Source organism: Phytophthora infestans, genomic scaffold, assembly GCF_000142945.1.
Source record: "Phytophthora infestans T30-4 supercont1.19 genomic scaffold, whole genome shotgun sequence".
NCBI classification, from domain to species: Eukaryota; Oomycota; class Peronosporomycetes; order Peronosporales; family Peronosporaceae; genus Phytophthora; species Phytophthora infestans.
Window position 1 is genome coordinate 1677936 of NW_003303740.1, and position 278772 is coordinate 1956707.

Genomic DNA, 278772 nt, shown 5'->3' on the forward strand with positions numbered 1-278772 from the left:
CCACAGAGGTTCTGAATCTTGATTAGACGCTTCCACTCGACATAAGACTTCTATTTTCGATTCTAGGCTATCCATGGGCTCCTTCAAGCGCTTTACTGGCTGGGCTGACTGGTCAATGACAATACGCTGGTACTCAATGAGCGTGTGGTCTTGGATTATTTTCTTCAGTGTGCGTTTATATGTCTTCTGTGGTCGTTGGCAGCTTCGTATTGCAGGCAAGATGGGTCGACCAACTTTCAAGGTACAATCCTGCCAGCTCCACACGAGCGTTTCGCACTGCCGTCGCCTCATTGGACACGCTTTTAAAAGAAGATACGAGCGAACGTGACTTTTTTCTTTTGCAGCCACATAAGATGTGGAAGGTCGTCTCATTGTATTTATATTAGCGCTGGTTGCACAGGAGGCCTACATCAACTGGGAATGGCTTCTGGGCAGCTGAAACGCATGGATTGGTGAGTTGTAAAACCAGCGATATTGTCGGACCGTTAAAAAGGATCGCTGGCTCTATGACGGAGCTATATCCCGGTTGAGTCCACTGCTTCTGTGTACGTCACATCAACACTAACATTAAAAAGAAAACGTGGGCTCTACCCCCCCCCCCCTCCACCGGAGAAGGCTCTCGTATTGCAGATGCGCAGTGAATGCAGAATCGACGGCTCAAAATTATCCGATACCCGTCCAGTAGCAGCTGATTATTTGAAGTCGATTGACAAAGCGCACTGGGACGCTTTCGGTGAGACATACAACCAGCCAACTTATGGCGAGATGACGTCTAACCTATGCAAATAATTGGTTGGCAATCAATATAGTCTGGTATCATTCCAGCAGCTGTCGCAAGAGCTGGAAAGAATGGCAATCCAATAGATCTGACGGAGCGAGCAAAAACAGCGCAAGATATACCCGGAAACAGCATTTAATTAGAGGATACCGAGCAATTTGTAATAAAAGACATTGAGGAGCGAGCAGTAGAAAACGTCTTTCAGTATGAAGGAATAGAGGATACGTCCAAGAATATAAATGATGAAATTGACCTTTAACATCCGTAACTATGACGTTGAACAAGATTCAGACGGATCTCGGAAAAATTTAGTTTCTGAGGGTCCTGAAAACATTGTTTTTCCAGAATACGGAAATATTTTTGACCCATTCGACTGCCCATGTTACTGCGAGCGAGATTGATGTAGCATCGCAGACGCAGGGATTTATTGCACATCCAAAAACTGTGCTCGCAAAGGACGATGCTAAAATAGTGTTTTTAGCTCTCGGGGGGGAGGGGGTGGAGCTGGTTCATACTCGGTTTGGATACGGAGTTCATGCAGGTGGTTATATTTCAGTTGGAAGTGTTATTGGCGAGTACACTGGAGTGCTGTCTACACACGGCTATAATTCGGACAAAGCGATGGTCGGCGAATAATCGGTATAGCAAAACCTGCTTGGCTGGCAAACGCTTTGTACCGCTGAAGCAAGGCAGGCTTGGACGAAACGTGCTTTAAGCAATATTGTTTCCATAGCCCGCGATCGTGCCAAATTGAATGAGAGGTTCTGAATCTTGATTAGACGCTTCCACTCGATTTTTTGCCTTCTATTTTCGATTCTAGGCTATCCATGCGCTCATTCTAGCGCTTTACTGGCTGGGCTGACTGGTCAATGACAATACGCTGGTACTCAATGAGCGTGTGGTCTTGGATTATTTTCTTGAGTGTGCGTTTATATGTCTTCTGTGGTCGTTGGCAGCTTCGTATTGCAGGCAATATGGGTCGAATAAGCGAACAAGCTTTCAAGGTACAATCCTGCCAGCTCCACACGAGCGTTTCGCACTGCCGTCGCCTCATTGGACACGCTTTTAAAAAAAAGATACGAACGAACGTGACTTTTTTCTTTTGCAGCCACATAAGATGTGGAAGGTCGGCTCATTGTATTTATATTAGCGCTGGTTGCACAGGAGGCCTACATCAACTGGGAATGGCTTCTGGGCAGCTGAAACGCATGGATTGGTGAGTTGTAAAACCAGCGATATTGTCGGACCGTTACAAAGGATCGCTGGCTCTATGACGGAGCTATATCCCGCTTGAGTCCACTGCTTCTGTGTACGTCACATCAACACTAACATTAAAAAGAAAACGTGGGCTCTACCCCCCCCCCCTCCCCCGGAGACGGCTCTCGTATTGCAGATGCGCAGTGAATGCAGAATCGACGGCTCAAAATTATCCGATACCCGTCCAGTAGCAGCTGATTATTTGAAGTCGATTGACAAAGCGCACTGGGACGCTTTCGGTGAGACATACAACCAGCCAACTTATGGCGAGATGACGTCTAACCTATGCAAATAATTGGTTGGCAATCAATATAGTCTGGTATCATTCCAGCAGCTGTCGCAAGAGCTGGAAAGAATGGCAATCCAATAGATCTGACGGAGCGAGCAAAAACAGCGCAAGATATACCCGGAAACAGCATTTAATTAGAGGATACCGAGCAATTTATTAAAAGACATTGAGGAGCAAGCAGTAGAAAACGTCTTTCAGTATGAAGGAATAGAGGATACGTCCAAGAATATAAATGATGAAATTGACCTTTAACATCCGTAACTATGACGTTGAACAAGATTCAGACGGATCTCGGAAAAATTTAGTTTCTGAGGGTCCTGAAAACATTGTTTTTCCAGAATACGGAAATAGTTTTGACCCATTCGACTGCCCATGCTACTGCGAGCGAGATTGATGTAGCATCGCAGACGCACGGATTTATTGCACATCCGAAAACTGTGCTCGCAAAGGACGATGCTAAGATAGTGTTTTTAGCTCTCGGGGGGGAGGCTGGTTCATACTCAGTTTGGATACGGAGTTCATGCAGGTGGTTATATTTCAGTTTGCGAGTACACTGGAGTGCTGTCTACACACAACTATAATTCGGACAAAGCGATGGTCGGCGAATAATCCGTATAGCAAAACCTGCTTGGCGGGCAAGCTCTTTGTACCGCTGAAGCAAGGCAGGCTTGGCCGAAACGTGCTTAAGGCAATATTGCTTCCATAGCCCGCGATCGTGCTAAATTGAATGAGAGGTTCTGAATCTTGATTAGACGCTTCCACTCGATTTTTTGCCTTCTATTTTCGATTCTAGGCTATCCATGCGCTCATTCTAGCGCTTTACTGGCTGGGCTGACTGGTCGATGAAAGAAACACTGGCTGGTACTTCAAGGAGCGTGGTGGTTCTTGGAATATTTTTCTTGGAGGGTGGCGTTTTATATGTTCTTCTCGTGGTTGCTTGGCAGCCTTGCTATGGTCGAGCCATATGGGTCGAATATACGAAACAGCTCTTCCAAGTTACAATCTCGTCCAGCTCCACACGAGCGTTTCGCACTGCCGTCGCCTCATTGGACACGCTTTTAAAAAAGATACGAACGAACGTGACTTTTTTCTTTTGCAGCCACATAAGATGTGGAAGGTCGTCTCATTGTATTTATATCAGCGCTGGTTGCACAGGAGGCCTACATCAACTGGGAATGGCTTCTGGGCAGCTGAAACGCATGGATTGGTGAGTTGTAAAACCAGCGATATTGTCGGACCGTTAAAAAGGATCGCTGGCTCTATGACGGAGCTATATCCCGGTTGAGTCCACTGCTTCTGTGTACGTCACATCAACACTAACATTAAAAAGAAAACGTGGGCTCTACCCCCCCCCCCCCCCCCAGAGACGGCTCTCGTATTGCAGATGCGCAGTGAATGCAGAATCGACGGCTCAAAATTATCCGATACCCGTCCAGTAGCAGCTGATTATTTGAAGTCGATTGACAAAGCGCACTGGGACGCTTTCGGTGAGACATACAACCCGCCAACTTATGGCGAGATGACGTCTAAACTATGCAAATAATTGGTTGGGAATCAATATAGGCTGGTATCATTCCAGCAGCTGTCGCAAGAGCTGGGAAGAATGGGAATCCAATAGATCTGACGGAGCGGACCAAAAACAGCGCAAGATATACCCGGAAACAGCATTTAATTAGAGGATACCGAGCAATTTGTAATAAAAGACATTGAGGAGCAAGCAGTAGAAAACGTCTTTCAGTATGAAGGAATAGAGGATACGTCCAAGAATATAAATGATGAAATTGACCTTTAACATCCGTAACTATGACGTTGAACAAGATTCAGACGGATCTCTGAAAAATTTAGTTTCTGAGGGTCCTGAAAACATTGTTTTTCCAGAATACGGAAATAGTTTTGATTCATTCGACTGCCCATGTTACTGCGAGCGAGATTGATGTAGCATCGCAGACGCAGGGATTTATTGCACATCCGAAAACTGTGCTCGCAAAGGACGATGCTAGTGTTTTTAGCTCTCGGGGGGGGGCGCTGGTTTATACTAAGTTTGGATACGGAGTTCATGCAGGTGGTTATATTTCAGTTGGCGAGTACTCTGGAGTGCTGTCTACACACAACTATAATTCGGACAAAGCGATGGTCGGCGAATATTCGGTATAGCAAAACCTGCTTGGCGGGCAAACCCTTTGTACCGCTGAAGCAAGGCAGGCTTGGCCGAAACGTGCTTAAGGCAATATTGCTTCCATAGCCCGCGATCGTGCTAAATTGAATGAGAGGTTCTGAATCTTGATAAGACGCTTCCACTCGATTTTTTGCCTTCTATTTTCGATTCTAGGCTATCCATGCGCTCATTCTAGCGCTTTACTGGCTGGGCTGACTGGTCAATGACAATACGCTGGTACTCAATGAGCGTGTGGTCTTGGATTATTTTCTTGAGTGTGCGTTTATATGTCTTCTGTGGTCGTTGGCAGCTTCGTATTGCAGGCAATATGGGTCGAATAAGCGAACAAGCTTTCAAGGTACAATCCTGCCAGCTCCACACGAGCGTTTCGCACTGCCGTCGCCTCATTGGACACGCTTTTAAAAAAGATACGAACGAACGTGACTTTTTTCTTTTGCAGCCACATAAGATGTGGAAGGTCGTCTCATTGTATTTATATTAGCGCTGGTTGCACAGGAGGCCTACATCAACTGGGAATGGCTTCTGGGCAGCTGAAACGCATGGATTGGTGAGTTGTAAAACCAGCGATATTGTCGAACCGTTACAAAGGATCGCTGGCTTCTATGACGAAGCTATATCCCGGTTGAGTCCACTGCTTCTGTGTACGTCACATCAACACTAACATTAAAAAGAAAACGTGGGCTCTACCCCCCCCCTCCACCGGAGAAGGCTCTCGTATTGCAGATGCGCAGTGAATGCAGAATCGACGGCTCAAAATTATCCGATACCCGTCCAGTAGCAGCTGATTATTTGAAGTCGATTGACAAAGCGCACTGGGACGCTTTCGGTGAGACATACAACCACCCAACTTATGGCGAGATGACGTCTAACCTATGCAAATAATTGGTTGGCAATCAATATAGTCTGGTATCATTCCAGCAGCTGTCGCAAGAGCTGGAAAGAATGGCAATCCAATAGATCTGACGGAGCGACCAAAAACAGCGCAAGATATACCCGGAAACAGCATTTAATTAGAGGATACCGAGCAATTTGTAATAAAAGACATTGAGGAGCAAGCAGTAGAAAACGTCTTTCAGTATGAAGGAATAGAGGATACGTCCAAGAATATAAATGATGAAATTGACCTTTAACATCCGTAACTATGACGTTGAACAAGATTCAGACGGATCTCTGAAAAATTTAGTTTCTGAGGGTCCTGAAAACATTGTTTTTCCAGAATACGGAAATAGTTTTGATTCATTCGACTGCCCATGTTACTGCGAGCGAGATTGATGTAGCATCGCAGACGCAGGGATTTATTGCACATCCGAAAACTGTGCTCGCAAAGGACGATGCTAGTGTTTTTAGCTCTCGGGGGGGGGCGCTGGTTTATACTAAGTTTGGATACGGAGTTCATGCAGGTGGTTATATTTCAGTTGGCGAGTACTCTGGAGTGCTGTCTACACACAACTATAATTCGGACAAAGCGATGGTCGGCGAATATTCGGTATAGCATAACCTGCTTGGCGGGCAAACCCTTTGTACCGCTGAAGCAAGGCAGGCTTGGACGAAACGTGATTTAAGCAATATTGCTTCCATAGCCCGCGATCGTGCCAAATTGAATGAGAGGTTCTGAATCTTGATAAGACGCTTCCACTCGATTTTTTGCCTTCTATTTTCGATTCTAGGCTATCCATGCGCTCATTCTAGCGCTTTACTGGCTGGGCTGACTGGTCAATGACAATACGCTGGTACTCAATGAGCGTGTGGTCTTGTCTTATTTTCTTGAGTGTGCGTTTATATGTCTTCTGTGGTCGTTGGCAGCTTCGTATTGCAGGCAAGATGGGTCGACCAAGCGAACAAGCTTTCAAGGTACAATCCTGCCAGCTCCACACGAGCGTTTCGCACTGCCGTCGCCTCATTGGACACGCTTTTAAAAAAAAGATACGAACGAACGTGACTTTTTTCTTTTGCAGCCACATAAGATGTGGAAGGTCGTCTCATTGTATTTATATTAGCGCTGGTTGCACAGGAGGCCTACATTAACTGGGAATGGCTTCTGGGCAGCTGAAACGCATGGATTGGTGAGTTGTAAAACCAGCGATATTGTCGGACCGTTAAAAAGGATCGCTGGCTCTATGACGGAGCTATATCCCGGTTGAGTCCACTGCTTCTGTGTACGTCACATCAACACTAACATTAAAAAGAAAACGTGGGCTCTACCCCCCCCCTCCACCGGAGAGGCTCTCGTATTGCAGATGCGCAGTGAATGCAGAATCGACGGCTCAAAATTATCCGATACCCGTCCAGTAGCAGCTGATTATTTGAAGTCGATTGACAAAGCGCACTGGGACGCTTTCGGTGAGACATACAACCAGCCAACTTATGGCGAGATGACGTCTAACCTATGCAAATAATTGGGTGGCAATCAATATAGTCTGGTATCATTCCAGCAGCTGTCGCAAGAGCTGGGAAGAATGGCAATCCAATAGATCTGACGGAGCGAGCAAAAACAGCGCAAGATATACCCGGAAACAGCATTTAATTAGAGGATACCGAGCAATTTGTAATAAAAGACATTGAGGAGCAAGCAGTAGAAAACGTCTTTCAGTATGAAGGAATAGAGGATACGTCCAAGAATATAAATGATGAAATTGACCTTTAACATCCGTAACTATGACGTTGAACAAGATTCAGACGAAACTCGGAAAAATTTAGTTTCTGAGGGTCCTGAAAACATTGTTTTTCCAGAATACGGAAATAGTTTTGACCCATTCGACTGCCCATGTTACTGCGAGCGAGATTGATGTAGCATCGCAGACGCAGGGATTTATTGCACATCCGAAAACTGTGCTCGCAAAGGACGATGCTAAGATAGTGTTTTTAGCTCTCGGGGGGGGGCTGGTTCATACTCAGTTTGGATACGGAGTTCATGCAGGTGGTTATATTTCAGTTGGCGAGTACACTGGAGTGCTGTCTACACACAACTATAATTCGGACAAAGCGATGGTCGGCGAATAATCCGTATAGCAAAACCTGCTTGGCGGGCAAGCTCTTTGTACCGCTGAAGCAAGGCAGGCTTGGCCGAAACGTGCTTAAGGCAATATTGCTTCCATAGCCCGCGATCGTGCTAAATTGAATGAGAGGTTCTGAATCTTGATTAGACGCTTCCACTCGATTTTTTGCCTTCTATTTTCGATTCTAGGCTATCCATGCGCTCATTCTAGCGCTTTACTGGCTGGGCTGACTGGTCAATGACAATACGCTGGTACTCAATGAGCGTGTGGTCTTGGATTATTTTCTTGAGTGTGCGTTTATATGTCTTCTGTGGTCGTTGGCAGCTTCGTATTGCAGGCAATATGGGTCGAATAAGCGAACAAGCTTTCAAGGTACAATCCTGCCAGCTCCACACGAGCGTTTCGCACTGCCGTCGCCTCATTGGACACGCTTTTAAAAGAAGATACGAACGAACGTGACTTTTTTCTTTTGCAGCCACATAAGATGTGGAAGGTCGTCTCATTGTATTTATATTAGCGTTGGTCGCACAGGAGGCCTACATTAACTGGGAATGGCTTCTGGGCAGCTGAAACGCATGGATTGGTGAGTTGTAAAACCAGCGATATTGTCGGACCGTTAAAAAGGATCGCTGGCTTCTATGACGAAGCTATATCCCGGTTGAGTCCACTGCTTCTGTGTACGTCACATCAACACTAACATTAAAAAGAAAACGTGGGCTCTACCCCCCCCCCTCCACCGGAGAAGGCTCTCGTATTGCAGATGCGCAGTGAATGCAGAATCGACGGCTCAAAATTATCCGATACCCGTCCAGTAGCAGCTGATTATTTGAAGTCGATTGACAAAGCGCACTGGGACGCTTTCGGTGAGACATACAACCAGCCAACTTATGGCGAGATGACGTCTAACCTATGCAAATAATTGGTTGGCAATCAATATAGTCTGGTATCATTCCAGCAGCTGTTGCAAGAGTTGGGAAGAATGGCAATCCAATAGATCTGACGGAGCGAGCAAAAAACAGCGCAAGATATACCTGGAAACAGCATTTAATTAGAGGATACCGAGGAATTTGTAATAAAAGACATTGAGGAGCAACCAGTAGAAAACGTCTTTCAGTATGAAGGAATAGAGGATACGTCCAAGAATATAAATGATGAAATTGACCTTTAACATCCGTAACTATGACGTTGAACAAGATTCAGACGGATCTCTGAAAAATTTAGTTTCTGAGGGTCCTGAAAACATTGTTTTTCCAGAATACGGAAATAGTTTTGATTCATTCGACTGCCCATGTTACTGCGAGCGAGATTGATGTAGCATCGCAGACGCAGGGATTTATTGCACATCCGAAAACTGTGCTCGCAAAGGACGATGCTAGTGTTTTTAGCTCTCGGGGGGGGGCGCTGGTTTATACTAAGTTTGGATACGGAGTTCATGCAGGTGGTTATATTTCAGTTGGCGAGTACTCTGGAGTGCTGTCTACACACAACTATAATTCGGACAAAGCGATGGTCGGCGAATATTCGGTATAGCATAACCTGCTTGGCGGGCAAACCCTTTGTACCGCTGAAGCAAGGCAGGCTTGGACGAAACGTGCTTTAAGCAATATTGCTTCCATAGCCCGCGATCGTGCCAAATTGAATGAGAGGTTCTGAATCTTGATTAGACGCTTCCACTCGATTTTTTGCCTTCTATTTTCGATTCTAGGCTATCCATGCGCTCATTCTAGCGCTTTACTGGCTGGGCTGACTGGTCAATGACAATACGCTGGTACTCAATGAGCGTGTGGTCTTGGATTATTTTCTTGAGTGTGCGTTTATATGTCTTCTGTGGTCGTTGGCAGCTTCGTATTGCAGGCAATATGGGTCGAATAAGCGAACAAGCTTTCAAGGTACAATCCTGCCAGCTCCACACGAGCGTTTCGCACTGCCGTCGCCTCATTGGACACGCTTTTAAAAAGATACGAACGAACGTGACTTTTTTCTTTTGCAGCCACATAAGATGTGGAAGGTCGTCTCATTGTATTTATATTAGCGCTGGTTGCACAGGAGGCCTACATCAACTGGGAATGGCTTCTGGGCAGCTGAAACGCATGAATTGGTGAGTTGTAAAACCAGCGAAATTGTCGGACCGTTACAAAGGATCGCTGGCTTCTATGACGAAGCTATATCCCGGTTGAGTCCACTGCTTCTGTGTACGTCACATCACCACTAACATTAAAAAGAAAACGTGGGCTCTACCCCCCCCCCCTCCCCCGGAGACGGCTCTCGTATTGCAGATGCGCAGTGAATGCAGAATCGACGGCTCAAAATTATCCGATACCCGTCCAGTAGCAGCTGATTATTTGAAGTCGATTGACAAAGCGCACTGGGACGCTTTCGGTGAGACATACAACCACCCAACTTATGGCGAGATGACGTCTAACCTATGCAAATAATTGGTTGGCAATCAATATAGTCTGGTATCATTCCAGCAGCTGTCGCAAGAGCTGGAAAGAATGGCAATCCAATAGATCTGACGGAGCGAGCAAAAACAGCGCAAGATATACCCGGAAACAGCATTTAATTAGAGGATACCGAGGAATTTGTAATAAAAGACATTGAGGAGCAAGCAGTAGAAAACGTCTTTCAGTATGAAGGAATAGAGGATACGTCCAAGAATATAAATGATGAAATTGACCTTTAACATCCGTAACTATGACGTTGAACAAGATTCAGACGGATCTCGGAAAAATTTAGTTTCTGAGGGTCCTGAAAACATTGTTTTTCCAGAATACGGAAATAGTTTTGACCCATTCGATTGCCCATGTTACTGCGAGCGAGATTGATGTAGCATCGCAGACGCAGGGATTTATTGCACATCCGAAAACTGTGCTCGCAAAGGACGATGCTAAGATAGTGTTTTTAGCTCTCGGGGGGGGGCGCTGGTTTATACTCAGTTTGGATACGGAGTTCATGCAGGTGGTTATATTTCAGTTGGCGAGTACTCTGGAGTGCTGTCTACACACAACTATAATTCGGACAAAGCGATGGTCGGCGAATAATCCGTATAGCAAAACCTGCTTGGCGGGCAAACGCTTTGTACCGCTGAAGCAAGGGCTTTGACGAAACGTGCTTTAAGCAATATTGCTTCCATAGCCCGCGATCGTGCCAAATTGAATGAGAGGTTCTGAATCTTGATAAGACGCTTCCACTCGATTTTTTGCCTTCTATTTTCGATTCTAGGCTATCCATGCGCTCATTCTAGCGCTTTACTGGCTAGGCTGACTGGTCAATGACAATACGCTGGTACTCAATGAGCGTGTGGTCTTGGATTATTTTCTTGAGTGTGCGTTTATATGTCTTCTGTGGTCGTTGGCAGCTTCGTATTGCAGGCAAGATGGGTCGACCAAGCGAACAAGCTTTCAAGGTACAATCCTGCCAGCTCCACACGAGCGTTTCGCACTGCCGTCGCCTCATTGGACACGCTTTTAAAAAGATACGAACGAACGTGACTTTTTTTTTTTGCAGCCACATAAGATGTGGAAGGTCGTCTCATTGTATTTATATTAGCGTTGGTCGCACAGGAGGCCTACATCAACTGGGAATGGCTTCTGGGCAGCTGAAACGCATGGATTGGTGAGTTGTAAAACCAGCGATATTGTCGGACCGTTACAAAGGATCGCTGGCTCTATGACGGAGCTATATCCCGGTTGAGTCCACTGCTTCTGTGTACGTCACATCAACACTAACATTAAAAAGAAAACGTGGGCTCTACCCCCCCCCCTCCACCGGAGAAGGCTCTCGTATTGCAGATGCGCAGTGAATGCAGAATCGACGGCTCAAAATTATCCGATACCCGTCCAGTAGCAGCTGATTATTTGAAGTCGATTGATAAAGCGCACTGGGACGCTTTCGGTGAGACATACAACCAGCCAACTTATGGCGAGATGACGTCTAACCTATGCAAATAATTGGTTGGCAATCAATATAGTCTGGTATCATTCCAGCAGCTGTCGCAAGAGCTGGGAAGAATGGCAATCCAATAGATCTGACGGAGCGAGCAAAAACAGCGCAAGATATACCCGGAAACAGCATTTAATTAGAGGATACCGAGCAATTTGTAATAAAAGACATTGAGGAGCAAGCAGTAGAAAACGTCTTTCAGTATGAAGGAATAGAGGATACGTCCAAGAATATAAATGATGAAATTGACCTTTAACATCCGTAACTATGACGTTGAACAAGATTCAGACGGATCTCGGAAAAATTTAGTTTCTGAGGGTCCTGAAAACATTGTTTTTCCAGAATACGGAAATAGTTTTGACCCATTCGACTGCCCATGTTACTGCGAGCGAGATTGATGTAGCATCGCAGACGCAGGGATTTATTGCACATCCGAAAACTGTGCTCGCAAAGGACGATGCTAAAATAGTGTTTTTAGCTCTCGGGGGGGGGCGCTGGTTTATACTCAGTTTGGATACGGAGTTCATGCAGGTGGTTATATTTCAGTTGGCGAGTACTCTGGAGTGCTGTCTACACACAACTATAATTCGGACAAAGCGATGGTCGGCGAATAATCGGTATAGCAAAACCTGCTTGGCTGGCAAACGCTTTGTACCGCTGAAGCAAGGCAGGCTTGGACGAAACGTGCTTTAAGCAATATTGTTTCCATAGCCTGCGATCGTGCCAAATTGAATGAGAGGTTCTGAATCTTGATAAGACGCTTCCACTCGATTTTTTGCCTTCTATTTTCGATTCTAGGCTATCCATGCGCTCATTCTAGCGCTTTACTGGCTGGGCTGACTGGTCAATGACAATACGCTGGTACTCAATGAGCGTGTGGTCTTGGATTATTTTCTTGAGTGTGCGTTTATATGTCTTCTGTGGTCGTTGGCAGCTTCGTATTGCAGGCAATATGGGTCGAATAAGCGAACAAGCTTTCAAGGTACAATCCTGCCAGCTCCACACGAGCGTTTCGCACTGCCGTCGCCTCATTGGACACGCTTTTAAAAAGATACGAACGAACGTGACTTTTTTCTTTTGCAGCCACATAAGATGTGGAAGGTCGTCTCATTGTATTTATATTAGCGCTGGTTGCACAGGAGGCCTACATCAACTGGGAATGGCTTCTGGGCAGCTGAAACGCATGAATTGGTGAGTTGTAAAACCAGCGAAATTGTCGGACCGTTACAAAGGATCGCTGGCTTCTATGACGAAGCTATATCCCGGTTGAGTCCACTGCTTCTGTGTACGTCACATCAACACTAACATTAAAAAGAAAACGTGGGCTCTACCCCCCCCTCCCCCGGAGACGGCTCTCGTATTGCAGATGCGCAGTGAATGCAGAATCGACGGCTCAAAATTATCCGATACCCGTCCAGTAGCAGCTGATTATTTGAAGTCGATTGACAAAGCGCACTGGGACGCTTTCGGTGAGACATACAACCAGCCAACTTATGGCGAGATGACGTCTAACCTATGCAAATAATTGGTTGGCAATCAATATAGTCTGGTATCATTCCAGCAGCTGTCGCAAGAGCTGGAAAGAATGACAATCCAATAGATCTGACGGAGCGAGCAAAAACAGCGCAAGATATACCCGGAAACAGCATTTAATTAGAGGATACCGAGCAATTTGTAATAAAAGACATTGAGGAGCAAGCAGTAGAAAACGTCTTTCAGTATGAAGGAATAGAGGATACGTCCAAGAATATAAATGATGAAATTGACCTTTAACATCCGTAACTATGACGTTGAACAAGATTCAGACGGATCTCGGAAAAATTTAGTTTCTGAGGGTCCTGAAAACATTGTTTTTCCAGAATACGGAAATAGTTTTGACCCATTCGACTGCCCATGTTACTGCGAGCGAGATTGATGTAGCATCGCAGACGCAGGGATTTATTGCACATCCGAAAACTGTGCTCGCAAAGGACGATGCTAAGATAGTGTTTTTAGCTCTCGAGGGGGGGGGGGGAGCTGGGTCATACTCGGATTGGATACAGAGATCATGCAGGTGTGTATATTTTATTTGGAAGTGTTATTGGCGAGTACACTGGAGTGCTGTCTACACACGGCTATAATTCGGACAAAGCGATGGTCGGCGAATAATCGGTATAGCAAAACCTGCTTGGCTGGCAAACGCTTTGTACCGCTGAAGCAAGGCAGGCTTGGACGAAACGTGCTTTAAGCAATATTGTTTCCATAGCCCGCGATCGTGCCAAATTGAATGAGAGGTTCTGAATCTTGATTAGACGCTTCCACTCGATTTTTTGCCTTCTATTTTCGATTCTAGGCTATCCATGCGCTCATTCTAGCGCTTTACTGGCTGGGCTGACTGGTCAATGACAACACGCTGGTACTCAATGAGCGGGTGGTCTTGGATTATTTTCTTGAGTGTGCGTTTATATGTCTTCTGTGGTCGTTGGCAGCTTCGTATGCAGGCAAGATGGGTCGAACAAGCGAACAAGCTTTCAAGGTACAATCCTGCCAGCTTCACACGAGCGTTTCGCACTGCCGTCGCCTCATTGGACACGCTTTTAAAAGAAGATACGAGCGAACGTGACTTTTTTCTTTTGCAGCCACATAAGATGTGGAAGGTCGTCTCATTGTATTTATATTAGCGCTGGTTGCACAGGAGGCCTACATCAACTGGGAATGGCTTCTGGGCAGCTGAAACGCATGGATTGGTGAGTTGTAAAACCAGCGATATTGTCGGACCGTTAAAAAGGATCGCTGGCTCTATGACGGAGCTATATCCCGGTTGAGTCCACTGCTTCTGTGTACGTCACATCAACACTAACATTAAAAAGAAAACGTGGGCTCTACCCCCCCCCTCCCCCAGAGACGGCTCTCGTATTGCAGATGCGCAGTGAATGCAGAATCGACGGCTCAAAATTATCCGATACCCGTCCAGTAGCAGCTATTTATTTGAAGTCGATTGACAAAGCGCACTGGGACGCTTTCGGTGAGACATACAACCAGCCAACTTATGGCGAGATGACGTCTAACCTATGCAAATAATTGGTTGGCAATCAATATAGTCTGGTATCATTCCAGCAGCTGTCGCAAGAGCTGGAAAGAATGGCAATCCAATAGATCTGACGGAGCGAGCAAAAACAGCGCAAGATATACCCGGAAACAGCATTTAATTAGAGGATACCGAGCAATTTGTAATAAAAGACATTGAGGAGCAAGCAGTAGAAAACGTCTTTCAGTATGAAGGAATAGAGGATACGTCCAAGAATATAAATGATGAAATTGACCTTTAACATCCGTAACTATGACGTTGAACAAGATTCAGACGGATCTCGGAAAAATTGAGTTTCTGAGGGTCCTGAAAACATTGTTTTTCCAGAATACGGAAATAGTTTTGACCCATTCGACTGCCCATGTTACTGCGAGCGAGATTGATGTAGCATCGCAGACGCAGGGATTTATTGCACATCCGAAAACTGTGCTCGCAAAGGACGATGCTAAGATAGTGTTTTTAGCTCTCGGGGGGGGGGGGGGGGCTCACACCCTTTTTGGACACAGAGCATGCGGGGGGGGATATTTTTCATTTTGAGAACACTGTGGAGTGGTGTCCACACAACTATAATTCGGACAAAGCGATGGTCGGCGAATAATCCGTATAGCAAAACCTGCTTGGCGGGCAAGCTCTTTGTACCGCTGAAGCAAGGCAGGCTTGGCCGAAACGTGCTTAAGGCAATATTGCTTCCATAGCCCGCGATCGTGCTAAATTGAATGAGAGGTTCTGAATCTTGATTAGACGCTTCCACTCGATTTTTTGCCTTCTATTTTCGATTCTAGGCTATCCATGCGCTCATTCTAGCGCTTTACTGGCTGGGCTGACTGGTCAATGACAATACGCTGGTACTCAATGAGCGTGTGGTCTTGGATTATTTTCTTGAGTGTGCGTTTATATGTCTTCTGTGGTCGTTGGCAGCTTCGTATTGCAGGCAATATGGGTCGAATAAGCGAACAAGCTTTCAAGGTACAATCCTGCCAGCTCCACACGAGCGTTTCGCACTGCCGTCGCCTCATTGGACACGCTTTTAAAAAAGATACGAACGAACGTGACTTTTTTCTTTTGCAGCCACATAAGATGTGGAAGGTCGTCTCATTGTATTTATATCAGCGCTGGTTGCACAGGAGGCCTACATCAACTGGGAATGGCTTCTGGGCAGCTGAAACGCATGGATTGGTGAGTTGTAAAACCCAGCGATATTGTCGGACCGTTACAAAGGATCGCTGGCTCTATGACGGAGCTATATCCCGGTTGAGTCCACTGCTTCTGTGTACGTCACATCAACACTAACATTAAAAAGAAAACGTGGGCTCTACCCCCCCCCCCCTCCACCGGAGAAGGCTCTCGTATTGCAGATGCGCAGTGAATGCAGAATCGACGGCTCAAAATTATCCGATACCCGTCCAGTAGCAGCTGATTATTTGAAGTCGATTGACAAAGCGCACTGGGACGCTTTCGGTGAGACATACAACCAGCCAACTTATGGCGAGATGACGTCTAACCTATGCAAATAATTGGTTGGCAATCAATATAGTCTGGTATCATTCCAGCAGCTGTCGCAAGAGCTGGAAAGAATGGCAATCCAATAGATCTGACGGAGCGAGCAAAAACAGCGCAAGATATACCCGGAAACAGCATTTAATTAGAGGATACCGAGCAATTTGTAATAAAAGACATTGAGGAGCAAGCAGTAGAAAACGTCTTTCAGTATGAAGGAATAGAGGATACGTCCAAGAATATAAATGATGAAATTGACCTTTAACATCCGTAACTATGACGTTGAACAAGATTCAGACGGATCTCGGAAAAATTTAGTTTCTGAGGGTCCTGAAAACATTGTTTTTCCAGAATACGGAAATAGTTTTGACCCATTCGACTGCCCATGCTACTGCGAGCGAGATTGATGTAGCATCGCAGACGCAGGGATTTATTGCACATCCGAAAACTGTGCTCGCAAAGGACGATGCTAAAATAGTGTTTTTAGCTCTCGGGGGGGGGCTGGTTTATACTCAGTTTGGATACGGAGTTCATGCAGGTGGTTATATTTCAGTTGGCGAGTACACTGGAGTGCTGTCTACACACAACTATAATTCGGACAAAGCGATGGTCGGCGAATAATCCGTATAGCAAAACCTGCTTGGCGGGCAAGCTCTTTGTACCGCTGAAGCAAGGCAGGCTTGGCCGAAACGTGCTTAAGGCAATATTGCTTCCATAGCCCGCGATCGTGCTAAATTGAATGAGAGGTTCTGAATCTTGATTAGACGCTTCCACTCGATTTTTTGCCTTCTATTTTCGATTCTAGGCTATCCATGCGCTCATTCTAGCGCTTTACTGGCTGGGCTGACTGGTCAATGACAATACGCTGGTACTCAATGAGCGTGTGGTCTTGGATTATTTTCTTGAGTGTGCGTTTATATGTCTTCTGTGGTCGTTGGCAGCTTCGTATTGCAGGCAATATGGGTCGAATAAGCGAACAAGCTTTCAAGGTACAATCCTGCCAGCTCCACACGAGCGTTTCGCACTGCCGTCGCCTCATTGGACACGCTTTTAAAAGAAGATACGAGCGAACGTGACTTTTTTCTTTTGCAGCCACATAAGATGTGGAAGGTCGTCTCATTGTATTTATATTAGCGCTGGTTGCACAGGAGGCCTACATCAACTGGGAATGGCTTCTGGGCAGCTGAAACGCATGGATTGGTGAGTTGTAAAACCAGCGATATTGTCGGACCGTTAAAAAGGATCGCTGGCTCTATGACGGAGCTATATCCCGGTTGAGTCCACTGCTTCTGTGTACGTCACATCAACACTAACATTAAAAAGAAAACGTGGGCTCTATCCCCCCCCTCCCCCAGAGACGGCTCTCGTATTGCAGATGCGCAGTGAATGCAGAATCGACGGCTCAAAATTATCCGATACCCGTCCAGTAGCAGCTGATTATTTGAAGTCGATTGACAAAGCGCACTGGGACGCTTTCGGTGAGACATACAACCACCCAACTTATGGCGAGATGACGTCTAACCTATGCAAATAATTGGTTGGCAATCAATATAGTCTGGTATCATTCCAGCAGCTATCGCAAGAGCTGGAAAGAATGGCAATCCAATAGATCTGACGGAGCGACCAAAAACAGCGCAAGATATACCCGGAAACAGCATTTAATTAGAGGATACCGAGCAATTTGTAATAAAAGACATTGAGGAGCAAGCAGTAGAAAACGTCTTTCAGTATGAAGGAATAGAGGATACGTCCAAGAATATAAATGATGAAATTGACCTTTAACATCCGTAACTATGACGTTGAACAAGATTCAGACGGATCTCTGAAAAATTTAGTTTCTGAGGGTCCTGAAAACATTGTTTTTCCAGAATACGGAAATAGTTTTGATTCATTCGACTGCCCATGTTACTGCGAGCGAGATTGATGTAGCATCGCAGACGCAGGGATTTATTGCACATCCGAAAACTGTGCTCGCAAAGGACGATGCTAGTGTTTTTAGCTCTCGGGGGGGGGCGCTGGTTTATACTAAGTTTGGATACGGAGTTCATGCAGGTGGTTATATTTCAGTTGGCGAGTACTCTGGAGTGCTGTCTACACACAACTATAATTCGGACAAAGCGATGGTCGGCGAATATTCGGTATAGCATAACCTGCTTGGCGGGCAAACCCTTTGTACCGCTGAAGCAAGGCAGGCTTGGACGAAACGTGATTTAAGCAATATTGCTTCCATAGCCCGCGATCGTGCTAGATTGAATGAGAGGTTCTGAATCTTGATTAGACGCTTCCACTCGATTTTTTGCCTTCTATTTTCGATTCTAGGCTATCCATGCGCTCATTCTAGCGCTTTACTGGCTGGGCTGACTGGTCAATGACAATACGCTGGTACTCAATGAGCGTGTGGTCTTGGATTATTTTCTTGAGTGTGCGTTTATATGTCTTCTGTGGTCGTTGGCAGCTTCGTATTGCAGGCAATATGGGTCGAATAAGCGAACAAGCTTTCAAGGTACAATCCTGCCAGCTCCACACGAGCGTTTCGCACTGCCGTCGCCTCATTGGACACGCTTTTAAAAGAAGATACGAGCGAACGTGACTTTTTTCTTTTGCAGCCACATAAGATGTGGAAGGTCGTCTCATTGTATTTATATTAGCGCTGGTTGCACAGGAGGCCTACATCAACTGGGAATGGCTTCTGGGCAGCTGAAACGCATGAATTGGTGAGTTGTAAAACCAGCGAAATTGTCGGACCGTTAAAAAGGATCGCTGGCTCTATGACGGAGCTATATCCCGGTTGAGTCCACTGCTTCTGTGTACGTCACATCAACACTAACATTAAAAAGAAAACGTGGGCTCTATCCCCCCCCCTCCCCCAGAGACGGCTCTCGTATTGCAGATGCGCAGTGAATGCAGAATCGACGGCTCAAAATTATCCGATACCCGTCCAGTAGCAGCTGATTATTTGAAGTCGATTGACAAAGCGCACTGGGACGCTTTCGGTGAGACATACAACCACCCAACTTATGGCGAGATGACGTCTAACCTATGCAAATAATTGGTTGGCAATCAATATAGTCTGGTATCATTCCAGCAGCTATCGCAAGAGCTGGAAAGAATGGCAATCCAATAGATCTGACGGAGCGAGCAAAAACAGCGCAAGATATACCCGGAAACAGCATTTAATTAGAGGATACCGAGCAATTTGTAATAAAAGACATTGAGGAGCAAGCAGTAGAAAACGTCTTTCAGTATGAAGGAATAGAGGATACGTCCAAGAATATAAATGATGAAATTGACCTTTAACATCCGTAACTATGACGTTGAACAAGATTCAGACGGATCTCGGAAAAATTTAGTTTCTGAGGGTCCTGAAAACATTGTTTTTCCAGAATACGGAAATAGTTTTGACCCATTCGACTGCCCATGTTACTGCGAGCGAGATTGATGTAGCATCGCAGACGCAGGGATTTATTGCACATCCAAAAACTGTGCTCGCAAAGGACGATGCTAAAATAGTGTTTTTAGCTCTCGGGGGGGGGGGGGGGAGCTGGTTCATACTCGGTTTGGATACGGAGTTCATGCAGGTGGTTATATTTCAGTTGGAAGTGTTATTGGCGAGTACACTGGAGTGCTGTCTACACACGGCTATAATTCGGACAAAGCGATGGTCGGCGAATAATCGGTATAGCAAAACCTGCTTGGCTGGCAAACGCTTTGTACCGCTGAAGCAAGGCAGGCTTGGACGAAACGTGCTTTAAGCAATATTGTTTCCATAGCCCGCGATCGTGCCAAATTGAATGAGAGGTTCTGAATCTTGATTAGACGCTTCCACTCGATTTTTTGCCTTCTATTTTCGATTCTAGGCTATCCATGCGCTCATTCTAGCGCTTTACTGGCTGGGCTGACTGGTCAATGACAATACGCTGGTACTCAATGAGCGTGTGGTCTTGGATTATTTTCTTGAGTGTGCGTTTATATGTCTTCTGTGGTCGTTGGCAGCTTCGTATTGCAGGCAATATGGGTCGAATAAGCGAACAAGCTTTCAAGGTACAATCCTGCCAGCTCCACACGAGCGTTTCGCACTGCCGTCGCCTCATTGGACACGCTTTTAAAAGAAGATACGAACGAACGTGACTTTTTTCTTTTGCAGCCACATAAGATGTGGAAGGTCGTCTCATTGTATTTATATTAGCGCTGGTTGCACAGGAGGCCTACATCAACTGGGAATGGCTTCTGGGCAGCTGAAACGCATGAATTGGTGAGTTGTAAAACCAGCGATATTGTCGGACCGTTAAAAAGGATCGCTGGCTTCTATGACGGAGCTATATCCCGGTTGAGTCCACTGCTTCTGTGTACGTCACATCAACACTAACATTAAAAAGAAAACGTGGGCTCTATCCCCCCCCTCCCCCAGAGACGGCTCTCGTATTGCAGATGCGCAGTGAATGCAGAATCGACGGCTCAAAATTATCCGATACCCGTCCAGTAGCAGCTGATTATTTGAAGTCGATTGACAAAGCGCACTGGGACGCTTTCGGTGAGACATACAACCAGCCAACTTATGGCGAGATGACGTCTAACCTATGCAAATAATTGGTTGGCAATCAATATAGTCTGGTATCATTCCAGCAGCTGTCGCAAGAGCTGGGAAGAATGGCAATCCAATAGATCTGACGGAGCGACCAAAAACAGCGCAGGATATACCCGGAAACAGCATTTAATTAGAGGATACCGAGCAATTTGTAATAAAAGACATTGAGGAGCAAGCAGTAGAAAACGTCTTTCAGTATGAAGGAATAGAGGATACGTCCAAGAATATAAATGATGAAATTGACCTTTAACATCCGTAACTATGACGTTGAACAAGATTCAGACGGATCTCGGAAAAATTTAGTTTCTGAGGGTCCTGAAAACATTGTTTTTCCAGAATACGGAAATAGTTTTGACCCATTCGACTGCCCATGCTACTGCGAGCGAGATTGATGTAGCATCGCAGACGCAGGGATTTATTGCACATCCGAAAACTGTGCTCGCAAAGGACGATGCTAAAATAGTGTTTTTAGCTCTCGGGGGGGGGGAGGGGGCGCTGGTTCATACTCAGTTTGGATACGGAGTTCATGCAGGTGGTTATATTTCAGTTGGCGAGTACACTGGAGTGCTGGCTACACACAACTATAATTCGGACAAAGCGATGGTCGGCGAATAATCAGTATAGCAAAACCTGCTTGGCGGGCAAACTCTTTGTGCCGCTGAAGCAAGGCAGGCTTGGACGAAACGTGCTTTAAGCAATATTGCTTCCATAGCCCGCGATCGTGCCAAATTGAATGAGAGGTTCTGAATCTTGATTAGACGCTTCCACTCGATTTTTTGCCTTCTATTTTCGATTCTAGGCTATCCATGCGCTCATTCTAGCGCTTTACTGGCTGGGCTGACTGGTCAATGACAATACGCTGGTACTCAATGAGCGTGTGGTCTTGGATTATTTTCTTGAGTGTGCGTTTATATGTCTTCTGTGGTCGTTGGCAGCTTCGTATTGCAGGCAATATGGGTCGAATAAGCGAACAAGCTTTCAAGGTACAATCCTGCCAGATCCACACGAGCGTTTCGCACTGCCGTCGCCTCATTGGACACGCTTTTAAAAGAAGATACGAACGAACGTGACTTTTTTCTTTTGCAGCCACATAAGATGTGGAAGGTCGTCTCATTGTATTTATATTAGCGCTGGTTGCACAGGAGGCCTACATCAACTGGGAATGGCTTCTGGGCAGCTGAAACGCATGGATTGGTGAGTTGTAAAACCAGCGATATTGTCGGACCGTTACAAAGGATCGCTGGCTTCTATGACGAAGCTATATCCCGGTTGAGTCCACTGCTTCTGTGTACGTCACATCAACACTAACATTAAAAAGAAAACGTGGGCTCTACCCCCCCCCCTCCACCGGAGACGGCTCTCGTATTGCAGATGCGCAGTGAATGCAGAATCGACGGCTCAAAATTATCCGATACCCGTCCAGTAGCAGCTGATTATTTGAAGTCGATTGACAAAGCGCACTGGGACGCTTTCGGTGAGACATACAACCAGCCAACTTATGGCGAGATGACGTCTAACCTATGCAAATAATTGGTTGGCAATCAATATAGTCTGGTATCATTCCAGCAGCTGTCGCAAGAGCTGGAAAGAATGGCAATCCAATAGATCTGACGGAGCGACCAAAAACAGCGCAAGATATACCCGGAAACAGCATTTAATTAGAGGATACCGAGCAATTTGTAATAAAAGACATTGAGGAGCAAGCAGTAGAAAACGTCTTTCAGTATGAAGGAATAGAGGATACGTCCAAGAATATAAATGATGAAATTGACCTTTAACATCCGTAACTATGACGTTGAACAAGATTCAGACGGATCTCGGAAAAATTTAGTTTCTGAGGGTCCTGAAAACATTGTTTTTCCAGAATACGGAAATAGTTTTGACCCATTCGACTGCCCATGATACTGCGAGCGAGATTGATGTAGCATCGCAGACGCAGGGATTTATTGCACATCCGAAAACTGTGCTCGCAAAGGACGATGCTAAGATAGTGTTTTTAGCTCTCGGGGCAGCGTTGGCAAAGGCCTAGGGTTTCGGCACAAAGCGTTAAGTCCGGCCGGGTCCTTTGGCCTTTAATTGCGGCACAAGGCCTTTTTCGTTGATTCGGCCACGAGTCAAAATGTTGCGTTTTACTTAAAATACTACAAAAAGTTTAAAACCTGTCAGCCAACACTCGCCTGGCATAACTCTTAAGAGTCCGACGACGGAAACGAACATCGAGCGCTCTCGACGGACAATAACGCAGCAAAACTAATGACAATGATTGAGAACTCCAGGTCGTTTCGCGGCCGTACCAAGCTGGTTTCCCGCCAGCTGAATGCGGCTCAGAAGGTGGAGGTGGTGTTGTTCTCTTATGATATCGTGCTGACGCTGCAACTTGGACGTGTCAGTGCAGCGTCTGCAAACGTGAACTAGTGTGGCAACAATCTTGGCTCAATTGAATACTCCTTGTCTTCTACTATGCGTAGAGTGTATTCGAAGGTCCCAGTTGTGCGTCAGCTTCAACACCATGAAGTCCTACAAATTAATCGTGCGGGACGTCTGGTAACCGCTTTCACGCTCTTACGCACACTACCCATGTTTACTGTTAACCCCTAGCGAATAGCAATACCAACGTCCGCTGCAACCAGGCGATCTAGACAGTGAGCGTCGCGCCTTAAAGTACTTAATGTTGGCAAATATCGAGAATGGAGACCGAGAAACTCTCGTGAGAATTGGAGATTATCAGTACTATGGACTTGCTGGTTTGCGTAAAGATTCCTAAGCTGCTATTCGATGGTCCAGTCGAGCAAGTGCTAAAGGAGTTGAGGTAGGAGCGTACAATGTCGGCCATAGGTATGAATTCGGCGATGGAGTTGATGTAAATGTGGAGCGAGCACAACGCTACTATTATCGTGTACTGGAGCTGTCGACGGATACTATGACAGTGCAGTTGGCAATACTCAGTTGGTTGTTGACGACATATGCGAATGTTCCGACTAGCACGGCAAACACTTGAGTTCGAGGTAGTAGTAAGGCTGAAAGTTTCTTCGCCCGTGTTCTTCAGCTTTAACTGACTGATACCACCACTACTCGCTCGTTGGGAGGGGCAAAAGATCCTCTAATGTGGCCTTCTGAGCACGAAATCCACGCAGCTCTTCTTGGGGGAAATCAGGGTCATTCTCGTCCGGAAATTCGCGCAAAACTGCCGTAGGGATAGCCTCAAATTCGTTGTCGTCGTCAATGCAATTACGTGGCACACTGTATTGAGCAGCAGCATACCGCGAGTCAATTTCTTCATCACGAAAAACCTCCTCCAGATATTCAGCCCAAACCGCGAGAGCTCTTCCATCGCTGATATTGTCACCAGGATCCTCTTCGTCACCGTCTTCATCCGTGCTATGCAGCGGGCCTGGTGGCGAAGGGACAAACATTATGTTGCGCCCCTCGCGAAGAATTTCACGCTCCACAGGTGATATCAGTTGCTTTTTGTTTGCATTTTGAACCGAGTTTTTCAATGATCGCTGACGAACATGCTTCGCAATGATGTGAATGTCAAGTGCTTTGCTTGATTTCATGCGGTTGCGCAGTGCTGTATGAATAAGCCCGAGCTCACTGAATAGTCGTTCACATGTAGCAGTGTTGACAGCAATGGATAATACTGCCATCGCAAGCTTTAGTAGCATACTGTCTGGTCTTTGTTGGCCAACCCATCGCCAATATTTCCAGGGAGAGCTCTTAAATTCACTTGCTTTAGTTCTTGTGAACTTGCCTTCCATCCAGTCGAGCATATCACTTCGAATGACGCCGACATCCTCTGTAGAGAATAGCCTGCGATAATAGTATACAGCAATTGAAGGAAGGCGGCCCAACCCTGAGACCTTTGTAGTCGGCAGCGCTCGAGCGTGATCTGCATACGCTGGATGCAGTGCAAACCCCAGCATGAAGAGCGGTTGCTCACACTGCCGCCATCTTTCCTCGACACACTTGACGAGCTCATCACAACTTCCAGCAATATTCCGAAATCCGAGGTAAATATCACGATAGGATATCACTACGTCACCAACAGTGTTTTCATCGCGCTGGAGTCTGTACGATGCGTACGGCAACGGTGCAATAACATTTTCAGCACTAGTCAAACTTGTCCAGAAGTCGGCATCACCTAAACAGCGCAGACTCGATGGAAAGTCGCTATCCATCCCGTACTGGTGGTGAAGCATCTGAAGAGCGGTCTTTACTCGAAGAAGTGACGCGAAGCAGCCCTGCATGGAGCTCCAGCGAGTTGCACAGAGTGTTCGTAACCCAAGTGTCTTGTCGTAGAACCTCTTCATTAGCCTTCGTACGCGTTGCAGCCACTTTGCAGATGATTGGTTGATGATATTAACGGCAGCCGCTGCCTTGCCGGCTACTCCGCGAAACACCGATTGTAGAGCCGATTTAACGAGATTATTAATGTCATGCGCAAAACAGCGCACAAAAACGAGCTGTGGCCACCTAAGAGCCAATATACGCCGCGCACGCCCACATTGTCCGGCGTTATCAGTAATGATAGCACCAATATTCCACCCCTCGTCAAGTCCTTGTCTGATAACTGTCTCTATATCATCAGCGACTGCTAGTCCATCGTGCCGATCACCAACCGGTGTCAGTGCAAATGTTAAAATTACGCCAAAAAGTGTCAACTGGACGCCCAAATTGTGCTCTTTTGAAATGTTCATCCACACATCCGATGACAGGTTGACACGACCACCAGTTGACGCTTGCATATCACTCAGTGCTTTTGTCTCCTTAGACCGGCAGCGCTGTGCATGCTCAACAACAACTCGGCCACCAAGTGTACGACGAGAAGGTAAAATTGCTGTCAAACCCGGGCAAATCAACTCTAAAAACCGCAGCACCGATTCCTGCTCAATAAACCGATCGGAGAGATGATTGTTCGCGTGAAGCTCGACCAATGCGCACTCAATTTGTTTAACCTCGCTCCTCGTGTACTGTCGCCTTTGTTTCCTTTTTGCTGGGTTTGGTTTTGTGCTGCTTAAAGGAAAGATGTTGCCGAGCCGCAGGGTTCGTTGAGCTCGCGCACGCTTCGCCGGACGTGACATTGGCTGGGGAGGCCGATTACACGAGCTCTGCGATCGTGTTCGTCTAGCAATTCCTTGCGAAGCTGTCGGTGATCGAGCTGCTGTCATCACTGAAGGTGTCGCAGCGGGTGTAGCCGCAGGAGTTAATGGAGGGGACGCGCGAGAAGCTGCAGTTGGCGTCGCTGCTGGACTTGGCACGGAGGACACGGAGAGTGGTAATACCGAGCGAAGCTGTGCAGACTGGTAGCTCACACATCTGGAGAGATGGCTGCGGTAGTTACGCGGCCTGCCTACTATTGGAACAGGCAGCGTGGCTGCGTCGCCATTAGAGTAGGCGGCTCTGCAATACTTGCACTCTGTGTACTTGTAGCCTCCTTTTGCTTTGTCCAAGTCATCTAATGGCACGAAGTGCACGGCTTCTGGGCACTCTGGACGCCCACCGGGCATCCTCTAGACAGGGATCGGATACGCAACTAAAACGTGGTCCTGTAGTTTAAAACTGGCCGGGCCGGCAGTGTAATGGGCCCTCCCAAGTTACATATGTAGGTAGTTTTATAGGTTCTTTGTAGTGGTTCACACCATTACATAAGTAGGTAGATTTGCATTACAAAAGTAGGTGCAGCAGCACACGAGTAGCGTGTGCTGAACTGCCGTCACCTTATTGGTTGAAATATGGGAAGACAGACCCATAATCAACCAATAAGGAGCTGACGTGTATGAGTGGTCAGGGCAAGCTGCCCTGGACCTAAATAAAACAGAGTTGATTTTCCTTCAGACTAAGTACTTGGTTTCAGTATCACTGGACTTGTACGCTTCCTCATCACTACGTGTAAGCAAGTAACGGACACCCCAGGCCCGTTACAGGCAGGGGCCACTAGTTTTGGCCCCGGCCGGCCCGGCCATTGCCGAACGGCTGAAACCCAGTGCCGAACCCACGTACTGGACGTTTATTGGCCGATTGGTTTAAACCCTTCTGCCAACGCTGCTCGGGGGGGGGTGAGGGTGGAGCTGGTTCATACTCGGTTTGGATACGGAGTTCATGCAGGTGGTTATATTTGAGTTGGAAGTGTTATTAGCGAGTACACTGGAGTGCTGTCTACACACGGCTATAATTCGGACAAAGCGATGGTCGGCGAATAATCCGTATAGCAAAACCTGCTTGGCGGGCAAAATCTTTGTACCGCTGAAGCAAGGCAGGCTTGGACGAAACGTGCTTTAAGCAATATTGCTTCCATAGCCCGCGATCGTGCCAAATTGAATGAGAGGTTCTGAATCTTGACTAAACGCTTCCACTCGATTTTTTGCCTTCTATTTTCGATTCTAGGCTATCCATGCGCTCATTCTAGCGCTTTACATGCTGGGCTGACTGGTCAATGACAATACGCTGGTACTCAATGAGCGTGTGGTCTTGGATAATTTTCTTGAGTGTACGTTTATATGTCTTCTGTGGTCGTTGGCAGCTTCGTATTGCAGGCAAGATGGGTCGACCAAGCGAACAAGCTTTCAAGGTACAATCCTGCCAGCTCCACACGAGCGCTCCCCCCCCCCCCCCGGGATGGACTCTCTTTAAGTGAAAGAAGAAAATAATCGGCTCTACCCCGTGGTGCATGTGTCGAGACTCAAAGCTGTAAGCGCATTCAGCAGTCGACCGAAGATTCGCTTAGTACCAAACGGGCTAATGTTGAAGATGTAATTGAAGCCTTTGTTCGTTTAACACATGTTCCAGGCGCCATGGTCAAAGATTCAGCGATAAGTGAGGCCGTAGCATTCATTGGCGTGCTGCGCACCACCCCGGTTAAATGAGTAGAAAATGAGAGCCACCTCGACTTCCGTTATTGTAGCGATCCGGCCAAGCACCCGATTGACGTGTGAGTAGATGGCTGGTGTATTTTCGGCAGCAGCAGAACCGGGCGACACGGTGGTAGTAGCTGCTCCAAGGGCAGCATACCTGTCGGGATTGTCAAGCATTTCCAGGCGCGGCGTGACTGCGGACAAGAAGACATCAGATTGCACTGGCAGCGCTGGCGAGTTGTCCAGCTGGTCGATGCACGGAGCCCCTGCACCACGAGTGCCAACGCGGTGGTATACACCGGGCAAGTTCGAAAACAAGAGCGAGAGACCTTGCTCCTCGGACGGCTTGATCCGGATGAAGCGCTCGAAGATGAGGCCGGTGGTGGCGATGATGATGTCCTGCTTCTACACGAGCGACAAGTCGGACGCGCGTCCGAACATGTACCACAGCCACGGTTCGGTAGTAGCCTCCGGCATATTGACAATAGTGTGATAACAGTAATAATATGCATATTACTTCTACTATAGCACTAAGAAAACGGCATAAGTAGTGCTATATCTACTAGTATTTTTTTTTAAAAAGGAGCGTTGTAGTGATATTAGCACTAATATAAGTACTACTCCGAGAAAGCCGCGAGCCCTTTGAAATCCTTCAAGGTCGCACGTAGCTGTCTACCCCTTTTGGCTTCTCTTCACTTCTGTATTCGCATAACAAAAGCCACAACTGATGTGGTGTACTAAGATAAACTGCTGCTGGCAAGACGTGCCGGAGACAAATCTCTGCATGCGAACGAGCCTCAGCGCAACCTCACTTCACCAGCTACAGAGAGCGCGGAGTGTGACAGCGCTTCGGACCCCCAAGAGGACTTATTGTATGGTGATGAAGTCTGTCTGGTAGCCGACGAGAGCCTCTCTGAAGATTCGGTAAATTTTAAGTTCGATGGTGTGCTAGATGAGTGGCTGAACTGTCGGGTTGACTAGGAGGAAGTAGTGAAGCAGCTGCTTCATGATAAGAAGGAGTGGGAGAAGGTGATACCGAAACTTACCGGTACGAATAAACACGGTCAGCGTGTATGGCAAGTGAAACTTGTATGCCAGCATGTTGATGTATGCCGCTGGTACATCGAGACAGGACAAAAGCTATTCCCTTCGTAGCTCGTGTGTGGTTCGGCCGTAGTATTTCAACTGCCTTTCATGAAAAAGTTTTTTTCGACTGGATCCTAAGTCACGAGTCGTCTGCGCACTAGGACCGATAACAAACGAGCTCAACAGCAGCTGATTCTTCGCCACAACCGCATGGAAGAGAGCTAGCACCGTATTTAGCTACGGTTTCAGTCGTTAGTAGTGATAATAGTAGTTATATTAGTAGTGATAGTGATATCGCCATCAGGCAGACTACTAGCATATTACTAAAATATATTTCAAGATCGACTTGTGCATATTACTATCACTACTAATCAGAATTCCCACTACTACCGAACCCTGACCTCAGCGAGCACAACAGCGCTACGTTTTAATATTCGCTTGAAGTGAACGCATTTCTATACAAATAATATTTCGGCAAGTTATATTACTCCTACAGCGCATTAATATCTGCATTGCTATATTTCACCTCAAAATGTGTATTACACTGCCGCTTTGACCGACAATTTGCCAGGACACCCTACCGAGGTCCTTCTTTGCGATGGTTCATCGCTACTTTGCGTTGCTCGAGCTCTTTGGCGCAGAAGACGAAGGCATTATGGACCTGTATCTTCTCCAGTCTGTAATCGCCCATTGGAAAAGCTGCGCGCCGAGTTAAAGGACACTGACTCAGTGTCCACAGATCTACAAACCAAGTACGTCATAGACGATCAAGACTGCTACGACGAGCTCATTGCGGACCATCCAGCATTTGTCGCCTCTATCGGTAAGTTTCTGCTGCTGCTAACGTATTCACTCAGATTTTCTATTTGTGTATATATTCCGCTCGCCGAGTCACGTGCAATTGATGCCCACCGCCCCGACTTGAGGAGGACTGTGTTCGTGTCATAGGAGAAAGTGGCGTTGGGGGGGGGCAGGCAGCGCTGCCAAAAGCTTCGTTCAGCAAATCAAGAAATGTCGCCGGATCGAAGCGCTAGAAGCTTGGTACAGTCTGTCAAGCGGCTTTTCCCGCCATCTCCAACAAGATGAAGTTCATTTTTTTGCGTGAGAGAGTGATTACTAGCCAAGAATGCATTGAAATACCCTTTCCAAGGTTTCCTTCCTTTGTATAAAACGCTCGACATTGGGACATTATCCCGATTGACCCGCTTGCAGAAGCAGCTAAACTCAATACATGATAGTTTGGGGACAGCTTCATATTATTTACTTGCTTCTTCCTGCGTTGTCCAGGATTTACGCAAGTGGCTGATGCATGCAGGTCACATAATTTATTTGCTACTCCTTCAAAACTGAGGCATTATTTGGCTACGCGAACACGTACATCATCACAGTCTTGTTACTAATAAAAACTTCGGATTGGTGTGGAAGCTTCAGTACATGTTGTAGTCTCGCAGAGGTATGTGTGGACACCCCGTACACCTAGCTCTGGAAGAGTGCAATGAGTCAGTGCCCGGCTGCGTGCCAGCTACCATCGACTTGACAGTTGACTAACACGTACGGCGTGACAAATGGCCAACAGACTGTAGTAAAACGGCTGTAAGTTAGTGACAGAGAAGGATTGCGAGTACAAGACGAAGCGATGAAAAGTTTAAGCAGCAAACAGCTACCATGACGTCGACTACAGCAGATCGCACACGGAGAAAAGACGATTAGGAAGAGGGGGATGGGGCAAGGCTAGATCGATCGCGAGCGACTGGTATTTCATCAGGAGAGATATAACCGGCGGAAGGCCTTTGGTGAAGGTCAAGCGGTAGAGTAGGTGGCGGTATAGGCGGCGGGGCTTAGATAGGAGATCTCTTTGTACGTACATCTTTATTAAAAAAATTAATATCAAAGACTTACTACACGTAGAGTACTTCACCCTACCATAAGACGGCGCCTCAAGCCCCCGTGGGTGCTATCCACGGACCCCATCCAACAGCAAAGAGAGGTTTCCGATTGCTGGCGCACTGCGACAATATGGGCCGGCGTGTAGCAGGATGAATAAAGCAGGTAGAGCATGAGTGCAAGCCCCAAAACGAGAAGTGGGGAGATGCACAAAGGAGATATCTTGGTCGTGTGCGCCATTGGGCCTGGAGTGTACTAGTCTGTATTGTATGCCTGGAAGGATCCATGTCCGAGCCTGTTTATTCGGATTACGCGCAAGAGGACAGGAATACCCGTGTTGCCGACAGACAGAAGCGTTCTCTCTCAGACTGTATCATTTGGTATTAAGCTCTATGTAATAGGCCGTCAGTTTCAAAGTGAGGAGGCCTTTCAAAGCGGGCGCGCCACGCGTCCTCCTCGCCATTAACATCCCTCGGCAATGCGTTTTATAAAGTTTCCTTAAGAAGTAGGATGTTTGAACCTTATATATTGGCTACATATTTGACCAATTAAGGTGCATTCTAACACTCCCACTAAAAGTTCAAGCACATCCTCCTTTTCACTTCTGTGGTCTCATATGACTCGCCTTATCCTTAATCCAATTGCGACTTGTCCAGCAGAAATACCATACGACCTTTCGTACTTTTGGGCTACTTCTGGTTTTCCTTATAGTGAACACACTCTTTCCTATCCTGTTTTGATCACATATGATCTACTTTATCCTAAATCAAGTTGCGACCTTTTGGAGATATCATGTGACTTTTCGTTGTGGCGACTTTTCACACATCCGGTGATCCAAAATAGGTGGCTCCTAAATTTTGCGACACCTGAAATTTGTGACGTTCCATTACACATACCTATTCCCTTATTTCCAAAATTTGTGACCCAACCAATTTTCCTTTTCCGATTTCCCGATGGTTTCTGCCTCTAAATTGCACCTCTACCTTTTTTGTCTTTGCTGGAACCAATTTCCTTCAATCCATTCACTCTCAAATTTGCGTTCAGCATTCACGGTTCGACTTAGCGCCTATGGCCGCTATTAAACCCTCCGGGGGGGGCTACGACAGTCAAGCAAAACGTCCAGGCTTCGGTCTGTGATACCACCACTTCCAGAGACTGGGGAGCGCTTCGGCATTAGTTCCAATTAAGCACGGCTGGGGCTTGCCCCTCCCTTCCTAGATGCGGTCAACGGTGGCTCTTACTTGATTTCAGCACGTTATCGTGTTCTGTCGTAGTCTAGTCCATAACCATTGACATGTGAACGTCTGAGAGTTAACCAATATCATAACGTTACGTCTTATTGTTTTTTGCTTTAACCGCATAAGTCTTTTCCTTGGTGCACTTCAACTGAAGAGTATCTTTCGCCCTTCAACTTGAGAAGTATCTTTGAACTTCAACTTGCGCCGGGCGCTTGGATATGCCACATGGTGGCTCTTCAACTTCACTGTATCTTGTGATACATGGTGCCAGAAAGTCCAAATACCCCACACCTATTGTGGTAAGGGGAGGCATAGGTTCTTTACCCCCATGAGACTTCTGAGTTTCTCAAATTGAGTTTGAGGTAGTGCCTTTGTGAGGGCATCTGCAATCATATCATTTGTGTTGCAGTATGAAACTACTATTCTTCCCTTATCATGAATCTCTCGAGCATACAGTCCTTTGATATCAATGTGTTTTGTCGATGTATGATTTGCTGGGTCTTTTATAATACTAATTGCCCCCTTATTATCACACCAACACATGATCGGCTGTGTTTGCTTAAATCCCAATTCCTCTAATAGTACCCATAACCATTCGCTTTCTTTAATACCTTCACTCGCGGCTATTAATTCAGCCTGCGCTGTATGGAGGCTCACAGTACTTTGTCTTGAACTTTTCCAAGTAATACACGCGTCTGCCATAATACTCACATACCCAGTTACTGACTTTCGGTTCTCATTAGCATTCGCGAAGCTCGCGTCTGTGTACAGCTCATATATCACTTCCTTACTTTTCCCGTCAAATACGAGTCCGTACGTCGACGGTCCTCTTCAGAGAATTTCTAGTACTCTCCGGGGCTGCCCTGTAATGGCTCTTATTATAGCATGACAGGAAATTACTTAAATTCTCTAATAGCATTTGCTATATCTGGGCGTGTACCACGTACAAGGTACATCAGTGAACCCACTAAACCTCTGTAATCGAATGGTTGTGCTGAGATTTCCTCTGGACTTAATTTTTCCTCTTTCTCAAGTACTATACTCTTTGCCTGTGGTGTTGGTTCTGAGTTACAGTCAGTCATATCAAACTTTTGTAGTAAGTCCATTATATACTTGTGTTGGGACATACTCAGAAACATATTTGCCCTATCCCTCTTAATCTCCATCTTCAGTAGATAATGGATATCACCTAGGTCCTTCATAGTAAATCTAGAAGCCAGTTGGCTCTTCACCTTTTGCATCAATGTCATACTACTAGATGCTATAGTAATACCATCCACGTAGACGCAGACAAGTACTATATGCGCTACTCCTTTTACCTCCCACTTTTGACGGTACAAACAGTACTCCTTTTTGCACCGACAAAACCCTATTGCTTACCAGGAACTTATTGAGGAGTGCATACCAGATGCGAGGTGCTTGTTTGAGTCCATATAGGCTTTTCTTCAGTTTGCACACACTGGACGCATCCCCATGCCTAAACCCATGAGGTTGTTGCATGTAAATATCCTCAAGCAGCGATCCGTTTAGGAAGGCCGTTGACACATCCATTTGATGGACATGAAGGTCCTTTATCGTTGCTATTGCCAGTAGTAATCTCAACGACTCATACCGCGCCACCGGTGAGAATATCTCATTATAATCAACACCGTGGGTTTGCGTGTTTCCCCTAACAACCAATCTTGCCTTAAATCTATCAACCGTTCCATCTGGGTTATACTTCACGTCAAATACCCAGTGACAACCTAGTATTTTCCTTCCTTTTGGCAATGGTACTATTTCCCAAGTACTATTTGCAACTAGTGCCTGAAATTCAGCTTGCAGCGCAGTCTCCCACTGCTGAGCGTGTGGGCCCCGTCTCGCTTCTTTTATTGATCGTGGAATCGGTATCACCTTTGTGCTAATTGTGACAGCATTGATTGATACTAAATAGTCCTTTAAACGAGAATTTGGTGTCCTTTTCCTACGACTGCGAGGTATAGGTGGCACAGAAACTCGCTGTTTCTTTACTCCCACTGTTTCAGTATCCGGTGCACAATCTTCCAACTCAGAATTAGATTTTGGTCGCTTGTTAGACACATCCAGCCCCGTTTCTCGTTTTCTTTTCCCCTTTTCCCCAACTTCTAGGACCATTTCCTCATTCTCCTCAATTTTTCCGGACGGGAACGATCGTAAAATCAGTCCCTCAGTAAATGTTGGCCCAAATTTTACATCTCGAGCGTTAATGTACCTATTTCCTTTAATATCGAGTAGACGATACCCTTTGTAATCTTCAGAAAGCCCGAGAAGTTTGCACTCTAGCGCCCGCTCACTAAGCTTCGGATTGGGTCGTTTCGATTTTGGTACATGGGCGTAGCACGTACTGCCCCATATGTGAAGCGGAATTCCTGTTGGTTTGGTGCCAAACAGTGCTTCGTATGGACTTTTACCCTTAAGCCGGGCTGTTGGTATCCTATTAGTTATTGCTGTCATATATTTTAATGCCTCTGGCCACCATTTAGCGGCCATACCCGATCCTATTAACGCGCATCTAACTTTACCCATTATTGTCCGGTGAGCTCGCTCAGCAGACCCATTGACCTCTTGAGACTCTACATTTGACTTTTGGAACACGATCCCACTTTTATCGCTGTACCCTTTTAAGAATTCGTTGACAAATTCTGTACCCCCGTCGGTCCTTATCCGTTTTACCTTGTATGGGAATTGTTTCTCCAACTGCTTAATAAGGGTTTTAACAATAACCCCAACCTCTTTCAGAGACTTCAGAACGAAATACCACTTATAAGCAGTGGCATCATCTACTATTGCTAGAGCATACTTGTGCCCGGTAGTATTATAGAGACCCTGTGGTCTTATTTTTCCCAATGAGTCCATATGCAATGTGTGCAAAGGCTCAGATACCTTATCTGTCACCTTATTCCTATAAGACATTCGCCGTGATTTTGCCAGCACACATGTACGACAGAAAAATGATACCAGTTCCATTCTTTCTAGATAACTGGCTTGCCTCTCTGATTACTCTGCCAGCCGGAATGTTCATCAGTCTGACTTTACCGATGTGACCTATCCTCATGTGCCTCTCCGTCGAAGTCGTTTGTATCTTCGATTGAGAAGTACTATCGACGGATAGTACTCTTGAATTATTATCCAGTTTCCTACTCGGTAAATAGTATACCTCATCTATTGCAACTGCAGCAAATATGAATCGGTTTTTACTATCAAGGAAGTACAAATACTGCCCACCTTTTGACTGAATGTGGTGATACCCTTGTGTGGCAAGATAATATGCACTAAGCAAGTTACTACCGCACTCTTTATCAAAGGCAACATTTTGTATTGAGATATCACTATAGTACCCTCTGGGTTTGAGAATACTAAATCTCACTGTCCCTTGGAGCTTGGTTGACGAGGTGCCTCCGTTTCCATATTCAAAGATATGAGTCCGTCCTTTGCCAAGCTGGCTGAACCACCTTCTATCCGAGCTTATAGCGTGTCCAGCTCCTGTATCAACCACCCATAGATCATCAGTCAGGTTCAACTCCCTCAATTTAGAAAGATACTCAGGGTATCTTCTCCGTACCTCATCATCAATCTCCATTGAGTGCATCGGTGCCTCATCTTCGCTTCCTTCACTCGCTGGAACACTCCCCTTGTACTCAAGTTCGTCGGCATCCTCAATTGCCTTGTTCAAATTGAGGTCGAACTTGGCAGCTTGAGCTGGGGTCCTTTCTTCGTCTTGGTTCACCTTCATCCTCTTGGTAGTCGACTTGCCCCCCTTCTTGACCGTCATCGCTCGCTTTGTTTCGGTGACAGGAGCCGCCCGTATGTTTGAGCGAAGCAGCTTGCCTCCAGCCCTTTTCGGGTTGCGGTCAGCCGCCAACACTGAGCAGGTCTTCTTCAGTGACATCTTCAAAGCAGTAATAACACTCGCTTACTGCCACTTCAGAGGATTGTCCTTGTTTCCTTTTCTTCCCCGTAAACTTTCTTCCCGCATTGACAGTCACTGGGCGTCTCTTATCAGTCAGCATCGTGGCTTCCTTCCTCGATCGATCACCGAAAACGCGGCGAAGACTCGTCTCCACGTTTTCAATAGAAAACCACTCTTCAGTCATGATGATTGTGCCTCCCCACAACTCGCTTGGTAGTAACGCCAGCACTTCCATGCACAGCCAGGTCTCGGTCACCATGTCCTTGCCAACCAAACCCCTCATCTTCCTGTTAATGTCGTTACGCAGCTTCTTTAACTGGGCGAATAGGGCCCCCAGATTGGTCCAGTTCGCTGCGAGAAGACGCTCCCACTGGCGGCGCAGCTCGATTACGCCTCCTGCATCCCCGAGCCCGTACTTTTGCTCGAGCTCCTTCCATATGTCACAGGGATTCATTCTGGACACTTGATCCGGCAGCCCACTCAAGAAAACGTTAGGCAACGCTTGGTTGAATAAGTTCAACAGCTCGGACCGAGCCCTAGTCCAGTGTTGGTGGCGCCAACGCTTGGCCCTTCGCCTCTTCTTGAGAAATATTTCCCTCCACCGAAATGATGGGTCTCTCAGGCGTACCCTCAAGGAAGTCCATCATGACAACCGTAGCCTCAGGCTGGTCCTTTTCCAACAGCCCTCGCTGGTATTTCTCATCCAGCGTCTCTATGTGCGTTAGCACCTTGTCTCGCCACATGGTGTAGTCCTCCCCCATGGAACTTTTCCCAGTCCCAGGACCTGGGCACTCCTATTGTGTCCTTTAACCATGGGCCTTAGTCTCCGTACGTATCTAAAATATTAAGCTCTATGTAATAGGCCGTCAGTTTCAAAGTGAGGAGGCCTTTCAAAGCGGGCGCGCCACGCGTCCTCCTCGCCATTAACATCCCTCGGCAATGCGTTTACTTATTAAGTTTCCTTAAGAAGTAGGATGTGTTTGAACCTTTTCTATTGGCTACATATTTGACCAATTAAGGTGCATTCTAACATTTGGGCTGGCGAGCTGTTAGTCCCTCGACACCGGCCTAGTGGCCAGTGCTGGCGACATTGCTCTGCAGCAGGGTGCTCGTGTGCCGGCCCCCTTTCATTAAACTTACCCAAGCTTATTAATAAACACCAACCTCTGCTTCCACGTCTAATCCTTCCGGAACGAACCGCGCCGGCGATCGGCCAGCTCGCGAACGTTGAGAGTTGCGGTGAGTTCTGAAATGAAGAGATGCATAGTATACATCCCAATAAGCATCTGGTATCCAATACTACATTTATCCGATCATACCATTCGAACAACTGCATTCAGTGCTGGTCATCAGATGAATTGCATCAAACCTTGGTAGTGAGCATACCTATTATGCTCACTATCAAGGAATGATGTGTATTCAGCCTTTGCCATTCTCGCACGTCGCATAATTAGTTTCTTCCAATCATACCTCCTTATTCAAGTCTACTATCCACCAATTGTCTGCTTCCAAAGGTTGATTGGCTACTGGGACCAAAGCGGGTTGAGCCTTGGCTTGTTCATTCACCACCGAAGTTGCCCTGCACTCGCTCGTCACCTAGACACTGCGTACACGATGGCCAAGAGTCTGCGCTCCAAGATCAAGCGAAAGTTCCGTACGGAACTGCGTAAGCGCATCGGCGTGCGCACAGGCGATTCAGGAGGCCAAGATCCAGGAAACCTCAGAAGGCCATTGGCTGCTCAAGGTAAGAGCTTTAAAACCACTTTCCAGCCCTTGTCGCATCACTCTGACAATCGTTTTTTATTGAATTTAGGCACTGGCAAGTCGGTCGCAAGTCTTAAGAAGCTCATGGGTGCCTCAGTACCCGTTGCTAGCAGCGAAATTACCGGCGTAGTCAAGGAACAGACTCCTGCTGAGGCCGAGGCCGCTCTGCTGAACCAGGAGGCCGACGCAAACATGGAAGACGTCAAGAAGGCTAAGAAGGACAAGAAGAACAACAAGAAGCGCAAATCCAAGTTCGTACACTTCCACCAACTGCGCAAGAAGGGTGTGTAAGCTCGTGGGAGGCCTGGAAATGACGCTCGACCAAATGGCGATCGAAGTGTGAGGAGACGTCAAGTGGATGCGATCGACCGCTGTTACTCTGTAATCTGCTATTATCCAGTTTATTTTTATGACTGTTATCGTGGGCTAGTCGTCCCAATCGGAGATCTCTGTTGCTTGCTGGAACTCGATCTGCTTGTCGTATTGGTAGCCTGCTTGGTCTGGGCGAATGATGTTTTGCTCAAAGACCAGGTCCATCTTCTGCTTCACTTGCTTGAGCTGTGTTTCGGACACTCGATTGTAGTCCGCTTGTGGTAGCATGGGGGCCCGTGTAGCTACAGACTCTCGGCCTGTGGTTTGATGATCAACCAGCTTTCGAACCAGTCGGACAAGCTACATCAAAGTCAGTTCTGCAAGTAAGCAACCGACGAAGTTGACCGGAACAAAAATGAAGACTACCTGCGCAGACGTAACTTTGCTGTCTCCGACGACAGCTGCGTGTTGTCTAATGATATTGGTGACAACTTCATCAATACGATATTGCTAGCAGCAGTAGAAAATGTCATGAAGAGTCATTCATAAAAGGACTTGTAGTCTTACGCTTAATCTGCTAGCTCCAAAAGACGACAGCTCCGTCTTCAGGTCGATTTCGTGGTGATAAAGCTGCTTGGCCGCGGTGCTGTGGTAGATATACTCGACAATGATGCCAGGAGGCTCGTACCGTAAAGCTAGTCGCCGAGGTTCGATGCCACCAACCGCCGTCATCCAAGTGACCGCGTCGGCTCGATTATGGAGATGATGAATCGCCACATTCCACTAAATTTAGAGAACGGAATATCCTAATCTGTTGTTAGCAGTCGGCAACGTGTTAATCATTCTTGCCGCATTATTATCTGTGTTGCTTGCTTGCTTTACTTATGTTCCATGGGCACCATGACTCGTTTGTTACCGCAGCAGGAAGACCTCGCTGCAGCTCCATCTTTCCACTCGACGTTCTCCTTCCACATCCTCGTGTCACCTTCGTATTGCTCGCATTTCCAGATAGGGACCGTGGCTTTCAGTGTGTCAATGGCAAAGGCGCAAGCTTCCAGCGCCTCCCGTCGATGCGGCGAGCTAACGACCACGATGACACTGGCTTCTGCCACTTCGACCACTCCGAGGCGATGAAACAATGCTACTCCTACAACATCCGGCCATTTCTCACGAATAATGACACAAATCTTGCGCAGCTCGGAGACCGCCATCGGCGTGTATCCCTCATACTCGAGTCGAACTACCTTCTTACCTAAGCAAATCGATCGCATTACACAATATCAAGTCAGGTCTGAACCATTTAGAAACCATTGAAATGCTCTCTGACCTTGGAAATTGTCTCGCGTGGTACCGACGAATGTCGAAATGGCGCCTGCACTTGGATGTGTCACAAGCGCCACTGCTCTCTGGTTATCCAGCGGCTCAAAACCAACCTCCACAAAGTCACCAACTCCAGCCTCCGGACTTGTGTGTGACGTCATCGTCGTGTTCATGTCTGCCATGTCTCAGCTGCCAAGCAACAACGATGGCAATGTAGCCATTTCTCTGATAGCATTTTCCCTCACTCTTTTGATTCGCTTAAATATTTTTCCGTTTTCACCCAATCAATGTCGAAGAAAAAGCAATTTGTGCTCAAGACGATCAAGCCATGGCGGCGGAGCTGTGGCTGTACCTAGACGCAGTCACAGGACAGCAGAAGGGCCCTGTTACCGCTCCAATTGTCAAGAAACTGCTTCTCAAGGGTATCATTCAGCCTCAGCAGGCTGGTGTGGACTCCGGCGTCTTCTCAAATGGACAGCGATCGACAGTGTGGAGCCTTTCGCGGCCTATTTGCGCGTCTGGACGGCCGTATGGTACTATATGGCTGAGGACCCTGCGAATCCTGGTAATGAAGCTACAAGAACGGGTCCCGTGACGACCCAGCAACTTGTGCATCACTTTGTGGACGGAGATGTGGACGGTATGACGCTCGTCTGGAGCCAAGAGCTCGACAGTTGGAAACCCATCGGTGGGTAGTGCACTTGCTGCGACCGGCACATATGCGGTATACTTACAGTAATCTCCATTGTGCTGTTGGTGATACGCAGGTGAAGTGCCATCTTTAAAGGAGTTTTTACAAGAAGCTAACGAAGATTTAGATCGAGAGGCAGAGCTGAAGGAACATGCCAGCGAGGTTCCGATGGAGCACCAAGTTTTTGAGAAAGAGTAGGTGGCTGTTCTGTATCGTTTGATGTGTAAATATTGTATTGAACATGCGCTGTTTGTGGTGGAATTAGGTCGACCGACGCTCTTGTTGCTGAAGACGGCAAGCGCTATGTGTTTGACGCTGAATCCAAGACATATGTAACACCTGAGGATAAAATTGAGGAGGAGTTGGCTTCTCTGCAAGAAGCGATGCAAGAAGAGAACGCAGAGAAGCAAGGCCGTAATAGGAACGAGAACCAGAGTGAGAATCAGAAGCACAATGACAAGGAGAATGCGTCGACTGGAGATAAAGTGGCCGCGAAGGAGAATTCAGCGGAGCAACCCGAAGCAGACGCGGAAGCTGCCAAAAAGCGGAAGAAGAAGAAAAAGAAGAAGAGCGACAAGTGGAAGAAAAGCAAAAACAACACGTGGGTGTATGTGAACGGCTTGCCGCTGGACGTCACAGTACAGGAAGTACACGATCATTTTGCCAAGTGTGGCGTGATCCAACCGGATATCGCCACCGGCGAGCCCCGTATCAAGCTCTACCAGAACAAAGAGAGTGGCGGTCTAAACGTGCGTTCTGCTGGAAATGTTCCACGATTGTGCTGGACTAAATCGCTTAATGATCTTCTGATTGCAGGGCGATGGGTCTGTGTGTTACATGAAGGAAGCGTCGGTGGAGCTGGCTGTGCAACTACTCGATAAATCACAGATCCGACCAGAGTATGCTGCTTTTGACCCCCTCAAATGAGCAATACCTGCTCTGCTAACGTTGTTACTGCAATATCTACCAGCTGGCCCATTGATGTATCACCTGCAGTGTTTCAGCAAAAGGAAGGAGACTTTGTGAAGCGGAAAAAACTCAAGATCGACAGCCGCGCAAAGATCAAAATGTTCGAGAAAGAAAAGGTAAACTGTGCTGACGTTTCACACTCCTATCTAGTATAGCTAACTTAAGGTGTGATGCCATGTAGGCGCTTTCCTGGAATGAAGGAGAAGTGAATGAGCCCGCTGGTCTGCGTATTGTGGTGATCAAGCACATGTTTACGCCCGCTGAGATTGAAGGTGCGTTTGTTGTCTTGGGTTCAAAAGTGGTGCGTGAAGAACTCAAATTAACATGCGGCTTGTCAGATGAAGCATACGAGAAGGAGCTGCAAGAAGATATTCATGACGAGTGCTCCAAGATCGGTGACGTTACAAAGATCACGCTCTTTGCCAAGCACGTGGATGGCGTCGTGGTGATCAAGTTCGCGTCGAGCGGCAGTGCTGCGCGGTGTGTGGATGTTATGAGCGGACGATTCTTTGCTGGACGTAAGCTCGAATGTGGGTTCTGGGACGGCACGGACTACACGCATCATGAAAGTAAGAATGAGGAGAAGGAGCGTGCAGAGAAGTTCCAAGAGTGGCTGGATGGAGGCTCGTCCTCTGAGAGTGAGGCTGAAGAAGAAGAGAAGAAGACAGAGCAGCACGAGGTGGATGATGAAGGGCAAGATGTGCATACTGGACGAGAACTGCCTGCTCTTGCAGATGACAGTGACGATAGCGATGTGGAAAGTAATGGAGACGCAGAGGAAAGTACCAATCCAGCTGGTGCTGATGAGGTTCACGCGGGTCGAGTCATGCCCAATCTCGACGATGTAAACGATGATGAATAATACCCGTGACGTGGTAAACTTCGCCAGCTCAAGTGATGTTTCAACGGATCAACGGCCGTTAAGAATCTCACTCTCTAGTTCTGGCCTGAAATGTTGCAGTTTATCATTCATCGTCAACTATTTTCAACATCCAGCACAAGGTCGTTTCCAGTTTTGATGGTCCCAAATGTGTAAATTTTTCTTCGAGCACATTCACGATACTGTAAATGTGGACTAAGCCCCGTTCCCCTGTCACCGAATGCTGCAGTGTACAGGCTTTTCTTGGCATGGTGTGTGCTTGCCTGTTCTTTCTTTAGACTGACAGGGCACAGCTCCGCCCAAGCAGGTGTGGTAGCTGCTATCTTTATGTGTTTTCTTTGCTTTCTTGCATCTCCTAATAGACTTCATGATCAGCTTTTTGTAGCGTGGCAGCTTTAAAAATTGACAAGTTGGCTTCATCCAGGTCTCTATAATTGTTGTTGCTGCCTGCTGCACTCAGCAGCTCCAGCTATTTCCCTCCTCCTCCGTTGGAAGGCCCCGGAATTTTCTCAGCCTGTAGCGTTGGGGGTTCCTGAGGTTTTGGAAACATGCCTGATGCAATGGACGGATGGACGCAGAAGCCCTGGAGTGTGACAGAGGAGATGTGGAAGCGCAAAGCCAAAGGTCTGGGAGATCAGTACCAACGACTGCTGTCCGATCACCAGGACTTGCGTCTTGAGAAAGCCAAGATGATGGGCGAGCTTCGAGTTTTGCAGCGCTACAAAGAGGCTGCCGAGGACACGATCAGCCGTGAAGTTGCGAGCAGAAAGTGAGTGAATATTCCCAAATTTTTACGTTGAGAGAAAGGGATTAAGGCAGTGTTTGGGTGACAGGGTTGAACACAAGGATAAAGTGTCCGCCACTACCAAGTTGGAGCAGTATATCAAGAAGTACGAACGTGAATGCGAAAGAGTGTTCGCACTCGAGCGTGAGAATGCCTTCCTGATGGAACAGGTCTCGGACATTAAAGGAGAAACCGAGAAGCGCCTGGACTTGCTAAAGGAGTTAGAAGACTCGCAAAAGCGAAGTGCTCGGCTGAAGGAGAAGCTTCGGGAGTATGTCAAGCAAGGCTGCAGTGTTCTCGTGTGATCTGACTTTGTGTTGCTGAAAATTAGGATGGAAGTTGTGGGTATCGAGCATGAAAACACAATTCTGGAACTGAAGGAGAAGAACCAGAAGCTCAAGCGCAAATTGGTCTCTGCGGAGGACGATGTAGCTGACAAAGCGGAGGAGGCCAAAAACCTCGCTGTACGACTAGCGGTGCGTACAGTTTTGGCTGTTGGTGGCTCAAAGAGAACACTTAAGGAACGCACAAATTCATTTTTCAGGCTGTGGAATCTGCGTGGGAATCTGCTCGCGGTAAGAACAAGACTGCACTCCATGAGCTGAAGAAGAGGTGCGTCGTGAGAGCTTACCGTATATCCGATCTGCCCTCATTGTATCATACTGAAATTCTAGGGAATCGCTTTCGATAGAGCTTGAAAATGTCAAGTCGGAGACTAAGGTTCGCATAAATGTAACAAGTTTAGGCTAATTTTTTAATAATGAGACTCTTGTTTGTATGAACAGCATGCGAGCTACCGCATACATGCGCTAGATGTCGAGGTTGAGACAGCTCAAAGCAAATTACGACAAAAAGATCGTACAATTGAGGAACTTCGCGAGAAGAATTCAAGCCTCAAGAAGGAAGTCACTCGTCTCAGTGCTCGAATGGAGGATCTGTCCGCTAGCCTAGTGGCTACACGTGAGCTCATCGAAGAGAAGGATGCTGAGATTGAGCGCAAGACCGCGCAGCTCCGCAGTAAGAAGACGGAAGTCAAGACGCTCGAGCGCATTGATGACTCGTCGAAAGACCGTATCGAAGACCTCGTATGCCAAGTGAGTGAGCTGCAGCAACAACTGCTAGATACTCAGAAAGATTACCTGCGTAAGGTGAAGAAAGACGAGTTTACGCGCGAGAAGCAGCGAGCGCGTGATCGTGCCGAGATTTTTAAAGAACTGGAAACGATGCACAAGTCTCGTCGGTGCAAGAACTGCAACGAAACGTTCACCAACAAGTCCAACACGTCGCTCTCGTGCTCGTTCCATCCAGGTCGCTTCGTAGCGCGCAAGTACCCACTCGAAGGCTACCAGTGGAGCTGTTGCCAGAAGCGCGAGCTGTCATCGAGACCTTGTAAGTTTGCAGGACGCCACATCGAGTCCAAAATATTGAACTAGGTCGGAATGAGCTCGGAAGGAAACAAAAATGCGATGCAGAGAGGCAAAGAGGTGAGCGCTAAATAAACAAAATAAACTTTTGTCCTCTCGACTCGTTGCGTCGGTTCACCTGAACTTTTTGTGTTGGAATTTACTAGCCGCACTCTTCACGTCACCGTCGGTATCATCAATGCGTGTCAACGTCAAGGTGCATGGTCTGCAGTTTGTGGTGCCCTGTGGTGAAGGAGGTCAAACCTGTCGCTGGCTCGGGCTAGTTGCTGCTCAGCGGTACGCTCTTGTTGCACCGCACGGTCGCTGTCGCACACGCGAGGATGCTCATATCAAACAAGGATTCTTCCTTCCTGCTGGTATCGTCAAGCTGAACGGCCAAGTGTTGCGTCCGGAGAAGCGCATTGTCGACGTTTGCAAGGATAACGAAACCTTGACTGTCCGACTGCAGGTATGTAGGTGTACTGTACTCACTCAATGTTTGATTACTCGAATGCGTTTGTTGCAAAACTTTATTTCAGCAAGAAGTGACTGTGAATGAGATCGGTACACCTCAATTCACAACGTGGACGACGAATGCGTTCTTTCCTTCGCAAAAGCGCGTTGATTTTCCCGATGCTGCTGATGCTAAAGCTGACGTTAAGAAGACAACGTCGGGTGTTTTGACAAAGCAGCTATCTACATCCGAAGAACAAGTCGCTGACGCAGAGGCAAAAGGAGATGGAACTTCATCTTCGGCTGAAGAAATGAAGCAATATGCGCGTGCTGAGATGCTGCAACAAGTGAATTCAGGGCAATTCTTGTCCGACATGGAGGTGGAGGCTGCGTTCCTGTACGACTGGAGTCGTATTCACCTTGAAGAGATTGAAAAGGACCCTCATGAACGCGAACTCCTTCAAGAGTTGCTGCTGTCTTGTTTCTCCGAGCTCAACGCGGGGTACATGCATTACGCTACTGGTAGCAGTGAGCTCACGTACGGCATGAACGGGGCCGAGTTCGTACACTTCCTTCATGAATGCGAACTAGCACGACTCCATGATGTTAACGCCCAGAAAACCGTGGAGAAGGTGGTCTCGCAGTGTTTACGCCGCGACACACTTGTTGCGATGCATGATCGTGGCACATTGTCTCGAGTTGGCTATATCCATGCATTGCTAAGGGTGGTGCAGGCTATGGAGACGTCGTCTACGAAAGATATCTTTAGTGAACATTTGGACAACATTCTCAAGACCCAAGTTCTTCCCACTATCACTCGACTTACAAGCGGACCTTTCCGAGATCACTCACACCATGATGTACGGGATCGTCATTATGCTTGCGTGCCACGTAACTTTTTTGCTGAGTTATGTGTTTGATTTTGCTAGAAAATGGTGGCGACTTTCCAGGAAGCCAAGCCGAAGCTCCTCAAGCTATACCTAAAATACGCCCAAGAACATGCTTCGAAGCAAGCTCCTCGGAAGAAAAGCGACAATCCAGAGGCGGCCGATGCGTCGGTCTCCACACCTTCGCCGTGTTCACCCATTTCATCAACTTGGCCACAACTGCTCTCAGCGGTAGGATTGAGGAGCATGTTATACGACTGCGGCATGTTCTGCTCCGGCACTCCCGAGGAACAGGAAACGCTCTTTGATCGTGCTGTGGAGCAAAGTTTCTCGGGAATGCGAGAGGTGGAGCGTATCGAAGATCGGATGGTGGTCTTCAGCGAGTTCCTGGAGGTTACCGCTCGAGTTGCTTTGGCCGTACTTGACAGCGAAAATGAGTTGCCACCTCGAGATGCCATTAAACTTGCGCTGGAAGCTGTGTGCAGCCTGCCACTAAAGAGTGAAGCCATAAAAGCGAGGAAGTAAAGTGGCCGCAGTAGAAGTACGCAACGACGTGTTCAATGTCTCATCGAAGCTTGCATGTCCTGTTTGCGGCCACGAATAAGATGAAGGTACGTAACTTACGTCGTAAGTGCACCCACGTACTGTACGCCAACTTGCAACAAAACTCAAAAATAAATGAAAACTAAATATTTTCCTTACCACTGACCTACGAACATGAAGCCCTACCGTCAGGCCTTGTCTTCGCAGTCACATTACCCTACGACTGACGTCACAGTCACTTTTGTACAATATTCGCTCCTACTTGAGCGAAAAATTCAAACAATCGTACCAGCACCTCGAGTCGGCCAGCGAGTCACAGTTCACCTTGAGCTTATTTCCGTTGGCGAGGGTGAACACGATGCCACATTCCAGATCTCGCGTCGAGCCCACGTCCACGACAGTGCCGAGACGCTCAAGCTGGTTGTCCACATCGTTGGCAACTCCCAGCGTCGCCCCGTCCATTACGTAGAACCGACGCAAGCGAGAACCTTTCCGCACATCCGTAAGCCAGCCACCAAACACAGGCCTCAGCTTCTTGCGACGTCGGCTGTTTAAATATTTCTTCAAGTTGAAAGTTTCTGCGTGCCGACACGCGCTGCTGATAACGGAGCGCCATCGCTTGGCTGTCTCGTATGACTCGGCGTGCACTTTCCAGACGCGTCCGCTTATCAAGCGGATCAAAAGTCCGTTCGCATGTCCTTCCCATTCCTCCACTGAATGGGCCTTGTCGCTAAGCACCGTCTCCGAGTTTGTGTCCTTAGCGTATGCCAGTTCAACGCCGTGTAGTGTGAAGTACAGACGCTTCCAGCCCTTAAATAACCCAGCTTGCTTATACAGCCACCCTGCGTGGTTCGACAGCGCCGTTTGAATGTAGGAACTCTTCACCGACGTCTTGGGCTGTGCCGTCTTGCCGTTCGCAGTGGCAGCTGCTGAAATGGCGCCATACCAGAGCATCTGCTCGTCGTACGAGTCTGCGTAGCACACCATGGATATACCAGTGCTAAGTTCGATCGCAAGGCCATTCGCGTGGCAATCAGCAAACGACACAGCCTTAATATACCCAGAGCACTTCCGATCTGCTGTGCCGTGATCGTGGTCTCGACACTCAATGTATCCATCGATGCGTACAACGAAGAAGCAGCGCTTCCAAGCCTTGTTCTTCTCCTGCTTGAACAGATAACCTTCGTGCTGCTCCGAAGCAGTGAGCGTATACGACGTTTTGGACTGCGAGTTAAGGTTCTGGTTGCGTTCAATGACTTTTTCCATCGCCCCATGCCACTGTTCAAACTCCTTCTCACTGGGACAGCGGATCTGGAGTGTACCGCCATCGCCAAACTCAAGTAAGAGTCCATACCGAAGGGAATCCAACTTGTGTACCGACATCAACAGTCCAAAGCCCTTCGGAGATTGCCCCGCACCTTTGCTGTACTTAAACTCCGTCCCTGAGAGCACTGCATAGTAGCGTTTCCATGTTTTGAACGCGCCGTGCTGAATAAACACCCAACCGGAATGAGGGACGTACGCCGCGTTCGATGCGCGGCGGTTGTCAAAGCAGGACGGACGGGTATTGTCCTGGTTGTTGTTACTCGGTGCTGTGGTGTACGAATCCGGAGATCTGCCACGTCTTGAGGACGATAAATACGGGTCGCTCACACGCGGCTCCTTCTCCTGTGCTAGATTGCTGTATCCTCGGTTTCGGTGTCCCGCTTGCTGTATTCCTGATCCCTGCTGACCTGCTAGATACGCCACGTAGTTTCCTGTGCTGATGGGAAGTCCCATGACGGCGTCGTCCTCGCCAGCATCACCTGTGTTAACTACGGCGGCCTGGTTCTGATCGGGTCTCATCTCCTCACTGTCCTTTACACGCTGTGGCATCTGCGGCATAGTAGCGACCGTTGCGCGGCGGTTCATGAGGTTAAACGTCCCTGGATCTGAGCGAATGGGTCGACTCCCGCTCACAATGGCCTCGTAATTGCGTGTGTCAACAGGAAGACCCACAACAGTGTGGTCGCCTTCTTCTTCGCCCTCCTCTTCCTCGTCTACTGCCACCGTCTGTACCAACGAGAGGCTCTCGAGTTGATTGCCCATCTGTTGCTGCCACACAGCCACTGTTTGCCGCTGGTAGCCGGGTGACACGCTGCCACTCGAGACCAACGACGCCCCTGAGCCCGTTCGTCTTCTACGCGCCAGATTATCCAGCAGCGCCTGATAGTTGCGCGTATTTACGGCGAGTCCTAATGGTGCTGTGTCATCATAGCCGTCGTCTAGGGCTTCTGCTTGCTCCACAGAGTGCGGAGACTCATCCTGACGCGTCAGCATCGCGTTCAGCGCCGTCTTGCCGGCGTGGTAGGCACTGGCGTCGTCGGCATGTATGGGCGCCACACGCTGAGTGACCATCAACGAATGGGAGTGAATGCGGAAATGCGAAAATGCGGAAAATGCCAAGACGGGAGTGAATGTCGTTGCTCTTGTGCTTCTGTGAGGCTGAAGCCAGCGTTTCGAGGAATGGACAGATGAGAACGCGCGCGCTCTGTATCGTATTTTCTCAGAAACCTGTACTAGCCAAATATTATTTGGTGACCGCTGGCCCGTTTCTGGTTCTCTTTAGTGAAAGCAAGTGAAGCGACCTCTAGCTCAATATGATTCGAGATTTACGGGACGGAGATTCGCCTTAATTCGGTGGATCGGCGACTTCACCCTTCTCGACTCTACTTGGGCAATGAAGGGCGGGCCGGAGCATGGGTACAAATCAACGCAAAACTGAGATTACACAGCATTGGCAGTTGTACTATCGGTTGTTTGCCGCTGGGCAGGATTTTAGTTGCCCAGTTCCTCTCTGCCTGGCAGGGAGAGTCAATCGGTTCAGAAGGGGAAACAACATAAATGTGAGCTGAGCTCACTACTGTTCCCACACAGGATTTCCTAGTGTATCTTTGGCACGGTGCGATGCAGCAATGTTGAACATTCCGCTGCCGTCAGTGGATTGTGCGTCCTTTGGACGCTGGCGCCATGGTTAGCCGCACTAAAGTGGTAGGCTGTCAAGTCCTCGGTGAGGAGTGAGTTGACGCCATGCCAGACATGTTTCTCGAAGCTGCACTCCAGTCTCAAGTTGAGACTCTCAACTCGTCTGAATGGAGCTGCGCCGGCGCCGGCTGTCCGGCATGACAAACGCCCCATGCTGGCGCATGTCAGAGGTGGAAGCGAGGTGAGTGGAGAGGCTGAAGCGTAGCGCTTGCCCACATGACAACAAAGAACCGCAGGTGACCGTGTGGAAATAAGCACACAGCCGTCTTATTCCTTAACTCGTGGTTGGCGGAGCAGCTCGCGTCATCCTTGCCTGTACTATTCTCCCACTGAGAGCACTGCTCCGTGCAGTGCACGCTAGAGTAGCGACTACGTGGTTGAGAACAATCGACGCACAATGGTGAAACATTGTGGACACGAGGTAACATGTAGTTGAAGTGTTAATCATGCGTGTTGATCAAAAAAACTGAGCGCGAACGCATCGCGATCTGCTTCTTTCACTGGTCATTATCACATGCAAATTTTCCGCCATGCAATATCGTTTTGGAAGTTGAAAAAAGTGAAGACAGCAGTCTTAACAGTCTTCGCGCTCGTCCTCCTTAAAGCGTACATGGACGCGCACACCGGACGGCAAGGAATTCCCCGCTTGATCTTGAATCTCGCGGAGATGGCTTGCGCAAAATCCTCGAGTTTGAGAACATTTATTGCAGCCTACTCGGTGGCACAGTCGTTTTCCGCCGTGAGCCGAGCACAAACCCCAGCGATTAACAGTCTTTGCGCACCCCTCTATCCGACACGTCTTCCGACCTCCGTGCGCATTACAAAGGCCCCGGTAGTGAGCATTTTTCACGCAACCCTCTTCCGTACATTTCACTCGACCTCCGTGGCCTCTGCATAGGCCCCTTGCTCCGTTTGTAGCCAAATTGGAGCAACCTTCAATCACGCATCGCTTGCATTGGTCGTGTGTCGGGCAGAACCCCTCCGCCCCCACCGCCTTTTCCCTACAGCATCTCACCTTGCACACGGGCGCGTTCGGTTTACGACCGCGAATTCCGATTGATCTTGTTGGTTTCGTTGTCGAGATCTTTTCATCCGGAGCAGCGAGACTGGTGCCATCAGCTTTCTCTTGTTTCATCTTCACCGCGCGCTTGCAGCTTGCTCTGCGGAAAAGGTTTGGCAAATCTGACAAGTCCCACGCATTGGAAGCCGTCGGCTTCGACATCTTTTCGGCTGTCTGCAACTTTGGTCGTATTTTGGTGGTCGACGTAGACGGTGACGTACTACGCGACCTTGACTTGGCTGAAGAATTGTAGTGGCCAACTGCTTGGTGCGAGTTTCCTGTCTTATTTCCGCGCGCAACCTTGTCACTGACTTGGCTGAAGAATTGTTGTGGCCAACTGCTTGGGTCGAGTTTCCTGTCTTGATTCCGCGTGTAACCTTGACTGAAATCTTGTGAAGATGAGGAGCTTCTGCCTGTTTCAGTGAAATGCTCTCCATGAACGAGACAAAGGTCATGCTGATACGCAGCCATGTAGCATCGTTCCTTTTCGCACTTCCGTTGGCCGTTGCACAACACAGATATCCCACCTATAGTTTGGTTGAGTGTCATTTTGCGGTCTTTTGCATCCTTTTCACGGGTTGCTTGTGCATCCTGTTCACGGGTTGCTTGTGCATCCTGTTCACAAGTTGCTTGTGCATCGAAACTGCTGACCGAATCCACCTTCAATCCCTTCTTCACGTTCGATTTATCCCCATTACTTGGGCTCGATTGTGCGCTCAAATTATTTGCTGAACATGGCTTCTTCGATTTCCTCACCGGTTTTAGAGTTGGCGGTGGCGTTGCGCGTTTGCCATTTGCAGTGGAAAGTGGTGAAATCTTGCCGTTTAAAACGAGAACTTGTTCCCGCTCCTTATTGTCGATTATAGCGTGAGTCGACGACGGAAACTCTACTCGATCGTGATCTTCCTCGATTTCGTTTCCATATTGCTTCTTGCTGTTTGCAAAAGGGCGTTCATCAACGTCGACTGAACCTGTTGCAGCTTGTGTAACGCTCAAATCGGTACCTGTCGTTTTGATTGTTCTGGATCGCGCCAAGAAATCTTTTAGGAATTTGTTGTGAACGTGGTGCACTTTCACTTCATCGACTTGTTCATCTCGAACACGGCCGTTGTTGATGTGCATAACGAGTGGTGTAGGTTGTGCTGGTTGCCGCTGTCTAGGTAGTTGCCACTCCCCGTTTGACCCTTTGACAAGCCACCGCTGCACCATGGTCGTGAATGCGCTTTCAATGCCGTTGCTGGCGCTGTCAGCATTTCCAGTACCTTTTCCTTGCCTTTGTGCACTCATCCTTCTCTGCAATTCCACAAAATGAGCTCCTACGATTTTGTCCTCGGTGCGACGAGGCATTTGAAAGCAAAAAAGTCTTCTTGACATTTGTATTTAGTCTCTTAAAATTTGGGACACTTTTTACACCGCTGCGCTAGGCTAAGTTGCCGAGCGTTTTAACTCTGCTGTTGTTGCTGGCAAAGTTGCTGCTCTTGCAGCGTCAGAGACAGCATGCGCAGCCGCTGGACCTCCTCCTCCAACACGAAGCTTTGCTTACGTTCGTCCATGTAGCGCGTCTCAAACTGTCCACAGCGGTGCCTCAACTCGTCGTTCTCTTCCGACAAGCACTCGATTTCCAGCGTTCGGTGACGCGCCTCACGCTCAGCTGCGTTAATCAACGAGTGAAGAGATTCGTTGGCTTGCGTCAACCTGTCGACCTTCTTGTGCAGTTCTCGCTGTACGCGTAATCAAGTGGAAATTAATTAACACATTCTGGAGGGTTAAGCAAATAATGTGGAGCTTACCATCTCTTCGTCTCTCGTCTCACCATTATTGCTATCGAGATAAAACAAAATCGGGCATCAGTCATGCGATCGAGAGCAAAATACATGCAGCAGGTGGTACGTACATGTTGGCTCTTTGACGCTTGAGTTCGCTGATCTGCGTAGGAATGGTCATAAGCTGCTGTTGCTGTTCCTGAAGCACATTGATGATCTGCTTTAGATCGTGCTGTTGTCGGATAAGCGAGGCTATCGTCTGCTGTTGCTGTAGGAATTGGGCGGTCGAGATGGTAACTGACGTTTGTGGCAGGTTGATCACACTTCCGTTGGTCTTAGAGACCTTCATGAGCTGCGATGACGGTGTGGTGGGTCGAACTGAAGTCGGAGTGACCGTAACAGTTGTATCGCAGTCCGGGATCGCCACGCTAGTCACTGATCCTGCATTGGTATTGGTCGTCATAATTGTGGCACCAGCAGAGGCGATGGCAGAGTTCAGGACGCCGTTGGCCAGTGGGTCCAATGTCTCGGTCACTGACAGAGGTGTCGAGTGTGAGTAGGTGGCTGCTTCTGGCTGCAGTTTTTGGTTTCCGCTGGGGGCTCCCATTTCCATAGACTCAACTAGCTCACGGGTCGGGCTCTCACTTCGTCGACGGTGACGACGCATGGACGAGTTTTGACGAAGACGAGGCATGGAGCGTGTCACTCGCTTCGGTTTGTTACGACGCTCGAAGTTGTCGGAGCTGCGACTCAGCTGGTTGTCCAGTCTGGGGGAAATCTCAACCGAAGCTCCTCCGACCGACGTCGTGGTTACGAAGCGATGATCGTACAGCTGCTCAGAGAAGTCACACATACGTCTTAGCTCGACACACAAAGCAGTAGTAGTTTCAATGGCTTCATACGTCGTCGGCGTTCTTCCTGGAGGTCGGTGAGTCCGATGCAAGTTCGATAATGGTGAAGCGCCCTCTGCGTTTGATCCTTTGAAAAAATCACAAGCACACATAGCCAGTAAGTCAAAAATTCTGGTGCGAGCGTTCCGCTTTGACGCGAAGCGACTACACTAAAGAGAGTGACGACGACGCACCGGCGGGTGCGCTGCACCGTTTTCTTGGGAGACGAGCACTTTCGCGATGGCGAACCGGGAGCCGCCCTCACACTGGCAGTCGCAGCGGTCGACACCTCGCTCACGGAATGCCCCGCAGAAGCTTCCGTCTACGATTGTACCACGTCAGTTTTACAACCTTCTTTTCAGTAAAGTAAGCTTAAAACAATGCTAAAGATTCATACCTCCGGTGAGATACCAGTAGACAGGTTCGGTACGGGTGGCACCAAGACCGTCTCAGGCGGCAGCGTGTGGGTCTCGGGGGGCAACTCCATCGTTGGAGTGCGTTCCATAGCCGCAATCTTCTCGATGCCAACGACATTGCCGTTCCTCTCCACCAATTTAAAATGCTGGAGAGGTGCAGACTGCGGCTGGATAGCCACTTCGCCGCTGCTGCCGGCAGACACGGGTGCACTTGCTGACGTAGGGAAGTCCGCGACCGACACCTCGTCGTCCTCGAACGTAGGAGACGACATGCGCGGCGAGTACGGCGACCCAGGGATAATCTCAGTGATGGTAAAGCGACCCTTTTGCTCCACCCGCTTACGCCTCAACTCCATCGTAGCTTAGCGCTTGGGGAAGCAGGACCTTGATGGCCCCAGTGCCAGATAGCAAATTTGTCTGTGGAGGTCCACGCACATAACCGGGTGATGCAAAGAAACGGTCTGCTAAAGTTGCTCGTCAAATCTACACGCAACATAACGATTGTTCCATTCGAAAGCACGTCACGGCTGTAATGGCGGCGCCAATTCCCGCCGGCTCGCAGCGCAAGTTCGGCCCCAAATGGGAGCTCAAGTACGCCGTGGCCGTGACGGAGCGCGATCAGCTGACACAGATACCTACGAAGGCTGTGTGCCTCATGTGTCAGGCCTTCGAGCGTGAGGAGGCTGTGGGTTCCAAGCGCAAGAAGACAAGCCGCGTCCGCAGCTTTTCGGCACCCTGGCGCCCTGACAATATGAAGCGCCATATGGAGCAGCAGCATCCATTGCGCTGGGAAGAGTACCAGAAACTTACTGATGGCGAGAAACGCGTCTATTTTTCTGCTCGCGAGGTAATGGCGATGTCTGGAGGAGATGATGCGGTGCCATCTCTGGTGGTGCCTCCCATGGTCAGTGAACCTACGCCTAGTGCCGAAGCGTATGCTCTAGCTGCTCAGTATAGAGCTTTCCTGGTCGACAAAGATATCGTGGAAGAGCTCATTGCTGGCGTCCTGTTTCAGACGACCAACGACGAATATCGCAATGCGTGGAACGTGCCGCTGACGTTCACGCTGCTTGAGGAAGCCAGTGCGGCGCTGAACAATGCAGACATTGACGTGAACGAATCACGCTATGTTGCGCGAGTGGAATCTCTGCTAAAGTTTAACATGTGCTTGAAGTACGTGGCCATGGGCTTATCGCTCAGCCAAGTTGTCCCGCTTCTCCAGAAGACGGCCGAGGAAACCGGAATGGATGCGAGTTTGAGTGGATCTTCGTTCACAGAGCAGCAGCTGGCGTGTTTGTGCCGCGTGGCGTGTGCTGTCAACTTCCAGACTCTTAAAGATACGCTTCGTCGCGTGTGGGCGTTTACTATCGCGCTTGAACAGGGAAATGACGCCGCGTCGCCGTATTTGGACGTTCGGGTACGATTTGAGCGCGACGCTCAGTTGCTTGATTTCCATTTGGTTTCCATACCCATTCGAGAGGATTCGCCACAAATCATCCGGCATCAAAGTGAACTTGTCGTCAAGTGTTTAGACATTGTGGCGCCTGCATGGAAAGCGCAACTAATTGGGGTCACAACCTCCGACTCGTTCGCAAAAATGCCTTCGTGCTCTCGAGTTATAGTGAACCGTCTGGCGCAGAGTTGCGTGGCTTCCTTTTATTGTGAGTGGGGTCTCCTATCGCAACTTGAGCTGGCAATCCAGGAGTCTTTCAACGGGTTGTGCAACCAGAGGTTCATGGCTGGATTAACGTCACTAGTTGGACATTTCCGTCGTCAGCGAGCACTGATCCGTGAAATGAATGGAGAAATGTGCCCTAAATTCGAAGACGGGCAGTGGCGATCCGTTGCAAGTGTACTCAAATGGTTTACTGTGCACCGCGCACGTCTGTTCAATTGCGTGCAGGATACGCAACCTCCCAAGGCTGCTGGGAAGGAGTGGTGGGTCACTGTCATTGCTGTCAATGGCATTATGGAGCGTGTGAACGTTGCACTCACGATGTTGCGTGGACCTTCCGCTGCATTGGGATCAGCTCGGCGGGAATACGTTGCTAAGCTTGTGACGGATCTCGCCGTGGTGACCGGTACTCTTGGACCTTTGGCGGTGTCACAGCAGAGTAATGGCCATAATATTGAGTTTGGGGATTTCTCAATGAGTCGAGAAGCCGCGATTTCGTTCTTGAAGGAGCAAGGCAGTTTTGTGATGAACGCAGTTAACGAGTTAGAGGTGAACTTCCCAGCTTGTTGCCAAGCTGCGGTGGAATCTACAGCAAATTTCGCGGTGTCTGTCATAGCTAGAACACATCAGATCATGCTGGAATGCGACGAGAACAGCAACAGCACAGCGAGTTTAAACACTGCAATGCCTCCGTTCCTCCCACAAGCGTTGTGTAAGACGCGAAACCAGTTATTTGCGACTCATTTGCAAGCACAACGAGTGCGTTTATTGCAACATTATTCGGCTGACCAGATCGAGCAGATTGAAGACCAGCATCGAATGCTACGCACATCGTATCAGCTTGATGAACACGTGAGCCAAGTAATCAACGCGATACCAGCAACCTGTTCATTTGCTGAGGCCTGGAAAGATGCCCGATTTGGAGGAAATGATTGCAGGCTTCTTCGCGAGTTCTGCGGGGCGATTGCATGCGCAGCGATAGACCCGCGTGCGCTGAAAAATGCTTCCGAAGCCGAGTTTTTGTTGATCAATTGGCGAAGGAGCCCTTTCGGTCTCTCACTCGTAGATTTCGCGTTAGAAGCAGTACTACAAGCCCGACAGTATCGTGCTCTGTCTCGCTTACGAGGGTGCAGAGGGCTTTGAGTACTACAATCAAGAGTGACATGTGAAGTCTTTTGAGTTACAGTCCGATATGTTAAAATGTTTGTCCTATTTTGCTAGCTCGTGCAAACAATAAGTAATGTGACAATTGTAGCGAGGAAGGTAAGCGAGCACATTGTGGCGAACACCGGGAACTTGTGCTTGCGGTCCGTCACTTTGACGAGCTGCTCTGGAGGTTCTGCTCCGTTGGTGGGCACCCTTGGATCCACCCCATACAACACCTCAAAACGGGGTTCCTGCCAACGGCAACATATCCATCAGAATTTTGGATTCTGTACAATTGTAAAAATAGGCAAACACACCCAGAAGTCAGGTAAAATGTCGATGATTATAGTCAAGTCTTCGTTTGCCGGGCTCCAGTCTCCAAGAGCTATTCGTTTGCTCACTTCTACTTGGTCGTGTCTTCGACTTGTCAAAGGTCTCAAATTCGTGAAATTTGCAGTTTCCACAGCGATTAGCGAGTGGCCGACCAACACAAGCAGCGCGAGTTGCACTACACGTCCACATGTTGCCATCATCGTGAGATCTTTGCACTGGCAAGTGTTGGTCTCCGATAAAAAAATGACATGTGAAACGACGCAGAAACTTGTCTACATAATCGCTCATGAAACGCAATTTTACCCAATGACAAACATTCGCGCGTTTTTTGCAAAATGCCAGCGGATGGCCAATGGCCAACAACTCGCGGCCATTCCGCATTTTGACGTCAACTATCAATAACAACGGCTGACGCTGAAGTGCAAACGAGAGTGATGGTCGCCAGTTCGTTTCCAGATGACGCTGTGGCACAGCAGTCCATGCCAGACCTTGTGGCCTTGGAGAAGATTGAGGAGGAGGAGCGTAAGGAGCGCGAGGTCCGTGCCGCCAAGGAAGCCGTCAAGGCGGAGCCCGTGGAGGTGACGGGCGAGAAGATTGCCAAACTCGACTCTCTTCTAGAAAAAGCCAGTCTCTACTCGAGCTTTCTTTTCTCCAACATGGACAGTGCCGCTACTGTCAGCGACGTTGTGAAAGCTGAAGAGGAAGAAGAGGAGGAACAGCCCACAAAGGGCAAGCGTAAGCGCGGTAAGAAGACGTCGCAGGAGGTCAACAAGAAGACCAAAAAGGGTGTTGACAAGTTGCGCAAAGTACAAGGCGACGCGTCCTTAGACACGCGTCAGCAGCCTCAGAAGGTGGAATTCGAGCAACCCAAGCTGCTTACGGGCGGTACGCTCCGCGACTACCAGCTAGAAGGCATCCGATGGCTCTGCAACTTGTTTGAGAACGGTCTGAACGGCATTCTAGCAGACGAAATGGGTCTGGGTAAAACGATCCAAGTGATTGGTCTTCTAGCTCATCTAAAGGCGCTCGGCGTGCGTGGTCCGCACCTTATTGTGGCCCCACTCTCGACGCTGATGAACTGGGCGAATGAGTTCCGCAAGTGGGCTCCTAGCATGCCAGTTGTCATTTACCACGGCACCAAGCAGGAGCGAAAGGAGATGCGCAAGAATGCTCTCAACCGCAAGAAGAAGAGCGACGTCAACTTTCCAGTCGTCATTTCATCGTACGAGGTGATGATCTCAGACGCTAGAGCGTTTTTCAGCTCCGGATTCGTGTGGAAATACATGGTCATCGATGAAGGTCACCGACTGAAGAACATGGACTGCAAACTCGTGCGTGAACTCAAGCGCGGACGGTCAGAGAACCGACTGCTGCTTACAGGAACCCCATTACAGAACAACCTGACGGAGCTGTGGTCGCTGCTCAACTTTATCCTCCCTGACGTATTTGACGACCTTGAGCTCTTCGAGAGCTGGTTCTCGTTTACTCCGGACGCTGTTGCCACTGCTGCTGCTACGGGTGAGTCGGTGGCAGCGCAAGATGTGCTACAGGGAGAGAAGAAAGTCGAGGTGATCGGCAAGCTGCATGAAATCCTCCGCCCTTTCCTGCTTCGTCGCTTGAAAGTGGACGTGGTGGAGGAGATGGTCTCGAAGACGGAAATTTTTGTCTACTGCTCGATGACTCCGATGCAACGGGAGTACTACCAGATGATTCGCGATGGCACACTTGCGAAGGCTATGGAAGAAAAGTACGGCAAGTTTCAAGCGCAGAAGGCGTTCAATACGACGACGTTGAGAAACAAGATGATGCAGCTGCGCAAATGCTGTCTCCACCCGTATCTTTTCGACGAGCCTTTGACAGCCGGTGGAGACGTTGTCACGGATGAGAGGATGATAGAAACGTCGGGAAAGCTGAGTATTCTGGATCGGATGCTCAGGCAGCTCAAGCGCAAGGGCCATAAAGTGCTTATTTTCAGCCAGATGACACGGATGATGGACATTCTGGAGGACTACTTTCGCATGCGCGAGTACAGCTACTGCAGACTGGACGGCAGCACCAAACTGATGGATCGTGTTGACCAGATGGAGAAGTTCAACAAGGTGTCGGCTGGATCAGGGTCTGCTAACGACGACGACAACGTCTTCGTGTTCATGCTGTCGACACGTGCTGGCGGTCTCGGTATCAATCTGATCGCAGCTGACACCGTCATTTTCTACGACTCGGACTGGAACCCTCAGCAGGACAACCAGGCCATGGATCGTTGCCACCGAATCGGTCAGAAGAACGAGATCATCGTGTATCGTCTTGTGACTGAGAACTCTTTCGAAGACCGCATGACTCAGCGAGCTTTCGAGAAGCGCAAACTCGAGCGCGTTGTCATTCAACGTGGCGGATTTAAAGAGCGAACGACCCCAGCTGAGAGTGCTAAGCTGACAAATACGGAATTGGAGGATTTGCTACGAGACGACGTGGAGATCCGTCAGGGCGTCGAGAGCGGAGGTATCACCGACGACGAGCTGAATCAAATTCTGGATCGTGAATTAGTAGTCAAGAGCTTTGTGAAAACCTCCAAGGAGGAAAACGCAAAGGCATCAGGTGTGATCCCACTCAAGGGCGATGGCTACGAAGTGGTCGACAATGCCCCCGCATCCATGGAGAGCTTTGCATAGAGCTTCTGAATGCCGTTATCAATCATGTCAATACAGTTCCCATTAGTACTCCACTTCACTACGTATTTGAGCAAGATTCGAGCGTTTTTGTGACTGTCTCCTGCTCTTGGAGGAATGTCGTGCTAAACGCCGGAGGAGATCGCATCGTCGACAGCAGGAGAACGAGCTGTCGAGCTGCCTCAATGTACTGAGGTGCATGTCGCTTGCTGTGGTTTTCTTCGTGACAAAGTTTCAGTAGCATCTTATCAATCAGACTGCATCATGGAACACACACACAAATGTCAGAATGGGGTGAAAGGAGAAATATCAAAGAGCACACTACTCACGAGGCGTTCACTTGCTGTGAAGTTCCCGTGATAGGGACGCGATGATACACCCATTGCCATAACTGCGCACGAGAAATTTCAGCCGTGGCTGAGTCTTCAACACACCCATTAACCACGACAGTGCCTTGTCCGTGCAGCCAGTGCAGCACGTAGAGAAGTGCTACACGAACGTTCATCTCCACGGACCGTAACGTGACGTGCCCTCTGGGGAGAGTGAGCAGCTTTTCAGTGAACATTTTTTCGTCAAAAGCAACAGATGACGATCTCGTCTTGCCCGTGCGTTCGCGTGGTGTCGTAAATACCTCTGCTACGGGTGTAACAAGCGCCAAGTCGTATACCAACGCGCCGTCAGATCCAGCCAGAGCCTCCATCGATTTCCCAGATCGAGTTTTATCAATCGCTTCGGCTTGTGATAATCCCGATGGCAATTCTGAAAGAACAAACGGAACCATGCCGGTAGTTGCCGGTGCATTTCGACGCTTGCAAGTGGAAATCAGCAGATCCATGTAGTATCTGAATAAAATAAAAAGTCTCAGATATTTTGTCCACCGAAGGAGTCACAAAGCGCATCGTCCATACCTGAGAAAGTCAGATTTCATTGATACATACTGCTGACGGTCTGGCAGCAAGAACTCGGGCCGATGGCGGAAATTGACCACAATAGACGCCGTGTAGTCCCACATGCCGCAGTTTAGGCCTGACGAGTGATGACGAAGCTCAAACAGAATCTCATCCATCTCGAATGCAGCAAAAATGTTCTCGATCAACACCGTCGCCTTGATGCTTCCCTGTTATGTATACCGACATCGACACTGTACCATTAGAACCCCAGTCTGACATAGTTAAAGCAGCAGCAGAAGAGATTACGTGGGCAAACTCGAGTTTCTTCTCCGTAAACTCGAAGATTCTTCGCCACAACGCGGCTTCCTTGTATCCTTCCAGCTGTAGCACATGAACAATATTTAGATGTAGATTGCGTTGGCTACATGACAATGCCAGGGTAGTCTCACCTTGGGGAGATATAAGAACGGCCCTCTTCCACTACCTAAAAGATGTTTACCGCTGCATCATTGGCGAAAGTTAGTTATTAGAGGTGTACATGTAGTTGCGTGGCCTGGGAATAGTGAAGACGTCACTTACTTGTGGAACAGGTGCATTCCAAAATCAAAGAGCGCGCCAGGCACAACACGCCCGTTCACTACCATGTGCTGCAGATACTAAGCTCGTGAGCAAAGGCCACAGCACCGAGTCATATACTCATGGAGACGCACCGGCTCGTCCATATTCCAAGCCCGTGGACGGACAATTAGAAGCGCTGGGTTGGCGACAGTTGTCTCTCCAGAGACCTCCAGCAGGCCGCGAGCTGCTTGTAGAAGATTAAAGTGGCCTTGAATTGTGTTGCTCCATGTCGGACAGTGTCCGTCATCGAAGTCCACTTGCACACCCTGCATGGTACCAACAAAACAATCAGTATAGTTAAATACCCCTCCGTCTAAGCCTCGTACCTGCGCTCCAGAGTTCATAGCACGCAGCAGGAAGTCTTGATTGGCAGGAGACACGTCTCCGATATCGACGCGTCGATCCCTCAGCGCGGCCGGTTGCGGATCGATCCGCCACGTTCCATCTTCTCGGATCGCGCGGGTCTCTTCCAGGAAATGAGGCATCTCTTCATTCTGCTCCGTAGCCAGACGTCGAGATTTACGTCTTGCGAGCAGCTACATACTATTTTGTTAGCAACTGATGATAGTACTGAAGAGCAACAATAAATATAAAATTCACCTGCCCAACATCTTGTTGGAATGCAGCCGCCAGTTCAGCCACAAATTCGAGTGCGGCAGGTGAGAGCACCGCTTCATAAGCGTTTTGAGGGCACGCCAGGTCTCTGTTCGATATGAACACGTCGGTAGACGTAGCTACTGGCGCTGGAGCCGCGCTAATCTGAGCATGCAATCGGTTGATACGCTCCATGATCAAGATCGAAAATGATCTGATTCTTTTCTTTTACGTGATCGTATTGGCTGAAATTCATTATGACCAATGCGAGGGTGTAAAGATTATTGAAAAGCTACTCCATCAATTATGGAGGTCCGGGTGAGGCTCGTGTTTGCGGACGAGGTGGGGCGCTACGTTCAGCGGCGTCGTGGCTTCTCATCGTGCTGGTATCTGCTCCCAGTTGATGTAAAGCTTGTGTGCGACCTGGTGCACGTGCTGTTGCGGGAGTTTGAGCTGCGCAAAAGATGTCCTAAAGGACTGGAGCTGCGAATCGAGGAGCTGCCACTTCTGGCTACTCAGAGCATCCGCATCGTTCGAGATAACGATACAATTGCCATCCACTGCCCTCCGCTAGAGGAAGAGAAGAACAATTGCAGCGGCTCGGAGAGCGAGGCGGAAGTTATAAGAAAGAGAAAGCGGAAGCTGCTCGTAAAGAAGAAACAGAAGCAGCAAGATCAGCCGAAGAAGAAGAGCAAAACGGAGAAGGAGGTGAAAGACCGACAACGTGCAAGTACTGAAGGTCGCGAAATGGTTGCAGTGAAGACACTTGCTAAGAGCAGCAAAGCTGATAGCTCCAGCTCGAGCTCTAGTTCGAGCAGCGACGACGATAGCAGTAGTAGCTCCAGCTCCAGTTCCAGTAGCAGCGACTCAGAGGATGAAGCTACAGCACAACCCAATACGAAGCGCGTGGCTCAGCTCGTCACCGCAAAGCAGCAGAAGGGGAAGCTGAAAGCAGTGGCTTCCGCAAAAGCATTCAATGGCAAAGCAAGCGCGGCTAATGTATCGAATTCGACGCAAAAGGAACCACGACGGAGACGTCGCCGGCTGAGGCAGCGGAATGGAAGACGGCAGAGAAATGACAACCAAGCAAATAACGCGGACGGTAACGGCTCCACACCACTGTCTGGGAACAGCACTGCTTCACTTGGCGCAACTGCTTCAGCTCCAATTTCATCCTCAGAACGACAAAATGGTGGCAGCACTGCTGGTCCTAGAGGCTTTGCTCGATCCAAAGCCCATGTCCTCTTTGACGAGGTAACTGGAGACCGAGTTGCTGTACAACACAATGAAACTGTACCTGACACTAGGGAAGACAGCTCGTTTCATCGACGATCTCCAGCGCCGGAACTGGCGAAATACGGCCCTTCATCGTCGGATAACCCACGACTTAAAGCCCCTCGCGATAGCCACGATCGTCCATTCAATGGAAAAACTGAAAGAGATGGAGAAGCCACAGACTCGAATGATGCAAACAAGCGAAGGGGAAAAGGAAAATATGAAGAAAGGTGGAAACGGCCGTACAAAATCCTGGCGACTGTGTTCGACAAGAATTTACAGAACTCAAGCAAAAACAGCTCGTCGCCCCCGGTACGCAAACTTTGTCTAAGGTGGAGGAGTGAAGGTACTAACGGTGATTGTTTCGTAACCAGGACCTCTCCAAAGCGTTGGCTTCGTACCCGACTAGACCTGCCACATCATCGCGCTTTGAGCCGAAGGATGTAATTGCCTTCAAAACGCTCACACTGTGCCTCGAAACGTGGCAACCTGTGCTGAGCGAGTGGAAGTGTGGGCAGGTGCAGTCTGTGGATGCGTCGGGTAGTTCTTTCGAGGTTTCAAGCTGGTCTCTTGAAGTCGATGGCGAGTCCGTGGACTTTCGCGAGTCACCAAGTGAAGAATCGATCAGCGTGCAGACCAGCGAGATCAGCGAGCTGAGGTTCTTGAGCGGGCCTAGCTACGATTCGCTGCAGCAAATCACATCAAGCGAGACAACGTAGATTCTTGATAAGGCAGTCGGTTGTCATAGACATGCTAGCACAATGGGCAACCAGACCTGTCACCGCTCGCAAGATCACTCCATTTCTTGCACAATTGTTTTCCTTTATATTAAGTCGAATTCGATGAAGAGAGTACACGCACGAATAACATCGCCAGCTAGCTACGAGTCTGACATCAGACACACTACTGTGACCTTCTGGCAGTCGGCCACTTACACGTTCGGGCCGTACACCGACAGGTCGTTGCCCGGTAGGATGAATTGCTTGAAGTTCTCCTTAAACGACTTGGCCAGCTTGAGTGCCGTCTCGTCGAATGCAGCCTTGTCCGTCCACGAGTCCTTCGGGTTCAGGATCTCCGACGGCACGCCCTCCACGGTCGTGGGGATCTCGAAGCCGAACAGCGGGTCCTTGACGAACGTCGCGTTGTTGATGCTGCCGTCCAGCACCGCGTCCACGCACTTGCGCGTGAACGGGAGCTTCATGCGCTTGCCCACGCCGTACACACCGCCAGTCCAGCCCGTGTTGATCAGGTACACGTGCGTGTTGTGCTCCTGCAGCTTCTTCTTCAGCAGGTCGGCGTACAAGGTCGGGTGCAGCGTCATGAACGCAGCGCCGAAGCACGTCGAGAACGTCGCCTGAGGCTCCGTGATGCCGCGCTCCGTGCCTGCCACCTTGGCCGTGTAGCCCGACAGAAAGTGGTACTGAGCCTGACCAGCAGACAGCTTCGACACGGGCGGCAGCACACCGTACGCGTCGCACGTGAGGAAGATCACGGCGTTCGGGTGGTTGCCGCGAGAGTTGGGCTGGTGGTGCGAGATGTGGTAGATCGGGTACGACACACGGCCGTTCTCCGTCTTGCTCGAGTTGAAGTAGTCCGGCTCGTTGTTGGCGTCGATCCACACGTTCTCCAGCATGGCGTTCGGGCGGATGGCGTTGAAGATGTCCGGCTCGTTCTCCTTGCTCAGGTCAATGGTCTTGGCGTAGCAGCCGCCCTCGAAGTTGAACACGCCCTCGTCGTCCCAGCCGTGCTCGTCGTCGCCGATCAGCTCGCGCTTCGGGTCGGCAGACAGCGTCGTCTTGCCCGTGCCCGACAGTCCGAAGAAGATGGCCGTGTCGCCCTCCTTGCCGATGTTGGACGAAGCGTGCATAGCCATCACGCCATTCAGAGGCAGGAAGTAGTTCATCATACTGAAGATGCCCTTCTTCATCTCGCCACCGTAGAACGTACCACCGATGATGGCCATGTGCTTCTCGATGTTGAAGATCACAAACACCTCCGAGTGGAGTCCGTGGGCCTCCCAGTCCTCGTCCACGATGTTGCACGCGTTGATGACAGTGAAGTCGGCCTGGAAGTTCTCCGCCACGCTAGCGAACTCTGGGCGGATGAACATGTTGGTCACGAAGTGGTGCTGCCACGCCAGCTCCGTGATGATACGCACGTTTAGGCGGGACTTCTCGTTCACACCGCAGTGGCCGTCGAACACATACATGCGGTCCACGGAGCTGAAGTGCTTGGAGGCCTTGGCGTACAGCGCGTCGAACACCTCGGGCGTCGTGGGCTGGTTGATCGAACCCCACCACACATTGTCCTGGGACGGCTCCTGCTTGACAATGAACTTGTCCTTGGGCGAGCGGCCAGTGAACTTGCCAGTGTCCACGGCGAACGTGCCGTTGGCCACGAACGTGCCCTCATTGTACTGCTTCTCGTGGTCCGCGAGCTGTTCATACGTCAGGTTGTGGAACACCTTGCAGCCGTTCTCGATGCCGAGCTCACCCAGATTCAGAGCGGCGGTCGTGGGTCTGTGCTGCGCCATCTTGTCGGTAGGTTGGAGCTACTTGTCTTGTAGTTGGATAAAGTTTGAGCTGAACGTGCTCAGACCGAGGCCAATTGGAAAGTGAGCGTCGTGCTGGAAAACGTGTCAGAGTCGACGTCCGTCCGAGACGTCCGTGGTTGTGCACTGCGAGCGCGGGAGCAGAGCAGTGCACGCTACGTCCCAACACCTCTGCGACCCGATGTGAAGCACGGCGACGTTGCATTTGGATCGGAGCCCTACCACAGTCGAGCGACAAAGAGGCGGACATGACACGCCCTTGTCGACGTTGTTTGTTTCCTGTGCCATGCCACGTCTCTGGTGGCACTTAGTACTTACGAGGATGAAGTGTTGACTATTCGCGGTTAAGTTTTCAAATTAAGTAGACGTGAGGACGCTTACCGTTTTATGAGTTAACAGATCGTAATGGACGATGGTTTTCATAAGGAGTTCGATCTCGCACAGTTAAGCAGACATAATACCCTACCTGTACTCGGGTATTAACTCTGTAGTGCGCTCCCTTGTATCTCCGCCGTGAGCCTTAAGGGGGCTGAGGTCTTTAAAATGCGTTTCACGTGTAATTGCGCTGGACACGCAAGAAAGCGTAGTGACAGGGAATCGTCACGAGCGGCTCGTCCCGAATGGAGCAGAGAAACGACATCTGATAACTTCAACAATCGAGCTAATGTCAGCTACCGTCAGTGACGGTCCGTCACTCAGGGCCATCTATTTTTGGATGCATATATTTAAATAAAAAAATGTAGGCGGCATCTTCCCGCTTCCTGTGCTTCGATGTCTCTCTTTGCCGGGATGAGTGGCTACGACGGGCGTGTGAAAGGCAAACGCATCCGCAAACCACATGCCGGGAACTCCAACATGGAAGCGCGATGGAAATACTTAAGCGCAGACGTATCTGATGTAGTCAACAAACCGGTCGCCAAACTCCGAGCAAAGGCGGTGGCAAGGAGAGAATCCAGCATTAAGGCAGAGAAGGTGCCTCTAAAAGCCGGCTACGATATTGACGGCGATGGATTCGTGGATGTCCGTGAAATGCGCCTTGCTAAGTTCCTGGATGCAATGCTGTTCGAACGGCGAAAACAAGGACAGAACGATGGTCCTGAGCCGACCGAAGCCGAGGTGCTGGCAATGCATCAGAGCGCCGGCCGGTTACTCATCGCAAAGGAGTTCGTAGAACGCAACCATGATCGACTGTGGCGCTACGGCTCCATCTTCACAGGAATGAATGATGACCAGGCAGCCGAGTTCATCGCTGCGCATAAAAACTTTAAGAAGTTCATGCCGTTCCTCGAGAGCACAGAACGCAATCGCACGGTCCGCTCGTCGCATCAAATGCGCACGTGTATCCATGGTGAAGTCACTGCCGACACTTTGTCCGATGAACCTACAGAGCGACAGACATGGATTGAAACGACCCGGAAGATGCGGAGTCTGTCGTTCACAAAACACCCACTGCCGGAACTGGAGCCCAAGAAGAAGAAGAATCTCGTGTCTTCTGCTCTCGTTACCAACCAGGTTGATCCGATAGATCGTTGTTTGACTGCCAGCGCGAGCAGCCCCGAGGTGTTCTCTAATGCCTACGGCGCCATCGATATCGACGGAGATGGTATCGTAGACGCCGACGAAATGAAGCTACATTTGCGTCTGCATGACAACACAAGCAATAACACCGACGATATGAAGGCGTCCCAAATGCAGCAGCGTAAGATAATGGTGGCAGATTTCGTGCAACGTAATGCGGGCCAGATGTGGCTGTATGACGCGAGCTTCCGGCACAAGTCTACCGAGCAGATCGTAGACGAAATTGCAAGTGGTCCCGGGTTTGCCGCTGAGTTTAACCGGTTGCGTGCCAAGGAGCGCTTCGTCAAGCTCACCTCGTCGCTGGGCGTATCTGGCTGCATTGTACAGTTGCCTACAGCCGAGCTGCCCGTTGACCCGTCCAACTCGCTTGAATTTCGGCGGGTCAAAGATCGCTCGGAGCTGCTAATGGCACGCAAAGAGCTTCTGAAGCCGCTCCAGCAGCGTCGGGGCCTTCCTGTGGGCGGCGAAGGCGGAGGCAGTTCTCCGGGGGGCCTTCGCTTCCGGCCACGAGGCATCCGAGAGGAGCACGGTGATATGGGACACTCTCGAAGCGAAGGCAGTTTACCCATTGGACTTCCACAGATATACGATGCGCCGGTCAAAATCGAACCAACGAGAACATTTTCAGTCACAAAGTGGTGCCTAGAGACAAACTAAACTAAATATATTTTATTCCACGAGCCTTGTCGCTTTGCAGCAGAAACCTTCTCCACGTCGGTGGTTTCCTCCAGCCGTTCCGCATCTGTGGGGTTTCACAGATGGGTGATAACCAAATACCAAACCAAAAGGGTTCGTGAAACCGATCAAACCAGTTGAAGGACTTCACACTATCAACCACCAGTGACGGAGCCTACGCCGACAAATGAGCTCCCAGCAATCCTATGAGCGGCGTGTCCTGCCAATGGAACCGCGCCACTGGCAGTGTTCCTGCTCTCCCTTTGAGTCCAAGCAGCGACTGTATCGTGGGACGACTCGACCGCCGGAACGTACAGAAAGCGCCCGCTTCAAACACGTGATTGGCTTGAACCTGTCTATTGCAATACCTAAACTGGCAACTTATATGAGCTTATTAAAAACTTCCACTTCGTAGGTACTAAGTGCCACCAGAGACGTGGCATGGCACAGGAAACAAACAACGTCGACAAGGGCGTGTCATGTCCGCCTCTTTGTCGCTCGACTTTGGTAGGGCTCCGATCCAAATGCAACGTCGCCGTGCTTCACATCGGGTCGCAGAGGTGTTGGGACGTAGCATGCACTGCTCTGCTCCCGCGCTCGTAGTGCACAACCACGGACGTCTCGGACGGACGTCGACTCTGACACGTTTTCCAGCACGACGCTCACTTTCCAATTGGCCTCGGTCTGAGCACGTTCAGCTCAAACTTTATCCAACTACAAGACAAGTAGCTCCAACCTACCGACAGGATGGCGCAGCACCCGCCGCTCTGAATCTGGGTGAGCTTGGCATCGAGAACGGCTGCAAGGTGTTCCACAACCTGACGTATGAACAGCTCGCGGACCACGAGAAGCAGTACAATGAGGGCACGTTCGTGGCCAACGGCACGTTCGCCGTGGACACTGGCAAGTTCACTGGCCGCTCGCCCAAGGACAAGTTCATTGTCAAGCAGGAGCCATCCCAGGACAATGTGTGGTGGGGTTCGATCAACCAGCCCACGACGCCCGAGGTGTTCGACGCGCTGTACGCCAAGGCCTCCAAGCACTTCAGCTCCGTGGACCGCATGTATGTGTTCGACGGCCACTGCGGTGTGAACGAGAAGTCCCGCCTAAACGTGCGTATCATCACGGAGCTGGCGTGGCAGCACCACTTCGTGACCAACATGTTCATCCGCCCAGAGTTCGCTAGCGTGGCGGAGAACTTCCAGGCCGACTTCACTGTCATCAACGCGTGCAACATCGTGGACGAGGACTGGGAGGCCCACGGACTCCACTCGGAGGTGTTTGTGATCTTCAACATCGAGAAGCACATGGCCATCATCGGTGGTACGTTCTACGGTGGCGAGATGAAGAAGGGCATCTTCAGTATGATGAACTACTTCCTGCCTCTGAATGGCGTGATGGCTATGCACGCTTCGTCCAACATCGGCAAGGAGGGCGACACGGCCATCTTCTTCGGACTGTCGGGCACGGGCAAGACGACGCTGTCTGCCGACCCGAAGCGCGAGCTGATCGGCGACGACGAGCACGGCTGGGACGACGAGGGCGTGTTCAACTTCGAGGGCGGCTGCTACGCCAAGACCATCGACCTGAGCAAGGAGAACGAGCCGGACATCTTCAACGCCATCCGCCCGAACGCCATGCTGGAGAACGTGTGGATCGACGCCAACAACGAGCCGGACTACTTCAACTCGAGCAAGACGGAGAACGGCCGTGTGTCGTACCCGATCTACCACATCCCGCACCACCAGCCCAACTCTCGCGGCAACCACCCGAACGCCGTGATCTTCCTCACGTGCGACGCGTACGGTGTGCTGCCGCCCGTGTCGAAGCTGTCTGCTGGTCAGGCTCAGTACCACTTTCTGTCGGGCTACACGGCCAAGGTGGCAGGCACGGAGCGCGGCATCACGGAGCCTCAGGCGACGTTCTCGACGTGCTTCGGCGCTGCGTTCATGACGCTGCACCCGACCTTGTACGCCGACCTGCTGAAGAAGAAGCTGCAGGAGCACAACACGCACGTGTACCTGATCAACACGGGCTGGACTGGCGGTGTGTACGGCGTGGGCAAGCGCATGAAGCTCCCGTTCACGCGCAAGTGCGTGGACGCGGTGCTGGACGGCAGCATCAACAACGCGACGTTCGTCAAGGACCCGCTGTTCGGCTTCGAGATCCCCACGACCGTGGAGGGCGTGCCGTCGGAGATCCTGAACCCGAAGGACTCGTGGACGGACAAGGCTGCATTCGACGAGACGGCACTCAAGCTGGCCAAGTCGTTTAAGGAGAACTTCAAGCAGTTCATCCTACCGGGCAACGACCTGTCGGTGTACGGCCCGAACGTGTAAGTGGCCGACTGCCAGAAGGTCACAGTAGTGTGTCTGATGTCAGACTCGTAGCTAGCTGGCGATGTTATTCGTGCGTGTACTCTCTTCATCGAATTCGACTTAATATAAAGGAAAACAATTGTGCAAGAAATGGAGTGATCTTGTCGGCATACTGTGTTGGTTTGAGGCTTGTACTGGCAAGTTGAAGTGGGTTGGCACTCGCGTGGCGATTGGTCGGTATTTCCACGAATGAATTCAGGTTTAACTGAAAACTTTTAAGAGTCTAACTATGATGCTTTTTGTCTGTACAGTAGTGTTATTGTAGCTGCCTACCGAGACGTCCATTTCTCTCGCATAAGATTGCAGAATGGCGACAGTTTGGGACTTTGGCCAGCCACCGTAGCTAGCATCTCACTGACAGCAGAGTTGTCTGCATTGACTTGATGCAAGAGGTCCAAGACGTCTTCGCAAAGTGCGAGGATCTGCTTCTTGTTTTCTGACGATGGCGTGAATTCTGCACCTTCATCGAACAACTCGCAGAAAGCCACAGCACGTAGAACCCCAACCATAATCTCTTCAGTGTGCGATGCAATACGGGGCCACGCAGCCAGCACAGTAGCCTGTAGAGCCTCCAACGTCGCCAACAGTAGCGCAACATTGACGCTCTCGAACCCCGCGACCAACACCTTCAGCAGTGGTTGCAAGTAGCGAATGATGTTCAGACTATGCGGGGCGCCTTGTCGGACCACAAGAACGCGCAGATGTCGGACGAAGATTACTCGAACTGCAACATCACTACACAAACTTGTGTCGCTGAGCAAACGCGGTATAAATCGGTCGTAGTGTTTGAGCTCACCAGGAGGAGACACTCGGTCCAGCGACTCCATGAGACACTCAAGCAGCACGTTTAGCGTATCTGGCTTGCGCGTTACAATGGCTGTACGCAACACCTCCAGTAGAACATCCGAGTACCAGCGCAGCTCCGTTGGCGTGACGTTCTTCACGATATGACGCAACATCCGTGCACCCACAAGCTGCGTGGCGTCAGTCAGGTCGTCCACCAGCGGAAACGTGAGCGCTAGCAGACGGCCAAGTAGATCCCCACCTAGATGCGGGAACGGCACTTGTTCCACCACTTGCAACATGATTCTCTTGTTCACGGATGACACCGCCACCCACTGTTCTTTGTCCACGTCTTGCGAGCACAGCGCCACGATCTCCGCGACGTATTTTGCCACCAAACTCTCTCGATCTTTAGCTTTTGTGAGCTCCACAGCCGCGTTTAAAGTCTCCTCAGCTGCTACGACACTCTGCATTAGATCAGCACCTGGAAGCTCTGCCCCGTTCACGAAGATGCAGGCTGTCAGGACGAATGGCAGCCACCGATGCAGCTCTCTGTCCTCCAGCAGCTTTTGGAGTCTCATACGATTCACAAATGCGCCCAGGACACGCAAAATTGGCAGCAGATGATCGTCTAATACCATGCACGCTGTCACATTATCCTTATCCGCAGCAACCGCTGCGACATAATTGATAACCGCGCGACTTAGAGCTTTGACGACGCGGGTTACATCGCGCAACAGCGGATAATCGACGATGGGCAGGGCTTCTGCTAGTCTAGCTACGTCCCTCAGCTCGGTCGGTAAGGTGTGGGCGTCTACAGAGGCAGCCAGTAGCTTATCCCGCAGATTCTCCAGCGCAATCGCATCCAGCGCGCCCAGCAGCTCCACTACGGACATCGTGTCTAGGTAGCTCCACAAACTTTGACATATCCAATTTTTGAAACAAAATTCACAAATTAAAAAGCACTTTTTAAATATTCCCTTTTTTTCATAAAAGATTTAAAAAAAGTGGATTGTTTTCAATAAAAAACTGCCCAGGGTTTTTTTTTGCATAGCCGTGCGACTAATGACCAGGTTAAAGACCAGGAGAACAATTGGTAATTAACCAGGTTGTAAACAAAAAAGCAAATTACGAAGATAACCAAGAATTCCCCTTACCCTAACCAAATCAGTACAGGTGCAACTCCCATAATTGATGCTCTATCATCCAATATGGCGTGATAAATGATCAAAAATTGCCGTTTCACGATCTCCCGTTTTGCTTATATTGGAATTTGTATTGGCCTTAATATTATCTGTCTTAGCTGATATTTAATAGAGATCGGCTACCTCGATGATAATTTCAAATTGGCTTAGAGTGCGAGGTAATGAGTTGCTGCTTCTTGCGCACAAGCTTGTTCTTGTTGTACTCGAACAAGCTCCTGTTCAAATAGCTTCTAGTGATGCATAGCGCTTCTGTGGAATCGTTCTCAGCCATCAACTTGCGGAGAACGACATCCATCGCAGCAGCGAATTCAGCGTCATCAGGGATTTCATGCTGCTCTTCTTCGTCGTCATCCTCGATGCTATCATCACCATCCACGCCAATCACTATGTCTACAACTTCAGAGTCACTGTAGGCAAAATGCACTCCATTTTCACCTGCCGGATTCAGGATATCATCAACGGATGAGCAGCTTGAAAGCTGCAAAATCCCAACGGCCTGGACAATATCAGCCAGGGAGGCTTCCATTGAGCGCCGAGCTCCTAATCACAAGAATATCCACACTTCCTCTAACAGCTGACAATTTTATCGCACGACACTTCATTCCAGGCTAGTTTTACCCATCGCATCGCAGTCAACACGTCTACTTTGAACTAGTCCTTCTCGTTTCTGTCAGCCGCAGCTACAGCATGTATAAGCTGTAAACGTCTGTAGTGGGCTTTGAAGCATCCAATTATGCCTCCGTCCAAAGGCTGAAGTATGGCCGTAGCATTGGGTGGAAGGAATAAATTTCGACATGAGAGAGCTCCACATTCACGTGTGACGAAGCATTATCAATCAAAAGGATGATTTTTTTGTCGTTGCGTAGTATCTGAGCGTTAATTCGTTCCAACCAATAACGGAAAATCACGGTTGTCATCCACGGCTTTTGTTCGAGTTGTAGTGCGTGAAACCTAGCTCAAGAGGGGTATTTTTCTTGAAAGCACGGGGCTTTTTAGCATGCCCAATGAACAACGGCTCGAGCTGGCAGGTGCCTTCCATATTGACAACTAAGCCAATAGTGATCCTAGTCTTGTCGTGCTTGTTTCCTCGAAGCGAAGCATGCAATTTCCAATTGTAGTTGTTGAATGCAGCTATTCTAGGCCAACAGGCTTGTTGTGTGGACCACTTCATTTTCTATGAAATGATATCATTGCCTGAAATGATAATTGATGGCCGCCGTGGCGTCTCCCGTGGTAATTATTTGTGGGAGTTGAACCTGTATTTAAGATTTCTGATCCTGTGCGACAATATGACACCGGTAACAAAGTTCTTTCGAGCGCTCAGAAACATGAAGCGTAAATGTGGCGGCAAGGACGATGGTGACTCCGACGGAGCAGGCGAAGTTGTGTCAGCGCTCGAAAGTGGGGAGGTGAGTTGAGTTGAAGAAGAGCAGGAAGAGGATCGCACGCAGTTAGCTAGGGAAGAAAGAGACGCTTCTTTGGACAGCCTGTCAGCGCCCCAGGGTTCGTTTGAAGGGAAAAGGCTGCGTCGGCTCCACGCGAACTGGGATGCAAGGGAGACTTACCGCGCTGAGTACTGCAACGATGAAAGCGCACATCTCGTTGTTCAGGAGGTGAATAGGGTCTCCAAAAGAAACAAACTGCTGCGCGAGTCCAAGTGTGCCAAAAATGGCAGGAGCGTCCACTATTTACCAGAAGTGTAATGAGCCCAACTCCAATTACATAAGTAGGAAGATCTTTCTTTAGTTATTACATAAGTAGGTAAAGTGACACACGGGTAGCGTGTGACAAGGTGTCATCATCTGATTGGTTGATAGTGAGGAGCCAGACTCACTAATTGACCAATCAGGTATAGATATGTGTTTGATAGGTTCACACGAGGCCAGAGGTAGCCGCCCTGGTCCTAAATAAATCAGAGTTGAATTTGACACAAACCTAAGACTTGGTTTTACTATTGCGAGCTTCCTCCACACTATAGTGTAAGCTAGTGACGGTATCTCTTACCCCGTTACAAGACGCCCTTCCCCGCTGGCGACGTCGATACATTTGCACACACGGTTCCAGGGCCCGACGGCGTGGCGCGAAAAAAAAACTAGTGCAAGCTTCGCGGTACTGGATATCCCTTTCAATTCACGGTGGAAAGCGTATACTACAAAGGAAAATGGGTTGTGGAGGTGAAGAATACAATCTACACGCACAATCACGAGCTTACTGAGGAAGTCTACAAAAACTACGCACACAGACGGGGTGCCACTTTGCAAATCTTTGGTGGAGGATTTACGGCTGATGGTACGCGCCGATAGCAAGAGTTAACGAATTTACGAGTACATTCGTGGCCATTCTAACTACAAGGTGACGCAGCGAGACGTAACAAATCTACTGGTCAAGATTCGGATTGAACTACGCGGTGAGGCTGACGATGATCTAGCTTTTGCGGAGTTTTTACTGGAGTTCGGCGAGCAGGACAAGGACAATGTAATTAGCGCTGACGATACCTCTTCTGAGGAAACGGGCGCTATTTTCTTGTCTATCGGACACATGCGATCTGTTTTCGATAAGTTTTCCGAGCTACTGCAGATAGATTGTACGCATAAGACAAACAAGTGGGTCGGGTTCAAATTATTGACCAGATTTAAATCCAAGAGACCAATACGTTAGATACCAGGATTTAGTAATGTGAATTACCAGGTTTTCTTACAGGTCATGAAACGGGTTTAAACTAGGTTTATTACCAGTTTTCTTAAGTTTAACTGAGTTTTTTTTCTTGTGTGCGATCCAAGTACGACTATCAGCTTCGCAGTTTGATGGTTATGGACGCCTTCGACCACGGGCAGCTCGTGCATCATTCTCTGGTAGAAACCAATTCAGATTGGCACATGCAGAAGGTTATCGTGCATTTCAAGACTGCCAGTGTCGGCTGGGAAGCCCTCCGCGTCATGATGGTTGATATGGTCATGACGGAGATTTCTGTCATTCGCGAGGCGCGACTGTTCTTTTATGTCATTTTCACATGCTCAATTGTTTTCGTGGAGTGGTTTGGGAGGCGCTATTTGGTCGCTATTCGCCAAGCGAGTACGAATCGATGGGTCATCTCTTTGCGAATTTGGTGGATGCTACATCAGAGGATTACTACAAGAAAACTTTGCGCTGTTGGAGAAATTTCCGTGCGCCCGGCAACGTGTCATTATGGGAATATTTCTGCGAAAATTGGAACGAAACCAAGGACATGTGGACTCATGATAGACGACAAGCCCCTCCTTACTTCCGGAACATCACGAATAATCGCATAGAGTCGAATTTCGGCAAAATCAAACTCGATTTAGACTCTAGTTATACTATGAGAGAGTGTTTGGAGTCACTCATGAGGAGTCAACGTCGGATGGAAAACGAGAGTTTGGCCCGTGTGTCTTTTGAGGGGGAAAGGACGCATTACGGATACGATGAGGAGCTGAATCTGGCTCTCCGCGTCTGCACCCCATGGGTCGCATCCACTTTACATCCAGAATTCAATTTCTCAATATCCGATGAGGCGGCTCGTGTATACACGTTCAAGGGAGCGAGCGAGTAACACGCTGGTGGCTGAGCGGGAGCTGAAAAGATACTCGTTCAGCAAGGGTGATTGGATCTGCGATTGTGATTTCTCGGCGACCCTCAAACTTCCTTGTCGTCACGTGATTTGCTTCCGCCGCTGCACAGGTTTGGTTCATTCTATTCCTGTGATGAGCATCCACGATGGCTGGTTGATTAAGGTGTCAGGGCCTGGTGCAAACCTACCTCGGATGAATCTTTTCAATTTCTCGAAAAGGATCCGGCCTACCGCCGAGTATAAGACGAACGCAATGCTTGATTCTATGAAAAAATGTATTTCGAGACACTTGCTCAATTGAATCGCGTAAGAGATGATGGACTTGCCGACGAGAGAATTATCGAATGAGATGAAGTTTCTGGATGGGTACCTACGCCGTTTACGCTCCGATGGTTCCGATACTATCTCGAATCCTGAAAAGGAATCTGCTTTAAATTCTGAAAAGAAATCTGCTCGGAATCATGACAATAATCCTGCTAGAAACCCTTGGAAAAGCTCTGCAGACAAACCTGCTTCATCACCTGTCGCGCGAGATGTGGAGGACTGCGACTCAACGTGCTGTTACAATGGTCAGCCAGACCACTACAATAACCGCCTGTCTCACAATATCTATCGATCGTGACGAAACTCGTCCTGGTGGGGGTTGTATGGGATAGATAAAATGAAGCCCACCAAGCAACAATAACTAGATGGAAAGAGGCCAGTGGGAGTCAAGACGGTCAAACGGACAGAGCAAAAGACACAATCGTCACCTCCAATTATGGTGGCTACCATGACGAGCGGGAAGACGCTGCTTAAACAAAGCATCGAGACGGAGCACGATGCTAACAAGATTCGTTACTTTGACGACGTCAATGAAGAACAAGAATCCCATGCACGAAGTACGTGATGAATGTTAAGGATAAGGTAAGACAAAAGCGCAACTCCTATTTATAGTAGCTGAAACGGGTTGACGTAGCCAACAATATATGGACTGTGAATGCAGGAGCTGGTCACGGTTTAACCCCTGATCGAGGGTAATTCACTGTGCATTCATGTATATACATATACGGGAATGGTAAACGTCGAAAAGTGTTTTAGCAGGGAAAATACAGCTTAATGCTTTTCAACCAAACGTACGGCTACGTTAAGTGATGTACACAATATGACAGTGACCTCTTTATCGTTTTCACCTACCCTACTGTATTTCTGGAAGTACAGCTGAAATTATTAGTAAGACGCAGAAAATCGGTGGCAGGTTCGGCTTTATTGAGGAAACACAATAGTATGCAGAGCGCTGGTGACAAATTTTGCGACGTCGCTGAACTCTCGTAGCACCTCGTGCCTGGTATTGCGGACATAGTTGGAGAGCACGAAGGTGACGAACAGGGCTGGCTTCGTTTTCACTATCATTCTCGTTGTTATTGTCGTAAAGACGACCTTTCTCGTTGTCGAAGTAGTCATAAATATTAGCTGATATAACAGCTTTGAAGAAAACGACCTGAAGTCGTCAATCGCACCAGTAAGGCTTTAATTCTGCTCGTAAAAATGATAGACCAGGTACGTACCCAGAAGTGATGCAAGCAAGCGATGCACCATGTCTTGCTATGCCAACTTGACTTTAATCGTAGTGAGCTCAGTCTATAGTGGCTGTGGACGTCGACAGCACTAAAACTGGAGTAGAAAAGCTCAATCATTGCTACGATCATTAAATTCATTTACAAACCCCCTCACTAAAAACCACGGATCACGAGTGTCAATCGTACCGCCACACAATCTATGCACTCCACTAATTGTTTTGACCGGACTTCCTTTATTAAAGTGGGCTCCGAATTTCTGTGGAGTATCCACGTTTCCCTCTCCCACTGCTGTTTGCCAGTATATCTTTAGTGCACCTCGATAAGGGTCAAGCGCCATGGCTAAGCGGATGCCTATCCAACGAAAGATTTCTGTTTGTGTAAGCTGACGTCGTCGACGCTCATCTAAAACCCTATTAGTGCTCTCCAAAATTGTAGAAATAAGCTCCATTGGGAAGCTTAGGTACAAGTATTTCCCATTTGTCCGTGTACCCAAGCTTAGAGCTTCTGGCAGTCAAAACACAGTTTATTTGGTCGGGAACGGCGCGAAGAATCAACGGTCATACCTTCTCTTTTCCTGCTAAAGTCTTCTATTACTTGGGGATGGGCACATTTAACTCTGGAGGCGTCTCCAACCCCAACAACGCCTGCAAGCTATCTTCTCCATCATCTCCAGAGTCAGAAGACTCGCACGACTCGTATTCGATCCCCAATATGATAATGCTAAGTCTGTGTGCTCCCATGTCTTTAACTACTAGTCTAGTTGATTTCCATATGTACTTCAATTTCAAATACTCTTTTGGGCACATCAGCCTGTAATTTCATCTTGGGCACTTCAAATTTTGTCTTGGCACCTAAACTTCAAAATTTGCTTTTGCCCCTGAGACGGCCAAGGATCATTTCATTCTGATTACTTATAGTATACCGTAATGCTCCTTCAGCACTGACGATTTATCCGAACGATTGGCAATTACTAAATTCAACGAACCAAATTATTTTTCAAAATAGCGAGCACATAAATTACGGCGAACCTATTATTATTGGAAATTTAAAGTTTTTGCTTAAATTATTTACTGAATCCAAGATTTTTGACTCCCATTAGTTCATGTAGCTTTTCGAGCTGTAATTGTGGAGGTGATTTGGTCAAAGCATCAGCTACCATATATTTTGCGCTGCAGTATTTTTTGAAAAGACTCCTTGCTTCAATTGCTTTGTTGAGGAATGGTTAGCGGGATCTGTTGTAGTACTTACTGCCGCTTGGTTATCGCGCCAGCACGATATTAGCTTTTCCTGTTAAAAGCCTACTTATTTTAGCAAGAACTTTAACCATTCACTTCTTTACGCCTTCATTGCAAGCAATGAGCTCAGCGTGTGCAATCTTACGGTATCTTGCTGTGAGCTCTTCCGAGTAGCACATGCATCAGCAAGCTCTGTAACCAGAGCTCGGAAAATTAAATAAAATATTGTATTGGATTTAGAAAAAAAAATAATCCGTTATTCCGTATCGATAAAAACAATAATAAGTACTGCAATTATTGTCAGGAATTGGTAGGGTCAGAGCGGTGCAGTGGTTTGGGATGACCCTACCAATCCACTGCACAGGGTTCAAGTCCCACACCTGTAAGAGAAGCTGGTGGCTACCACCGGGACTTTTGTCCGGGCTTAGGGTACTCTACCAAACAAAAAATGCGCCGGCGACGGCAGGCAGTCCACCAGCGGATATGGGTTTTGTATCTGAAAGTTTTATACCTGCTATGTTTAATGATAAGACATATTATCACTAATAAGAGGTTACCCTTCTTGAGTGACTTTCATCTACTCTGCGTCTTCATCGGCCGACTCATGGAACCCCAACAGAGAAGTGAGGTCCCAGAGCTCACGGTTAGCGCGTAAGAACACCAACATCTCGAAGTTAGCTGGCAACAGGCTGGAGCGTAGAGGGTTGAGCACCAACTTGCACTGCGAGAAGAGGCGCTCACAGCGATTGCTGGTTGGAGGAACCTTTTGTAGCACGTCAATGTACTTGGTTCCAGCGGTTCGGCGAGGTCTCTTCGCTTGACGAAGCGTTTCCGTCGCGAAATTTGTTTTCTTCTTCGTGTTCGGTGCTGCTGGTTCACGGTCAGCAGGGCCAGCAAAACGAGCCACAGCTTCTTCTTCATCGGCGCTTAACGGTCGATCCGACAGCAGCTTGACAACCGCATTCTCAAAGGCCGGCGAGTGGACGATTCGAGCCGATGCACTAAGGTGGTGTGCCGTCCCTGGGTTCTTGGAAATGACAGCGTCGAAAAGGAGTCGCACATCGGCAAGGTTACCTTCTTCGGCCTGTAGCTTGACACAGACGCTGTCTAGCGCCTCAAGCTTAGTGACAAGCTGGACAATCTGCCGATGGGTGCTTGGTCGGGGTAGGAGGTCCTCCACAGCTGTCACCATTTTGATAGCGTCCCGGATCTCCACATAGCGAGCCAGCATCTGGTACGTGGATGACCAGCGCGTAGCGTTTGCCTTCAGCGGCTTGTACTTCGTAAACCGAGCCAGGTCCGCTGCATTGTTGGCGTGCCGCAGCTGAATACACAGCATTTGGACTTGGTCGATCAGCGGCTTGTAGTCTTCAAGGTACCGGCCGACAGCGAGGTTGAAGCGATGACTTGCGCATCCTACGAGCGGTACTCCCATGCGCGTAGCGACGGCTTGGTTTGTAGGGCAGTTGTCAGCAATCATGAACAGGGCCATACTGCGATCCTTCTTGTAGACATCCAGCACCGCATCAATCATGTCGATGTGAGCATCAGCGGTCTGGCCGTGCTCGGCAGAAGACAGCCCGAGCAAAACTTCGTGTAGCGCCCCGTCCTTCGTGAAGACACCGTAGATAGCGATGAAATGGTAGGTCCCTGAAGTCCAGCCGTCAAACATGAGGCCAAACAGGTTGCCCATGTCTGCCGCAATACGCGTTCCCACCTTGCCCGCCACGTGACGCATGTACTTGACCAGCGTCTTCAAAGACACTGGCTTGATTGCAGCCAGCGCACGCGTCATGGCGTCGTCCACCTCACTCAAGGGCATGTTCCGGACGAGAACCCACTCCATCCACTTGAAGATCTCCATAGTGCGCGGGTCAATGAGCCGTGTGCTTCGAGGGACTGGCCGAACGATCGCTGGCTCTCGTCGTAAGTCTTCTTGTAGCCGGGGTGGCTCGTTGCGAGGTGGTTGATGAGATTTGTGTAGCCAGTCCCCGGCGTCTGCTTGCGAGCCTTGCCGCACTGCTTGCAGGAAAGCTGCCCGTTGCCGCAGTCCGTGAAGAAAAAGCTGGAGATGGCGCGAGAAGTTGACATGGCACTGGCGAAATGAGAAATGAGAGGCACGAAAGCTCAGCCTGATGCCTCCGGCAAACTCACACAAACCATTCGTTTTGATTGCATGCTTGACAACCACTACTTTACTCTCTGTTGCTTTTTACGTTGGGTAAAAATTCAATATAATTATTACGGGCACAATTGCATATTTTACGGAAAGATCAATCTGCCAATAATCCATTATTCCGTCAATACAATTGCACAGTTATTATATTATAATAATTTTTCCGAGCCCTGTCTGTAACATATCCGGCTACAGGTTTCCTATCTCCATTAGCGTTCACGAAGCTCGCATCTGTATACAGCTCGTAAATGACTTCATCGCAGTTACCGTCATACACAAAGCCGTAATTCGATGTTCCTTTCAAGATTTTTAGTACTATCTAAGCTGCTCTTTAGTGTTTCTTATTATAACGCGACCCGCACTTACTTAGCTCGGGTACTGCATTAACAGTATCCAGCTTTGTACATCTAACCAGATACAGCGGTGAGCCGAGCTAATCCTATAATCGTATGGCAGTGTTGATATTTGTTCAGGTGTCAACTTTGTATCTTTTTCTATACCACACGTTTAGCATGTGGTGTTTGATCCGCTCAAGAATCCATCTTGCCAAACTGGGGTAGCAGATCGCCAATGTATTTCTTTTTCGAATTGCTTGCGCTCATAGTCTCTATTGAGCTCTATTTTTAGAGCGTAGTGAAGATCACTCAAACCCTTTATTTGAAAGCGGGCTGATCATTTACCTTTCGTTTCATTAAGAGAGGGCATATGTGATCCTGACAGGGTAAGGTCATTCACATACACATCAATTATTACAGTATGTGAAACTCCGCTAACGCTCACGTTTCTCAAAAGAAACAGATTCCTTTTTGGATCATGAAAATTCTACCGATTCTAGAAACGCATGCAGAACACGATACCATAATTGGGGTCTGTGCCAATCCATACATACGCTCTGTAAACCTGCACACTCTTTTGGCGTGACTTTCCTAAATCCAATGGTTGGTGCATTTAAACTTTCGCAAAAAACGCTCCGTTAAAAATGCCGTCGAACATCGATATAGTGAAGATGGTAGCCCTTAATTATGGCGATTTCAAGTAGCAGTCGCAATGATTTGTTTCGGGCAACTGGAGAGAATGTTTTCTCGTAATCAATCCCATACTTTCTAGTATTGCCTTGCACTACAAGGAAAACCTTATATCTCTCAATGGTGTTATCAGCATTGCGCTTGCGCTTAACATCATTTAGCCAATGACACCCTAAAAGCACGCCTACCCTGAGGCAATCACAACATTCTTACGTCCAATTTTCAAGGAGGGCATTGTACTTAATTCGGAGTGCATCCTCCCACTGCTAAACAAATGGACCTGATAGTGCTGCCTTTAGCAACTTTTTAAATGAGAGCTCTGTTTTTCTTGCCATTCGATGAACCTTACGCACATTGTCTCTAAGCTGCATATCAGGCTTCCTCTTTCGTGTTGGGTTTGGCACAAACATTTCTTTCTCTTCGTCTCCCACTATTTGGGTACTCGATTCCTTTTTTCTAGGTGTTTTTCATGTGTGTTTAGATACCTCCCAGTTCTGTAACGGACATCCGTTATAAATCCCGTTTTTTTGTCACTTCCGCCAACCTCTTTACAATTTCCCAGCGTTAGAATTCCGTTAATATCAGACCCTGTGAGAGAGACTATTTCAGTTGAAAAAATGATGTGACTCCACACACCCTTAAATTAGATCACACAAGAACGGGCTATTTGCACGATGGTTGGCAACTTGGCCGGGAAATGGCGTAGACCAGGTATTATCTTTTTAAATACACGCCCTCAATAACGGTACCGGTATGCATTTTAAAAACGCAAAAGGGGTCTTTTCTCCGATGTCGATTTGTCGTACATAATCCAACCAATCCACCAGTTTTAGCCATGTCCTTTGGGTTGACAGTGATCTATAAAAATGACTATTCCTACTAGTCACATGGCTCTTCCCATTAGTTAGCAGTTTCAGATACGCCTCTTCACATAGCTCTTCTTGAAAACGATCTTTTGAGCTGTCACCGGTGCTTCAAGCACTTCTTGCTAGCATTTCGTTTTGTACTCTACGGTTTGGTTCGACTCAGAGCCTTTGGCTTCTTTCAAACCCTCGGTGGCTAGCGCGGACACAGCTACAACTACGCCTGCAATAGGCCCATCAAGAGGAAAGAGTGAGGCGGCCGAGCACAGATATCTTAAACCATTATTGGAGCTTACCCCCCCCTTATCGCTGCGGTCAACGGCCTCTTTGCTGTGTTTATTGAGCTATCTCGTGCCGTGCTAGTCTAGTCCTTAGCCACCACTGTCATGAAACGAATGTCGTAATGGTCAGATTGTCCAGAGGAAGCCGAATGTTCACATCACTAGTCGCTGCTCCAGTCTCCTCCTGAACTGTACTTGAGACCACATACGAAGTCTAATGAGGGCTAATCGCACGTGCTTCCACCTCAGTGATTTCCCCACTGACCAACAAAAAACAGTACGAATGCTGACGCCCTTTGCTGTAAACGCATTTGACTGCTTCTAGCTTTTTCTCCAGTTTCTGTGCTATGCCTTTTACCCGATCGCCAACCCGCAACACGGTCATGGCCGGCTTCGGGAAGAAACAAAAGTGTGAGCGGAGTTATCAGTGGTTCTTCCTCTACCTTGAATAATAGTCAATGGATAAATTTCTCGTAAAACTAGCTTAGAAGGGCTCAAAGAGCATACTTCCCAAAATACAGATGGGTGGAAAAGATTAAGTGCCATATATTTGGCAAAGCAAGGGTTCTCGCACATGCAGTCGAGAACACGTGAATTCTTGTACTTTAGCTGACATTAATTTGATCTTCGCAGCGGAGGTCTACGTTTTGTACAGTACTAGACTCACGCGAAGAGAAAAGCCGCGGCCTGGAAAGGCTACTTGAATAATGACACCTGCGTCTACGGCATATTCGAAAAGAGAGCTTTGTAAAGCTCATTGCAAGTAGAGCATTGGGAAATGTATCGTATGTACCTTTCAACGACCTGCAGAATGCATTCCTTGTTCTATCGAACATGTGTTGTGGCTAATTCAAATAGGATGTCTTATAAGGCTATGGTGGGGTCTCACCCAACCGAACCAATGAATGCTCTTTTTATGAATATAATGGGAAAAAAATGCATGTGGAGTGTATGGAAGCACGGGATACGGATATACCCTGGCTGCTGTGGATGACATATCATGGATGATCGTTGTACTTAAATATGTAAAAGAAGTGACAGGTGAAATAAATACTTTAATGACACAGCTAGAGGAACAACGCCCATATAAGGTCAAATGAAGTCGAGCTGATGGACGCATCGAGTTCCTCAAAGCATCGGTATCTACCTACTGTGACTTCCAACAGCACGATTAGGGAAATAAGCCCTCATAGGAAAAACCCAGCGGGTAACCACTCCACGTATCGGGGGGGTCTACCATGCCCATATTCTCCTTTAAAAAGAGCTGATCAGAAATTGGGTATCCAGTCACTAGAGTGCAAACCCCTTTGACTAGTTGATGATTACAAAGGCTTTTTATATAGTCACGCGACTAAAATAGATCAAATCTGAAGGTTTATCACCAGCTATGGGGAATTCCAAAAGGCCTTTATGGATAATGTATTATTATTAAAAGAATCTTTGATGGAATCGTTTCTAATACATTGCAAATGCGAAAAGACGCAATATAGTACCGGTATGCTTCCTACTGTTGAGGAGGAAGTGCAACAAAATCTGTTGTATCGCCACCATGCTATTCTGACCGTTTAGGAAAAAAATCTTATTGCGCCGTTCTATTGGATTGGTGAGGTGGGCTTCAGTTTTTTCTGCTTCTTAGGTCCTAATACTTATTGTTATTTTTTCAAGGTCTAAAAGCCCAGTATATCTGGTACTCGATTTATTCTTTAAGACAGCCTAAGATGGATTTCGTACGAGAGAAGCGGGAAGAAGAATGCAGTACTGAGGTCGAGCTCATCCCGCCTTGGATAACGGGCGATGTGCAACCTATGGACATTTTGGCTATGTGAGTGCTTAAGTAGCGATACCATGAGCTTTACGTAGCTCGCACTTCGACAATAAGCCACTCCACGATGCCATTCAACCAGAGCGGCGTGCCCCCAGCTAGTCAGTTCTGGTGGATGCAAACCTTCGAAAATAGACTGAGAGTCTGGCATCTCCACGTCTCCATCTGAGTCAGCCGTGTAGCGTGTTCTTGACAAAGTTGAAATCTAGAACTTAAGCACCTCAGCCAAGCTTATTAGGGCAACTTAAGAATCCGAGCTTAAGAGGTTAGTTGACGTAGTCCGGTACGACCTTGGACCGATAGGACGACAGGCTCTTCTTCAGTCGGCACGCGCACCGAAGAGAGAAAGGGTACCAGATGGCGGTGTCTGGGATATGTGATCAAGAACTTGAGCTCCGAAGTGCACAAAGCTAGCTTTGTTGGGGAACACGGGGCCGAAGAGGAACGTTGATTAATGAGAAAGTCTAGCAAGTAGAAATTGAGGTTCCTTCAAGAATTTTTTTATTAACGACTTCACTCCCTAGACCTCTCCTTGACATGCAGTTGTGGACGCTTGCCAGCGTACACTAGAGGCTTATGCCGCGTGCACCAAGTCCCAATCCAACAGTGCACTGCTGCTCTCTTATCGCTGATAGGTCTAGGCGCGTGCTGCCGCAGACTGGCACTGCGAAGAGTAAAGCTTGACGACGGGTTGTCATTGCGGCGACACTTCACTAGTCAAAAGAATACGCCTTGATCAAAGCGAAAGTGATCGTGATATTCTTTTGCATTTTGATGTTCGTGATTATTGAGTAGCTTTCGCCAGCGAGCACGGCGCCGACGGCAAGTCTTAGGTCTATCGACGTAGCGAGAAGACTGCACGCGCTCATAGTTCTGCTGACAATATTTGTCAAGTTCATTACCGCATCACTCAGCAACTCTCGATTATATGGTGCAATTTATCGTCTTTCGATAATTCGACGTACATCAATGTGACGTACCAGCGTGTACCAGTGCCAGACTGCCAGCGAGCAGTGCTGGCACCGACGTGTAGCAGCGGCCACACGGTCGCGTACGCGATTGTACTCCATATTCCTCCTGCGATGGTGAGAGGCGCAGCCTCTCATGGCGGTTGCAACCGCCCTAGTCCTCAGCACCAGCACCTGCAGCTATATAAGACAACAAGAGTGGTTAGCAACTGCTCACTAAATAAAGCATGGGTCCCAAGGTTGAGGAGCGGGCTGCGGCGCAGCTATGCTTTCACTTCCAATCGTACTAGCGAGTACTCAAGCTCCTCACCTTGCTTGTTCCCGCCGCGGCATTCTGCCAGGCAACTCCCTGCCTTCCACCTCGTCTATCTTGCTCTTCCTTTAAGTATACGTGCTGCTGGAGCTACGTCACGCTGACGGTAACTACAAGGCACACAGCACGTCTCAATCAAGAGCCACTCTCTCTCGTGCTGACAAGCGGGACATCTTCAGAGCAGCTGTGTTGCGGACACCCGCAATGCAACTTGCTGCAATAAATTGGGATGGTCAATTGGCCATTCGTCGAAAGAAAAATATCTTCTTGCTTAAATTCCACTGATCACTGTGGTCCACCCCATTGTGTCCTTCACCCTAAATTCACATTTTTGACATAGTGCCAGCTAGATCGCAGCATGACACTGGACGCCGACGCGCTGTCTCGCCTGAAGGTTGGCTCTACGTCTGCATCGCCGCTTTTATTGTAGTGCTATCTCAATCGCAATCTCTTACAGGTAAAAGACTTACAGCGAGAGCTAAAGAAGCGTGGCCTGGATACCGGCGGACTCAAGGCAGTGCTGCTCCAGCGGCTGAAGAAGCATCTGCAGCAGGTATTGGACAGCTGCTTGGCGCATTTGATCCTCGTAGCCCGGTGCTGGCATCTCATGGTGCTGTTTGCTGTGCACAGGAGGAAAACGAGACGGAGCAGAAAGACAAAACCCCAGAGCTAAGTGGCAAGGAGGAGTCTAGCAACAAGAAGGATCCTATCGACGAAGACAAAGAGGAGAAATCGGACAAAAAGGACGAGCCAGCTCCGAAACAAAATGCTAGGGATAATGGCGGGGACAAGCCAGAAACGCTGAAAAGACGCGCGGATGCAGTCGACAAAGACGATAATAAGGACTCGCCAGACGTTAAGAAGGCCAAGTTGACTGAAAAAGCGGATACCGGCAGCCTACAGCCTGAAGATGAAGATGGCGATAAACCGGCGTCGGTTGTTGATGCTGAGAAGGCTTTGGATGAAGATGCCGAAGCAACGTACGGGGAACGGTGTCCTGTCGATGATTTGTAAATATGCTAACCTAGCGTCCATGGATAACAGGGAAGAGGAACACAGGACTACGCTTCGTATCGATAACTTTATCCGGCCGTTTACGCTAAATGCTGTCAAGGTTTGTCGTATCGGATAAAAAACTGAATGTTGTGGATAGTCTGAGTGATATATTTTTTTTACTTGGCAGGCACTTGTGCAAGAGCTCGGCAATTATGTAGAGGATGGATTCTGGATGGATGCGATCAAGACACATTGTTTCGTGACGTACCCCACGTCTGAGATCGTGCGTTGTTCTTTTCTCTAGCTACTTCTTACAGCATTTCTAAACGGGTTCCGGTTGTGCTCAGGCCAAGAAAACAAGTGCGGCTCTCAACGGCAAGGTATGGCCTCCAGAGAATGGACGTTCGCTCCGTGTCAAGTTTGCAGATCATTCGGCTATGGAGGTAGGAGCACTGGTGATTTCTAGCAAAAGTTCTGTTTAACGTTAAGTTTCGGTGGCTTAAGGTTTCGCAACATGGCGAGGAGAACGTGCCCAACCGACCAAAGACTAAGGAAAGCAATGACACTCACGCTACTCAACGCCAAAGTAAGGACCCGACTCTATAACCTGTAGGGCATGTACAATAGCTAACGCGTTTGTGCTGTACGGAAGAGGTGACGATCGACGAGTTCTTCCAGAAGACCGAAACAAAACCAGTGCTGTACTACTTGCCGCTCACAGATGAGGAAGTACAGGAAAGGAAGCAGCGCCAAAGCCAGCAACCAGAAGGCCAACCGCGTAAACGCCGTCATCGTGGCGGTCGTAAGAGGAACAGACGTGCTCGTTTTCGGCGCTAGTTACAAAGCTTACTTCATCGACGACAAGCAAGGTACACGACGGCACAATCAGTTGACCGAATAATAACTTGCTTGCCATTCAAAGTTTGGTGAGTTGGATGAGGTAATCCGTTCGCAGGGCTGCACGCCCTTCTCGTCCGCTTTGTGTGGTACTTAGTGCTACTGATGACGATGTCTGCGTAGTCCTTTCAAAGCTCAAAAGGGATATCCTCGTTGGAATATAGTACATCGTGCTCCAGTCCGATCTTCGTGTCGTACAGGAGCGAAACGCAGCTGGTCGCGTACGCCTTGTCCGTGTTAAGGCGCTCCAAAATGCGCAGCAACGAGCGCACGGCCGATAGCAGTTCCTCTTTCTTGATGGGATTCACGTCGTGCGCGTCGCCAGTTCCTCCTGCACGGCTGTCCTCCGTAGCATCACCGACCGTACTGGCACCAGCGACACATTCGCTCTCTCGCTCGATCGCCGCGACCATGCGATGGAGGTTATGCAGCAGCCAGTCGTACAAGAATCCACGAGGCTTGGCCTTCAACGCCTCCAATATTATCGGATCGTCTTCCTCGGTAGCAACATGGATGAGATGCACCAACGTGAAGGACAACTGAGTTTCCAGCTGCTCCTTGTAGCGAAACTCGGTCACGTCCTTCAGATCCGACGCCGTCTCCAACGCATCCACTGTGGCTCGAAGCGCCGATTGAAAGAAAGAGCCAAACGCACTACGCGTTTGCGATACTCGCAGCGCCGTGGCAGCACTGATGCGCACCTTGAAGTTCTCCTGTTGCGCGACTGCAGTCAGCAATGCCTGGAAGACAGACGGCGCCCACGTCACCGACGCAAGTGGCAGATTGGGGCACAGCAGCACTTTGGCAATGGCGTGGCAGGCATTCCATCGGACCTTTGGCGAGCCGGCATTGATCTTTCCAGCAAGCACAACCATCGCTTGCCCCAGAAGATCATCCAGCCATGCTCGGTCCTTCGGTGTGCTGAGAGAGCGCCAGAATGGCGGAAAGCTAATCCAACGACACACAAGTCCCAACGTCCGCGCAACGCTGGATGCCACCTTGTCATTGTCGTTAATGTACACCAGCATCTTCTCGATCACCAATCGTAACTGATAAGCTGGCAGTAGTTCATACAGAACTTGTGGAGGTAGCGGCGGATACGACATTGCCGTCTCTTTCTTAGCAACGAACGAGGACGGCGGTGCCGGCGGCGGTAGTGGGGGAGCATCAGTCTCACCAATCGACTCGGGACCAGGTGTAGTGCAGACGTTGCCTAACGCCCAGGCAGCTCGGACACGCACGTTCAAGGTAGAATCTCCCAGAGCATCCAACGCCAGAGTCACCACACTACTCGCAAACGCACGAGTCTTAAACGTTGGCGCAAGACACAGCGACCCCAACAATCGGAAACCAGCAGCGCGAACGACCGGGGAACTGTCTTTCGGGGTCTGTAGGAAGATGCGAGTGTACGAGTCCAGACACGACGCGTTCGGGCCGCTCCCATTGTAGCCACCACTCTTAGCTGCCAGCACTGGAAGGCGTCGAGACGGCTTCTTTTCACCTAGCCAGGCCCAATCTTGAGCAGATAAAAGTGTGAAACAGGCACAGACACTGGCACGGACATGGTGCGACGTGTCGTAGAACGCTCGCACTAAATGAGTCGCCATAAACTCCAAGCAGTCCACGCGACACGTTGGTTGAGCGGTTGGACTACCCAGCACTACACCCTCGGAGCTTCCATTCTCTCCTTTGATGTAGTTTTCCAATATCTTCACCGCTTGAAGGCGAACGTTTGGGTCCATATCTTGGAAAGCTGCCAACATAAAGTCCGCAAGCCTTTGCCAGTTCGCACTTAATGCTGGCGAGTAGTTCTTGGCAACCTTGGACAACAGTGACATCGCCTCCAAGCGCAGCAATGTGCGTGAAGAATCGTCGGGTCGGGACGCCATCAGCAAGAGCTCCTCCACGAACGACCGACGGCGCAGGAGCCACGTACCACATGCAATAGACACATGTGCCACCCGGATCACTTCATCAGTGTCACTGGTGTGAATCATCCAGTCCAAAATGGAAGGAAGCGTCTCCTGGACACTAAGTAGCGCTGACATACACGACAAACTGGCCATCCGCACACCGTGGTCTGCAACATCAGCAATAAAGTTAGACCAAGGCAGCCATCTGTTGTTTAGAAACCGAGCCGTACCTGTTGACGCTGCTGCGATGTACAAACTTGACGCAAGAGCCTTCAAGACATCCCCCAGGCTTGGCTTAAGCTCCATCTGTTCAAGGACTGCAGCCACATTTCCATACGGGAAGTGCTGGATCACTGACGCCGTACTCTACAACGCATTGGACAATCCGTCATTAGCAACAACCTCACGCACACGACGCAGTTGATCTCTTCGCTCACCTTCAGGATCTGTGCCAGTGGTGACGACTCTTTTTCATGCTGGATACAATACACCAGGGTGACGTGCATCTGGTACAGCATCAAAGAGATGCGTTTAGGCATCGATGCAAACGACATCGCCGACGTGGACACCGCGGCCGTCGCACCAGCATTGGATGGGCGTCGGAAGTACATTTTCAAAGGAATCTTCTCCCAGAACGCGTCCAGGAACTTTGCTGCGGTCATCCGAGCCTTCTCGCTTGGGTCTGCGATGAGCAGCGTGAGTACTGATGGGGTATTGTTGAACAGGGTCATGTAAGGCGTAGTCTGCTCTGGCAGATATAGCCCCATCGAAGACGTAATGGCTTTCGGAAAGTGCTGAGCAATTGCTTCCAGCGTATACAGCACAGTAATACGCAGACGTGCCAGTAAACCGCTACAGACAAAGCACAAAAACAGCATTAGGGATGGAAATATACCTCCACAGCACCAAATCACACCACTTACTCTCCGACTTGACGTCCCCCAGTGCTACTATCCGAGCCGCAGACTGACGTATCGCTGTCGGTAGGGTGCAGCTCTTCTTGAAACGAGAACACGACGTCATTCTGGTCGCACTTGAGTACTAGTCCATAGCCCACAACTTGGCGCATGGAACTGAGCAGACTGGGCAGCGTCGCGGCAATGCGATCATGGAGGCGGTCGAAGTTCGAGTTGATTATAGTAAAGATGCACTTCATGCTGGAAGTACAGGCTTTCACCAGGATGCGGTCCTTCTGACCTTTCGTCAGACTGAGCGCTTGCTGCCGAAAGTTCTCCACCACCATCCGCAATAACGACGAAAAGTAGTGGTACACCTCGGGTGTCTTCCCTGCCTGCGTGCAAATGTTCGACACGCAGCTCGTGGCAGCGTAGCGCGCTTCAATGTCCACGCCCGACGGGTCCAAGTGCTTCATTAATACCGCAAACAGCAGCTCAAACTCGTTGCTGGCCCGGTCGGCGTTATCGTGCAGCACTTGGCCCAGCGCACGGATCGAGTTGGCCGTGTACCAGCTCGGACACGTCTTGATGAACTTTAGAAAGAACGTCATGACCACACGCAACTGGTTGCCGGAGAACAGCACTCTCTCCCTGCTGCAGCACTTCTGCACGAAACGTGTGAACTCCGAGCACAGCAGACCCGAGCTTAAAGGCAGAATCTGAGCCAACGCCGTGATCAGCGCGGCAATCTCATCGCCTCGGATGCGCGGGTTGGGCAATGCAACGCCCATGAGCTGCTTGAGCATCTCATCCAGCTCCACGAGCGTGAGCTGCAGCACAGCCACGTCGGCCTCCAGTCTCTCGGCCGTGGCAGTCCATAGTTTGCGGTCTCGACGCTGTACGCCCAAGTTCCATCCTGAAGAAGGCGAAGAGCCTAGAGCTGCGCTCATGCCGCCCGCCGCACAAATGGCGGGACTCATCGTGACGATCAGATTCGCTTGTGCTGGTCGCGAAACTTCCAAATGTGACGGACAGGAAGAGACCTGAAGCTGCTCAACTGCGACGTTTTTTTCCACGTAGTTTCTCCGACTGGCGCAGCTTCAACTGTCCTTCTCTTGAGTGGCGCGTCCCGCGTCGTCGTGTCCCGATCGTGCAGCGGGCGGCCTTACTGTTAAGCAGCGAGACCGCCGTTTCTCATGATGCGAGCAGCTACAAGACTTGGCTACGTCGACGTTGATTGGCGGATAATGAGGGAAAGCTATTTACCCGCGCTGCCAGTTCAAATTAGGGAGTGATGGTCGTGGCTGCTCGCGCGGAGGCTGCCGGCGTTGCGGGGGATGCAGCGCGCGAATCGACGACTTCACGGCATGGGAAGGATCACCTGCGTCTGCTCCCTCCGTCAGCCAATTGGTACTGCTCTAAGGTGTGTTGTTGCTGAGATTTTGGTGTTAGAAGAATGGATATATTTGTTTGTCAAGTGTAGAACTGAGATTATGTTGCTCGTAGATCTGCGACTGGGGACGAAGCGACGAATTTGGGCTACTGTTCGCCTTTGGAGCCAAGAACAGCGTGTTTATCTACCAGGTTTGCTAGGATTTAGTGGTGGAATGAGGTGATGCCGAGCCGTCTAAGCAGAGCTGTCAATGGCAGGTGACAAGCGATAGGGATGCTGGCGTGAAGGTCTCGTTTTTCGCACAATTGGTGCGTGGCAAGCGCGATCGTCGTGTCACTGCGGTGCAGTTTCTGATGGACACAACGGGGGAGCTGCGGCTCGTATGCGGCGGAGAGGAAGGCAGCGTTCAGATCTGGTGGGTGCTGCTAGTGATAAGACACTTGAGAGCATTGGTGGTGACGTACGTGCTGTAGGGATGTGGCGTCGTTGACGATGATTGAGCAGCACAAGAAGCACAAGGCGGAGGTGATGGCAGTGACGGTGTCTGCTACGCTGGACGCGAATTTTGTCATTGCAGGCGATCGACAAGGACGAATCAGTGCGTGGGAACGTGACGCGTACGTGATGGTTGTTTGTTCTTGTGTATGGCGATTGGCTCTCACGTTATTGTGCTTTGTCTCGAGGACTGTAGAGGAAAAGTGACTGTGTTCATGCCAGTCTCAGGTGACGGGATCCATTCAATGGCTATTTCGCCGCATGACAAAGCGCTGGTAGCTGTAGGATACAGGAGTGGAGTCTTGTGTCTCGTGGATGCTGCTCGAGGATCTGTACGCCACCGTCTTGATGGTCATGACCAAGAAGTCCAATGTGTTGCGTGGAAGCCAACGAACAGCTCTATCACTGTTGATCAGGACGATTTCGATGGTGCCGAATCAGATATGTCAGATGGGGGAGTGTGGTTGGCTTCTTCATCCAGGGATAAAACGATTAAGGTCTGGAAGATTACATCAGGTGAAGAACCAGCGCTGGAGCAGGTGCTGCGACTTCCAACGGGGAAACAGGGAATGTCATTTACTCAAACGAAGCAGCTATGGCTACCTGTGGCATGGAGCCTCGATGACTCGATCTCCGGAAAGCACTGTCTTTGGTCAGGGTCGTTTGATGGCAGTTTGTTTCGTTGGGAATGGGATGCAGTCAAGGCGGAGATTTTGGAAAAGAATGGGAAGAATCGACGTGCTGCATGCAAGCCTGTTGTCGTTAAAGGCGGTCACAGTCGCATGATTTTTACCATTGCAATGGTGCCTCTAACCTGTGCGGCCGAGAGTGATGTCGTGTCTATGCTAACGGTATCTCTGGACCGAGAACTGCGGCTTTGGAAGGAGAATGGTCCTTCGAAGAAGTTGGCAGCTGCAACATGTATTGAGACGCTGACCGGTTTGGGTGGCCATGCTTATAGTGTTTCGTACAACGCAGCGACGGGTTTGGTAGCTGCTGGAGTTGGGGACCAGACAATTCGGCTATGGGACTTGAATACTGAGGTTGAGTCTGGGGCAAGTGACTACCAGTGTGATCTCCTGTGGAAGGGACTGCAGAGCAAAGTCACCTTTGTGCGATGGCATCCGTTGCAGCACTCGGTATTGGCGTACGGCATGGAAGACGGTCGCATTGGAATTTATGACATCCAAACCAAGAAGTATAACCATTTCCGTACAACCCACAGCAGTGAGGTCCGGCAACTACAGTGGGTAATCACAAAGCCGAAGTCAAATGGTGACGTGGAGGATGGAGAAAACGCCTTTCTCGAGAGTATCAAGCAACTAGAAGCTGCTCAGGCAGGTGGCCAGAGTCTGGAAGAAGCGCTAATTGCTCAGGAAGACCAAACTAGTAAGAAGGATGCATGGGCTGATGTGCAGGTGTCGCTGTGGAGCTGCGACGCTAGTGGCCATCTCTTTGAATCAAATGCCGACGCAGTGGACCAGAAATCTCTTGAAATTACAGACAATTGCGTCGCATTTAAGTGGGACGAGCAATGTGAGATGGTCGCAATCGGTCGTTCTAACGGTGCCGTCGAATTGATGGAAACATGTGGAAGCACAGGTGATTGCAACACAATCGTGCGCCGTTTCCACGAACACTTGGAGTCCGTAACGTGCGTAGCGTGGAGCAATGATCTACCTGCTAATTTGCTGGCGTCTGGCGGCCAAGACGGGAGAGTATTCGTTTACAACTGTGGGGAAGCAACCTCAAAGGAATCAGCTTTACATAGCACATCTGATGCTACACAACAAAGCCATGTCATGGTTAGCCACTCAAACAAGATCACATGCTTGAGGTGGAGTATCGACATAGGGAAGTATCTTCTCGCCTCAGCCTCGGCGGACGGCACTGTCCAGGTTTGGAATACAACATCTATGCAAAGGGAAGCTCACTTTAACCAACATATTGGTCGGGTTTTATCTCTTGACTGGGTGTCGCATAACACACTCATTACGGGAGGTGAGGACCAAACACTGCGTCTCTGGGATTACAGAAAACAGAAGAAAGAAGCAGCATCCAAACTAAAGAAGCACGGCAAGGTGAAGCAACCCCAGCAAGTTGAACCCATTGCAGCTTTGTCACCTACAGACTATACGCCAGGTCAGACTGAAAATGGACAAGTGGTCAACACGGACAGGTTGCATGATCCACAGACAGATAAATCCAATGAGACGAGCAACAAACAGAAGAAGAAGAAGCAGAATATGCTGATTTTCCATCGCGAGACGAACCTGACCTCCATGGAAGTTGCCTCGGCTTGCAGCAAGATTGCTGGAGTGAAACAAGACGATTCTATTGTGGAGAACACAGACACAGTGGATGCCAACATGCCAGTTGACAGCCTTCTTGCCCATATCGACCACACGTCTTTAAGAGATTTCTTCACTTCCGAATCCAAGCGTTTCCAAGACGAACGAGAGTGGGAAAGTCTTGCCAACACCCTGTTGATACAAGGTAATATCATTGAAGCGCTACGGGTCGTTGCAAAGGAAGGATCATTAACACCAACGTGGCTCTCATACGCTCCAATGGCGGGTATGGATGTGTGGCGAGAGATGACGAATTTATACGCGCACCAGCTCGATGTCCAGGGCGACAAGAAGGAAGCGGGTTCGTTTATCTAAACTCACGACTGGTGCTACTAATTATATGTCTAACCAATGCTACCACTTTCTTACCTTTGCAGCACTTCATTTTCTCAGTATCGGGAAAGTTCGATCTGCTGTTGCTTGTCTAGTGAGTGGTGAGGCTTTCAGGGAAGCTCTTGCGCTCATTCGATCGCGATTGGGGCCTAATGACGCACTACTCCACAACGCTTTGTGGAAGTACAGTGACTTCCTCATTAAGCGTGGTCGCAATGGAGAAGCAGCCCTAGCACTTCTGCAGATTGGTTCAGTAAAGGCTAAAGCCCGAGCAGTTAACACACTTGTGAACACAGCTGATATAGAGTGTGTGAAAGCTGCACTGGACGTGCTCATGGTCTCCGTGCAGCGCCCAGCGGAGCCAGCTGAACAGGATCACAAGAGCGATACTGAAGAGCTTGCTTTCCCTGCGAGTTTCTTCCTGTCAATTGCTGGAAATGCTGTCACGAAATCTCGTTTTGATGTTGCCGAAACTGCGGGACAGTTGCTTCAATCTCCACTGGTTGGATCCAGCTCTGCTTCTCATCGCTTGACGGGGTGCCTTCTCAGCATTGTGAAGGCAATTAATGAGCACCAGTTGAGTCGTTGCAAGCTTGACAAAATCAAGGATGACGTCGTGAATAACCAAATCGATAGCCTGCTGCTGTCATGCGCGCCGACCTGCGTCCGCGAGTTTTTCGAGTTCTTGACCACAGCGGGTGAGGGCGACGATGATACCTCTCACTTTTACGACAGTATGGTCAGTGCAAGTGCCCCTGGAAACGGGAAGAGGTGGATGGCGAGTCGTGCCGACAAATTCTGGTTCCAAGTACTGGATACGTGTCGGAGATGTGGCTACTGGTTCGATGCTGACGGAGAAGTTCGTATCCAAGAAGCGCAAGATTTGTTGGTCGAAGCAAACTGCTTTAGTGACATCGAACAGGCTGTTGCAGCATCTAAAGGTAACACAATGCCATCGTTACTGCAAGTGGCTCAGAAGATGCTGCGCTTTGTGATCGACGTGATGAGTACAAGCTTTATTGGCGCTCTTGAGCACATGCGGGAGGTCTTGCAGCTTCTGACAAAAGGCGAGACGTCGAAGGAGGTCAGCCTACCGAACACATCCTTGGAAGGAACCCAACACTGTGTTGGCAATTTACAAGTGAATGTGATGACGCTACTGCAACCGTGCGGCTTTGCTTCACCGAATGAGCTGCCACAGTGTGGCGAGCTTGCAGAAGAGCAACTCGATACACTGGTTCTGTGGACTTCGGTGCTGCTATCACAGTGTCAAATCGCTCTAGCAGCATCGATATCCACAGCAAAGAGAAGCCCGGCTAACAGCGAGCGTAACCTCGAATCAATGATCCGATCATTGCTGCACCTGCTTACGCTCCAGTTCTTTGATGGTGAAGCAGCTTTCCAGTTGAGCCGAGGCTTGATGGATGCTGGGAACCAGTCGCAGATAGGGGAGCTTATGAACGAAATACTGGTGGCCATTCATCACCTGCCCGAGGAACCTGCTACTCAAGAAGAAAGCTGTGACAATGCAAGCGTTGAAGAAGGTCGGTCAAGCAAGCAAGCTCTTTTAATTGACGCGAACGACATGCGATCGCGTCTTACATGGAGTGAGGACGATATGAAGCAGTAAGGACTTTAATCCTAAGAATGCTTGACATTTCCTCCAGTGAGGGCAGCTTCCAGCTCTTCGAATGCCTGCTTCTGCAAGTGCTGAGTGTTGCGAAGTCGCTGGATGAGTTCGAGCTCTTGACGCTCCATGTCCTGTACCTCTTCCTCATGCCGCTGCGTTTGTTCTTCCTCTGCACGAACTTTCTCCAAGGTCCGTTCGCGATTGTGCTTGTCGATATCCTGCTTGTGCATGATCTTCTTGACACGCAGGGCTTCTTTCTGACTGGCGACCTCTTCTTTGCGACGGAGAGCATCCATCATTTCGTCTCGCTTCTGTCGGTCCATGATCTCTTTCCAACGCTGCTTGTCTTCTTTGAGCTGAAGAGCTTCTCGTCTGTTAGCTTCGGTAAGTTGCATGCTGATCTCCTTCTTCTTGGGGATGCTATCGATACTTAACACAAGCTCACGTTTGGCCTGGATAGAAGCTTGAGTCTCACGCTCCACCTCCATGGCCAGTTCTTTCAGCATGGCATGCTCTCGACCGTTGTCTTCGCGGAGTTTTAACAGTTCAGCAGCCCGACGACGCGTCTGCTCGATCTTCTTCCACGCCTTTTCTTCCTCGGCCTTGAGCAGAGCGATGCGGTTCTTGAGCATCAAGGCATCCTTGGACGCTTCTTGTCGTCTCTAAAAGGTACCAAGACGACGAGTTATCAGCGAACAACCACTGTTCGGCCTGTAAACTTTCATTGTGCGCACCTGTTTGGCTTCAATTAGTCGGCTTTTCGGGATCTCCAGCGCTATGTCTGCCATACTGCCCTGGGGTTGATGCCGCTTGGTGAAGATTGAATTGGAGATGACACCGAGATAACTTTGGTCTTAAGCTCACGAGTAAAAATGGCCTGATAAGAACCTCAACAGCGACCAGACATCCACGTACTCGCCACCTCCACAGTCGATTAGTAACCGGACACGGAAGTATATTTTATATGTAAACTAGACGCCGGCGGTCGAAGGTTTGCAGACGGAATACCCGCAGTCCTCGTTCTAGCCACCGACGTCTGCACCGATTTATCGCCAAAAACCAGTCATTCACGCGTGGCTCCCTCAGCTCCCAAGTGTACACTAGTTTGCGACCGTGAATGATTCGTCTCCAATGCCGCCGTCTACGCTACTGGCATCAATACTGGCGGCGTACTTGCTGGCAAGCTCCAAGTCAGCCTTGAGCTGCTCCATTCCTGACGACAACAGCTCCCACAGATCGGGCGTCTGGCCCTGCCCTGTCGCTGCCAGCTCGTCATCTTCCGGGAGTTCCGTGTACTGCGACAGCTGCTGCGTCAGGCGATGCGCTCGCGCCGACAAGACGTTGTTTTCGGCTTGCAGCTCGGCCAGCTTCACACGAAGTTCATCGTGTGCGCTCGTCTCCTCGAAGCGGGCCTGAGCGAGCTGCTCCAGCTCGTCCCGCAAGACACCGTTCTCGTGCGCGATGCGGTCAATTTCGTCGCGTGCTTCCTGTTCGACGTGTCGAGCGAACTCCTGCACGCGACCCACCTTATCCTCGCTGTCACGCGACAACTCCTCGCAATACGCCTTGGACTTCTGCAACAGGCCTTCCAGCTCGCGGTTGGTTTCCTCCAGTCGCTGATTCACACGCTTCTGTTCGTCCGCTTCTTGAAGAAGTTGAGCCTTCTCGTCGTTTAAGCCACGCAGCTGACCAAGCTCGGTTTCGAGCGAATGCTTCTCCTGCTGGGTGGCATTTAGCTGCACACGGATCTGCTCCAGCTCGTGCTGAGAACGTTCCATCGTCGTCGTGGCTTCGTTCTGGACCTGGCGAAGACGCTCACACTTAGCATTCAGCTGTGCTAACTGCTGGTCCGATGATTGCTTGTCTGCCTTGTAGCGATTGACAAGATCCTCCAGCTGCGCCACGTTCGCTTGGCTGCGCTGTGCTGCCGCAGCAGCCTCGGCTTCCTTACCCTGGAGAGCCTGTGCGGCTTCTGCTAGCTGACGCTGGACGTCGGCGTGCGCAGCCTTGAGCTGCTCGAGCTGACCACGAGTCATCTGCTGCTGCTTGTCGGCTTCATCACGCATGCCTTGAACCTCCGACACCAGCGACAGGTTCTTCTTTGTCAGCGTCTCCACCTGTTTCTGCATCTCACTGTGCTTCGCACGCATCGCGTTCATCTGCTGCTCCGCTTGCTTCGCCTTCGAACGAGTCTGCTCCAGCGAGTGCGAAAGATCATCATTCGAGCGTTGCAGCTCGCTCGTCGAAGCCTGAGAAGAAGAAAGCTGCGCTGCTGCCTGCTCATACGACGTCTTGAGTCGCTGGTGTTCTTCCTCCGCTGCGACGCGCTCGGAGCGAGCAGTCTGCAGTTCCACAGCTATCGCCTCCTTAGCGCGCACCGACTCCTGCAACTGCTGGTTCAGAGACTGTTCCAGACCGTGGAAGTGGCGAACTTGCTGCTCCAAGCGTGCAATTTCACTCTGTGCACGCTCCAGCTTCTCACGGGAGATCGAAGACTGCTTCACCTCCTCCACTGACTGCTGCAGACCCACACACTTCTCTTGTTCAGCACGCAACTGGGCTTGGACCTTCTCGAGCTCCTCCATCGTGGACTCCAGATTGGCTTGGAGTTCGTACGAGCCTTCCATGTTCTCCTGAGCCATCTCCTGCAGGTTCTGAAGCTGCTGCTCCAGCGACTTCTTGTCATTTATCTGGCCGTCCACGATACCTTCCAGCCCCTGGATCTTCAGCTGAAGATCGTGGATAGAAGCCTGCGACTGGGTCAGCTGTGTCGTAATGGCGTCCTTTTCCGATCGAACCTGGTTCAGCTCATTCTGAATTGCAGCCAGGTGTTCATCATTCTTCGAGGCAGCAACAGAGATACTCCTCAACTCGTTGAGCTCCTGTTCCAAGTTGGCGTTGACAGCTTGAGCTTCAGCAAGGTCATTTTGCGCCTTACTTAGCGCGTCATGCGTCTGCTGCAACTGGCTTTCCACGCTACGCAAGCGTTCGACATCGCCAACCAGCGTCGAGTTAGTCGAGCGCAGCTCCACCAGCTCCTGCTCCTTGAAAAACAGCGCTTGGTCTTTATCTGTCGCATCCAACTGAGCAACACGAAGCGACTCGAGCTCTTGTCTCAGACTGTTCAGCGTGACATCATCCGTCTGCTTCACGTCCATCAACTCGTTGTGGGCGGAGTGAAGACGATCGAACTCAGTCGAGAGAGCGCTGTAGTTCTGCTCCAGATTCGACACATGCTCCGCCTGCTCGTTCGCAGCACGAGTAGCTTCTTGGAGCTCTTGTTCCAGCGCGGCAATACGCTCTTCCGACGAGGGCTTAGCAACTCCAGTCTCGTCCTGTTCGTCGTCCCCTTCAGACTGCACAGAGGACAGCATCTGGTACTGTTCCTCCAGCCAAGCGTTACGGTTGTTCAGGTGCAAGTTCAGCTCCATTGCCTCGGTCAGTTCGCGTTGCGCAGTGGCCACTTGCTCCGTTAGGATACTGATAGCGCCACCGTCGCCTCCGACCACCACAAACTTGTCGTCATCTTCACCTGAGGCCTCACCATCCGCCATTGTACGACTTTCGGCCTCGGCCTCGAGCTCCGCAACCTCCTGACTCTTCCGGTTCAGCTGCTCCTGCAGTTCCTCAAGCTGGTTTTCCAACTCAGCCACCTTGTCCTCGAGTACTGTCTGACCTGACAGCGCATTTTCTCGCAGTTCTGCGTGCTTAATCATCGTCTCGGCCGACGTAAGTGCGATCTGCTGCTTCAATTCCTCATTAATCTTCCACAGCTCCACGCAGTCGTGCTTGTAGTCCTCCAACTCCTGTGTCTTCTCCGATGCAATGTTCTCCTGCTCCTGAGCGTGTTTCTTAAGAGCCTCCAGCTGCTGTTGACCTTCATCCTTCAGTCGCTGTAGCTTCCGCTCGTGTTCCTGGGCGGTCTGCTCCAACTGCTGGCGTAATTGCTCCACAGCCGTCGTGTCCGTCTCCCCTTGACGCTGCACTTGCTCCAGACTTCTCTGCACCTCAGCAGTCGCAGCTTCAGCTTCCAGCAGAGCCTTTTCCTTCTCGACCAGAGACGTCTCAAGCGTCTGTTTCTCCTCCTGGACCGCCGTCAACGCATCGTCCTTCTCCTTCAACTGCTCTTCACACTTCTCACTAGCAGCCTCACTCGCCACTCGCACGGCGTCAGCAGCCTCTTGCTTCGCTGCTTCTCGCTCTGCCGTCACGTCCTCAATCTGCTTTTCGTACTCCTCGCGGAGAGCGCTCAGCTCCTTGTCTTTGGCTGCCAATACTTTCTTCATCTCCCTTAACTCCGTCTCCTTCTCCTGCAGTTCCGCTTCTAGCTGCTTCTTCACAGCAGCCAGCGCATCGCTACCAGAACACAGTAAAAGTCAATAAAAAGCTTTGAGCCCTCTCAAATTCGCTGTAAACTTGCACGTACCGCATGTCCGTGACGTCCTGTACACGCTCCATGAGCATCGGCTCCGAGTTGTACTCGATTTTGTATTGTAGCTGCACGTTCTGGTCCTTGACGTCCTCCATCTGCTTCTCCAGGTCCGAGATCTTGGCTGTCAGTAGCTTCCGCTCCTTCTCCATCTACGCACAAAGATCACGATTAATACGTCGCCTAGTACATATCCCACGACTCAAATTTTGCGTACCTGATCAACCAGTGTCCTCTTCTCAAACTCGTGCTCGCCCACCTTAACCATGAGGTTATTAAGCCGCTTAAGTAACATGGACATGGGCGTGTCATCGCCCTCCCCACCCTTACCCTCAGGCACGGGGTTAGCGCGTCGGGGTTGAGGCTGAGGTTGAGACTGCGGCGGAGGCTGTGGCGGCGGCGTAGACGGAGCTAGAGGCTCCAGGGGCGACGGCGTCACAGGTGGCGTCGAGTGCTGCGGGGATACGGGCGTCTTGACGGGGTCGCGCGTGGGCTGTGCGGAGCCCGCATCGTCCTCATTTTCGCCGAAGAGTACGGTCCACATGGTCAGACGTTGCGTTGCTGTCGGACTGATCACAGCTCACCTCCTTCCTTCGGGGCCTGCTTGCGTGTAATGCGGAGGTGCTGCGACCGGACGGCGGGCGAGGCTTAGCTTAAAGTTTGTATGGGTTTGGAAAACTACGAAATAGAATTCAGTGTCCCTGATATTAGGGGCTGTGTAGCGTACGTAAATGTAGTCATTACGAAAATATCGTGTCTAAGAACACCAAATTTCTTATGTACCACACACTGGGTACACTTGTCCTGCGCCAACCAAAAACGCTGATGTGTGAAAGGCTGCTGCCAGTCGTTGATTGACCCGAAGCTCGTGAAGAAGTGTGTTGTTGCTGCTTAGTGGACGTCAGGATGGTGGTGTACAACTTTAAGAAGATCCAGACGGTGCCGACGGCCAATGACTTCATCGACATTGTGCTCACGCGTACGCAGCGCAAGACGCCGACGGTGATCCACCCGACGTACGCCATTTCGCGCATCCGCGCTTTCTACATGCGCAAGGTCAAATTCACGCAGCAAACTTGCCAGGAAAAGCTCAGCCAGATCATTGACGACTTCCCACGCCTCGATGACCTGCACCCGTTCTACGCCGACCTCATCAATATCCTGTACGATCGCGATCACTACAAACTCGCGCTCGGTCAGGTCAACACGGCGCGTGCACTCATTGACAACATTGCGAAGGACTATGTGCGCATGATTAAGTACGGTGACTCGCTGTACCGTTGCAAGCAGCTTAAGCGTGCCGCTCTTGGTCGTATGTGTACACTGCTAAAGAAGCAGAAGGCTTCGCTCGAGTACTTGGAGGAGGTGCGCAAGCACTTGTCGCGTCTTCCCTCGATCGACCCCAACACCCGCACATTGCTGGTCACAGGTTTCCCCAATGTGGGTAAGTCGAGCTTCATGAATAAGGTGACGCGCGCCGACGTGGACGTGCAGCCCTACGCTTTCACAACCAAGGCTCTGTACGTGGGTCACTTGGACTACAAGTATCTGCGTTGGCAGGTGATTGATACCCCCGGTATCCTCGACCACGCGCTTGAGGACCGTAACACTATTGAAATGCAGGCTGTCACTGCGCTGGCTCACTTGCAGGCGTCCATTCTGTTCTTCATGGATATCTCGGAGCAATGTGGCTTTACCATCGAGCAGCAGCTGAGTCTGTTCGAGAACATCCGCCCGCTGTTCGCCAACAAGCCTCTGGTGCTCGTGTGCAACAAGATCGATCAGATGCGCTTCGAGGCTCTTTCTGAGCACCACCAGAACATGATCAACACAGCTGTGGAGGAGACTAAGGCCAAGTTCTTCACCATGTCGAACCACTCGGAGGAGAACGTCATGGAAGTCAAGAACTACGCTTGTGACGAGCTCCTCGCTCACCGTGTGAACTCCAAGGTCAAGGGCAATAAGGTGGCTGACGTGCTTAACCGTCTTAGTGTCGCGATGCCTAAGGCTCGTGATGACGTCAAGCGTGAACTCTCCATTCCGGCCAGTGTCATTGCTGCTCGTGACAACCCGAACAGTGTGGCGCCGCGTGTGCTGCTTAAGGACAAGATGAACGCCAACGGTGGTGCTGGTGTCTACTCGTACAACTTCAAAGAGCACTATTCGAATATGCTACGCAACGACGACTGGACTCAGGACGCCATCCCGGAGATCTGGAACGGCAAGAACATCGCTGACTTCGTGGACCCAGAGATTCTCAAGCGTCTGGAGGCTTTGGAACAGGAGGAGGACGAAGCTATGGAGAACAGCGTTCCTATGGACGAGGACGAGGATATGAGCGATCTCGACGACGAACAGAAGGACAAGCTGGCTCGTATCCGAGACAAGAAGGCCATTATCGTGGCTGAGCACCGTCAGAACAAGAACAAGAACCACTCCACGGTATCTCGTAAGGTGCGCGCGAAGCTTCGTACGCTTACTGAGACCAAGAAAGAGCTGGAGGCTCTTGGAGTGGATACCAGTCACATGAAGCACGCGGAGGCCGTAGTGGCGAAGAGGAAGGCGGGCGACGAAAGCCGTGGCCGCAAGCGCGAACGTGAGGACATGGACGTGGACATGGAGGACGCCACCGAGAGCTCCGACCTGCGCGTGCGTGCTCGTGCCAAGTCGGCACTGCGCTCCAAGTCGAAGAACCGCTCACAATCGCTGGTCACCCCGCGCGACCAGTCTGGTTTCGGCGACGAGGCAGCGATGGCCACTGTCAAGCGCGCGACTCGGCTCACGCAGCGCAAGGCCGCCAAGATGGGACGTGCGGGTGAAGCCGACCGGATATCGGTACCGAAGCTGGCGAAGTGGCAGAACACGGGCAAGCGTGGCCAGGGCAATACGTACTCCCGTTAAGCTTAGACATAGGTTCTCCTGCCTTCCTGATTGCGCCGTGTGGTGGAGAGACGAGGAGAAGGAGGTCGCTCTTCCTCCTCGTGTGCTTGTATCCGTTTCTAATACAACTGCTTTACTTAGAGAAACCGTGATGCAAGCAAGACCCATGTTCAGTGGAGATCTATGCTTCGCCGTCACTGTTGCCGTTCATCGTTACACAAACGACACACCAACTACACACAATCGATCCAATCTTACAAGGCATTGCCTTGAAGGCAAGATGTCGCGCACGTTCCGACCTGGTTGGGCGCTCCAGTTTGCGGTGGCCATAGCCGAGTGCGAGCCAGAGACTGGAGCGCCAACAAAAGCCGTGTGTCTCATGTGCCGCTCCTTTAAGCGCGACGAGACGGAGGGCGCCAAGCGCCGGAAGCGTAAGACTAAAGTTCATAGTTTCTCGCCACCCTGGCGTCCCGACAACATGCGGCGGCATCTGGAGCAACAGCACGCGCTGCGTTATGAAGAGTACAAAGACTTGACCGATGAGGAGAAGTGCCGCTTCTTCCCAGACGATGTCGTCATCAATACACAGCCAAAAGTCGGTACAGTGGAGACGACAACGGAGATCAGTGCCCAGCAAGTGTTGGAGCGCAATACAGCGACAGTGGAGACGATGAAGCGATCCAGGACATTCCTGGTGGATAAATACATTGTAGATGATTTATTACGGGGAGTGGAGGGCGCTGACGTCGAGTTTTACGGCTTTGACGCGTTTGAGATTGATTATGTAGACACGGACGCAGAGAATGTGGACAAGAACGAGGCGAGATATGCCGTCACGGTGGATTCTGAGCTGGAAATGAACACTTGTGTCAAGATTGTGGCGAGTGGCGTGTCGTTCAAGCAAGCTGCGTCATTGTATCAAGAAATGATGGACGATATCTGGGCCATGGAGGGCGGACAGTGTTCGGAGAGACGAGTGATGAACCTTTGTCGAGTTATGTGTGCAATGAATTTAGAGAGACTGAAGGATCTGTTCAAGAGTGGAGACGTATGGGCCTTTGCTGTGGCGCTGGAAGTCTGTAATTGTGCTGGGTCTCCATTTATTGATGTACGCGTTCGATTCGAGCACGATGGGGAGATTCACAGCGTGCATTTAATCGGAATTGTAGTGCTGGATGACGATATGACAGACAGGAGTGTGGATTTAGTAGAGAAATATCTGAACATCATAGCGCCGCTTTGGAGGACGAAGCTGATTGGAGTCAGCCTGTCAAACGAAACTGGAAGCACAGCGCGTGGCTGTACGCAGGGAATTTTAAACAAATTGGCTGCAGAGTGTGACTTCCCCATCTATGGTGACTACTGCCTTGCGAACAAACTCAATCAACTGCTTCGTGAGGCTTGCAGGATCATTTTCACAGTAGATTTTACGAATACCTTGACTGCACTGGTCAGCCGTGTACGAAGCGTGAAGAAACGAAACTCGGACGCACTAAACTGCCTGAAAATGGTAGAAGGGTCATGGGAATCCGCTGTAAAAGTTCTGCAGTGGCTTGTGGCAAATCAGACCAGGGTGTCTGAGTTTATTCAGGAATTTCAATACGTCGGCGTCCCACCGCCAGCGTGGTGGGTGATTGCACGTGTGGTTACCAACGTAGCAAATCGGGTCAATGGCGTCCTGCTACAACTGAGAGGCAGTACGTATGATCGCCAACTTGTCGTCGATCTGATGAATCATCTCTCCATGATGACTAGGGCGGTGGGTCCGTTCATCTCGTCCGAATTCCTATCGATTTCGTGCGAGGATATCGTGATCGGCTCGTTCTTGCTGAACCCGGTGGCGACGGCTACATTTCTCAAATCGCAAGGAAACTTCGCGAGCAACGCAGTGGATTCGCTGCAGCCTGACACTTACCAGGCTTTGGTGAACGTCACGAGCACGTTTGTCCTCACTGTGCTGTCAAAACTGAGCCAGATCATCTCGGAAAGTAACAGTGTTCTCCCTGAAGGTAACAGTTCATCTATCTACCAAGTGCCAGCTTTCCTTCCGAATAAACTGTGCAAAGTGAGACATCAAGACTTCGTAGTCGCTATGCAGCTACAGCGAGTGCGTCTGGAGAAACGGTTCTCACGCGACGAAATTGAGAGAATTGAGGCTCAACATCGTACTTTACGGAACGCATATTTGCTGGACAAACGTGTGAGTGATGAGCTTAATCGACTTCCGGATTGCTGTTCATTTTCGGAAGGGTGGGGAGAGGGAATTGTTGCAGGAGTAGATTGTCGAGTACTCCGTTCTTTTTGCGGAGCTTTGGCGGCCGTGGCTTCGAGCTCAACGCCCAGGGTTGATGACTCGGAGTTTATACTGATCAACTGGTGCAAGACACCGTTCTCGCATTCGATCACCGACTTTTGTCTTGAGGCAACACTACACGCTCAGAATTATCGCTCTCGGTCTACATACTGAAATCAACGAGCGCTAATGCAAGTAGGGAATGTCGGTGGTGAGTGGAATCGTCTCACCATTGCTCGAAAGCAGTCAAGTGATGATCAAATATGCAATATCTATGCATGGTATGAATCTACACGGCGGATTCGTTGTCGTCGATGTTTCGCGTGGATTCATTCACTGTCTCGAGTTCATGATGAGGGAATCCAGCCGCGCGCACTTCGTCCTCCTGCTCGCGCATGTCAAGCACTGTGGCTTTGACGTCTCCAGTCTTGTCTTCCCACTGATCATTGGGGTAGATCATCAAATCCAACTTCTCCGACACCTCGTTGAGGTGCGAAACATCACCCTCGGAGAGATTCTTGAACACGACGTTTACAATGTGATCATACCGTTCCAGCAGCAGACCGAGGTGGTTTGGCATATCTGGCACCGTGCGCTCGATGAATAGCGAGATCGCCAAACCGACCTGACAGACGACGACGAAGCTGAAAGCTTTCACAGTTCCGCTGTAGTTCTCGAACAAGTCTGACGTCCACAAGATAAGCGCCGCGTTCGTTCCTACGGTGATGTACGTCATGGACCGGAAGATGTAAAACCAGACGCCGATGCTCTTGGCAGGCTCCGGAAACGGTCGACGACAGCCGAAGCAGAGCTTGGATGCGTCCACATGCACTTCCACAATGTTATTCACCAGCGCTAGCAGAGGCGTCAGTGGGAAGGCCACGACGAACAAGTTGTGGAAGCCGAACTGGATGGCCAGTTCGTTGTAGTCTTCAAACGCTTCGTTGCTTTCATACGGCGCGAGCTTCGCTTGAGCTTCGATCAAGTTGTGTCCAGCTTTCTTCTTGTCGTCTTCTTGCTCCCTGGCTTCAGCATAGAGCTGGTAGCGATACTTGAGGTACGGGATCGCTACTTCTGTTGTATTGCCCACCACGATGCGAACCAGGAACAGAACCAACAGCTGATCACGCAGCTCTTTCATGCAGTCATCGCCGTACAGACAGGAAGCTTCCACCTCTCGCTTGATGAACGCGATGTAGAAGAACGAAGCGAACGAGTTGCAAAACTGGAAGAGGAACACCTTGATCGCCAGGTAGTTTTCGTACTCTGCATCCGTGCGGTGGTTCTCCAGATCGTTGAGCTTCCGAGCGACGAGTCTGTAGACCATGTTGAGAATCAAGATCTGGACAGCGTTCCCGATAGTCACAGCCAGTGTGAGTGGAGTTCGGAACTTGACGTCGATGTTCCGGAGGTTGTCGCCGTCGTTGATGAAGTGTTTCAACACGAACAGCCCCACCAGCGCCACGATGACAATCCCGACCATGAACGCTACGACAGTGATGGACACAACGAACCAACGGTGTCGCCTTGCTCGGCTCTCGTACGTCAGTTCCTCCGTGTCGGTGACTGGGTTGTGGCTCTTGATTCCCTGGAATTGAGGGCGGTAGTGAAAGGCTTCGTTGTACCCTCGACAGCCCCATAGTGACCCAAGGAGACCATTCTTTCGCTTCCAGAACTCGGAGAACATTGACGACCAAATGACCACGAAGATAGCGAAGGCGACCAAGAAGTAGCCTCGGTTATTGTCGTTCCCCTCTTCGTCTCGCTCTTCTTCGTAGATGATCGTGACGATGCCCGCGATGGATGGAAAGAGCAGCATCTTTGTGTAAAACTCGAGCCACGCGAAGTAGAGCGCGATCTTCTCTCCGAAGTAAAAGCGGATTTTATGAAGAGGTTGGTACAGCATCTTGACGTTCAGAGCCCACGTCGCTCGTAACTCATCCAGCGCAGCTTCGTCGTGGAGTGCAAACATTTGGTTCTTCAGATACCCGGCATCCTGAAGCGCATCCAAGTTAAGATGTCGATCCACGATACCCGACGCGAGACGAATGCGATCTTTCTGAGTAAACAGCGTTTGCTCTTTCTTGCCGCCCCAATTTATCGGATAGCGACGGAAATACGGCTGAAACTCGGGCTCGTGACGATAATCGGCGAATGGAGCAAAGTACGTCGTGGGGTCGTGGTGTATCGAGAAGAGCGACGTCCAGAAGCGATTCCACGCCGGCTGACTGTGGTTGTCTTCGTCCGAGAACATACCGTCAGCTTCTTCTCTGTGGCCCCAACGACGAAGAGCTTTACGGGTTAACGGATGGAACTCATCGCCGCGCGAGATAAGAAGCGGATCCAGCTCTGGCACGTCGGACGTGTCATTGGAAATACCGCGTTTGATTCGAAGTAGATCCAGGGATTTTTGCCAAGCATCAGCGTCAATCTCTCGCTTCAAATCCGAGATTTTGTCTCGGTGGAGCATCGCGTCGAACGGCTTGTTGCTTAGTTGCAGTCGGTAGTTGGTGCGATCAGCCTCTACACGCAGATCGTCATTCTCCGACTTCACCGACATGATGATTTCGTCTCCGTCACAACTGAGGAACATCCGCGTCGTGAGACCACAAGCGAGCTGCACGCGGCGTGAGATGGCCGTGGCCACCAGTTCACAGAAACGACGTTCGGTTGTAGCCTCGGTGGAGCCTACAAACTGTTCGTACTCAGCTTCAAGTGTTTGTTGCTCAACCTCGAACCTGTTGAACTCTGCGGCGTCACTTTTGTTGGCTTCCACCAGGTCATTTCCGTGCTCATCCAGGAAACATCGTGGGGTTCGGAGCACACGCTGGAAAGGGTGATGGCTGTGCTGTGAGTCGCTTCCCAGCAGCAAAGTGACAAACGCTTGCATGGAAAACGCCTCGGGTCTCTTGACCTCGCCGCCTCCACGTAGCGGGAAAATGACGACCAAGTCGTTCTCGAACATGGTGTTTTCATACGCGTCCGACACAGCGCCGAACCTGTGGAAAATCGATGCAGGTTTGTTCCTCGGCGAGATTTCAACTTGGATTGAGTGTTCATTCACCGGATGGTCGGAACTGTCTGCACCACCGACATCCTCATTCATCATGAAAATACTGATGCGGGTCACTTGTTCTTGGCCGGTTTTGAGGAATGAACGAAGACCGTGCGTGGCCCTCATTTATCCGGGAAGGCGAGCATGGTCTCAAGTTATGGATCAAAAATAGTTCGCTGTCGTTCAATGACAGCCGGATGGGCCTTTATGCCCACAACTAAGTACACGCACGAGCCGAAAATGTACATACCCACCTGGGATGATACGCAATTAATTTTAGCGGTCAAAGTGCTGCATTGGACGCCATGGCATTTGATGCTGCCTCGATTAAAGCCATTTGGAGAGCACAACTTTCAACAAGTGTGTGAAGTGGTAACATTGACTTCCCTTTTGTGCATTTTTTGTCACTTTTAAAGCTCGGGTTGGTTCATTCGTTGTGGCCTCACCACTCGTTCAACATGTCGCTGTGGTTGGCGCCAATATCTACTGTCCAAATAGTGTCCGCTTTCACCAGCTTCGTCAACGCACTGCGGTCGGTCTTGCCCGTCAGTGGCTGCTTGCTTGGGTACGACAAGATACTAATCTGCGACGGCGCCACATGCGCCACCTCTTCCACATCGTACAGGAACACGGCACACTTCCACTTGACTTCGTCCAGACCTCCGCTGATGGAGTCCAGATTCAGCTCCATCTTCCGCACTTCCTCACCAGATTGGCCCTTTCGTCGGAGGTTAACAAATCGCGGCCGGTGCCTTGAGCTTCCGAACGAAAGAAACTTCTTCATCAGTCCGCCGTTGCTGCTATTTGACAGCGTTTGGCTACGAGTCCGACTGTCTCCTGCTGCTTCCGAGTCGCTCCCGCTGCTGTGTCCTGTGTGATCGCTTCCTTCCGACCCTCTCTCCTCTGCAATACCACGAGTTGCAGTGTCATCATTGCTGCTAGTAAACGAGAATCGAGCGAGTTTCTGGACCGACGCACCGGTAGGAGTATCAGCACCTGCGTGGTCACTTTTACTGTCATTGCTGCTTGGTCCATGCGCTCCTGTCGCACCTCCACGGGAAAGCAGGTGACGCGTCGTGGAAAATAAGGACCCACCACGCGAGCTTGCCTGTTGCTGAGCAGCTTGCTCGGCAATCTTGGCTTTGGCAGACAGCGCCGCCTGCTTGGCTATCCGCATCATGGCGTCGTTCACTGAGCTGTGGAACAGTGCGTCTTGCAACTCCTTCAGAGCATCACGCATGCGATCAGCGTCACCAGAGGCAGCACACCCGATGTACATTTGATGTTTTTCAGAGCCATGAGAGAAGATGCCGTTCTGTCGAGAAGCTTCCTGGATCTTCTCAGACAGCACATACTTTAAATATTTGGACGCACGCGTTGTCTTCCTGCCCAAACACACACGCTCCCCACTATCAGTCGGCTCTGGAGTAACGGCAGACGAGGACGAAGACTGGTGACCCGTGGCCGACACGATGGAGATGTACGCGTCCCACATATTACGAAATGCGCCCTCGACAAATTCAGTAGACGAATCTAGCGCAGCATCCACATCATTCACACCGGGTGGACTATCGGGCTCCTCCACAGCGCTTGTCGGTACAGGTTCTGTTGCGAATGCCTCCTGGAAGAACGACGACAAGTCCGTCTTGGAGAACGAAGGAACAGACAAGACCAAGGGAGTTGCTTCCACAGGAGACGGGGCCACAGCGGGAGCGAAATCGCCAAAACCGTCATCGTCCTCACCAAACGTTTTGTCGTCAGAGCTCTGCGTAAAGTCACCAAAGTCACCAAACGCATCGTCATCTTGAGCCTCTGAGCTCTGTGCAAAGTCCGCAAAGTCGTCTGGAACAGCACCCGCAGGAGTGGAGTTGCCAGCAAAGTCTCCAAAAGAATCGTCCTCGTCTTCCTCAAGCACCATGTTCTGAACTGGAGTTGGCGATGGGAACGTGCCCCATGGAGACGCGTCAGGAATGATCGCAACGTTTGTCGTAGGCGCAGCTGCTTTGAAGCCACCAAAGTCATCCCCTTCGTCTTCATCAGCCAACGTATCTTGGGTTTCTTCCTTGAGTGTTTCAGGCACTACATTCTCGTTGAAATTGTCAGAACAAGTAGGAAACTCTGGAGGCGACGTAGACGGCGAAGAATCGTGGTGAGACGACGACTCATCTGAGACGCCACTGCCTGATCCGAAGACTGCGCCTTCAAAATCCACGTCTGTTGTTGGTGAGACGAACGCAACCAGGTGCGAGGGACCCGTCTCGAGAGAATCTGCTTTCTCTTCTGTCGTTGACTGCTGCACAGCTGGCCACTCGACCTCGTCACTAGACACTGGAGTGGCGCCATCGTCGCTCTCGCAGTCGAACAAATTGACTGGTGAGTCCTCAGCACGGGCTTCATCATCCTTTTCACCAGTTATCAGGGTAGCCACGTCGTCTGTAGCGGCAGCCAATTCTTCCGACTCCATAAACGTCGTGATAGTTGACCTCTCAAACTCAATAGCCGCATCAACCGCGTCCTGCTGCTGTGACGACACATTGTCGACTCCTTTCTCGTTACTGTGATCTGAAGTGGCGCCAGTCTGTAGCCAGTCATCCTGCAATCCCTCCTCTGCTTGTTGGTTAACGGTGGTCGAAATACCACCTGGTCCAACTGTAGAACCAGTACCATCGCGTAAGCCACTCTGATCTTCTTCGTCCTTGTTTCCAGCGTCCATCTCTTCTTTGTCTTCTTGACTGTTCTCTTCCTTCTGCGTTGGCACTGTCGGTTCACCAGTCGTATTCCATGCTGCAAGAGCCTCTGCCAGCGGCACCTCCTCTGGAGCTGCTAGTCCTGCCTCCGCGAACGGGTCCACTTCCTCAGCCTCTTCAGTAGCAGACGCAAATCCCACGAGCCCTTCAGTCATCGTAAAAGAGCTGCGCAACGAAGGTGGAGCGGACGAAGGGGACGGAGCCACACTTGTTGCTTGTGTAGCCGACGTAACTGCACTGAACGATGCGTGTTTCTTAGCAGAGTCCTCGATTGCCCCAACACTCACGAACGAAGAGCTCAACGAGCCGAAAGATCGCGTTGTGCGCTCAGTAAATGGATCACGCGGCGACGCTGTACCCTCCACCGATCCAGGAGTGCAAGGAGACTGCACTGGCGGCTTCATCTCCTCGTGCATTGAAGCGAATGACCCACGCAGCGACGTCGGGGCTGAAGAAGACGTCGTCGAGAGCGGTGGGATCGCTGTCAACGTGAAGAGCTCATCATTGCCGAACGCCACACTATTCTCACTTGTCTCGCCGTTAATTCCAAAGAAAGGGTCGCTCGGAGTCGACGTCTGGACCGGAGAGAACGACAGCAAGTCTCCTACTGAAGCTTCCGGAGGAGCAGCTGCAGAAGTTGATGGGAACGTCGCAAACTTCGTCGAAGGTGGAGGGGGCAGCGTAAACCCACTCGGAGACGACGCTGTCCTGCTAATATTGCCCGATCCGCTGCCTACTGACGTTGACGACATCGATAGTGGGTTGATCTCGGTGTCCTGTGTCGAATTGCCCCATACCAAGTCTAAGATCGCTGACGTTGCCGACGTTGTAGAAGTCGGGGCTGCAGCACCGGTTGTTGTTGCTGTCGTTTGGCTCATACAGTTCTCTACAGTCTCCATCTTAAGACTTGCGACCTCTGATGAATCTGTTACGGCTCCTAGGCCTCCTGTAATATCCGCAAACGGGTCGACTTCGCCGCTGATAGATGGCAACAGCGTTGGCGGCGCTGTGGTCGACGCCGGGGCCATCAGCGGCGAGAACGACATTAGCGAGGAGCTCTCAGCAGGCGCAGAGGGACCGTCACTCTGTTCTTGCCCCACAAAATCCCCAAAGTCCGCCTCGGCCCCGTACACGTCGCCAAATGGGTCCGAAATTCGCTCTGCCGCTGCGAAGGAGCCGAACTCATCGTCTGCAGCAGCGTTTGAGCTGGTATTCGCCTCCTGAGAGGGCGGGAAGCTTGTGGGGCTTTCGGAGCGACCTGTTGGCCCGCCTGTGAATCCCGGGGACGCCGCCATCATGGTACCCGCACTCCTCGTACGTGGCGTCTATATCGTTGTGCTCCCCCTAACGGCTCATGAAGTGCTTTAATACTGAACACAAGTGTTGAGGTCAGAACTATTATATGTCAGGAACCGGTAATAAGGGATACAATAAGTAAATAGAATGGAAGAAAACATATGCCGGATAATAGGCTGCATTTTCGCTATTTAATGTACTGTATTACTGTAATTCAGAAAGCTGAAGTATTAGATTACCTTTGGTACATGTTTTTAATTCTAATACATTTGTTTTAAATATAATACCAGAATACTATTGCTCTTGGATTTTTATTTAAAAACAAACTCTATAACGTTTTGCGTGAGAGATGTCGCCTACGCCTCGAAGTTGCTGCTACTACCAGTCGGAATTCTGCCGACAATTACGGAGCAGCGACAACGTGCCTCCGAGGCGGCCCCGGACCGGCGAAGTTGGGCGTGAGCCCTGTGTCACATCGTAGTCAGATCGTTGTACTGTGCTCATCCTTGAGTTAATCGTTCACCTTGACCAATTCGATGCGGACCCCTTCCATCACGTCTGTCGACGAATTCCATCCTTCTCCCACGCGGCCGTGGGTCGGCATGCATTGGCATCTATCAGCCATTTCACTACATGAGTCACCCGTTGTTGCCAACGGCATGAGCGCATGCACCTTTTTCGCAGTCGCAGTTGTAGAATCGAAAAACCGGCACCGCAACGTCCACTTTCGGATTTGCAGGGTGGTGCGTAAGACCGTCACTCTCGCCATGCCGTCCTTAGCCGACGCGTATGATGCCTTCACATCGCCTGCGACTGCGCACTCCGCCGTGGATATGGAGTTCAGCTCCATGCAGAGTGCGCAGTCGTTTGTGCTACACTCCACCAGCAGTGACAAAACGCTGTACGACCACGACTTGGTCATGGTCTTCCCGAGGCGCGAGGGCGGCGAGCTCAAGAAGCCCGACGACTTCACTTTAAACAGCTTTGTACACCTCATGATGGGCAAGGACCCGGATCGCAGTCAGCGCGCTGACAAGATCGTGGTGGACCCTTTCCAGCGCGTGTTGCGCACACCACGCTGCTTCCTGGACGAACGCGGCTGCGACGTGGTCATGGATTCGAGCAACGACCACAGCGAGGAGAGTGAACAACGTCGTCTTGAAACGCAGCAGCAGCTGCTCAAGAGCGAATATGAACAGTATATCGGCACCACTGAGGCCACGACTGAGGCGCAGTTCTGCGAGCTCGTGGCCACCGCCATCGCCCGCCGCGTGCAGCTCGCATGCGGCCTCACCACGCGTATGTTTCTAAGCTGCGACGCCGATGAGATCATTATGACTATCAAGGCAGACAACGACGACCTGAGAGTCGAGGCCGATCGTACCAACTACAGACTGCAGGTCAGTAACAAACCTTTTGACAAGACACTGCACGAGAAGAAGCTCAAGACTTTGCAACGTGAGATGGGGGATAAAGAATGGCAGAACTCCATTGACCACCTAAGACATACACGTGGCTGTGTTAACGAAGACGCCGAGTACCCGGAGATGGATCCGTTGCTAGTCTCGCGTGGAGAAGAGTTCCATCCGGAGCTACGCAAGGCTCTCGATATCTGGGGACATACTGAAGAGGCGGACGGTTTATTTGTCGAAGATGACACTTATCGTCGCGTCCAGGGAAGTCATTGGGACCGCTTCGTGACGTCGATCTTCGCTCTACCTTACGATCCGCTGACGTACTTTGCTCCGTTCGCAGAGTATCGTCATGAGGAGAAGTTTCAGCCTTTCTACCGACGTTATCCCATCAAGTGGGAACAGAAGAAAGAGGAGACGTTATTCTCGCAAAAGGATCGCATACGTCTCGCGGAGGGCATCGTCGAACGTCATATTAACGCCGACGCACTGGAAGCGGCCGGGTATTTGCAGGGCCAAATGTTTGCTCTCCACGACGCCAAGGCGCTGCATGATCTGCGTCACTCGTGGGCTCTGCACTGGACCATGTTGTACCAACCTTTGCACAAGATCCGCTATTATTTCGGAGAGAAGATTGCGCTGTATTTCGCTTGGCTCGAGTTCTACACCAAGATGCTCGTCTTCCCGGCGGTCGCGGGGATCATCACGTTCGTGTACATCGAAGCGCGTCAAGCGGTCACGGGCACCAACCAGCAAGGATACATTCTCATCGCCTTCGCTGTGTTTGTGGTGCTATGGTCGTCTTTGTTTTCGGAGCTGTGGAAGCGTAAAAATGGTCTGCTGGATTCGCTCTGGGGTCTGAGTGGGTTACAAGAGTCATTCCGCTATCGCCCTCAATTCCGCGGTACCAAAAGCTACCACCCGGTTACTGATGCCGAGGAAGTAACGTTCGAAAGCAAGGCGAAGCGGCGACGCGCCTTCATCGTGTCCGTCTTAGTCGTGACGCTTATGGTTGGCATCGTCATCGTGGCTCTCTTTGGTCTCTTCGTCTTGAAACACTGGATCAATGACAGCGACAACTTGGAGCACAACAACATCAGCGCCAAGTACCAGACGCCGTTGACGTTCGGTGTGACTGTGATTAACGCCATCCAGATTCTAGTGCTCAACACAGTCTACCGCAATGTGGCACGTAAGCTGAATGAGTTCGAAAACCACCGCACGGACGCCGAGTACGAGAACTACCTGGTCATCAAGGTTTTCCTCTTCCAGTTCTGCAACTCGTTCGCGTCGTTCTTTTATATCGCGTTCGTCAAGCGTGCTGCCGAGGGCTCGTGTCTGTACGAAGACGACTGCATGCAGGAACTGCGCGACCAGCTGCTCACTCTGTTTATTATCCGCATTGTGGTGGGCAACACGACGGAAGTGGCTGTGCCGTACTTGAAATACCGCTACCAGCTCTTTGCTGAGCGCAAAGCGGCGAACACGGAGGAGAAGACTGGCCACAACTACATCGAAGAGCAGGCGAAGCTTGTGCCGTACGAGAGCAACGAGGCGTTCGAGGACTACAACGAGATGGTCATCCAGTACGGCTTTATCAACTTGTTCGTCGTGGCGTTCCCGTTGACGCCTCTGCTTGCACTGGCCAACAACGTGCTTGAAGTTCATGTTGATGCCGTGAAACTCTGCTTCGTGCATCGTCGCCCGTTCCCACACCCGGCTAAAGATATTGGCGTGTGGTTTTACATTCTCCGCTTCATGACGTACATTGCTCTCGGTACAAACTCTGCGCTCATTCTGTGGACGTCCGACTTATTTGAAGATCAGACGGGAACAGTTCGGGCCTTTAGCTTCGTGGTGGCGTGTCAGGTGTGTTTGGTCTTGGCCGTTTTGGTGGAGCGCGTTGTGCCTGATACCCCTCGCGAGATTAAACTGCTTCAGGAGCGCTATGAGCACATTGTGAACGTCGTGTTCAAGGGCCTGTTTGAGGGCGACAGCTCGAAACTCAACGAGGTTGCCGAGCGCTTGGACCTTCAGATTTATCCCAACCATGAGTGGGAAGAATCAAAGCAACACTACGCGTAGCCAGCTTCCAAACCGTAGACATCGCAGCATTTTGGTTGCATAATGAGGTCCCATCTTAGAAGAATTCCGTAATACGAACTACCTTATTCCAGTTCGAGTAGCTCTCTTCCCCACCTAAATATCATCGTGAGTATGAAGCATGACACAGTCGCATGATAGCTGTTGCTGTCTTGGAAATCTGGTCTCCTATTGCTGGCTGCTTCTCATCTTCACTTTGAGTGTCATCGAACTGTGCACTCTGTGATGCCAAGGCCTCCACTGTACTGAGAACACTACCGTTTCCAACAAGCCAGTGACTCACTTGGTGAGTTTTGGTTTCGCAACGCAGACAATTTTTCAGTGTAAGTAGCACGCGTAGCAGAGCAATCGCATCCAGGTTGCTTCGCAGGCACTTGGAGAGCGAGCTGTGTCATGGACATGAGCGCGTCAGAAGCTGATACCACAATCAAGTTATAGTGAGGAATTTCTTTGACACGTACCTGAATGCAGACTCGTTAGTGTCGGACGTAACGCTCTTGTTATCTAAAAACAAGACGCTATTTAGCCGATCGCCGAAAATCTGTGCAAGCCAACGTAAGGTGTTAGACTGCCAGGTACGTTCGCAATATCGGCACTTCAACACTCACCTGAGACAGGAAGACGAGGCACTGTGAGGCTAAATCCACGAGTTCAATACTCGTTCGACTCTTTTCATCAGGATCGTTCTCTGGTGGTACGTATTCGGACTCTCCGTTTATCTTTTGACCAACGCTGCTCCAAGCGCAGAACTGAAGCAGCAACGGTCCACAATTCACCAACTCATCAAAACCCGTTGGAGTTGACGTTAATCCTGGTAGCCGCATCGCTTCGAATTGCTGATGGAGCAAGTTCAGCAGAATTAGAAACAGGTCCAGCAGATTTCCATCCACCACTTTGCGTTTCCAAGAGAATGTCAAGCCAGCAGCAACACTCCTCGCAATGCCTGACTGGTACAGTAACTCCGAGTGTACATCAGGAGAATCCACAAGCAGTTGAACGAGTTGCGTAGCATGCGAAGGCAGAGACTGGAACTCGACTGGTACTTGCAACAAGCTCGTAATAGTGGGAACCAGCTTCAAATCTTCTGCCTCCGCAAGAAGAGACGAGTCGCTGGACAGTAACCCAAACAGAAGTTCACTCGACAAGCTCCAAGTGTTTTCGATCAAAGCCATCGGACTCCTGAACAATGTGTTCAAGTAAGGAAGAAGTATCGATCGAACGAAAGGATCGTAAAACTCGTAGTCGCCACTGTCATCGTCATAATCGAAATCCAGCAACACAGCGTGAAGAATGCGAAGGCAATTCACCGCGACATCCCCCGATTCTCCACTAACATGCTTCACTATTGCAGGCAGCAAATGAGTGAACAGCATTTGCTTCTCCACCAAGACGATGTCATTGCTCTCCTTGCCTGCAAACCCAAACAATGCCAGCAAAATATCAGACACATATCGCGCTATAGTCGTCGTCTTCTCAGTGTCTCCTGGTACGACCAAAGCCTCGTCATGAAACGACGTCAGTAACTTGGTCATCAGCCGCAGGAAGAACGTAAACTGCTTGCTGTCGTTTGCCACGAAATAGTTTAACAGCTGCTGTCGACAGTTTGGGTTCTGCAGCAGTCCGTCAAAAAGCTGGAACGGGATTGGAGATATCCTAGGGGATCGATGCTCTTCATTGTTGCTACTTGCTACTTCCTCGTCGCCATTCTCGTACGAGGAGAAGCAAATAGCTCCAAGTTTCAGAGCCATTCGAATCGACAGCTTGCACACGTTCAAGGCACACTGCGCGAGATACAGCTCAAACGCCGAGAGCTTCTTTTCCGGCGAAACCGAGCCAGGACCGGCTTCGTCCTCACCGAGCTGCTCTGCGATCGGACCAATCACTTTCTCCACGATATCTAGCGAGTTATACTGGACAAACGCGAGCAAAAAGCTCCGATTCAACTGCACACCCAAGTGGATCATTATCAAGCCTTTCGCTCGCAACGTAGCGACGTTATCGCCATCAGCATCTTCCCCTCCAGTACTCCTATCGATCTCCAGAACTTTACAAATGATTGGAAACGCTATCACACGTTCCAGGAGCAACGTTCGACTGGATCTGATCGCAGCAGCTTCCGCTTCTCTTTCCGTGCCGAGCTTCATATCCAAGAAAGCGTTAATAATGTTCAACGAAGCGATCGCTAGTTCAGCAGAAGCTTGCACCCGCTCCACGCCTCGCCACACCGCATTGAGGATATCCGGTTTGGCGAAAAACAGCATGATCGATCGCTGTAATCTTGACGAGAGGCTTGCAGCCGAAGACGGAACACGAAGGTGCCTCAAAACGTGGGCAAGCGCTTCGGTTGTCGCTGTTTGCAGCGAGATAATTGTTTGTTTATCTCCATTTTCGTCGCTTGACATTGGGTTCGCGTACTGCAGTAGCCCACGCATTAAAGTCAGCACAATTTTCTCGCTTATCAGCCGAGATAGCAGAGAATCTGTGCACTGTATCAGCATGTTACCCAGCGTCCGCACCGCGTAAAAGCGGAGTGTCAAGTCAGCATCCCCAATGCACCCCAGTACGGTTTCCACGCCTTCCATGGGTAATTCCCACTCGTGCTGAGTTGATATGTAGAAAAGTAATTCTCCAAGACACGCGAGTGCTAGCGGGCGAGGCTGTAACCCTTTCGCGTCGGTGTGTTTCTTATCGTCAAGACCATCAGGAGCGGCTATGACTTCCAGAAGCGACTTGACAAGTAGCTGTAATTGATCGGGCGACGACGGCGCAATAAACGTTGCAAAGCGGAAAAGAACGCCCAGCACAAGACACGACATCGATATGAATGTCTTGTTCGGAGTCGACAGCCGGGCTTCATGGGACAGCATTCGAATCAGAAGCTTGAGAATAGAGCTGTTCACGATCACGTGAGCCAGTCGGGCGTGGCAGCTTAGAGAGAATAAATACGCCATGACACTAAGTCTCGCCTCATCGTCGGCGTGAGAAGACTTCAGACTGATGTAGATTTCTTTCAGCTGGCCCTCCAAACCCTCTGCTGGGCACGATAGCAGATCGTCCGGCGTTGTAAGGGCGAAGCGGAGAAGATCTTCACGAACGTGCGGTAAGTCTTCGATCTTTATGTCTTTGTTCCCTATGATAGACTTCACACGGCAGTCTGCAGCTGTAAACACAAGCTTGGAAACCTTGCGAAGTCCACTACCTGGTACGCCACTTCGATCGAACAGGTTGTTTATTGACATTCGCTTGTTTGGGACATTCCGGATAGCAGGAGGTGCAGAATGAGGCGCACGAGCAGCTCTCCAGTGCTGTCGGATGGCAACCAGTTGACTGACTTCGTTCAAAATACCATTTTGGTCATCGTTCAAATCTTCGTTGCTGTCTGGTAGAGTGAGTTTTCGAGAATTCGGCGCGCTGACAGGTCGTAGCTCGCCGTGGTCCGTGGTAGCTCCGTTAATTGCCTCGTCCGTCTCTGAATCTCCAGAATCCGAAAAGTTACCTTCGTCACCACAGCTATTTTCTGCTCTTGCTGCTTCGAGTCCATTTCCAAGTGGCTGCTGATCCTTATGAGCCACATTATTATCATCGTTATCCCCATTTTCTTGGTGTTCGTCATTGTTGAAGTTGGACTTAATGTCTCCAGAATTGTCTTCAGGATCTTTTGGAGCTTCATTGCTGGCAGCCTGTTCACTGTACAAAACAAGCTTCAAAAGTGACGACCAGTTTGTACAGTTACACCTCGAATAAGGGACGTACCTCAGCGACACTGGCGCATTCCTGTCGAATATCTCCTGTGGAGGCATTGCCACTTTGTCGATGCGAGGCAGACTGCCCCAAAACGGATGGTCCACCAGCTCATCCCTAGTTGTAACATCGCGTCAGAAAAAAGCGAATAAACCTCGGTAGGTAACACGCACCAGGTGATCCGCCGATAAGGATCTTTAACTAGCAACCGCTTTACTAGGTCACAAAATGCAGGCGACATTACACATCCAAGGACTGGGAGCTCCACGACTTCCGATTGAATCTATCGCGAGTGCACAGAAGTTAAGCTTAAGTGTACGACAAGCAGCAAAACTAATATTTCTGCTCGTACCATTCGTGCTAGCTCTGAGAAGTTAGTATGTGTAAATGGCTGGTGGCCAGTTCTCAGTTCGTACAGTACACAGCCCTAGCGTCTCAACAATGGTCAATTCACTCATTTCTAAATACTAAACAACGACGGTCGATCGTACCAATGCCCAAAAGTCCGACGCAAAGCTATGCACTGCAGGCTGCTGGAACAATTCAGGCGCCATATAATGTGGCGATCCTGGAGCCAGCTACGTACAGTCACTTGACGTCAATCAGTGGTTTAGTCACGCGAAAACTAAATATTTCTTACTGGCCGTGCGGGTGTTGCGTCGCTCCCAGGAATGCGACGTGCCAGACCAAAATCCGACAGCTATACACAGTACATAAATTAGATTCTGCCTTTATTGGCATCACCATCACAATCGCGCACCTTGAGCGACCCAAATTCGTCGATGAGGATGTTTGCAGGCTTCAGGTCGCAGTATAAAATGCTGTTGGAGTGCAAATAATGCAGTCCGGCGACAAGTTCGAGCCCAAACGACTGCAATATGTTATCCCACCCAGTTAGTTATCGCAAGCAGCCAGCCAGCTTTAGCTGTGCGTGTTGCACCTGCACTGCAGACTCGGGGAGGTGTTTGTCCTGTGTGATGAGGTTGAGCAAATCGCCGCCCATACAGTACTCAAGGATGAGCCAGATGTGGTTGGAGGACTCGTACCAGTCGAAGAACTTGAGTACATAGGGACTCTCGAGCTTGTGCAGGAACGGCACCTCGTTTAGGATCTACATTCAGAGGGTTAGTGCTTTTTGCCGTTTGGGTTTTAGTTGTTGCCTTTTGTCAATGTTACCTTGTCCATGCGGCTTTTGGCTGTAGACTTGACGGCCACGTACTCAATACTGCGCTTTCGCCGCGCCTTGTACACAAACGAGTTCGTGCCAAGTCCGATCTCGTCGTAGATGTTGTAGTTCTCCATGGCAACAACACACGCCTCGATGCTAACAATTGCGCGGCGTTTAGCCAGAAAAATGCATGGAAAAAGATTCGATGTGGCAGACACAAATCATGCGGATTTGTTTGTGAACTTGTTGCATGTTGTAGTGCTAGCCTAGCACCAATGCTCTCCATACTCACTATTAGTGAGTCACTAAGTATTACTGTAGTACTCAGTCGCACTGAGACATACCTTGGTATCAGCTCCCGCCAATGTGCTGAAAAAAAAAGCGTCGATAGTCCTTAAATCTACGCCACAAACCTTGCGTTCCATGGCAAAGTTTCTTTAGTTATCGCTAGCTCCGACGAGAATGCCTCGCAGATTAAGCATGAATCGACAGCGGTCGAATCGATCCTCATAAAGCATACCACTGGTATTACTAGTGGTAACTCACAGTCGAAAATCGCCAACAAGTCCGCAAGTCGCGCACTTCAACACCACTCATAGGGGGTATTCTGTATAAGAGTCCACACGGTACTGCGGATCTTAAAAATCCAAGTCATTTTTCCATTTGTGGGTTCTTTTCTTCCCTTTCTTTTCGCAAAGCCAAAAATACAAGAAAGCCGAGAGCTACACCGTCGTCCCTTCACCACCTCCCAGCGCCACCTACACATCTTCCCACAGAACACCGTCTAGGTACGTGCATGCAGCACTCAATAGCCTTCCTTCTCCCTTCGAGTGCACGCTCCACTGACGCGTACAAGCTGCAGAAGAAGAGCTTCACGTTTACCATATCATTTTTCCTTACAAATTTGTTTTTTATTTTATATAATGGCCCTTAATCCAGCTACTGAATCATGTCATACGCGTACCTGTTCAAGTACATCATCATCGGCGACACTGGTACGCCGCTATAGCTCCAATGGATCTGGATTGCTCGTAGAGATCCACTCACTAACCTTTTGGCGACGTGTATCAGGCGTCGGTAAGTCGTGTCTGTTGCTACAGTTCACGGACAAGCGCTTCCAGCCCGTTCATGACCTCACGATCGGCGTCGAGTTCGGCGCACGCATGATCAACATCGAGAACAAGCAGATTAAGCTTCAGATCTGGGATACGGTACAGGTTTTCTGCTACTCTTGCGATAGTTGCTTGGTTTTAATGCTGGTTTATTAGGCCGGACAAGAGTCGTTCCGCTCCATTACGCGCTCGTACTATCGTGGAGCTGCCGGCGCGCTGCTGGTGTATGACATCACCCGCCGAGAGACGTTTAACCATCTGACGAGATGGCTAGAGGAGGCCCGGCAGAACTCCAATTCGAACATGGCTATCATGCTGATCGGCAACAAGAGCGACTTGGAGCACCGTCGCGCTGTGAGTTTCAAGGAAGGAGAACAATTTGCTAAAGAGAATGGCCTCATCTTCCTCGAGACGTCAGCCAAGACTGCTGCCAATGTGGAAGACGTAAGTGCCAGTTGCTTGCAGAACAGAAACGAGTTTGAGGCTGATTGATGTGTCATTGCATGTAGGCCTTCGTCAAGACGGCATCGAAGATCTATTCGAACATCCAGTCGGGCGTTTGTGACGTCACCAACGAGGTGAGAGCACGATTTTTGTCTAAGTTGTAAGAACTTAACAAAAGTATCTAACGTGTTACGAATTATGTTGCAGGCACATGGCATCAAGGTGGGCATGACGGGCTCACCTGGGCCCGGCGGCTTCGGCAACTCGAACCCTCCTGCTAGCCGAGGTTGCTGCTAAAAAGCACTTCATAACCTGTCGAGGAAACGAGGATGTAGGAGTCAGATCGTCAGAGTCTCCCGAAAAAACACCCAAGAAGGCATTCTAACTAAGAGCACCAAAAAAAACAAATTGTCGCATGCTTATCAACAAATTCTTTACACAATTTTTACGCAAAATAGCTGCTCAAGCGTTATGACTTCGTCGTGGCTTGTCGAGCTCTCGGAGGAGATTCTGGAGGTGTTGGAGCGCGCGTTAGACGTGGAATCATTGGTACTGCTCTCTACTACGTGTCACTCGCTGCTGAAGACGCTACAGGTTCTCATTGAGGCGCGATGTAAGCGTGAGTGCTTCACCACGTATCTATATCCGACAGTGGCGTCCTACCGCATGCAAGCAGCAGTTCCAACCACTTGGAGAGAATTATATGCAGCCTTTAGCCTCAAGGAGCTGAGATGGGAGGCGTATAGAAGTGAAGGGACATCGTCATCACTACGGGCATTAAAATCCGACAATCAGGAGTACGAGACCGACATGAGCGCCACTTTCTTGCTTCGGAGTGGAGGCCACTACTGGTTCAGTGTATTGCAAGCCACAATTTCCGATGTAACGCTGGGTGAAGTCGGCAAGAAAAGTGTTGATGCTGACACGAAGCCCAAGCGACCAGATTCCTTGCCATTTTTGCAGTCTCCACAACAGATTACGATGGATAAATGGGAGAAGATCCGAGCAGTGGGCAAAGGGCCATGTCCTCGACGAAATCACTCGATGACTTGCATGCCGAACGCATTGTGTGCTCGGGAACTCTTAGTAAAGTCAAATGCGGAGGAAGAAGAGGAATTTGTGAATGTTCGACGAATTATCTTCTTTGGCGGACAGTCAGAAGGGATCCCGTTTGAGGCCTTCGGTGATCTTTATCTGCTCTGTGTTGAAGAAATAGATGCGCATACGTCCAAGAAGGCGCGCAGTGCCTGGGTTGACCTAAATGTGACGGGGAATGCACCTTCGCCACGATGTGGACACACTGCTACCTTGCTTTCGTCGGATTTATTACTGATCACTGGTGGTAGCATGGGGGTATCTCCGATTTTAACGATAGACGTATTTCTTCTGCATATAGGCGGTTGCGCTGGTGAGTGCGGCAAACAGTGAGTGTAAGAGTAATTGCTCACTTGGTTGTATCGTCAGATTATCGCTGGTCAACGCCGTGCACCCCCAGTACACCAACTGGTCGGTCACTACACGACGTATATCGGTGCGTGCAAATATTGCAACACTACGAAAGTCACGACCGAAATATCACTCATTTTTCACGCGCTATTATTTATTATCAAACAGCGTCTCAGAAAGCGAAGTGATCGTCTATGGAGGACGTCAAGTAAGTTTTACTGCGCTTAAGTACCCATTCATTTGTAGTAGTTTATTTCCACTAAACTTGTTATTGACAGATTCGGCAGTCAAATGGTCTACTAGATGTGCACAAGTTGCAAGTCACCGGAGAAGTTGACGATTTGGGTGATACTCAATACTCGATCGAGTGGTCAGAGCCAAAGTTATTCGGCTCGCTGCCGTGCGCACGACGAGGGCACAGTACGAACACAATCGGCCCAAATCTGCTTCTTTTCGGAGGCCAAGACGAGTCAACTGGCCAGTTAAAGAACGAGATTCGGGTGCTCAACATTCCGCGTCAGAGGTGGAAGCGCTTCGACGTGCCTGGTGATGCACCGTGTCCTCGGCGTGGCTTCAAAAATCAGTTTTTCGGCACAACTCTCGTTATCTCAAGTGGCTTTGTGCGCTCCACATTACTAGGAAAAGTTGACCACCAACTTTCGGATGGTGATGTCCACGTTTTGTCACTGCTATAATATGGCAAAACTTGACAAGAGATGAACCTTGTACTTTGAAGTAGTATATTCTAGAATAATTGTTTTTAATGATCAATTCTAAACTTTAAAGAAGAACAGTAAAAAAAAATCGGATAATTGACAAATTCTAATTTGTGCTTTACTATCTATAGCTGTTAGTTGTTGGATTCCGTTATCAGATCCAAATTCTCCAAAGATCCAAAGCGTCAAAAACTCATGGCTACCAAGCAGCTCTACAGGTTGTCGCCTGCGCTGAGCAACATGCTGGGGAAGAGCGAGCTCACGCGCCCGGCCGCCATAAAAGAATTGTGCGTTACTCCAGCCTCGAGCCCTATTTGCATGGCTACAGGTAGAAGCTCACCAGTCCGTTGTAACAGTTGGGCTTACGTGAAGAAACATGAGCTGCAAGACCCGAAAGACGGAAGAATGATCCACCCCAATGCAGAGATGATGAACGTTTTCAAAGTTGAGGAAATCAAGTTCACGCAGGTCATGGGACTGGTCTCCAAGCACTTGGAGAAGGCAGACGAGTAATCGAAGCACGACTGAGAAGATTCTCAGCTTTGAGCTATTTTTTTCGTAGTTTGTCAAAATTAAAAAAAAACAGATTTAATTTGTTTTGGCCCCGAAGCTTGAAACACCCAAGGCCCTCGTCATCGTAGCCGAATACTTTAGAAGTAAATTTTACTGTGCGCGCTGCAATAAAGGCAAAGAGCAACACTTTTTAACGACGATCATCTAAAGCAAAGTAGCTGTAATAATGGAGACGATCCACGATCATGAGTGCTCCCTCATATTCATCTGCAAAACCGGCCCGTCCTCTAGATAGTCAAGTGAAAGTGCACTGCTTTTTTTAAGGTAGTCCAATATTGTAGTGACCTTGGTTAGTCAAGATCTCGCTTGAGGATATTCAACAGCGCTATTAAAACAAGTTAACAGCATTATGTCGACATTCAAACGTTAAATTTCTGTAGTAAGAACTCCGTCATCATCCAGATATGTATCAGGACCCAAGCGACTGCTGTCCTCTTCATCGTTGGTCCGCTCCATATCCCCAGAGTTCCCATCGCTGCGACGACGCTCTTCTTCGAACATCTCACGGCTCACTGACAGTCGCACCTCGTCCAGCATGCGATCCATAAATCGTTGACTTTCCTCTGAAGATAAACTCCGTCCATCGAGCAGATCATCTGGTGGCATGAGATAATGTTGATGCGTCGGAGAAGACAGTGGCTGATGCGGAGGAGGATCCACAGCGCCGTTCGTCTCAACTGGTGCAGACTCAGCTGCAATGGACGTCTGAGCTGGAACAACGAGCGTTGTGCTCGTGGATCGCCGCTTGACCTTCTGGGAGCGCAGCGTGCGGCCACAGAACTGGCCAGCGAAGAGTTCAAACGCCTCGGTGGATATCTGCGCCATGCTCTGCATGAACTCATCCAGCGCTCTCGAGTACTGCATATTCTGCTTACCAACCCCACGACGTTGCTTGTCCTTCATCTCCACCATACTCTTCATAAGTCCTTCGAAAACTGGATGCGACTTGAAGTGTCCAAAGACTCCCATGCGAGCAAAGCGCAGCCAGAAATGCACTTGCTTCACTCGCTCCGCATCCACCTCGCCATTGCTGCCAGATCTCGTAGAAACCATGTGCTTGACGGTCTGGTAAAGCCCGCGGAATGCCGAGTTCTTGGATAGTTTACGCAGAAAAGGATCGCTCTCCGTGTACACACTGGGCACGTACTTAATGTTCTCAAGTTTCTTCGGTATCTTCGAGCGACTAAGCACACTGCGGAAGTTCGGCACAGTGCGCAGGTCACGACAGGCCCGGCATACACCTTGGCTCTGAGTATTCCCACGGTTTTGGTTGTCGGTGACTGGCACGAATCGCTTGCAACGCAGACTGCGAACGCAGCGACCTTCTTTATCCACACGCCAAAGACACTCGCTAAACACTGCATCTTGTAGCACTAGCCGCTGTTCCTCATTGAGCTTGTCGACGATGCGAACCTTCTTGTCGTTTCCGAAGACCTGAGGGAACAGCTCTCGAGCAATGACATACCGAGGTCGACTACCTCCGACTACCTGGACAGCATTAGACACATAGGCCTGCACGTTGTCATCACGTAGACCAGTGCATGGCACGTGGTCGGTGGGCATCACTGCATCATCGCTGGAGCAGATGGCCTTGCCTTCGCGAGATGTTAGTTCGGAGAGGAACGCCACTGCACCTGGGTCACTTTCCATTTGTTCTTCATCCTCCTTTGATTCCTCCGCAATGTCTTCGTTACTCTGCCTTTCAGTGCCAGCGACTGCATCAATAATAGTGTCGTTGCGCTTGTCAGTATCCTGACGAGCTGGCTGGATTGTTGACAGCTGATAAGCCTCTGACGGAATCGCTGAGTCACTTACTGTGGCTGAAGGCGTGGCTGACTCGCCTTGGACAGCGTTGCTGTGGTTTTGCATTGCCGAAGAAGTAGGAAATGCCGTCAGGTCGACGTCTTGGATGTCGCCAATAGATAAAGGAGGCATACTGAGTCCAACGACTGAAGGATCCAGCAGATGCGCAAAGCCATCGTCGCTAACAGCACGCACAGTAGCCGAACTTGAAACCCCATCATACAGCACGTCACCTGGCTGTTGTTCCTGGCCAGTTCTGGCAGTTGGGGGCTGAACTTTACGCTTGATCGGTCTTGACGTCGCCGCTAGTAATTGTTTTTGCTTACGCCCGCCTAAATGCCGCTGGAACAACTCGCACGCTTCTGATGATAACTCAGCGAGTGAGCGCATAAACGAATCCAGAAGATCACTGTACGTCATATTCTGTAATCCCACGCCACGTTGCTCCTTGTCTTTCAATCGTACCATCGCCTCTATAAGTCCAAGTAGAGCTGAATGCGAGTCAAAATCGCCTGAAAGACCCATTGTAGCCATCTCCATCCACGTATTCAAAGCACTGGGGATATCAGCGAGTGCCAAGTCGCGTAGTACTCTGGCATACGGTTCTTGCATGTCGAATTCAGCTTCGAGCAGTGCGCACACGCGTCCCGAACAGAATTTCCTATTGATCGGGTTGCGTGGCGGTCCTGGACGTGTTGCAACCTTGTACTTCGCAGCTGCTGCTGTTCTCAGAGCCACGTTACTGCGGAGAGCAGTACAGGACAGACATCGGTCCACCCCTTTGCTAGATTCAACGACGCCGAGACAGTCCAGACTGCGCACTGAGTTGCCATCTTTATCCACGAACCACAGCGCCTCGCCCTCAATTACATCGTGCAGCAGCAATTTCTCCGCTTCAAGAAGCTGTTGGAGCTTCGGCTGTCGCTTCTGTGTTGTGTTAACATAACCCAAATCTCCATGCCCTGCTTCGTCTCTATGATCGTACTCCGCGTTGTCGGGAAAGAGATGAGGGAAGAGTTCTCGAGCAATTTTCTGTCGATGTCGCGCCCCTCCAGTCAATTGGATCGCCCACGTCACAAACGTGTTCATACGTTCGTCTCGCAGCCCTGGACACGGCAGTAAACCACGAGCGCGAGCCACGTCCCACCGGATGTCGCGTGGGAAGCTCTTTTTGCTTTTGTATGCATGTAACAGCGCACTTGCGGACGTCGGCGGTCTCATGAGGACACCGTGTGAAATCATCGTCCTCGCTGTAGCGGGCACTCTTTTATTTTTCCACTCTGCACTCGCTACAGCTGTAGCAGCAGGTTTTGCTCGTTTCTTTGGCTTCTGCTTGTCAGCGACGTGCATTAGAAAGTGTCCAGGCTGCCACGGTGCGCCCAGAAGTACTATTCGAGAGCATTTGCACTCCACAAACTTCCCATCAGGTGTAATCCGCTTAAAATGAGGGTTCTCGCGCAATGTCATCGCTCCTTTGAACATCCTAGCAAGAAGGTTGGGGGAATCGTCAGGAGGGGGCTTAATCTGGCGCTGGCCATTTTCTATCACTCCAAACTCTCGCCGCAATATTGCGTCCACTGACTGCAGCGAGTATACTCCACTGTCTTCCTCGTCTTCGTCTTGTTGATCTCCCTGCGTTTCTTGCTGATCTGTATCTCGCTGTTCCTCTGCTTCTCCTGTCTCTTTATCCTCCGTTCTCTTTCTCTTTCTGGGCCTACTTTGTCTTAAAAAAGTGCAATTCCGACTGGCCACGTGCTGCTCGAACTTAAGAATGTACCACGGCGGATTCAGTCTCACACTGCGTCCACATCTGCAGCCCACGGACCTCCCGTCCGTCGACACGGACGCCACCGCTGGGTGCTCCTGCAGCACCTGCATCTTGTCCTCTCGTCTGGAATAATGGACAGCGCCATTTTTCAACTCTTCGTAGGCGCTGCGCTTTGTTTGAGTCTCTGATGGCTGCACGGCGGCGCCGTTTCTGTCGATCTGCATGGTGTTGAGCTCCAGATTCATGTCCATCCCGCTCATGGCCATGTCTGCAAAGGCCTCCGCGTTCAGGTCTTGCTCGTCGCCCTCCTCGATGACGCTCAGCGCGTTGACCGAGTCATCCCGCTCCATTGGTATGCAAAAAAAGAATTGCTAATTAGAAATGCTTTTTTTCAAAAAAACAAATTGGTTTTTCTTAAGCAGCTTTATTTAAAATGTTTTGCTTTTGCTTTTTCTTAAAAACAACACTTAAAGAATTTAAAAGCCAATTATTATTTAGGTACTCAAGTTTCATTGCAATTTTTATTTTTATAATTGAGCTGTTTGTTTATCAATTAATTGTTTTTAATCGCTTCAATAAGAGACAAACACGCCTCTTGAAGATCATTATTCAGTTCCCGGACTCCTTCACCACGATGATGGCGCTGCGCGTGTCAGGTGTTCGTGAAGAAACATTGGGTATGGACAGTCGTATGGAGCTAGACGCGTTGCACTCGTCGTTGTCTCACGAAGACGACTCCAATTGGACTCCGAGCCACCTGCGTCTGCTGTATCTACTGTCTCGGTTCGCCACGTATCCCAGTTCAACCGACGAGGAAGAGAAGTGGCTGCGTAGTCTACCTCTTCAAGTGATGGTGTTCGAAACCATTGTACACGGTCTTCTGGCCTTCGACTACTCGCCTGTGTGCACGAGTATCGTCAAGGACGGACAGTCCAGAAGACTGTGGCTCAACATGAGCCACGACGCTCGAGCAGCTATTGACGATCTACGGGAACACGAACTGGTGAACGCCCTAAAGACTTGCAGCGAGGACTTTCAGCCTTCCACAGCCTACCAGGTCACGAAGGAGGGGATGACGGTACTTGCGTCGCTGCCTCCTCGAGACAAGCAGCGACTCGACGAGTTCCTCACAGCCCCGAGAAGTTCACTACCTGACATTGTTCCGGCTTCAGCGGAGTCTCCGAGGCCAGCACTGCGGCCTCTAACCACTACCAACCCATCCGGTCTCGTTCTAGTGGAGAACCCTCTGCTCAAAATCACGTACGACCCGGACAAAGGCCACTTCAGAATTCGACGCGGAGACGGAAGCGTCTACGTCTCTCGTGTCACAGATATCGAGGAGGTCTCGTACGTGTCCAGTCCCTATCTGCCGTCGTGTCTGATGAGAAATGGCACTGCAAACTTCTCTTCCAACGCGTGGCAAGCTGAAAAATGTCGAAAAGGAGCAGCGAGTGTTGGGAGTAGTAGTATTCAAGACGCCGATCTGTCTTTTGCTATTGTACTGGAAAACGTTCGTCTGATGGTGGGTGAGTGGATTCCCTTTGGACCGAACCAGATCGTGCTATTAAACGACCGTCTGGGGTCTCTCGAGCGCTGTCAGGGAGGACTCTTTACGTCGGAGCTTGATGACGCACCAACGTCGACGTCGCTAGCGATTGAGCCAGGCCTCACCAAGATTGCGATTGTAGACTTCGAGTTCGACTGCTTCACTAATTTTGAGGCAGATATCTACGCTCCTATTGAGGATGGGATTATTCAGATCGAGAGTTTCGGAATGCATCTGAATGGAGACGGCTCCATCGTCTACGGGATGGAGATTGACGCTACGATGGACCGCTCCGCAGATTTCCTATGTGTCGATCACCTCGCCCGTCTGCTAGTGGATGTGGACTTGGATTCGTCCAAGATTATCAACGATTTACTGTCTTCACACCAGCGTGGGCTACTGGACATGCTGTTCATGGGCGACGCACGATCGAGGAACAAGTTCGCACTGCTAACCGCTAGTGGAATATCACCGAAACTTCCAGCTCGAGCATATCTTGATCGCGGCGAAAAAGAGAACGAGCTAAAGCAGGTGCTGGGAGAGCTGCATTCCGTGCACGACATCGGTAAAGACGACAAGCTCTTGGTTGGACACGACGGGATGCTACTTGCCGGACCGAATGCCAACAAACACGAGCCATTGCTGGTTGCTCACTTGGCTCTACTGTCACGAGAACTCGTCGTCCGGTTCTTCTTCAAACGAACTTTTATCTTGGGTGACGTATTGGCTCGTGCACGCAACTACATGACGAGCTTCGAGATGAACCCGGAAGCGCTGGATGACATGCGTGACCGAGTGAGTCGCTGTGCGCATGATCTCGTGCTTCTAGAGGAAATCCTCGAGCTTCTACGCGAGTCACTACGTGGGTTAGCACACACCATCCCCTCCCGGCCAACGCCTTCCGAAGATGACCCCACTGGGGGTGGAGCTGCGTTGTACGACCATTTGGAGCTACGTAAGACCCACAAAGACCTGGAAATGCGCTGTAAAGACCTGGCCAAGCTACTTCGAGGCTTTCGAGCCAAGCTGAAACAAGTACAAAGTCAGAATGGGACAATGGCCAAGATGATGCTGGAAGGTTTGGTCCTTGGAGTCGAGCGCAACGTAGCTGTGCTCGCTGAGGCCACACGAGCTAACCAGCGTTCACTCAAAGGCTCGTTCGACATCCTGTTGTTTATGTTTGCAGCCATTCTTGCCTTTGAGTTGCTGGATCGAATCACGGACGGGAACCTTCTTGGAATGGACAAAGCTACCCCTCCATCACTTCAATGGATCAAGGATTTGGTAGTCGAAAACTTCATCGGGTATCCGGCACTCTGGTTCGTGATAAATATGATCTGGTTGGTGGTAGTTATCTGGTTGGTGAGAGTGGGGATTCGCTTAGGATCTCGTCGTCTTGCGCGTACTCAACGCATGGTCTTTGCCAACGCTCCTCGTCGTATCAACGTCTCTGCATTCGAGCAATTTCTACGAACCCCACTGGACGAGTTACTCTCCTCTGAAGGCTCTACTCCGTCTGTAACTCGAGCACGATGCAGTAGCCGTCGGAAGAGAGTCATCGAGTCGAGGAAAGCGAGTGTCCGAGAGTCTATCCGGGTGGTTAAAGTTCTGTGGAGTGAACCAGCCGTCCAACCGAAATGCCAAACGTGGATGGAGTTCTTTACTCGCGTACGCCAAAACTGGGAGCTGTTCATCGCTCCACCGGTTCGCACCCAAGTTACGTACGACGCTACAAACGGCTTCCTGGTCGAGGTCATTGTCCATGTACGTGCTCAGCGAAACTCTTCTCCCTCTTTGATGATTTCTGACGCGAACTCTGTGTCGATTTAGGCGGGGCTAGCGACTGACTGCTACGAGATATACGATCAGCTCAAGCGTCAAATGGAAAGGTGCGACGGTATCATCAATTACTGCTACTTGATGGGCTCTTAACGTCTGTGCAGTGCTGGATGTTTCGACGAGCATTATTCGCCACCGACCGTGTCAAAGCCCGAAGACTCGCCCCCAGACTCTCGTGCTCGTCGAGGGTTTTTCGTGCCTCGATCGATTGCTCGATGGAACGCACCAGTGCACCCCACCCAGGGCATGTAGAACGTACTTAGTATTTTCCGAAAGTGCAGGTCTACAGCATGCTACGGTTTCCCCTACAGCAGATACATGTAAGCGGTTTCTTATAGTCACACGTCCTTCCTACGACAACCAACGACAGAAAGCTACCAGAATCTTCGCAATCGTTTCACCAAAAGGTAGAGAGAATCCGGATCAAAAATGGTTAGTCCACTACGATAGGCTTCTTCCCAAGGCCACTTGTTCATCAAATGCAGTGGCAGCATAAAAGCACGGGCTCAGGGGTGGTTAAACTCAGTTACAGCAGGTCAAAATCATTGACGCCCAGTCGTTTTCACTGGAAACATCGCTACATTTTGCGACAATAATAAAAACTTTTTTTCGAGAATGTTGAAACGATCAACGTCGAACCCTCTTGAACATAGTAACGTTGTTGTCGTAGCAACACGGCGACACTTTCAGTTATCGCGACGCCCAAGCACGATCGAGGCCAATTCGGCTTTTCCCACTGCGTGACTGCGTGGGTGCTTCCTGACTGACGTCATTAAGGAATTGAGTAACTCATGTTGGACAAGCAGAGTCCGCGTCGTCGGGCATCGCAGCCCCTCCTCGCCACCTCACGGTCAACGCAGGGAAGTCTACCGCGGCCTTCGAGCTTTCTTCTCACCGGCTTGAAATCCTGGACAAAGCGGACGAAAAACGAGCGATGGAAAGGTCGTCGCGATAGCAACACCAACTCAACGCGACGTGTTAGCGCAGACTCGGACGAGGACATCGACGAGAATGTGATCGAGATACTCTCCATTCCTACTAACGGTGACTACAACAGCGGTGACGACACGGATGATGCTGAAATGTCCAGTGGGAAGACTTCGCTCCCCTGGAAGCGGCTCGTTCCGAAAGCCTCCGTCGAAGCCGGCAATGCCACCGTCATGTACTCTATCTCGTTCTACCCTTGGAAGATGGAACCGCACTGTTATTATTCACACCCGGAGGCTGCAGCGAAATGGGTCCCCGACACCGCAAGCTCTCGCTGTCAGATTTGTCTAATCTCATTCACACTCACACGTCGACGACATCACTGCCGGTTATGCGGACACCTCGTGTGTGCGAACTGCTCGAACGACCGAACGTATCTACCCTTTGCGGGCTCTGCTCCCAGTCAACATGGACTCATTAAGGACGGTGCACCACAACGTACATGTCGTGCGTGTGCGAGTACACTACGCAACATGGCAGGACAGGATGACCCTCGTGTCAAGCGCTTCACGGTTGCTGTCTGCTCGGCACGTCGCCGGAAACCTACAGCTCCAATCTCCGGTCGGTCGGTGGTGGAGGTGGAGGTAGAACGTCCGTCCCCGTGGCTCAAACGTACTGGCCTGGCACTCACGGACAGCGAGATCGAGGACGAAGAATTCTTTGTCGAGTCCACGAAAGGGCTGCAGCTTGAGCAGCGATCTCGTGGCTCAACGCACCATTATCCTCTTCGTTTATCGGTCACTAGAGCTGAAGAACTTGACGAGGTTTTGAGTGCGCGAACATGCTCTCGATTGAAAGCAACAGTGAATCACGAGTCTCGTAGCAGGCGGTTTGTCATCAGCTCGGCGTGGCTCGACCAGTGGCTGCAATATGTCCGTGTGGATTCAGCTACTGACGCTGCAGGTTCGAGCCTACAGCTTCCGGGTCAACGTCAATGCAAGAGATACCGGATGGATAGACCTCCTCGACCTGGGCCTGTCGCCAACTACATTTTACTCGACTTTGTTAATGGCGAGTTGGTTTCGAAGCACAGTTTACAACGAAGCAGAGGCAGCCTCAGAGGAGGCGACTATCACGTTGTCAGTCAGGAAGTGTGGATGACTTTTCTGAAGTTGTACGGTGGAGGCCCCAGCATCCAAGTACCTTCCAATGAGCCGCTAGCATCGGGGAATCTGACTCGCTCGCCAGCACGCCGTCAGTGGATCGTGACAGAGTTGGACGATTCAATTCCGGCACTTGCGAGCTCTTCAGGGGTGGAGAACTTCTCCACTGCCACGAGAATGGGGGCTAGTAGTCGGAACCGAAAGGAGGTCAAGGCCCTTCACCACCGCTCCACCGATACATTGCCTCGAACTCGTTCGACTCCGCCGAACCGTCTGATCTCTGCATCTTCAATGCCATCAGTACTGAAGAAGACATCGAGTCATTTCTCTCTGCATAGTGAGGCTTCGCTTTCAAGCTCATCGAGTCGCTTCAAACTGTGGGAAGAAGAGATCTCGAGAGCTAATGCCGGGACGATGGTGAGCGACAGGACTTCTGAAGGGGTGACGGCCACCCAACGAAGCAGCGAGCGTGAGTCGGATGACACAAGCTCCACTTTGGCTGCCGTGTCGGCATTCGCGTCTGCAGCCACGTTGGCTCGTCAACGCTCAGCTGTGTCTCTGTCCAAACATCCTGCTGCGATTTCCGGCCGGACGAATGGCCAGGAGATCGACTGAAATCCCCATACAATATCACATCGAGCATCTGCATGTAGCTACCAACAAACTCTGAAAATATAAGCAGATGCGAGTAGGTTCTTCCTCTTTTATTCACAAATTTGTATTAAATGATCATAACATATTTCCAACATCCACACGTGGTGACAAAACTTCGAGAAGATCGAGCAGATCTTCGTCATTTAGGACACCGTCAAGTGAGATTTCTAGAGGTGAGGAAGTAAGTGGGGCGTCGAAAGTGACGATTGTGTCCATGTTCTGCTTCGAGCGTTTCATCCTCGGCTCCGAGTCTTCTGTCGTTGCTGCTTGTGTTGTTTCTATTGGGATATTGACTTCAAACTCGTCTGTAAATGATAAATCAAGTTCGAAACTCAAGTCCCACGGCGGAAGGTCGGTAATTGAGGTATCGGCACTGGTATCCATGACGACGGCACGGTGGTCAACGAAGGATGGCAAGCTCACGGACACAGGAACTTCCATCGAAGCTGCGAGAAGCTCTTCAGGTGTGGCTTTCCGTGTTTCTAAAAGTGATAAACGACTGGCAATAGTACTCGCTTTCCGCTGTTCGTCTTTTTTCTTCCGTGCACGAATACTCTGTGCGTGACTTAATACTTGACGTTCTGTTCTTGACCCTACGTGGTCTGCGATTTGCTTCCAAGATCCATAGCGGTACATCCCGAGCGCTTCACAGTACCGTTCGTGCTCGTCACGACTCCAAGTGCCAGATTTCTTCATAGTTCCATTAGATTTTACAGGCGACAGAAGCCTCTTGCCGCTCCATTCGATCTCTCGTGACGCTACACGCGCGCTCCTTGTGTTTAGATCATCGGCTTTGTCTTCAGTGTTACTGTCAGTGACAGATCGAGCGTGTTTCTGGACCGGCTCACATGAGGGACTTTGTAAGGACACAAACTCGATAGACGACGAATTACCCCGAGCATTTGAGGAGATTGTCGGCTTGCTGCCAAGCGTGGGGCCTCGACGGATTTCTGTGTATGACGTGCGTTTCGGTTGTCGAAGACAGCACAAAGTCAGTGCTTTGACACACCATTTGAGCGACGCCTTGAACCAGTTCTGAAATCGGTGTTGGTGCTTAAGTACAGAATCGTTCGGGGGCATTGAAGACCCCGGCTCCGCGGTCACCACCTTTACTCGAAGAGTCGAGAGCAGAATCTTCTTGGGTGGCTGCAAAACTGTACTATCGCTCTGTCGTGTCATGCTCCAGTTGGTATCGCTGCCTCGAGTCCAAGTGCTGCTGCTACTGCTTGGGCGGCTCATTATCCCACAATATTATTCAGCGACGTATAAATGAAAAGTGAGCGTCCGTGTACCGGGTAGCCTTGCTGACAGCAAGCCGGCATTCATAGTGGCACATTGTACCAGTAACCCATTGCTAATGGGTAAGATAATAATATCTGAGATTTTACTGTTACCCTCCTGCAGGTATAACATCCAGCACCAAGGAGACGCCTCATCAGTAAGCGATATATCTAGTGGTGGAAAAGAAAACGGGGCATTTGAGTACAGTACAGTTGAAGACTCTCGATAGGCTCTATCCGCTTCGGCCCCGACTTAGCGTCATTCCGTTCATTCAAAATGACCGAACTATCACCTCCAAGTTCACCAACAAGCAGCTGATCCACATCAGTCGGAGCTGCAGCTCCAGTAGTCTTTGCATTGATGCTGGGGATGTCGGTAATAATCGGTAGAGGTATTATCGTTGATGCAAATAGCAGCTCTTCTGGCGTCTGCATCGTTGCGTTATTATTTTTCGACGTAAAAATGCTCGAGCTTTCTGGTCGAGGTATCGGCCTTAGATCACGGAATTGTGACGCTTTGTTTCCAGTCAGACGTCGCTTGTTACGCTCTTCAGTCCGTCTCCTATTCGCTCGTACACTCTGTAGAAGTTCGATCCTCGGACGGGCTGCACTTCCAGCGCACTTGTGGATAACTATGCAAAAGAGAGAGTGGGATTAGATTCCTTATCCCTACTAACCTATGTCTTGCCTTCCAGGTGATTGCGCTGCTCGGCGCCTATCGTCAGCAGATCTCTGATCCGGATCTCCCCACTTCAACACTCCTCCTCGCCGGCAACGTCAAGCATCCTTACCAGCGCTCTCATTTTCCACCTTCGCCACGTTGGCCTCTCGAGGCCTGATGCAGCCCCACTTCGACTCGTAAGTCGGCCATCCTCGGCGCACTCAACGACTTCGTCATCAAGTCGGCGGGCATATGCTCGCTCTCACGGTAATCGGGGCCCAAAACGCCCTTCTCCGTGTAGGAGCTAACGAACTTTATACGCACATCAATGTGCTTTGCCTTCGCGCTTGCACTTTCACCCCCTAACTGCTTCAACGCTGCCTGATTGTCCACTCGCAGTGGCATTGGCTCTACGTGCTCGACGGCGAGTTCGCCTAGAAGTTCTCGAACCCCTAGTAACTTGGAGGCCATCACACGATACTCCGCCTTCATCGTGGACAGCGATACACCGCCCTGCTTCTTGCAGGTCCAGCTGACAGGCATCCCATTCACAGTTATGAGTCCTCCGGTCACGGACTTCCTGTCCTGCTTGTCGGCCGCGAAGTCCGCGTCGCTGTACGCGACGAATTCCAGCGGCTGCTCCGAACTCCTGTCTCCCTTCATCTGCAGACGCAGGTCCTTCGCTCCCGACAAGTACCTGACTATACGCTTTGCCAACCTCCAGTCTGCCATCGTCGGGCTGTGTGTCCGGCGTGACGCCTTGTGCACAGCGAACGCGATGTCGGACCGCGTGCAACGCGCCACCCACATCAAACTTCCGATCAAAGACTGAAACTTCGCCACAGTCACCACGCTACCGTCTCCTGACAACGGTAAGGTCTCGGCCGCATCCAACGGCAGGTCATTCCACTCCAAACCAATGGGCGTGCGCACCGGATGCGCCGCCTCCATCTCGTACTCATTCAGGATGTCAGTGATCGCAACCTCCTGATCTAGATCGAATCCGTTCTCGTCACCATACGTGACGCGCGTCCCCAAGAACTTGCTCACCACTCCCAGGTCCTTCACAGACAGATCCGATAGCTCTCCAAAGAACGCGTTCACCGCGTCTTGGTCCGTGCCGGTGACCAGCAGGTCGTCCATATAGACGCCTACGACGACCAGCACTCCTTGCTTCCGTCGGTAGTAGACGCACATGTCCGTCAAGCTCTGTTTGAATCCTAAATCTACCAGCTTCTGGTGAAGCAGTTTGCTCCAGAGTCGCCCAGCCTGCTTTAGTCCATACAGCGCTTTCTTCAGCTCGAGGACCAGCTCGTCGTCACTCGTGGCGCTCAGCTGCTTCTTAATTTCCTCCGATATGACTATTCCCAGCGGTAGCCGAATGTAGATGTCCAGTTTCGGCTTCTTCTCCGCCTTGACGTAGGCGTTTGGTACATCCCCGTGTCTTACTGGGACCCTCCACTTCCTGGTCAAGCACAGGATGAGCTTCATACTGCACATGTCGATCTCCGCAGCGAAGGTGATTCCATAGTCCACACCGAACTCTTACTCATTCCCACAGGCCACGAGCCGCGCCTTCAACCGTTTGATGCGTCCTGCAGCATCCTTTTTCGTCTTGAAGACCCATTTTGTATGCAGTGGACGCGCCCCACTAGGTAGCCGCGTGACCTTCCACACTCCATTTTACTCGAATGCTTCGAGCTCATCTTTCATGGCTTTCATCCATTTCTCACGGCACTGGCTGCGCATCGCCTCTCGGTAGCTCCTTATGTCTACATCCATCACATTGTTTACCACTCTGGTTTCTGGCTCCTCCTGCTGCACGGACTCGTCCGTCTCCTCCACAGCCTTACGCGCGACCGAACTTGTCTCGTGACGCTCTCGCTGCCAGGTTTTCTTCTGCTTGGATAGTACCTTTCCCTTTTTCCGCGTCAGCCTTCGGCCGACGCGCTCTCAGTGGTGGCCGCCTCAGCGGCGCTCGCAGCTCCACCCGTGGACTCGTCCTCAACAGCACTGTCATCATCCTGCAGGTACAGCCGCTGCACCCACTCGTTCTGGGTCTTGTTAAGCGGCTCAATGCTCTTCACGTGTTGTATTGTGACCACCACGCGGTCCTTTGGCAGGTAAACTCTGTATCCTTTCGTTCCTTCTCCAATGCCGACGATCATGCCCTGCTGAGCACGCTGCGAGAAATGTTTGCTCCGCGGGTCTCTATACACAGTACACGGGGTGCCAAAAACGACGATCTCGCCCGGTGCCGGTGTCTGCTTCGTTAGTACCTTCAGCGGCGAAGCTCTGCCCGGGTTCGAGTTAGTCGGCGACCTGTTCAGAATGTAGGCCGCGTACAGTACAGCATCCCCCCAAACGTTTAATGGCAGTCCACAGGCGAAGATCATGCACCGTGCCATGCTCATTATGGTCCGATGCATGCGCTCAGCCTTTCCGTTGCTGGCTTGATTTCTGGGCTCGCTCCGGACGCACTACGCCGGTCTTCTTGCAGAATAAGTCTACGTTTTGGTACTCTCCGCCCGAGTCCGTCCTCAGTACATGAATTCTGCAGTCGAAACGCTTCTCAAAGAACGTGAGGAAGTGTTCGAACTGCTTGGCGGCATCATCTATCGTTCGCGCCAGGAACACTCTGCAGTAATTGCTCTTATGATCGACGAAGTTTATCATGTAGCGGTTATTGAGACGATCTCGCGGCGTCATCGGACCCTTCAAGTCCGAGCAGATTACTCCACCAGCTCGATCGATCGGCGAGTGGTCCCCAGTATCTTTCTGCGACTGCCGGATCTCATCTGTTTCCCCTGCGCGCAGGTTAAGCAGTTGACGCGGTGATGGTCCGTGATGACGATGCCCGAGCTCGGGTCCCGTGCAAGTTTCTCAACTGCGTCGTAGTTTAAGTGTCCGAACCTCTTGTGGAACTCCACCAACGTGTCTTTCTGCACGTCATCCGACACCATTGCGGCCTCGGCCTCAGCCCGATCAAGTGCCGCCATAATTACTCCCGACGAGGCTTCTCCTTTCCGCTCTACGACGGCGGCACGACTAGCTCGCCATACCGCAGATCCATGTCAAATGCTACTCGCCCTCCGTCTACACCAGCAACGACGCGTCATCCGTCTCTGTATGTCAGCGTATACCCCTTCTTGTCAAGTTAGCCGCAGGAGATCAAGTTGAGCACAATGTTCTCGGCGCAATGCACGTCCATGAGCTTCACGATCTGCTCCGTGCCGCTCGCCATGACGCGCAGTGTGAGAGTCCCTTTCTTGCTGATCTTGAGTGGATTTCCGTCTGGCTGTACGCACTTGCCAAGTACTCCTCGACGTCATCCAGCCACGACGCATCGCTCACGAAGTGCCGACTGGACCCGCTGTCCAAGATCCACATCACGTCGTACTCGTCCGACGTCTCTCCTACTGACAGCGTGAGGTCAGGCTTCCTGCCGCCCCCTCGCGTCCGCTCAGGATATGCTGCGCGCAGATGTCCAACTTTCCCGCACTGATGGCAGGTGCGTGTCTCCTTGCCGTGGCGCTCGGCCACGGCGCCCACGACTTCTCTGCCGAGATTCTTGTGCTTGGCAGGTTCTAATGCCCAGGCTTGTGCGAAGTGTGCCAACTCCTTAGCCTGCTGCAAGTAGTCCGCTCTTGTCCCATCTACTTGGCCATTAGCACGGTACGCAAATCTGCGGACGCGTACTGCACGATGTTGTTCAGCACAAGGTAGTCTGCCCCGCCACCGCATGCCTCTGATACGGCGCCCAAGTACATATAGTGCTCGGGCCACGATCTCTTGCCTTCCTTCGGCGCAGTGAGCAACTTCATTGCTTGCGCGGGGGTGATGTTGGTCTTATACGTCTCGAGCATCCTCTCCATACGTATTGCAGTGTGGGCAGTTGTGTCCACCAGGCATCTACTTGCTTGTTATAGTACCTTTCTGCTGCCCCCGCCAAGTAATGCCCCAGCAGATCCACCTTCACATCTTCCGGCCACGCGAACCCACATTCTGACTGCGCCAGCGCAACTTGTCTCTCGAAGCGTCGACCCCACTCGAGGAATCCAGATCCGAGCCCCACGAACAACTCCTTGCCGTAGAATGGCCGGATCGCTAGCTTCTTCTGTCGCGCGTCCGGGTAGCGGACGCCTTGGTTCTGCTGCTGGAAATGCTCGCCTCCAGCCTATGTCCGACCATCTCGTGGTGGCGCTGGTGCTGGTGCTGCCGGCTGCGCTCCTTGTGCTGCGGCGTACAGGCGCTGCAACTCAGACATTAGCATGCCGTAGCCAGGTTGCTGTTGTCCGAAGTACTGTGGTGCGGCAGCTGGCCTACGCGGCGTCAATGTGAGCAACGTCTGTGGCGACCCACCGAACGAGTCGATATGCATTCTTGTCCCGCGGCCGAGTCCAGACGCAAACAGACTGGAGTTCATGGGTGGTGTCGAAGGGCGATTCAGGCACGCACGCCTTGCATCTTGATCGTCCAACTGCTTCTCAAATTTCTCATGCGACGCTTTTAGCTTGGTCTGCGACTCGTCAAGCCGCTCCAGCTGACCCGCTACGCCCCGCAAGAGCGTCATCAGCTCTGCGGCGGTTCCCCTGGTCGCCGGCGCATCAGCGTCGGCGTTGTTGCCGCTGCCCATTTCGTGGGCCACGGCGGTGCTCATCTCCACTGTGTCGTCGGCCATGCCGGTCCTTTCGCGACTGGCAACGGGCTCTATCGGCGTCGGCGCTGGCGCGTCATCGCCGATGACCTCATCTATGGCTCTGGTCATTTGGGCTCAAGACCTGTAGAAGCCCGATCCTCGGACGGGCTGCACTTCCGGCGCACCTGTGGATAACTACGCAAAAGAGAGAGTGAGATTAGATTCCTTATCCCTACTAACCTATGTCTTGCCTTCCAGGTGATTGCGCTGCTCGGCGCCTATCGTCAGCGGATCTCTGGTTCGGATCTCCCTACTTCAACACACTCTGCGCATGAATAGTCACTTGTGTCACTGTCCTCGTTCCTATGTGATCTGCGATGGATTTCCACAAGCCATACCGAAATAATCTCACGCCTTCACAATACCTTTCGTGCTCGTCGGTGCTCCACGCTCCGTGACTTTGTACTTGACTGGCCATCGGCAATGAAAGCAAAACTGTCTCCGACGTCGTCCAGTCGATTTCCGAGGCAGCTCTGCGAGCGCTTCTCATGATCCAGTCGTCATCGTCCTCTTCCTTCAGATCTGTAGGGTAGGCGCTTGTAAGGTAAACACCTCTTCAGGGATCAGCGGCAACTACACCAGTCTCGTACAGCTTACGTCCGCGTTTATCTTGCTTAGAAATAGCTCGATACCATCGCGTGGCAGGGCCACCAATTGGTATCGCTGGGCTGTAAAAGTAGAAAGAGTCACGATTTTTTGGCGGTAAGACAGACCGTCTATGTTGAACAGGGAAGCGATCGACCGGGACATTTGCAGCATGTTCCTGGGCTCGGAGACATTGACATGACAGCACCTCGATACACCATTTGAGCGTCGACTTGAACCAATTTTGGACTCGGTGCCAATTCCTTAGAAAAAGCTGGTTATTTATTAAGGGTTTGCTCGACTTTAACTAACATCCACTGGGTTGTCCTCATCACAAGTTCGCTGCCTCGAAATGAACTGCCGGCACTGGAACTCGTAGTTCTTCACGTCACTATAGTTTCTGGTCCGAACACGATCCACAATCCGCTCGTACGGTCCGTCTGGATAAATCTTTAAATCCTCAACGAACCTACTGTGCTCACGAAGCGTTCATGACACTGGAGCTCACATGGCATTAGTTAAAGGTGGCAATGGCTGCATCATCGTCTCCAGAGCGTCCAAGATCTCATGAATGACGGCTGATTAATTTTCCCCCATTTTTCTTCCTTTCCGTGCGATGCTGGGCGTCAGGCAAGCTTGTTTCCAGTCGGAACTGTGAAGTACTAGCAATCTTAGGTTAAAGAGTATATTAATATTGATGACGCTATAAAAGTATCACGAATGGCGTGACAGAGAGCGACTCAAGTATCATATAATTAAAATACTTACCTCCAGACGCCACAGACTCCAATACGTTTTCGACCTATATCTTCATCTCTGTGGTCAGAGCAAACCTCCTAGGTAGAATCTAATCGACGGGCTTCTCGCGTTGCACCGCAAGATGGACTCTGTTATTAATAGATATATGAAGAAATTATATGAAACGAGAGATATCCAGACGCCTGCAATAGCTGAGCACAGTACGGTTTGCGAAACGCGTTTTCAATGCAATACAAGAGCTGTTTTCTTATAATAAATGCCCAGAAGAAGATTATTATATAGCCGAATCATTTATGTGCTTCTTCTAAGTAGAAGAAGCAGGCACATGGCCAAATACTGTTAGTAGCTCCTAAAAGATCCAAATGGGTATTCTAAAAAAAATTAAGCGTAGCTGAAGCAATCGAATAGTCGACCTATATCTATGTGGTGTAGTAGAACACACAAATATCGTCAGATGTGGATTCCTTACACAAACCACAACGAATCGCCGAGTTAGGTCGGCGGTTTGTATGGCCTGCGCAGAGGGTGGTCCCCTCGCGGTCCGGCCCTTCCGGGACAGACGAGTGGCTCGCTTCCACCCGGTTCCGACTAACCAAGTCAGATCACTTCCGAGGCTCCGCCGAGTTTGGCTCGGCTGAGCTCGTTCACAACCCTGTGCCCTCCACCAAAGGATGGACGACGGCGCGCGAGCGCTTTTACAGGTCACCGAGCGCAGAGGCAGCTCAGCTAGAAGTGTTACGGCACCCGGGCTATCCGACGTACCGGCCCGCTGAGTATGCGGGACTTTCTTTCGCGCGTAGCGAGACTTTGTCCTACCCGGACCGACCTAATCTCTTGGCGCTACCAGTCAATACCCTACAAGCTATGCCTCTCGAGTATTGACGGCAGGCATAATCCAGCCCTATGCAGGGACTTACCGGAAAAGTGTACACGTGTCTTGGACTAGGAAAATTCTGCTCTGTTATCTTCTGGGAGCCCTTTCGGCTCCCCCTATTTAATCCTATGCTCCTCATACAAATATCTAATGAAATGTAGTCGTTTCGGATCTCTACCGACCCTTCAGCTGAGTTCCGGCGACCGTTGAGCTCAGCGGCTGTCCGGATAGCATGTCCGGACAGATCGCCGAGTACTTACCGTGATCCTTGGCTCCTAAGCTCTGGGTTATCAGACCGAGCCGATTCTTGACCTAAAGTAGGTCGGCGTATGGTCGAATCTGGAAATCCCTACACCACAACTGCCCCGGTTATGATACGAGCCGAGTAGGTGAGTGTCTTAATCCTTCATTTTGTTCTGCCACCGTTGGTCCGTACTCGGCTGATGACGTCTCGCGGCTCCCCACCACCTTCTTTGGTACGTTCGTTGCTTCCGCTGTCACTCACTTGGCAGCTCCTTACTCTTCGCATGTTGTTCCAGCACAACCCGTGGCACCATCCTTCTTCTCCAACTCCTCGTCGAGGTGAAGGCGTGCCAGCTGAGTCGATTCCTCGACCCGTCGGTACTCGTGGGGTCAGCGACCGGCATGAAGCTGGGCTGGTTGACCTGACAACTTCCCATGAGTCTGACGCGGAGTCGGCAGAGTCTTCTCGCGTGCGCCTTCCTGGTCCACCGAGCTTGCCGGGCGACACCACTTCGGGCGCCACCAATCAGCCAAGCTCGGCTGCTCCAGTGAGTCTTGACTCCCTCTTGGCCAGAATTAACGAGCAAGGGCATGATCGCCGAGAAGAATTGACCTTCTTGGCGAGGCTCATGGCTTACGGATTTACTCGTTCCGTGGAGCCCTCCGATCCCGTGCAGCGGCGAGCGATTTTGCATGCTGCTTCCGCAAGTTCCCAAGGGATGATGTCTGCTACGACGCCACGCCCCCAATCGTCGAGTCCGCTGAGCTCTTCCCAGTTGTCTCCGTCGGGTTCAACTCACTTGGAATCCGGATCGCCGACTTTTTAGTTTTCTTCCTTTGACTGGGCGTCCCGTAGGTATCGTTTAGGACTTCATTTCGTAATTATTCAGTATATGTAGTTTCGACACAGTAGCATTCCGTCTCAACTCGGCCTGTGTCGTCCGCTGTGTTGGTGTAACTTTTGGTGCAATAGCTGTTAATCCTCATCTGCAACTTGCACCATTTGCAGACGGTTTTCGCGCTTCTTCTGTCGTAGATAGTCAAACAGGAGACCCCCACATGACAAATTCGACAGTTGTTCCCAAGTAGGCTCATCGTAGCCGACCCACTTAACTTTAAACTTCCGTTGTGATCGTGACGTACTTGTGGATAATGGTAGCTCATCGTCGATAATTGCTTCGACTTCATACTGGTTTGTACTTGTGTCTGGTTCCCAGCTGTCTTCAGGCAGTAATTCTTCATCAAAGTCAAATCGCTGAGTCTCTTCGAGGTCGGCGATTAGCCTCGTCTTTGGTCTTCCGCCGAGTTCGGTGACTGCCTTCAGACGTGATACATGGACCACTGGGTAGAACCTATATCCACTCTTGTCGGGTAACTCCAATTCATAGGCGAATTCTTCCACCTTCTTCTTCACCCTGAATGGTCCATGCCATTGGTGGGCTAACTTCTTGGTCAGGCCCGACTTGACTCGCTCCATAAACAACCAGACTTGATCTCCTTCTTTGAACAAGGATTTGGTGGATTCATCGCCTGGTTCTGCAACTTCATCTTCGTCATCTGCTGTGTTGGGAATGGATCTTTTCTCCTTCTTGCTCAACGCTTCGTTGTGCTCTCGAGCTCGTCGTGCTTTCTCTCGCACTTGGAACTCAGCTGCTAATCAAAGTGCCACTTCTCGTTGTCTGTTCGCTTCTCGGCGCCACTCGACTGCGTCCGCCGAGTTGACTGGGCGTCCCTGTTCACGTCGTATTGAACTCGTCATAGCCTTGAGTGTAGACTTGGCGTCCCAACCATGCACCAGATAGAAAGGGGTTTCTCGCCGAGTCGAATCTCTTGAGTTGTTGATAGCGTACCATCTTCTCGGCGATGTCATCCCAGTCGGCTTGAAGTGGGTCTTCTACGTAGACCCGTATAGTCTGAACCATTGTCTTGACTGACCTCTCTTGTTGACCGTTAGCTTGTGGTCGGTAACTCAGCGTAGCTCTTGATCTCGACTGCATCATCTCGGAGAACTTTTGGAACACTTCACTCATAAACCTTGGATCTCGGTCGTGCCGTATCAGAGACGGAGCCCCGAACTGCCTGAAGACGCATTCCTCAAATACCTTGGCCACTTCGAGTGCTCCGGTGTCATTCATAGCCTTAGCGATAACGAACCCCGTGAAGTGGTCCTGGAACAGCAGCAGTGCAGTATTGCCCCGCTGATTTCGAGGAAGGGGAATCACGAAATCCATTGACACGACTTGGAATGGATGGTCTGACACCACATTTCCCGGCGAATAACCTTTCAACTGTGGCTTGCTCTTACTAGTATTGCAGTCCTCGCAGGCCCTAACATGTTTCACCACGTCGGCGTAAAGACCAATCCAGTAGTAGTCGGCTTTGACTCGGTGATAACACACCAAAATTCCGGTGTTGCCGTGTCCGTCGGCGGGAAGCCCAAATATGAAGTGTTTCGTCGACCATGGTTGACGGAATCACCAATCTCAATGAGAGGTTCGGTTCGCCGAGTTCGCCTAGTCGGCGGGCTTCATCTCGGCGGTATAACAGGCCGTCTTCGCTGAGTACAAAGACTTCTGCGACTTTGCCGGCATTCTGAGCTCGACGGTGTTTAAGGTCCTCCAATTCACCTCTCAGGTACGCCTTCAGATCGGCCCACCTGAGTTCTTCATCTTGTGCCTTCGCGATTCGTCGTCTCCGCTCAGTCTGTACCGTCACTGGATCAATGTCGTTGGCATTCTGGGCTGTCTGGGCTGACTCCATCTGCGACCCTGTTTCGACATTCGGGGTCGTGTGGTTAATCCGCCGAGTCGACGCCCTGCTGACTTGTTCGAATTCATCTCCACTGCTTTCAAACGCGGATTCTCCAGGATTGGTAGACATGGCTTCATGATCCTGACTTCCTCCTCTTGCTCTAGCCGAGTCTTCATCCAGCTCGTCCTCAAAGTGAACTCGGCGTACTCGGCTACGAGTGACTGCCGTGACAATCGGTGTTTCCGCTGGGTTGTCTGTGGCGTACAGTTCTTCGGCTACGCGGTTAATCATTCTCAGCTCTGCTTTCCTATCCGTCCCAAGAATTACTCGTCCAGCTTTAGCTTCCAGTGCTTCTGTAGCGAGAGAATCAGCCGCTGCGTTATAGTGTCGCGCTATGTGTCGATACCGGACCGAGTTGAGTTGTTTCGTGAGATCCTTGTGCCGAGCTAGTTCCACTTGCAACGTTTCCTTCTTGCATGCTATCACCCCCATGGATTGCTGGATTGCAAGCCGGGAGTCACCCACGATAATCAGATCGGTTATTCCTCGGTCAATCGCCGCCAAGACTCCATTGTTCATGCCGGTGTACTCGGCGATGTTGACTGTGGTGGACGACAGGTACGCACTCGCAGCAATCTCAATGTCCCAATTCGAAAGGCGCCACAGTATCCACGAACAACTGCCATACCCGCCGTATTTAGCCGTCTTCGCTGAGCCATCAAATGACAGCACGCATCCTGCAAAGTCAGCTGGTATTCGGGCATATAGCAGCTCTGGGCTCATTCTTACTGTCGCCAGGTTCTTGGAGGGAGGCGCGAGGTATTTCAGGGACTCGTTGCATTCATCATCTTCCCAGTTGAGCTCAGCGGTGGCAAGCTTGGTCACGGTCTTAGGGTCTGTACCACTGACATGACCTGCTTTCTGCGAAGCTGTTTCTTCATCCACAGCGTGTTCTAACCTGTATCCAATTCCGCCGGGGTCGAACACCATCGTCGCCGAGCTCGTTACTCCGATCTCAGTTCCAGTACCTCTCAACAGTGATACCTCTGATAAATCATAGGTGTCGTCCGCGTCAGGGCCCGTATTCGCTGAGTTCACTGCAATGGCCGATCTGACTCCTGCGTGCTCAAACTTGTCTCCGAGGTAGATGGTATCATTGTCGTGCTGTCTAACCACTTCCGAACCGGTTTCAGCCTCCATAGTCTCCAACGCTGAGTCCGCCGTAGCTGGGTCGTCGTTCGGCTTTAGTCCTTCAGGTAGTAATACCTCCCGATTATCATAGTCCTTGGTCGCGTCGGAGTGATCAACCGCTGAGTTGGTTGTGACGGCAGAACTAACTTCTGTGCATGCAAACGCGTCTTCGGTATAGCTGGCATCCTCACCGCATGCTGTGCCCACGTCCGAGGCGCTCTCAGTGTTTAGATCTCCTGACGCCGAGTCCACCGCCGCCGACTGGGTAATGCAGGCTTCCGGTGTACCCATCGCTGAGTTCACCGCGGCTGCAGAACTTGGTCTAATTATTCCAAACTTGGCTCGGTTGTCAGCAACGGGGTGAGCGTCACATAGGGCGTGTTCCGAGCGTTCTTCAAGGTCTCCTTCCGTTATAGCTGAGTCTTCAGTCGCCGACACGTCTTCCGTGGCCCTTACTTCACTTGTTCCTTCAATCGCTGAGTTCGTGTTGACGTCAGAAATGGCGCCATCGTCTTCAAACTTGGACAGCTGATAGGAGACATCTTGGCCATCGTGTAGCACCGACGTACGGTCCGCTCGGACGTCTTCCAGCTTGAACGCTGAGTTTATAGCCGGGTCACCCCTTGTCACCCCTGAAGTCGATATGACGTCTGCGTTACCGTGACGCTTCTCGTAGTCGCCGGCTTCAGTGTCGGCTTCGATCCTTCTCCAGCGTTCGGCGCATGTTAATTCTGGTCCACTTTCCACTGGAGGAGGTCGTCTTTCCACCGCCGTCGGAGTTGGGTATTTTCGTCTTTCCACAGCTGGCGGCTGGTGTGACAACCAGTCGTCGTACAGTCGTTGTTCTTTCTGCAGCAAATCTTTATCCATCGCCGACTCAAAGGCCAATATCTGCCAGTCACGGTACTTCGCCGAGTTCACGCGGACATATCCCTCATTGGCCAGTACTCCATGTGGCTGCCATTTTATCACATAAAAGTGAGGTGGGCACCAGACTGACGTCTGTCGTACGTTCGTAATCAGGACATGGGTTGGTCTTCCTCGGCGATTAAAAACAACCGTCGGAATCCAACCCTTCGTCCGTCGCACCTACAAGTCATGCGTCGACTCACTGGGTTGTCGCCTGGGCAATTTGAACTCAGCGGTCATTCGACTTTCGATCGTCAACCCGTCTGGTGGCCCGCATGGGACATTTGGTCCGAACTCGGTCTTGGTCGGTGCATTACTTGATCGGATGAGTGGGATCACCATCTCATCGGGTAGCTTTACCGCCGAGTTGTACAGATCCAGACGGATTCCAGCTGGGATCATGAAGTCGGTGCCGAGAATCAAATCGACTCCGGCATGATGAGGCATTATCCATACTTCAAACTCGTATGCCACTTCCCAGCCGAGTGTCACCTTCACCACTGCTCTTGACGTTGTCACCATCCTGTCTTTACTTATTCCTTGTATGTCAATTCGCTTATCTCTGCTGGCCACTCTCTTGAGACGCAGTTTCCTCGCGAAGTACTCACTTATCGCCGAGACATTTGCTCCAGTATCCAATAATATCTTGGTCCTTCGGTCGTTCACTGCACCCAATACGAGGGCTCTCATTCTAACTCGACGATCAAACGTCTGTGCTGACCACCATCCCAGCCGTTCTCCCGGAAGCAGCTTCATTATCCTGGTACGATGCACAGCTTGGTCTGACTGCCGAGTTACACGTGCAATCGCTCGGTTGTTATCATCTAACTCACCGAGCTCACGTTCAATTCCGTCGATTTCACACATCCAATTGCCATCCCCGCTTCTTCCCTCGGGCTGTCCTGCTTCGCCTACGAAGGCAAACAAGAAGTTCGCCTCAACTGCAGGTTCAGCTGACTGTGGCAGCCCGGCATATTCCAACCCAGTCAGTGTTGGCGGGCCGCCGAGTTTAAATCACTCGGCGCGTAAAGGTTTTGCAGGTCTTCTGGCACTTGCGACTTGTCGACAGAGTTCTTCACGAACGCAGCCAGCTTCTCATATTAACGAAACAGCTCGCACTGGCCGCCTTCATGGACTTGTCTGCAGAATTTGCAGCGTCGTCGACAGTAGTGAGCCGAGTGCCCCATTCTTCCACAAGCTGCACAAGGTCCTCGTTGGGTGTTGTCGCGTGATCCATCTCCACGGTTCGACTGTTCTCGTTGGTTGTACGGTCGCGGAGGTCGGTTCGCTGAGTTTCCCCAGCTTCGGTTCGAGCCATTCTGGTCTCCCGCCGAGTTCTCTCGGCGGTCCGGTGTATTTCCTTTATCATTGGAAACGCCGGCGTCAATGTAGTCGTCGTCTTACGCTGAGTCGTGTCCTCCGGACTGGTCCTCATCATCCCATTCGTCTTTGGAGTTGTACGGACTCGGCGGGCTCTGATCGATGAGTTCCTCTCCGTCGGAGTCAGCGTCAACGACAGTGACTCGGCGGTCGCGGTTTTCTTCCTTGCGACTTCGCTTCTCATCTCGGCGGCTCTGATCCTTCCGCTTGTCATCTCGGCCTCGTGCGATCACGAGTCGGTCGCGTTGCTTCTTGCGCTTCTCGCCGAGGATTCGACGATTGATTATCTGTTCCACCTTACTGATGTCTTCCAACTGCAAGGGGTACATCAAATCCATCACATCGTCATCACCACAATGCAGCAAGAAGTGTTCGACTTGGTCAGCTGCGTCGGCGCCACCCTTCTCGTACTGGATCTTGGCCGTCCGAGCATACCCGTTGAGTCGGATCAGGAAGTCGCAGATCGGTTCGTTGGCTTTACGTTTCGCCGAGTAGTAACGAGTGCGGGCGGATTGGTCGAACTGTGAGCAATAATAATCCAGGAACGCCTCGCTGAGTAGTTTCCAACGTCGCTGAGTCTTCTTCGGCAGCTGCCTGTACCAACTCTTCGCCGGGCGTCCCAAGCATAGCGAGAAAGGCTCGCACCATGCACTTTGGGGCATCCTGGTGCTCTTCATCTCGTAGATGAAACGCTTGAGCCACTGGAGCGACGCGTCAGAGCGGTAGCGCTTTCCTTCGAACTTGGCGATTTTGTCGAGCGAGGCGTGGGTTTGGACTTCGAGGTACTGCGTCGAGTCCTCTTCAGTCGCGTCAAAGCTCAAGTTTCGGATGTAGTCCTTCACGGTTTCTTCACGGTTACCTCTCACGTCGAAGGCGTCGTCGTCTTCTTCATCCTCCTCGTAAGCCTCAGCCTCATCTGCAGCGTCATACAATTCACGGTAACGACCTACATTTCGCTGCCCACGACTCGGCGCTCGCTGAGTCGGGTTTAGCTTCAGTGGAGTCAGCACGTGAGAGTCTTCGAAGTACGGAGTTCCTTGCGTAGCGCGGAACACTTCCCGTCTCTTCGTCTCCGGGGTCTTCGGCAAAGGAATCTTGCTCGGGTTCTCGCCGAGTGGTTTGAACTCGGCTACTCGGCTGTACACCTTCTTCGTTCCACCAGGGGCCTTCTCCAATCCAAACGCCACTCTCAGCTTCTTCTTCCATTGCCAGAGTTCGGCTCCGGCACGGGTCAGACTCCAGTCGGACAGGATGAGGCTGTTTGGTCGGCTGTTGCACCGATAGCCCATCGCCTTCAACAGCAACACAGTTTCTTCCACCAACTGGTTGATGTTGGCTGCACGCACCGGCTGAGTTAACTCGGGACCCAACATCGGCCACTTCGCCTGCGCCATCGCTACAGGCGCGAACATCATCATCCATTCCGATCTCGTTCTCATCTCCTCGCCGAGTCGAGCCAACACTTTATTGGCGCTCGGCGTATCGGCGTTCCTCGTCGCTTTCGGAATAAGGGGCGGACGGTTCCCTTGAGCAACGCCATGTTCTTCTTCATCTTCTTCATCGTCCGCACCTTCGTCGAGCTCGGCGGATAAGTTGCGCTCGACAGGACGTGGGGCTCCCATGCGTCCCACCTGCAGCGTCAACTCTTCCACCTCGCCAAGTAGCTCGGCGGTAGTCTTCGTTTCTCCGAGCTCAGCGGTCTCGGCCTTCTCTTCATACTCTCCTTCACTTGCATCTCCGTTCTCGCTCTCCTGGTCTTGGCCATCCTCGTCGAACTGGACGGTTCGTCCCACCTCCATCGTCATGGCGATGAGTCGTTGATCCGCCGGGTCCGACCCCGCGAGAGGCGATCATCCAGCCGTCGCTGGGCTTCCGTCGCTCGGAGTTGCTGATCCCTTGACCATCTTCACTCTTCTCTTTCTCTTCTCTTCCTCTTAACTTGGTTAGCTGGCACCTATAAAAACAAGCACACACTCCTGTTCCCGGGTCGCGGCACCAGTTGTGGTGTAGTAGAACACACAAATATCGTCAGATGTGGATTCCTTACACAAACCACAACGAATCGCCGAGTTAGGTCGGCGGTTTGTATGGCCTGCGCAGAGGGTGGTCCCCTCGCGGTCCGGCCCTTCCGGGACAGACGAGTGGCTCGCTTCCACCCGGTTCCGACTAACCAAGTCAGATCACTTCCGAGGCTCCGCCGAGTTTGGTTCGGCTGAGCTCGTTCACAACCCTGTGCCCTCCACCAAAGGATGGACGACGGCGCGCGAGCGCTTTTACAGGTCACCGAGCGCAGAGGCAGCTCAGCTAGAAGTGTTACGGCACCCGGGCTATCCGACGTACCGGCCCGCTGAGTATGCGGGACTTTCTTTCGCGCGTAGCGAGACTTTGTCCTACCCGGACCGACCTAATCTCTTGGCGCTACCAGTCAATACCCTACAAGATATGCCTCTCGAGTATTGACGGCAGGCATAATCCAGCCCTATGCAGGGACTTACCGGAAAAGTGTACACGTGTCTTGGACTAGGAAAATTCTGCTCTGTTATCTTCTGGGAGCCCTTTCGGCTCCCCCTATTTAATCCTATGCTCCTCATACAAATATCTAATGAAATGTAGTCGTTTCGGATCTCTACCGACCCTTCAGCTGAGTTCCGGCGACCGTTGAGCTCAGCGGCTGTCCGGATAGCATGTCCGGACAGATCGCCGAGTACTTACCGTGATCCTTGGCTCCTAAGCTCTGGGTTATCAGACCGAGCCGATTCTTGACCTAAAGTAGGTCGGCGTATGGTCGAATCTGGAAATCCCTACACCACATCTAGAAGCTCTTACTACTTTCGGCCTCCAGATTGAGATCGCCCAAAGGATGGTGACCAGCAGCGCGTACCGAATACTTTAGTAATTTAAGTACAGGAGGACCCGCTGCTAGTAGCATGGTACACCCAGTGCATAGAGAAAAGGCTTTCTTTTGCAAATGGATAATAAAAACCCTCTCCTCCCACAAGCTCATCCAGTCAGTCTTAAAGATGGTGCTACTTTTCATTACTTAGTAGCTTGTGACGTGCTCACGATTTGGGAGCTGGAACCCCCGATAAGACAACGTGTATTGCTTCTAGTTGCTTGGTTACTATAATGGAAATTGAGGAGTGAGCTATCTAATCTAGTCTTGGACGCACCCGCCTGCCGTGATAGCAGCCCAGGGGATGTCGTCCTTGTATCCCGCTGGCTGCAGTAGAAGTGCAGCCAGCTGTACTTGACCATCCTGTCCTACCTATGAGGCAGGAACGGCGAGCGACACTCGAACATCGGCTTAGCTATAGCTGAATGGCGATCTCTCCAACAAAGTTGGCTGCGGGTTGGAGTAAATGGCGCTCGTGAGTTTGCATTACATCACATTGCTCCCCAAGCTTTTAACACCGCAGTATCTGCCGTTGTAGCATTATCAATATCGTTCCCGATGTCGTTTAATCGAATCTGGCTCATTGCATATCTCGTCATAGCCGGTACGCCAACTTCAACACGTTGCAGTGTTACAAATTCATTTATCCAAAGATTCGCATCAATTCGATTTCTGTCAATGGATAATGATAAAGCTGAATTTAATTCAGTCACCAACGTCCAAACTTTCAAATCGAGATTGTATTGCTCGTACTGCATCTTTGGGATTCAGCTTTTGTCACTTGCTCACTGCGGCTTGTTGCATTGCTCCATGTTGTGTCATGTTTACAAAGTCTTTCAATGCTCCATGACTAGAAACCCTCGAATACTGATAATCGACTTTGGCAGGATGCGTTTGTATGTAATGGGCCCCTCCATTACATCAGTAGGTAGATTTCTTTACATAAGTAGGTGCATCAGCACACGACTAGCGTGTGCTGAAATGCTGTCATGCCATTGGCTGATATATGGGGAGCCATACCCATTATTAGCCAATTGGACTATGTCGTGTATTTGAGTGGCCAGGGCTGTGGCCTTGGTCCTAAAATAAAGTCAGAGTTGATTTTTCCTTAAACCTAAGACTCAGTCGTCCTATTGCGAGCTTCCTCAACACTATAGTGTAAGCAAGTAACGGAGTAAATACCTGGCCCGTTACACCTGGTAGCACTTCGTAGTCCTTCCAACGACCAAGTTCGACATGAGCCAAGACCTCGATCACGCTGCCTTTCTCCATCTCACTCGGATCGAGTGGGAAGCTCTCCACCGCCTCGCGGCGGTGTCCGGAGAAGCCGTCGTCACGTCGCTGCTGCGCTCAGCGACGCCCGACGAGCAGCGCGTTGCGGCACAAGAATTCATGGAACGCGAGCTCGCCGATGCGAATCGGCGAGTGTCAACTCCCTCGCGTATCTCCACGAATGACGTCGTGAAACTAGAGACGTCCACCTACTCCGGTGCCGGAGAAGATCGACTTCCGCTGAATCGCTGGTTTCGAGAGATCGACATCGCCATCGCCTCGAGATTGATCGAGGCGCCTTCCGCGAAGGTCCATTTCCTCCTTTCGCGGTTGTCTGGGAAAGCCAAGGAATGGGCACTCGGCAAGTTGGTTGTCGATCCCAACGTCTTCCCCACTCTGGATACCCTCCAGAGTGACCTTCGGCTCGCGTTCGAGCCGCCGCAAGATGAATCCCGAATTCGGGCAGACTTCTTCGCCCTTCGGCAAGGCACGATGACTATGCGCGACTACGTCTAGAAGACACGACACCTCGCTTCGTGCATCGTGTCTAAGCCGATCGATATGGCCTCTCAGGTTCACGTATTCGTGTTCGGTATGCGCGAAGGCATGACGCGCTACTGCCTTACAAGATCGGACCCCTCTACACTCGAAGAGGCATTCGCCCTCGCCCTACGCGAGGACTACGTGGTTGCGGCGTCATACGCTCACGCGCTACCTGCTTCAGCTCGGGATTCTGCGCCCGAGCCCATGGACATCGACGCTATCGATGTGACGAGCAATCGTCAGCGTCATGTAGTGCGTCGAAGCGGTGCTCGGAGCAATCGTTCTCTCACCTGCTTCCGCTGTCGGAAGGTCGGTCACCGCGCGGCGGAGTGCCGCGCGCCAGCTCCAGTGCTCGCGCATGTCGATGCCGAGCCCGTGAGTTCTGACCAGCCAAAAAACGGTCAGGGTCAGTAGGTGCGGGGCGCCCTACTGGCTGGAATGGAGGTCCGGGTCCCCCGGTGGCAGCCCAACCTCCTAGCCCTCCTGTGCTGCATGCACACTTTCATGCCACCACCACGCCGAGCGATTCAAGATTGATCATTGTCAGTCTTCATATCGCCGGTGCCCGGCAACCACTGCGAGCGCTCCTTGATTCAGGAGCGACCAACAACTGCTTCCGCGCGTCGTGCTTGTCGGTACTCCCGTCGGACATCACTGTCCGCAAAGGTAGAGGGGAGGTCGCTGTCAAGTTGGCCGATGGGAAATCACGCCGCGTCGCGCGGCGCGAACACTTCCGTACACGTTCGACGGTTTCCGAAGCAACGACGACTTCCTCGTCATTGAGATGAATTACGCGTTTGACTGCATCCTAGGTATGCCGTGGCTGACGCGCTATCAACCAGAGATTGACTGGTTGGCCCGGTCGGTCAAGCGTCGCAGTGGTTATGATGTGAGCGAGGTGTTCACACACCTCCTGGTCGCCCAATAGGATAGGCCTCACGTCACCGTCGTGGACCGGTCCTCCACGACGAACGTTGTGCACAGAGTGAGCGATGGCCCTCTCTGCACGGCTTGCGCAGTGCTGTTAACTGACGAGTCCCCGTGGCGACGCGGGGATGAACACCAACTGGTGGTCGAGCAGGGGCTCCCGCAGATGTACGCGACGGCGGTCGAGCAGGGGCCTTCGCAGACGAACGAGATGGCGGTCGAGCAGGGGCTCCCGCAGACGAACGAGATGGCGGTCGAGCAGGAACTCCCGCAAACGAACGAGATAGCGGTCGAGCAGGGGCTCCCGCAAACGAACGAGATGGCGGTCGAGCAGGGGCTCCCGCAAACGAACGAGATGGCGGTCGATCAGGGGCTCCCGTCAATTGAGCCGGTGGGCGAGCAGTTGGCGCTCCCGCTGAACACTACCGCGGTCGAGCAGGGGCTCCCGCTAGAGGGGGGTGACCTCTCGTCCAGCGAGAGCGACTCATCATCCTCGAGGCGGCGGAAGTCGAAGCGGCGTCGGCTGAAACCTCGCGAGAGCCCGTGCCAAGTGACAGCTCACCGACGGAGTCGGTCTGCGTGCTTGAGTACGTGGAAGGTACTCCCGGTCGCCGACGAACACTCGAGCTTGCAAACTCACCTAGCGAGGCAGGGTCGATCACTCGACTACCAGGTCTCTCCTGGAAGAACTTTCTTCGCGGCCTCAAGGACGATGCAATCGAACAGGTTTGCCTGATCACCGACGTCGATTCGGCGTCGCCCGAAGTGAATGCAGTCAGTGATGGCGACGCTCCCTCGCGCCCAAAGAGCGCTGAGCCGAAGTCGGTCCGCGAGGAGCGCTTCGTAGCGCAGTCTTGGGACGCGCTACGCGAATCCGGCAATCCAGTCTACGAGACCGCCCGAAAATATGAAGATGTATTTCCGGATAAGATCTCAGCTGAGTTGCCAGCTGACCGAGGAATTCGCCACGAGATCGATCTCGTGCCCGGCTCGAAGTGTTGTGTGACGCGGCAGCGGCCGCTTCCGCGAGATCAGGCTCAAGCTATCGATGACTTCTTCGAGAGCCGCCGCAAGGCGGGTCATGTGCGTGAGAGCACATCGCCGCACTCCAGTCCAACCTTCTGTGTGAAGAAAGCCACGGGCAAATGGCGCATCGTCCATGCCTTCAACAAGCTGAACGACGCTACCATCCCTGCCCAGACGCCGATTCCTCGGAAGGACATGGTGCTCGACGCAATGTCGGGTAGTGAGGTCTTCAGCGCCATCGACTTGACCGATGGGTTCTACCCAATCCTCATGAGGCTGAGCGATATACCGCTCACAGCGGTAAGCACTCCCAGTGGTATGCTCTGGGAGTGGCTTGTTATGCCGCAAGGGTTAAAGAAAGCTCCCGCCACGTTCAATCGCATGGTATCCCATGTGCTGCGCCCGCTCCGCGACTTCGCACCGAGTTATTTCGATGACATCTTCGTACACATTCGCGCTGAGGGAGGCCTCAGCGCGCTTGAAGTCCACTTGAAGCATCTGAGGCAAGTCTTCCAAGTGATGCGCGAAAACAAGCTGTATGCCAACTTGAAGAAGTGTATATTCTGCGCGCCGGAGATTCCGGTGCTTGGCTGCTTTGTGAGCAAGAACGGCGTCCGCGCCGACCCCGAGAAAGTGTCGTCGATATGTGCGTGGCCTACGCCACAGAATCCCACTGAACTGCGTCAGTGGCTGGGTCTCGCAAATTATCTCCACAAGTACACGAAGAATTACGCCGGATTGATCCAGCCGCTCTCTTCGTTGTTGAAGAAAGATGTGTCGTGGTCGTGGACTTCCGCACATCAAGCCGCCTTCGACTCGGTGAAGAAGAGTCTCCCCGAGGCCCCAATCCTCGCGCTCCCGGATGACTCGAAGCCATTTCACGTCGTCTGCGACGCGAGCGATTTTGCCATCGGCTGTGCGCTGATGCAATTCGATGAAGAAGATCGAGAGCGTGTCGTAAGCCACCAGTCTAGGCAGATGAAGCCGGCGGAGCGCAACTACCCTGTTCACGACAAGGAGCTCCTTGCGATGCGCTACGCTCTGATCAAGTTCAGAATGTACTTGTTGGGTGAGGATACCTTCGCGGTGTACACCGATCATGCATCGCTGAGGACAGCGATGAAGAGTCCTCATCTCTCCCAGCGGATGGCCCGCTGGCTTTCGTTCTTCTCTGAGTACAACTTCGTTGTCCACTACAAACCCGGCAAGAACAACATTCTCGCCGACGCTTTGTCTCGGCGTCCCGACTACGACCCACGCGGTGTATTGGGTCGACAAGCTTCGCTGGATGAAGACGATGTAGACGAGTGTGCCACGTGCGAGGCGTCAGGCGTCAACCTGACGAGCGTCTCCCCGGTAATGCCACTTCGCGACGAGATCCGAGCTGCTTACGAACAAGACTCGATGTGCTCCAGTATCCTGGAGCATCTCCGCTCTCCCAGCGCCGATACACTGGGAGCCCTTTCCCGCTCTGACGAAACAAAATCCACCGAAATCGTCTCGAGGACGAGCTGCTGACGTACAGCATCGACAACTTCGATTCCCCACGTATCGTTGTTCCTAACGACCCCGATCTGCGCTCACGGATTATCCATGAGTTTCATGATGCCCCGCTGGGCGCTCATCTCGGTCGCGAGAAGACATTTGCCGCTGTGTCACGCGACTTTTATTGGCCACACCTGTACAAATGGGTGCGTAAGTGGGTGCGCACCTGCGAGACCTGCCAGCGCGTCAAACCTGCCTCGTCTTCGCAGGCTCCCTTGCGTCCTCTACCGGTGGCCACCGAGGCCTGGCGCTCGGTGTCGATGGACTTCATCTTCGGGCTCCCACCCGATGCTAAAGGACGATCAGGTGTCTCGGTATTCGTAGACCGCTTCAGCAAGATAGTTCACCTGATTCCGGTGTCGGATGCGATCACCGCGGCAGATACCGCGGTGCACTTCCTCGATGCTGTCTTCCGTCATCATGGCCTTCCCGAATCTATCGTCTCCGACCGCGACCCGCGCTTCACGTCGGCCTTCTGGTCAAAGCTCTTCGAGCTACTGGGCTCGAAGCTAATGATGTCCACAGCAGCCCATCCGGAAACGGACGGCCAGACGGAGCGCGTAAATCGCGTCCTCGAAGACGTCCTTCGAAGCTACGCGACGTCGTTCTCCAGCTGGAGCTCGTTTCTGCCACTGGCCGAGTTCGCTCTGAACAACGCGGTACACACGTCGACTGGGCTGACGCCCTTCTTCGTTAATAACGCGCGACACCCGCGTGTTCCTGCTCTCCTTGCCGTGGGCCATCCCACAGCGCCGTGTGTCTCCACTCTGGGTGGGGAAGAAGCTGCCGACAAGCCGTCTACTCCATCTGCGATGTCTCCGGCGGCTACACCGGTACTGGGTCAACCAGTACATACACCGGTTGCTAATGATATCTCGAGTGTATCCCCTGTTCCCACGTCGGTCAACGCAGTGACACGCTCCGCATCGAGCTCACTTGCGCCAGCTAACTACGCGCCGAAGCATGCGGCGCGACCAATCGACTCCGCAGTCGTCTCCGACTTCGTACTACAGCGCCAAGCGGTCACGCGCTATGTTCGAGACGCACTGCAGGATGCAGTGGACAAGCAGAAGGAGAACGCTGATAAGGCTGGCCGCAAGAACACGGCCGTGTTTACGACAGGCGAACGAGTGCTCCTGTCGACTGAAGGTATCAGAAATTCTGCGGTTACCAACCTCAGCGCGAACAAACTCGCGCCGCGTTTTATTGGGCCGTTTACGGTGATCAAGACCATTGGTGCACTTACACTCTGGATATTCCTTCGACACTACGGCTACATCCGACGCTCTACGTCGGACGTTTAAAGAAATACCATCCTTCCGAGATCCCGGACGCTGATTCGTCCTCGAGTGACGCGGCAACTTTCCAGCGAGATGGTCCTCCTCCTTTGATCGACTCTTCGGGCGCTCAGCACTGGATCGCTGAGCGAATCGTCGACCATGACTTTCGCCCGTGTCATGGTACCCGTGACGGTCACACTGAGGCGTTTCCACAGGGTCGCGCCCTGCGGGAAAAGGAACAACACTATCGCGTGCGTTGGCTGGGACTCTCCCCAGGTGAAGATCCTTGGGAGCCGCGCAGTCGCTTGCGGGAAGACGTTCCCGACATCGTGAACGAATACGAGAAGACACTCACGTTCCGAAGCGTGAGTGAGCCGGGTGCTGATATCCGCGGTGAAGAAGGCGACCAGCCTGCGCGGGTACACGGAGGCGCTCGCCATGATGATTAAGAAGAAAACTGGAGTTGACGCCGGGATCGAACCGGTGACCAGCTATACGAGAACTCGGCACTGTACCGCTGAGCCACTCGGTGAGTAAGCCGAGTGAACAAGTGAGTAAGTAAGTGAGTGAGTGAGAGCGAGTGAGTGAGTGAGTGCGGCGTGAGTGACACGAGGTTCCACGACGACGAGTGAAACCCCAGCTCGCAGGTCACCTATATTCCGACGTCGCAGTCGCCTGGGTCTACAAGATACTTCTTCGTATGCTGTGCAGTCGCACATCGTCGCTCAGTCAACTGAGTGAAGTGGTTGTCGCCCCCGTATTCGCAGTCTCAAGTACCTCGTGCGCTGTCTTCGTGATCCTCGTGTCTGCTAGAACATCGTGAACGTTCCACGATGAGCATATCCCCAAGCACAAGGAAGTCTCCAGTCGGCGCTTTTTTTGCGTCTGTGGTGATCATCGTGCCAGCGTTTCCTTGCAAAAACACTTGCACGTGCACTTGTCGCGGAGTTTGGTCCTCGTGGGAATCGAACTCACGCGTACTGCGCGTGAGAATGCTCTTTTACCCGCTCGGACACGACGTCGCAGAGATTTTGATGCGCCTCAGGACAATTCCAAAGGTCCAAGCTTCAATCCACCAGAACCTCACCTGGCGCCTCGAAGCCCACGTGTGTCGACACCAGCGCCAGCGACGGTGGCCTCCAAGCTGTTGTCTGAGATGGCTTCTCGCTCTGCACGCTCGCTGCCGAGCGTGGTGTCTCTTGTTGGTACGCCAGTGGCTTGATGTAGTGAGTGTCGCCGATGTCGCCGCTGTCTCCGCCGTTCCAGCCGTCTTCTCCAATGTTCTTCATCAGTGCTTATGTTGCGTAAGTGCAACTTTAAGAGGGGGGTAATGTAATGAGCCCCTCCATTACATAAGTAGATAGATTTCTTTACATAAGTAGGTGCATCAGCACACGACTAGCGTGTGCTGAAATGCTGTCATGCCATTGGCTGATATATGGGGAGCCATACCCATTATTAGCCAATTGGACTATGTCGTGTATTTGAGTGGCCAGGGCTGTGGCCTTGGTCCTAAAATAAAGTCAGAGTTGATTTTTCCTTAAACCTAAGACTCAGTCGTCCTATTGCGAGCTTCCTCAACACTATAGTGTAAGCAAGTAACGGAGTAAATACCTGGCCCGTTACATTGTAACTCAGTCCCTAGAATTGCGTGACCTGCGATGGATAACAGACGTCACGACGCGTAAGAGAGTGTTGTCTTGGTTGTCATTCGCGTACTGTAGCAAACGTTGTGGCACATCTTCACACATGGTCTTCAAGGTCCCCCAAGAGGCTTCGATGGTCTCGAGGACGAGCCATTTCATCTTGACTTCATATTCTTGCATGCCTGCGCTTAGTCGATGCTCCACGATCGCCTCGACGGCCAGCAGTGCCCCCTGCGAAGCAATGTAATCGAGAAATGTTTAGAGAATCATCTGCGTAAAAGTTTAGACGAGATGGATGCACGTCCATTGTGCTGTCATTCACCAAATTTTCCACCGCGACATAGTAGTCGGTGCTACCGACGACGCGGCACGGGCCGACCCACATCACCCGTAGTTTATTTTTCCATCATCACGAGACCGTATAACGAAGTCACCGACCGAGATGTTGATTGGCTGCTTGTAGTGAGGTCGTAGGCGGTACTGCTGAGCTTGGCGTTGGCGCTCGTCCTTGACAGGCTTATGCATGTTTCGGAGGTCTTCACGTAGCTTGGTGAGACGTTCTACAGTACTTGTCTGCTGCTGGGTCAAAGTGGCTACATGATCCTCCCTCCCGAAAAAAATACCGTGTCCAGTGCACTAGGGCAAGGGAGTCCCGAAAATTGCTCTACCGGAGCTCGATTACCTAGTGACGGTACCGGAGAGTGGTCAATACTGGACTGAAACAGCGGTAGTAGGTAGGGCCAATCACGCAAGCTGACCTTTCACTCCAGCGCTAGTGCCTTCAGCACTTGCAAAATGTCACGGTTTACTCGCTCTACTGAGCCGTTTTTCCAAGATGAGTAAGCCATCATGAACGTTCGGGGACACTTCCACCGTCGGCTCAATTCTGCCACTACCTTGCTTTTGAAGTGCGGCCCCGAATCACTAATCCACACAGTAGGCCCCCTAAAGCGGCTGTACCACTCGAGATGGTACTCGCTGCAACTTCAGACGTGGGACTGTCACAGGTCACTAGCTCTGCGAAATGGGTCGCCACATCCTTTAGCACGAGTACGTAGCGAGGAGTACCGAAAAATTGCCCAGGGTAAAAAAATCCCAATGTAGAGTCTCATTACGTTCTAAAGTGTAGTAAGTCTCACTGAAAGGTCGGAGTATTACCACCCCTCCCTTCACGTGAAGACAGAGGCAGCACTTCGAACAGAAGGCCCTCACACGCTTAGTACGACAACTGATGGAGAACAACCGGCGAATGTGAGTCTCCATCACATACATGCCGCGGTGTACATTCCTCCCACGATGTGAAATGATCAATCGTGTCTCCGTCAGGTCGCATGCCCCACTAGGTATCCAAATCAAGTCATTCAGTCGCTGTAGCTCGTCATTGCCGAGTGATGCACCCTTCGGTACATCGTAGAGTGCTTTTTCACTTCCGATTTCATCGAGCGTTGGTCAAACGGGCGCAGCGATGTTGGCGCTGTACTTGCTGATGTCTCACTGCCACGCTTCCTCTTTGGTCGCGTGAGCCGCTTGATCGAGTGGAATCGCGCTGCCGGTTGAGGCATGCCACCCCACCTCGAAATCAAGTCGGTCCAGACGTTATTGATCCCTTCGATGTGCTCGATTGAGTATCTGTACTCTAAAAGCTTCGAAGATTAGCGTAGCCGTTTACCACGTACGTGTTTTTTTAGCTCTTTGTTTGGGACGAAAAGATATGCGCTATTCCGGTGATTCCAGTAGATTTTGAAGCCTTGTGGTCGCAGTAGCAGGTACTCTAGCCTTTCGCACGCGTGTACGATAGGATTGGACTCTTTCTCAATGACACTCCAATTACGTGCCGAGCCCTTGAAACTACCTCCCATACACACGAGAAGTTCATGGTGCTGGTTGTGAATAGGCACATCATCCTGCCACTGATCCACCTGCGAGACCACAAGTCCCCACTTGTAGTCAGAGACATCGCTCATAACGCAAAGCTGTTTGATACGAACCGAAAATGACAGCATTGCCGAGCTGCCAAGCAACTCTTTCACAGCATTGAAACTCTCGATCTCAGACGGAGTCAGATCCAGCCTGATTTCTGCCGCGACTCGTTTAGGCTTTTTTGTGCCAGCGAGAGAGCTGGTAAGGCGTTCCTGTAGCCGACGTGCCACTCGAGCATAATCCATAAGCCAGATCTCATCCAGCTGCTTGCACAGAGAAATTGCTGCAATTACGCAGCGGTTTGGCGAGCAGGCATGTATAGGTTGAATTCGTTCTGGGTCATGACCAGAGATGGAATTCGTTCTGGGTCATGACCGATCCCGTGACGGTTGATATTGCGGCCACACCACCGAACTTCAGTGAGAAAGGGAGCGCCTTCTTTGGGCTGAATAAAAGTCCGTGCTCGTCAATTTCTTACCAGTAGTGCATCGATCGCATCCACCAACGCCTCTGCGGTATCAGCGAAAACGAGAAGTCTTCAACCCACACGATAACGCTCTTGTTCACCAGATCAACTAATAACATTTCCACTGTTGACTGAAGATGCAGTGCAGTATCTGTGGTGCCCTGCAATACTCGAGTCGGTGTGAAGCCACCTTGGTCTGTCATATCAGAAAGGATTTCCTGGCAGCTTCGTCTAACGGTAGCTGCTAGAACCCCATTAAGAAACCGAAGATCGCGTAAGCCATTTTGCCTTTGCAGCTCTCAAGCGTTATCTCAAGGCTTCGTATTACGCCGGCGAATGATTCGGTCACACCGTTTGTAGGTCGATAATCCACAGTTTGTCTGAATTCACTCGTGTTTGGTTTCGTCACAGGTAGGACGGGGCAACACCATCGGCTTTCCCGGTTTTCGTATACCCAACCGAGTTCCACAAGCTTCTTATTAAATACTGTCATAAACTCGGACTTCCCCGGGATATACTGTCGAGCCTTACACTGATAGGGTGTAGCATTCGGTTTCAACCTGATCTTAAGTGGAGGTACTCACGCTGGCGGGTCATCTCCAAGCTCCAAACGCCACCCAGCATACTTCCGTACCACCTCATACAAATGACTAGTAGTGTAATCGTCGATCACGCCACGGTCCAAAGCGTCACGCACCAGCGCACCAGCAATGTTCACCACAACGTCACCACCGGCAGAATTGCACAGCGGCATTCCTTCGGGATCACCGCGTGGGTCATCGTCTTTTACTGCACGAGAAGCTGGGTACTTTAATTGACGGTCCACGTCGATACCCAGCTCGGCCAACAACAGTTTACCAATGATGAAACTCGTCTTCATCACTTTCGACTACCAGACACCTTTTTGCATCTTGGCATCTCACAGGAACTGCTGCAGTGTTAGGTGTCAGTCGAACCTCAACCGCATGCGTCGAGGTGAGCAAAGTTCTAGTAGCAGCTCTTAAAGTGATCGGTGAATCCGATTCGGCAAGCCTAACCGCCGAATCCTGCTCACAGAGCAGATCCAACGTTTTTGGATTTTGGATTCGTTTGTGATAAAACCTGGGGTTAGACATGGCGTCGGGTTGCTGTATTTGGCCCACCTTCTTACAATTTGCATTTTTGTTATCGACATGGTGACACAAGTTGGTCAAAGCTTGTTGGTGAGACAGGGCGGTAATCCGCGCATGGGCAGCTTGAAGATAACGTTGGTGCTCAAGATGGTAGGTGGCGAAAGCTGCTTTGTGGTACGAAGATCTTAAGATATTTGGGTCAACGTTCCCGTAAGAGATAACTGCTTATACCGATGCAGTATGGACTGCAGCAGAATCGGCTGGTGTTTGTCGGCCCTTTGGGTATTGTGCTTTAGACCGCAAATTTCAATTGAAAGAGGTGGTTGGAGTTGAATTCTTCGTTTTTAAAAAGCGTCGTGGACGACCTAAAAAGTGGAAATTGAACACATTGGTAACCTAGTAGCTGGCTTCACCGGTGCATAAGGGTAAGCTGTCGTATTAGTGCAAATTATCAGGTCTTTTTTTGCAGATTTAAGCCATTTTCTTTTCAATACCGGCACGGTTGCTCTAACAGTTAGCTTTTTAGTGCTGATTGGCCTTCACTTGATCGTGGTAATACTCTACTGAGTTTAACCTGTTCCTCCAAGGGCTACCGGTCCAATCCTCTAGTACAAATGTTTTAATAAAGGGCTGGGACGGACGAGCTTGATAGACTTAATAATTTACTATTGTATGAGAGCAAACACACCACCATGTTTGCAACCCCCCCCTAACGGTTAGTGTGTATAAAAATCGCAAACATGTTTACAGGGTACGGAAGGTGCAATACAACTCCTGTGACGCCTACGGTTGTAATTTTAAGCGGTTATGGGATGTAATACAGGATCACTAGCGCCAGCTCCTCCAACCCGCAGCCAACTTTGTTGGAGAGATCGCCGTTCAGCTATAGCTAAGCCGATGTTCAGGTGTCGCTCGCTGTTGCTGCCTCATAGGCAGGATAGATGGTTAAGTACAGTCGGTTGCATTTCTACTGCAACCAGCTGGCTACAAGGACGGCATCCCCTGGGCTAGGCGGGCGCGTCCAAGACTAAATTAGATAGCTCACGCTTCAATTTTCATTGAAGTAACCAAGCAACTACAAGAGATACACGTTGTCTTAACGGGAATTCCAGCTCCCAAATCGTGAGCACGTCACAAAGCTAGCTTTGCTAGTCTATCGTGCAAACAATGAGGACTCGCAGCGGCCGCTCAAACCAAGTTGGGCAAGGAACTACGACTACTGGAGCGATTGCTATTACGGACAATAGCGACGCGAACACGAACGCGACGCATCTATCGCGCCACCGTACGTGACGGATGTTTCCCACGCTACCCTCGTGAAGCGGAAACGTGAGAGACAGGAATACGAAGAAGAGACAATTGAGGTGCGGTGCGGTGTAACTGGTGTAGACAAGTGAAAAGCGCTGCGAAGCGTAAATAACTTGTTCAACAGGCAGTTACTCAGCACGTTGTGCAAATTTGAGTGGAGCACGACTGTAGAGGAGGTCACTAATGCTCGGATTGCTGAAGCGTTGGATAAGATAGTGAAAAACGTCATGAATGAAGCGATACTCGATGTTGATACGATTTTCGATGACGAAGAAGATGGACCTTCGCGAGCGTGTTGTAAAAGCTTGCGTGATTAGCTACCTCATGCGCTGCGATGAGATCATCTTGCAGCTTTGTATGGCGCGCCTTTTCTCTACTGAGACGAGGATGATGGAGAAGTGTAGAAACCTCAGGAAGCATCTTTAGCCTGCTGCTTTGCGTGAAGCTGTGGACATGCACCTCCGCATCGTGGACGCAAACAGCACATCGCATGAGAATGCACATTGCATTCTGGTAAAAGAGAACGTGTTAGAACAAGAACAAGTGTATCAGTTGATGGCTAACGCAGACATCATTCAGACGATGGCGTGCACGCTTTGCATGGACGCCGAGCACAAGTTGCGCTATCGCTTACTTGTGTGTAGCTCGGAAGCGTGCTGCGAGGCTATCTGTAACGGGGTACAATCCAGTGTGCCCCATGTTACATAAAGAGTGACTCGGCACTCTTGTGGACACCTGGTACACGGTACCAGGTGGTCTCGGAACCAGTCAGTGCATGACTACTTAACTCCACTATAGGTAACCTCAAGTTTGTATGAGACCCAAGCTTATCTTACTTATAAATATATTAGTCTTAAATCTACTCCTCTAAGTAGCAAACCGTTCCCACTGAGGCCGGGAACACGTGGACTTGCGTTCACTCGGGTAGTTAATACCCTTAAGCACTTCCTCTGTGCAAGGTGCTGTGTGACCCCGTCACACTTGGTAGCAATCGTAGTCAATCCAGCACCATCGCGGGTAGATTGAACTCCCTGAATCCTCTGTACGTTCAGCGTTTGAGCCAAGATGGACCGAAGCGAGTTCCCTCGCTTGAACGACTCACAGTACGAGTCTGTTCGGAAGATGGGAGGCATCTTTGGACAAGATGTCCTTCGCAGCTTGTCGGCGGCGACGCCTGTCGAGCAACAAGAACGCGTGACTGCGTTTGAGATCTACGTGCGTGGTCTCATCGCTCACGTCCGCGGGAGTTTGGAGGCCTCGATGGCCGACCAGGCCTAAGCCTGTGTGGCTGAAGGTCCCCGCGTTTGAGGGGGAGGAAGGAGAGAACCTTCACTTCTGGGTCCGTGAGGTGGAGATCGCCATGAGCGGGTCTCATCTCGGACGAGCCAGTTCGGGTGGTGTTTGCCCTGTCCAACCTTGTTGGACGTGCCAAGCACTGGGCATACACCAGGGAGATGACATCTCCTGGATGCTTTGCATCCTGGGTTCAGGTGTGTGAGCAGCTTCGAACCGCGTATATACCGGCGAACAACGAGTTCCGCCAGCGCTCATGCTTTCTCGCGTGTAGGAAAGGTAGACGTGAGCTGCAGGAGTATGCGCAAGAGATGCGCACGTTGGTGGCATCTCTGCCAGGGAATCCTCTGCCTGAAGACGTCAAGACAACCGTCTTCATGGACGGACTGAAGGTCGGTCCTGCTCGCACCCAGCGATTCAAATCGCCCTCCAAGAAGAGTACAGCCACAAGCAGGCTGGTACTCCTCGGAAAGAGGAGCATCGCCATGATGAGGATGGCGTTCCTCGGAAGGCGGAGCATCGCAGCAATGACGCTGTTGCTCCTGCTGTCACGCAGCCCGTTGATACCGGTGCGTACAGCGAGCCCGAACCCATGGACTTAAGCTCAGCCGAGAGCTTGGTCCGCTGCTATGGATGCGGCGGACATGGACACTACCAGCGTGTGTGTCCCTCGCTAGTCCTCGGGAAGAAGACGGCCCGTGGGCCTCAAATGCGGTGGCGCAGGCCACGGCCAGGTGGACGAAGACTCCCCGGCCACCAGTAGAGGCAGTATGCCCTACTGAAGAGCGCTAAGCCTTCGTGATGGGTGTGCAGGTTGTGCGCGCCACAGGACTTAGCCCAGAGAGACGTGGTTCTCTCAAACCGGGGAAGGGCAGTGATAGGCTGCTGGTAGTACACTCGTTGTACGGGGTACGGTACCCCTTGAACGTTTGATGAGTTCTGGGGCGCTGATACACCGCCGGAACGTCGCTTGGCATAGCGACATTCGACTGCACTCTATGTCAGCGTGGTGGTCGTGGGCTGGTCCTTGGTGGACTAGCCTTTTGTAAGGTGAAGGAAGGACCAATGGTCCTCAACGGACCTGAACGTTTGGCTCGTTGAACTCGCGCACCGCGGTGTTGCTCGCAGTTCTCGCCATGAACAACATGGCTGTGCCGAACATAAGGCACAGCCCGGACTTTGGTGTGGCAAGGCTGAGAAGGGCCTACCAGTCCAGGTCTATAACGGATCATTGGTGAGTCATGTTTCCACCTCCGTCATGACTGGGACGTCTGATACAGACCACCAGGACGCATAAGCGTCACGGAGCTGCCAACGCGCCGACAGCTCTGCGTACAGCAAGACTATGCTCCGCTTCGGCAATGCCACGGGCGTGGGTCTTTGCCCGGCGTGTCGATCTGCTACACCAGCAGCGTCCAACGCCGAAGGTCGTCGCGCCGTACGGGCTTCGACAGTGGTTATACCTTTAAGCGCTAACTAGGTGGGTAACTTAGAACCACACAATCGCCCAGACCTTAACTGAAGAGGAATGCGCTGAATGCGCTTCCTGTGTGGATAACACAGTACCACACGCAGTCGCCCAGACTATAACTGAAGAGGAAGGCATGACCACGCTTCCTGTGTGGGTAACACAGTACCACACGCAGTCGCCCAGACTATAACTGAAGAGGAAGGCATTGTCCATGCTTCCTGTGTGGGTAACACAGTGCCACACGAGGTCTCGAGTGCCTCTGATGTCGTCAACGAGACATCACAACGTGAGTAACGAAGTGCCACGTCACGTCAGCCGCCGCAAGTCGGGTCTGAACCTTGTTCAGGCCGACGTCGCTTCAAGCGACTCGGAGGCCAGGGCCCGGACTCCTCTGACCCGGTCGGTGGACACCAACTCTCTCCGGCGTGTGGGCGGGTCTGCCACACCAGCCGATCCCAACACTGAAGGTCGTCGCGCCGTATGCGCTTCGACAGTGGTGGTGCCGAAGGGCATTCACCAGGTGGGTAACATAGGTCCACACTGCGGGTAACAAGTTCTGCAAGCAGCGAAGCTGCTTAAGGAGACCGACATTCGGTGCTCCGAGCGTGGGTAACAAAGTTCCACGCAAGGTCACTCAGACCATAACTGATAAGGAAGTCGCTGTATGCGCTTCCGGTGTGGGTAGCAGAGTTCCACACAACCAAGGTGGGTAACTGAGTTCCACACCCAATGCGAGTAACATAGCGCCGCACACAGAGCCATTGGCTCGAGGCGTGAGGTTGTCTTGACCTCGTCAGACGTGAGCAACTCGCTCGACGTCAAGTCGCGCAGACTCAAACTGCTGACGCGAAGGCTGAATGCCTTCGGTCGACACGGCCGACGCGGTCGACCATACCGACGCAGTGCACATGGTGGAGAGCCGTTGCGCCTGCCAGTAGCTATTAGAAGCCACGAGAGACTCAGTAGTCTCGAGGTTAAGTGGGGGGGAGGGGGGGGAGGATCGGAAATACCTTTCCTCCTTGACTTTCCAAGAAGCAGGTAGCCGTTGTGCTGCCAGTCGCTATCACAAGCCACGAGAGACTCAATAGGTCTCGAGTGTAAGTGGGTGAGAGGCTCGGAAATACCTTTCCTCCCTGGTCTTGAGGTAAGACCGAGTTCCTTACGGAACCAGGCGTCGATGTACATCGACTGCAGGCTGGAGGCGAACAGCCGGGCTAGAGCTGCGATAGCTCTAGCCCCCCCCCCGAACAAGACAGAGTGGCGAAGAAAGCCACTGGCGCAAGGTGCCTCGAAATCGCTGAGCGAATCAGCAGTGTTGGGGTTGCAAGCAACCACACACGAGGCGAAGCGCGGGCCTAGTGCAATCAACGCACTGGTCCCTTGGTAATGAACGACCTGTCGAGTAAGGTGAACGGAACGTCTCACCCGCCGGCAAAGCGGTTGCGGTACGTGATGTACGCAACGCGCTGGGTATAATGGGCCGTGGAGCCATTACCCAAGTGTGGTGCACGAGTGCACACACAACTGACCAGGTGGTGGTCGAGGCAAGGCACGCGGTCGTAACTGGTGCCCCACCGAGCATGACACCGTGGTGATGGTAGCTTGCCTCACCATGGGTTGGTACCCGTGGGTACTCGGTGTCGATGCCAGACACCAACGCCGCAGTGGCCTGGTGGCGAGATATGCCCCACCACGGTCGAGTACCATCAAGGTACATGGTGTCTGTGACAGACTGCAAAGGATATGCACCATACGCCGACCCGATGCGCTCTGGACGCTGTGAGTCAACGCACGTACCGTGCATCGGCACTGGCTGCTGTCGAGCAGCCTGCCAGGAGTTCCATGTAATGAACTCGTCGTGCATGACACACATGAAGTGCACGGAGCACTTATGGTAGCTGTAATACGTGTCGTACACATCGTACCTCGTGTACGGTCCCATGGACCTGTACACCGTGCTTGGACATGCGTCGTGCATGATGTGAGCACTGGCCATGAATCCGTTCAGTCGACACCACAGCAGAAGCTGCTGCCGCCAAACATGGCAACCTTGTGGTGGGCGTGCCGCACCAAAGGTTAGTACCGTACGGTACTTGGTACACCTACACCACGGTTGTGTACCGTCACGGTACACGGTGTCGATGAAGGACACCTACGCGCCGTTGGTATGTTGACCAAGCCGCGAAGGTAGCGTAGCAGAAGCTCTGCCCGCAAGGATGGATCCTTGCTGGAGCCAAAGACATGGCTCGAGGTGAGCGGAGAGCTCCCTGTAGTGCTGGGGAAGGTGCTGCCCTACTCGGTGTCGTCCCTCGCGGGAGACACCATGCTCCGGACGCGTTTGCGAGGACTGTCGTGTCCTCTGGTGCGAATTGTGGGCGAATGCCACACGTTCGGATGCTATTGCATCCTTTGCCAAAGTACTGTGCGCGCGCTGACGCAGGAGCTAGTGCAGCTCTGAGTGTAGGCTTTGCGGCCAACACATTTGTTAGCATAGCGATGCAAATCCCAGTGAGCTTTAAGGGCCTAAGTCACTGTGGGTGTGACTGAGAGCCGCGCCAGTCTCGTGGCTGCTCAGTGTGAGAATTCACCTTTTGGTGTTTTAATTCTCTCACTTCTGATTGGAGAATCAGTTGTGATTGGAGAATCAGGTGATTCTCAGTTAAGTGGGGGAGGATGTAACGGGGTACAATCCAGTGTGCCCCATGTTACATAAAGAGTGACCCGGCACTCTTGTGGACACCTGGTACACGGTATCAGGTGGTCTCGGAACCAGTCAGTGCATGACTACTTAGCTCCACTATAGGTAACCTCTAGTTTGTATGAGACCCAAGTTTATCTTACTTATAAATACATCAGTCTTAAATCTACTCCTCTAAGTAGCAAACCGTTCCCACTGAGGCCGGGAACACGTGGACTTACGTTCACTCGGGTAGTTAATACCCTTAAGAACTTCCTCTGTGCAAGGTGCTGTGTGACCCCGTCACACTATCAGCCTCAAGTGCGCCTGTAGAGGGAAGATCATTACGAGTCTGGAGACAGAGCACACATCGTCCTTCGAGTACGACACACACAGCACTTGCGACTTCTACTCTCACAAACCCTATTGTAGGGAGCTCGTTGACATCCATCTGCGGCCCAAGCACATCAGACATGCACTGTCCCGCAAGTTCACCACCCCGTTAGACGAACCTCTATCTCTAAAGAGTGTTCAGAACTTCGTAAACAGCTACTCGCGTACGTACCTGGAGAATCACGACCGCCTGGACCACCTGCGTACCTGGGTCCACGAGCGGGCATACAATGGTTCCAAGGGGATGACGGATACGCTCACGTTTAAGTGGCAAATCGATAATGGAGCCCGTCGTGGGAAACGGCTCCGACGAGAGTCTCTTTCGCGTGGGTCTCTCGATGAAGGCGTTGACCCTGAGGCTCATGGTGCCTCCGACAGTTTCAGTCTACATTTAGATGCAGCATACAAGATGAATCATGCGAATATCCGGTCCTGGTGGTCGGAGTATCGGAACGGACACGCAGGTTTTCGTTGTAGCCCTTTTTGTAATATATCAAGAACCTGAGGCTGGTTTTGGGTCCGCACTACTCGCTTTGCGCCGCCTCTACTACTGGATCACACACAAAGCGCTACTAGTCAATTACGCTACGGCAGATGGCGACAAGGCGCAGTACAGCGCCCTTTCGGCGGTGGTTGGAGCGAGCCCGTCCTACCGGTTCCTTATGGGCTTTTTTTATGTCATGAAGATGGTCAGGAGCATACTAAATGCTTTTTCTCAAGTGTATCGGCTGCTTTACTACGCGATATGTACGATCTACACTTCGCCCGGGGCGAGGTTGAATGTTTGGAGATGCGCAATTTTGATGCGGTGGCTAAGATAGCCCATTTTACATCATTTTGCCAGTTATATGTATCACCAGTGGCCTACTGGCCGATTCAAGATTTGGCAAATCTTTGCTACTCCTATTGACTTCGCATCTACTAACAATTTCGCTGAAACCCTTAACGCACTTTTAAAGCACGACTACACATTAAGGGGCGGCTAAAAGTGGGGTCCCTACCTCACGAGCTGATAGCTTGCTGCCAAGGCCAATCCAGCAGCGTGCGTGCATTCGAGTTTGATGTGTGTCCGTCGCCAACCCTCGCGCGCAGAGTGGGGGAGTTGGTGCGAGAACGTTTGTTGGGACTTGCAGAGGGGCAACACGTGGATAATGTGCGGGCTGGAGCCTATTCTACGCTGCCTGTTCTTTCCCTACCTTCTCCGCGTGTACCTGTTGCTCCAAACAAACACAGCGAAGAGGGCATCGCTGTATTTGGGCAGCTTGGAGCTAACTACGCCAGAAAAGAGTATGAAAGAGAGCCACCCGGGGGTTGGGCAGTGGATGTGGATCGTCAGCGCTGCCCTTGTGACCATTGAATTGCATTTGGCTCATGCATTCACGTTCTTGTCGCTCTCCGGGTCACTGCTGACGTGGACAGCAGTGGTCGTGACGTTTTTAATAAGCCGACGCATGCGGAAGAGATCAGGCGTTGCCGTCCTGGCAGTACCTGGTCGCCCGCGTACAATTGGGCCGACACTGAGCTTGGAGTGATGCAGCGCTTCGATTTCTCCAAGCGACCGCTGATATATGCTAATATAAGTGTGATTGCTTCTTTTCAAACGAGGTATTTTCTCATTTACATGCTGTTTGTTGAAACAAGTAAAGTCTTCTTGCCTGCTATACAAATCTTAGCTTGTGGTGATGTTGAAGTTTTTCTACTCAGGTGATACTGTTTACAAACACAGTGCTCAATAGAATTCCATGCCTCTGGCTACAATACCCGCCGCGTAAGACTTGCTGTGTTAGCAAAACAGGACCTTATCAAAACCGAAAGCTCTGTACAAAAATTCAAAACTGTGATGTTTCCTTTTTCGACATTATGGACACGCAAGGTACTAATTACTTGATAAACTGCGCCTGTCCCTCAATCCAACGCTTTCGTGTTCTCGTTCTCACCCTCCTCATCGTCGTGCACGACCCAGCAGTCGTCGCACATGCACTTAAACCAGCGTTCATTACCGTAGTGCACTGTTATCAGCGCGCCGGCCCTGACATCCTTGATCGTCTTGTAACTGACCTTTAACTGGCGGCGCGACTGCTGCTACACGAATGCTGCGTTGGGACTACAGGTGTGCGATATAAAGAGTGAAATAGAGCCACACTTAAATGCATCGACGTACGCGTAGTTTCTTTTGGTAGATTTTGCGCTGTAAAGTAGTGTGTAGGCACTGTTTTGCTTCACCCGCCTGGTCAGGTTGCCCGGTAGCAATAGCGGGTAGCTTACTTAGTTCACCGCAGTACTCACCAACGACGACCCCAACGTCGAGATTGGCCGTAGTGTAGACGCCAAGGACTACCCGGCCAGTATCACACAGCTTTATAGTCTCGAGCGTCCTCGGAGCGTTGCTGCACTTTTCTCCGAGGTTGCAGCAAGTAGGAGTGCAGAGCGTTTCCGTGAAAACATTGTTGCAAACATCGAGAAAACAGTTATCAACACACGTGCAACCGTCAAACTTCACGATATCCGGGAATTGCACGCCATTGGTCTTGCACTCCGAGATATCTTCGATGTCCGCCGGCCACGGCACTTCTTTTTGCAGGGTCCGCGTTTCCTTCGGCAAGACCGAACCGGGGAATGAAGATCGATGTGCGTGTAGGCTAACACAGCGTAGCTTAACCTCGGGAGATCTTAATATATTTAGAATTTGCATTGCTTTGACTGTATTCGTATGGTAGATCCGGTTCCCGCTGCGGATGATGACACACGTTGTCAGATCACGACGCTTGCGCGATCGTGGTATGTGCCATTACCCGTCTCTTTTCTTTGCTTGGTGGCGGATTTTGGCGCGGTTGTAGCGGATTGTAATGGATTGCACGTACGCAGCCACCTCCTGCACCTAGTTGTCGCTCACAGGAGCTGCGCCACTCAAATCCGCACTGGTCATGATCGCGTTCTCGTCCTCCGACGACACCAAGTTAATAATCTAGCTAATAGACGAAATTTGGCTTGTTTCCTCGCGTCCGTTGTGCTCGTCCGTTGAGCTCGTCCGTTGAGCTCGTCCGTTGTGCTCGTCCATTGCTGTGTTTGGTTTCACTTGGCCTGCCTCCGACGTCAAGTCGCAAACCGATGTGTAGGACAGCGGCAAATGCTCCATCTTCATCTCCGTGTTCGGGTCCTGCGAGCTGCAACAGTCCGACTGCGAGATCTCGGGGACAATTTCCTCATGCAAATCACGTAGTGCACGGTAGACAGTTTCTACTGAAGCAGTTACCGCACTCTCCAGCATATTTTTCAGTGAGCTGGCCCGCGATGGAGCCGGTACGGCTCCAGATTGCAGTTCGTAGGTGCGTAGCCTCCGCTACTTCGTCTCTTCGGGGCGATAAGGCTATCCAAAGGGGCCCGCCAACCACTTCGTCATCATGTCCAGCAGAATAGCAGCGCTGGTGTCGACAGATACCGGGAAATCGAGGTCTGGGCCTCGTCAATGCTGGTAACGACGGCAACGCGGTGGCCTCTCGCGTCGCCACACACAAATGCACGGGCGTAGTACTCAATAGTCTCACCTGCGTGGAGTGTCTCCGGCGGGAGCTTCGGCGCAGTCAGCCCTGACATCTCATGTGCTGGACGCGCTGGCAACGGTGATGCACGCGAAGGTGCAGTGCTGGCCGGCGTCTACGGATGATTTGACTGTCGCGTAGCGCACGTTTTGCAGCTACCGAATTACCTTAGTTATGCATTACACCCAATCTGCAGTGCAGAGACCAGAAATTGCGTGTCCCGGCTATCGGTATCTTCGAACAAACAGTCTATTTAAATTTGAGCAAGTTCACGAAAAAGATCATCAAAGGGATCGACGCCATGAATAAATGAGGATACGGCGGCAATTAAATTTGCTAGCTGGTAAACAGGGTAGAACGTGTGAATTGCGGACGCAATACTACCGTTCTTGTCTAGATACTCTAGTACCCTCAGCTTGTGAGAAGCAGTGTACGCCGTAATGGTGTTCGTTGGTACTTGGCGGCCCTTGCCACCAGGTAGGCGAGGCCTCCCCTTTGGGCGTTTTCGTTGCGTTGGACTCATCTGCGGCTTTGAGAAGTGTGACCAGTACTAGATAATGTACGCAAATTACTGGTTGTCAAGCCGTGTAATTGATAACTAAGGATGCACGGCTTCTTTTCCCACTCAGCGTTTGGCGGCTTCTGATTGGCCACATTGAGTGTAATTGATAACAAAGAGTAATTCATAACTAAGGTTATTCGGTACCACCCGAGCCGTACACTACACTCGAACCACATTCTGGCGACCTAAAAGGCACCTCAGTAGCAGTGACGCCGTTGCGTCATTCAGGTCTGGCGGCCCCTACCCCACTGTGCGCAGTCGAAGAAAGGCATTGAAAAACTGCACTATCCGTCACGGATTCGTGTGTATTGTGGGAGATGGGCAATTATGCTGCGTATATTCCTACGTGTGAATCTTATATTTCCTCATTTTTTATTGGCGAATTAAAAGCCGCCCTACGCACAGTACCGATTTGATTTATTACAAATTGGTGGCCACAAGCTGCAACTCGATGATTATGTGGCCAAAAGTTGTTGAACAGCATCATAAAGTTGCAGCCGGTACAGACAACGACGGTGGAATCCGCCATATTATACAAATCCGCCATGAGCACCTGAAGTTCAGAGCTCAAACCCTTTTGCAGAAACATGTATTAATAAAGCAGTAACACATATTGCATAGTGCTATTAGGCTTGCCAAAATTATTGTGAAAGACTTTAGTAATGCTATTTTAATGCTCGAAGTGTAATGCCAATTAAAATGTGCCACCTTAATTTTGTTTTTATTCATAAATTGATATATCTATGTATTCTGGCGGATTACTGTCGCGATAATAAAAAAGTACTAACGTTACTATGAAGGATGGCACTCAGATGGTGGCGGATACCGTCGTTGTCTGTAGCTGATACGAAGCAAGCGTGCACAAGGTACTGTACGCCACGGAGACGCAAATCCTGTAAGTAATTGATAGCAGGTCTTTGGTACATGTAGATGAGATTTGCAATAGGAAATCTACCTCGGGTAGAAGGAACTTACTTACACACAGTAGTAAAATCCAGAGCTTCTTCTTGAAACACGGCTTTGTTAGTCTACATGTAAGCGGTCTGCTGACAATGAACGAAATTAAAGAGATTACTTACCATTTAGCAGTGTGGATGGTCAAAGCATTGATTGGCATCCGACTGTGCTTCCGAATGGACCCTCGCTTACCGGTAATCACCGAACACTACTTGCACCTATTCGGTCTACAGGAGAAGCGTGACATTGGTCTTTCACTGGAAAGAAAAAAACCAACATCACGCTTCTCTTGTTGACAGAAAAATACCATGCTTCATTTGTTGCTCGAGGAATTCCAGCGACAAATGAATACGGGATCTAATTCTAGTAGAATATGCGGGTCTCTTACAGTACGCAGTCAACACAAGAGGCGTCCTCGAGTAGAGTTTACTTGGAAGTGGCCTAAATAGCGTAAGTATCTCCGCTGGGGCAACTGTCACTCTTCAATTTACAACGACCAGCAGACTACAATTCCCCAAGAATGACACCTCTGAATAGTCTCTATATTTTGGTCACTGTCGTTGCTGTGGTGAAGGCTGGCCACCCCGAGTATCTCCGTGGGCCTAACACCGACACCGTCGAAGGCGATTGACTTCTCGAAAGTGGACCAAGATGAGCAGTCAGTTAATAACGCTTGTCCCAAGAAATGCCCCCTGAGCTACCAACCATGCACGAACAAGGACGGCATTGTGCATCAAAACGAGTGTATTCAGCGCCTACTCGAGTGCCCGAACAAATTGAACCTCACCGCGTCCGATTTTACCGAACTTCGTCGTGTTTTCGAAAGCATTGACGGAACTATCCAAAGTGACGGGGCTGTGAGTGTCGACTATTGTGTCGTTCCGGATGAGCTCGAGAGGAACCCCGCTAAGAAGCCGAAAAACTTCGCAGAGGATTTACTGGTGGCTATATTGCGTGAGAATGCGGAGCGCCAGGGTGGCAAGCCCTAGATGCTAGCAAAGAAATCTTCAGTTTAGATGACAGTTGCGAGGTAGAGAAGCAGTAGCACGACGATGTAGAAGGGACGCAAAAAGAAGATGATCCTTGTTGTGGATAAACCTGTACCGAAGCCTAGCAGCATCATACATCAGCCAAGCAGAGATCTTAATGACTTTCTTAGGCACAGGAAGTAATAAAACACCTTGTTTGCTCACTTTTGAAGGCCTTGGTGTCATTCTGACAAATTTGATGAGTCATCACTGAGGATGGAGAGCCCCCGGTGCCAGCTCTAAAACTTGAAGAAAAAATGATACAAACTGCGGCTGTGAAGCGGAATATAGGGCTAATTTTTGCTTACTAAAGTATCAATGGTTTGATGAGCGAAATGAAAAAAGTGATTCTTGCACTGGCGACTACCGGCATCAAACTAATACGTACGGTCACAGATGTCCTATTAGGTCTTCCAGGCAGGCAAACGGACGCCCACATTCTGGCGTTTGCGGGATCTGGTGTGAAGTCAGCAGTGGTACAAATTCTGTTGATGTGGATTCAAATGGTTCAACGTACCTTTTGAATCCACATCGGAAGCTAAAAGCTACGGACAGAAGAATTCTTTATACTGGGAATACCTCATAGAGGTATGGACAGCGCACACCGGACGGTCACTGTGTAGATCGAAACGCGTATCGTAAACTTGGTCAACATTCGTGTCACCGGCAAAAAAAAATCGAATTTCTAACTGCAAAAACGTATTTCTCAAATGAATGAGTATGTTGAGTTCGTGAGTTGTTGACGAAAACTTTCTCGGTCTCTGACGTCTTGTTCAGGCGCCCCTGAGAAGCATTAAAGCTCGGCATTCGCTCACAAACACAGAAAAATGATAGCAAAAAGTCGCATATTGTACGCTGTACCCCGGGAAAAGTAACAAACAGTTGAGTGCAGCCGGTAGACCCCAGCCATACAATGCTGATCTGATGAATATCTTCTATATTGTTTTTCTTTCTGTTGCAGTATAGAAGAGGCCTTTTATCTCTAACATCCACTGCCACCGAGAATTCCTGAGGTGTACTGTGCGAATGCGGCCACTGAGCAATACTTTCACGTGTTCACAACTATTCGTCGCCGCTGATCTGAAGCAGTCGTCAGACCATTCGTAATCAAGTAGGAGGGTGTTCTCAACAATTTTGGCAACAAAAGAAAAAGAGAAGCATTTGCAAAGTGAATTTGCGGAAAGCTTAAGAAAAGCAGTTTGTGCTGCCGACACAGCTTCTGTGGGCCAGATAGATTTATTTAAGAATTTGTATTCGAAGAAATAATACTTATCCTCACAAATTTATCCAGTGAATCCAGACACTAGTTGTCCAGCAAGTGCATCCCTTGTACTGTTGATGAGGCGATTAATAGTTGATATAGACACCGGAAAGGCTTTTTATAAACTAAAATTTACCCATCAAAACTGGAAAAGAAAACAGAAAAACAGTTTTTGCATTCCCCCTGTAAGTCACAGACGACCTAGTTTTGCTCTTTTTAATGTTTTAGTCATGGCTCATCCTATGTTAGTAGCACAATAAGGATTAATTCAAGGGTAAAAATTGTGGCCCACAGAAAAGTAGATTCTGCATCAACAAGTGAGGCGCTCATAGATACAACAGGTTCTTTGTTTTCACAGCCTTGGACAGCGAATTGTTCACGTAGTATTCTAAATACGATTTTAAATCATTTCTACCAGAAGAGAAGCGTGTTTGAAGTGAGGGGCATCAAAGCATTTTTCTCTTTCAACTCTTCTCGATAGATGTGTTTCCTCTATGGAATTATCACTTATAAAAAAATTGGATTTCAAACCCGTTTTATAGTATTTGCCAACCGGTGTTCAAAGTTTGGTTTAGAAAACCGATCGATCTATAGCTGATGGATCGATTGCCTGTGGATAAATTGTGTGAAATTTCAATAAGGGTGATTTTAAAGTGATTACCTGGTACGTAAGGACCGAAAACTCTATAAAATTATGTTGACACTGTTTAGTTTTATTTCAGCGGAAATAAATTGGCACTAGTATTAATACTGTAATACTTCCTCAAAAAGCTTCTATAGAAAACACATTTTTTTAAAGAAGACCATGCTAAGACCACGAAAACCGCGGTTTCATTTCCTTACGGACTTGTCGCTTTGTAGAGGCCGTGGCTGGTAGTCTTTTCTCACAAAGACATGCCCCCCTCGTGCGATGTAAACCTACTCAGTGCCTGCACCAGCAACTTCTCTGGGAAACGTTTCGGCCCGGTGGGCTATTTGCTGGCTATTTCGTCTGGCACTTCGGCACTAGTGACGGCCAAAACAATTTTCTTAGCACTACCGCTGAACGATGGCTCCCTCAATACTGTTAAAGAGGTGACGTATTTTGTAAAAATCAGATGGCTGCTCTGCTGACACCCCAGAAGGCGCTGTATGCACTTGTTCTGATGCATAACGCCATCTGTGTCCTGTAGTGGTTGGAAATCCAGACGACATTTTTCGGGACAAGGGCTAGTAGCTGCCGGGTCAGCTTGGTTCGCGTCAGACAAGTCAAACTTCTCGGCGCCATTAGCACCGTCCTTACGAGCATCCACTGCCAGGACGACAGAAGTCATAATCGAGAGGAATTCAAGAGGCTTCATCCTGGGGGGGGTCTTCTCTTGGTGCTTGTAAATTAAATGATGATCTCTGCTACCCTGGAAATGTACCTATTCGAATGCATATACTGTAGTAAATGATTACAATTTTCGTGTTGATGACTCTAAGAAATGCACTGTAGTCCTGACACATTTATACAAATTTAGTATTAGTAAATGACCCTGAATATTATTGCTTACTGAAGACTAATACTACTTCAATCACTAGGCTGTTTTATATCTCGCCGCCTCTGCATGTAAGGTCAGCTTTTGTGCCGGGAACGAAACGCACCGATTGGATGCAAAACACCAAGCGAGAAGTGTTGACGATTGCGTATTTACATCTAGCGACGCAAACCTGTCGTATGTATTGCAATTCGGGCACAATAACCACTTTATTATGTAAGAGCTTTGCGATGTTATTTTCCACAAAGTAGAGACAATAGTTCTATTATTGCTATTAAAATAGGTTCCACGACCTTTGCGTTAGCTGCACCGCACTGTATGGTACTTACATGGTAGAGTATAATGTCATTGTAATTGCTAAAAAAAACGTTTTGCATGCAAAAAAATGAAATAAAATTATTTAAAATAATCTTAAAATTTTAAATGTAAACATCTTTGTTGAATAATGAGCACCAGGCCCGTATTGGCCTTTATTTTGACGTTTTTTTTATCATTTTTATGATATAATAATAAAACGCTTCTTAATATTTCGTTTTATTAAGTACATGCAGCAGTAAATGACCGTTAGAATATCTAATATTTTTACGCATGTTAGTAATCATAATAGTTTGTTCGCAGTTTGCAGCCCACGTGCAAGGCCACTATTGACCTGCTACTGCTGAATCCGCAGCAGTCTACGATGGACCCACAGGCGCGCGGCGACTGCTGTGGGAAGCTGCAGTACGGTTGCGCGTACCAAACAATCAGCAGGTGGAACATTGTGCGGCGCTGTATTGCCTGCGACAACGGCCCAAAAGTATATAAGTTCTGGGAGAAAAAGCCCCCCCCCCACCTGATTCGGCCGAAGTACGCTGCCAGGGAAGCCTGGCAAACGTCAAGAAGGCGTTGGGACCTGATTGGTACCCCAAGTAGAAGAAGAAACGCAGACGCCCTCGCAAGCGGACCGCCTGAGGCGCCAAGTACATCGAGCAAAAGAAGAAGCAGAAGAGCAAGTAATTAATAGAAAATACCCTCGTAGTCCCCCACTTTCCTACCTATCTTTGTATTCGTATACTAGCGGACAGTGCGAGGCTTGGAGCCGCACGTACCGTAAGCTGACAATGGCGCTGCAAAGAGTGCTGACGCACCTACAGAGCGTAGCGGGTTTCATATAATAATTAGCACATGATATCAACTGTGTACCGCTGCAAGTTGGCCGTTACGCGTCACCGTAGACGGCAAGTACACTCGCTCACTTAGGCGCAAGCAAAACCTTGTTATCTGTACCACTAACGCTCACAGCGTATATTCCACTAATGCGCGCTCACGAAGGTAAGCTTCAGTATTGAGTTAGCACTACGCGCGACAAATACGTTGATGTCAACATAGACACACGCACGCGTGCGGTTGTGAAGACCATGAAGGTGGGTGTGGCAAGTCGATGTGTCTGTACGCAGTACTGTACTTTAGTGTCCTGTCCATAATGGTCGAGACAAGAGCTCAGTTGAGTCGAGAATGATGATAAGGGGTACCCGACGCGCGCGCATATATCGTGTTGACTACTGCTAGCAGACACGCGGTCAGTTAGCCTGTATCTCTGCGGTACGACCCTTGCCCAGTTAATGCTCATTTAGACTGATACATCAGAAGCGTTAGCACAGTAAGCCAGGACGACGACGCAAACGTTCCGAGAAAGCAACAGTGACCCCGTGCATAGGTTTTGGTTATTACGAGCGCATATTATATACACCCATTTGCGTCCTAGCGAAATGATCTATGCACGGACACACGAAATAGACTGAAAGGTAGACCTATTGTAATGTACAGGGTTACTATTCGATTCAAGTCTATGTATCACTACGATCTGATAATCGGCCTACAGCCAGGTGGCTTCGTATGTTCCCTATACATACCGGAGCCAGTAAATGCCACTCGGAAAAGATATACCCATCTTTAATAATCGTTAACTATGCGAATAAGTCGGTAAGTAAGTCAATGGCGTTTAATCTAACATACGAGTGTTATTAGACGGAATTGATTATTAATTGCAATCTGATTAATTGATACGAGTCAGCGAACATCGCGTACAGGCCCTTCAATAGGATCATGATATTACGAAGAGCTCAACGGGATATATATAGAGAAGAAAGTGGTATATTACGTGACCCTCGGCAGATACTAGCGGCGCTAAACAATACCATGCATGCGGAGATGGACAAAAGCACTCTAGCTGACCGTCGCAATCAGCTATATGGTATAGAATACCTCTCGGCTAGATAAAGTAGTACACGTCGTTCAATTCACCCGATGTCGTTGGATCCCAGTACGCTTCAGTCGTCGTATTTACTATCGCTAAGCTTATCTGGGATCTCCTCACCGATTTATGCTGTGACTCCAAAGTGCAAGAGACTCGGCGGTGTCATTACCGAACACTCAATGGATACTAGATACGGTCCAGATGTCACTTAATCCAGGCTGTCCTGGTTATTAATAATGGACTGGCCGGATTCGCATTCAGCGGCCAAGAACTGACCATCTACAAAACGAACCCTCGGTGGCGGTTCGCGGAAGACTCCACGATATTTTACACCGCGACTTTGAAGTTATGTTCACCGTCTGGGACAGGGCGCGAGCTGTTAAAGATGCTCATGCGAAGGTGCAGACGACGCTTGGCGTGCAAGAAGATCCATAACGGATTATAGCTCACTTGATATTGGTATACATGATCAGAAATTCTTACTAGGAATATGCCCGAAAGGGCATTGAGGGTTCGGGCGGTCAGCTTGCGAGGGCGGCTGCGCCTCCTTTTCTGCTTGGGGTACCAGTCAGGACACATCGTCTTCTTGACGATTGCCAGGCTTTTATGGCGGCGCACTTCGGTCGAATCAGGTGGTGGGGACTTTTCCTCCCAGAGCTCAACCGCTTTTGGGCTGTTCGCGCAGGCAATACAGCGCCGCACGATGTCCCACCCGCTGATTGTATGGAACACGTAATCGTACCGCAGCTTCACACAGCACTGCCTAGGGATCCGTCGTAGACCGCTGCAGATTCAGCTGTAGCAGGTCAATATTGGCCTTGCACGTGGGCCTCGCCATGTTGCAATCTGTGAAGAAGCTTATACAACTACTAACGCGCGTAAAATATTAGGAATTCTAACGGATATTTACTGTTGGGTGTATATTATTAAACGACATTTTAAATGGTATTTTTTTATCATAAACATTATATTGTTTTAATTCATAAAACACGTCAAAATATTAGCCAATACACGGCCGTTTAATGATGCTACTCATCATCAAAAATTTATATTTTTATTATAAATTTTGCAATCGCTTAAACAATGCTATTATCAATTTTTCAAGCAAAACATAACTTTAAGCAATAGCAATAACTTAATAATTTTGACCTCTACCACGTATGTACCATGCGCGCATGCAGTGCGGTGCCCGGATACAGCTAGCACAAAGCTATTTTAATAGTACTAATACTATCGTCTCTACTTCGAAAAGTGTATAGAAAAATAACATCGCAGAGCTCGTACCAAACGCGGTTCTGTGAAGCCTACTTTAAAAAAGTTTTACAATAAATATCGTCTCTACTTTGAAAAGTGTGTGGAAAGTAACCATTGCAGAGCGCTTTCAAAATGAGGTGGTTGCTGTGCCCGAATTACAGTATATACGACAGGTTCTGCGTAGCTAAATGTTAATACGCAATCGTCAGCATAGCTGGCCTTGCTGTTTGCATCCAATCGGTGCGTTTCGTGCTCGCCAACAATGTTTACCCCACGTCCAATCGCGAGAGTTAGAGACGGTCTGCTCGTGCGCCAGATCGAGAGCCATCCAAAGCACTCTTTTTTTATCGAACACAAAAAATAGGATGTCTAGCGCCACAGACGCAGAAAGGGTCACCGAAAGAAAGAGCAGTACACCACACCAAAAATAAGTGTCGTTTCGCAAAAACCTTTTCTCTTCACAAATAGGCACTACTAGTAAAATATGTAAGGGCCTAGCTTCACAGCATCTAAGTAATTTAAAAATTAAAAGCACTAAGATTGGAGCATCGATACAATGGAGAATGATCAATGAGGTCGTACAGGACGTCTTCTGCGGCATGAATTGTGGAAATATGGTGATCCTGTCCCTTTTGATGACTTTCTGGCAGAATTACCGAGCTTTGCCCGGCCTACAAGTGAGCTACACCACTTTACAATTGATCATGTTCAGTGCTACGAAGATGAGATGCCTCTAACATGGCATGAAATGCGGTATATCGTAATTAAATGCAAATCACAGCGCTGCAACGCTACAACAGAAACTTGCACCTGTCGCAATAAGATCCTGGAGTGGCAAAAAAGTGACGGAAAAATATATTTGAGCAGGGGGATCAGACGATGGCCGACGATGCTCCACCGTCCCCCATTGCATCTAAGCTGATAGCCGAAATGAAGTCCTATCTAGATGTCAAGCGAAGTGACTCTCCGTCTATGGTAGCGCAGGCACTGTACGCATTCTTGTGTCGTGAGATTAAGGATGGGTGTATGGGCGGACCTACCCCGTAGCTTGCATAGATCCAAAACTATCAGAAAGAATGGCGGCGTAAAAACCGACCGGAAAATATGGACACCGTGCTGGAGATCTGCCGTCAGCGCATGTACGGCAGCGAACGTTAGCTTTCTTGGCAAACAGACCCAGATGCATTGCTAATTTTGTGCGACACCAAAAAGTTGTGGACGGCATTGTGGAGCCTGCTCTCGGCACGGGGTCTCAAGGCACCCCATTACGCATTGGTTTCACATGCAAGTGGCGTTTAGAGCGTTATGTTGAAGTGCGGCAGGACCCGTCTCTAACTACGCTACTGCCCATGGACACAACACACAACTGCGTGAAGCAGAAGTATCATGTCTCTGTATTGGGCTTTTCAGATCGCAGTGAGGCCTTCTTGCCAATTGTGTACTGGTGCACATCTCAAAGGCGGAAAGAGGATATTGTTTGATACTTTTCCGGTTTGAAAAGTGTCATTTTGAAGGAATTTGGGGTGCCATTCTCGCCTGACTTTGTCATGATAGACGCAGACAAGACCGAACAAAACGCCTGAGCTGCAGAGTTACCTGCAACTACCATTTTGATGTGTTGGTTCCACGTAACACAGAATGTGTTTAAACATGCACATGATGCAAAGCTGGATTCGATTTCGGTAAAGGTGATTTTCAGGAATCTTTATGATTTGCATTTTTCAGGCGATGAACAACAGTATCTTCGAAAGTGGGAATTTGTTCTGAGGTCTTGGCGCGGCGCCAGTGAGCTAAGCCCTCGTTTTCGGCGTGTATCAAACCTCATTATTTCTCAATGGATTACGGGGGCTCGCATTTCGCGTTGGCAAGTTTACCACACACCTACAGGGTATGCCCAACAACCTGTTAGAGCAATATCACAAAACTCTAAAACTTGTAAATGACAGTCAGCGTGCAAACCTTGCCGAACTCGTTGTTCCCTTGGATCTATCACGTATTGCGCATATCATCAATGATGACTTCTGTCGATAGAGCAATTGTGTGAAAAGGTTGCTTGCTGCGTACCGAAGGACTGACAAAAAAAGGTGTGGGATGCAGAAGTGGTACACCGTGTACAAGAGTCAGTGCTCGTGCGAGTGGCTCCGAAGACTGCTGGTTCTTCCAGGACAATTCATTTGATGTACTTACTAAGTCAGCGTGAGCTTACGAATCCAAAACCTACGCTAGGATCATGTGGGAGAAAATTGCCGACCGGTGGATGGATCGTAGATGCAACCGACCGCACATGCATGAGCTTCTGCTGGAACAAAGCTGAGGTTTGCTGGGCCCTCTTGCCCTAAAATTACCATGCAGTCGCAGCGATTCGAACGTCCAGCTCACCAGCAAAGATCGGTGCGAAGATCAGCTGAAGATGGTGAGGATCCAGGTGGTGTCGCAGCAGAACCGGAATCAGGTTTTGCTGTGTATGGTCCAACGACGTTGGCTAATAGCCAGGACAGCACTAATACCAGAGCCGATGCGCCGCTCAATGCGAGTGCTGGTCCGATAAGGGACGTCGTGGGTGTTGTTGTTGCTGCGGCCAACCAATGCGAAGAAGCTTTCCTTCATTTGCCGCGTTTGGAGACTCCAGTCACTTGTACTCTGGGTAGGTCCTATCGGTCTGGGACTCCCACGCGTAGAGCACATGATGCAAGGTCTCAAAACAAGCGTAGACGCAGGTGACTAATCTGCCTTATCTTTCGAAAGAACAGGCACCGCTTTGATCGTTGTGAGCCGATCATACTCTATTGCTCTCTACATAACATCTGCCAATCATTTTTCTCTTTACATACATACATGCACTTGCACTGCAAGTTGCAGCTCTTGTTTCTTACCACATTTAGTTATTTGCGCCAGCATGCCGAGAAGTACCCGAAAGCGTGTGCGGCCCCATCTTCCAGTTCCCGTCGCTGCCTGGCATTAAGGCAATGGACCGCTACGGCATAAAAAATTGAATGACAGATAGAGGTGCCCCCCCCCTCCGAAAAAAATCACGCGAAATCCATTATCGTAAACGCTATGGATCTGCGGCAATGTTGCCTTCGACACGGCACCGTATTTCTACACCGCCCCATTTCTGAAGGAGTGGCGTGTGGTGCAGACTCTGCTCATCAACACCACCAAGGCGCGTCTGGATAAGCACGACGCCCATATCACGCGCGACAAGAAGCGCACAGGCGTCTTTAGTGACCAGCTTGCCCGCCAGACTAAGCCGCAGCACATTCTTGTGCTCAAGCGCGCTGATCTGTCGGAGGGGCGCAAGACCGACTGCAAGCGGTTCGACGAGCACCGTGGACGACCAGGCCGCCCGTCTTGACACTGAGAACAAGCTCCGCACGTCTCTGCTGGAGTGTATGAACCAGTACATCAAAAACTTGGAGGAAGAGGCGAAGAACGCCGCCCAGGAGGAGACTATGATCTCTGATGAGAAGAAGCATCTCATCGCGGAGCTCATGAACTGCGCCGGCAACTGGGTGTTGGACTCGCTGCACGAGCACTCGAACCGCAAGAAGGTGGAGACCAACCGTCTGCTCAAGCAGGCCGTGAGCGCTGCCGACTTGCAGAAGCTGGTGCAGCATTTTACGCACCGCGTCATCGACCTGGAGGAGCGTATCATGCGCCAGAAGCAGCATATCCTCAACGGCGAGCACAACGCGGAGATGCTCAAGTCCTCAGATCAATGGTACTGTGAGCCGCATGTTTGCCAGCGAAAAGGTAGAGAAACGCGAGATCGGGGCCCGAGTCGAGGACGTGTACAGCGTGTCCAAGCCGCAGGAGAAGGACGAGGACATGTTGATGACGTCGCAGATCCGCAGTATGTTGCAGCATCTTGTCGAGGCCTTCAAAATACCGATCAACCGTCTTTTGAAGGAGGACGAGAGTCTACAACACGCGTCTACGCGGTTGGAGGGCGAGATCGACTCGATCAACGCCTTCATGGAGCGTATGGTGAGCGAGGAGAGCGCTCTGGGCGCCACTGAGAAGACCTCGCTGGCCCAGGAGTCGCAGGTGCACCGCTCCCAGGCGGATCTGATCGAGCAGCGTGCTCGCGCCAAATCGACAGCTACAAGCAAATGCACGCTGAGCACTTGAAGTGCCCGGTGGAGCTGGATAAGATCAATATTCGCTGCTCCAAGCGTTTGAAATCCATTCTGCCGCCTGAGGCTGAGCTAGAAACTGACGAAAAGCTCATCAAGAGCCGCAACGACTACGACCGCAAGGCGTGTGCCGAGTTCGTTCAGCGCTTCAAGGTGGCCCAGGAGATGAAGGAGGTGCGGGACGTATTCGACTGGCTCAAGATTGTTATTGAACGCGATATTAAGTGAATGGAGAAGTGACTAGACTTAACCGCAAGGAGCGTAAAAAAATCGAGAACCTCAAGGTCAAGGATAAGGAGATCAACTAAGACGAAAACACGCTGGAGCGTATTCCTGCACTCAAGGAGATTCAAAAGAAGATAGCTCGTCAGAACGGCCCGGCTTCCAAATGCAAGGACGGCGGCAATAAGGCTAAGTTGGCTGACGCTGTACACCCGTCGGAGCAGTGGATTGTGAAGATGCTTAAGTTCAAGAAGAACATCTCGGTGATCGACTCCAGACTACTCAAGGACATCAGCGTGACCGTCGTCTCGGCTGTGAGCGAGGAGGACGTGGTGAATGCCACGCCGGCAGAGGAAGTGACGGCCGAGAAGGAGGTGGTGGCTGCAGCCTCGACCGAGGAAGTGTTATAATAGTTTCAATATCCTGTCCAACACATCGATCTCCTCTCTTACTATATTTAAACCTTCCTATTATTATGCATGTTTGTATAGTATCATCCGGGTCGTGATAGTCACATTTGTCGCTCGTTTGGTTTGCAGTAGATCGGGCAAATGGTAGACTTGATACGTCTCAGTGGGGTTATTATAGAGTATGATTGGATCTGCAGTAAGATCTAAGTCGTTGACGACAAAGAAAGACGGACCATGCCTCCACGCCGTTCCTCATCTTGTAGTCATCGTCGGCTGCAGCGACGACCATGATGCAGCCAAGGCCAGCTAAAGGTTTAACTGTCGATGGCAACTCGGTTCGATTAGCTTCACCCAAAATTCGGTTCGAATTGCCATCGGCAGTTGAGCCTTTAAAACCAGCGCGGTTCACACGTGGACAATGCTTCCCTACAATACATGAGCATTAAATGCGCAAAAGTTGTTCTTCAGCGGTTGAAAAAAGCGACGTTCTTTCCGTTCTAAGTTACAACAACACATATAGGGATCGTACAGTGTAAGTGCCATTGCCAGTGTAGTTGCAATTGTATGACACTGAGCATTCTCAGTGAACGTAGTGTTTTTTATCGCTTGTGTTGGTGTAAAGCTCCTTCACATCTTGCATGTGTTCGTGTCTAAAGCGATACACTGCCATACAGATGGTGCGTGCAATCCGCCACTATTTGGTGCATCTATGCCCCACCCCCCATCGGTGAATTATTCATACACTTGCGTGTGTACAGTCACTGTATTAGTGTTTAGGTCTGCTCCTCCGCCTGATCCAGTCAGTGTCGCAGGTCGACCAATATTGACCAATCAGGGCGCGAGTTAATTGTGTGACGTTTTTGCCATTTTTGTAATTTTGGCATAGTTGGGTCGAGTTAGAAAGTTAGGTGCAAGCGACAGGATAGGAGGAAACTGTATTAAAAAGGCCGAGAGTAGCCATGCGAACAGGAAGTGAAAAGCAGAAACTCGTGTTCCTCGTCCATCGGAGAGAGTAACCTGAAAGTTGGGGGGGGGAGTTCTATATCCACATCTTCTTCATCAGAGGTCATTTGTTGTACCCTCGCTCTGGAATGATACACATGTCGCGTGGAAAGCATATGTCGCCATCACCGATATCGTGGTTGACTGGATAACGGCCTTCCCCAAAACATTGAAGTAAGAATTCAGAGAATTCTGCTAACTCAGCCGCACGGGTCGCGTCTGGGGCGGTGCGGACACGCATGTTCTCAGACAGCCGCACTTGATGCAAATGCGCCCATAGCGGCGAAGACTTGAAGCAAGCTTGAATTGTCTCCGCACGCGTAGCATCCTTCAGTACACGTAGAATTAGGCGGTGAGCCCCGCTGAGCACCATTACCTTTCCGCCGAACGGCTCCAGCTCGCTCTTCATAATATCCCGAAGCGACCTGTCAACAGCCTCAAAGCAAGCTCATTCATCATCGGCGCTTCATCCCAAATGATCCAACTCGCGCTACGAATCAATTCGGCCTTTTGGCTCTGCCATGAAAGGCTGCACGTCGACGTCTCTGTAAGGTTGAGGGGAATCCGAAACGTCGAATGAGCGGTATGGCCTCCAGTTAGCTGAGTGGCTGCAATCCCACTCGATGCAACCGTGAATACAACCTTACGTTGCATCCGAACGTAAGCGAGTATTTGCTCGAGTAGAAACGACTTTCCTGTTACACCCGGACCATCCAAAAAGAATAGCTTCTCCCCTTCAACCGGTCTGCTCACAGCAGCGATAACTTGGTCAAAAATATCCCTATGGTTGCTGTTCAAGTGGTCCGCCTGCTCATCAACATGCTCCAGTTCGTTTTAAAGGTACGCGTCAATATCTTGCTGGATAACATCTACAGACGCTATAACCTCGTCGTCTACTTGAGCATATACATCGTTGTAATCGGCTAACAGAGGAAGGTCGTACGTGTCGAGGGACTTTTGGTTCGAAGCCAAGTAATCAGCCAGATTCTTCAACGCCCTGTACCCCGCCATTCGAAGACGTGCCTCCTCCTCGCGTACATTATGCGGGTCCGCGTCTTTTTCCCCAATGCTTCGTGCGTAATCCTCTGTATCCTTCCTGAATCTGTCCTGATCTTTGGCATTACCAAACATCAGTAAACCAAAATGATGCCGAAGTGTTGGCGTATCTGGTATGGCATCTTGACCTCGGCGGCTTCGCGTAAGCAATCTATCCACTCGTCGTCATTTTCCAAAATAACCCAAGCGCCAAAGCTGCTTGCTGATATGTAGGATGCTCAGTACCAAGGGCTTGGGCGAGCTTCAGTTACACAGGAAAAGTCGCAAGTAGAAGTATATCAGGTCCTGCAGAGAAACGTGTCTCAAGCGGCCCAGAGAAGCAACGTACTTCTTTTACGACTCCCACGTCTTGTGTTGCGTCCACCTATACTTCCGCGGTACATCCTTGTACAGTAGATTGGTCATAGCTTCTGGGCTACGCGCGCACAGCTTGAAAAGCGCCGTCTGTATGGATCTGTCCCCGCGATTAATCAAGTTGTGGAGCTGGGGGGTCGTCGCTTGGTCGCGACAAACATCCATCCCCATTCCTTACAAATGGATAGGTAACGATACAACAGAATGTGTTGATCCTTGTGTTGGATGCATGATAGCCGCATGCAAGCTTTTACCGGAGAAATATACATCCCCAGAAGATACTGAAGAATTTCGTTCGCCCAATCTCCTCGCCTTCAATCGTGATTGTCGTCATGTCTGAGCCCTTGTAGACGTACTTGTAAATGTATATGATGGTCTTGTTCGTTGTACAAACCTCGACGTTGATGTGGCAGTTGTACTTCTGCGACAGGAACGGATTGTACGGGACTACCCATTAATTGATGGTCGCGTTGTCCCATACTTTCCCCTTATGGCACAAAATTCCATCCGGACGGCGACTACGCTTGTATCTGGGGTATTTGTCGGGGGTCATCACCGTTTCGTCCGCGAGCGCCTTTGAAAACTTCTTGGAACACCTTACGTTCTTCATACACGGGCGGTTCGGGTTCTGTTGACTACAGGGTTTCCATGCAGCATATTGGAAATCACCGTATCATAGAGCTCGTGGTATTTTTCTTTATCCAGGAGCTCCGCGGACACCAGCTTTTCGACGTCTTCCTTGAGAGTGGCTTGTCCTCCGGACGCAGGATAAGCAGTATGTGGGCGTGGGGAAGATCACGCTTCTAATATTCCACTACATGGACTCGAGTGGCTTGAATCCCCAGCACGCCCTCATTGAGATCCTTGCTAAGAGCTTTTAGTTTCTCCATGAACACGCGGGTCGCAATGTCCGGTCGGCCGGATGCCTTCTCTCCACGGCGTAAGCTTTTCTTGATCTCAGGGGAGTTCGGGTTGCATGTCATCGTAATGAACAGGTTCGGTGCGCCTGTTTCACGAACGATAGCCATGGCATCCAAGAAGCGTTGGTACCTATAGCGGGTACCACCTGTAAACTTTGGAGGTATGATTATCTTGCGTCCAATCTCACCCGCATCTGGCTCCGCCGACTCCTGCTCCGTATTATTCCCACGCCGAGGTCTACGTATGGCCGCCTCGTCGTCAGCCGCCATCCTGTGGATTTCAACAGACTCGCCACGCAACGCGTTGTGCGTCCCTGAAGGGTTTCCAATCGATACTAAAGTTGATTTTTCTTGATGAAGCGCAGGCGCTCTTGTTCGCATTTGGCCCATTGGTCAACGCAGTATTGCTGAGTCAGTCGCCCACAGCGCAGGATGAGAGAGCTGCTAATCGTCCGGTCGTAAAGCAGATACGCCTCATATTCCCGAACGGACATGGTTAAGGGGTCATTATGACGATCGACGGGATTACCAACGTACGGGATATCGTAAGTCCATCCATTCTCCCCGTACGGAAAGAGTAGAGGGTACTGCAGCGGTTCGTAGGTAAAGCTCGTCTCAAAGATGCGCTTGAAACCTCCTCCTGTTGTGTGTAGGATAGTACAGCGACGGACAGATTGTAACAGCCGCCAAATTAACTGTCAGTGCCAAAAAAGAGCAATAAACAAGGATGGGAGGAGCTTGCACACGTGCATAAAAGAACAGCCTATACATAGGGTTTTAGCAAATCAGGTATCTTAATTCAACGCAATCAAACATATTCTTACAAATGGTAGGATCAATTATTTATGCAAATCTTGCTGGTAAATGTTTTATACAATCAGTGCTGAATATTGTAAATGCCCGATCTATCATGTGCCGACGTGGACAGGTCTTTTCTAGTATTAAAACCTCAAACCATTCGTGGCAGTTACATTCTGTCCGTCGCTGTATACCGATGGTCAGCCGCGTTTGTGTCGATCACAACGGCCGTCACCTCTGATGCCGCTGTGGTGTTATGGGTACCCGGGTTCGCATTCCGTGTTACATACAGACTCAGCTTAAGGTGATCCCCCTCCGAAAGAAAATTACTCAAGACTAACGACGGATCATGGTCGTCAACGTCCTCACCTGCCGCTCGTGCTCTCTGATGCCTGCTGCATGCGCCTCCCAACCACGCTGTATCCAAAACCTACGCGCGTTGATAAATTGTTGTGAGAACGATTTGTGCGCCACCATCACCTGGTCAATCGTTTCCATAACGGCGCGATCGAGACCTTGTGGCATGTACATACGGCTTCTCACACGTTCTTCCATGTCTGGGTCGTTAAAGTAAACTTGGGCATACATGGAGCGGCCGAATGTTGGAGGTAGTAACGATCCCATGCGGTGGCATACTGACCCTTGTAGACGAAAGTTGTAGACACTATTCCGTGTCACGCTTTTGTCGACGTTGAGAGGTCGAGACCGCGAAGCTCCGATGGACGTAAATGCGAATACATTGTTGTAGGCTCGGATTGACCGCGTGAAGGTTGGGTTTTCATAACGTGCTAGTAGAGCATCAGGTGCTGTTCACGAAGATGGAACGAACACCAGTCCTTTACGACAGCAGCATCCGTTTGTAGCTTTGGGAAAATTCCAAGCGTTACAGTAGCGACAAACCCGTTCCTTCTCCCGTTTGTCATCCATGTAACGCGTGAAGTAGTGACATCCCCCGAAAATGCTAGAAGGGTCAAACCTTTCGTGGAGAGCGAGTCCCTTCTCGTACTGGCGAGACCGCCTTAGAAACCGCTCTTATTCCTTTCGCTGCGCCCTTTGTTCATCCGTCATGGCTTACCTCCGTGCTCTAAGCGCGGCAGGGTCTCGGGTGCGCTGTTCTTGCCGCTGCTCCTCCGACATGCATCGTCTGTGATCTCTTTGCGCTGCTGTATCTCGCTCGCGCTCTGCTTGTCGGTGTTTGTCAGACATGCCATCTCTGTACTCTCGCCGTCTTGAAACATCTCGCTCACGCTGTGCTTGTCGCTGCTCATCGCGCATGTCTCCTCTGTTCTCTCGCCGTGCAGATGCATCCCGCGCGCTCTACTTGTCGCTGATATGTGCTCTATGTGCTCCCTCCGTGATGCTGTATTCTAGTTGCGCTCGGCTTGACGCTGCTCATCGGTCATGCGTGCCCTGCGTTCCTCATGTGTCGCCGCATCGCGAATCTTAGCATCTAGGCGATCTACATCGGTAGTTGTGGCTCTATGACTGGCTTGTGCGCTTCGAAGGTATTCTTGATAAATTTCAAACACGTCTGGTGGCATTCTACCGCGCCGGCCCTTGCTCGGACGGCGTCTTGACCACGATCTCGGGTAACCTGAGAGTCGGCTCTGTTAGCTCTACGAGTTCTTTTCCTTTCCGCGTCCTTCGCTCGTGCCCGTTAGTTTTGCGATCTTGACATAGCAGCTCGCCTGGCTCGGGCTTTTTCTGCAGCGCGCGCACGTTTAGACGCAGCTCTAACATCAGCTGCATTCCCTCATGCTCCAATTTGGAAACCGCGGGCATTGTCGACAGGGTATTTGCGATGCGAGTTCTCCTCAAAACGACGTTGATGCACAACGGGGTCATCTTCTTCTGGCTTCTCATCACGCGCAGCAGCTACACCAGGTACGCGGAGCTGTTCGGATTCCGTTTGTGCTGGTGCTTCACCTATCTCGAGCTGCTCCAGCTCTTCGATTTCCTTGGGGTAGCGCGCTTCCGCTTCACGAAGCCTTTTTTTGCGGAGTTGTCTTTCCTTACGCGACGCTTCGTGGGATTGGGATGCGCTCTCACGCCGGGCGCGTTGTACACGCCCATCTAGTTCCTCGCGAGTAGTTTTAATCGTTAGACACAATTAGCCGAGTTAAATCGGCGTCAAGGCCCGCTACACAATTGTTTGGGAACCTTTTTCTTTTGCTCGGGGGTCTTGCCATGTCCTCGTATCTCGAACTGGTCTGTCGCCTGATTTAGATGGAACATAATTTCATGGGCGGTCAGACTCGAAAGTCTAAGTGAACTGGGAAATTTTCTACAGCTATTTCAATAATATAAGCACCAGAACATGGACACGGTAGCTTAAGCAACGTGGTATTCGAATAGAACCCCGAACTTTCCTTTTCAGTACTAATCAGAAGACCTCTGTGAATATAGCACACCACTGTCATTTCCATCCCGGCTCCTCGAAATACAAATAACCTAGGGGTATCGTCACTCCAGGGAGCTTGTTGGTCCAGTCAGCTTTTGTTTAGGCTCCTTCCTTGGCCGACGTGTTACAGCCCTCAGCTCACGTTCCGCGGGTCCAAATCACCTGGCACCGCTTGGGGACCAAACAGCTGTTTATGGTAACTCAGACACCGTCTCGCGCTGTTGCCTCTTGGGTACGTCAAACCTGTTGCCTCAGTCCTGTTGAGTGGTTGCCCAGGTCTGTTTGATACCGTCCAGCCATTCAGGTCATGTCAGTGTTAATGCACATGATGTCCAAAAAACAATCCAGTTCCTCACGGGACTCACACAGCTCCGAAAACGCTCTAACACTGTCTATTCGGATGCTATGATATTTAAGTGTACATGCGCGGGGCTCACTCATGCTTTTAAAGTGTTTTTTTGTCTTGATCTCTTGTTCTTGAGCTGTCCTTGCACTTGGTCTTGGGCTCCTTGCTCTTGTGAGACCGACTGCAGCATTCCTTTTCGTCCCGCCAGAAATGCTCTCGCAAAGTGTGTTTTGATGTGAGAGCTCACACTTTAAGAGCACCTCTGTATTGCGGGACCGTAACGACTCTTCCGCATGTGGCTGCAACTTCGGTTTGGCCAATTGGCAGCACGCGCCACTCGCTTTTGGAGCGTGAACACTCGCGGTGGGTCTAGGACCCCTAGGCGCGTGCATTGTGGTAGACGCTCCCTGTCACACCCACCCCAACCGGATTACTATCGCTACCAACTGCCATATCACTTTGGTGTCTCGGGGCAAGCCTCAAACTGTATCCTGAGAGGTCTCTCTTGGATATATGGTAGGGCAAGGAGCTCCACGCCCGTACATACATGCATATACATCTAAAACTACCCTGCTCATATTTTACAGCAGCGCACCTTGTCCTCGTCGCACTGTCGCTCCGAAATCCAATTTTGTGTTTTGAATTAAAAATGAGTCGGAAAATATTGCCAATCAGGGCTCGCGCTAATTTTGTGGCGTTATTGCCAGTTTTGAAATTTTGGCATAGACAGGTCGAGTCAGAAAGATAGGCGCGGTCGGAAAGAAGGGAGGAAAATGTATTAGACAGGCCGAGTGTAGCCATACAAAAAGGAGGTCAAAGCAGGAAGACAGGGAGTGCGACGGACTGATTGACAGACGGACAGGCTACTCGGTAAGGGGGCGGTAAATGGTGAAGCAGCCATCCTACAAACTGTACCAATCCGATTAAATACGAATTCGTGGCCGCAACAACAGCTGGTTGTAGATGTGAAGCAAGTGTGCACAAGGTAAAAACTGAAAGGATCACACGTACAAATCTGATTAACACACAAACTCCAAATCGATTTACCAGCACACTAGCAGCAAAGGGGCAGGCTCAACTCGCCCTTCTGCAGTCCGCAGAGATGCCCGAACCCTTCGCTGTCGCGTGGCGGTGCCTGCCCCTGCGTGCAATGCGGTCTCGCGAATGTCAAACGAATGTATTTAGCTGTGTGGTTTCTGGTGCACACAAATAGTAGCATTTCATTCTTTTCTGGAGAAAATTCATGGGATAAGAAGGAATCACGATGATCTCGCGCGCGTATAAAGCCATGCGAGTTTTCCTTTATACGTTTTCTGCTTTGAGAGGTGATTGCTCTTAATTTTAGAGACACTGGGTGCTTATACATCATTCAAGTCCCATTTTATTTATTTATTTTTTCCGCACCAAGATGACGACGAGTGTTCAATCTACAGCGGTCTCATCATGTCCCCAACCAAATAATATGACGATTGCGTGTGCGGAAAAATTAGAAGTGTAAGTTCACCTCATTTAATGCATACTGAAAACAAGCTGTAGAAGACCATGCTCGTTATTTTAAAAAAATCATGCAAATGGAGAGATGCGGGGTTGCGGCGCATCATACCCGCACGTGCACGTTAACGAGCCACATCTATTAAGGAGAACTACCCAAACTCTGAACTGTTGCCAGCTAAATCGAAAGTGCTGGGTTAGACATAGCTAGAGCCGGACCCACATTTCTGGGCCGACCTCCTCCGTCGGGTGATTGTAATATGGTGCGTCTTCTTTTCTTCCTGTTGCCGAGAATAGTGCGACCGCAACTGTCAACGTATTGAGTGATACGCAGCGCGTATAGCACATGTTTACAAGCGCTAAATACGAATTAGTAGTTACAGACGCACGTCTGTTTCTCAATGTCGACGAGCCATCCACCTGTTGGTTGGTCCTGCACCTCCATTCGTGCGTAATTAGCACCCATCTGAGCTGAAGCAGCTATACCTTCCTCCCTTCGCTTGTTTGGGGCTACGGAAACACGAGGATCGAGATATGCCTTGACTTGGATGATATCTGGCCACCCAGAACGCTCATTATCAGGGGTATCGGCCTCTACCGTCGTCCGTAAGCTTACTCGCACCAGCTCCGTCACCCTGCGCGTGAGCGTGTCGGAAATTATGACCCCGAACGCGAATGCTCGCGTGCTAGAAGACTTATCTTGGTAACACGCACTAAACTCGCGCCACAGTGTTCCTATCTTCAGCCTATGACGTAACGTGTAATCCCTTTTGAGTACGGCGTTGAAGATTTCTACGGGGTTGTTGGTGGTGGCGAAATCAGTTGGAGTAACATACGCCTGTCACGTACTAAACATCCCTTGCAGCCATTGCGCATCCATGTACTTTGAAAATAGAAACAGTCTCGGATCACTTCCTATTCCAGCAAAATTGCGTCCCACAGCACCAAATACGCTTGTTCAATTCTGACAAAGTGTAGATCGTATATATCTCGCAACACCTTCGCCGCTAGCAGCGAGGGAAATTACTTTGTTGCACTCTGAACCTTCTCCATCACATATGAAAAACATGAATAAACGAAAGCGGGTAAAATCTGAATGCAGCGCATTGTATTGAGCTTTAATTCCATCCGCCATCGCGTACTGTACAACGAGAGCTCTACCTGAAATCCAACAATAAAGCCGACGAAGAGACATTAAGGCAGCTTCGTAGATGGACTGTGTCTCCTGAGAGACGACAACTAGGTGGAAACGCCGAGAGCGGTCGGACATCCCGACCACGATAACCGGATAGCCCACGCGGTTGGTTTTATACGTAGCGTCGACATACAGCACGAAACTGTCGGGTGGCAGCATCATCTGAAGCATCAGAGCTTTAGCTGTAAGGCCAGTAATAAACGGCTTCTCGTCTGAGCCGTTTCCAGCATCTAGGTTTTCATCGTAGTCGTAATTCCACCCAAACGTAAAAGGCTGCGTCATTTGCTTAGATCCGTGGAAGGCGTGGGACTGAATCCACGCCGTCAGTTCCTTCAAGCGGTCGTGATTTTCCAAATAGGTCCTTGAATAGTGATTAACAATATTCTGAATGGACGTAAGTGACGGCAGGTCCTCTAGCAAGGTTTCAAACTTTCGCAAGCGTGCAAGCCGAATGCACATAGGTCGTAGTTGCTGGTCTGTCATCTCACGACAGAAACGCTTTTGCGTCAAGGTCAGCTTCTTTGGTTTAAGAGGCTCAGGCGTAGTAAGATGATCGCAAAAATCGTAAATATGCGCAATCTTTGACTCTATGCACGTCACCACCTTCCCCCTCCAAAACAACTTCGCCGCGATGGCCTCGCCGGCCTCAGCACACGCGTCACAACTGAATTCTAGCTGCCTGTAACGCATTTTGTGATAGGATTCTGTGCATATACTGCAGGCTATAGTGCTGCTCTTGCTGATGTCAAAGGCCTTCAGGCCATCGAGCAGCGCGCTCGTGTCGGCCTCATTGACGTGTAGTGCAAGTTCTCGCCAAGGTATGCGCCTCATCATGTTTCCTCGCGTCGATTTGGGAGCAATTGGCGCCGTCTCGCAGTCCACACTCTGAGCGTATGACAAGTGCCGTGAGCGAGTGCTGGTTAGCTAAAATGAAAGTTGTTTTGGTAGCATGCAGGGACTGCTTGTTGGCTAAAATAAAAGTGGTTTTAGTAGCATGCAGCGATTGCCGGCTGGCTAAAATAAAAGTAGTTTTGGTAGCATGCAGCGACTGCTGGCTGGCTAAAATAAAAGTGGTTTTGGTACCATGTAGCGCTCGTTGGTTAAAATTTATTTTGTGAGTGTCGTCCCATAAACTAGGTTTGACTGGTTGAAAAATTTGATTTTGTTACGGACTTGTCGCCTTGTAGACGACGTAGCTGGCAGAAGACATGTCCACCTCGTCCGATGCAAACCTGCTCAGTATCTGCATCAGCAGCTTCTTGGGGAAACTTCTCGGCTCGGTGGGCGCGCTCATGGCTATCTCATCTGGTACTTGGCACTTGTGACGGCCACAATTATTTTCCTCAGCACTACCGCTGCATGATGGCTCCCTCAATACTGTTAAAGAGGTGACGTATTTTGGAAAAGTCAGATGCGGACAGTTGGTTGCTCTGCTGACACCCCAGAAGGTACTTGTTCTGATGCACAATGCCATCTGTGTCCTTAAGTGGTTGAAAATCCAGACGACATTTTTCGAAACAAGGGTTGATACCTGCCGGGTCAGCTTGGTTCGCGTCAGACAAGTCAGACTTCTTGGCGCCATTAGCACCGTCCTCGGTAGCACGAATACTCCGAGTTATGAGCATCCATTTCCAGGACGACAAAATTCATAATTGAGAGGAATTTCAGAAGCTTCATCGGGGGGGGGGGCTGGGTTCTCTTGGTGCTTGTGAATTGAATACCGCATCGCCCCTGTCCTAAGAGAACGCACATGTTCGACGTTTACGTGTAAGATTACAAGCAAATATCACAATTAGTGCTAAAAAGTCAAATTACTCCAAGCAGATCCAGTTGAATGTTCCGTTCGTATACGATCTGCCTCCATTAATTCTAAAGTGATCCGCTGTTGAGAGCAGTTAATAGCATTTTTGTTGAACAGCTCTAGGTTGTCGCTCTTTGTATTGCCTCTTTCTCAATCCCCATCAGACTGGCCTATAATTAGCTCGCGGAAGGACACATTAACGTACGGCTCTAAGAAAGAGCTTAAAAGCATATTGTCCTCCATTTCACTTCAATAAGAGAAAGAGTAAAGCTCAATTTCGCAACTGCATTTTAATTTAGCATATTTTAAGGTTTTTATTTTGACAAAAGCTTGAGTTTCTCTACTTTTTAGCCGGAATGGCCAGTGTAATGTCAAGAGCCTCGAGCAGGTCCTCATCACTAAAAAGGGTTTCCACGAAGATGTCTAGTTGTGAAGAGAACACTTTATAATCGATACTTGTATTATATATGCCAACATCATAAAACAATCGCCACTTGCCATTGGTCCTAGAGACGGCTCCTCCAGTAGGATATCCGCTTTTAGTCTCGCTAGTAGGAACCTCGAAGCTAAGAACCTCCGCAATAGTTGGTGATAAAACGGTAGCGGTAGCATCAGAAGAATATCGAGGGAGTTTCTTCGATCGGTACCGAACTGCTGCTTGCTGGATACGGATTATCCCCCCCCCCCAGTGAAGCAAGTTTAAGCTTCGTTGGTGTCAGCTTCCTTGTATTTCCGGGCGTTTTAGCATCTCCTGTGCTTGATACGTCAGCCATCCTCGTTCTCACACTTTTGTATGCAGTCGACGAGCCATGTTCTTCCTGGCCATGTTTTTTGCGCTCGTCAGCACGCTTCCTTTTCGCGCGTATACTCTGCGCATGGCTTATTATTTGACGTTCTGCCATCGTACCGACATGATTTGCAATTATTTTTCATGATCCGTAGCGGTATCTCTCCAGTCCGGCGCAGTATCGTTCGTGTTCGTCGCTACTCCATGGCCCCCGTTTCTTCGGAGTGGGGGCAGGTAGTTTTGCTGGTCCCGGTTCAGCTCTCACCATTGTTGAATATTCCAGGAGCTTCGGTAAGCTTGACGATGTTAGGCTGAAAGGTGCTGGTGTTCGTGTGGGAGGGCCATTTTTCCTAGGTGTCGACTGAGGCCTTGGAACTCAGACTGCTGTCTGGCCAGTACCTGGAGAAGACCTTCAACGATCTGCGGCGTGGTGGTCTCTTCCATCACTATTTGCAGTTCTTTTGGAAAAATTTCGGCTCGAGGGTCGATTTCTTGGACAAGGCGAAGCTTAATCTCTATAAGTGCTACAATGTAATAGCAGAGGAAGCATATTCACTCGATGGTAAATTGGAAAGTGATTTAAGGTTAGCTATCCTTGCTACAGACAATATGATCCTACAAGTTAAAGTTTAACTTTATAAGCTAATCAAAATGCAGAACGTCATTTCTTCCACCAATCACCTTAATGGAAACGTGCCTGTTAGCCAATCATCGTTTAGGCTGCGTGCCTCCTCGTACGCAACACGCTAGGTGCAGGAGCCTTGACGTAAAATACGTCACATCGAGTCATCGTCTCCACAGCTTCTAAAACGCTTAACAATGGTTGCTCTACTTTTATCCAGTCTCCACCGTGTCCTAGGACCCAAGTGTACTGCTTGGACTGCATCATGACGTTGATTTCCTAGTCAACAACATGCCAAGTGAGTCGGGGTTTTGTACATATTTGCATTTCGATGGCTACGTTCATTCAAAACGGCACATTGTTCCTTTTTGAATCCACTTCAACAATGTACTACTGCTGACGACGCGGTAGTTTTTTTTTTCGTAGCTTACAGCATAATCGGTTACCTGTTGATAGCGGATAACTTAACCTCGGTTAATCGGATCCGGTCAATGTAAAGCAGTGATCTAAATTTGACACACCACTGCACATGTTGACCTATTTAATAGGTTTCGTACACGCATAACTGCATCCGAGTGAGCTCCAAGAGTGTTATCAGCGTCATCTTACCCGTCGAAAATGTATGGCATCCCGTACTACGAACGGGTCAGCTTGATACCAACAAAATTATAGTTTAGTCAATATCAAGACGTTTCCTTGCCCCACTTTACAGCCGTAATGTAAGTCACCGATAGTTGAGTTTTACCCGCTGTGACGGTCGGTAGTATCCTACCACCTGTTAATATGTAAAGCTTAGCTAGGCGCTGCAGCATTCCTAATGGAATGGCGTGCTTGAACTTGGCCTCGTATGGAGTAATCAATACGGAAATCCTGGACTACCAGGATGGCAGGTAAGAACAAAGGAATCGATCAGTATCAAATAAGCACCTAGCGAGTAATACCCGTATTTCGTATTTAGAGAGCTGCACATTAACGTCGTTACAGTTGTTTTTGTGGCAACAATGTTGTCTCTATGCGAGTGAAAGAGAAACACTCTAGCATTTGCTCATATGAGATTCACCTAGATATTGACCAATCATATTCGTCTATCTTGAATTGAGGAAATCGCATGTAGAGAGATGCACCATTCCGAAGCCAACCAAGTCTAGCGGCAAAATTTGTGCCGGCAGTCGGTCATTTGCTATGACACGCACGAAGCCTCGCTTAGTGGGCAGACCACGTGTCGGTGGTAAGGGACGCCACCAGACCAAACACACGATCAGGAGCATCACGGTGCAGAAGAAGCTAGAAATTCTGTCGTTTTGGGAAAATGAAAATGCGTCATACAGTTGATCAGTTTTGGCACGATCTAAACCTGATTCTTACAGCTCAAAGCGCACTATGATTCTGCGCTGGTGACGGGAGGAGACAAAGCTACGGTCAGCACTGAAGAAGAATAAAGGTGGCTAGTAAGAGGTAAGGAGCTTAGGCGTAGGAACGGTTCTGAGTAAGGAGGTAGAATTAGAGATTGTGGAGTGGTTGAACTGCTTAAGAGAAGAGGGTGTACCAATATCGCCTCGAATGCTAGCGATTCAAGCGTCAGACTACCATGGAAGCTGGCATCAACGGGTTTAGAGCTTCAGATAAGTGGATTAAGGGCTTTAGACTTCGACGCCGCCTGAGTATGCGTGTACCTACTCGTCAAGGGCAAGTCAGGCCCTCGGATGCTGACAAGGTAAAGTAGCCTTTGCTATTAAAGGCGAGAAGAAGGCTCGTCAGTTGAGTATCAAGCACATTTTTAATGCAGACCAAACAGGTTCGTTTTCATTTTTATTTATAGTTGGTTTTATTAAAGCGATTTAAATTAACTTTTTTTAGCTGCTTGATTTGAATATTTGCCTGTGAAGAGAACGATCAGTAAACATGGAGCCAAAACCGTTTGGGTGAAGTGTGCTGATGCCTCTGAAGAAAGAGCTACAGTAATGCTGCTGGGGGACTCTGACCGGACTAAATACACCCCGTTCGTCATCTTCAAGATGAATCTATCCAAGATTAAGAAGCCTCATGACGAAAATATCGAAAAGCGCTTCGGATTTGGAGTTAGAACGTGGCCAGAGATCAAGCGCCTTCATCCAAATTGCAAATATACACGAATGCAAAGGTATGTGTTTTAAAAACGTTTTTACTAATAGTTGTGTTGATTCTAATAAAACAATTTAGACTGGTGGAATAGTTATCTATCGCTGAGGTTTCTAAAGTTCCACTATGGCGGCCGATCTTTCTAAGAGGAGCCGGTGCTCCTCCTCTGGGACGATTTTAGCGGTCATTGGACCGCAGAGGTTCTTGCCTATGCTGCTTCAATCAACGTCGTGTTGATGAAGGTGCCACCAAATGCTACGTCTGTCTGTCAATCGGCAGACGTAGCATGGAATTATCCTTTCAAAAGCGGGCTACGTAGGTGCTGGCTTGAGAATTTGCAAGAACAGCTGCAAAATCCAAGAGAAGAGGAATCAAAGTTCAAGCTAGCGCTGCCTGGACGTGCGAAGATGTGCCGATGGGTGTGCAGCATTTGGGAAGCTTTAAGCGCTGAAACCATCCAAAATGGGTACAAGAAGTGCGACTTGCGTCTCGACACCGACTGCCTTGCGGCTGCGTCTTTAATGGAGGAGTTGCAGCAACTATCGTTAGTAGGGTCAAGTATTGACGAAGATCATAATTTTGATGGATGGCTCACCGCAGAGGAGGATGGCAACGTGCGTGTTGATATAGCCGTCGTGTAAATACTGTACACTTTTTCTATAGTAATAAAGGCTCCTGTATAATTTGATTGTGTCTTTTGAATATGCATTTATCAAGGTTTGATTTGCTTTGTGAACCTTGGGTACATCTCTATGGTACATGTACAGACAACGACGGTGAAACTCAACCCCCCGTAGACATGCATTTTCAAGTCATTTTTAGAAAGGCCAACAAGGCAAAAAAACTCGACCCCTTTCGTGGTATCACCTGCGATTGGTCAAAATTAAACCGACCCAACAGTTTATTAAAGTAGAAAAAAAATTTAAACAAACACCTTAAAAAAGCAAAAACAGCGTGTGCTTCACTTTAGCGGAGCCACGACGGCTTTTGAGGGCCCAAATCTTGTAGGGTGGGGTGTCAAAATATATTGCTGTCTCGTCGACATTGTTGTAGGGTGGGGTGTCAAAATATATTGCTGTCTCGTCGACATCTTGTAGGGTGGGGTGTCAAAATATATTGCTGTCTCGTCGACACCCAAATCTTGTAGGGTGGGGTGTCAAAATATATTGCTGTCTCGTCGCCAAATCTTGTAAATTGGGTTGTCAAAATATATTGCTGTCTCGTCGACATTGGCGGATTGCTGGAAGTGAGAATGCTGTTTCCAAAACTCTATGGCAAAGTTCAAATGGATTTCTTGTAGTGCATCTTCATCCTTTTTAGTAAATTGCGGTTTCTGAACAGAAAAACCATGGCTATAACATTAAGAAAAATACGTAAGCAATAAATATTGATTAAAAAGACAAATAAAAGAGAATAAATTGCTAGAACGTTTGATTAAACCAACATATTGGAAAACGAGATGCTTACCAAGCTGCGAACCGCTGGCACATACGCATCAACGCGCTCAATACGCGCTCAGGAGATGATTTATCGGCTAAATACTGCTCCAGCCAAGCCCCCTGCTCCATCTTCATATACTCGAACATGCCTCCAGTACACAAATACTATATCTACACGTTAGAATCTGCAATAAATAATATAACAAAACACATTTACCTCTTCATCCCGACGGACGTCTTTCATGAAGGTGACCAATTCGTGCTCAAATGTGATTTTAGTCTTTGCGCCTTGTCCTTTTGTCGCTCTGCTTGTAACGGGCCTGGGGTGTCCGTTACTTGCTTACACGTAGTGATGAGGAAGCGTACAAGTTCAGTGATACTGAAACCAAGTACTTAGTCTGAAGGAAAATCAACTCTATTATTTTATTTAGGTCCAGGGCAGCTTGCCCTGACCACTCAAATACACGTCAACTCCTTATTGGTTGATTATGGGTCTGGCTCCCCATATTTCAACCAATAAGGTGACGGCAGTTCAGCACACGCTACTCGTGTGCTGCCGCACCTACTTTTGTAATGCAAATCTACCTAATTATGTAATGGTGTGAACCACTACAAAGAACCTATAAAACTACCTACATATGCAACTTGGGAGAGCCCATTACATCACCCCCCTCTTAAGACAGCAATCACCTAACGGGGGTGCGCTTCGGAGAACAATCGAGAAAAACTGGGAAATGGCGGAGAAGAGAACGCTTGAGAACTTGACGGGCGGGAGCTCCTGCGAAGCCCAGGAGCAGCACAATACAACTTGCGCGGACGAGAACAACATGGCGCAGCAGACGGGGGCGGCGAACCAGGCAGGAAGCGGAACAACGCGGACGGCTCCAGCGTCGGCGACGACGCTGAACAATGGGTGGACCGCTGATATCGCACCTGAGAGCGTGAGTCGACTTGGGGTTCGGCCCGGCGTAATGAACGAGGACATGAAGCCGTAGGCGCTGTACGACTTGTCTGGGGCGGTGACACCGGACGCGTTGGACACCATGCAGGACCACTTTCGGCGCTTCAGGCGTCTCCGGAACAAAACACTCGACGGCGCGACGTAAGAAGCTTTGCAGAGATCATGGTGCGCATTCATCCGACGGTGGAATCGGATGCATAAGGCTGGAGAAAGTGTCGTCGGCTGGCTCGGTGATCGCGAAGCCTTACAAGCCGAGCATTCACTCGGTGATCTGCGCCTGAAAGTCTGCGACGACGCTTGGACCGAAGACCGTTTGTGCTATGTCAACGTACGCGAAGGTTGCAGTTCGTGTGACATCGGGCGACGCCCGACGCAAGCTGAGTGGGATCAGCATATTGTCGAGTATCCGCTCATGCCGACCGAACACGCTTGGATCGAGAAGTATAAGCGCTTACTCTCCGAGTTCACCCAAGCGGCTATTCGCGGCGGCTCGCGCCGACAGCGTTCGCGACGGAGCCCGTCTCCTGCGCATTCGACGTCTCGAAGGGCACGTAGTCGATCGCGTTCTCGATCGCCGCGAGGTCGCTCGCGACCGCGTTTGACTCGAGGCTGGAGTCGTAGTCGTGGACGACATCAGGAACGTCACGAAGCAAGTTGGCGCGAGGCTCCCACGTATCATCAGCAGGTTGAAACCCGAACCATCGTACCTTATACTTCCGCGCGGCGGGAGCCGCGTAAAGAGCGACGACTTGGTCGAGTGACGCGCGCGGGGAGGATCTTCGTGTTCAGCAATACGCTCCACAATCCAGCACGTATCTCCATTCGAGTCAACGATGGACGGAGGACCGTCGCGGTGGAATTCGACGCGACCTAGTTGACCAGGACGACGTTGAGCAGGCGCTGAGCACTTCTCGGGACGCACAGGAGGAGGCCGAGCGGGCGGCTGAGAGCTCTCGGAACGCCGAGGCGACGGCGAGTAGTCTGCGGCAGTCGAATCGTGAGCTCTTGCAGCGACTGCGTAGTCTGGAGGCGCAGGTGTTTGGCGGACCGAGGGGTGGAGCTCTTCCGCGCGAGCGGGGAACTGGGACAGATGGGACGCTGGCTCGACAGGCTCATCGCGAGGGCCGCTCAACGCATGCTCCTGCTCCGCCTCCGGGATCATCGCGGGAAGATACTTCCTAAGTCGCCCGACGTAGAACGTCGGTTGTAGTCGTAGCGACGAAGGAATGTCTAGCGTGAAGGCATCACCCATAACTCGTAGTACTTTGAATGGCCCAATGGAGCGCGGCGCGAATTGCTCCGCGCCTAGATTCCGATATAGCCAGAAGCACAAAATTCCATCCGGTGAAAGAAAAACGCGCCTCAACAAATCATTGAAGGCTCTTGTGTTCTTGCGGCCACGTTGAGCAGCGTTTTACCTTCTGCTTGTCAACCGCGAGTTGTAGCGCGTCACGGACGAATCGGGTAACCGATTGGCGATAGGACAAAGTCGGATACCGCTGCCTTGTCAGCGGGTCGCGCTGGGGGATTTGACGCGTAGTTAGCCACCGTCGAGTGTGGCTGTGCTGGAGCGATCAGCGTTCGGTGTGTCCAGTCAACTAACGGCGACGACGTGGATTGCGCGGGTGCGAGGATCTTCTTCGACTGTAAACGCGTCACCGCGTTGATGTCTACTGCAGGAGTAGCTGAACTCGTAGACGGCAGAACCGTTGTCTCACCGGAAACCGGTGGTTGAACCAGTATCGGAACCGGTTGGGCAGGGTTATCACATTCCTCCAGAGTGAAGCCATCAGTCGCCGTGGGTTGGCCCACAGCAAGTTGTGCGGGGACACGTGGATGACGCGCGTTGTTGACGAAAAACGGAGTCAATCCCGTCGACGCGTGCTCGGCATTGTTGAGTGCAAACTCCGCAAGAGGCAGGAAGGAACTCCAGCTCTCGAAGGACGGGGCATAACTGCGCAGAACATCTTCTAGCACGCGGTTGACGCGTTCCGTTTGCCCGTCAGTCTCCGGGTGCGCCGCCGTCGACATGAGGAGTTTGGTGCCCAGGAGGTCGAAGCGTTTCGTCCAGAACGCCGATGTGAATCGGGGATCGCGGTCAGAGACGATTGATTCAGGAAGGCCGTGATGTCGGAAGACAGCGTCGATGAAGAGCACCGCGGTATCGGCCGCGGTGATTGAGTCCGGAACCGGAACGAGATGGCACATCTTGCTAAAGCGATCCACGAAGACCAGAACACCAGTACGACCGTCAGTATCGGGTGGGAGACCGAATATGAAGTCCATTGACACAGAGCGCCACGCCTCTGTCGCCAGAGGGAGAGAACGCAGCGGAGCTTGCGATGACGGTGACGGCTTAACGCGTTGACAAGTTTCGCAGGAGCGGACCCACTTGCGCACCCACTTGTATAGGTGAGGCCAGTAGAAGTCGCGGGATACCGCTGCGAAAGTCTTCTCACGGCCCAAGTGGCCACCCACTGGAGCGTCATGGAATTCGTGTATAATTCTTGCGCGTAGATCGGGGTCGTTGGGGACAACGACGCGAGGAGCATCGAATCGATCGATACTGTACATCAGTAGATCACCGTCAAGTTGGTATCTGTGAATCTGGTCGCGCGTGGAGCGGCTCAGTGTCTTTAGCGTGGCATCACTTGGTGTGCGAAGGTGTTCCAGGATACCGGCATATATCGAGTCATCTCGATACGCGGCAGAGATCTCTTCCCGCAGGGGAAGTATTGGAGATACCGCCGTCATCAGGTTCACACCTGCAGCCACACATGTGGCGCAGTCCCTCTCGTCGTCGTCCGCGTCTTCAAGTGACTGACGACCCAAATCTCGGCGTGGATCATAATCGGGGCGCCGAGATAGGGCATCCGCAAGGATGTTATTCTTGCCTGGCTTGTAGTGAACGACGAAGTTGTACTCGGAGAAGAATGACAGCCATCGTGCCATGCGCTGAGAGAGATGAGGGCTCTTCGTCGCTGTTCGCAGCGACGCGTGATCTGTGTAGATCGCGAATGTCTGCTCACCGAGTAAGTACACTCTGAATTTGATCAGTGCGTAGCGCATCGCAAGGAGTTCCTTGTCGTGGACCAAATAATTCTTCTCAGCGGGCTTCATCTGTCTGGATTGGTAGCTCACGACGCGTTCGCGACCTTCGTCGTCGAACTGCATCAGTGCACAGCCGATGGCGAAGTCGCTCGCGTCGCAAACAACGTGGAATGGCTTTGCATCATCTGGAAGCGCCAGGATTGGGGCCTCCGCCAAGCTTTTCTTCACTGCATTAAAGGCTGACTGATGTTCGGGAGTCCACGACCACGTGATGTCTTTCTTCAGCAATGAAGACAATGGCTGGATCAGACCAGCATAATTTTTCGTGTACTTGTGGAGATAATTTGCTAGGCCAAGCCACTGACGCAATTCAGTCTGATTCTGCGGCGTGGGCCACGCACAAATGGACGAGACCTTCTCAGGATCCGCTCGGACACCATTTTTGCTCACATAACAGCCAAGCACCGGAATCTCCGGGGCACAGAAGATGCACTTCTTCAAGCTCGCGTACAGTTTGTTTTCGCGCATGACTTGGAACACTTGTCGTAAGTGATTTAAGTGAGCTTCTGTGGCGCTGAGATCGCCCTCAGCGCGGCTGTGAACGAAGATGTCATCGAAGTAGCTCGGATCGAAGTCGCGAAGTGGGCGCAGAACGTGGGAAACCATGCGATTGAACGTGGCTGGTGCGTTTTTCAGGCCCTGCGGCATGACAAGCCACTCCCACAGCATCCCGCTGGGAGTGCTCACCGCTGTGAGCGGGACGTCGCTGAGTCGCATCAAGATCTGATAGAAGCCATCGGTCAGGTCGATGGTGCTGAAAATAACACTGCGGCCCATGGTGTCAAGTACCATATCCTTCCGAGGGATCGGCGTTTGTGCTGGAATGGTGGCGTCGTTTAGCTTGTTAAAAGCGTGAACAATGCGCCAACCACCCGTGGCCTTCTTCACGCAGAACGTCGGACTCGAGTGTGGCGAGGTACTCTCGCGCACGTGACCCGCTTTGCGGCGGCTCTCAAAGAAGTCGTCAATGGCTTTAACCTGATCGCGTGGGAGGGGCCACTGTCGCGTCACACAGTACTTGGAACCCGGCGTGAGATCAATCTCATGGCGAATGCCTCTGTCAGCAGGGAGCTCAGCTGGAATCTTGTCGGGAAAAACATCCGCGAACTCGCGGACGGTGTCGTATACTGGATTGCCCGAGTCGCGGAGTGACTCCCACGACTGGGCAGCGAAGCGCTCTTCGCGCGCCGACTTCGGCTCAGCGTTCTTTGGACGAAGTGGAAGATTGTCGGTAGCGACCGTGTGGATCTCTTCCGCCGAGGCAGACTCGGTGATCAAGCAGACCTGCTCAATGTCTCCTGACTTCAGATCGCGCAGAAAATGCTTCCAGGAAAGACCCGGAAGGCGTGTGATGGAAGAAGCTTCGCGAGGTGGGCTCTCAATGTCAAGTGTGCGTGAGCGAACGACGCCTCCTTCCACGTGTTCCAGGACGTGTATGGACTCATTCACTGCGATATCGGCGGTGGGCTGACCACGTCGCTTAAGGCGGCGTCGCTTGGATTTATTCTTGCGGCGTCTCGAACCGCTGCTCGAGACAGAAGACTCGCTATCGCTGGACGAGGGATCACCCCCCTCTAGACACGGAGGGGCACCATCAACCGTGTCGGTAGTGCGCGGGAGCTCTCGATGCTCGACCGCGCCATCGACTGGCGAGAGCCCCTGCTCGATCGCCGTCGTAGCCGGTGGGAGTGTCAACTGCTCGACCACCGCTGTGGATGACGATAGCTCCAACTGCTCGACCGCCGAATCGCGTTGCGGGAACCTCTGCTCAACCGCTAGAGTGTTTTGCGGGAACCCATGCTCAACCGCCTTGGTGTGTTGCGGGAACCCATGCTCGACCGTCGTGTTGCGTGACGGGAACTCATGCTCGACCGTCGTGTTGCGTGACGGGAACTCATGCTCGACCGCCGTGTTGCGTGACGGGAACCCATGCTCGACCGTCGTGTTGCGTGACGGGAACTCATGCTCGACCGCCGTGTTGCGTGACGGGAACTCATGCTCGACCGCCTGCTCGGATTGCGGGAGCCCTGCTCTACCGCCAAAGTGTTAACAACCTCGCTTCGCAGCGAGGGGGTTTTCGCGCAACAGCGCTGTGCAAGACAAACAGAGAGGGCCATCGCTCGCTCTCTGCTCAACCTGCATTGTGGACAACCGGTCCACGACCCTGACATGGGGCCAGTCCTTCTGGGCAACCAGGAGGTGTGTGAACACCTCACTCACATCGAAGCCAGAGCGGTGTTTAACCGACCGAGCCAACCAGTCAATCTCTGGTTGATATCGTGACAACCACGGGATACCCAAGATGCAGTCGAACGCGTAGTTCATCTCAATCACGAGGAAGTCGTCGTTGCTGCGGAAGCCGTCGAATGTGTATGGCAACGTGATTTCGCGCCGCGCAACGCGGCGTGGCTTTCCGTCAGCAAGTTTGACGACGACCTGACCTCGACCATTACGGACTGCGATCTCTCTTGGAAGCATCGATAAGCACGATTCGCGAAAGAAGTTATTCGACGCTCCTGAGTCCAGGAGCGCGCGAAGTGGTCGCCGGGCGCCGGCGACATGAAGACTGACGATGATCAGCCTCGAGTCGCCCGACGTGGTGGTGGCATTAAAGTGTGCGTGGAGCACAGGAGGGCTAGAAGGTTGGGTAGCCACCGGGGGGCCCGGACCTCCATTCCAGCCAGTAGGGCGCCCCGCACCTACTGGCCCTGACCGTTTTTTGACTGAACGGCAGGTGAGACTTCAGCGGTGTGCGCGAGTACCGGCGCTGGCGCGCGGCATTCCGCCGCGCGATAACCGATCTTCCGGCAGCGGAAGCAAGTGAGCGGGCGATTAGGACGGCCGTTGGGCCCACGAGGAGTCGACTGACGATGATTATTCGATGCGTCAATCGCGTCGATCTCCATGGGCTCGGGGGCTGACTCACGAGCTGCCGTTGACATCGCGCGCGCGTAAGACGCCGCCACAACGTAGTCTTCGCGTAACGCGAGGGCGAATGCTTCCTCGAGAGAGGAAGGTTCCGCTCGGGTCAGGCAGTACCGTGTCATGCCTTCACGCATGCCGAATACGAATACATGGACCTGCGATGCTGCGTCAGTCGGATTTGTCACGATGCATGACGCGAGGTGGCGAGTCTTTTGAACGTAGTCGCGCATAGTCATTTTGCCTTGACGAAGGGCGAAGAACTCGGCACGCACGCGGGATTCGTCTTGAGGTGGCTCGAACGCGAGCCTGAGATCTTTCTGGAGAGACTCCAGAGTGGGGAATGCGTCGTGATCAACGACAAGCTTACCGAGGGCCCATTCCTTGGCCTTCCCGGACAACCGGGACAATAAGAAATTGACCTTTGTCCCTTGCGCTTCGATCATTCTCGAAGCAATCGCGATGTCGACCTCGCGAAACCACCGGTTCAGCGGGAGGCGATTCGCTCCTTCACCGGAGTAGGTAGACGTCTCCAGCTTCACGACATCATTTTTCGAGGAACGCGCAAGAGTTGTTGCTCGCCGATTCGCATCGGCTAGCTCGCGTTCCATGAACTCTTGGGCTGCTTGGCGTTGTTGGTCGGACGTCGCTGAGCTCAGCAGCGACGCGATTACAGCCTCACCAGACACCGCCGCGAGGCGGTGAAGGGCTTCCCACTCGACACAAGTGAGATGAGGGAAAGCAGCATGTTCCAGGGTCGGCCCTGGAGTTTCAGTCGTCATACCTTGGCTCATCGTGAACTTGGTCATGGGAAGGACTACAAAGTGCTACCAGTCGTAACGGGCCTGGGGTGTCCGTTACTTGCTTACACGTAGTGATGAGGAAGCGTACAAGTTCAGTGATACTGAAACCAAGTACTTAGTCTGAAGGAAAATCAGCTCTATTTTTTTATTTAGGTCCAGGGCAGCTTGCCCTGACCACTCAAATACACGTCAACTCCTTATTGGTTGATTATGGGTCTGGCTCCCCATATTTCAACCAATAAGGTGACGGCAGTTCAGCACACGCTACTCGTGTGCTGCCGCACCTACTTTTGTAATGCAAATCTACCTACTTATGTAATGGTGTGAACCACTACAAAGAACCTATAAAACTACCTACATATGCAACTTGGGAGAGCTCATTACACTGCTAGTTTGAGGTCCCTTAAACTCAAACAGCAGCTTTGCCTTCTTTCTCCAGCCCTTCAACGTACCTAATGGAATATTAAGCGCCCGAGCGGTAGGCTTACATCCCTCCAGAGCCACCCGCTCGAGCGCTTCCCGTCTCTGCTTGACGGTGTAGCTGTTCTGCCCACGACGTTCGTCCATCACCTCACAGAAACAGCAATGTTTAAACGGCGCCAGCATGGCGTGCTGTCCAGCAATATATTTGAAAGTATATTATTGGCTAAAATTACAATTAACATTTTTACTTGAGTTTAAAGTTGCACTGTAAGGGGGGTCAAGTTTTTGTGGGGGGTTGGGTTTCACCGTCGTTGTCTGTATTACAGTCGTGCACCTCCAATTCGGCAGGGTGGACCATATCAACAGTGCCAGGGCATAAGTGCACAACGTAAAGCAAAAAACAAACGCAAATCCAGTGCACTGATATTTGTTTTGTTAATTTAGTATAAAATTTACGCTAATCTTCTGCATAATGTTGGCGTCAGACGCGCGAATCGCGGGCGCGCAACAGCGCTTCCGGTCGCGGTATTCATCCGGCAAGCCGCCGACCGCTTAAGAATACTCTGGACGGTAGTGCGCTTTACTGCTTGGGGGGTCTTAAAGCGCTCCGTTGCCCAACGAGCAAGTTCGGAGTGAGAGCATGCAGGATCTGACTCGTGCTTTTCGCACAAAGACTGTTTTTGTGCTAGAGTTAGGGACATGTAGGAGGAAGGGCAATGTCCTATTATCATAAAATCTGGCAGGGTATCGACTGATACCGGTGCCGAATTGGAGGTGCACGACTGTAATACACGCTGTCGTTATTAATAGTGGGAGTTTCGATGCTGTAACCAGCGCAGCATACAAACTTTGACGTCGGTTCGAACTCCAAATCTCCCACCCATGTAATGTACTTCCTCTGGTCGGAAATGATCACGCGAAGTAAGTATGATAGGTCAATAGTGCTGTTACCCGCTAAGAACTTATTTTACGATTTATATAAAGTTATAGATCACATTAACTGTCATTTATAGATCACATTAACTGTCATTTATGATGATGTTAAATTGAATAGCAGTGCACTGCCACGGTTTGAAGACTTAAGTAACGCGACAGCAGACTCATACAGCTCTTTGCTACATGACAAACTAACAGGAAGTTGTTTCGCCCTCCGGAGCTTGGCTTTCCCCAAGTGCGGTAGTTTGTACAGGTTGCCTCCTCCTTCTCGTAAAAGCTCCAGCATACATGCCTGTAAGGTCAAAAAAAATATCATCTACCGTGTCAGTCTCCAGCTGCCGAAACGCGTCCACCACCGACGCTATGAGAGCGTTGATACCCTTTCTTGGTATTCGATACTAAATACTTTGCATGGAGGCGAACAGACCCAGGTCTAAACAGTTGAGGTCAGGCGAGTTGGGGGGCTGACATAGTAGCTTGATGTTCCATCCTCCTTCAGTTCCGGCCTTCATTACATCCGGGTCTGTTGGCGCTACGTGCGGCTTTGCATTGTCTTGTTGTACGAATATGATTTCATTCCGATCCTTCCTTGGCCAATTTGCTTTGATCGCTGGAAATACTTTTGTCAGAAGATAATCCTTGTACACTTCCCGACAGACCGTATCGATATTACGAGTGCAAATAGTTCCTTTGTCTCTATTTTTGCTTCGCCGTTTCGCCTCGTACTGTTCCGTGAAAGACCATATACCAACTTTGCCATCCCAACGCTGCTTTCGGTGAGGATCGTACCTAAAATTAAAAATCAAATGCTAGAGGTTTTTATATTTCAAAAATATAATATTATAGAGAATTACCTTGGCCGTGCGAGGGCAGCTAAAAACATCGTCTTGGGAACGAATCGTTTACTCTTCCAGGCGCGTGCAGGTAGTTCTTCGCCGTCGAAAACGAGGTATGATCGTCTGTTGCGGTCTGCATAAAACCACTTCTCGTCTACATGGACTAGATTGTGCATTGGCTCAAACTGCAGAGTAGATTCGTCGATAAACGACAACGCGTGCTCTACCCGCCGTATCTTGTTTTCATTCGTTAGCGACGGCTTGATAAACGTGGTTCGTCGCGTTACCATCCCTTCATTCACTGCCTGTCTTACCAGATGCCTGGAGAGACCAGAGACCGCCGCCACACGTCTTTCAACCGCTCTATCCTCGATAGGAACACTCTTCAGTTTGTCTCGTACTTCGTCTCGATTCTTCCGCTTTCTGCCGCTGTTCTTCTTAATCCGGCTACGCCAATCACCCCCCACGACACCAGCCGTCACTGCAGAGCTGTACCGCTTCCAAATTAACCTCACGGTGTCCGGATGTCGGCCCATAAGAACACCAACCTTAGCAAACGCTCCACATGGTAATTCTCCGTTGTTGCTGATTTTTAGAAGCTCGTCAATGACGGCTTTGCGCTCATTATCGGTAAGGTTGGGCTTCGGCATATTTGTAGAGGAAGAAACAGCGTAGTGCAGGCGTGGCGGGTCGCACTCCAGGCGAGGCTTGAAACCTTGAGAGCGAAAAGTGAGATTGCGGAGGCTACAGAAGTTCGTTCGGCGCAAAACTGGTGGAGGAGATGCAGGGCTTTCCTTTAGTCCAATCAGACGCTGAATTGGGTAAATAGAACTAACGCAATTGGTCAAATTGTCGACTTCGCGTGATCATTTCCGACCAGAGGAAGTACTGCAGCAGCACGACATACCGGGGGGTGCCTTGAGTCCGTCCGACTTTAGAAAACTACACCTACATTAACTGTAATGGGCCCTACGCCGGTAATATTGTCTGAGCAGTCCGAATCCGGATGAAAGCATTCGTATTGTAGTATACTAGCCGAGCGCCGCCGCTACGCGGCGGTAATTTCGGTTTTACTCCAGATTTTTGCCTTCCCGCCTTCGCTTCGCTTCGGCGGGATAATTAGTCCAAATCCTCTGAGTCTCATATGTACGTAAATCGACTTCTTTAATTTCATAAATCTGCGTTTCATTTGCTACAAAATGCTGAGTTTTCAGTAAGCCGTGTAAATATTTCTACCGGTACAAAAGACTGAGCCCCTAGCATCATACTTACCATGCTCATAAACGATTACGCTAGTGATCTTGGCAAAGTCTCTTTATTGTTGTTGGCTATCACTGTACCTTAATCTTCCACCCAGAAGCACCTGCACTTTAGTCTGAAACCGCTAAATAAAATATTTAGTTTAGCGTCGTGCTCGATTTCACGGGCCGTTTCTGAAACCTAGATTGCATCAATGCAAAGAATATCTGTCCAGCTTGCATCAAATACCCGCTTGTACTGCCTGGTTAAGCTTGTAATAAACTGCCTATTAACCACTTCGCAAACCAAACTCGCTACTTTGAAAGAAAATTAAAAGTGTTACAGTTTGAATATTTAATAAAAATATTCAAGCTGTAGCATTTTTTTATGCCTTGAAGTGTGTTCATTTTGTGCTGATTTAGAATTAGTCATTAGACACTCCAATCTGTGCCTGTTATGGTTATAGCCTTTGAATATAACCATGCGTCGCAAGACGCCTTGCTGTTGTTGTTGTTGACGGCGGTATTTTTATTTGATACTTAATTGATGATTCCAAAATATTAGGCTCTAAGTTGATTAACGTTTCTTTACGGGCCTACTTATAATAACCAAAATTGACACCTCTCATGTTGTGCTGTTATCTTACCACTGCATATAAAACCTTATTCTACGCCCTTGTCGGCAACGCGTCTACCTATTAAGAAGTATCAGAATTTTGTTGTCTAAAAAAACGCTAAGGAAACAATGGTCAAGTTCAATTCGCTTACAGTACGTGTAGTAATTGTCATCAGCACATATAACTTCTTTTTGTTCACACGTCAATCTAACACTATATATCTTTGTGGATCAAGTGACAACGTTTATAAGCACAGTTTTGTTCTTACGGCCAGTCTACACGACCGGCTACTGCTGTACATGTAACATGTACGATTTAGCAATACCAGAAACCCACTCAGATAACTTATTAATGCTAATATTTTTGCAGTAAAAAAAATGAAATTTCATTTTAGTCAGTGTAACACACAGATCCTACTGAGTACAGAGTATTTAGTATACTTAAACCATGTCCTCGGAAACACGCATGCTTACGTGTACGCTAAGCACCCTGCCCTCCGTGTACTGTAGTATTCAAATATCAATAACAACATGCATTATGAAAAAGTATTTAATATTTAAACGATGCCGCCTTCGGACTTTGTGCAAATCCCCATATGTAAACTGGGAAACACATGTATTTATTGATGTCAACTACACATTCTAGTTTTAACCAATTGAAGCCACCTTCGCTGCGCTCGGCAGCCAGTAGGAATATTTAAATTATTTTATCCAATGATTTTTCCGGAAAAGCGTGACAGGCACGACAATTTAGTGTGACGGACAGACAGGTTGCTGCAGTAGATGTTTAAGATTGCCAGGAAGATGATCAGCTGGTCATTTCAGAACGACTTAGGCGGTCCGTTCCCGTGCGGCTGGGGCATTTCCTTTGCCCGTAAGCGTCTGTGGCTATACCAGAAAAGCTTGCTCCACGCTCAATTCCAATACCTGGTATAGAATTACTAACGTAGTATTCTCAGACTATCATCCTAATTGTTTAATCTTCTTCCTTAGTTTTAAAACGCTGATCCCAGTCACGTTGCCAGAAGGATGATGAATACGGCGACGTGAAGTGTTCGGGTGTGAGTTGGTCTGGTGGCTGGAACCAGTAGTTCAGAGCCAAGTGGCCGTTGCCTTGAGCAGATCCGAATGACTCCACCTCGTGGAACCATGACGCAGGTAGGAAGAGCATGTCCCCCGCCTCTAAGTCGCAGAACGCTGCCTTAGCGTCACAAAACTTAGGGAACTCCGCATGTAGCTCTCGCGTTGCCTCTTCGCCGTCCCGCAATCTGAGCGTGTCCACCTGGCTAAAACTCACTGGGTACGTGACCTCGGTCTCCCCAACATCGCGCTTAGTGTCTTTCTTTTCCTCCTCTACAGGGTCCAAAGCGAGTTCATCCAGCTCTCCCACTTCGCTCTCATCGTCTCCCTCCGCTTCGCTCTCTTCGAAGTGGAACGCGCCGTCTTCAAACTCCTCATCGCCTTCATCGTCACTATTATCGGCACGCAGCACATCGAACATGGCCTTCTCCAGCTGTTCCTCAGCCGCTTCCAGACGAGCTTCCGCTCCCGGTTCTCCCGCTTCCACTGCTTTCTCCGCTTCAGCCAACTCGCGTTCGGCTTCATTCCTCTGAATAGCAGCAAGCGCCTCACGCTCCGCAGCCGGATCGGCTCCATACGGCGTCGTCTCCTTCCCTACATAGTTAATTAATCCATTTGGATGCACATGTGCCATCCGTCCACGCACATACATCTTGTCAGCGTCTCCGGGGGAATACAACCGAAAGCGCTTCTTGCCGCGCATTAAAATGTAGAGGTTGTCGTGGTGATCATGATGCAGTCCTGATGACGATCCGTGCTTGTTGTTTCCCATCCACATGTTGATATTCTGCGGTATCAAGTGGCCCATAAGCTTCGGACGCATCGGAAAGTCCGTTTGTAACTTCTTCATGAATGGAGCCATAACCTCCGGCCTTCCATTCTCTTCAAATGCCACCTCCTGTGTCGTCAGATAGTGCATCTCGTCACCCGATGCGATGAGCATGAGAAGGTCACGAAACGGCATTTCTACTGCAACTCCCTTGCCAAACTTATCGTGGACATCTCCACGACGTTCCACCGTCAGCTTCGTGTCTCCTGCAAGTTCGATGAGACGTTCGTCGGAGCTTGCCCACTTACTTGGTGCAGTAAACTCCTCGTCCGATAGATACCCGGTCAGCACTACTGGTGTCCGTGTGCACACATAGTTGGCAAAGAACTGCTCCGGTGTGACGCTGTTAACTGGAATGCGTTTAATGGTGCAATTATCTTCCGGCAATTTGTAGCCATTGTACTCATTGACAAACTGTGTCTCGGCTGCATCGACTGAATCACCTTCTTCGTTGGTACGCAAACGTTTTTGCGAGTCCGTGTTCATTGTCGTTGCTGCGCCAGCCATGTCGATTGAGGAATGTTATCAGGTTACGGGCCAAGTTACGAACGATTGGATGAGAATTAGAAACGTAAATGTGTAGTGTACACCACATTGATCAAACTCCAACTGTTATTACAATACCCGTATTCCTTATGTGATTGGCGACGCTCGGTCATTAGCGACAAATCCAGCAGCCAATCAAATTGATTTAAATTTCGTGTCGTCGCGCTTTATGTGCTTGGCGACCAATATAATTTTGAGCATGTAAAATAGTTTTTCTATGCAGGTATCTTTTATGCTGGCAGAAAGGCTGGACCACCTCAAGAATTTGACTGTCGCCAATCACATAAGGAATACGGTATTTGATACGAGTACCGGTACATATAATAAATGTTCCAAGCACACTGAGCATGCACGAACCATTATTATCGTCAATGACGGCTGCAAACCGTCTTAAACTTCTCGTCTGTTGTCTGTATCCGATCACTACACGCTCGGAGCTAGCAAGTACTCTAACCAAAGTGGTATCGCTGGCCGCCCATGCCGCCCATTCCACCCATACCTCCTCCCATTCCACCCATGCCTCCTCCCATTCCTCCCATGCCACCCATACCACCCATGCCGCCGCCGCCGCCACCGAAGAACATCTACAATATTCATAATAAAAAAAAGAATCACACGTCAGAGTCTCAATAAAAAATAAAATAACGTCACGAAGATGTGATAGCCGTACCTGGAAGATCTGCGACGGGTCGACACCGCCCATGCCGCCGCCCATGCCACCTCCTCCAAAGTCATTGTCGAGGTCTTCCAGATCCACTCCTGAGTCGTAGCGCTGTCGCTTCTGAGCGTCCGACAGCACTGCGTAGGCCTCTCCAATGTCCTTGAAAGCCGCCTCCGCCTCGGCCTGTTGTTCTTCCGACTTGCCAGCGTGACGATCCGGGTGGAACTTGAGCGCCAACTTCTTGTACGCCTTCTTGATCTCCGCCTCCGTCGCACTCTGAGAGACATTGAGAATCTTGTAATAGTCCTTGCGCTTGGCCTTCTTGATGTCCAGTTTGGTCTGCCGAATGTTGCTCTGGATGTCACGCTGGGCGTCGTCGCCTACCAGTTTCGAAGCTTGGTCGTACACACGCAGCGCCTGCTCCAAGTTCTCCAGACCGCCGAGAGCCTTCAGACACGCAGCCTTACGGAGATACGCCTTCGCGTAGCCATGATCGTAGTAGATGGCCTTGTCGCAGTCCTTAATTGCCTCTTCATGTCGGCTCAGACGCGACAAGGCATTGGCGCGGTTGCAGTGGATCTTCGAGTTGAAGGCCTTGTTCTGCGGGTCGATCTTGAGACATTCCGTGTACATCTCGACGGCTTCGGCCATTCTGCCGCCCTTAAAGGCGTTGTTGGCCTCTTCTTTGCTGGTCTCCAGGTGACGGATACGCTTAATCTCCTTCATGCACTTGGAGTTGTCTGGGTCGGAGCGTAGAGCCTGCTGCAAGTGTTTAATGGCGCTGGGGAACTCGCCCTGGTAGTACAGACAGCGAGCACGCAGGTACAGCAGCTCGGGGCTGCTCGAGTCTGTGCGCATGAGCTGCGTCAACACTGCGAAGGCCTCGTCGTACCGCTCGCAGCCAATGAGAGCCTCGCCACGCAGCAATTTGATCTGACTGGAGCCCGTGCACACCTTCGCTGCGCTGTCCAGCACGTTCACGGCCTGCGAGAACCGGCCCTGTATCGAGATAATTAAAAAAGTAAAAAAGTTAGCCATTTTTATTGTTTTCATTGTAGCCATGTGTTCGTACCGCTGCGATATGCTCTTTGCCGCGCTGCAGCTTGTCCAGCGCCATCTCGAGCGTACGCTTCTCGTTCAGCAGTGTCGCGTTGTTCGGGTCGCGCACCAGACCCGCCTGGTACGTCTTGATGGCGGCGTCATTGTCACCCTAAGTAAAAAAAAGTAGCCATGTATAACAACCGCGTCCTGTCAACATGGACACATATCCATCTTATTCGTACCATAGCCATCTGCGCCTTGGCCTTGCGCACGTATCCCTTGATGTAGAGTGGGTCAAACACGATAGCACGGTTGCAGTCCGTCACCACGTCCTTGTGCTTGCCCAGCATAAAGGAAGCAGCTGCACGATTGCCATAGTAGGCCACGACAGTGGGGGCGGCATCGATAGCCTGTGTGTACTTCTCGATAGCGCGCTGATAGTCTCCGCGCTTGTACAGCTCATTACCCTGCGCCTTGAACTCCTCGGCGGTTGCTTCCGTCATGGTGCCTGCCCTGTGTGTACCTATCTATCGCCTGCCCTGGCGCCGCGAGCCCCAGTCAAATTTCCACTTTGGATGTGGGCTGCCAACAGATCGGAAGTTTTCTCGAACATTCCAGCATACTCAGCTCAAGTCAAAATTAGTCTACGTGGTGTACATTATTTAGTGTCGCAAACATGATAAATATGATGTAGCCATGTTGCGGTACAGCTAGTCGAATGCAGACACGGCTTCATCAAGCTCTTCGCAGGATTCGCTGCCCATAGTTCGACTGTTTTCAGCCTGTTCGAGCTCATCAGCGAGCATTCTTGCAGCAGCGATGAGTCTACGGACATTGGTTTGCCGGTTCTGGCTAAATGCGAAAGATGCCGAATGGCTACCATACCCGTCGTCGTCGTCGTCTTCGGCGAAGCTGGTCAATGCTCTCATGACGTTGGTACGCTCCACGTCACCTGCTTTGGCAGGCATCACTAGATCGGCGTCTTGGATAATAGCAGATAATAAACGTTGTCGAGAATACTGGTCCTTCACCTGTCGACTTTTTGTGGTACGCTCGAAGTCGTCAGCATTCACCACTGTGAGTGAAGATCTACGCGTCGGCAATGTAATGTTCTTGGCGTTCCTTATCACGATCATATCCGTGTTATTCCATAGTCTCGACTGATCTTTACCTTCCGGATTTAATACCGTCTCTTCCGCCCCACGAACTTGATACCCACACAGAATGTCACCTCGAGTCATCGCACGCTTTGCCAACTGCCAGAACGACACTTTTTCGAACACTTCACAGTAACGAGTTGAAGATTCGACTTCGAAATACGCACCCTGTGGTCCCAGCAGCTCATCAAGTATCACACGAACGTCTCGACTCTCTGAGATCATCGCCAGGATGCAGCTCACTAGCTCGTTGGACTGAATAAATTCTGAAAGTTTGAGAATCGTAGCACTCGTAGAGATCGTCCGCTGTGTCCGGGGATCCAGAATTTCGCTGATGCATTTGCAATAATTGGGTACAGCTTCCGAGCCGCTGTTCGCTCTCAAGCTCTGCCCTTGCAGGTCTCGAATCAGCAGCAAAGAAGCCAAGGAATGGGAATCCGAATGCATAATATCCGTCTCTCGCGACTGATCGGACAGTATCATGATCGACGTGAACGAGGTCCAAGGCAGTTTTTCGAGTTGTCTTCGAATCGCAGTGTTGCCCAAGTGGTGGACAATCTTCAGATTCTTAAGTGTGTTGACATCCAGACCACTCTCCAGCAGGCTTTTATTTCTCAGTTGAATGGGTTCTTCACAAATCATGTGCAGTTCGGTGCCAGGCCGAACAACAGCATCGAGTAGTTGGATCATATCTCGAATATCTCGACGCCATCCGCACATCAAAATGCGCTCTTGAGAAGAGACTTTGGACGGTGGAACTGGAACTCGCCCAACCTCAATGGGTACAGGAGGACACGCTTTGTACGTGTCGTCGTCTTCCGCTAAAACCAAAATTTCGTCTCCTTCTTCGACTGCTAAATCTGCTTTTGGACAAATAAACACCTCGCCATTCTTCCGCTTGATACCTAATGGCGTCGCATTCGGGAAGCGCTCGGCGAGACCACTAAACAATACACCGACGCATTCGGGCCACTCTTTAAAGTAGAATTCGTTTCCTTCGAACCCCAGAAGTGCCGAATATACCCTCGCAAGACCAGGAGATCGAGCCGACATGAGAACTAGTCGACCGATTACGTCGTGCGAAACCAGAATTTCCACGTCATTGCCACCTACGAGTCGTAAGAGCGGGTCATTGTCAATATCCCGCAGCTCAGCTACGATGTGGCCTGATAGCTCGGGTAACGTCTTTAAACTCAACACAGTGCGCAAAATTGCTGCGTCAGAGCGATCTGCATCTCCTGAAGAAATGGCCATGATGATGATACTCCTGGCACGGTGGGCTGAAACTTTGAGGAGATCTACCGACAGCAGCGGAGTTCCAGTTCGGAAAATGACGCGAGTGCCTCGAAGTTCCTCTTTGCGCATCTGAGATTCCAGTTCCGCTTCTAATTCTTCCTTTTCGATTTCCGCGAGAACGACGACAACTCCGCCGTTTTCACTCGCATTGGCCAAACAGATTTGTCGAATCAGAGAAATCGACTTGTCAGACCATCCGAGTAGAAGCTGAAAAAAAAAGAAAACAGTGAGGTGATGAGCAATTGGCATGCAGATCTTGTGCTGTACCGTGTGGTTCTGCTCCGCAACATTCGATTTGCCTTTCTTGAGCATATCCATCTTGGCTCGAATTCCGTCGACGACAAAACCCATGATCACAGAGAAATACAAGATACCTGTCAGACTCATTACTACGCCCACTATTCGCATGCCCTGCATCAATAAATTGAAAAGTGTGATCTTCGCTAGTATCTGAAAAATAGAATGCAAAACTGGGTCGTACTTCCTCCATTAGCGCGGTGTGTGTGCCTGCGTCGGCCAGATATGTCCACGCTTCCCACACTGTTTCCCTCAACGCATGCGATGGCTCCACAGCCTTTAAAATGAATCCTCCTAATGTCATGAGCATCAGTCCCAGTATCGACAGTGAAGCTGTTTGTCCTCGTCTAGTTGAAATGTACTGGTCGATTCTGTACGCTATCCACTCGGACGTGGAGATTTTCTTGGATGGAGCCTTGATCTTGGAGATAGCTCGGTTCTGTTTGGCCAGCATCTCGGCTCTACTCGTTGGCATCCTTGCCAGCATCTGCGATCTGCTTGGCTGAAGCGGCTTCGGCGTCAATGAGCCTCTCGACGACCTGCTTCGTTCGATCGGCTCTGGATTCACCAACCCTGTAAACGTGCCAGTACGAGCCGGAGGTGGCGCGATGTCGACTCCCGATGGCAGTTCCTCCGTGTCATTTTCGAGCCCTGGAATGACTTTATACGAGCTCATATCCTGATTATTTAGACGGACGACTATTACACCAAAACAACTGAAAGGTGAGGAGGCGCGACGATTGATGCAACTATTTCGCATTCCACGTAACAGGTAAACGGTGACGCGCATCCGAGTCTTCTCTCCGTATATTGCACACTAACGCAAGTCCATTACTACCCAGGCTTTAGACACTCTTCACATGGTTAGCGTCTGCCTTTTCTAACGCGTCGGCTAGAATCCGTGCCGCGGCAACTAATGCACGTACACTGACTTGGTGGGTTTGTGTCGACAACACGTCCGTCATACTGCTCTCGCTACTGACTGTGACGCAATCTTCATCCGGTTCAGGGTCAAACGAGTACAGCGCTCGCAAGATCGTCGCACGGTCGGTCTCGCTGCAGACCTCACTGAAGCTGTTAAGATCGGACTCTTGCACGATAGCGTCCAGAAGTCGTTGTCTGGAGTACGTCGCCTTCACGTGGCGACTGATTGTTGTGCGTTCAAAGTCTTCGGAAACGACTGGTACGTACGAAGATTCATGCGATGCGAAGCCATCGTCCTCATTTCGGATCACAATCATGTCCATCTCCTCCCAAGACTGCAGAAGATGTTTCGATCCCGGGTTTAGAACAGTCTCCTCTACCCCACGAACTTGGTATCCACATAGAATATCTCCCTGTGCCATCGCCCGTTTGGCCAATTGCCAAAAGGAAACCTGCTCGTTTGGTTCACAGTATCGAGCTGAGGATTCCACCTCGAAGAACGCACCTTGAGGTCCTAATAACTCGTCCAGGATCACTCGCACATCACGACTTTCAGAGATCATAGCAAGAATGCAGCTGACGAGTTCGTTCGACTGAATAAACTCCGATAGCGTGAGGATGGTGGCGCTTGTGGAGATCGTGCGTTGCGTCCGTGGGTCCAGAATCTCACTGATGCATTTGCAGTAGCCAGGAGCTCCTAGGATGACGCTGTTCCGACTGGAACTTCGAGCTTGTAGGTCGCGAATCAGGAGTAAAGAAGCCAGCGAGTGTGAGTCAGAATGCATGATATCCAGCTCCCGAGATTGGTCGGATAAAATCATAATTGAAGTGAACGAGTGCCACGGTAACCTCTCCAGTTGTCGGCGGATTGCCGTGTTCCCCACGTAATGAACAAGTTTGATGTTCTTCAAGCTCTCCACCGTCAATCCTCCTTCAAGTAGAAGCTTGTTGCGTAGATGGATGGGCTCTTCGCAGATTATGTGCAGCTCGGTGCTAGGCTCTACAACTGCGTCCAGTAACTGGATCATATCTCGCACGTCTCGACGCCAACCACACATTAGAATACGTTCCCTTGAAGGCTGTTTAACGGGTGGTGACGGTGCGTTTCCGGTCTCAATGGAGACGGGAGGACAGGCCTTGTACGTGTCGTCATCTTCGGCTAGAACCAAAATCTGGTCTCCTCTTTCTAGCGTCATGTCAGCATTCGGACAGATGAATACCTCGCCATTCTTCCGTTTGATACCGACCGGTATCGCGTTAGGGAAGCGCTCAGTGAGGTCACCAAACGGTACACCGACACATTCAGGCCATTCCTTAAAGTAAAACTCGTTGCCTTCAAACCCAAGCAGAGAAGAGTAAACGCGTGCGAGGCCAGGAGATCGAGCGGACATGAGCACCAGGCGTCCAATGATGTCGTGTGATACGAGGATCTCGACTTCTTTGCCTCCAACTAGCCGAACCAACGGATCGTTGTCGATATCGCGTAACTCAGCTACAATATGGCCTGTCAGCTATAAAGTAGATAAATGTTAGGATTTTCAGCTTTAATTTAATAGAAAAAGGATAATGCACATACCTCGGGAAGAGTCTTGAGACTAAGAACAGTGCGAAGTATCGCCGCGTCAGATCGATCCGCATCACCTGTCGAGTTTGCCATGATAATAATACTCTTGGCTCTGTGCGCGGACACCTTTAGTAAATCAACAGATAGCAGAGGTGTTCCAGTGCGGAAGATGACACGAGTTCCTCGCAGCTCTTCCTTCCGCATCTGAGACTCGAGCTCAGCTTCTAATTCTTCCTTATCCATTTCGGCGAGCACGACGATAACTCCACCGTGCTCACTGGCATTCGCCAAGCAAATCTGTCGAATCAAAGACACCGACTTTTCTGTCCAGCCGAGAAGAAGCTACCACATACCAAACGTTAGTTTACATTCCCTTCCCTAACAATTATCACTTACCGTGTGCTGTTCTTCGGCGACAATGGACTTGCCTTTCTTCAATGTATCCAACTTATCTCGAATGCCGTCAACGACGAAGCCCATGACCACGGAGAAGTACAGAATACCCACTAACGTCGTCAGTACTCCAACCACTCGAAGACCCTGGAATATACACGTGCGTTAGCTGGAGAATAATGCAGTTAATAACAAATATACGAACATCCTGAGCCAGGGACGTATGAGAGCCCGTGTCTGCCATATACGTCCAGGAGTCCCACACAGTCTCTCCGAACTCTCTGGATGGCTGCACGGCCTTGAGAAGTATCCCACCAATCACAATCAGCACGAGTCCTACCACCGATAGAGTGAAGATCTGTCCTCTGCGCGAGGAAATGTACTGATCCACTTCGTATGTGACTTTCTCGAGCTTTGTGATGTGTCTGGATGGTGCTCTGATGTTTGCTATTGCTCGATTATGCTTCGCTAATAGTTCTGCTTTCGTTGATGACGGTCTTGGTGTCGCTATGAGGGAGTGCATCGACACCGCTGTAGCAAGTTTGGAGGCAGTGCGTTGCCGTTGCACTGACATACGTCTCCTAACGGGCTTATCAGCTGCTGTCGCATCAAAACTCACTCGAGCTGAAGGCGCTGGGGCCTGAGGGTCTGGAGCGTCAGATAATCTGTCACGGAAGCTACGTTGCTCTGCCGTTGGGAAAGATGGGACTGCTCCTGGGACGCTTTGAACAGGTTCACAGTTTTTGCCTACAGTGGAGTCTTGTGGCCCTGGCATCTTCTCACTTGCCGTATTCAAAGGAATGATCTTCCTGGTGGTCATGTGCTGCTTATCGATGGTTTTATGGCCCCACGTGATATACCAGGGTTGATTGATTAACACCTCGATTGAGAATAGCTCTCAAGCCCCATCACAACAATGACATCATCGCCCACCGAAGTATTTTCAAACCATGTTGCTCGCTATTTTTTTAAATCCAAGTCGCTATTTTTAGTTGGCGCCTTTCAGAAATACTTACGCAGCTTTGTCTCCGGGTAGCGTCGAGTGACTGACTGACTGACTCAGACTGACTCAGTGACTGTGGCATCTGAGACGGTCCCCCCAGAATGACTCCTTAGCATCCACTTTCCCATCCATCGCAAGTCGTAGAAATCCACACTGCAGCGTCCAATGAATGCTCCATCCTGTTCATCTCCGCCCGCACTGATCGTTGGAAGCATCCGCTCCACCAACAACGGCGACGGTCTGGCTTCTTGGTTGATGGCGAGGTTCAACTGCGTCGCCGATTCCGTTACCAAGCTCGTCCTTGCCTCCAACCTGATGGAGGATATACCTCTGCCTACCGGACCCGTTATAGACCCCGTGATAGCCGCAGCAATCGAGTCGCCAGAAGACTATGCCGACCCAGCAGCAGGGATGCCGAAAAATAAATTGGTGCTGCAATTATTGCAATAAGAAAGCACCAATTATCTATTGGAGACTTTCTGGAGAGGAAGATCAATTATTTATTTTCGCTCCCGTTGTAGCACCAATAATCTATTGGGCGGTGTTTAACATACATTCCTTGATACTGGTGCCCTCGCTGTGTACCAATTTTGCTGCACCAATAATCTATTTTTTGAGCTGAGGAAGTTCAATAATCTATTTTGGTCTAGTCAGCTCTCTAACCCAATTATTTATTTTCTGCTTTGATTAGTAATAGATATAAATGCAATATTCGGCATCCCTGCCCAGCAGTCTAGGCCTGGAGCCGGGTCGTGACTGCCACACCCGCCTTCGTGATCCTCACACCGCAGTACAATTGGGGATATCCCGGTCAGCTCAAGAACCTCCTCGAACACCTGTACAAAGAGTGGAAGAATAAACCAGTCGTGCTGGTGACGTACGGCGGGCACGGCGGCAGTAAATGCGTTGAGCAGCTTCAAGTGGTTTTGAGCGGCGGATTCCACATGAGCGTGGTCGCCCACATCGGTATCAGCCTCCCCAAGGAATTCATCCGAAGCTCTGAACGCGTCGACGTGGCCGCCGTTCCCTCTTTTCTGGCTGAGTATCAGACACAGGTAGATAATGCCTTCACACTCCTCCTCAAGGGACTGCAGCATTAAGATACAAATTCCCACAAGATGAGGCTGGCTTAATGAACGACAATTCTAAATAGCAATCCTGGCTTAGCGTTTAATGCGTAGGTTGCAGTCTGAGCGGAGCCATTCCAGCATTTGGACAAGCGCTTGCTATATGGCACCTGCAGACAATGTGTTCGTAGGAAACGCATGACGTCCAAATGGCCGTTCGTGGCGGCTTATTTATTGCATTCGAGGAGCAGCCTTCCTGACGATTACCGGTACTATGCAATCGCTGCACCACTTCACGGTGTCCGTTTCCTGTTGAATACTCCATCGCACGAGGAGTACATGCTTCAGAGTGATATGCGTGTAGGTATTTAGCATTATCCAGTGGTCGTTCTCGGCCGCTCCATCCATAGCACTCGCCGACCATCCCTCAACTCGATTCGAATCCAGCTACTTCACCATTCCCAAATGCCCGTTTCGAGCTGCTGCATCCATCGCTCGCCTTGAACATCCTTCGCTGAGGTTATGGTGGAGCCACTGGACGATATCGAGGTGATTCTTCTCCACTGCGCCGTCCATTGCTGCTGGTGCATCCCTCGGATCGGTTGCTATGCAAGAAATGCACTATATTAAGACGTCCGTGGGTCACAGCAGCGCTCATAGCTGCAATGGTGCAGCCTTCAGTCCAGTCCTTTGAGCATTTCGAAGTGTCCGCGCTTCGCTACTTCGTTCAATGTAAGACGTGAGCACCCTTCGCTACGGTTAACATGCAACCATTGTACAATCTGCAGATGATTCTCCTGAGCATCGCGTTATAAGCAGGGATTAGTAGTAGCGTAAAAAAACCGGTAGTAGTATTACCGGGACTATTGGGTCTCCACGAAAGGATACATATAAGAAATAGTAGCGCTTCTACAAAGTAGTTGTAGTAGTAGTAGTCATATTAGTATACTATCTTGACTACTACTATTTCTGACTTACGATTCGTTCGACTTGCGCTTCATCTTCATGATTTCATCCCTATTGTGCCGCAGTAGCAGCTGCCTCTCCGCTCGCCTGCTATCCGTCCTTGTCCTTAGAGGTCCCATAACTATCCCTCCAGTTGAAAACACCCTCTCTTGGAACGCTGAAGACGAGATTTTGCCAAAGATGGATACGCGCCAGTAGCGTAATAGAGGGGAACTGAGCTTCACCTTCATCTCAAAACCACTTTAGCACATCTATATGTTTGTAGAGGCCCAACAGAGCGTAGTGCATCCCGCTCTGTGCGTCAATCGACATGTCCTTCGACAAGTCCTCAATCTTGATCTTGGGGCTCTGGCGTTGGGCGGCCTCGAGCCACTCTTGTTCTAAATCAATCCACTCTCGCAGTACAGCGTCGGCTCTGGCAATGATCTCCGTCTCCTTTAGCTCGTCTCTTGTCTTTGTAGCCCGAATAGGTGCTCCTAGTAAGAGTTCATCTGCGTCATCCCAGCCCGTTGATGAGGGCGATGAAAAAGGCGACGAGTCTTGGCTCAATAGACTACTTTGGGACAGCGACGGCTAAGAGAGAGAGAGATCTTTCCCTGTTTGGTCATCTGAGCAAACACTTTTCTATGCTCGACACGAAGAAAGTCAACACCATTCTAGAAGATAGCTTTTTCCTCCTTGCGTGGAATATTACCGACGGCGGCAATCTTCTTCGCACTGGACTTTGTCCTAGGATCCAGCAGAACACATGTCATCGACTCCGTGGTTACCTTGGGAAAACGAGCCTGCAGCTGCATGAGAGTTCTTCGGAGACATGTCTTACCAGCGTCCGAGAACTGGTCTCTCGTCCTCGTCACTCGACGATGACTCGCTTCGCTAGCATCCTTGGCTCCAGGAGCCTCAATAGCCATGGCTTCAAATTTGAATGACTTCAACTTGTTCTCTGCAAGCCGCCGAAACATAACCATGTACGACGACACAAGGTTCTCGCTCTGCACCTCTACCAGAGTAAGATTGGCTATGAAATTGGTGGCTGCCTCCATTTCGACAGCAAGCGTCCAATCCTTAGCGGTCAGAGCGCTCCATGAGCTAGTAGAATCCTTCGTAGACTGGAAGTAAGCATCAAAAGCTCCGTAATTGACGACAGACCTTCTAATAAGTTTGCATGTGTATGCAACGCGGACGTCTTGCTCCGTCATCGGCTCCAGTTCTGGGTATGAGAGGGCCTCCTGGATCTTCTTCAATGCATTGCGCTGTTTTGGCGACCGGAAGTGGTTGTTCAGGTTGCGAATCTTGTGAATCACGTCCCCGCCTTCGTACAGAGCACCTCCGGGTGTTACCGTAGTAGCTATTTTGTCCCACGATCCTGTAAATTCGTTCCAGACAGTCGTCGTCTGAATATTGTCTTTGAGGCCGATACCGTATCCAATACACAGGTTTAACAAGTGCATAGAGCAATTATCTTGCTCAGTGTCGATGTGATCAGCGACGTTCTTCGCTGATGGAGTCGTGTCCGACATGGTGTATCGAGTCAATGAGCGAATATCCAGATTGAACCGTGATTTAAACGCACTCTCGATGACCTTAGCGACGGCTGGGGCGTTGTGGCCGTCATTCTTCACGCAGACGAGTACCGCAATAAAGCAGAATCTCCACAAACTGTCAATAAAGGCGACAGATGCACCTACGATGTTATCCTTTCCACAACTTGTCCATATATCGTGAATGAGATTGAGAAACGTCATATTACAAGCTTTCTCGTACTCAGTGGACAGCGATTCACCTACCAATTCGCAAAATAGCTGAAAGTGGCCATTTAGTAGACGGTCGTGCCTGTCGCGGCCCAGGACTTGAAACGCAGGGTTTCCAGTAGCAGCGCGAATGAGGTCCTTGAAAGCGGCGGACTCACACAACGTGTACGGTAGTCCCTGTGAGATCAAGAGCTTCGAGACGAGAACGTTCAAAGTCTTCTCGCTCACTCGGAAGAAAGGCTTAGAAGCACTTCCTCCTGACACCAGTATCGCCTCGTCAGGAGAAGTAATGGACGTTTGGTTTTGATCCGGATCCCGTGTCAGGTCCAACACGGACGCGGAATCCACTTCGGCGGACTCGACATCTTTCCTGGACTTATCCGTAGCACTCTGTTCCGCGTGAATGGCAAGAGGATGGTCGGCGTGCTTTAGTTTTATGTGATCCTTTGCATTGCTTGCGTTCTTGGTATTCCTGAGAGCCGCTTCCCAACAATATGGGTTCGTCTTGGAGCGGGACTTGATAGTATCGCAGCACAACAGGCAGATGTTGCGATATAGTTGGGTGGACGGCCTCCAAGGGTTTTGCTTTTTGTACGGCACGTCCAGCGTGTGGATGAGATCCCAGATATCGTCTGTAGTGCCCGCTTTCCTCGCGTGCTTAACGGTAAGTGGCACACCAAGATCTGACATCGGAGGTGCAGACAGCGGTACCGGTGCGGCCGTGAAAAGACTGTTGGCAGCCTCTGAAGGCGGAGCTGCTTTCTTCTTCCCAGCATTGGTCTGCGTAGACAGAGGTGTCTTCTTCTTCGAGGCCTTTACGGCAGGGCCTGGAGCAGTTCTCCGCCGCTTCACTACGCGATCGTCATCCTTGACCCCAGATAGATCTGGAGATGGGGTGAAGTCCGAGTCGGTACCCTCCCAGATATCTCTTAATCCACCAGGCGTGGCTGTCCGTTTTCCAGTGGCGGAAGCTGACGCAGGTGGGCTGACCTCTGGATACACGACACGCACACAAGAAGGACTGCAAAACCTAGACATCACTTTAAATTACTATACGCCCGGTTAGAATCAGACAAGTTGGCTGGAATACCTTTCATTTAGTGCCGAATCGCTGCCTTCGTAGACGCCAATAGCACACATGTGATGTATAAGCCTTCCACACACAGTACACGGGTCCTTCTTAAAGCCATCGTCTTCCTGACATCCCTCCAGAAAGCACGCCATAGTTGTCTCCTGAGATGTTTACTCGATGAACTGGCGATCTTCCTGTTTGTTTGCAATTGGCGGGCGTCTCGCACTGCAGAACGAGAGCCACTCAGTTAAAAATTGTCAAATGAGGGGTGGCTTCGCTGGTTCAGGGTTCTGGTGAAAATAGTTCTTTGTGAGTACTATAGTACTGGGATTTGAGAGTAATACTAATACCAATAGTGAATACCAAACATTCGGTATTCATATGACTACTATGTAAATAGTAGTAGTATTAGTACTACTCTAGATTCATATTTTTGATTCTACTACCAATCCCTGGTTATAAGTAGTACGATTCTCATTGATTAACTGCACAGTCGTATTTATTATTAATAATCCATTTCATCATCATTTCAAAGTGACCATTATTCGTTCCTACAACTTAGATAAATTAAGATATTTCCGTAAAATATTTTACCGAAGTGGTGAAACTTAGAATCTAATAATTTATTTCCAAATTTCTCAGGAATACAATTAATTTTTTTGAGAAGATTGTACAGTTCACAGCTCACATTAATTGTACCAGCTACCCCCATTCCTCCTACGTCGAGCTGCGTAGAGAGATTCTTCTCTCAGGTCAAGCATCCGCTTTCTCATCATCGCACTCGGATGCCCCCGCTTCACTTAGAGATGCTGCTCTTTTGAGGACCAACAGGCAGTGTTGGTCGGCGAAAACGGTGGTCCGCGAAGTGCATTGTGTCGCGTCGATAATTACTTTTTAATTGTGTACGAAGCATTAAATATTTAACTGCTCGAATTCCATACAGTTATCTATTTTGTGTGACCTCTTAATGCTATTGCAGCTGTCCCCTGTTCTCCGCCTGCGCAGCAGCTCAGCCTGTGGCTCTCAAGTGCTGGCTCTTTACACTTCATCCAGAGCGTGTCAAAGCCCACAATAGAATGAGATTCGGTCTTAGTAGATACAAAAATAGCCACCAGCATACGCTTTCACACGTAGAAGGTCCAGTGCGCGTTTGCACGACGTCGAGCACGCTTCTGTACAGCAATTCATGGCTTTTGTCTCCTGTACGCAACGACTCTTCATTTGCCCAAGCTTAACTCCATGTAGGCCTACCTAGCTTTCGCAAGCCGTACATCAATGAAGATACATTGTCATTTTGATATGAATCAATTCGATAAAAAATATGTCCTAGTAGTTAGCTTATACACAGTCTTTGTGAGCTGAGAAAGGAGAGACTTCTTGGATTGGTTGGCCTTGTTGGTATTGAAGCCGCCCTTGGTGAGCGCCTCAATCTGCCACAAGTATTGAGCTTGGCTTGTGCTGCTTAATATGCTTAGCGACCTCGTAAAGGTAGTGCAGCATACATATATGCCGCAATCTACCGCGTTAGTTTAGCGGGGCTTGGGGTGTAGGAAAAAGCCCTGGCCGCCTCGAATCTCCCGCGGCTCGTGTGTAAAACCGCAAACCACCTGTCCACGCACGCGAAAATACAATCCTTGTCGTGTCCATTGTGAAGCAAGTCATGTTGAGATTCAAGGGATATGGCGCCAGGATTCGGGGGATGCGCCGACCAGCTTGAGGTCTCGGATGGCGTGCGTAGGTAAGGATAGGAAGGATAGACGGCCGAACGGTCACTCACTAATCTCACTTTCCATTCTGCTTCCTACTACGCACCTGCTACCTTTTAACAAGTCAATGTGGTGATTTTGTTTTTGCGTGTCTGTCATTCTGGATAATTACAATAGTCGAGTGGTCACTAAGCGTCATAGGTAGTAATACATATTTATATTTACTCCAATTGAAATCACCAATTGTGTCGGGGGCGATGGACTCCTGATCCGAGTGCTTGATGTAGGCGTAGTTAATTGCGGAAAAACAGCTCATCTTGCAAGTATCATGAGCTTTGGTTCAGGTTTTGCGGTGTGAGATACACCAATGGTTACATTTGGCAGACTATTGGTCTACATGCAGCTAGGGCATTCATTGGTTGAAAGTAAAAATCTTCAACCAATTAGAATTGTAGGATTCTGTCAGCCATTCGTTAGCAAATACCTTTCATTTAGAATATTAGATTAGGAGGAAGACCTAACATGTAAACAAACAAATAAACAGTTCTCAATTTTACCGGACATCTCCTTTGCTTTTTATTTAAGTAACTCTATATTTTCGGACAAAAGTACAGTTAATCTAATTGAAACGCATCTTACGCTTCTTCATACATGTGCGCACGTGCAAGCCGAAGGAGTGGGCTTAGCGTAGGCCCATTACAGATGGAGCGCGAAACTTTCGAGCGACACCTCGAACAATCTCCATGTCTCCCATTTCTAAATTAGAAAGTGTTTCATCGAGGTATATGTCCATTTTCTCCATTGCAACCTTTCTCAAACGCTTAATTTCTGCTTCAGACAAACCGTCATCTTCTTCGTGTTCAGATGTGTCCCAGTCGGAGTCAATTGAGACCCACGGATATGCTTCTTCTAAAGAAGATGCGTTTTTGGCTGTCGACATGGCGCCTGACACAACGAGATGGATATCGTGCGTCAAGCACAAATAATGCTCAATCCTCATCTGTTTTCCGGATGACACCATATTGGATCCCGAGTCCCGAACTAATTGAGTGTATCGCCCCTTATCAGCCCCACCCCCCAATCGCCCATAATGTCTTCCATGTACTGCGCAATATGGTCACCAGTACGTTTACCAGGGATCTCTTTAACTTCTAGTGTCCCGTTTTTCGGGCTAAAGTCTCCGTAGACATAGTGAATGATAAGCGCTATGGAGCTTAGGCCGTTTGACGCAGTCCAGAGGTCGGCAGTTATCGAATAGTACTCACACGATTCACGGATCTCCTAATACACATAATCCCGCAGCTCGTTAGCAAAAATTACGCTACAGCGCTTGGGAAGGTGTACGTTCACGTGACCGAGTGTCTTGGCTACGTACTCGATAGGCACGTCACAATCCTCGTCTTCAACGATCAGCAGTGGACGAAAATACGAAGCGACCCATCGAGCTAGCAGCGTATTCACATGATTCTGCTCCTCTTTAGTAATCTCACGTATATCGCTGGCGGCTTAAGCCAACTCTGCGTTTAGAGTTCGACCAGACGCACAGTTACAGGCAAAATCCGCCGGGTGAAATCGCTCCAAGTGCGGAGCCACTTGACGATTGGACCTCCCGTAAGTGATATTTACGCTGCATTTGGTGCAATATGCGAGCTCAGCGTGTTCAGTTAAAAAGTCTGGCGCTAAATGCCAAATGTTACGTTTAGGTGCGAGTTTAACAAACTGCTGCGCTTAGTGTCAATCAGGTGGGGAGGTGCCTTCTCCAAGAAGTCGGTCTTCCTATTGTGTCTTTGTGCCGCTCTCGATGAAACTCAACCATGCGCTTTATGACGACCACTCTGTGGTGTACGTCTCACACCGACACGAGTAGATGTCGCCGTTACTTGGCAGTTAGTACTTGACTGAGCTTGCTGCACTTTCATGCGTTTATGTGCTCAAGTCTCTCTTGGAGAAGACTGTAAGTTTGACGCTGCTTGCACTGACGGCCTGATCGCGTTATTCTCGGCACTTCCGTCGCACTTTCATGTGTGTGCGATGGCGTTGACACTAGGGTGGTGTAGCTTGCAGCTGGGAGGATCTCGGTTGCACTACTCTGGCGTCGAGCTTCGGAGCGTAGATCTGCATCACCATGGAAGTTGTTGGGGGTCTGAACGAAGATGCATTATACACTGCGACGCCCTGGTGTGCTGTAAGATCTTACAAGGTCGGGTAGCCTGTTCTCGTTCATCTTTCGGAAATTTAAGTGAGCCGGTGTGTCCACCGTACGACTGAGAAGATCATTGATCTAGCTTTAGAATGGTCTTATTAAAGTAAGTGCTTTATGTCGACTAAACCTTCCAGGCTTAGAACGCTTTCCTAATTTTAAGCACAGACTAAGCAGTTAGGCAGTTTAAAACGTTGGGGCCCTAAACGTTAACAGCCGTAGTACTGGGACTTCCATGTCGTCTCCCAGTCTGGGAGACGACATGCACGACAGGTTACAGTATTAGCTTTATACCCACAAATTGACGTTGAACTTATAATAAATGTGATTTAAGAAATATTACTCTGACGTTGTCATACGGCGCATGCTTGATAAAAGTATTAGAGCATCTCCAACGGTAGTGGAAAATGCGAAACGGATAGTGCAAAGTGATTGTCGTAATGCCGTTCGCTAATTTTATAGAAACGACATTTATGTGCTCCTACGAACCATTTTACGGGCTATCCCCAGCGGAGTATGCCTAGTGCAAAATTACCACTATTAACAAATTTATCTATTCACGGCCCAAGATGATCTCGGTCACGACGACAGCTCTGCCTTCTTATGTCAACGTAAGGCACTACTTGCGCCGCTGACGATCACGAAGAAAGAGTAATGGTTGTTCACGTCCTGGTCGGAGTGCTAAAAATCTCGACAGAGACCATTTTCTCGTCATAAACAAGAAAACTACATAAACATTCTTACCGATGGCAAACAGAAGCGTAATGACTGACGTCTGGCCTTATTAGCGCAGACCATCGACTTTGTAGAGCGCTAGGTTTTCTTAAAGGGGTTAACAGGCCCGAGAGCTGCTCAAATGCTTCGCTAACTCGGTCCCAGAAAAATGAAGACGACTGGTCCGTTCCCGTTAGCCCGTCTTCGGAAGTGCTTGTAAACGCGCTACATATATATACGTTCTCTTCCTGCGTACATGGCGCTGCGTTGGGCAAGGCAAGGCAGAAGAACCGTAGCTCACAACACCAGTGACGGCAAAACTCTTCTTGAGGGACCGACGCGAGCTCCCGGGTGGTACGACGTTTGCTTGATGGGGTCGGCTGATGTGACGGGGTCAGACAGCACCTTGCGCTAGAGGAAGTTAGCTTCCGAGAGTATACAAACTTTTAGTGAACGGCAGTTCACAGGTCCCCTCTTTATAAAAAAAAAGCGAAGTGACCTATTTAAGGTAGAATGTAAACTGATATATTTATAGGTAGATAAAGCTTGGGTTTTATACAAACTATAAGTCACCTATAGAAATGCAATGTCACCAGCCAATGGTTGGCTTTGGACGACCTTGGTACCTTGTACCAAATATCCCAGAGTATGACGTGTCACACTTCATGTAACCAGGGGTACACTTAGGGCTATGTACCCCGCTACATCTGAGCTGTTTCCTTTTTAGCACTAGCTCACTAGCTGTAGTGAATAAAAGGCTGCTATTCACTACGAAATCCTCGCAGTGCACAGTCACTACAGCATTGTTACTTTACTGTTACTGTTTGGTCCCTATGACTACACCGTTGGAGATCGATTTCTTGTACTTGCGTAATTCTGACCATTTTTGCGTATTTTGCACTACCGTTGAAGATTCTTAGGTAGTACCTGTAGTATTGACACTATTATCGCGCAGTTTTTGCCATTAACATCTATCTTGGGCTCGAGAACTACATTTTCCCACCATCTTTTTATTTTCAGCACTGTCGAAGCCATTATGAGTGATTAAAAAGGGCCGATGCTCCTGTCCATGCGCCGAGTGTATGTTTTGAGCATGCGGCCACTCCAAGTATTGTCCATAAATTACCTACTGCGTAATTTATTTTCATAATGAAATTAAGTCATTACTGCTGTTCAGTCCTCTTCTGCACAAAGTTGTGCTGAATATCAATGTTACTTTTGTAGTCCATGTATTGAGTACATGTATAATCCATAAATCGCCCGTGCATTAGGCATGAACACATGTAAAGTTGGTGTTATAGTCCATATATCGAGTCCATGCATTGACCAAACACCATCCGTGTATTGACTCATATCAGATGTGTTAGTTAGAACTACCGTGGAGAACTAACTGAAGGATGCGAAAGCGCAATATCGCGAGTCCGTTTGGAGTTACATCCAGACCAATGCTGCTGTCCACCATTCGCCAGAATCGTAGCATTACGTAGAAACCACAATTGTGACCGTCTGTCTGAATTGGCGCGTTGATACATACAACTTCGGATTTGTCGCTCAAGGCTTCTGCCAGATCCCAGGATAGTCGATCCAGCACAGTCTTGTAAATCTTCAGGTTCATGGAGTCGTAATAAAGGACTCGAGTTCGCTTCACATCTACCGCAATCCCGCACCAGTGCGAATTTCCAAGTTAACCGGGATCAGAAGGAGGTCTGTGCCCCCCGCCAGCTCTTGCGCCTTTGTCTTGAGAGATTCTTTCATGCTCTTCGTATGTCGTCCCGTCACCGCGTTCTCGATGCCAACAACACGAGCGGAAGGGTTTTCCGCACACACTCTCGAGCAGAAAGCATGGATCAGTGCATCGTTTGCCCAAGAAGGTGGCTTTAAGCGGTGCATCGCGTAGTGATATTTATTGGCCTCGATCACGATCTTGCTGTGTGGGTTCGACTTCGCCACTTGGTTCGCCATGTCTTCCAATGCAGAATGTTGCGCTGAAGGCATGGTGCTTATCACGTTTTGCAGCAGCCACGTGCAAACCTTGATGCCCTGCTCGCATTGTTTCTTCATGTTTGAAAGATAACACATTGCCTCAATGTGAGTTCGTGAAAAGATTCCAATGCCTGAGATTTGAACACATTCTATTTCCACATTTTGTCCATGATTCTCCAGGTTTTGTGCAGGCAATTGCGTATCAGCTTTATCGTCTTGTGTGGGTTGACTCTGGGTAAAGACCTCGATAGCGGTCTCTCTCGTGTTCGTCGCAGGAAGGACGGCGACGCACTTGTTCAGTAGCTTCCTCGGCAGAAGATAAAACGCGTTGTCGCTCAGCACAGGATCGCTCTGTCGGACATACTTCGTTTTTTTTGCTTGCTCTCTCCCACTTTATCGGAATCGGATCTACGCGGTCTAGAGTTTCCTGTAGTGTCAGTTTCTCCTCTTGGAGGCCGTGTGCAAGCTGTACTAGACTAACCACGTTACCATCCACTGCTGCGAATTCGGTAAGTGCTTGTGTGCAGGCATCGTCGTCGCTGAGCCCGCCTCGAAATTCGCTCTTGAAACGCTGGAGAATGTTGTTATCCACGTCTTTCTTAACAAGACTTTCCCCTCTATCGATCAGGTATTCGTAAATACGAGCACGCTTGCGGCCGTGTTTTACCATTTCGTGCATGGTGGACCTGGTCTCCAAATCCTCCACCTTTCGGTTCTCGGCGTATGTTTTGAAGTGAGCGGTACCAACAATGTGGTTGTGGTGGTAAATACCGTTCTTAACACGGAGGAGCCACTGGCCTTCCTCATCGACGACTTGAATCACGAACCGAAAAGGACAACCAGTGCCAAGAACAAACTGCTTCGGCCGCACACAAGTACTCCGATCCTTCGGCCTCCATCCGTGGGTACAAATGTAGGTGCGCTGGTACGTTGACCCTTCTGTTGGCACATATGGTACGTCGAGACCTTCCCGTGCGGCCACAGTTTTTGCCAAACGCTTGTTCCGCAAGGCGCAGCTTAAAGTCATGGAAACTCGAATGATCTGTCGTGTTGAAGACGCGTACTTCTTCAAATACACCGCCCAATCATCCCAACTTGAGTGAATGGCTTCCGGGGCACAAACAGGCACAGGACGCTCTAAAATCTGGACGCTTCATGGACGTTCCTCATTGTCCATACCTGAGTCGTCGGAGTCCTCAGAGCTTCCTGCAGAGCTCGTAGGAGCGGGAGTAGCAGCATCCGACGCCTCTTCTCTTGAGCTAGCCTGTTCAAGACACGTAGTTAGCAACACGGACATACGGAAAGACAGTTGCTTACGCGACGCACCTCTGGCTGTTAATAGCGCTTTGTGAGGCCGGCGAGGGCGGCATCGGCAGTGAATCGGGCGCTGGAGGGTCCAATGGGGGGGGGGGTTCAGACTTGCTATCCGACATGTTGGAGCGGGGGGGGGCGTAAGGCGGCAAAGGTGTCAGATGGTCCGCGTCTGATCAAAAGTAAAGTGAGTGCATTCAAAATACCGGTAAATCGGTTAAAATAAGTACCGAGTGGAAACATGGACTGTACATGTATAATAATGGATATCACTCGTTATAAATTACGGATCGGTTATTTTACAACCTGAACAATACCGCATGGACGATAGCATTTCCGATTAAAAAACCCTGGTGTCACGAATTATGAAGAGTACAATAACAAGCATGCGCCGTATGATAACGTCCGAGTGATATTCCTCAAATCACATTTTGATTTTAACTTAGAAATGCTGTCCGAAACAGTAAAATTTCCATGTTGAACCCCCCAGAAAATATGAACTCAATGCCGACGCTAACGACTGCGCGTGTGGTATTCCTGGCTCAACCGCGCGTCAACGCGCTATTGCACGTCCAGCAACTCGTGTCTCAGTTCATTGACGTGTCTCCGAGCTGGTCGCTACCTTGTGCTGCCGAACGGGGCTTCGTCCACCTCGTACGACGGTGGCTGACCACTTTGAACACGTCCAATCTCAATGAAATTGCAGAAATTCGCGCTGCAGTGCGGAACGCAGCAGCGAACGGTTATTTGACTATCATAGAGATCTTATTGAGTCACTACCCGCAGGCAGTGATCGACGAGACTCTAGTTCTGCGGGCAGCGTCCAACGGCCATGCGGACGTACTGCGCTGGCTTCGTCCGAGACTCCTCAAGGTGCTGCCTTGCTATGAAGAGTACAATTTTTACTCACAGAAAAGCGTGGCTGCAGCTGCGGAGAACGGGCACTTAACGGTAGTGCAGTGGCTCTTGGATGCTCAGGATGCCGGTGTTTTGACGGAGACGCATCTGCACCAAGCCGCGGCGAGAGGAGGTCACTTAGAAGTTGTCAAGTGGCTACGAACGAATTTAGCGGAAGATATTGAGTCTCAAGGTCTGGATGAAGCAGCAGCGGGTGGATTCTTGGACGTGGTTGAGTTCTTACATACTGAGTGGGAGGAGGCGAAGCTTGAGAGTAACCGAGTGAGTTGCCCCGCGACTTCGAAAGCGATGAACGGTGCGGCGAGTAATGGCCACGTGGAAACGGTCAAATGGCTTCATGAGTACCGCGATGAAGGGTGTACAATGGATGCGATGAATAAAGCAGCGTGGAATGGACATTTGGCAGCTGTGATATGGCTGAATGACAACAGAACGGAAGGTTGCACGCAGCAAGCGATGAACATGGCTGCAAAAGGAGGACACTTGGATGTTGTGCAGTTCCTCCATGAGAATCGTACTGAAGGCTGCACGTATAACGCGATGGACTGGGCAGCTCAGGAAAATCATCTCGAGATTGTTCAGTGGCTGCATGCTAACCGTTGCGAAGGGTGCTCACGTCTTACAATGAACGAAGTAGCGAAGCGCGGACACTTCGAAATGCTCAAATGGCTACATGACAACCGGACTGAGGGCTGCACCGTTGCAGCTATGAACGCTGCTGCGACCCACGGGCATCTTGATATAGTGCAATTCCTGCATAGCAACCGGTCCGAGGGATGCACCACAGCAGCAATGGACGGCGCAGCGGAGAACAATCACCTCGATATCGTCCAGTGGCTCCACCATAACCGCAGTGAAGGATGTTCGTGGCGAGCGATGGATGCAGCAGCTCGAAACGGGCATTTGGGAATGGTGAAGTGGCTGGATTCGAATCGAGTTGAGGGATGTTCGACGAGTGCTATGGATGGAGCGGCGGAGAATGGACACTTTGACATTGTTAAGTACCTTCACGCAAATCGTACTGAAGGATGTACTTACGTTGCAATGGATAGAGCTGCAGGAAATGGGCACTTGGAGGTGGTGCGTTGGCTGCACTATAATCGTCAGGAAGGCTGCAGCTCAAACGCAATGGCCTACGCCGCCAGAAGAGGCTATCTAGAGGTTATGCGCTTTTTACAGGCACATCTTCAGGAAGGCTGTACTGCGCGTACTTTAGACGGGGCTGCTGCCAGAGGGGACTTTGTGGTGCTGGAATGGCTTCGCTTAGAGTGTCGCCAAGACATTGAGGAATGGCCGATAGACGCAGGACGCACGGCAGTCACGAGTGATCGCGTTGAAGTACTGCACTGGCTGCTAAAACACTTTGCTGCACCTAAACCACACCGTAAAGTGCTTTACGATCTCGCACAGAATTTTTTGCTCAATCGGGCGCATATCATGGCATATCTCGATGGCTACTGGACGGTTGAAGCTTGATCATATTCAATACCGGTATAAGTGATAATCATGACTTGTGCTCAGGTGTTTTGAGTTGATGCATGCTGCAAAAGTACCTGGAGCACAATGTTTGCTATATTTTGAGCGACTTTGATCATTTGTATCATTTTATGCGTGCTGGCTGGGCTGTGCCTTTATTGTGCGCAGCTCATCGACGTCTTGGATCGACAATACCAGTCAGTAAACCGCGCAGTACTTCAAGCCGCCTTATCGTGCGGACAGAAACCACAACATCTCAAAGCGACAGTGGGCAAGATATAACGTTAAAGTTAAGCACTTTTTAGTTAGTAGAAGGCTCGCAAGTCGAGCACAAAGCTGCAACAATTATTCATGTCAACCGTTCGCTTGATCTCTGAGCCAGCATTCTGAAGTCTCCTTTGGCAGCAGCGGCATCCAAAGCACGTACTGTAAAGCCTTCTTGGCGTGGAGCACTACCGTTAGTCGGCACGATCACCGCGTTGCGATTTCCGGCGAGTGGTGACTCGCCGGCGTATCCGGCGTATCATGTTCAACATGGATTAATAAAAATAGAGCGGATAGGTAGGTCTTATAAGACCTCTTATAAATCGAAGGAGACCGAGTTAACATGTTTTAACATTAATATAAACACTGTTTATTAAAACAAACGAAATGTACATGTAATAACGCTAGTATACGCAGACGAGTTCAAAGCAAAACGGCGCTTACAGCTCATGCATTGCGACCGAAACTTGACGTCTCGATGGTTTCTTGTGGGTCCTTTATAGTTTCCGTAGTTACCGATCGCCTGTATGGATGGAGTTTCTGTCGGGCACGTGCTTCACTCCAGCGACGCATGGCCTTCTAAAAATTCGATACGTTGCGCCACTCAAATTATTTTTTTTCTCAGATGACTATGAAAGAGGATTACATGGAGTAAGGAGCAATGTGAATACACTTAAGTGCTGGCAATACCATGTACAGCTCATTCGCATTAGTCAGTTGCTTCCCATTGGCTTCCTGTTGATGGGACGTGAGGTGATTAAATGAAGGCATCATTTGCTGACGGGACGCTCTTCAGTCTGAAATGCAATCAACCTCGTTCTTAAAATTAAAACCCTTTTTACTCTGATTGGCTAAATCATCTAGGACCTATTTAATTCGTTTCTTCAACCGACACAAAATACGTCACTTATCAGGTGCAACGTGTCCGCTCATTACCAAGAAAGAACCCCAAAGCTCAAGTGAAGTCTCCGTAAACAGGACCTGCATCATCATTAATCCTTCGAGAGATTCGCCTCCAAAATGTTTAGCGTACGCCGCCTCGTACGCGCCATCTTCGACGAGCCCACGCCCGCTCGATCCAAACCGCGAGATGACGACGCCAGACGCCGCAGCTGGGACGTGAACGCGTCGCCGAGCGAGCCCATGTACGTCCCCAAGACCTTCGAGGGCGAGTACAACGTTTGTTTCCGTCGCAAGCCGCTGGGTGTGGGGCTCGTACCCAGCTCGCAGCTCTACGGCTCGTGGGAAGTGAGCTCCGTGCAGGAGTCGGAGGACAACAACGCAACTGTCGACACGCTGGGCATCACCAAGGGCGACGTACTCATCGCCGTTAACTTCAGCTGCCAAAAGGCACAGCTACCGCGGGCCGAATTGGCCGCGTACCTCCGAAAAACCTCGTGTCCCATCGTCATGACGTTGAGAAACCCAGAAACTTATGGGTCTTTTGACTCCCGAGCCATGTCCACAGCCATGTACCCAACCTCCGTGGACTACCATCTCCACGGCTACTCCAACAAAGTAGTGGCGAGAGCCTCGTCCATGCAATGGCGACGCTCACTGGAGCACGACTTGGCTCTTAACGCCAAGGCAGCCAAGAATGAGAAGTCTCGACAACTAGCCCAAGCGCTGGTTAGAAAGGACATGGACACTATCCATGAAGCCCCTCCCGCTGGGATCGCAGGAGCGTTAGAGATCCGGGAGATCGACACTGCTGTGAGTGGTCTAGAAGACAAGGAAGTGGGCCCTACCATGTCCGAACTGGGAGAGTTCGACGTCACCTTTCACGAGACTCCTCTGCATCTATCGCTAGCGCCGTCCACCAGACTCTATGGGTCAGTGGAAGTGTACGATCCCAAACTCCACGCACCCTCAGTCCAAGTGGGGGACGTGATCATGGCTGTCAATGGCTACTCGTCCATGTCACGTCTCCCGTCCGACGACGTTATCGATGCCATCGCTGAGCTGCAAGCTCCAGTCACACTACGTTTCCGTCGTCCTGTGGCGTACCGTAAATACTTGGCTACATTCTTCCAAAACAAGAGGAAGGAGCTCTCGTCGGAGTCTATTGCACGCGCTATGTTCCCTCCGACACCAGAGTACAAGAAGAAAGCTCCGAAATATGAACCCAAGAGAAATATCCAGCCCGGGACACTCGTCTCGCAGAGTTTCATTGAACCGGAAACAGCAGACTTGTCGCCGAAGAAACCTTCGACTCCTGTCAGCAAGAACGAGGAGCGATTGAGAGAGCTCAAAGCCTTCGCCGCGAAAATCGGAGCGCTGGACCAATTCAAGTTGTGGGCTGGAAGTGAAGGTCCAAACGGAGGAAGACCATTAGTTGGACACAAGTCGGCGTTTCTGACTGAGAAGCACATGCAGTTTTTGTGGAAGAATTTACCCAATTATCTCACGTGCAATCAGATGGAGCTCATGTACTCCACTCGCGTGCACGGCTGGAGCTTCCTGAGCTTCTTCGATCGACTACAGAACAAAGGACCGACGATCTTGGTGATTCAGGACGAGAACGAGAACATCTTCGGTGCGTTCTGTCCGGCGTCGTGGAAGCGCTCGAAGACGTTTTTTGGCAACGGAAGGACGTTCGTCTTCTCTCTGAGCTCGCAGATGAAGGCGTACATGTGGTCGGGTATTGACAGCTCGTTCATGTACACGCAACGTGATGCCATCTTTGTCGGTGGAGGCAATAAGGGCATCGCGTTGTGTCTCCAACTGGACGATCGACGTGGCTTCACGCATGCTTGTACGACGTTCGACTCGCCTCCTTTGGTCGACTACCAGAGCTTCCGTTGTGAGACTGTCGAGGTCTGGTCATTCCATGGACTCAAGGTATAAGAAAGCCTCGATCCCTTCACACTTCACGGACAGCAGAAAACGACGAAGAGTTCCGTGGACAATGACGTCGTAGTTATGTGTACAATGATTTTATTTTATCCTAAGCTGAATAATTATCCTTACCAAGTAGTTTAAAAGTATTCTATCCGAGTTGCTCACCTCCAAACCCACCCGTTCGAATACGACCTTGCGTTGAAGTAGACGGAGACTGTCCCAAACCCTGCAAAAGAACAAACCAGACGAACAAGCCGTTAGTATCTTCGGAGCCAGAGGTGTCCACATAAGAGCTGGCTGACTGCACCTGAGCTGTACCAGGACTCTTCTCGACTATGAGAATGTTCGTCTTTGCCGCGTCAGTTTGATTATCGCAACGAACATGAGAAGTCGACGGAGCTATTGATGCGACTCGATTGCTGACAAGCAGGCCGCTTTCAATGGTTTGCCAGGGTGTCAAGGCTGCGTGTGTTCTTGGATGAGCAAGAGGCTTGGCGTCTCGACCCGCATAGGGCTGATTGGAGAGCACATCATAGCCATGAGCGTGGCTCTCGGTGTGGCGTTCGTGGGCGAAACGATTGAGTTGAAGGTCCGTGTCTCGAGCTCGTTGAGTCTCGCCAACCTCGCGCATCTTCGTTTCGAACGCCGTCTTCTTGATCTTATTCAGTGTACGCTGATCCTTATTGTTTATGGTGGTCAGCTTATTCGGATTGATGACTTGCTGGTTCAGGATGTTGTACACGCGCCCTTCAGAGAACTGCTCGCGTGGTGGCAGTACTAGCACCCGATCTTTGCCGTGAACTTGTTGCTGCTCTTGTCTGCGCTTGAGAAATTCCTTTTCGCGTTCTTCGTCGAGGAACGTGATGCGAATCGGGTCGAATGTCCGCGTCTTGAAGTACTTTTGAGCGGCTATCCGTTTGGCTTCTGCGGCTTCTTTGTTGAATCGGGCGTCGTGACGGTCAAAGTACCTAAGTTCAAGTCGTAACCTTAGCCCAAAAATTCAAACGACGATACCGAATCCATATACGCACTTATTAGTCAGGATGTTGAACTCCCGGTGAGGTTTATGAGAAGGTGAGCTGCCAGTGGCTGGTGGAGAAGCACTTGTTCCGTTGTGTGGAAAATTTGTAACGATGTTGTAGTCGGCAGCGCTGTTTTTCCGATTCGGATGTGCCACCGGTTGCTTGTCCGTTGGGTCCTTAGCTCCAGGGTACATTGGCTCGTTGCTGATCATGTTAAAGCGCTGAATCGTTCGGAGCTGCTTCGCCTAGAAGATAGAAACAACAACACCAGAGGCAAGTACAGGTGATGGTTAAAATCTTGTTAGACCAGGCAAAATACCATTAAACATGTTTTATACCCGTCCTTTCTCAAGGTTGCGTTTGAGTTCCGTGCTCTCACGTTGCTGGAGCCCCATTTCCTTGTCTTCGCTCCGGAAGCGTCCAAGAAGAGCATCGTATTCGCGTTCCTCGCGTGATTTCTCGTAGCGCGTCACGTACTTTACAGGTTGCTGCTGCCCCGGTTGCCAAGGCAAAACAGATTTTGCTGCCTACAAACGACCGACCACCACAGAACTGAATCAGTTTCCTTGAAACGATCACCAAAATCCAAGTCTAGTAGTCGTACGTACGCGGTAGTTTTGCACATCTTCCGCCCATGTTTTGGCGTACGTGATGCGATCATTGTCGTGGTTGGTCATGTGTTGACGCTGCGGTTTGTGAGTTGATGCAGAATGGCGCGTGTCCGATCCCACCACATCGGCCATAGCGGTGCAATCGCGTCTCAAAAACAGAGTTAGCTAGTGTCGAAGGGCCAAGTAAATATGTAGAGAAACGTAGCGAGTCAAAGAGGAACAGGCGCGGCTCGATCTGATCCCAATGACAACTCGGGTCCGAAATAGGCTTGCGAGTCAAAAACGCTTGCGAGTCATTCTTGCACATCGTTTCAGCATTACTGGAATCGTGCAATTGTTCGACGATCTTTGCGCTGATGGAAATCGCCTGCAACTATATTGTGGTCTTGGCGGACGTCCTACAGCCATTTCTTCGAAAGCGACATATTGTTCGGACGCAAGCGCCGGCCCTAACGATACTTTCACAACCACGGGCTCCACTGTCCGAATAACAAGGCGCGCGTGGCGGATAACTCACACGGATCTCGAGAGGCATACTGAATCGTATATGCGGAGACGATCCCACTTCAACAAGAGCGCGACCTCAAAATGCTGGTCATTCGGCAATTTGCGCGGTCGGAAACACTTCTCCAGCCCCGCCTCAACTGCCACTCGGTCACTTGCCGCGTTCGCTTCCGACACAAGCGCTAACCTCAGCCTCGCACTCACTGCTAGCTATGACCATCACAGAGTCAACTCGTCGTCAGCTATTCCAGAAGACGAACCGACTGCAAGTGATCCGCATCGAGCAAATGCGGCATGCTGCACCACGGCAGACAAAGGCATCACCAGCGTCTCCAATTGCGCTTGGCACGTGGACGGTTGAGGAGCATGGCTTATTCCTCGAGGCCCTGGATTTGTACCCATCCGGCCCGTGGAAGCGCGTTGCTCAGCATATCGGCACCCGCACGCCGCGCCAAGTCATGACGCACGCACAGAAGTATAGACAACGACTACAGCGTCGTACGGCAGCACCTGACGTTAAGCCGACCGAGCCTGACAAAGTGCTGTCCGTGATGGTGTCGCCCATGTCAATGGCGCCAGCTGGCGCGACTGGCGGTATGCAAGTTGAAGCTAACATCTGTGTGCTTCCCGAGCCATTCACGGACAACATGCCTCCATACGGACAATCCCCACTCTTTGACGTGGACTTCGAGTTCCTCTTTCATCTAGCCACTGACCCCATGTTTGACGGCGTGGACATGAACCTGCCGCACGCGCCCCTGCAGCTCTAACCGCTCTTACTTCGCAGCTTGTTTCTTTTGCGTATATATTTTTCATTGCTCTAAGTAGATTGAAGTACTCATAGCTTCATTTATGTAAACCACTACTCTCTGTACAAACTATCAACTTACACTTTCCGGTAAGGAATCAAATGCCATGTATGCGCACTAACTTCCAGGAGTCCACAGGTCGAGGAGATACGCTTGAACGTGCACGCGACCATAATACTGGGCTGTGCTGTAGAGATCTTCGCTACGGGCCAATGAGCTAGAATAATGCTGTCGAAGCCAGTGCAATACTTCCACGTGGTCGTGCGCAACAGCAAAAAGAGACGCATGAGCGCTGCACTCTGCATGTGGGTTCTTGCGAAGCCATTTCAGCATAACAATGTCACCTCGACCTGCTGCCGTGTCCATCGCTCGTGCTGTACACTTATCAGTGCGATTATTGTGAAGGAATTGCACCACATCCAAGTGCCCGTTAGCTGCCGCGCCGTCCAAGGCTGTTGCCGTGCACCCTTCCGTGCGGTTCTCATGTAGCCATCTCACTGTAGCGAGATGCCCATTCCTTGCCGCTGCGTCCATCGCGTGCGTCGTACACCCTTCAGCACGATTTGCGTGTAAGAACTTGACAACTTCAACATGTCCTCCTTCAGCAGCGCCGCCCATTGCGTCGGTAGTGCAGCCTTCTGCTCGGTGTTCATGAAGCCACTGGACCATTCGTAGATGGCCATTCCGCGCGGCGCGGTCCATCGCTCGCATTGAACAGCCTTCATCTCGGTTTTCATGTAGCCATTGCACAATATCTAGTCGATTGTGCTCTGCAGCTCCGTCCATTGCAGCGACTGTGCACCCTTCGAGTCGATGAAAATGCAGAAAGCTAACAACATCAAGGTGAGACAGAGTAGCAGCGTCATCCATGGCCATTCGGTTGCACCCCTCGGAACGGTTCGAATGGAGCCATTGGACCATGGCTAGATGACCGCGCTTTGCTGCTTCGTTGATCGCGTGTCGAGAGCAGCCTTCGGTGCGATTTTCATGTAAGAACTGTACGACAGCCAGGTGGTTCTCGAAAGCGGCCCAATTCATGGCGTTGTATGTACAGCCTTCACTACGATGTTCATGTAAGAACTTTACAATACGTAGGTGACCTCCTCTAGCCGCTCCATTCATCGCTTGGGTCGAGCATCCTTCACTCCTGTGCTCGTGCAACCACTGAACCAGCTCCAAGTGTCCATTACGTGCCGCGCCGTCGAGAGCATCAGTAGTGCACCCTTCGTCTCTGTTCTCATGGAGCCACTTAACGACGTCCAGGTGGCCGTTGACAGCAGCGCCCGTCATGGCCATGGTCGTGCATTTACTATTGCCACCGTCCCGTCCTCCTCTTTCATGTAAGAATCGCACCACGTCAAGATATCCACAGGCTGCAGCCTCATCCATCGCACGAGGCAGAATAATACACCCAGAGTGATCGTACAGCCACTCGACTACTTCCAACTGTCCACATCTTGCTGCTTGATGCAGTGGGGCAGCCGAGCACTCTCCTCCTCTCGCCTCTACTAGCCACTTCACTACTTCCAGATGACCTTCACCCGCCGCTAACGCAATTGTAACGGAAGAGTATAACACTTTACACGACTCTTCTAGTCCGTTACAAAAGGTTTTCATCTTATTATGCATCCACCGGAGCGTATCCAAGCGCCCATTCATCGCCGCTCGCTGAACCGCGACTTCGTCCAGAGCTGCCTGCGGGTACCAATCTGTCAGCACGCGCAGCATCTCTGCTTGTCCACTGCCTACTCCCACTCGAAAAGCGCTTCGAATCGTAGATAATCGGGATAAATAGTGGCCAGTATCATTTCGAAGAAGACGCTGCACGAGGTGCACGAAGTTGTGTCTGACAGCCTGGAGCATCGTCCAGCGAGCAGACGTGTCAAGGTAGGCCGAGAGCTGCCGCACTACATGATTCAGCGCCATAATTTGCTCATACGAGCGACACACAACCGATACGGCAGTGAGAACCTCTTCCATCTGCGCTCGATACGAAAGATCCGATTCTGGTGGCTTTACATCTTGAAGTTCTGGTGTATCGGATTTAACAGGTTTTTAATGTCACAATCCGGAGGAGTGACATTTGGTGTCAGCCACGTGTGGAGTGTGCGCATTTCCGCATTCGACTTGTGCAGGTGAAGCGGGTCGCCCGTCAACGTCAGGTACGAGTCATAGGCCTCGCATTATTTTCTAAGCTGCTGCAGCTTATTCTTCTCAAGCAGGGGCTTTGATACCAGCAACTTTCACCTCCTAACGCGCGCTAGAAGCCCCACAAATAAACTTTAAATTCAACTGATCGACTCACATCTTGTGCCGCACTTATCTTATCAGGAGAGCGAAAAACTGACGATGGGGAAGCCCGACGCGCCCCCGCAATGGACGGGAAAGTCCATCCGCAAGCTGTCACTGCACAGACGCCGCGTGAACCCTATGAATCTAGGCTACGGCTTGGAGCACATTCCCTTCCTGTTTCTCTACGCGAACTCCCTGTACCATTGCTTCCTGACTGCTGGCGAACCTTACGCTCAGGCCATAAGGGAGTTAGAGGATCAAGGATTAGCCGTCCCTGGCTCCGTGGACGTCACTACCCCGGGGGAGGACGGAGGTCTGGCCGCCGCCATGTTGTCGCAGGGAAGTGTGCGTGAAGCTGCTTCAGCCGCACCCACGATCAATTACACGGCCATGTTGGAGCAGGAAAGAGAGGGTCCTCCACTTCCCAACCCTTTCTTGCCTGGCATCGTGCCTCTGCTCTACCTTCTAGGCACCGTCATGACCCACGGTCTCATGCTACTATTCCAGATATGGTCTGTGCGTGTCAAGGCGTTCATCAAGTACACTCCCGTGGCTTCTCTGGACGATGCGACGTTTGTGATGGTGGTGCCTCGCTCCTTCAAGGGCAAGAGCAGCATCGTGGAGATCATCCGCCCCAAGCACGTCGATGGATCATCCGCTGGACGTCCCTATTTCCTGTTCCAGAAGCACAAGTACGTCGCTGAAGACGAAGCAGGTGACAAAGGAGGCGTCTTGTTTCGTAAGCTGAAGGCGCCGACTACTGAAATAGTGAAATTTTACTTGGAGTCTCGTGGTCTGAGCTCTGAGCGTGAGATCGAGGCCCAGCTGGACCTGTACGGCAAGAACGAGTTCAGTATTCCTCAGCCAAACTTCGTCGACATGTTCAAGCAGCAGCTGTTGGAGCCGCTTACTGTGTTCCAGATCTTCAGTGTGTGTCTTTACATGCTCGATGAGTATTGGCAGTACTCGCTGTTCACGCTCGCTATGATCCTCATGTTCGAGGGCGTCACGGTAATGAGTCGTCTCAAGAACCTGCAGACGTTACGTGGTATGGGCAACAAGGCGCGGGAGATCTACGTGTACCGCGAGAAAACGTGGAAGAAGCTGGGCTCCGACCTGCTGGTGCCCGGTGATGTTATTTCAGTGAAGCGTGAGACGGACGGCGAACATGACAACATGGTGCCATGTGACTGCTTGCTGTTGGACGGCTCTGCTGTGCTGAATGAAGCTACGCTGACGGGTGAAAGTGTGCCGCAGATGAAGGAGGCTATCGGCACCAAAATGAGCCCCCAGGACCTTGCGGAACAGCTCGACATGAAGTCTGGACACAAGGTACACGTGCTTTTCGGTGGAACGACCGTGATGCAGGCGGGTTCGTCAAGCGAAGGCTCTAGTACCGCTGCTATTCAAAAAATCCCGCATGCTCCTGATGCGGGATGCACGGCGTACGTGCTGCGTACGGGTTTTAGCTCCTCGCAGGGTAAACTGGTGCGCATGATCGAGTTCTCGAGCGGCAAAGTCACGGGAAGCTCGTGGGACGCCTATGGCTTGGCGTTTTTGCTGCTAATCTTCGCTCTGCTGTCGTCGGGCTACGTGCTGCGTCACGGTATTGCACAGAAGGGGAAGATCACGTTCGAACTGCTGCTGCGTTGTGTGCTCATCATCACTAGTGTGATCCCAGCTGAACTGCCGATGCAGACAGCGATGGCGGTGAACTCGGCGCTGCTGAACTTGGTGAAGCTGTCGATCTTCTGTACCGAGCCGTTCCGCATCTCGTTGGCTGGCAAGGTAGATATTTGTCTGTTCGATAAAACCGGCACGCTGACGACGGACCAGCTTACAGCTGTTGGTGTGGTCTGTGAGGACACTACGACGTCCACTTCTGCTGCTCCCAAGGACAATGTCCTCGGTCATGTACCGATGATTGCAGCGAACTTGGACGCCACGCTGGTTCTTGCTGGTTGCCAGTCGCTAGTGCAGATTGACGGCAAGATGGTCGGCGATCCGGTGGAAGAGGCTTCGATCCGAGCCATCGACTTCTCGTACGACGCTGCCACTCGTCATTGCCAAGCGAAGAAGGACCTGGAGCGTGCGAGCGAACGTCGCTGGGGCCAGGGAATCAATCAGAAGGATGTGTTCGTGCAGATCATGCACCGTAACCACTTTGCGTCCAAGTTGCAGCGCATGAGTGTGGTGGCAAAGGTGCATTTGGGCGACAAAGGTGTGCGTGTACGATCGCTGGTGAAGGGAAGCCCCGAGGCTGTCGCCAAGCTGATGCGTCCGGATGCTATTCCTGCGTGGTTCTGGCCCACGTACCAGAGTCTTGCGCGTCGCGGAATGCGTGTGCTTGCGCTCGCGTACAAGGACATTAACGGGCGGCCGTCGGAGGCTGAGGTGGCCCAACAGCCTCGTTCTTGGGCCGAAAGCGACCTACATTTCGCTGGCTTTGCAGTGTTCCAGTGTCTGGTTCGTAAGGATAGTGGCGATATCCTGAAGGTGCTGAAGGACAGCTCGCACCAGGTTTCGATGATCACGGGAGATGCCACACTGACGGCTGTGCATGTGTCTAAGGAGGTTGGCATTATCACGCGTCCAGCTCTGATTCTAAGCGAGAGTTCGTCGCCTAGTGACCCTCTCAAGTGGACAAGTGCTGACGATGACTCGGTGCTGGCGCCGTACAAGAGTGGCGACTTGAAGATCCTAGTCAAGAAGTACGATTTGTGTGTGAATGGCAAGACGCTCGCTGCTGCGGGAGAAGTGGACGACGTGATCTGGAAGAACTTGAACCACATTCGTGTGTACGCTCGCATGACGCCGGAACTCAAGGAGAAGGTGCTGACGTTGCTGAAGACTCACGGCCACCACACGCTTATGTGTGGTGACGGTGGTAACGACGTGGGTGCGTTGAAGCAGGCTCACATTGGTGTAGCGTTGTTGGGTGGATTTGGATCAGCTAATGCTGACAAGAGTGTGACGGGATTGGCGAAGTATCAGAAGGGCAACGTGGCGACTGTCAGCACACGTGAAGACCTGATGAAGCTGCACGTGTCGGCGTTGAAAAAGCGTCTGGCGCAGCAGAATGTGAACACGGCACAGTGCAAGGTGAAGCAGGACTATGTGGAGCTGATTCTGAGTGAGCAAAAGAAGAAAGCGATCGCGACGATCAAGAAGAAACAGCAGGCGTTGGCGAAGAAGAACCCGAAGCTCAAGGTCCTTACTAAGGAAGAACAAATGGCTGAGATGAGAAGGAAACAGGAAGATTTGGAGGCCGATGTGCGTGCCCGTCAGGCTCGTGGCGAATCGTTCGCGCGGATGAAGGCAATCGCGGCGTTTGCCAAGCGTGAGGCCGAAGAGAAGAAGAAACTGCAGATGGAACGTACAGGCTCCAAGGGCTTTGCTAACTTCGCCAACAACGCAGCGATGGCGCAGTACATGGACGACTTTGACGACGGTGAAGTGCCCATGGTGAAGCTTGGAGACGCGTCGATCGCTTCGCCTTTCACTTCGCGCGCTCCGTCTATCAAGGGCTGCGTCGACATCATTCGTCAGGGTCGCTGTGCTCTTGTGACGACCATGCAAATGTACCAGATCTTGGCTGTCAACTGCCTCATCAGCTCGTATTCGCTCTCCGTGCTGTATCTCGACAAGGTCAAGTGGGCCAACTCGCAGATGATGGCGTTGGGTATGATCTCGACCGTCGCTAGTATCACACTGAGTCGTGCTACTCCACTCGACAAGCTGTCGCCCGTGCGTCCTCTGACGTCCATCTTCCAGCCCGCGTTGTTCGTGAGTCTCGCTGGCCAGTTCGCGCTGCACTTGGGCTGTATGATCTACCTCACCAACCTGGCTAAAGAGTACACACCTGAAGGTGACGTCGCGCACTCGAAGCCGGGCGAGTTCCAACCCAACGTCATGAGTACCGTCATCTTCCTTATCAACGGCGTGCAGACAGTCAGTGTGTGTGCTGTGAACTACAAGGGCCGACCGTTTATGAAGCCCATGACGGAGAACCCGGGGCTGCTCTACTCGCTGGGCATCAGTATCGTCGGCGTCTTCTTGCTGTGCACGGAGCGGATGCCCATGTTCAACAAGGTGCTGCAGATTGTGCCCATGCCGGACCCGCGCTTCACGCGTATCCTGACCGGACTGCTTACTCTTGAAGTGCTCGGAGCTTTCGCGTGGGACCAGCTCTGTCTGCTCGTGTTCGCGCCCAAGATCTTCATCGCTTCGATGCGTGCTCTAACGTTCAAGGACGTTCGTCAGCTCCTGAAGATGACAGTCGTGTCGCTGATCATCATCTACGTCCTGGCCAACATCGATTACGAAGAGATCGAGCGTCAGCAACAACTTCTCGAGGAACAACGTGCTGCTACCGAGGAGATCAGTAGTTAGACATGAAAGACGGCGTTTTAACGGAAGAGAATTAGAAGAGCATTTCTATCCCTATTTCTATTTTGTTGATTAGGGGCTGCAGATACTGTAACTCTAACGAGATCCCGTAACTTACTGCTTGGTTGTAACACTCACTCGGTGGCCTGACCAGTGCAACAATTGACACAACGGCGTTGGCGTGAACTGGGTAGGCCGATGATACCACAAGGCAAAGTAGCCATTTTCAAGTGCTGCAACCACGCGAGCGAGAGCAAACGCTCCAGCTGCAGCATTGTGCTGTCCGTTCTTGTACACTGGGTCATCAATTACGAGTTGTGGCATGAGTGGCAAGCCGTTGGCGATGGACAAGTGAGCTGCTAGCGGATACGCGCCAAACGCTTCTGGTTTGAGCGACAGTCCCGTGGTGAAGTAGTCGAACGCCGTGCCGTAATACTCCAAGAAGTCGAGCAGCAATTGTCCGAGTTTCCTCGCCTCGTTTTCTTCCGATACATCGGCACAATCCTCGTCGTCCTCTTGATGCCGTTGCATCTCCATCATAAACACCGCTAAAAGCGTCACCGCGTACGAGCTCAACCCTCCGGTAAACGCGCTATTCAGAGCTTTTTCCCTCAAAAACTGCCTCAATACCATCAGCACGGGCTTCAGCCTCGGCAGATCGCTCACATACTGGCGCACGAGCTTGCTGGCCTCCATCCCGTGGCTCGTTTGAACGTTCTCGATCGATACATCCACTCGGAGTAGCGCCGAGTTCTCTCCTTCCTTCTGACTGCCACGACGTAAGATGACTTTAGCCACAGGGACCTTGGCACCCCTTACGACATCCACACGCTGCACCCAACTTTTCTGCGGTCGCAGTTGCCTCGCCAATTGCTCGAGCTCTTTTACTCCATCCGGAAGGAATCTTGTAGGGACGTCTCGGTCCTCGGAGTTAGAAAGACCCATAACCACAACGTCAACATCACTGGATGGCAGCCACAGGCCCGTGGAATACGAGCCGAAGCACGTGACCGAAGCGTGAGGCCAGATCTTGCGCACGCCCTCCGTGATGTGTGCAATTGCCGCGTCAATGTGTTGCCGAGCTTCGTCTACCACACGTTGCGTGTAGGTGCAATAGCGCGTCATCTCCTGGCCTACGCGTAACGCTACGGGTCTCGTGACGTCGTTCAGATCTCGCAGTACAGCAACATCTTCCGAGTTGGTGGACGGCAAAGTGGGCAGCCACGGCGGCAGACGACGCAGGCGACTGCGACTGATAGCTGCCACACGCACAGCCTCCTGCTCTCGAGCCAGCGCATCACGCTCTGCTTTAGCCGCGATCTTCCGGCGGTTTAAGCGAGCCTTCTTGCGCTCCTCCTTGCTGCGCCCCGCTTGCATTATTTTGCCTTATTGTCGTCCTAAAATGGTGACTTAGCAGTAATTTAGGGGCGAATGGGTGATTTAGGTAGCACAATAAGTCGACCGAATTAGCTACCTGGATTTGTGAAATAGACTGACCAAGAGCTCATTTAAATACTTCGACCAAATAGAATAAAGAGGAATATACTTTGGAAATAAAAACTTAGGTGCGCTGCAACCGTGACTTAAGCCATCGCTTGTCTGTTTACACATTCATGTGTGGTGTGGGCGCGTATGCAGCCTGTGCCTGATTGGGGTCGTACACGGGCGGCACTGTGGAGAATGCTGGGTGCTGAGAGATGACAAAGTAGTTGAAGAAGGCGTTGAGGAACAGCAGCACGGCGTCCAGAATCGTCAGCCAGAAGTTGCCCATCGACAACGGCCAGATCGCAATACTGCAACAACACACGTCAGTTCACAAGACTCTTCACACAAAGCAGCCATTTAGAAGAACGTACAAGACGAGGAAGACGGTGCGTGTCTTGTTGCCATACATGAAGCCAAAGTTCTTGCGCAGGATCACGTCCACCTTCTCGGTGCGCAGCTCAAACGCTAGCAGCAGCGCTCCAAACATACTGCAATACATGAGTCAGTATCCTCTTTCTAACTCTGAGCTTCTACTATTCATGCTTACATGATGTAGATGCCCGCAATGACCCTTTGAAACGTGTCCACCTGGCCAAAGATCCAGGCGAGAACTCCCACCGCTATGGTTGCCGTGGCCAGTACCAGATTCAGTACGCGCATTACCTTGATGATCGTCTGACTGTTGGTTGCCTTGATCTGAGCACCGATCTCGTCCATCAGATTTTGACGCGGGGCACCGGGCGCCTGGTACGAGGCCGGCGCGGCTCCGCCCACAGTTGACACGGGCTCGGGAGGCGAGATGGTCGAAAAATTCATGCCAGGCGAGGGCGGTGCCTGTGCGCGTAGCACAGAAGGGTCTTGGAACGGATTGCTGGGGTTCATGCCGACGTGGCGAGTGCTTCGGAAGTGAGCGGAGAGCAGCAAGACGCGATGAAGGAGCCAAAGATAGCAGCGTTCTCGGCTTGACCAAAAATAGAGACGAATGGGACTGGTTATTTTTATCAATACAATTAATGGAAAGGTTGCAATAGGAATATCATTATCTGGAAATCTGCGTACCGTACTCCTTATGTGATTGGCGACAGTCATATTCTTGAGGTATAAAAGATACCAGCATAGAAAAAAACAATGTATTTCCTTCGCTGCTAGGGGCAAGTTGGCTTGATTAGCTTTAGAGAGTTAGACTCGCTGTAGTTCCCCTCCGAGCTGGCACGGTATCTGACGCGGGACGCTGTCTGTTTCGTGATATTCCCACATCGAGGCCTTGATCATTGAACTTGCCGCGTCTCGGATCATTCCTGGTCTGAGACGGGTGTACACTGTGAAGCACCAACTTGACCACCTTGCCATTAAGCGAATGACCAGGTCACTTTTTCTGCTGCTAGGAGTGCGCATGCTCCCCTATACGTAGTGAGTGGGCTGAGTAATCCTTCCTGGTTCGGCTTAGGTCGACCGCTGCCGCCTTAATTAGATGCTCACGCTTGACTTCTTGATCGTAGCTGCTGTCGAAGCTGAGGTAAGGAATGGCCCCACCACCTTTTTTTTTGGAAAGCCATTGGGATCGGATGTAGAGACACACACGAGCTTCCAACTGGCCATAGCGTATCGTTGTTGGATAAGTAGTGTCGGATCGTGGTGCCTTGCGCAGCTCGATCTCCTTTATGAGAGGCGAGTATCATCTCCACTGACACGGCCCCTGGTGTCTCAGAGCCGACCTCGATTCCGTCCTTGTCGCGCAGTACCACTTTGGCAGCCTTTACGCAATGGACTCTATCCAATTCTGTCTATCGATCGACATTGATAGGCCCCCATATCTCCGAGCTACTGCTGAGAAAGAAGAACCCTAGTACGATGAATCCCCACGTCATTTTGTCTTGTAGGTCCGGCTCCCCTAGGAGCTCCCGCATTTTGATCAGCATCGGTGTAGTAACTGGCAGCTCCCTATCCACTTGACCCTGGGTCCGTTTGTATTCTTTAGCGACCAACTCAAATTCCGGATCATTGTAATCGAGCCTTTCGCTCCGAACGGCTTTGTGTGCGAATGCAACCGCTGCCATTTTCCGTCAAAAGTCTGGTACTTATTTCCTCGCCTTGTCTCGTTGTGCCCTTCTAAAGCGCACAATGCTGCGAATAGCCCGGCTATCCTAGCTTGTCTTGCCCTGGGCATATCATTATTCCACACGAAGAATCCGAAGTCGTTAAAGACCCCCAAAACTTGAAGTTCTTGCTACATTTTCCGGGCGTTCCGGTTGTGATTGAAGCCTATTTGAGCTGATCACGTTTTGCCTCCACTCGTCGGATCCGTGCTGTACCTGGCTCAAAGAATAATCATTAGTGGCTGTGTGTACATCGCAATTTCGAGTCTGCTCCATCCTTCGCCCGTAAGTATGAGTGGAAAAGCATAGCTTGTACTGAGCCTGGCTCAGTGCACACCGTCACAGGTCCTACTGTCCGTTCTCTGGCTTGCAATACATCCTGCTGACCAAACCGGTGATCCATCTTCTGCCGTGCACCACGATGCGGCACCAGGTGCCTGTACTCGTTAACCGTGGACCCCATTTATTTACTTCGGTGAATAGGGCCCTCGCAATACCTTTGCCGTCCTGGACGGGCCCTTCATCAGTGAGTACAAGGCGCTCTCTAAACCGCATGCTCGTGAGAACAACCACTTGCGGTTTTGTGGGACGTGCTGCACAATAGTGACCTTTCCATAATTAAGTACCCCAGCAGTCATTTTTCTGTAGATTTTTCCATATTACAAGGGAGAGGTAAAATTAAGTCAGTGCTTGACGCGGGGCTATGCTGATCTACGCGAACGCTACCGCTTTAGAGACTGTGGATATCAACTCCGAAACATGATGAGCGTGACGATCTCGGACGTAAGAGGGGGATGCGGAGAATACCGCGGTAAGATACAAACTGTGGGTGTGTTGCATTGCCCTTGTTATGCTATGTCTAAAGATATTCGCTTCTACCAAGGAGCACCACGACTGACTTAAGAGCGCTGTCCGTCGTAAGGATAACACGTTTAGCTGCCCCCTCGTACTGCACGCCGCAAATTGTAGAGCTAACCCATGCTGATTGTAAATGCCACTTGCGTTACCGAAGGAGCTGCGCACACACAGTAAATCCAGAAATGAGTATCCGTACTAATATGAAGTAAATAATACTCCGGAATTCCAAATCGGCTTCGACAAAATTAGCGAGCAAACGGGATGGAAGGAGAAAAGGCAAATGACATTTAATGCGCATTTCACGGTAAAACAAGCACTTTTCATGCCTATAGACAGCGACGGAGAAATCCGACACCACTGGATAGCATCCAACCATAGTAAAAGATAAACCACAGAGCCCGACACAAAATTCCGACGCTTCATTTGATAGGTTAACAACGCACTCTAAAAACCAGAAACAGCACAGAAAAAAATGTGAATGAAAAAAAGGGATTATATTCAGACGGTTACTTCCGGATACCTCGGGATAGCCTTTTCGAAGCTACGAATTATCGTTTTCTTTTCTAGCTTTTCCCAAGCTGCAATAATAGACTTTATAGCACGGATGCGCTTTTCCTTAGCGGTTCCACCAGTGCGTCTACCACAGCGGTTCCGTATTTTTGCTTTTGATGGTCCCATCACCCCCACATCTAGCGGCTAACACACAGCAGTGCTATTTGGGGGTAGTGGGACAAAAGTAGCATTGGCTTCTTCAGCCACAAGCCGCTGTCCTTGTTCGGAAACGTGACATTCAAAGTTGTCAGCCAGAAGAACAGCGGGCCCATCTATTTCAAACTTTAAACGTTTTTCTACGTAAAATTTTCACACACTGGTGTCCATCCATGCGTTCTCCTGCATGGCGTAGAAGTGGTCGTCAGGGTACTACTCCATTTCATTTTTCTCGATGCGACCACCAGGGACGCCATGGATGATAAACAAAATAGTCATTTTCATCCCCGACAAATTAAAAATATGCTAGCAAAAATACAAATTAAATTTTTTTTTCCGCAAAAACAAATAACATACCGTCATCGCGAATGGTTACAGCTGCGGTCATTCGACCGGCGTGCTATTCCGCACCCAAAAGTCGCGCGGAGTCCTTGCGCCCTTTGCCAGCCCACGACTTTATTGGCGGCATGTCGAACAGTATGGCTGTTTCATCGACATTTAGAATGCCCCCGCCACTGAAAGACTATACTTGGACCAAAACTCAAGGGTAAAGCTTGCACGGGTCTCTTCGAGGTCTTCAAATGATTTTTTAGCCGCTTGAGGTTTTTGTGACGAAAACTTGTTGCTATGTAGCGCACAATTTAAATTTAAAGTAAACAATTAGTACAGTTTTAAATATTTGCACAAAACATATTTTTACGCTTCTTTTTCGTTTATGTAGATTGTCATCCACTCAGGATGAATTTGCCACATAAACTGAATCATGCCGGCAGTCGATAAAACCTACATGTTAATGTAAGAAAAGTTAGCTCAACACTACAATAGCACAAATAGCACATTCACATTGACTTACTTGCTCAAGTCTGCGCATATCCTCCATGTATGTTAAGAGATTAGAGACGCCAGGAAAAGTTTCCTTGCGTTTCTGACCTTTTAACGTCTTTGACGAGTGGTGTCCCTTGAAATTGCGTATTGCGTCCTCTTGCTTGCGCCAATCGTAGATAGTTCCTCGCGCAATATTGAATTTTTCGGAGGCGGCCTTCACACCCTCACATTTAGCGATCGTCAAGGCCTCGCGCTTTTGCTTCACTGTGAAGCTTCGCATAACGCGCTTCATTGCGCAAAATGACTTGATAATTACCGACGCCCAAGAAGTGTTTTATCTACGGCCAATCATAGTTTTTTTGTACGTAATCGGATTAAAAACTTCTTGTATAAAGATATGATAGGGTAAAAATACAAAAATAGTTACTATGGGAAAGAGATGTGCTCACAATCACTTGTCGGATTTTTGTGTCTGTCGGATTTCTCCGTCGTTGTCTGTACTACGCTAAGGCACGTACTTCGGCATGGCATTTCTCGACATCATGTTTCCTTGAGACACACATCCGTTTGAAAATTCGTTACATCTAATCAAAAATCGAGATCGAGTTACGGCTACAGTACCTGCCATTCAGGATAATTAGATCTTTCATCGCAACCCAACGTAGAGATGACAAATCAATTGCAGCCGCATACAGTGACACACGCAGCGCAACTTGCAGCATTTCAACGACTCAATTCTTCGCACAAGCGAGACACCACCAGTAGCATCGAAAGCGATCGCATGTAGGGATACGCTCAATGCCAGTCCTCCGCACAAGCGAGCCACCTGCAGTGACACCGGCAGCCACCGCACACAGTAACTGACCCCAATCGACCGTAGATCACTCTTGATTCACCAACTCGATGCGTTGCCGGATTGCGCAGATCAGCGGATTTTTTTAGGAGACGACATGTGACCGAAAACTGATCTATTTATGGTTTCACCCCCCCCCTCCATTTAAGACGCCCTCGCTATTCTCGTTTTTTTCTTTGCTTTTTCACGCTGGCACCTCCGATGCGTTTTTATAAATGAAGATTGTTGTGAACGTGAAGCCGCTTTCTTTCATGGGGGGGATTTTGTCGATTATCACTATGTAACCATGATTGGATGGGCGACATCAAGGCGTAATTACTCCGTAAAAAGTGAGAATCCAGTGGACGGGAGCTCCGGGGCTCATGACACCCAGCTTAGCACCATATCGAAAAGCGATTAAAGAATGCAAACACCCCCACTTGACGAAAATTGGGTTCTTTAATGATTTACAGGATACCCAATTAAATCAGGTGAAGGAAACCCATTTCATGACGGCATGACGTGTGTCATTCGACGCTCCAAGAATTCGTTCGGCGTCCTGGCATGGAGGTCGAAATGAACGTCCGAGAAAGAAATAAAACGCGTTCATTTGCTTTCACTGGTTCACATGACATGAGATGAATGATCAAGAAGGCGGTAGCACACTCGCCCAAGCGGCGCGTACAAACGATGCGGGGCATAGTGAGATGAAATTTGAGCAGATCGACGTGACGCATCCCCCACCTTATGCATGCTGGGACCAGTATCTCCAGCGGCACACAGAGAGCGAAGCAGATACCATGACAATATCACAACAAGGGAAGACGCGACCCAGTGCTTCATCGACCAAGGTTGAAAGGACGATCAATCAACGCAAACACGGGAAATGTATCGAGTGATCTCGAATCGGTGGAAGCTGCAAGCACTGTTTCAAACGCAGCCGATGCTACAGATAGCTCCGTCCTCGCTAGTCGTGCCGCTCTAAATGACTTGCAACACATGCTAACGCACACACACTGTCCCTGATTCGACGACTTCCATTCATGGATGATTGGATACAAGCCGAGCGGAGCGCAAACAGCACTGTATGACTGCTCTAAATTGAGGCATGTTCTGTGTCCTTCGGGCAAGATCCGAGAATCATATCTTGTAGATCTATTCTTCCAGAAGCGATTCTACGAGGTGCACAAGGCTGGGTCTTATGCTCCTTGTAAAAGATCTAGCCCTGCTGCACTAGTCTAATCGTGGACTAGCTTTGCGGAACCGATGAGAATAGCATCCAAAATCAATGAGTGGATTCAAAGACAGGACAAGCTCCGAGAAACGTTTTTCGTGCACAATATCGAAGAGCAAAAATTGAGGTTCATCAAAAGTCTATAGTGAAGGTGTGCGGTGCTGCTTACGGCGCGAGCAAAGGTGCCCTATGTGTTATTCAGACTCCACTAAAGCATCCGTGCCAACTCGCACGGGAAGAATGGACGTATCAGTTGCGAGCTGTATACACTCGTCAGAGACTTCGAACATCGCTGGAGCGATCAAGTCAAGAAAAATCGAGACGGGGCGCTTCTCGAGAAACTAGCTCCTGACAGTGAGGAGATATTTCTTACCTAAGTGGACCAGGTATGGATAGAGCAGCGATTCTGAAGTGTTTAAAGGTCTGTATAAGGCGCCAATATCACGCATATGAAAGAGGCGAGGAAGCATGCCGGCTTAGAGAAGCATGAAATGCGAGTGTACTTCGCTGTGCGCTTCCATGTCTAACGTGGAGGCACACAGGCATATCATACTGAAAAGGTCTTCATAGATTTAGGTATGCCAGTCTCTCGTGGACTCATTGATAAGCAAACATTTGTTAAATTAGGTCTTTCAACGCTTCTTCACCTACATGTAGCCTCAAATACATGTACACTTAATAATATTATGTCAATTTATTATTGCTTACGTATGTAGACCTCCACTATTAATACTATCGACTTCATGTCAGGAATACTTATGAAAATGCAATCTAAAACGCGTAAAATGAGGCGGGCTATTGTGCCGGGCTAAATTGTAGTCTGGACAGGTTACAATTTCTGGTACATACCTTTTTTTAGGTTGAATGCGTCGAGAACACATACAAATCGTATGTGTCTTCGATGCAGTCGAAGAATGATACAAGCAATTTCAAGGCTGCTGGTTGCTGGTTACTGACATAAAACTAATTACAAGTTTTGCCACGGCTACTTCGTAGTCGTAGGCTACACTTATACACTTGCTGTCCTCAAAACTTCGTACTGTACTGCACCCCATTTTCGCGGGGGTGGACCATATAGGATTTTCAAATCAATTTTATTTTAGCAAACAAATCATTGCTCACTTAGACTCAGGACCATTACATCCGGAAGTCTATCAAAGGTCCGAGGGTGCGAAAAACGGAGTGCAATACTGTATCATGTTTGTCATTTGAGCAATATCAAGTTTACTCCAAAGTAATCTCTGGGAACGGACTTGGTGGACCTGAATTATTTCATGTACAAGTACGACAGGATATCGGGTTTCGCAAGGTTCATGTAGGACAGGTTTTACAGGAGCTTCCTCCTGTACAGACTACACCTTTGTGCACTCAACTTCGTAGAAAACGGCAGTCAAACTTGTAGCTTAGAACTTGGCAAATAGGAAAATTACGGTAGGAGCTATTCAATGTTGAAAAACTGCAATCGACCTCGTACAAGATATGCGCGACTGACTCGTGCCAAAAATACAGGCTCTGCTCTCCTCGCGCCAAAGCCCGAGGTTTGTATAGCTCACTCAGAAAGAAGGGAGATCTGGTTCATTTGCTAACTTACCGTTTGTCGCCAAGATGCCTTCCCGAATCACGCCGCACACCCTCATCGAGAAACAGCGAGTCCTTGAAGCCCATCGTGGCGGTCGAGAAGACTGGTTAGCCGTTGCCCATTTCAACGAGATTCCTGCGACTACTGCCTACGACATAGTACGGCGTGGCACAATCTCCCTCGGGGAGGCGCGAAGCACGTGAAGATGACACCTGAAGCTAAGGTCTTCCTGGAGGAGTACCTGAATGATAACTGTACCTACACGTTGAACACCATGAGGACAATGTTGTTTCTGGACTGTGGTGCTGAGGTAGACACGTCGACGATTTGCCGACACCTGAAGGGCATGCTGTTTACCTTAAAACAAGTGAGGGTCGAGCCTACAACGTGTAATAGCGATATCAGCATCGAGAAACGACGCGTGTTCGCCGTGAAATTAAAGGAGTATCAAGACGCAGGTAACGGCATCATTTACTATGATGAAACTAACTACAACATCTATCTAAAGCGCTTACGAGGGCGATCTAGGCGAGGAAAGAGGACTGTGCTCAGCCTTCCACCCTCCAAAGGGGCCAATCTCCAGATCCAATGTGCTGTTTCGTCAAGCGTTGGGCTGGGGATTAATTGGAACATGGCAGTATTCGTATGGATTAGAATGCTGCCTTCGTCGAAGAGATTTACAAGGCGGTCAAGGAGTCGCAAGAGTTCCGCAATTTCTTCCAAGGCAAAAAGATTGTCATCGTTCTTGATAATGCTCCTGCCCACCGACAGACGGAGGATCGCGTTACCGAGTACGAAAATATGGAGCTACTACGACTCGGGCCGTACTCCCCCATGCGCAAACCGATAGAGGGATGTTTCAGTGTGTTAACGGCATACATCAAGAGGAACTTAGCAATCTACTGCGAGGAAATTTGCGACTGCAGCCGTTAGCTAAACGAAAATGAAGACTTGATAACGCTCGCTGGAAGGCAGATGCGCGTTCTGGAGAGGGCTGCTAAGGCAGAAATGAAGTGTATGACCTCGGCTCTGTTGTCTTGTATGGAGCTTCACTGTAGCAAGGCTGTCAACGCTGCTGCTGAAGGAATACCTATGGTCTACGGTAAATAATCAATGAGGCTGATTGCACATTGAGCACTGATTAGGCTCTAACCGTAATTTTTCTGTTTGCCAATTTTTAAGCTACGAGTTTGACTGCCGTTTTCTACGAAGTTGACCGACATTTTTGGAAATGAAGATTATTAATACATGTAGCATTGCCATAATAACGCTAAATATTACTGTATCTCCATTTAAGTATGCTATTCTAATTTACGTAAACTTCGTGGTGTGATGTCAACATGATGGCACGGTGCCAACAAGTTTACCTTTTGCCAGACCCTCCTTAAACCGCTAGGACGACAAGCATGACGTGGTTGAAGTATCGGAGCTCCTCGTCATTCTCGTTATTGACGAGTCGTCGAAGCGCTCACAATGCAACTTGCCCAATCCACCATGGCCGACAGCACCACGCGCGTTTCCCCCACCGCCTCCGACGACATCGTCGCCTCAGTTGGAGCTCTTCGCGCCTCCTTCCGCAGTGGTGCCACGCGCAACCTAAAGACGCGTCTTCAGCAGCTCAAGCAGCTGCGGCGCATGGTGAACGAGAACGTGCGTGAGCTGCAAGACGCGCTGTTCCAGGACCTGCGCAAGCCGCCAGCCGAGACGCTCATCTCCGAAATAGCGCCCGTCCGTGGCGAGATCTCGCTGCATGAGGAGGAGATGGAGAACTGGGCGGCACCCGAGCGCGTGTGGACCAACCTGGCCAACCAGCCAGGCCGCTCCTACATCCAGCGCGAGCCAATGGGCGTCGTGTGCATTCTCTCCACATGGAACTACCCAGTTATGCTCTCCTTGTGTCCACTAGTAGGTGCAATCAGCGCCGGTAACTGCGTAATACTGAGACTTCCATCGGATGACACGTGTGTGCACACGAGTGAGCTGCTCCTCAAGCTCGTGTCGACGTATCTAGACCCTCGCTTCGTGCGCGTGGTACACGGCGGCGTCTCAGCTACTCAGACCACTTTGCAGCAGAAATTCGACTTGATAATGTGCACGGGTGGCTCTACCATCGGCAAGATCGTAGCGGAAGCCGCAGCAAAGACACTCACGCCCACGATCCTGGAACTGGGCGGTAAATCCCCCACTATTGTGGACGAGACGTGTGATGTTGCAGTCACTGCACGACGCATCACATGGGCGGCGTTCATGAACGCAGGCCAGACGTGTCTGCGTCCAGACTACGTGATGGTGAGCGCCAAGATCGGCGATCAACTGGTCGCAGCGATTCAGAAAGAAATCGCAGCCTTCTTCGGCCAAGACCCACAGCAGAGCACGTCGTACGGACGACTGATCACACAAAAGTTCTTCGATCGTGTCGTTGGATTCCTGGAGAGAGATGCAGAGTTTATCGTGTTTGGCGGGGAGAAGGACCGAGAAGATCAGTTTGTGGCCCCGACGCTGCTCAATTTCAAGAAGGATATGGACGCTTTTACCCGCAGTGCTGTGATGCAGGAAGAAGTGTTCAGTCCTCTGTTGCCTGTGGTCTACTACGACTCGTTGGATGAGGTTATTGACTTTGTCCGCGACCGTGAGAAGCCACTAGCGCTCTACGTGTACACATCGAACTACAAGGTCCGCACACGTGTCTTGGATGCGACCAGTTCCGGTAGTGCGTGTGTGAACGACAGTATTGTGCAGTCGGTGAATCTCAACTTGCCGTTTGGGGGCGTGGGGGCGTCGGGCATGGGCTCCTACCACGGCAAATACTCGTTCGACGCGTTCTCGCACCAGAAGAGCGTTCTGGTCCGATACGCCATGCTGGATGCGCCGCAGCGGTACATGCCGTACACCAACTCGGCACTGAATACCGTGATGCTGCTGATGAAACCTCTTCCGAACTCGCTCATTGGTGTCGCGGCGTACGCCTTGATCTCCTTCTGCATTGCCATCGTGGGATTGATCTTGCAAATGTATCGGCATGGAGCAGAGATCGAGGAGTAATAAAAAAGACTTATGAACGTGGCAGTCGAGCGAACAATTACGTAATTGGATTGGTGTTAGTCTTCATGGGGAATTAATTTTAGGCTGGTTACTTTTGTATTTTCAACTGCTCACTCTTCCTCTTCATCTTTTGGAATTAGAATCGTTTATTGATCTACTTTAAAAAGTACTACTACATGTAGTAGTAAATCATTCTTAGAGTAGACCTTCTTAAAAGATACACGTGTGTATTTAAATCCTGTGTGGAAAAGTGACGGCTACATATGAAATGGCACACTGTACCAAGTTGAATCCATTTCGTGCGGTCATTGCTTGTATGAGTTCGTTGGTGCCGGATTTTCTTCAAGCGACGTTGGTAGTGCCGTGGTGGTGTACGAGGCTAATTGACGGAGATTGCCGAGCTTCATTCCGCTTTTTGCACGCATCAACACACAGCAACCTCACCTTCTTTGCCGACATCGAAACCAGTTGCAATGACCATTACCAAGGGAGTCACAAGCGTTTGAGCGGGGCGCTACCAACACTCCGCAATTGATCCGCATGGATCAGCGTTTCTCCAGCTCTAGCAAAGATTTCAAGCAAAAAGCATCAACGATAGGATGGTGGACCACCCAAGAGCACGAGAAGTTCCTCGAGGCTATCGAGCCGGACCGTGGAAGAAGATCGCTCATCACATTGGCACCAGATCACCTCGTCAAGTGATGACGCACGCGCAGAAATACCGACAGCGAATCAAGCGCCATCGAAAGTCGCGCACCGAAAGCAAAGCTGTGTCATCGACAGCGGGTGACAGTATTCTCGAGATGATGCCAGCCATCGACTCTCCGATTGCCGGACAAGAAGAAGAAACGTTGCTTGAAGTGCTGCAGTTGGAGCCACTTCCTCTTTTGCAACCATGTGAGAGCGAGATATCCTGGCAGCCCAGCAAAGAGATGCTAGCCCTTGACGCCTTGCTGCTTGATGAGCTGGAGCAACTCATCGCTCCTGCTGAAAATATTTTGGTGGAGCCAGCGAGCCTGAATGGTGACGCACTGATGGAGCTGGTTGTCGACACCTCAGTCGACTGGACTCCTGTGAACTGTATGCTGCTGTCTTAGTTGAGCAGCTCTTTGATCAAGTGAGGATTCTAACAATGTTTTGGTCGTCCATTGAAATATATTTACTGGAAATTATTTTCGGATATACCACAAATATCATTTAACTCTTGCTTAATTATGATTTTATTAATATCTAAATATAAAAATAACAGTTTGTGTTGGAAGCATAATGTATTACCGACTCTTCGTGAGCTTCAAACCTCCACCACGACGTAAGTTTTCCAGAGTAAAGACCATTCCTGACGCCCCTGTAGGTGTCTGGCCAGGTTGGCGCTAAAATTCCAGGCAGTTCCTGTGTAAAAGATCAATTAGTTTTGTTAGTTTCTTGTGTCAATTATCTGTTTCAATTTAATAAGGTGGATATATTTATTATGAAGTTCATATTGTCTGGCCGTTTACAGCAAGTCGCATTGACTATTGATAGTATTTGGTACTGTGCCTTGTTGGTTTCCTTTGCTTCTAGCCATTGCCCAAATGAAGCTGAAGTTTCGGCCGCATCAAGCAGTAGCTGCAACTTCTCGACGACGCATTGATCGCTCTACGCTTTTCCTGTGGATTTCGTGCTTGGTGGTGGCGCTGGATTTGTGTCTGACCAATGGAAAGAAGGTCGCTTTTCCCTTGTTCCAGTTTCTTCAGACCTACCCAACTCGCTTCCTGGTATTCTACGAGCCCAAAGTGAAGACATTAACGGCTTTAGTGAACAATGCTATCGAGAAAATGGACATTTCAGACCAAGTGAGCGATGCGTGGGACTTCACCGTGGCTTTGGTCACGCTGGTATGCGTGCACCAGGTTATAGAGACGACGAGGGTGTCCGTCGTAAGCCGCCTTAGAGCCCCGAGTGCCAAGCAACCTATGTAGAGTGAGCACTGTTCTCGCTTTTATCCACATACATACATGTGCAGTAGACGGGTGAATGTTTTGACTCGGTCACAGCAGTTGTGTTTTGATTCCTACGAGTCCTTTTTCCATTTTCAAGGTACTGCTGAATATCGCAAAGTTAAAGAAGGTAGCTTTAGTGCGCTGGCAGACCCAGCAAGCGTATGACACAACAATACTCTAGTATTACACGTTTTTAGAGGCGCTCAACTGCAATGCTAGACGAGTTCGAAGAGGCGATGGCTGCTGGAGGCTGTTCTTTTCCTGTGCCACGTTCAAGATGCAGTTAGCACTCTGAAAATGCATCCGAACTGTCAACACCCCGCTTAATACCTCCTCGTTGAGCAATGCCTTGGCCTTGATCGGACTGTTCTCCATAGCAATGTCAATTTCAGTCTTTGGCCGCTTCATCGCCTTCTCCACCTAACACCACCAAAAACCAACCACCAAGTCAGCTCTTGTCCGTTTACAACAACAACAACGGCCCAAGCCGTACAATGTTAATCGTCTCGGTGGTTTGGTCCATGACTTGTGACAGCTTCGCACTCGTAATAGCAATCGAAGACGTCGTCTACCGCAACCGCCACTTTATCATCAGCCAACCACCTTGCAACGTATGCGTCATTCAACCAACAAACCTTCACGTAGGCTGCCTTCAGTGCCTCCACTTGCTCTTCCGTCAGTTCTGAGCCAAGGTCTCCCGTCAACTCCGGCTCCCTGCATCACCAACATCCAGCTCAGCTTCTCTGCTCCACCGTCCAAATATCCAATAAACCAAATTTCCAACGTACGCCACGAGCACATCTGCGTGGCGTTTGCGAGCTTTCTCCAGTTCTCGACGGGCATCAGCCGCCGCCATCCTCGGTACCTGCAAGAAATCACCACATCAGCCTCCAAGGTCAAGATCGACCATCACTCTTTAGCATCGTACTCGTTCCCGGAGTTTCTTGACAGCAGCTTCCTTCTCCTTGAGCTTCGTTTCTAACTCTTTCAGCTTGGCGACTGTCTCCTCATCCACAGGCGCCACTTCCTCTGTGGTTAGATACAACGTCAGCAACAGACATTCACTATTATATATACCATCACTCTTTCACACACGTTTGTCCTCTGGGTTGTATTTCCTCAGCGCTGCTGCGAACACCGTCGCGCACAGGTCGTTCACATGCGCCTTGAAGATCTGCTGCTGGGCTGCGGATGCTGACCCGCATTCCTTCAGCGCCGCTGCGTTCATCTTCTCACCACATACGCGCTGCGCCTCCTTGATCTCCAAGAACGAGTAGCGCAGCGCCGGCTGCTCTTCAGCAGGCACAGGCTCTGTCACCGTCACCTCCGTAGCTTCTCCCGCCATAACGAATACTTATTCAAATGTGAAAGCCGCACATCTGAAGTAGTCGTGATTGAAGTAGGACCACTTAACAAAGTTACTTTCCGTCGTCACGTAAGTGAAGTGTGTGGCATCGCAGTGGATTGCCACGCCGCACTTGTCGCCGCTCCTGCTCTTCCTCGTGCGTCTAACTACGCGCGCAACAACTCGACGAACATGAGGCGCTCGGACGGCGACGACGTTGCCCCTATTACCTCTTCCTCCACGGCCGTGACAAGCGCTTCTGCTTTCGACACGCCACAAATGAACCCTTCCACGCCGCACCTACACGCGGCCAGCGGGTCCGCGCCCGGCAGCGGCGTGTTACTTCTGGGCAAACTCATGCGTCGCGACCGTCGCTTGTTCACGTGGAAATGGCGCGACTTCGTGTTGGAACGCACGCGTCTCCAATACTTCAGCCAGAAGGGCAACCGCAAGGGAGACATCCCTCTCACGCCACACACGCCCATCACCATCCGCATGTGCAGCGAGCCCAAACCGTTCGGCTTCTTGCTGTTTATTAAAGACACCAAACTCACCCTGGCTGCTGCCACCGAGCGAGAGCGACACCAGTGGATCGACGTCTTCTGTGACGTCTTCCACGCCAGCGTGGAGCAGACACCGACCGACAACAAGTCGGAGCGTCGAGCGAAGCCCACGTACTTGCCCATCCCCGATCTGGGGGGCGATGACTTGGACCATAACAGTAGCGCAAGTAATTTACTCGTGCATCAAAGCAGCTCGATGGACACGGGGGACTTTATGGACGGGGGAGGCGCGTCGACCCCCGTGATGGCGCACAATGTGCTGGACAACGACCATGTGGGCCACATGAAGCGAGATTCCTTCGGAGAAGACGTCATCCCGATCTTAGAGTCCCGAATGACGTATGGACCCATGAAAGAAATGTACTCTCGCATCACATTCCCCCCCAGTCTAGCAAACGGCGACTTGTTGGTGGGTGTGGGGCCCATTGTGCGTCGTATGGGCTGGACGGACGAGCGGATCTTGGCTGTGGGCATGTATATCGACCCGGAGACAGCTACCAGAGAGCTGGACAAGTTCCATGGACGCGACGCCAAGAGTTTGTACGGAGACCAGCAATTCTACGACCATTTCCTCTTCCAAACGACATTTCGACGCAGCTTTGTGGTCACAGCACGGAAACGCGTGTCCAAATCAGTGCTCACGGCTCTGCTACGTGACGAATTGGCCCCTCGAATGGGAGGAAACGCAGCTGCACTTAGCACATTCCTCGGGTTCATTGAGAAATCGCTCAAGAAAGCCGAGTCCATGGTCATGCGGGTACACGAGGACGACCGCTTCGAATACCGACTACGAGGCCAACTGTACCCGCCGATTGCGTCGCATGCTCTTTGCAAAAGCATCCAAGCCCTTTTCTTCGACAGTAACTCGATCCAACACGACGCCAAACGCGGATTGGTGGAGCGTCTGCCGTCGCTTTGGGGTGGAGAAGTACTCGATGCACAGGACGAGATCTTTGGCAGTCTTCACGACCGGATTCAGAGCTTGGACAGTGATGACGATGACGATTCGGACTCGGACGATAGCGAAGATGACAGTGAGGCGGAAGATCTCTTTGGTGCTGCGGAACATGGCGATAAGGAGCATCCAGAAGGGCCAGAGAGTGAAGCGAAACCTCACGATGAACAAGAGCACGTAGTGACCAAGCCGCGTAAAGGCAGTCGAGCCAGGAGACACAGTCAACTTGGCCCTCCGAAGATCCATCGACAGCCGTCAACTCAAGACGAATGGGCCGATTACGACGACGAAGAGCTCGAGATGTTGCGCAGAGAGAGTCGAAGTCTCATGGTGCATTTCGGCCCCGTGGTGGACCGAGACAGTAGCGTCATGTTCAGTGGCGACTTGGTGGTCGACGGCAGCGCGTTGTTGGGCACGTGGGCGCACACGTTCTCCGTGTCGACAGAGGAATACGACGAGCCCTATGGCTCTCACCAATACCGATTCACTGTGGGGTTGTATGTGGATCCTGGAGCTCTGACTGAAAGTCTGCTCAAGTACAAGGGCCTGTCCATCGGCAGTATCGTTCAAGACACCGACTACTTTCACCAATTCTCGCATGGCAAGTTCCAGAAACATTTGGTGTTCAAAGTGGACGCCAAGATGAAGCTTCGATATCTGCTCGAGTTTTTCGACACGCGTTTCAGCTCGTTAGTGTCGTCGTTTGAAGACGTAAAGCAGCCTCTTGATCGCTTAGTGGAGCTCTGGGACACCGCGCATTCGCAACACCAGCAGCTTGAATTGTGTCCGAAAGATGAAGCTCGATTCTCGATTAATCCCGATGGAAAATTTGTTTTACGAGTGAAGAAACGCGGCTCTTTTAGGGACGACAAGAAGCCAAATCACTCGGTCGCAACTAATGAGGAGACTACCGTTCACAGTGCTGGAGGCAGCGAGTCTACCGCGTCTTCCACGTCTCGTACAGGCGAGACTACGCTTCCTCACACCAGCAGCTTCCGTCCTATAGAGTTGGAGCTGACACTACCTCCTCCGCCGTTCCATTTGGCGTTAGAGAGCCTGATCTTCGGCTTCCACGCGATCGAACCCACCGCGCGTACCCAACTCATGGAGCGCGTGCCGAACCTATTGGATCTGGCTCGGGACGACCTCGTCCACACGTATCACGACGAAATCCAAGCGCTGCGAGAGAACTACAAGCGCCAGAAGCCCGAGAACCGCGTCAAAGTCGGGTATCTGTCCATCTCGTTCGAGAAGCGCAAGCTGCAACGAAATGCGGAGAAAGGAGGCGCCAAGGAGGTGACGATGGTGCCGTCACGCTGGTCCAAGCGCTGGTGCAGACTGGACGGCACGTTGTTCTCGTATTACTCGCACAAACGCTCTCGCAAGTACCGCGACATGATGGAGCTGACACGCTGCGAAGTCGTCGAGATCACGGCGAATAGCGGGCCGGATGTCTCGCGGTTCGCGTTGGAGAAAGGCGAGAACGACAGCATCCGGATCGCAATTATCAAGCCGAATGGAGAGATCCTGGCGCTACGAACAGAGACGATCTACGAAGGCGAAGAGTGGCTCGAGTCGCTCACGGACGCGAGCAAAGTGCGGCGTCATGTCGGCTCTAGTGACAACTGGACGTCGTGGGATGCCAACTTTTCCCAGCTCCGACGACGCAGTAGCAGCACGAGGGACCTGCTGCCTAACCGAGGCGATAGAAGCGGCTCCTCGGCCAGCGCGATGCACAGTGAGCGACGTTCTAGTGTCGAACACGACGCCAAGATGAACGGCAGTCAGGCGCTGGACGAAGACGTGGACGAACATGTCGAAGCGTACGACAGCGACGAGGAGCTGGTGGAGAAGGACGGATCGTTGCTCGCGTGGATGCAAGAAGACCCTCGACACGCTGTCATCGCCTTCTTGGTGGTGCTTATCGTGTACCTGGCGTCGGTCATGCATCGCACACAGCCTGTCGTCATTGAGTCGTAGCCAAATCAGCATTCTAAGGCAATTGCTTTTAGTTACTTAAGAAATCTTATAATACAATTTGTGATGAAGTTTTATGCGTAATATTGCGGCTGGTAGTACAGAGCTTGGCGCTGTGCGTCTTGTGTCGTGTAGTGCACGCGACCTCCCCATAGTGCCTCTTGTCCTAGTGTGGGCAGTTGTTTGACGGGATGTCCAGACGCTTGGTGACCGGGAAACCTTCGTCCCCACAGACTACTTGCGTCGTGCTCTACATGTAGTGTCTGTTGGTTGTTGTCTTGACCAGATGCAGGCGCTTTGCTTTCGGTTTGCTGCTCTTGTGGCTCGTGGAACGCCTCGGGCGACGCTGAGAAGTCGAAGGCGTTGAAGCCCACGTGCATCTCCGCGTCGTGGAGCTGGTTGCTCACTGGAACTTGCTGCGGTTGCGTCTGTTGCCGCCACTTGGCCGAGATCTTGCGCGTCCGTCCGTCCTCCACGTCCAAGTCTTCGATCTGCGGACTGGGCGTTGCGTCCGGTAGCTGACCGCGACACATGCGCCGGTGACGAGCACGATAGCGTTCAATATCGGCCGCTTTTTCGTCGACCTTGGGGCTTTCAGACGCGTGGAACTGGAACATGGTAACTGCTCTGTAAGTGAAGGTGACTGTTCCGTCTTAGAATCAGGAGGCCGTTTCTTCTTGACTCGGTCGTTCGGTCGGGGACTGGAGCTCACCGCCGTGTCCGATTCGGGAATGAGCGACGAGCGTTGCGGCGGCGGCGAACCTGGTCCTTGACTCGAGATTTAAGACTTGAGGAGGCGGCTTCGGCATACTGCCGCATATATGCTCACCTTTCCGCCAATAGAATTTTGTGAAGACTAAACGTGTCAGTGCAGAGTTCGTCACCGCAACAGATGGCTACAGTGCTGCGGTTGCAGACCGGCTTTGGTGGAGGTGGACGCGTCTGGTTCAAATCGCTACCGTACTTGGTTAAAATATCGGTTGACTTGCGGGCTTTTAGAGGAGATCATTGTATTAACTTGCATTTGGTCGGTAGTTCGCGAGCGATGGATCACGAAGCATACATGGGCGCTTGCTCTATAAGTGATTGCTCTAACAAACTTACCTGATCGGAACAATAAAAAGATATATGTACGGAGTCATAGTAAAACATGCAATACGATTATGAGAATACAAAATAATGGGGGAAGCGTGCACTTTGCAAATGGAAATTTGGAGCTGCTGGTACAGTAGATTTTACGAGTAGAACGGCGACGAGTTGAAGTAAGCTGGCCAATCAAACACTTCGACATGCTCACTTCAACTTTGCGACTATTTCATACCGGTACTTCAAAGTACTCAAGTGCGTGACTTGGAGACACTTATGGCATTCGAACTTATAGCTGAGCGGCAATCTCTGCCGCTATGCCGCTTTTGTTTCTCAGAATGACAACACGGTCAAAACAACAGTGTAGCACAAACCCCTATATAAATTGGATTGAATCGCGAAAAACCGTTTAGCTGCCGCTACTCAATCGGATAAGGAAAAACACTGAGGCAAAAACCGTGATATGCATAGTGGTTTTGGCAAATTCGATTTTGCGGTAGGTAAACTTGAAAGTGGGCTCCACTGATGAATTGCCTTGATCACTGCGGGTGTTAGAATTCGGTAGATTTAGGAAAACTCGAAGAGAGTGTAACCGGTAATACTGCTGGTCTTAGAATTACTACCGGTAGTACTACTAATATTACAGGCTGTTTTTTTAATAGTTGATTTTCTGCACTTTTATTTAGTAGTTCTAATAACAAAAAAATATAGTAGTATCATTTGAGCTAATAACGAGCTGCTTGTGAGCGCTCCCGTTTGCCTCGAGAGATCGCAAAAAACTTTTGATTGATTGGGCATTCGCACACGCGTGTGTCAGTAGGATAGAGCCATAGTCATTTTTTTCGCTACAACCTTCATCGCGAGCCGACAGACTACCTATACGATTATGAGCACTGATTTTGCTCATCGTAATTTGATACTAATCCAATAACTCCTATCGGTACGCTACAATTTTCAGAAAAGGATATTCATAGATGTGACGTCTTTCACTCTTCAATTAAAAAATGCCCGTCTCTTGAAGTGACTCACTTGTTGCCTTGTTCTTTAATTGCTCATCTTGCATACGTTATTAAGTGCAAAAATCTAAGAGCGAACGCAAAACACAGGCATCTACAGCTGAATGCTGAGGACATTATACTTAACGCATGTCTGCCGGTACATGCATTGAACAAGTCCGAGCTATCAGATACTTACATTAATAGGGTTGGTATTAGAGCTGATACTTTTAAAATAGTCTTGATTCTAATACTCGAGTACAAGTATTAATACCAATCACTGTCACGTCTCCTGATTTATGGACAGTACATAATTTTCTACATCCGGTAAATGTATACTTTGAGGGTATACGAGCAATCTGCTGGACATGGCGTCGTCAATCACCTCCGAATGGCGCGGCACGAGCGACCACAACGTCACTGAGACGGCCTTCGACGCTGTCAAGTGCAAACTGTAGGCTAAGCAGGATGACTATTCTGTACCCGAGAGCATTTTCTTGTCTTTAAATGTTTTACAGCCACCAGCAGCAGCCTCTAAATCGTGTGTATCATTCATCGCTGTACTTGATTCTTCAGCTCCGCAGTGACGCTCGGCTACTTCCAGGATCCTTTCCTCCGCTTCTTCGTGGATAAACCCACACGTCGTATCCCTTTGGTACTTAATATTCAAAGAAACAAGCTGCAAGATGGAGTTCGCTGTTGAAATAGCAATTCTTGTGCTAACTTGGCTCTCTGTGGTCTTTTACGTTGCAGATCCATCGCGGTTACTACCTCCGTCACGTGGCAATTGCTCGTTGCGTTGAGCTCTTCCTCTCGCAGTGTGAGTTTGGTCGTAATTCAGTGGTTTAGTGCAACTTTAGGTCGACATTTTGACAATTTCCGGGACTGTAGATGCGACGTCGTCCCAAGTCAACATCGTGTCCTTGGGCGCTGGATTCGACACGTTGTTCTTCCGTCTACTGGATCAAAGACAGTTCTCTAGCACGCTTTCATTTACAGAAGTGGACTGCGACGCCATCGTGGACGCGAAGACGAAGCTGCTGAACGACGAACATGTCCGCGCGGGGCTGTTCCCGAAGGACGTTGACAACTTGAATGTAGCTGCTCCTGCTGACGGGCCGGTGGCTTGGCAGGGCCACGTGCCTTCTGCCTCGTATTCGCTCATTGCTTGCGA

At 50.3% G+C, this 278772-nt stretch overlaps 56 protein-coding genes across 56 annotated transcripts in view; 31 read left to right on the plus strand and 25 right to left on the minus strand.

Annotated features, from left to right (window-relative positions):
• Positions 1-25374: 25374 nt before the first annotated feature.
• On the plus strand, positions 25375-28749 carry PITG_11173 (uncharacterized protein; the record flags this gene model as incomplete). The annotated part of the gene is made up of 8 exons (XM_002901892.1): positions 25375-25402; positions 25773-25890; positions 26442-26608; positions 27121-27155; positions 27524-27893; positions 28181-28362; positions 28420-28467; positions 28711-28749. 8 exons carry the CDS (start codon positions 25375-25377, stop codon positions 28747-28749), a joined length of 987 nt encoding a protein of 328 aa, XP_002901938.1.
• Positions 28750-37132: 8383 nt separating this feature from the next.
• PITG_11176 (uncharacterized protein) lies at positions 37133-37801 on the plus strand (the record flags this gene model as incomplete). Its single annotated transcript, XM_002901893.1, has 2 exons — positions 37133-37318; positions 37388-37801. 2 exons carry the CDS (start codon positions 37189-37191, stop codon positions 37627-37629), a joined length of 372 nt encoding a protein of 123 aa, XP_002901939.1.
• PITG_11177 (uncharacterized protein) lies at positions 37518-38382 on the minus strand (the record flags this gene model as incomplete). The annotated part of the gene is made up of 2 exons (XM_002901894.1): positions 37518-38010; positions 38218-38382. The coding sequence occupies 2 exons, from the start codon at positions 38380-38382 to the stop codon at positions 37765-37767; spliced, it is 411 nt and encodes a 136-aa protein (XP_002901940.1).
• Positions 38383-38511: 129 nt separating this feature from the next.
• Positions 38512-39143, minus strand: PITG_11178 (molybdenum cofactor synthesis protein 2 large subunit; the record flags this gene model as incomplete). Its single annotated transcript, XM_002901895.1, has 2 exons — positions 38512-38902; positions 38978-39143. The coding sequence occupies 2 exons, from the start codon at positions 39141-39143 to the stop codon at positions 38529-38531; spliced, it is 540 nt and encodes a 179-aa protein (XP_002901941.1).
• A 367-nt stretch (positions 39144-39510) lies between these two features.
• Positions 39511-41578, plus strand: PITG_11179 (uncharacterized protein; the record flags this gene model as incomplete). The annotated part of the gene is made up of 7 exons (XM_002901896.1): positions 39511-39658; positions 39738-39855; positions 39927-40410; positions 40478-40560; positions 40632-40746; positions 40812-40902; positions 40969-41578. 7 exons carry the CDS (start codon positions 39511-39513, stop codon positions 41490-41492), a joined length of 1563 nt encoding a protein of 520 aa, XP_002901942.1.
• Positions 41579-42058: 480 nt separating this feature from the next.
• On the plus strand, positions 42059-43727 carry PITG_11180 (uncharacterized protein; the record flags this gene model as incomplete). Its single annotated transcript, XM_002901897.1, has 6 exons — positions 42059-42279; positions 42344-42565; positions 42626-42770; positions 42839-42906; positions 42969-43014; positions 43080-43727. The coding sequence occupies 6 exons, from the start codon at positions 42059-42061 to the stop codon at positions 43725-43727; spliced, it is 1350 nt and encodes a 449-aa protein (XP_002901943.1).
• Positions 43728-43896: 169 nt separating this feature from the next.
• PITG_11181 (uncharacterized protein) lies at positions 43897-45732 on the plus strand (the record flags this gene model as incomplete). The annotated part of the gene is made up of 4 exons (XM_002901898.1): positions 43897-44166; positions 44237-44372; positions 44436-45010; positions 45080-45732. The coding sequence occupies 4 exons, from the start codon at positions 43897-43899 to the stop codon at positions 45560-45562; spliced, it is 1464 nt and encodes a 487-aa protein (XP_002901944.1).
• Positions 45733-45838: 106 nt separating this feature from the next.
• PITG_11182 (uncharacterized protein) lies at positions 45839-48058 on the minus strand (the record flags this gene model as incomplete). The annotated part of the gene is made up of 1 exon (XM_002901899.1): positions 45839-48058. One exon carries the CDS (start codon positions 47975-47977, stop codon positions 45839-45841), a length of 2139 nt encoding a protein of 712 aa, XP_002901945.1.
• A 3048-nt stretch (positions 48059-51106) lies between these two features.
• On the minus strand, positions 51107-53134 carry PITG_11183 (uncharacterized protein; the record flags this gene model as incomplete). The annotated part of the gene is made up of 6 exons (XM_002901900.1): positions 51107-51385; positions 51455-51485; positions 51559-52259; positions 52330-52405; positions 52512-52639; positions 52715-53134. The coding sequence occupies 6 exons, from the start codon at positions 53003-53005 to the stop codon at positions 51107-51109; spliced, it is 1506 nt and encodes a 501-aa protein (XP_002901946.1).
• Positions 53135-53265: 131 nt separating this feature from the next.
• Positions 53266-55570, plus strand: PITG_11184 (uncharacterized protein; the record flags this gene model as incomplete). Its single annotated transcript, XM_002901901.1, has 3 exons — positions 53266-53906; positions 53934-55260; positions 55487-55570. 3 exons carry the CDS (start codon positions 53266-53268, stop codon positions 55568-55570), a joined length of 2052 nt encoding a protein of 683 aa, XP_002901947.1.
• A 55-nt stretch (positions 55571-55625) lies between these two features.
• On the minus strand, positions 55626-56204 carry PITG_11185 (uncharacterized protein; the record flags this gene model as incomplete). The annotated part of the gene is made up of 4 exons (XM_002901902.1): positions 55626-55805; positions 55872-56062; positions 56148-56154; positions 56199-56204. 4 exons carry the CDS (start codon positions 56202-56204, stop codon positions 55626-55628), a joined length of 384 nt encoding a protein of 127 aa, XP_002901948.1.
• Positions 56205-56273: 69 nt separating this feature from the next.
• PITG_11186 (uncharacterized protein) lies at positions 56274-58556 on the plus strand (the record flags this gene model as incomplete). The annotated part of the gene is made up of 1 exon (XM_002901903.1): positions 56274-58556. The coding sequence occupies one exon, from the start codon at positions 56322-56324 to the stop codon at positions 58554-58556; it is 2235 nt and encodes a 744-aa protein (XP_002901949.1).
• A 322-nt stretch (positions 58557-58878) lies between these two features.
• Positions 58879-60546, minus strand: PITG_11187 (malate synthase, putative; the record flags this gene model as incomplete). Its single annotated transcript, XM_002901904.1, has 7 exons — positions 58879-59395; positions 59492-59670; positions 59750-59824; positions 59893-59923; positions 60023-60090; positions 60154-60327; positions 60388-60546. 7 exons carry the CDS (start codon positions 60544-60546, stop codon positions 58879-58881), a joined length of 1203 nt encoding a protein of 400 aa, XP_002901950.1.
• Positions 60547-60961: 415 nt separating this feature from the next.
• On the plus strand, positions 60962-62274 carry PITG_11188 (uncharacterized protein; the record flags this gene model as incomplete). Its single annotated transcript, XM_002901905.1, has 2 exons — positions 60962-61909; positions 62230-62274. The coding sequence occupies 2 exons, from the start codon at positions 60962-60964 to the stop codon at positions 62272-62274; spliced, it is 993 nt and encodes a 330-aa protein (XP_002901951.1).
• Positions 62275-62731: 457 nt separating this feature from the next.
• PITG_11189 (phosphoenolpyruvate carboxykinase) lies at positions 62732-64535 on the minus strand (the record flags this gene model as incomplete). The annotated part of the gene is made up of 1 exon (XM_002901906.1): positions 62732-64535. The coding sequence occupies one exon, from the start codon at positions 64461-64463 to the stop codon at positions 62862-62864; it is 1602 nt and encodes a 533-aa protein (XP_002901952.1).
• A 735-nt stretch (positions 64536-65270) lies between these two features.
• On the plus strand, positions 65271-66716 carry PITG_11190 (uncharacterized protein; the record flags this gene model as incomplete). The annotated part of the gene is made up of 3 exons (XM_002901907.1): positions 65271-65834; positions 65877-65968; positions 66026-66716. The coding sequence occupies 3 exons, from the start codon at positions 65271-65273 to the stop codon at positions 66714-66716; spliced, it is 1347 nt and encodes a 448-aa protein (XP_002901953.1).
• Positions 66717-69381: 2665 nt separating this feature from the next.
• Positions 69382-70791, minus strand: PITG_11191 (uncharacterized protein; the record flags this gene model as incomplete). The annotated part of the gene is made up of 1 exon (XM_002901908.1): positions 69382-70791. One exon carries the CDS (start codon positions 70789-70791, stop codon positions 69382-69384), a length of 1410 nt encoding a protein of 469 aa, XP_002901954.1.
• A 14495-nt stretch (positions 70792-85286) lies between these two features.
• On the plus strand, positions 85287-86530 carry PITG_11193 (uncharacterized protein; the record flags this gene model as incomplete). Its single annotated transcript, XM_002901909.1, has 7 exons — positions 85287-85322; positions 85401-85481; positions 85559-85908; positions 85973-86042; positions 86112-86207; positions 86272-86367; positions 86429-86530. The coding sequence occupies 7 exons, from the start codon at positions 85287-85289 to the stop codon at positions 86528-86530; spliced, it is 831 nt and encodes a 276-aa protein (XP_002901955.1).
• A 419-nt stretch (positions 86531-86949) lies between these two features.
• Positions 86950-90610, minus strand: PITG_11194 (uncharacterized protein; the record flags this gene model as incomplete). Its single annotated transcript, XM_002901910.1, has 4 exons — positions 86950-88901; positions 88965-89100; positions 89172-89586; positions 89658-90610. The coding sequence occupies 4 exons, from the start codon at positions 90608-90610 to the stop codon at positions 86950-86952; spliced, it is 3456 nt and encodes a 1151-aa protein (XP_002901956.1).
• A 905-nt stretch (positions 90611-91515) lies between these two features.
• PITG_11195 (uncharacterized protein) lies at positions 91516-95548 on the plus strand (the record flags this gene model as incomplete). The annotated part of the gene is made up of 6 exons (XM_002901911.1): positions 91516-91653; positions 91707-93637; positions 93935-94170; positions 94247-94778; positions 94974-95468; positions 95530-95548. The coding sequence occupies 6 exons, from the start codon at positions 91516-91518 to the stop codon at positions 95546-95548; spliced, it is 3351 nt and encodes a 1116-aa protein (XP_002901957.1).
• A 295-nt stretch (positions 95549-95843) lies between these two features.
• On the minus strand, positions 95844-96620 carry PITG_11196 (uncharacterized protein; the record flags this gene model as incomplete). Its single annotated transcript, XM_002901912.1, has 2 exons — positions 95844-96494; positions 96567-96620. 2 exons carry the CDS (start codon positions 96618-96620, stop codon positions 95844-95846), a joined length of 705 nt encoding a protein of 234 aa, XP_002901958.1.
• A 273-nt stretch (positions 96621-96893) lies between these two features.
• Positions 96894-100805, minus strand: PITG_11197 (myosin-like protein; the record flags this gene model as incomplete). Its single annotated transcript, XM_002901913.1, has 3 exons — positions 96894-100188; positions 100259-100413; positions 100479-100805. 3 exons carry the CDS (start codon positions 100803-100805, stop codon positions 96933-96935), a joined length of 3738 nt encoding a protein of 1245 aa, XP_002901959.1.
• Positions 100806-101119: 314 nt separating this feature from the next.
• PITG_11198 (nucleolar GTP-binding protein 1) lies at positions 101120-103162 on the plus strand (the record flags this gene model as incomplete). Its single annotated transcript, XM_002901914.1, has 1 exon — positions 101120-103162. The coding sequence occupies one exon, from the start codon at positions 101168-101170 to the stop codon at positions 103160-103162; it is 1995 nt and encodes a 664-aa protein (XP_002901960.1).
• A 259-nt stretch (positions 103163-103421) lies between these two features.
• Positions 103422-103906, plus strand: PITG_11199 (uncharacterized protein; the record flags this gene model as incomplete). Its single annotated transcript, XM_002901915.1, has 3 exons — positions 103422-103740; positions 103809-103835; positions 103893-103906. The coding sequence occupies 3 exons, from the start codon at positions 103422-103424 to the stop codon at positions 103904-103906; spliced, it is 360 nt and encodes a 119-aa protein (XP_002901961.1).
• Positions 103907-103997: 91 nt separating this feature from the next.
• PITG_11200 (uncharacterized protein) lies at positions 103998-105608 on the plus strand (the record flags this gene model as incomplete). Its single annotated transcript, XM_002901916.1, has 1 exon — positions 103998-105608. One exon carries the CDS (start codon positions 103998-104000, stop codon positions 105606-105608), a length of 1611 nt encoding a protein of 536 aa, XP_002901962.1.
• A 115-nt stretch (positions 105609-105723) lies between these two features.
• PITG_11201 (anoctamin-like protein) lies at positions 105724-108540 on the minus strand (the record flags this gene model as incomplete). The annotated part of the gene is made up of 1 exon (XM_002901917.1): positions 105724-108540. The coding sequence occupies one exon, from the start codon at positions 108538-108540 to the stop codon at positions 105724-105726; it is 2817 nt and encodes a 938-aa protein (XP_002901963.1).
• Positions 108541-108931: 391 nt separating this feature from the next.
• Positions 108932-109984, minus strand: PITG_11202 (uncharacterized protein; the record flags this gene model as incomplete). Its single annotated transcript, XM_002901918.1, has 3 exons — positions 108932-109385; positions 109437-109891; positions 109961-109984. 3 exons carry the CDS (start codon positions 109982-109984, stop codon positions 108932-108934), a joined length of 933 nt encoding a protein of 310 aa, XP_002901964.1.
• A 3315-nt stretch (positions 109985-113299) lies between these two features.
• Positions 113300-116029, plus strand: PITG_11203 (anoctamin-like protein; the record flags this gene model as incomplete). The annotated part of the gene is made up of 1 exon (XM_002901919.1): positions 113300-116029. One exon carries the CDS (start codon positions 113300-113302, stop codon positions 116027-116029), a length of 2730 nt encoding a protein of 909 aa, XP_002901965.1.
• Positions 116030-116610: 581 nt separating this feature from the next.
• PITG_11204 (serine/threonine protein kinase) lies at positions 116611-121090 on the minus strand (the record flags this gene model as incomplete). Its single annotated transcript, XM_002901920.1, has 11 exons — positions 116611-118019; positions 118098-118385; positions 118476-118704; positions 118765-119905; positions 119962-120071; positions 120141-120215; positions 120280-120366; positions 120429-120488; positions 120549-120659; positions 120729-120899; positions 120965-121090. The coding sequence occupies 11 exons, from the start codon at positions 121088-121090 to the stop codon at positions 116611-116613; spliced, it is 3807 nt and encodes a 1268-aa protein (XP_002901966.1).
• Positions 121091-121905: 815 nt separating this feature from the next.
• On the plus strand, positions 121906-122809 carry PITG_11205 (Rab2 family GTPase, putative; the record flags this gene model as incomplete). Its single annotated transcript, XM_002901921.1, has 5 exons — positions 121906-121951; positions 122028-122167; positions 122225-122512; positions 122578-122646; positions 122720-122809. 5 exons carry the CDS (start codon positions 121906-121908, stop codon positions 122807-122809), a joined length of 633 nt encoding a protein of 210 aa, XP_002901967.1.
• Positions 122810-122968: 159 nt separating this feature from the next.
• On the plus strand, positions 122969-125283 carry PITG_11206 (uncharacterized protein; the record flags this gene model as incomplete). Its single annotated transcript, XM_002901922.1, has 6 exons — positions 122969-123695; positions 123977-124043; positions 124127-124166; positions 124237-124578; positions 124813-124961; positions 125031-125283. The coding sequence occupies 6 exons, from the start codon at positions 123323-123325 to the stop codon at positions 125185-125187; spliced, it is 1128 nt and encodes a 375-aa protein (XP_002901968.1).
• Positions 125284-125613: 330 nt separating this feature from the next.
• PITG_11207 (uncharacterized protein) lies at positions 125614-129168 on the minus strand (the record flags this gene model as incomplete). Its single annotated transcript, XM_002901923.1, has 1 exon — positions 125614-129168. One exon carries the CDS (start codon positions 129166-129168, stop codon positions 125614-125616), a length of 3555 nt encoding a protein of 1184 aa, XP_002901969.1.
• Positions 129169-129455: 287 nt separating this feature from the next.
• Positions 129456-132455, plus strand: PITG_11208 (uncharacterized protein; the record flags this gene model as incomplete). The annotated part of the gene is made up of 4 exons (XM_002901924.1): positions 129456-129960; positions 130009-132128; positions 132195-132253; positions 132308-132455. 4 exons carry the CDS (start codon positions 129456-129458, stop codon positions 132453-132455), a joined length of 2832 nt encoding a protein of 943 aa, XP_002901970.1.
• Positions 132456-133363: 908 nt separating this feature from the next.
• Positions 133364-134343, plus strand: PITG_11209 (uncharacterized protein; the record flags this gene model as incomplete). Its single annotated transcript, XM_002901925.1, has 2 exons — positions 133364-134281; positions 134323-134343. The coding sequence occupies 2 exons, from the start codon at positions 133364-133366 to the stop codon at positions 134341-134343; spliced, it is 939 nt and encodes a 312-aa protein (XP_002901971.1).
• A 53457-nt stretch (positions 134344-187800) lies between these two features.
• On the plus strand, positions 187801-188713 carry PITG_11211 (uncharacterized protein; the record flags this gene model as incomplete). The annotated part of the gene is made up of 4 exons (XM_002901926.1): positions 187801-188114; positions 188155-188448; positions 188511-188540; positions 188644-188713. 4 exons carry the CDS (start codon positions 187801-187803, stop codon positions 188711-188713), a joined length of 708 nt encoding a protein of 235 aa, XP_002901972.1.
• Positions 188714-218328: 29615 nt separating this feature from the next.
• PITG_11214 (uncharacterized protein) lies at positions 218329-219768 on the minus strand (the record flags this gene model as incomplete). The annotated part of the gene is made up of 1 exon (XM_002901927.1): positions 218329-219768. The coding sequence occupies one exon, from the start codon at positions 219766-219768 to the stop codon at positions 218329-218331; it is 1440 nt and encodes a 479-aa protein (XP_002901973.1).
• A 363-nt stretch (positions 219769-220131) lies between these two features.
• PITG_11215 (DnaJ subfamily C protein) lies at positions 220132-222067 on the minus strand (the record flags this gene model as incomplete). Its single annotated transcript, XM_002901928.1, has 4 exons — positions 220132-220391; positions 220478-221467; positions 221541-221678; positions 221752-222067. The coding sequence occupies 4 exons, from the start codon at positions 222010-222012 to the stop codon at positions 220257-220259; spliced, it is 1524 nt and encodes a 507-aa protein (XP_002901974.1).
• A 152-nt stretch (positions 222068-222219) lies between these two features.
• PITG_11216 (ion channel, putative) lies at positions 222220-224734 on the minus strand (the record flags this gene model as incomplete). Its single annotated transcript, XM_002901929.1, has 3 exons — positions 222220-224169; positions 224230-224373; positions 224444-224734. The coding sequence occupies 3 exons, from the start codon at positions 224732-224734 to the stop codon at positions 222220-222222; spliced, it is 2385 nt and encodes a 794-aa protein (XP_002901975.1).
• A 370-nt stretch (positions 224735-225104) lies between these two features.
• PITG_11217 (ion channel, putative) lies at positions 225105-227663 on the minus strand (the record flags this gene model as incomplete). The annotated part of the gene is made up of 5 exons (XM_002901930.1): positions 225105-225228; positions 225283-226694; positions 226760-227089; positions 227144-227287; positions 227346-227663. The coding sequence occupies 5 exons, from the start codon at positions 227661-227663 to the stop codon at positions 225105-225107; spliced, it is 2328 nt and encodes a 775-aa protein (XP_002901976.1).
• A 645-nt stretch (positions 227664-228308) lies between these two features.
• Positions 228309-229243, plus strand: PITG_11218 (uncharacterized protein; the record flags this gene model as incomplete). Its single annotated transcript, XM_002901931.1, has 2 exons — positions 228309-228572; positions 228881-229243. The coding sequence occupies 2 exons, from the start codon at positions 228309-228311 to the stop codon at positions 229241-229243; spliced, it is 627 nt and encodes a 208-aa protein (XP_002901977.1).
• Positions 229244-230407: 1164 nt separating this feature from the next.
• On the minus strand, positions 230408-233151 carry PITG_11219 (uncharacterized protein; the record flags this gene model as incomplete). Its single annotated transcript, XM_002901932.1, has 3 exons — positions 230408-230652; positions 230871-232948; positions 233018-233151. The coding sequence occupies 3 exons, from the start codon at positions 233149-233151 to the stop codon at positions 230408-230410; spliced, it is 2457 nt and encodes an 818-aa protein (XP_002901978.1).
• Positions 233152-241417: 8266 nt separating this feature from the next.
• PITG_11220 (uncharacterized protein) lies at positions 241418-243307 on the plus strand (the record flags this gene model as incomplete). Its single annotated transcript, XM_002901933.1, has 2 exons — positions 241418-242693; positions 243048-243307. 2 exons carry the CDS (start codon positions 241418-241420, stop codon positions 243305-243307), a joined length of 1536 nt encoding a protein of 511 aa, XP_002901979.1.
• A 1233-nt stretch (positions 243308-244540) lies between these two features.
• On the plus strand, positions 244541-246418 carry PITG_11221 (uncharacterized protein; the record flags this gene model as incomplete). The annotated part of the gene is made up of 2 exons (XM_002901934.1): positions 244541-244828; positions 244883-246418. 2 exons carry the CDS (start codon positions 244592-244594, stop codon positions 246416-246418), a joined length of 1773 nt encoding a protein of 590 aa, XP_002901980.1.
• Positions 246419-246669: 251 nt separating this feature from the next.
• PITG_11222 (uncharacterized protein) lies at positions 246670-248445 on the minus strand (the record flags this gene model as incomplete). The annotated part of the gene is made up of 6 exons (XM_002901935.1): positions 246670-246676; positions 246720-246745; positions 246795-247380; positions 247444-247679; positions 247773-247961; positions 248043-248445. 6 exons carry the CDS (start codon positions 248175-248177, stop codon positions 246670-246672), a joined length of 1179 nt encoding a protein of 392 aa, XP_002901981.1.
• Positions 248446-248665: 220 nt separating this feature from the next.
• PITG_11223 (uncharacterized protein) lies at positions 248666-249432 on the plus strand (the record flags this gene model as incomplete). The annotated part of the gene is made up of 1 exon (XM_002901936.1): positions 248666-249432. The coding sequence occupies one exon, from the start codon at positions 248762-248764 to the stop codon at positions 249317-249319; it is 558 nt and encodes a 185-aa protein (XP_002901982.1).
• Positions 249433-249475: 43 nt separating this feature from the next.
• On the minus strand, positions 249476-251013 carry PITG_11224 (uncharacterized protein; the record flags this gene model as incomplete). The annotated part of the gene is made up of 2 exons (XM_002901937.1): positions 249476-250950; positions 250992-251013. 2 exons carry the CDS (start codon positions 251011-251013, stop codon positions 249476-249478), a joined length of 1497 nt encoding a protein of 498 aa, XP_002901983.1.
• A 694-nt stretch (positions 251014-251707) lies between these two features.
• Positions 251708-256042, plus strand: PITG_11225 (P-type ATPase (P-ATPase) Superfamily; the record flags this gene model as incomplete). Its single annotated transcript, XM_002901938.1, has 1 exon — positions 251708-256042. One exon carries the CDS (start codon positions 251708-251710, stop codon positions 256040-256042), a length of 4335 nt encoding a protein of 1444 aa, XP_002901984.1.
• A 608-nt stretch (positions 256043-256650) lies between these two features.
• PITG_11226 (uncharacterized protein) lies at positions 256651-258489 on the minus strand (the record flags this gene model as incomplete). Its single annotated transcript, XM_002901939.1, has 5 exons — positions 256651-256657; positions 256710-257399; positions 257647-257832; positions 257896-258012; positions 258072-258489. 5 exons carry the CDS (start codon positions 258404-258406, stop codon positions 256651-256653), a joined length of 1335 nt encoding a protein of 444 aa, XP_002901985.1.
• A 506-nt stretch (positions 258490-258995) lies between these two features.
• Positions 258996-261318, plus strand: PITG_11227 (uncharacterized protein; the record flags this gene model as incomplete). Its single annotated transcript, XM_002901940.1, has 7 exons — positions 258996-259040; positions 259462-259598; positions 259966-260053; positions 260104-260198; positions 260355-260431; positions 260557-260585; positions 261205-261318. 7 exons carry the CDS (start codon positions 258996-258998, stop codon positions 261316-261318), a joined length of 585 nt encoding a protein of 194 aa, XP_002901986.1.
• Positions 261319-263481: 2163 nt separating this feature from the next.
• Positions 263482-263742, plus strand: PITG_11228 (uncharacterized protein; the record flags this gene model as incomplete). The annotated part of the gene is made up of 1 exon (XM_002901941.1): positions 263482-263742. The coding sequence occupies one exon, from the start codon at positions 263482-263484 to the stop codon at positions 263740-263742; it is 261 nt and encodes an 86-aa protein (XP_002901987.1).
• A 3408-nt stretch (positions 263743-267150) lies between these two features.
• On the plus strand, positions 267151-268698 carry PITG_11229 (aldehyde dehydrogenase, putative; the record flags this gene model as incomplete). Its single annotated transcript, XM_002901942.1, has 1 exon — positions 267151-268698. One exon carries the CDS (start codon positions 267151-267153, stop codon positions 268696-268698), a length of 1548 nt encoding a protein of 515 aa, XP_002901988.1.
• A 599-nt stretch (positions 268699-269297) lies between these two features.
• On the plus strand, positions 269298-270072 carry PITG_11230 (uncharacterized protein; the record flags this gene model as incomplete). The annotated part of the gene is made up of 2 exons (XM_002901943.1): positions 269298-269778; positions 269948-270072. 2 exons carry the CDS (start codon positions 269298-269300, stop codon positions 270070-270072), a joined length of 606 nt encoding a protein of 201 aa, XP_002901989.1.
• A 788-nt stretch (positions 270073-270860) lies between these two features.
• On the minus strand, positions 270861-271905 carry PITG_11231 (uncharacterized protein; the record flags this gene model as incomplete). The annotated part of the gene is made up of 7 exons (XM_002901944.1): positions 270861-270938; positions 271008-271097; positions 271171-271245; positions 271313-271391; positions 271466-271542; positions 271606-271706; positions 271773-271905. 7 exons carry the CDS (start codon positions 271903-271905, stop codon positions 270861-270863), a joined length of 633 nt encoding a protein of 210 aa, XP_002901990.1.
• Positions 271906-272379: 474 nt separating this feature from the next.
• PITG_11232 (uncharacterized protein) lies at positions 272380-275520 on the plus strand (the record flags this gene model as incomplete). Its single annotated transcript, XM_002901945.1, has 2 exons — positions 272380-273574; positions 273722-275520. The coding sequence occupies 2 exons, from the start codon at positions 272380-272382 to the stop codon at positions 275518-275520; spliced, it is 2994 nt and encodes a 997-aa protein (XP_002901991.1).
• A 71-nt stretch (positions 275521-275591) lies between these two features.
• On the minus strand, positions 275592-276134 carry PITG_11233 (uncharacterized protein; the record flags this gene model as incomplete). The annotated part of the gene is made up of 2 exons (XM_002901946.1): positions 275592-275754; positions 275851-276134. The coding sequence occupies 2 exons, from the start codon at positions 276132-276134 to the stop codon at positions 275592-275594; spliced, it is 447 nt and encodes a 148-aa protein (XP_002901992.1).
• Positions 276135-277966: 1832 nt separating this feature from the next.
• Positions 277967-278772, plus strand: part of PITG_11234 (uncharacterized protein) — a gene marked incomplete at both ends in the record, with an annotated part of 2060 nt that continues 1254 nt past the window's right edge. Inside the window, 5 exons of the mRNA XM_002901947.1 lie at positions 277967-278052; positions 278175-278253; positions 278352-278418; positions 278490-278667; positions 278732-278751. Of these exons, the coding sequence (XP_002901993.1) occupies positions 277967-278052; positions 278175-278253; positions 278352-278418; positions 278490-278667; positions 278732-278751 (430 nt within the window). The remainder of the gene's footprint in view (positions 278053-278174; positions 278254-278351; positions 278419-278489; positions 278668-278731; positions 278752-278772) is intronic.